The sequence below is a fragment of the Acanthochromis polyacanthus genome, chromosome 17 (genome assembly GCF_021347895.1).
Source record: "Acanthochromis polyacanthus isolate Apoly-LR-REF ecotype Palm Island chromosome 17, KAUST_Apoly_ChrSc, whole genome shotgun sequence".
In the NCBI taxonomy this organism is placed as follows: Eukaryota; Metazoa; Chordata; class Actinopteri; family Pomacentridae; genus Acanthochromis; species Acanthochromis polyacanthus.
In genome coordinates, this window is record NC_067129.1 from 21,483,564 (window position 1) to 21,733,944 (window position 250,381).

The 250,381-nt window shown below is 40.1% G+C and overlaps 3 protein-coding genes and 1 long non-coding RNA gene across 13 annotated transcripts; 3 read left to right on the forward strand and 1 right to left on the reverse strand.

Annotated features, from left to right (window-relative positions):
- Positions 1 to 15,070: 15,070 nt before the first annotated feature.
- LOC110958361 (protein turtle homolog B-like) lies at positions 15,071 to 186,155 on the forward strand. Of its 5 annotated transcripts, none has more exons than XM_051937145.1 (21): positions 15,071 to 15,379; positions 52,133 to 52,324; positions 65,096 to 65,242; positions 86,074 to 86,225; positions 94,684 to 94,801; positions 109,759 to 109,900; positions 119,902 to 120,047; positions 128,610 to 128,752; positions 129,037 to 129,177; positions 129,272 to 129,388; positions 129,921 to 130,071; positions 132,857 to 132,980; positions 139,333 to 139,508; positions 142,446 to 142,672; positions 149,179 to 149,263; positions 154,087 to 154,251; positions 157,168 to 157,213; positions 159,699 to 159,785; positions 166,724 to 168,361; positions 173,380 to 173,507; positions 176,847 to 186,155. In XM_051937145.1, exons 1-21 carry the CDS (start codon positions 15,316 to 15,318, stop codon positions 177,059 to 177,061), a joined length of 4,404 nt encoding a protein of 1,467 aa, XP_051793105.1. In that variant the 5' UTR covers positions 15,071 to 15,315; the 3' UTR covers positions 177,062 to 186,155. The 5 variants fall into 5 exon arrangements, with proteins under 5 accessions (XP_051793105.1, XP_051793106.1, XP_051793108.1 ...); XM_051937146.1 differs by having other exon boundaries at positions 132,857 to 132,968; XM_051937148.1 differs by lacking the exon at positions 176,847 to 186,155 and adding an exon at positions 169,436 to 169,481 and having other exon boundaries at positions 173,380 to 173,500.
- Positions 186,156 to 188,398: 2,243 nt separating this feature from the next.
- cfap58 (cilia and flagella associated protein 58) lies at positions 188,399 to 202,673 on the forward strand. 3 transcript variants are annotated; one of them, XR_007937039.1, is made up of 18 exons: positions 188,399 to 188,511; positions 189,372 to 189,641; positions 190,623 to 190,771; positions 190,868 to 191,018; positions 191,477 to 191,671; positions 192,339 to 192,476; positions 192,709 to 192,868; positions 193,604 to 193,686; positions 194,010 to 194,201; positions 194,295 to 194,456; positions 195,027 to 195,173; positions 195,889 to 196,029; positions 196,107 to 196,330; positions 196,816 to 196,924; positions 197,092 to 197,196; positions 198,026 to 198,104; positions 198,717 to 198,836; positions 199,084 to 199,206. XR_007937039.1 is itself a non-coding variant. In XM_022204867.2 (18 exons), exons 1-18 carry the CDS (start codon positions 188,506 to 188,508, stop codon positions 199,461 to 199,463), a joined length of 2,589 nt encoding a protein of 862 aa, XP_022060559.1. In that variant the 5' UTR covers positions 188,399 to 188,505; the 3' UTR covers positions 199,464 to 202,673. The 3 variants fall into 3 exon arrangements, 2 of the variants coding, with proteins under 2 accessions (XP_022060559.1, XP_051793114.1); XM_022204867.2 differs by lacking the exon at positions 198,026 to 198,104 and adding an exon at positions 199,352 to 202,673 and having other exon boundaries at positions 199,084 to 199,208; XM_051937154.1 differs by lacking the exon at positions 199,084 to 199,206 and having other exon boundaries at positions 198,717 to 198,896.
- Positions 202,674 to 204,244: 1,571 nt separating this feature from the next.
- On the reverse strand, positions 204,245 to 208,847 carry LOC127530471 (uncharacterized). The gene is made up of 4 exons (XR_007937045.1): positions 207,970 to 208,847; positions 206,443 to 206,536; positions 206,280 to 206,316; positions 204,245 to 205,668 (listed from the first exon to the last, which is right to left on the reverse strand). It is a non-coding gene; the product is annotated as an uncharacterized LOC127530471 (long non-coding RNA).
- Positions 208,848 to 218,063: 9,216 nt separating this feature from the next.
- Positions 218,064 to 241,498, forward strand: fez1 (fasciculation and elongation protein zeta 1 (zygin I)). Of its 4 annotated transcripts, none has more exons than XM_022204870.2 (10): positions 218,066 to 218,372; positions 222,070 to 222,463; positions 230,039 to 230,126; positions 233,255 to 233,341; positions 234,454 to 234,619; positions 237,182 to 237,495; positions 238,168 to 238,248; positions 239,173 to 239,248; positions 240,177 to 240,242; positions 240,439 to 241,498. In XM_022204870.2, exons 2-10 carry the CDS (start codon positions 222,114 to 222,116, stop codon positions 240,453 to 240,455), a joined length of 1,245 nt encoding a protein of 414 aa, XP_022060562.1. In that variant the 5' UTR covers positions 218,066 to 218,372; positions 222,070 to 222,113; the 3' UTR covers positions 240,456 to 241,498. The 4 variants fall into 4 exon arrangements, with proteins under 4 accessions (XP_051793128.1, XP_051793127.1, XP_022060562.1 ...); XM_022204868.2 differs by having other exon boundaries at positions 218,067 to 218,372; positions 222,084 to 222,463; XM_051937168.1 differs by lacking the exon at positions 233,255 to 233,341 and having other exon boundaries at positions 218,064 to 218,372; positions 222,084 to 222,463.
- Positions 241,499 to 250,381: the final 8,883 nt, after the last annotated feature.

Consider the following 250,381-nt stretch of genomic DNA (forward strand, 5'->3'; position numbering starts at 1 on the left):
CAGGATCTGACAATGCTCCAATAAGTTTTTTTGTCACCTCAAAAATGTTTGTCTTTCTCAATCTTCAAGTGCCCCATAAATGTTTGGGTGGGGTTTGAGGCCAGGTAGCAGATAGCACTCGTTCATCCTCTTCAGTCTTCAGGTCAAAGCTTTGAGGTGTGTTTGAGTTCATTACCCTGCTGCTGGATGAATCGTTCTCCACAAAGATGCCAGCCAGAGAGTGAAGAATGTCTCTGTTTCACTGCAGATGTCCAACTTCAGCAAGAACCCCGAGACTTGAATGTTTTGGACCCCATCATCCATCCATCCATCCATCCATCCATCCATCCATCCATCCATCCATCCATCCATCCATCCACCGCTTAATCCTAATTAGGATCGCTGGGGGCTGGAACCTATCCCAGGTGACTTAGGGTGAAAGCAAGGGTCACTCTGGACAGGTTGCTGGTCTATTACATAGCTACACATACGGACAAAAAAATCACATTCACACCTATGAACAATTTACAATTACCAATTAATCTCAGCATGTTTTTTGACTGTGAGAGGAATGTCAACCAGAGCTGTTGCTCGTGTATTGAATGTTCATTTCTCTACCATAAGCCGTCTCCAAAGGCGTTTCAGAGAATTTGGCAGTACATCCAACCAGCCTCACAACCGCGTGTAACCACAGCAGCCCAGGACCTCCACATCCAGCATGTTCACAAACTGTCAGAAACCGTCTCAGGGAAGCTCATCTGCATGCTCGTCGTCCTCATCGGAGTCTCGAGCTGACTCCAGTTCGTCGTTGTAACCGACTTGAGTGGGCAAATGCTCACATTCAATGGCATCAGGGACGTTGGAGAGGTGTTCTTTTCACGGATGAATCCCGGTTTACACTGTTCAGGGCAGATGTCAGACAGCGTGTGTGGCGTCGTGTGGGTGAGCAGTTTTCTGATGTCAATGTTGTGGATGGAGTGGCCCATGGTGGCGGTGGGGTTATGGTATGGGCAGGCGTCTGTTATGGACGAAGAACACAGGTGCATTTTATTGATGGCATTCTGAATGCACAGAGATACTGTGAAGAGATCCTGAGGCCCATTGTTGTGCCATACATCCAAGAACATCACCTCATGTTGCAGCAGGGTAATGGACGGCCCCATGTTGCAAGGATCTGAACACAATTCTTGGAAGCTGAAAACGTCCCAGTTCTTGCATGGCCAGCATACTCACCGGACATGTCACCCACTGAGCATGTTTGGGATGCTCTAGATCGGCGTATACGACAGCGTGTACCAGTTCCCACCAATATCCAGCAACTTCACACAGCCATTGACGAGGAGTGGACCCCCCCAATAAAACAAAACTGCACTTTTCAGAGTGGCCTTTTATTGTGGGCAGTCTAAGGCACACCTGTGCACTAATCAATATATATCTTTGGGTTTGGGGAAGACGGGTTAGCGGGTGGAGTGGGTGGAGTGGGATTGTTTTTAATCTGTGAACCACTTTGTGTTGCAACTCTGTATGAAAAATGCTATATAAATAAAGTTTGATTGATTGATTGATAATCAGGGTGTCTAATCAGCATCTTGATATGGCACACCTGTGAGGTGGGATGGATTATCTCAGCAAAGGAGAAGTGCTCACTATCACAGATTTAGACAGATTTGTGAACAATATTTGTGAGAAATGGTGATATTGTGTATGTGGAAAAAGTTTTAGATCTTTGAGTTCATCTCATAAAAAATGGGAACAAAAACAAACGTGTTGCGTTTAGATTTTTGTTGAGTGTAGTTGCAATTTACCAATGTCAATTGCCTAAGTACTTCATGGACTAGTGTTCCTAAAAAAAGTAAGCACTTGTGTGAATGTTGTTTGTTGTTATTGAAGAGAGATGGAGTGGCATTCACACTCCACCACATTGATCACATCACACAGAAGCTGTTTGTGTCTTCAGTAAAAGGTTGCTGTGATATCACTGCACCGTCTGAACTTCCACAGATGCTGTGAACAGGTGTTGTGAATCTAAAAAGTGTTATCTGTAGCGTCATTCTGAGTGACGTGTGTCAGAAGTGTATGGAAGCAGTACGCCCTCTCCGAGGTGAAAACTGGAGTTAAACTGAGCTATTTGGAGGAGCTGAGTTATGCTTAGACATTTGGAAGGATTTGCCTCTCCCACAATCCTCCTATAAATGGGAAGAACATTAGCCTCGCATTTAACCAGAACCAACATGGCCCAAAAATAAGGGCTTTACTTTGCAGCAGAAACCTCTGTGACATGTCTGCAGACACCCTGGCTTCCTTCAATACAAACATTCTACATCAGGCTCTAGTTTTAGAAGCTGGTGTGAGACTGTATGTAAATTTCTATGCTTTTTTGTCTGTGCAGACGTGTACAAATAAATAAAGCATTTACCATTTTGTAGGATCTTGAAACACCCTTTGCTTACAAAGCATTTATCTTCAATTAGAAATACAAAGAAATATGGATTTTCTTTGGTTTGTTGATTTATTCATTCAGACTTTTGGCCTTCAGCGGTTCAGTTTATCTTCATCTAACTCAGACCTTGCATTACTCCATTTGTTAGTCTCTGAATGTTCCTATGGCAAAATCCTTTCTCATCTTCATTCAAACTATTTAGAATGCAGCAACTCAATCAGAGATATAAGATAAATACTTTTAACTTTTCAATCACAGAGGCTTTTTACATTTTCTCATGGAATGGCTAATATTTCACAGTCACAATGTCTTTAAGAACCGCAGATTTTGAAATGAAATAAGCAAAGTGTCTGTTGAGAGTAAAACATAAGAATGTACAGAAAAAACCTCCTCTAGTATCTCAAGTATCCCACTTCATGGATTGCTCTCAGGACTACAGCTTCAAAGTTCATCCAGACTTCACCCTGTAATTACCTCCGCCAGGAGGTTATGTAATCACCAGAGTTTGTTTGTCTGTCTGTCCCTCTGTCTGTGTGTGTGTGTGTCTGTCTGTTTGTCTGTTAACAGCATAACTCTAAAAGTCATGGACGGATTTTCACCAAATTTTTTACAGGATGTCCGGAAGAGCACGAGTAAGAATCGATTACATTTTGGAGGTGATCCGAATCACCGTCTGGATCCAGGAATTTTTTGAAGGTCGAAGGACAATTGAGAGATGGCCGCCAGGCGGCCAGGCGGCCTTGTCTGGATCAAGGATTTTTTTGAAGGCCATCTCTCAATTGTACAGACAGAGGTCGCTGCAACGATCCCGGGCGACGGCTGAATCCCCCGCGGCAGGTTCGGGCTTCCCGGGCGAGTCAGGACCGACGAAACGAAGCGGCGGCGACGCGTGCGGTACCGTCACACGCGCGCGCAACGCTACCGTCACGTGCGTGCGGCGGCGCCGCGTGCGTCGCTGCAACGATCCCGGGCGACGGCCGAATCCCCCGCGGCCGCTTCGGGCTTCCCGGGCGAGTCAGGACCGACGAAACGAAGCGACGGCGACGCGTACGGTACCGTCACACGCGCGCGCAACGGTACGTGCGTGCGGCGCCGCCGCCTGCAAAACACTGTGCTGTTACACTGTACATGCATGTTATGCTTTCTGCACAAACTGTTGAAACTCAATACAATCCGTCCATGACTTTTTGAGTTATGCTGTTAACAGACAGACAGACAGACAGACAGACACACACACACACACACACACACACACACACACACACACACACACACACACACACACACACACACACACACACAGATGGACAGACAAACGGTATGGCGGAGGTATGCGCTCTCCGAATGCTTTTCTAGTTGCATCTTGTATTTAAGGACCCCAACCATGACTCAGGGCTCAGATCATGACTCATATTTACCAGTGCATGTCAGTCTGCATGCATTCTGTCCTAATCTACCTGCAGTATCAGTAGCTCTGTCTCTTTGTCAGACAGATAGAAGGGTTTTTACATATTTTTTTCACCATCAACTCTTTTGGTTTTAGTGTTACTGTTAAACCACAGGACTGCACAGTGACTTGGTGTTAGCACTTTCCCCTTACAGCTAGAAGATCCCCAGTTCGTGTCCCGGCCTTCCTGGGATCTTTTTGCATGGAGTTTGCATGTTCTCCCTGTGAATCCATAGTTTCTGGGTTCTGGCTTCCTCCCACAATCCAAAACATCCTGAGGTTAATTGGTAGCACTGTATTGCCCATAGGTGTGAATATGAATGTGATTGTTTGTCTGTATATGCAGACTGGCAACCTGTCCAGGGTGCCTGCTGCATTTGCCCTAAGTCAGCTGGGAAAGGCTCCAGGCTGAATACTTTAGCTTTTATTGAAGACATACTAAGACATTTTTAGGGTCAATTAGCTAATGTAATTCTGCAGTCACTGCTGTATTTATTCTGTTTGGAATTTGAGTTGGATATTAAACACCAATCCTAGAGTTTAATACCAATAACCATGGTTATGGTCATTGTATTAGCAATCAGATTTGCGCGACATATTAGTGATATGAACATTACCAGACAACTAATGATTTTGATTAGCTTCATTTGTTGAAATACTAAAAGAGGTCAGAACTACTGGCCCATTTACTCCTGGCATCAGACCGAGTTCTGTGATCAGTGGCTTTGTTTCCTAATATTTTGGCCACTACTCCAGCCCTTCCTGAAACAGCTTTAATACCTTAGTTAGGTTTGACTTGTTGGCTTAACTTCAAAACGGAACAAGAAAAGCACTCAGAGAGTGCAGTTCTCAGCCAAGGATGCTCAGTCGTTGTATCATTTCTGACAGCTTAAATCTTGAGGACATTTGTGGCAGAAACATGACACCATAGAAAATGGCCATTTAATATAGACATATCCACAAACAAAATGACCTTGTGCTGAGCACAGGCATGTATTATGCATGTGTATGTTATGTACGGATACCGAATCAGATGACCTAAATATGTAGTGGGCGGCAGGAATTGATGGGCCTCAGAAACACCTGCGCAATTTAGTCAATTGTTTCTTGTTGCTTCTGATGGATAAGTCCTGATTAGTCTGCAGCGGTTGATCTGTAGTAGGATCATGATCATGTGATCATCAGCAGGCAGCTGACGTAGTGTTCACTTGTAGTCATAGTTACAGTGATGTCGTGCCACTATCATGCGATGATACCGAAATTTTTAATTTCCATGGATCCAGGCTATAAACCACATCACTGCCAAAATCTAATCACTTGGTCTTTGTGTTATTTCTGATCTTCCCTGAAAATTTCATCCAAATCCGTTTGTCTGTTGCTAATGGACAGACAGACAGACAAACAGATGGACAAACGTATGTCGATCATCACATAACTCTGCCATTCCTTGACAGAGTAATTACACTAAATAGTTAACTGATCATTTAAGCAGTATTTGCTGGTAGAAATGGACTGTTTTCTATCTGTTTCATTGTATACAGAATGTGACTGTTTACAGTGACAAGAAGAGCATGTCCGAGCAGAAGATGTTTAGGAGCTATTATTTTAAAATTTAAAATAAAATAGTCTGATTTTGTGGTGAGAATTAGAGCTTTAACATTAGTATCAGTGTCTTCCTGTTTTGTCGTCCCGCAGTTGTGTGCTGACCTGGATTTCATTGTGTTCGCTCCCCATGGTCATGGTCTGAGGGGGAGCGGGCAGGGCCTGGCTGCCAGCCAGCTGGACCTTCAGCTCTCCTGTGTTTCAGGGAAAGGTTGGGTGAGGAACAGACAGAGTGTGTTTTTGAGAGAAAGACAGAGAGGGAGGGAGGCCAGCAGACAGCCCTGATTGATCCCCTAACCCCAATTCCCACTCTGTCTGAGTCATGTGCATGGCAGACCCAGAGGACACACACTGAGGAATGTGATGTCTGCATTCATGAAAATGACTAAATGTTGCCTGAATCATGAGTGAAATCGAATGAATGTCCAGAGTAGTGATGGAGCTGGACCAGCACTGTGTGTGACAGAGCCTTGCAGTACTAAATAAAGTGGTAAAGGTTCAAGTTGAAATCGGCATGGGAAGCTCAATCCCCTGCCAGGATGGTCTCTGAACTGTTGCATTCAGTAGCAGGTGGAGGTTCTGACTTTATGGTGTGATCTTTATGGTACCCAGATTTATGTATTACAAAGCTGCAAATCTAATCACCCTTAACTCAGCATCCATTATATGTATAGGTTTCAATGCTCTCATGTTCATGCAATAAAATATTTCAGTCAAAACTGAGAAAGTGATTCTATTTTGTGAAGGAAGGACACATTTTTAATGCCACCTGCTACCAAGCAGGTGGCATTCTGGGAGACAGGATTTAGATAATACATAACTACTATAAGAAAAGAAAAATGCTAAAATATTACAATGGAATTCCCAGGAAAATGCTCATATATCGACTGTGCAAGACTAGAATACTTTAAACTGTCAGCCTGATTCACTATGTCTCTGCCTCAATCTGCCTTGTTGCTTGTTTTCCTGAAACTGCACCTCTCTACGATTTCCGTCCAACAGATTTCATGGGTGTGCACTCTCTGGTGCCTCAGGAGAACACAAAAACATCCGCCAGCGCCACAAACACAATCAAGGCTCCCTAACGCCCAGCTATTCTATCTGTTGCTACTTCTCAGCCTCAGGAGGGCGGGGCTGCCTAGGATAAACTCATCTATACCTGGTGACTTGCTCCCAATGGAGATCTGTGTGTATTGTCTCTTAGGATCAACAAGACCTGGCTGAATTGTTCTTGTCTAGCTACAATGACATCGTATGCCACATACAGAGATGCTATAGTCTAACTCACTGGATAGATGTGCCGGCATGTCAGACAACTTCCTTCTCACTTTTTGCTATTTGTGAGTTACCATTTTTAAGTCCCTTTCACCATGGTAAACAACAACAATCTTGGAACAGCAAAATTCAAGTTCTGCCAAAGTTTTCTACTGCGCAACAAAGCAGTCCTGCCCAGCTATTTCACTTTTTTCATTTTTACAACACTGCACCTCATCCTGCACTTCTTAAAACTGTTGGGATTGCTTTAAAGAAATACTCATATGCCAGAGGGGCTACACAGTGGATTGGTAGTTAGCACTTTCGCCTTACAGCTAGACGATCTCCTGTTAGCGTCTAGGCCTTCCTGGGATCTTTCTGCATGGAGTTTGCATGTCTCCCTGTGCATTTGTGGGTTTTCTCTGGGTACTCCGTCTTCCCTCCACCGTCCAAAAACATGCTCAGGATAATTCTAAAATGTCCGTAGGTGTGAATGCAAGTGTGACTTTTTTTGTCTGTATACACTGGGTCCTCGGTTTACGACATCCTCGACCTATGGCGTTTGGTTGCTACATCATCATCTCCCATGAATGTATTTAGAAAGTCTTGTTCCATCATTCTGACAAACGACGTTTGCAACGTTATAACAAATTGCGTGCGGGAACTAACTGGCGAGCACAGTGGATGAATACGTCATCACGCGGTGCTATATGATGAAGACGGTTTTGTTTACATTCGCTGGTTTTACGTCACATTGGATTGTGCTACATTCCCTTTTTTTTGTTTGTGTTGTTTGTGGAAACTTTTTGCCCTTCATTATGGCTCTGTAAGCATTACGTCACGCCGTAGGAACAGAATTCCGACGCAATGTGTAATTCACTGACAACAGTGATTAGTTCATTATCCATTTGTCGGTCTTCCATACTATTCTTGAGTTTGGATTCATTAATGGAAAAGATAAAACATTTTTGTACTATACCTGACTTAAAGTATTGCTGTTTGTGTCATTTTTGTTGTGTTTTTGTTGTAAATAATAGATTGTGACCAAGAGGTTGTTGCCAAATATTATTTTTGCCGTTTTTGTTGACGGACTTAACACTTGGTTTTACATTTTCTACATTACATATTAAAGTGGCAGATGTTTGACAACCTGAAAGCTGAAAAGTTGTCATTTAGTTGCTGATCATAAGGAATCGATTGCTTATTTATTGAATAAAGTCCTGAGAAACAACGTTAAAGCACTCATTAACAGATTTATCAAACAGTCGTAGACCGTTTTGTCTCTCTTCACCACCTCAGCAGCATTGAGGTGGAGAATACAAATCCTATCTACAACAAACCTGCAGTGCTTTTGCTTAGAAAAACTGTTTCACTTCTGACATGGAAGGAACATTGTTTGAAAACATTTCAGGGCTTTGCCTCACTTGCTGGTTTAAAAACTCTGGTGTCAGAAACAAAAAGAGTTGAAAGATTATTTTTGAGAAAAACACTGCCTTTTGGAGCAATATCAGGCCTCTGTCTTAGAGCTGTTTTTTTTTTTTATCATTAACAACATCACAACCACCTTAACATAGAGAGAGTTCAAAATGCAGTATCTATACACATCATTTGCAGCTTTTCTGTTGAAATCTAGGATTGAGTAGCTGTCCTTTCTTTCATTATCTTTAATTCTCTAAGCAGGCAGAATGATCCAACATGGTCCAAAGCTGCAGTTTTCATCTCTGAGGGAAAAGTCCCTGCCCTGTAACACTTTGTCATTCATCTTAATGAGCCGTCTACCTTGGAATTGCCTAGAACAGAGCTGCAGCATTTATAAAGGGCCTGTAGATGTTAAGGGGAGAAGACAGAAAAAGCAAAAGGAACATCACAGTGTTCTGGAACATTTAGCTTTGTGTCCTTTCCTTTCATTCCTTTTCTCTTGTTGTGATTAAATGAGTTGAGGGCACTGTAGCAGAAAAGTTGGAAAGCGGAAAGTCTCACCTTGAGCTCGGTAGCACACACACGAACAGAAGTTACGCTGAAATCAAATGCCTGAAAACCTCCTCGGTATGAATAAACTCGATCTATAGTGTGTAGTTAGCATGCAAGGAAGGTTTGGTTTTGAATTCAAAATTAGTTTTCATGTTTAGCAGTTTTATTTAGAGTTTACTAGAATTTAATATCAGCCTGTAACCGGTATCAGATCGGGTTAATATGTTGAGATGTTCATGGAAGTTCTGCACTATGTATCGTGTAAGTATAGTCTAACTGGCATGTTAAGTCACTTCAGTGATATTACTGTTGAATTGGCAAAGATATATAGTCTATTTATAGTCTGGATGTATGACTTTGTTGAAGATTTCTGTATTGCTACCTACTGACGATCATCATTTATTGCGATCCTACTACAAATCAGCCGCTGCGGACTTATCGGGACTTACTCAACATAGACATGCATACCACATGTCTGTACTTACTGCAAGGTCATTTTGTTTGTGGGTACATCTATATTAAATGGCCACATTTTATGTTGCCATGATTTCTGATCATCAATAACTAATAAACAAATGCTGCATTTCGAAAAAAATAAATGCTGCATTTCTGACAATACCATATGAGGGAATGAACAGTCTTGGCAGAGTACTGCGCTATCTGAGTATTTTTTGGTTACAGTTGTCATCTTGGCAGCATTGGTTTTTAAAAAAAGTATATATTCAGGACACAACCGATTCTTACAGTGACACAGAAACACTAGGAAGGTCCAATGTTTTTTGGATCCATCCATCCATCCATCCATCCATCCATCTGACTGTTCTTCCATCCATTCCTCCATCCATCTATCTGACTGTCCATCCATCCACCCATCCGACTGTCCGTCCAGCCATCCATCCAACCGTCCATCTGTCTGCCAATCCATCCATCCATTCATCCAACCATCCGTTCATCCATCTATCTGTCCATCCGTCTGTCCGTCCATCTGTCCATCCATCCATCCATCCATCCATCCATCCATCCATTCAACCTTCCGTCCATCCATACATCTGTCCATCTGTCCGTCCAGCCGTCCTCCCGTCCATCCATCCATCCATCCGTCCATCCATCTATCCATCCATCCATCCATCCATCCATCCATCCATCCTCCCTACACCGACTATGTGGTTTTATAACATTTTTGCCTGACGTCTGCCATTGCTGCTGTCAGTTTGGTGTCAACATGCCATTTTCGGGTATTTGCTGAAATGACCGATGCTGTCTGACATGATTGTGGAACTAATGCAACATAACGATGGATTGTCAAAGGCTGCTTAAAAAACCTATGTAATCATTTTTATGAAGGAGACAGTCTGGTAGCCTTCGTCCATTAGAAACATCAATGCAAAACCGCACAAAGCATATGATATTGGGTGCCGCTGAAGTATTGAAATACAGGAGTCTCACTGTGCTGGCTTGTTACCGTTTGGAGGCATATTGGCAAATGTATGACAGAATTCAAGGGGGGGCATTGATCCCCTCCCTGGTCCGGTCTGAGTGCTCCCAGGCACATGAAAAACCTCTTTCCACATTAGCCAGCTCTCTCAGCGGGACTCAGACTTATTGTAAGCCCAATAACAACATATCAGGCAACTGAGCTATCGTTTCAAAATTAGACACGATCTCAAACAGCAGCACATAGCCTCTACAGCCTGATTTATTCAGTTCAGCTACTGCACAGCAAAACAACACGTTTCAGATGATGTGTCATATGATATTGGTGACTACTTCATGAAGCTCTTTGAGAGAATGCCAAGAATGTGTAAAGCAGTAATCAAAGCAAAGGGTGGCTATTTACAAGAATCTAAAATGTTCACACTTTTTTGTTTACTACATAATTCCGTATGTGTTCATTCATCTTTTTGATGCCTTCATTGAGAATCTACAATAAAAACAGTCATGAAAATAAAGAAAAAAACATTAAAAGAGATGATGTGTCCAAACTATGACTGTTACTGTATGTCATGTGCCTTTTCAGAGCAGGAGTTTGCTTTCCAGCTGTCCCATTCTAACAGTATTCTGATTAATGCCCCTGTGCTATCATACCCAGAGCTTCTGGTTATTGCCATTTTGGAATAGAATAGCAATCAATCCATTGATTACTTTATAAATTAATTGCTTTTTTGTCTATCCATACAATATCAGAACATACTAAAATGCCAAACTACATTTTCAGAGTGTGATTTCACACTTGGCATGTTTTTGGACAGTGGAATAGAGGTTAGCACTTTCGCCTTGCAGCAAGAAGATCCCTGGTTCAAATCCCGGGGTGAACCTGGGATCTTTCTGCATGGAGTTTGCATGTTCTCCCTGTGCATACGTGGGTTTTCTCCGGGCAATCTGGCTTCCTCCCACAGTCCAAAAATATGCTGAGGTTAATTGGTTACTCTAAATTGCCCGTTGGTGTGAATGTGAGTGTAATTGTCTGTATATGTAGCCCTGTGACAGACTGGTGACCTGTCCAGGGTGTCTCCTGCCTTCGCCCGAGTCAGCTGCGATAGGCTCCAGCACCCCCTGCGACCCTGGTGAAGATAAAGCGGTGTATAGAGGATGGATGGATGGATGGATATCCAAAGATTATTTAATGATTAATTGGTTATCAAAATATCTTCCGATGAATTTTATGTTGATTCACAAATTGACTGATTGACTGATTATGTCATATTCTCTGGAGTTTTCCCCTGATAGGAACACGTTCAAAATGTTCTTGTTTTTTACTGACATGACACTTGTTGAGTTTCATTATTACAGTGTATAGCCCCAACAGTTAACAGGTCACACCTGGCTCATGAAACACCAGAGAAGAAGGAAAGCCTGCATGGAACTGAGTGTGCTGGTGCAGCTCACAGAGCATGATGAAAGCTGAATTTCCATATGCGATTTGCACTTCACACGACTCCATTAAAGCACACTGCTTGTAGTAGCTGTGAGACATGGCTGTACTCCCAGAGCGATCCAAATGGCTGTTGAGCATCGTGAAAAGCGGGCCTTCAGTGGCATCTGTTGGGCAGTGATGTCTCTATCTGAGACGCTGAGGGCTTGACACACCAGACCCTCCTGACTGCTGCTTGTAGATGAGCCAAACTCGTGTAACTGAGGCCTCACAGACTGTGACCAGAGATGGAGATGGAGGTTGCATTGGTGTAGAGAGAATGAAAAAGACAGCACTGCTTCAAAGTTCATGTTCACTTCTGAATTTTTCTACATTGTTGCATAAATATGGCCTGAAACACTGTCATTTGCTCAGCCCTAAAAATTGGTCAACAAAAATCAAACAGTAATGACTAAATTATTATTAATGATATTTTTTAATTTATTGAGGAAAATTATCCAACATTACACATCTGTGCATGAAAACAGTATACAAACCTTTGCTCTAAGTATCTGGCACACTTCCAATCAACAATTTGGACACACCTTCTCAGTTGATGTTGTTTTGCTTTATTTATTTTCATGACTATTTACATTTCAGATTCTCACTGAAGGCATCCAAACTATGAATGAACACATGTGGAATTACGTAGTAAAAAAAATGTGACACAAGTCAAAATATGTTTAATATTATATTATGTATTGCATTTCAAGTGACTACCTCATGAAGCTCATGGAGAGAAGATCAAGAGTGTGAAAAGCAGTAATCAAGGCAAAGGGTGGCTACTTTGAAGAATCTAAAATCTACACACTTTAGTGTGCATTACATAATTCCATGTGAAATTCTGTGTTCATTCATAGTTTTGACGCCTTCAGTGAGAATCTACAATGTACATAGTCATGAAAATAAAGAAAAAACATTAAATGACAACGTATGTCCAAACTTTTGACTGCTAGTGTTTGTGCTGGAATAACTACAACTAAACATTTACAGTAACTGTTGATCAGTCTTGTACATCACTTTAGAACAGTGTCAACTTTAGAAAATAGGTGGGTTTTCTAACATGTAGTGCTTGCTTCGGGTTCTTCAACAACTTTTCTATTGGATTAAGGTCATACATTTGACTTGCCTATTCCAAAACATCGACTTTATTCTTCCCTGATAGATCAACTTGTGCACTCAAGCTTGTTTTCTTGCCGCATTATCCCCTTTTCTCTTGACCATCAGTTCAGGCAGATTCAAATCATTATTCCGTCCATGCACCACATTAAACAAAACAGTGCCAAACAATGGTACTACCGTCGCCATGTTTCAAAGATGGGATGAGGTTCTTATGCTGTGATACTGTGTTTTCCTTTCTCCAAACGTCTTATTTGCTGAAGTGTAAGGATATGCTGCCCTCCTGGGTCAAAATGATGCTGATCTCATTATCTTAGATCTCTCACTGCAGCTTGAAGTTTGACATTTTTAGGGCAACTGACTCACCGATTAATGGAGGAAATCATGTGGAAGTACAAACAATTATACATGTAAAGAAGACAGACACAAGATGTTAGATTACGCCATGAAAGGTTATCACTTACAGAAAAAAGTTTATTTATTAATAGAATACTTCAAAGTACAGTTCTTTGATCCTTTGAAAAACCGTGTGTGTGTGTGTGTGTGTGTGTGTGTGTGTGTGTGTGTGTGTGTGTGTGTGTGTCTGAAATAGAGCAGATTTTGTCGAACACTAAAAAATAATAATAGCAGTGTGCAGGGCTTTGGAAATTAAGGTTAAAAGTTATTTAAAGGAAGATCGTGTGAGTGAATATATTTGCGAAGGTTTATATTTATAGAAGACGTAATCTGGTTGTATCACAAGCTTCTCTGAGTTAAATCAGACTGATCTGTGTGGGGAAACTGTGTGGTGTGAAAGTTAAAAATAAGAAACATCTAACATAGCCTTCTGTAAATATAGAATATCAGATGAGGGGAAGACAGGCACGCGTTACATGCAATTATCATAAATAACTTAAAATATGTGTTTGTCATCTTGCTCGAGGCTATTCCAGGAGCCTCCTCCTGAAGCAGCAGTGTGGTCCTGATGGAGCTGGAGGTAGAGCAGCTCTGAGCCATGGTGGCTCTGAGTCAGTGGAATTTTAAACTGCCATTGACGGAAGCACTCCATCAATAAAGATGAATCACGCTGAATTCAGAGGCAAACACTTTTAGTCAGTGTTCCTGAACGAGGTGTTCATGTCGTGTTTAACCTGGCCTCCACCGCTTCATTCAGACAACATTTTACCAACTCATCATCAGCAGGAGTTTGGATCCATGGCTGCCGGTGGTGTGATGATGCACCGGCTGGAGGATTCCTCTCGCCTTATTGCGCAGGATGATACTGCAGCTCCGCTACGGCTCCACACTCCAACCCACCTTGAAACGGCTCCCGCTAGTGCTGCGTTCAGGTCCACCGAGAAAACAGGGAAGATACATTTAACTTTATAGAACGCTCAAATTTGGCTGGAGTTGAAGTTTTATTCACAAACCCCGATTCCTTTAATTCACGTTGAATTCATTATGTTTAAACAAATACAGGCAAACAGTGGAAGAACTGCTGTCTTTCAAACAAACAGAAGAGATTTTCATCTGTTTTATATAGTAAAGAGTCCACCTGTTGGATTCATGGTGATGCTGTGCAAGTATTCTCTAATTAATAATGAGGTGTTTGATGTCTTTGTAGTAGGATGATCAATTAATCAATCAGACTTTTTTTATACAAGTACAATGGAACACAAAATGTTTTATAGAACCAAAGGAATCAAACAACCACCATAAATATCATATTATAAATGAAGGACTCAATTAAAACAAGCACAAGTATTGAGGAAACACCAGAGACAGGATCAGTCAAACATCCAGAACAGCAAAATCGGGCAATAATAAGAATTTTGAAAAGTACAGTGATAAAAGGCAGTAAAACATATAGAGAAACAAAATCAGTTAGCATATAAAATCACTTTAAGAAGCACTTCTTTGATTTAAACACCAGCATACTGTTAGTTTTCCCTTTTGTTTAATTATTCATATTTTTCTTTCTCTTGCATATGCTTTTTGTAGTCCTGTATACTGATTTTACCTCGAATGCAACCATAAAAAAATAGATGTTAAGCCAACAGCTGCCATTAATCTGAATCAGAAACACTTTATTGCTTATTCTCTTTGATGTTATAATATTATTAAAATTTTATGTGCTGTGAAGGTGAACAAAAAAGCAACTGACGGCCGGAAGGGCCATCTTCCCAGCGGCTGGAGTCGTTTCATCGATTGAAGTGTGGATTTCGGAGCGTTATCGCGTGACATGAACGCACCGCGACAAGTGGGAAACCTACAGCGCAGGTAACCAATCAGCGGCCGACGCCCTCCCACGCCCGCCAATAACACGAGTGCGAAGGCGGGACCGCGGGTATCTAAAGGACCGGCTTGGTTTCACGGCGTCGTCTGCTCTCGTCCCATTGGCGCAGGTGATCCGTCTCAGGATGCGAGAGGAGCGCGGAGGAGAGGGGAAGAGAGAGGGGAAAGCGCCGATGGAAAAGTGTCCAGGGCTCGGTTAACAAGAAAACAAGGATACCGGCCCGCTTCAGTTTGTCCCGGGCCGCTCGGCGATGAGAGATTCACCGAAAGGGGCACTTTGAGATATGATGAGGTTTTTTTCTGGTCGGCAATAGTACTATGATTTGGTATGTGGCCACTTTGATAGCAAGTGTATTCAGCACCCGAGGAACGGCCGCTCAAGGTGAGTCGAAGTGCAGTATCTCTGTGCTTAAGTTTTAACTTGGCTTTTTTTTAAATATCCCGGTCAGAATGGCTTCCCACGCCTGTGTGTCCGCTAACTTTGAACGTGTCGCTTGTATGTGGAAAATGTCACACTTTACGTCATGAAGTTCATACGTGTGTTCATCACCTGAGCGCAGCCCGGGCGGAGGAGGATGAGGGGAGCGGACCGGTGCGTTCACTGGAAATAAGGAGCTTAAACCTGTTTGAAACCCGCTTCATGCAACATTGGACATGCGTGTTTTCCTCTGATAAATGCTGCTGTCGGAGTTGTGAGGGTTTTGGGTGTCACAGTGGTACATTTTGCGGTGTATTTCTGTTGGCATGTTTCCTCCAAGACGTGAGTTTTTACTCCGGCCGGCAGCGGGACTGCAGCGGCCGCTTTCCCTCAGCTTCACCCTGGCTTCCTGCTGAAATATGAAGGCAAATGTGATTAGTATGGTGCGCTGGTGTAGATGTCATTAAAATGCTGTGAGTGGATTAACCTCTTCAGGGAGCTGCTGAGGCTGAAGCACTACCGGCTCTGTCCGCTAGAGGGGGCGCCTTCTCACAGCAGACACTGAGGCTGCTGTCAGTCACTTTATGGGTGATCCAACTTTGATCGTGATGGCTTCATGTGAGACTAAAACCACCTGACAAATGCCTTTTTTTTTTTTTTTTGGCTTGACCACCTGCAGCTGACCCTCACCTCTGACTCAGGGGCTGGCAGACAACAGATTGCTGAGTGTTATCACCAACAGATGTCCAAAATAGTCACTGATATCAAAGCTGGAGGCTTCATATTCAGGGATCAGCTAGAATTATTGTCTTATATATAACCAAAAATAGTGAATGACAGTTTCCCCAAAAGCCAGACTGACATATTCAGACTGCATCTCTTCCCAGTTGACCATCAGAGGATGCTAAGAACGAGTAAATTGTTTAATCTTTAATTATGTATGACATCATTGTCTAGCTCCATGTAATTCACGGGGTCTGTTAGTGTGTGAGCTTGTGTCTATCGTGTGTGTGTGTGTGTGTGTGTGAGCTCGTCTCACATCGATGACGACATGGGCAGGGAGGCATATGGTGGGCAAACGGAGCTGCAGAAGCAGCGTCACGCTTTACCTTAAAGAACTGGCACCCCACTCTTCCCTCCCGACCGAGAGGAGAGGTGGAGGAAATTGGGACAGCGTTTGTGCCTCAGCATCGCCGCCTGCATGACAGAGAAACAGGATGATGCCAATGAGTTTTCCGTCACTGTGTGTTAAAGTTTCGACAGTGAGTCTGGCAGGGTTACATGTATTTATTTTGGTTTGGCTGGACTGGCTACAAGGCAAACAGTTATGTAATGTCTTGCCTAAAGAGGATACACTGACTTGAGCGTCGTCTGCCAAAAGGAGACTTAGGGAGATGTTTTTAAGCGGCTTCCCTCGTCTCCTTAGTGCTCAGGAGAAGGCAGGCAGGCAGAAGGAAGGGAAGGGAGGATCGTGGATGGACTAGTTTTAACTACTGTCCCTATCTAACATCTGGCAGGTTGTGCATGTGATCCTGTGCTTTTGACGGAGCTCTGCAGCACACAGACACACAAACACAGCAGCCAGCAGAAGCTGCGCAGGGCGGCATCCTTGTGGCTGAGTGCTGCTGTCTCAAGCTGGCAGCTGGCAAATGGCTGGACTTTTGCCGGTGATAACCCTGGACCTGAGCCAGACTGCCTCTCCTTCTCTCCACCTCTCTCACTCTCTCCATCCCTCCTCTCACTTTCCCCATCTGACCGAGGTTCCTCGCTGCCCTCCCCGCGTCTCTCCTCTCCGCTCTGCGCCGTCCTGTCGTCTTGCTCTTCCGTACACTCGGATAAACTCGCTCCCCTCCAGGTTTCAAGTGGCCTCTCTCAGCAGGGCTGGGTAGCCGAGGGAAGTGAACATGGTGGGTTGTGTTAATGGAGGCTCAGGGCGTGCTCCACAGCAACCGTCTGCTGCCATTCACACACACACGCTTGTTACCCCTACCCACGCACACACACACACACACACACAGCATACGCACACATGTCAACATGCCGCCATCCCCTCAGGAAGCAGTGTCTTTAACCAAGATCTGAACATATGCCCACTAACAGGCTGCCTGCACCCGACTAAGTTGGACTAATTATGACTAAGCGGTGAGATAAATGCCACTCAGTTGTTAGATAAATACATATGCCACAACATGCCAAGAGGGCTGAGGGGGGAGGTTGGGAGTGTGTGTCTGTGTGTGTGTGTGTGAATGGGTAGAAGCAGTGCAGGGAGAACAAGTTGAACTGTCAATAAAGCTGCTTTCAGAAAGCTACCAATCCCTCTACAGACCAGATTCCCTGATTGTAAGTGAATATGTGCTATTGTTCCAGTTTTAAGTGGTACGGTATGCTTAAGGGCAAACCAACAAACCACAGTATCTGTTAGAGCTGCATGATAATCAAACAACACTGAGATTGTGATATCTGTTTCTTTCCTTTTGTGCTTTATATTGCTATTTACAAAAAGATAATAGATTTCATATAGCATGGGTGTAATCAGTCAAAGATCTGCAGCCTGTTCTTGTTTGAAGCAGCAGCCTCCACCACAAACTGGACAGCCCTCATCAAGACCCCAATCAAGCAACACTTCACTTATCCCCGCTGCCGTGTTCTTCCTTTGATGATCTTTCAGTAAAAATGCTGTTTACGGAGAGCAACTTAGTGGACAGTAAATCTTATGTAGGGCTCTGTTGTAGAACTGGAACACAAGTTTGTTCTACAGCTGCACAATATTCTACTTGTTTCTCCGCCAAGGAACGTGGCGGAGTTATGTGACGATTGGTGTAGCTTTATCCATCTGTCTGCCTGTCTGTCTGTCTGTCTGTCTGTTAGCAACATTACTCAAAAACAGACTAAGGGGTTTGGATGAAATTTTCAGGGAAGGTCAGAAATGACACTGGAATATTTCCGTACAACTGATGTTGCATTTGTTTTTGCAAAAAAAAATCTTACTTTTAAATGTTTCTCTCCTGTTCCTCACTAATTATTACATTAAAAAAAAATGGTGTCTACTGAATAAAGTATAAATAGTAAAGAACTGAGTTTATCCAAGAACACTTAAGTGAATGTAAATGATGTTCTGCCAGACAGACTTCTCTCCGTTACATTGATCATATAAAATGAGATGTACGAGTTTTCTTCAGCAGCTATAGTGCATGCATCACATGCTGGCAACATGATGCAGAGACCATATATCACGTGACGCTAGTATCAGTGGTAGCATGTCTGTAACTTTGCTGTGAATCTGCTGATTGGGAACTGCTCCCGTATAATCAATCAATCAATCAATCAATCAATCAATCAATCAATCAATCAATCAATCAATATTTATTTATAGAACACTTTACAACATTCAAGGTGACCAAAGTGCTTTCCAGTTAAAATCAAACAGTAAAATTAGAATAAAAGCAAATTAAAAGAAAAAAACAATAAAACACCTGTCAAGAAAAATCAAATCAAATCAGATAAAAATAAGGTAAAATGTCACCACATTACTGAGTATTAAAGTCAGTCTGCACATTGATGTGAATTATTTGCTAACAGTGACAACACAAATGCACATCAGCATGGGAGTGCGAGCGTTTTACCCCGAGTCAGAAGCAGTTTAAAGTGCATTCTGTTGTGTTTGTATCCTCTGTGTGTTTTCCCAGATCATTAAGTCCATCAAAAACACAGAGTGATTTCACAGTAATCATGACAGAATATTTGTGTAAGATGCTTCATTTTCCTCCCGTGTCTGCCTCGTTGTCATTCTTCATGACGTGTGATGGATTTCCAGCCTGGAGTAATAACCTACAAAGAAGGCTCATAGTCTGATATTTGTTCACACGCTCTTTGTGCCAGCAGAGAACATAAACACATAGGAACATCTCATAAAACAGGCCAAGGTTGAACGAAAGAAGCTGACTACAAAGTGACCTCCTGTATGTTCAGTGGTTGTTTTGACCATAAGACAATGTACTCTGCATCCTGCTGGCGAGTTTAGCACTCATTACACCAGTAGCTGCTCTTAAGTGGCTACTAGCATTTATGGACTTTTACTGATAATGTGCATTAATGCCTCTGTGCTGGCAGCAATTGCAGCTAGCTTTAGGGGAATAGGTTGTCTGTCTGTCCATCTGTCCCATTCTTGTGAATCCTGGGAACAGTGTGAATGAATTTCCTCAAATTTGGCACAAATGTTTAATCGAACTCCAAAGTGAGCTGATTATATTATGTTGGTGAGAGGCCACTGTGACCTCACCGACCACATTTTTGGCCATAGCTTAATAATTTCTCTTAATTATGGCCACATTTGGCACAAATGTCCACCTGGGTAATTATGGTGAAGTGATGATATTTGGAAGATGAGTACAACTGTGAAGTGGTAATTCCAGTGTAAGGTTTTATGACAAAATAGTAAAAGACGGAAAGCAAATCAGATACATAGCTAACTAGAAACGTCATCAACGTCGTTCATTCCCCCATGTGGCATTGTCAGAAATGCAGCATTTTTTTTTTAGAAATGCAGTTTTTGTTTGTTTATTAGTTATTGATCAGAAATCACGGCAACATAGAATATGGCCATTTAATGCAGATGTACCCACAAACAAAATTTCCTTGTGCTAAACACAGGTGTGTGTTATGCATGTGTACGTTATGTATGGATACTGAATTGTGTCACCTAAATTTGTAGCAGCTGCCGGAATTGATGGAACTTGGAAACACCCCCACAATTTAATAATTTTTTCCCTGTATCATTTCTGACAGATAAGTCCCACTAAGTCCACAGCCGTCGATTTGCCGTAGGATTGCAATCATGTGATCGTCAGCAGGCAGCTGATGTAGTGTTCACTTGTTGTGAACACTATCTCGCAATGATACAGAAACCTTTAACAAATCCATGGATTCAGACTAAAAGCACATCACTGCCAAAATCTAATCACTTGGTCCTTGTGTCATTTCTGACCTTCCCCGAAAATTTCATCCAAATCTGTGAGTCAGTTTCTGAGTAATGTTGCTTACAGACAGACAAACAGACAAACGTACGCCGATCGTCACATAACTCTGCCATGTTCCTTGGTGGCGTAAAAACTAAGGAAGCAATAAAAGAAAGTACTTAAACTCTACGCAAGACTGTACAACCCACATTAACCAGTTGATGGGGCACTTCATAACAATAAAACCCCAAAATGAGTTGTGGTATTGCCCATAAACTTATGATCCAAAGAAAATGCTTCCCTTCTCAGCTTACATGTGAATAGTTTTGTTTGTCTTTTACGATGACTGTGAGCAGATTAAGTTTGATAGTTGGACAAAATAAGACATTTGAGCTTTGGGAAAGTATATTGGGCCTTTTTATTGTTTTCTAGCATGTTATAGAGGAAGTAGTCAACAAATACAAATGAAAAGTATTTGAAATTATTATGACTTTACTCCTACTCAACATTCTTGTCCTTCTCCTAAGCTGGTAGAAAAAGCACCGAGCAGCTGTGCAGGTGAATGATTGGGTCTTCATGCCTTTTGGCTCTGCTGCGTTTCCACCTGGACACGTATTTGCTGTGACTGATTACCGTCTGATCCTTCAGGATGCACATCATTGTCAGACTGTTTGAGTGAAATGAGATTCATGTGGGGCTCTGAAACTAGACAGAAACTTTTGAAGCAATTTTTTTTGATTTGATGACGCTGCCTCCTACGTCAGAGCATGTGTATTTTGGATCTAAACTGTGTGTGTATAAATGGAGTTGGTGCAGCGCGCGGCTGCCTAATTAATTCTATTCCCACTAACTTTCCTGGTATCCCAGTTTTTTGATGATCCCTACAGTATGATCACTTAATGAGCAGTCTCCCTGTAAGTGGGTGGCTGCTTGGCAAAAACAAAGCTGCTGACCAAGAAAACAGAGACTCATGTCTCATTTGCAGCGTGGATTTAAATCTTGTGGGTGTTCAGCATTTTCTTACTGAAGGACTTGCGTGTGCTCCAGACACATTTGCTTAAATGGTTAGAATCTCACCTGTTCACTGATGTATATATATATATATATATATATATATATATATATATATATATGTATTTTTTTTTTTTCCCTTTTTGCTGGACTTTTCCAGTGGAGTCCTGGCCCACATGGAGCATGACTCCATCGGTCTACTTTCATGCTATAAGTACTTCAAAAGACTAATTTCCTTACTGGTGTGTGCTTGTTCTTTAAAGTCCAGCATCTACGATGAATGTGAAAGTGTGTGTCTGTGGGTGTAGCTATGAATCAGAGTAAGATGGCCACATTGAGCCCTGTGGTTTCAGATAAAATGGTTCTCTAATTCCAACATTCAGCTCTCTGGATTGAGGTCACACATCCTGTTAATATCAGAGGATGTATCTCGGTTTAAAGCCTCTTGCATCTGGAGTCAGTGAAAAGCAACATTTCTAAGTTGGCAGTTGGTATTTTTAGACCTAATTTTCTCACTGTCAACTTCATGGTGAGCCACCGTTTTCAGGCATTTTGTTGCTTTAATTACCAGTTAACTTTGGTATGTTTTTGGACCGTGAGAGGAAAACCTGCACATGCACAGGGAGAACATGCAAACTCTATGCAGAAAGATCCCAGGAAGCCCTGGACACAAACCTGGGATCTTCTAGCTGCAAGGTTAAAGTGCTAACCACCAAGTCACTGTGCAACCATCCAAAAACATGCTGAAGTTAATTGGTAATTCAAAATTGTCTGTAGGTGTGAATGTGTGAGTGATTGTTTTTCTGTATATGTAGCCCTGCGATAGACTACCAACCTGTCCAAGGTGTCCTCTGCCTTCACACTAAGGCGTCTGGGATAGACTCCAGCCCCTAATGAGGATTGGATGGATGGATGTTTAGGTGGGGGTTAAGTGTCAAAATCACATTCACATGAACTTCAGAACCTACAGTTTCCTACCAGAACACTACATTGTATTGAGGTGATCAGTATTAAACAATGTCCTGTCAGTGGTTTCATTGCTGTGGTTGATCCGTGTATAAATATTAGGTACCGTATTTTCCGCACCATAAGGCGCATCGGATTGTAAGGCGCAGTCTTGATTATGGGGTTTATTTCTGTATTTAAGCCATATATAAGGCGCACTGTGTTATTGGGCACATGCTAAAACAAGGAAACGGAAGCAAAACAGTGAGTTTGGTTGAACTTTATTCTACTACGTATTTAAAAATACACTCACATTATTTTTTGATCAATCTTTTGTCACACATCCATAAAAGTCCTCTTCTTCTGTATCTAAATTGAACAGCTGGGCAATTTCGACATCAAACATGCCAAGTTCACTCTTGTCATTGTCGGAGTCAGTCTCGTTGCTGGCGGCCATATCCCGCTCAGGCAGCGGTCGACTCTCCGGACGACACGGTCATCATCAGCAATGATGCCGGCTTTCGCGAAAACTCGGACAATAGTCAGTACTGTACGTAGCTTTATGTAATGTTCTCTAATAGGTTTACGTATTACGTCCCTATGTCGACGGGAAATGGCCTGACAGTCAGATTTTGGAACTCAGTGCACACATAAGACGCACCGGGTTAAAAGGTGCACCATCGATTTTTGAGGAAATTAAAGGCTTTTAAGTGCGCCTTATAGTGCGGAAATACGGTATATTAAAAGACTACTGCTCAGGATTTCAATATAGGAATTCTTTACTCATCCTCCAAACATGTTCCTGCAGAAATGCTCATCAGTGACTACTATGGACAACTGCCATGAGCGCATGACACTTTAAATGACACAGGGATTGGTAATATTGGGTTGTGCTCTATAATGTGCTGTGAACATCTCCATGTGCAGGGAAAGCCTTCACTCCCACTAAGCTTGATGAAAAGTAGCATCCCTGTTGCTTGGGGCAAATGGCACACTTCATAAAAGTCACCAACCTTTCGATGTCAATCAGCCTGGTATTTGGGCCAAGAAGCAGTGACTGACAGCTGCTGTCAGGCCCCTGAGCTCTCAGCGGCCTCCATTTTGGATCAGTGTAGTCTACCGAGGGTGCTTGGCCATGTGAACTAATGGAATAGATTGCTGGCAGAAAATGCTTCATGTGTAGTTTTAGATTATCCCTCCTGTCATCCTGCGGGTCAAATTGACCTGTTTTAAAGTTTTGAAAATGTGGGGAAAAAAATAATAGTTTCACAGTGAAAACTTCCACATTTTCAAATTTTTTTAGGAAATTTTTGAACATTTCTTGGTGGAAAAAAACAAATAAAAAATGTTTAAGAACATTCAGAAAAAATCAACCAAAATCCAATGAATTTCGCTGTCAAATTTGGGGATTTTTTATTTAAAACTTTTGAGGGAAACTTTTCAGGAAGTTTCTTCCTGAAGATTTTGCAAATTTTTATAAATTTGGGGAAATTTTTTCTGAATTTTCGGACTTTTTTCTGACAAGGCAACAACATTTTTTGGTAAGGACAACACGAGGGTTATCGAAGATCCCTGTCAGCTATATGTGAGCAGTTCACGGTACTCCGGTGTTTTACGGACAGTGTGTTTCTATTTTAGGCCAGTTAGCACAAAAACACACATGATTTATGTTTACAGGATAGTTATTAATGCTGCCTTAATTGTAGAAGACAGAGTGTGAACACATTCTTGTGCCACTGCAATCTTTTGGTTGAGATGTTTAAAATTTAATGCTTGCAGAGGTGCTGGGATCATAGATTAAATTAAGTACTATGACTTGGCTGCACACACTGTTGTTGACTTTGAATTTAGCTTTAATATATTTGGAATAGCCCAGATATAAGTACAGATATTCCAGCTGCTATTGTCTCAGATTCAGCTGCAAGGTTTTTGAAATGTATCTCTATTTGTCTGCACTATCACTCAGTGTCACTTAATTGTATATGGGGGAGGTCGGAGGTTGCTTATCTAGTATTGCCTGTCTGTGTAACTTCATTATAAATCACTCCTGATAGGAGCAGGGAGCCTACAGAGGAGAATGTATGGGTCCACAGGTATAGTTCAGAATGGATAAAGACATTATCTCACTAAATGTCTCTTTGGCTCGCATAACAACAACTGCCCTGCTTTATCTGAAACGTACTCCCTTCTAACTCCCTCACAGCTTGTCCTCAAGTTTACAAGGGACTAACAGACATTGCGGTCGCTACAGATAGACATGTGTACGGTATCCTTTTTATGATAGAGTATTGGACTTAGAGCAACCTTGCTGCACAGGACTTCAGGAAGGCGTTGTTCTCCTGCATGTGTCCTGAATATTCTGTACCAGTGTCCGTTAACTGACTCATGTTAAAGCTGCCCAGTTAGTAATTGCTGTAGTTCAGCACACAGAATGGGCACATCATCCAAACTTTGTCTGGTTTTATTGACATCTTGTGATTCTTCTGTTGGAAGGTACACTAGGGTCTATATTTAAGTGTCATTTATCAGATTGGGGTTGGAATATGCAGCAAAGCAAAGTTATGGTTCACTGTCTTTACTAGTGCACGTTTCTGCTGAGCACAAGTGAGCTGTTACCATGTATTTTTACTGGACCTTTCAGTGAGAGCTGCAACAATCTGTCATCCATCCATTATCTACACACCGCTTAACCCTCATTAGGGTTGTAGGGGGTGCTGGAGTCCATCCCAGCTGACTTAGGGTGAAGGCGGGGGACGCCCTGGACAGACCACCAGTCTGTCACAGGGCTATACATAGAGACAAACAATTACACTCACATTCGCACCTATGGACAATTTAGAATCACCAGTTAACCTCAGCATGTTTTTGGACTGTGGGAGGAAGCCGGAGTACCCATACTAACCTATGCATGCACAGGGAGAACATGCAAACTCCATGCAGAAAAATCCTGGGAAGACCGGAACACACAGCCCTAAATAATCTATCAATTCTTGGAAAAATATGTAAATATTCGTATTATGGGTTGTACAATCACAACATGGCTCTTTATTTAGCTGTTAGATAAATCTGTTTTACATGCGGTTTTATTAAATTTCAGATAAATCTTGAGGCTGTTTTAGGCATGGGTTGACTTACAATAAAGACTATGTTGGCAACACCACTGACACCAGTGTGTTTTGAAGGATGGGTCGGTGCAGACGTGCAACAGACTTATGGCAGCATTAAGTTGGGTCCTATTGTTTCTGGGAGGACTTTCTAAGGACAGGAAGCCTCTATAATCCCTCTATACTTAGGCCCAACATGAGGACTGCAATACACTGACGGAATCTATGGTTGTATTTTTGGTTTATCATTGTTCTTCCAGTTGTCCTGTGGTGAGATCAGCACTGAACTTGGTCTGCCTGTTTCTAAACTGTGAGAAGATGGTCCATCCTTCTGTGTAATCACGTCAGGCAGTGACACTCCAGCAAGCAGTAATGCCTTCATGTCAGAGCATTCTGACTCGACGCAAAACACAAACACAATGGCATCACCTACTGATACACAACTAAATTCATTCAACTAATTTGGTCATTGATTTATGTTACAAACACACGGTTATTGTCAGAAGGCTGCTTATGTCAGCATATTGCACTTAACAAATTCCTGAGTGGGAGATCCACCCTGAGCATTTTGGTAGTGCACAGACTGCAGCATGCTAATATGGTTAGCCCTTCGAGTTGCAGACAGTAGTTTTTTGAACCTTGTGCAATGTGTTACTCACACTGCAGGTTTTTATTGGCCTTCCTGCATGGCCAGACTTCTCTGCTTAAACTGTACAGGTCGGTTGACTGGACATCATGTGGAGCTCATGCTGACTGTAAACCAGGGATGTTCAGTTGAGATTTTTCACTCCAAATCAGTAGATAGAAGATAGATTAGAAACCAATCTATATGTTTGACAGTTGCATATCTGTGTAATGGATTAAGGAAAGCAATCCTGGACTGAGGCTAAAAACAAAACAAAACAGAATATTCACCAAAATATTACATACAGCTATTTTTACAGTTCCACTGAGTGCAGCACTGAGTGTAATTTTTCTTCAATAAAATAAACAAATTAAAACTAAAATATGTTGCATAATAGTGCAGCACTGTAGCAGAGCTTCCCATAAATGCCAGCTGTCAGCCAAACAGCTGACTACTCATTTAAGTCCAGGCACCGCATCTAAACAAATGTGAGCTGGATGATCGAGAAATGTACCTACTGTCTGCATCAGTCCTATCAGTCTGTATGAATGTGTGTGTGCTCACTGTCCTCATCAGTTCTGAGTTGCTGCTTTTTCTCCAGAAGGCTCTGCATCATGTACTAGTGGCTGCTCATACATCTAACTAGCACATCTTGCTGTAGGCGCTTGACGCGCATTTTCAAATCAGTTTGGATATCTTTCAAATGTGATGCATCTATGATGCTGCCAGAGAAAGCAGAACCTTGTGTACACCCTGCTGAAGCATGTGAGTGCTGCAGCTTTTATTTAATACCCATAGCATCCATTACTTTCTTGCATTGTACTGCAAAATGATCTGGTCCCATTGTCTATTTCCCAAGTGTTCAGCATCAAATTAATCGACAGTTTTACATGTGTCATGGCATCAGTTCTTTTTGCTATATATACACTACCGTTCAAAAGTTTGGGGTCACCCAGACAGTTTCATGTTTTCCATGAAAACTCACACTTTTATTCGTGTGCTAACATAACTGCACAAGGGTTTTCTAATCATCAATTAGTTTTTCAACACCATTAGCTAACACAATGTAGCATTAGAACACAGGAGTGATGGTTGCTGGAAATGTTCCTCTGTACCCCTATGTAGATATTCCATTAAAAATCAGCTGTTTCCAGCTAGAATAGTCATTTAACACATTAACAATGTCTAGACTGTATTTCTGATTAATTCAATCTTCATTGAAGAAAAATGATTTTCTATCAAAAATTAGGACAAATTTTTGAAAATTTTGAAACTTTTGAACAAACTTTTGAACGGGAGTGTACATATTTGATTTCAGACCATTGATCTTAACATTTAGATCAGTTGATTTGGGCTGACTTCCAGAAGAAAACATAGTAGCATTTAAAAAAAAAAAAAAATGTCAAACATGATTTTTCAAGCCAACAAGCTCTTGCTTCCAGGTGCGTTGTCCAGCCTACAACTGTAATAGCTGTTTTATCTGTTGCTCTTAAGTTTATATGACTAAATCATTAGCCATATAGTTTCTTTAAGATGACAGTATGTTGTGCTGTGTTTATGACATTGAAAAAAACTGCTTTTCTTTGAAAAATAAGGACATTTCTAAGTGACCCCAAAGCTTTTGAACAGTAGTGTGTGTGTGTGTACACATATATGTGTGTGTGTGTGTGTGTGTGTGTGTGTGTGTGTGTGTGCTACTTTGTAAATTCCTCTTCTGTCTGTTTGCTTCTCTTCTGCGCTCTGGAATCATCAGCAGATTGGCATATTTACATAGTGGCAGTTCTAGACAATTCCAGTTAAGGTAATGTCAACAGGAAGGCTTAGTGTCAGGAAAAAGAGACGAAAGCAGTGTTACATGGTTGTAGCTGGAACTGCACTCCTGGCTTTAATGGTTCATTTAAGTTAATTATGAAAATGTTGCTCTCGTCTTAATGGACAAATGTGATTTCATTCTGCATCCCTAGAGCAAATACACTAAATAAGCTGATAAAAATAGAGCAGACGTTACTGTTATTTTACAGAATCTGCCATTCAAAGTGTGAATTAATTTGTTTCCAGTTGCACATAATTGTGAAAATTATCCTGAGTTTGGTATCTATAGTTACAAGCCACATGATTTTCTTAAGTCAACTGCAATGGCACAACTTGATACATAACAAGATCTGTGGCTGCCTGAGGTTCTGCTTAATTCAGTGGACAGGCAGACATGGAATTATGAATAGAAATTCTCTGTAGCCTTAGAGCAGTCTTGGCGTCAAGACTGGTCCTGCTAGGCTCACAGTCCAACCGATATTTTAGAATTTACATAACTGAGCATATAATAACAGGCGCCATCTTGAAACTGGGCTACTGAATAATAAAATATGAGTGTAAGAAAAAATGCAAATATGACAGAAATGATTTCCAGCTGGTGTCAAATTGCACTTTATGTAGTATACAACACTGACAGGTGACGGACCTGAAGGACAGGCCACAGAACAATTTTGTTTGCTGATTCGATTCACCAAATGTTTCTTCTCTGATTTGACTGTACTTTGGATTATCGAAAGACCCAAGCAGAATCATAACATGATGATGAGGACGTCTGCCTCTTGTTTTATGATGATCAAGGGTCTTAGGGGTCACCGTGGTGCATCACATTCTGTGGACCTGTTCTGATGCTGGCACACAAATCGTTTCTGTTGAATGAAGTTGAAATCAGTACACCACCACCTTTACGGGGAGGTTTCAACAGCTGACAACAGAAGTGATGAAGTGATGAAGGGAAACACCCTCAGCCATTCCCGAAGCAGTCCAGTGGATTTATTTGAACTTTCTCAGACATCCTTCTGCTTGGAGGACTGAGATACATGTACACATGTTTTTTGCAGCATTATTGGGAAGTGTGATTAAAATACTGCCTGTGTACTGACCTAGGGAATAAAGGGAATGATCTAACAACCAATCAAACTACAAGGCAGTGTAAAATCAGATTAATTGACCTGTCCATGCATTTAAAAAAAAATGCTTCTCTTACTCCCTCTTTGCTGGTGACTTCGCTGTCTGCAGAATTTTAATTCCTTAAGTTTCTTTTGTGACGGTATGTCCATAGATAATAGACATCACGAGCACACTGGACACAGCAGCACAGGTTTGCTTTTAGACATATTCATATACAGATTCCAATCAGTGAAGCTTTCAGCGTGCACCAAGGGACCGTTAAGGTCATAGTTCAGGTGTAGGAGAAATCTAGAGGAAGCTTCCTCTTTTTCTGAAGGCCTAACTTGATGCGTTACCCTAAGGGAATAATCCTGGAAATGATACTGACATTGTTTGTAGACAGTGGCAATGCATTCTGCCTCCAGTTTGTGTCTCCAGTCAGATTTAACCAACATGCTCAAAGAACAAACTTGCCTTGAGTTGACAGAGATCCCAGTGTCCACGGTACAGTGCTTCCTTACTTCTCACCCACTGACAGTTCTACAGACATGGACTCTAGTATACTGGCATTGTCAGACAGAGGAAGCAGTTAGATGGATGAGTGCATAAAGTATACTCATTTAACCAGACAGAGCAGTGTAGCTTACTTCAAGTTCCCACTGTAGTCATCCGTCCATCCATTATCTATGCACTGCTTACATTGTAGGGGGCTGGAATCTATCCCAGCTGACTTAGGGCAAAGGGGACACCATGGACAGGTTAATGGATAATTTAGATTTATCAATTAGCCTGAGCATTTTTTTGGACTGTGGGAGGAAGCCCACGCATGCACAGGGAGAGCATGCAGACGCCATGCAGACAGATCCCGGGAGTCTTCTAGCTGCAAGGCAAAAGTGCTAACCACCAAACCACTGTGCAGCCTCCACTATAATCAATTTGAGGTTCGTATTTTGTTGTGCATTTCACCTAAAATAAAGCTGATGTAAAAGCTGCTTTGGACGCTTTCTGAAATGCATGATTTATTTTCATCCCATTTTCGTTCGGAGGCTTTTTAGCGCAGCAGTGTGGTTTTTGGTAATGGCTTCCTGCTAACATGTGTCTTGGTTGCTCTGCGGAGTTCTGTATACTTTCTCTGAATCCTGTGCTCCATTACGCCCACCCCCCTCCCTCCGCCTCTGCTCCCCTCTCCTCCTGCCATCCTGAGCTGGCTGGCTTCCTCCCCTGTCTCATTTTACAGCCTGGCCTACTGATGCCGCACAGTCAGCTTCCTCTACGACGACTTCTCCAGACCCATTAAACATTCATCGGATAGGGCCATAGGATACCTCGCCATACCCTCAGCTGTGCTACTCTAAATTCTTCCTAGATCTGAGCTTCACATCCTTACTGAGGTGAATCCTATAGGCAGGGCTGCCTGAAACAGTATATAATCATGCCTGCAGTAGACAAACTGATTGTGCTGCTGGCTGGCCTTTGTGGCGCAGTACTGTATATGACTCCTGATCCTCTAACTGCTGGCAGCAGTGTTGGAGTACCTACACTGATGTAACTTACAGTGGGTCCCACAGATAAATCAGTGTCATATTTCGCTTTAATTAAGCTAAAAATAATATCATCAGGATGTTCATTTATCTGAACTTGCATTAGAGGTCAGATGTAATCACTAAATCCACCATGTCTCCATCTTTTTGGTTAAATAAATGTCAGTCTGTACTAATAACTAAGTGGGAAATAAACACAAATAAATCCATTTTCCTGGTTCTTTGAAAGAAAACCATAATGCTGTCTGTGAAAAGCAATTTGTCATGTTTATTGTTGGCTCGTTTTGTGTTGGTTAGCTCTGTGGTGAAGTGAGGTTTAAATAGTTACGCGTTTGTAGGTTTCTGTGCTGTTCAGACTTTTTGTATGTATGCGTCCCTGGATAAATTAGAATTGATTAGCGGAAAAATAAGTAAGTATAAGATGGTTGATTTCAGTCAGTATTGCTAGTTACTGCTAATTTTTAATCATAATTTCTTAAAATTTAGAACAAATAAAAGGTTTTGAGTTTAACCACTTTAGCCTAACATGCACAGGTAATTTTTATGTTCATACAATAATAAAAAACAAACACACAAATAAATTATGCACACCTAAATCAAAATATATTATCACCTTGATAACATAAAAAAGCAGATAATACTCAAAATGAACATGAAGGGTGACCTGGATGAAGCCATTGCACTGAGGCTGAAGATCCGTAGCTCACCAGGTGTCTCTGCTTTCACCCTGATGTCAGGTCTGTCAGCTAGGAGTGCATAGTTAGGTGGACGTGACGGGGGACACGGGGTCCTGTGTCTGTTTTGAGGGCAACTGCCGATTACTGCTGTCCACAGCCTCCACCAGGGCAGGTCTTCAGGTAAGGACAGAGGTGATGACAGACCCAGGTGGCTGTGGACTGGTGTGTCTTTGAAGGCATTCACAGAAGCCATGGGGGGATTGATGGAGGGTGAACGGACTTTAATATCAACAAGGTGTAATTAGTTGTTTATGAATCAGGGAGGAAACGTGCTTTGGGTTTGCTTAGGCAACCAAACTTTGTGTTGTGTTTTGTACTTTCATGGCAGTTTGCATCTAAGTGAAGCTATACAACATTCTGTTGAACAATTTACTTATTGCTATTGATTAAGTGTCTGTTGGTGCTCCAAATTACTGCCATTCTCTAGGTCTATAGAGGATTTTACTTTATGTACTCCACTGTTCAAAAGTTCAGGGTGAATTAGAAATGCTCTTACTTTTGAAAGAAAAGCCTTTTTTTCAATGTAGAGTACAATACATTAATCAAAAATCCAGTCTGATTTTTAATGGAATATCTCCATAGGGGTACAGAGGAACATTTCCAGCAACCATCACTCCTGTGTTCTAATGCTACATTGTGTTAGCTAATCATGTTGAAAGGCTAATTTAAAAAAAATTAGAAAACCCTTGTGCAAGTATGTTAGCATATGAGTAAAGTGTGAGTTTTCATGGAAAACATGAAACTGTGTGGGTGACCTCAAACTTCTGAACAGTAGTGTAGGTAAAAAAAAATTAAATGGAATATTTTTAGCCTTTGAGGTGTGTCTCTTGAACATAACATATCCATGGCTAAATAAGCATCCAGTTATCAAAGTCTCATTCCAGCATTTTTTTAAACTCTGACTTGTGCTGGCAGTATGTAGCCTCAGCTTTTACCAAATATGCTCCAAACACTTAAAACCAGTGAGAAAAACACAGATAAAGTGACAGAATTCAGAGATCTTTATCAAAATAATTGAACTTTTGACATAGAAATGCAAGTTTTGGCTACAATACCAACAATCCTATTGAGGCTCTGCCTTGAAATAAGCTGTGCTCTTGTCAAACATACAGCTGCTGTTACATGCTGCTGTATTCGCCCATGTCCCTTGGCAATATCCATGACTCTCCATAGCCCCTAAAGGCCGTGGCTGATGGATCAGCCTGGTGGCCTCTATGGAGGGATTCAAGGTGTCAGGTAACAACTTACTTAGCATACTGCTGACATGAACTGTTCTTAATCTTTCCATCAGAAGGTCAGATCCCTGTTGTCCTGCTAAGAAACAATGCAGACACATGAAGCATCAATGAACAGCCCTGGCAGTTCATAAAACATCATAAATTTATCACAGAACAGCTTACAGAGAATGCGTACAAAGGAACTATGTGTAGTTTTGTATATAAATTATGTAGAGAGATTGTAGAAAGTAATGAAAATCAGAAGCCTTTTTGGAGACAAGTAGAGGAAAGCTACCTGTGTACAGAGCAGCTAGAGTGCACTTTGGACATGAAGTGGGCAGGGAATAGCTGTCATGACTAAATAGAGACATATTAGGACAGCTGGTATTGTATCTCATACACCACCAGGTGAAATATGCTTACTATGAAGCTAGAACAACCGCATTTTGCAGACAATACAGGATTTGTCTCCTGCATCTGCCAGGAATCCTGTTTTAAATTCACATGGGTGTGTTATTCACAGCCTCTAACAACTGTACTGTTCGCACTTCTCACTCTGACATCTTTTCAGAAATAATTGCACATCCTTTCATACTGTTTTGTGTGTAAAATTGCAGGGATAATGGCAATTAGTTTTACCAAAAGAATAAATAAAAAGAGAAAGGGAGAGTTAACAGATATGTCCTGATACACAGTTGAAATAAGTAGGTTCCCGTGTTACTGTTTCACTGTGTCCCCATATCTGCTGTGACCTCCTCCTATGACCTTGCCTGAGCAGTGGCTGCCACACAGTATTGCCCAGTAAGCAGCTAGACACATGTGAGAGCGGTCGTCCTAGCGAACAGCCCCAGCCTTTCGCATGGCAGGTGTCTCCTAAGCCTTTTTCTTTGAAAATCTCGACTGGACATTTGTATATTGATTGTGGTTGGCAAACACATGTCAGGTGGTACGAGGAGACAGGTGGTGACTAATTGAAGTGATAGCTCGTATAACTAGACAGATTTATTTCAAAGTCCAAGTGTTCCCTCTGGATTCAACTGCTCACAGCACAGGCTGAAGGTCCAGGATTGTTTAAGTCTTTGTTTTGAAGGTGAGTGCTGATAAATTGTTGGTTGGGTGTTTGAAGTGTTGGCATGTTGGCAGCAGTATATGACCGGTGCCTGTCGAGAGAAAACTTATGCGAGTGAAGTATCACTGATTTGGTCTGAGCAACATTTTGAATAACTTGTTAAGCAACTGTTCAAAAGTTTGGGGTCACCCAGGCAATTTCATGTTTTCCATGAAAACTCACACTTTTATTCATGTGCTTGCACAAAGGTTTTCTAATCATCAGTTAGCCTTTCAGCACCATTAGCTAACACAATGTAGCATTAGGACACAGGAGGGAAATGTTCCTCTGTACCCCTATGTAGATATTCCATTAAAAATCAGTTGTTTCCAGCTAGAATAGTCATTTACCACATTAATGATGTCTAGACTGTATTTCTGATTAATTTCATGTCATCTTCATTGAAAAAAACTGCCTTTCAATCAAAAAAAAGGACATTTCTAATTGACTCCAAACTTTTGAACGGTAGCGTATGTCCTGCTTATAGGACGCTTTGCTTAGCAGATAAAGGGTCAAACAGGGACTGAAATGTAGAGGCATCAGCAAACAATCAATATGTAGTTTTAGCATTATAAAACTGTAATTATTTGCTAAGAGAAGCATGAGGTTTTTGTCAATCTGGTCCGGATCAGTAGACTCATTGCAGAAGTCCCATAACTTACATGACTTCAATTTCTTACAACATAATGGGATTCATATTGCCAGGGTTGATTTAGAGTCCAGAAAGATAATTTTTTGTTTCTGCAAAATATCCTTGAGTCACACAGCAAGAACTTCAAATTCTGGGTTAATAAAGTACACCTAATTTGTTCATAAAAATGTTTGTTTACACCATGGCTCAGTGAGCTGTCAGCTCAATAATACATGTGGCAGCACTATAAAAAGCACTGAAATGAATAGGCTATTCATTTTATTTTTCCTCTGCAATTTTTTAAAAAAAATGAGAAGTGTGACTAGAATAAACAATGCATTATTTACTAATGGGCATGGATACCCAGGACCACTTTTTAGTCAGCTCATAAATTATTATTTTTTTTACTACTGTGCTGTTGATTGCATCTGTGTCAGTTTTGTACCTCAAAATTTTGAACTTTATTTCCGTTTCATTTTGATTTTAGTATTTTACAGTTGTTTCACTGTGACTCTGTGAAAACACTTACTATATACCCACATGCTTATGATATAGTGTGTGTATATATGCAGAGTCTCTGTGTCCAGACTTTAGGGACAACCCGTATTATAAATCTCACCTTTTGTAGCTTCTTTAAGTACAGCATATATTCTATGCATTGCTTAAAACCAAAGTATTTTGGGCTTTCACAAGCAATGGAGACCAACTGGCTGGTTTACTAATGTGTAAAGGGTAGAATGGAGCCTCTTAGATGTGGTGTATAACTTGCTAGTGCTGCAAAAACCAAGGATGTCTGAAGATTTTTAATTTTTTTTCGCAAAGATCTGATCTGAGTCATTAAATGTTTAGTGTCTGCCAATACCTAGCTCCAACCCAATACAATTTTCCGAGATAGTAAATGCATCAAATAATATCGATCAGTTAAAAAAGCACCTGTGATTGGTCCCGATACCAGTTTGTGACATTAGCTTAGGACATCCCTAGTGTAAAGTTTCTCAAATGGTTTCCCCCCAAAACAGAAGTCCAACTCGGCAAAAGCAGAGGCCTTTAGATCTAACCTTTACCACTAAATATTTGCTTACATTAGAGAATTTGTATTTTCATGGAAAGACATGGAGAACAAGGCATAATAATGAGAAAAATTCATTAAAGTCATGTACAGGTGGAGTACTGATGATTTGTATCCACATTTACAACCAGATTACTGATCAAAGCTTATATCAGGCTTTAAAATAATCTTCAGAAGCAGCCAAAAAAGAGCAGCCAGTGGTTTGGACCATCTGGCCTCAAGTTTAGGAGTTATGTAATGGCAATATATTGATGGGACAATGAAAAAGCTTTTAAATGTGCAAGTCAACAGATACACAGTGGTATATTACTGAACACTATTACTTTCATCTGTCAAAATGTATACTTCCAAAAGACCCTTTTCTTTATTATATATATGTGTGCTGTCTTCTTCACTTTTACATGAGGAAGACCACCTGTGGTTGAAGCATTATCTCTCACAAGTGAAAAATAGTCTGCCTTTACAACCTGTGAAGTGTTAGTTTTTTATTTGTCTGTTTCTCTTTATTCCCTAAATAATGTCTTTTAAATACAGTTGAATCACTGTTCACGATTGGTTTCCAATATATTGACTCCAAAAAAGTTCACAAGTACATGAGGTGAATGTAGTTTGTTACTGCCCACGTTTGTATGTAAAATACTGTATAATAAACATGGTGATTCTTCTCATCTATAGAATGTCACGCTGCACTGTTACTGCTACTTAGATTATGGGTATGTGGGCTGGATAGCCATGCAGTAAATGTTACCATGGTGATGCACCTGGTTCAAAGTGATTCAGCACAAAAGCTGAGTAAAACCCAAAGACAGCTGACTAACTGCCCCTACTCTGAGAAATGCTCAAGAAACCCAAACAGATGTACACATCTCTCTCTGGATGGTTTTACAGATGGTTTAAGGCAACTGTTTTGCAGTGACTTCTGCAACAAAGGCTTTTTCAGAGATCAGTTTGCAATTTTCAGCAGTTGCAGTTAAAAAATACCAGGCATGAAAGTCTTATTCCTTATGAAAAGGATGTGGACGCATTGGTCACAAAAATGTCTGTGAGCAAACTGGAGCACAGAGCGGAGGGCTTGAGGAGCGTACGGCACAAGAGGTACTACACAGAAATGTATTATTTAGCTCGATCAAAGTGAAGTGTGATGTTACAGATAACTGATGAGCTATCAGAAACCATTGGGACGATAGGTCAGAAATGGTTTCAAAGCTCCACATGAGAGACATAAGAGATGAAGATTGCATGTTTGCATGCAGATAGCATGCAAACATGCAGCTTTAAAGAGGAACTACATACTTAAATGTACTTCACAAAATGTATATAAAAATTAACGTCCTCTAATCAGGTATGGGCAGCCCTCCGCCTTCAGCCCCCATCCTTGGTTTGAATCGGTGGAATTGTCCTCATTTTCAAAAGCTGATGGAGAATAATCCTTCCCCACGCCCTCCTCCTCAGTCCCTCCCCGCCCACCCCTCCTACTCTCTTGCTTACTTTTTTAAAGCAATTTTTCTTAATTATGCAGTAGGTGGGGATAGGCCTATAACTGGGAGTTAAGTTACACTTTAATTACCTAATTATGGAAAATCAGTAGCTCTTTCAAGATGATCATTCTGTGTCTTTTGTAGACATGGTAGACATTGGTGTCGTACAGTAGCTGATGTTGTGAAAGTGTTAGCAACAGTCTTCAAATGTTATTTGTCTCTAAAAATGTATGACATTGGGGAATAATGGTATAATTGATGGTCTATCCTTTTTAAATCATGGATCAGCCAATCACTCATGGACTCTAAACATGCTAGCCAATCATTTTAAGTTGTGTCTGAGTCTCTCTGAGGCTTCTTTTGCTCAGCTCAGTGCTCATGCATACTTTCCCGGGGCAGCATGGCTCAGTGGGTAGAGTGGCTGTCTTGTAACTGGAAGGTTGCCGGTTTGATCCTCGGCCCGTTGTGCTCATGTCGAGGTGTCCCTGAGCAAGACACCTAACCCCTAATTGCTCCTGATGGGTTGTGGTTAGCGCCTTGCATGGCAGCTTCCACCATCAGTGTGTGAATGTGACATATCATGTAAAGTGCTTTGGATAAAAGCACTATATAAATACAACCATTTTCCCATTCAATGTGGACCAATGTATGGGAATAGAGATGAAGTGTTCACTACGTCTAAAATGATGTGATTATCATAGCAATGTTGAAGACCAGTGAAGTTAAGTGGGCAAACAATATGGAAACAGAACAGATAAGTTGATTTTGTTGGGTCCCCTGTGAAGAACCGATGCTTCCATCAATGTTGCAGACAGACAGAATTAAAGTAAAACAATAAAAAAAATTATATGCGTAAATATGTTTAAGTCAGACAGCTGAGGTCTCTCCCAGCAGGACAATACTCCTTGCAACAACATAAAAACAGTCCAGGAATGGTTCAGGGAACACAACAAAATGCTCAAGGCACTGACGCAGCCATCAAGCTTATCAGCAAAACTCTCTCCCCTGTCCTTGAAGTCTCCTTCAAACTTTTACCAGAGGTCTGGGAGCCTGAGGCCTAGCTGTTCCAAGTACTGCACTCTTGTGGACAGAGAACTCAAATGTTGTTCCTGTGATCAATTTAAGCCACTCTCCCAGTCTGAGTGCTCAAATTTCCACTGGTCCTGCTGCTGCCTGAAATTTCCACTTCTTTTCTAGCTGTGCTCTCAGCCTTTGGAATTTTTTGAGTTTCTTGTGTTCCATCTTCCTGATGTCTACATGTTACCCAATCAGGGTCATTGTCCACCACATTTGGATGTGTCTTCCATTTTGATCCTGGGGCTTCCAGCCCATATTCTGTACAGATGTTGCTGTATACTATGCCACCTGTTTCTTTATGGTGCTCCATGTATATTGTACCAGCCTGTATCTTACAGCCTGCTGTTGTGTGCTGTGCTGTCTAGGGTGCATCTTTGCACAGTCTACATCTGGGGTCTTGTCTGGTGTGGTAGACCTCAGCCTCTATTGATCTTGTGCTCAGTGCCTGTTCTTGTGTTGGCATGACAATTGCCTCTTTGTTGACTTTCAAACCAGCTTTTTCCAGCCACTGCTATATTTTTTCAATATCAGCCACTTTTTCTGTCTGTTGGTGGCACGTGCCAAGAAGGGAAAATGGACCATCATGGTAAACTGTTACTGAGACCCCTGTGCTCTGTTGTTCTTTATATCAGTTGCAATAATTTTGCAGCGGTCTGCCATTGGTGGTGGTGATACATTGGGGCAAAAAGTAACCCTTTCAGTATTTTCCTTCTCTATAACTATAGTTGCTATTACTGGCAATCCATTTTTCAGCAACAGTCTTGGAGAATAGAAGTCATCACCCTTTGCAGAACATAATGCATTCAGATCCACTACATTTTTCCCTCACACCATCTCTGGTAATTTAGTTCCTCTGTTGGTGACCAAATGCTTGTCTTCATTTCAGATCACCTCAGTCACTGATGCTGAGCAATACTATTAGTCACTGTAGTTATAGCATCTGCTGGGTGCTGTGAGTGTGAATGTCAGTGTGTATTTATACTTGTTTTCTAAAATATGGTGGACTGCATATAGGCTTGCACAAAAAATACAAGGAATGATGGAATGTTCTCATGATCTGTTCCCAGTTTCTTTACAGGAAAAACTTGTAACACATGCTGACGAGTAAACAGATGCAAAATGTCCCTGTATGCCATTACTGACAGGAATGCATCACTACATAGTCAGCACATAATGTGCAGTATTTATTTCAATTATTTTTCCCTCTCATAATGTTCCAGACCTAACTTGGAAGTGCTCCAACACTTCCTCTCTGGGCAGCAGAGTCTGATTAGGGCATTCACACCTTCCCAAACAAACTGTACCAAGGCTGTAGGTGTGCCAGAATTTGATTCAGTTGCAGCATGGCAGGTCTGAAAACACCTGCCGTGTTGTGCAAGACAACATGAAACCTTCACCTTTACAGCAGTGAGAAAGTCAGTGAAGGCTCGACACATTAACAACAATGTTGTTCTTTGCCATATCCAGCACAGCACACACAGTGCTACAAATTTACACCTATAGAGGAATAGAGGCTTATTCATCAAATACTTCCAGTGTACAGTAAAATACTTTAGTCACTGAGCCGTCCTCGCTTCTTTGTGAACATTCCTGAACTTGAGTGTCCTCTGATCCACCCTCAGCCATCTGACCTTAATTCCACCCCATCAGCAGGAGGTAAGAGGCTCAAAATACTTCTTTGTCCTTTCACAGACACCTCACTGCAAAATCAAAGACTCTTACAGTAGGCACAAGCCTGCAACAGGTTCAAGAGTTGAGGCACCACTTTTAAATACACCTATTTTAGTGCGATGACTTGGGGCAATAGTTGAAACAGTTATACATACAGTTATAAATGTCTTTGTGGAAAATGACAATTTAAAAAAAAAATCTGATACTTCGCCAAGGCTGTTCATTCCGACATGTGACTTTTTTTTTAGAAATGCAGCATTGTTTATTAGTTACTGATGATCAGAAATCCCTGCAACATAGAATGTGGCCATTTAATATAGATGTACCCACAAACAAAATGACCTTGCGCTGAGCATAGGCGTGTGTTATGCTTGTGTACGTTATGTACGGATACCGAGTCGCATGACCCCAATATGTAGCGAGAACTCATGGGGCTCGGAAACACCCCCACAATTTAACCAATTGTTCCTTGTATCATTTCCGATGGATAAGTCCCGATAAGTTCGCAGAGGTCGACTTGTAGTAGGATCTCAATCATGTGATCGTCAGCAGGCAGCTGACGTAGTGTTCACTTGTAGTCATAGTTACAGTGCCGCTGTGCCGCTATCTTGTAACGATACAGAAATCTTTGTCAAATCCGTAGATCCAGACTATGAGCTGCATCACTGCCAAAGTCTAATCACTTGGTCCTTGTGTCATTTTTGACCTGACCTGAAATTGTCATTGAAATCCGTTACTCTGTTTTTGAGTAATGTTGCTAACAGGCAGGCAGACAGACAAACCAATGACGATCGTCACATAACTCCGCTGTGTTGCTTGGCAGAGTAAGAGTCAGTATGTCAAAACTCATTATGTTTGCATGTTTGAGGCTTTACTTGTGAGACAGTTGAACCAGTTCAAAGAATTTAAATGAGTGAATGAGTTTCCAGCTGCATGTATCACATGACCTGTCTTCTTGTCTGCATGCATGTGCATCCTTATGTACCTGTGAGATGCTACCAAATGATGCAGTCACTCACTTTACTACTAATGGTCCATAACTTTATATTATACATGATGACAACTGTGGTAATTCCTTTAGTTTTTATGTGACGATATCTTTTCAAATATTTGATGATTCCAAATCTGGTTTATGAATACATTGACACTACTTTGCACTGTTCTAGTATGTGATCCCTTGAGGGGCCTTAATAGATTTCTAATGTTGCACAAAACTGCTCCTGTTAATGTAACTACGATGTTTGCAATTATGTGTAATTATCAGGAATGATTTAAGCTGAAACACTAATCTGAACTTTCCTGCATCCACAAACATTGCCACAGTGTTCTATAGTAAAGCCAAAGAGTCACTAAAAATGCTGTTATTGATATTTGTACGGCAGAGTTGCTGACATAGGTACTGTACAGGTTAAAGTAAGCAGAATATATTTGGGTGGAATTTTCAGGATTGCTGTGAAGGGATCCGATGTTTTTTCTTTGGCTGCTCTCAGTATTTTGGGTACATCCTGGGCTGTGACAGGGAACACTCAAATCTAAATTTCATTCAAGAATTCGCCAGGACACAGATGAAAAGCAGCAGCAGGAAAAGTGGGTCATGCAAAAGGACAGGATTAATAAGCATTTTGTTAGCAGCAGTATCATAACAGATTGGCTGACCTTAACTGTGTTTAGAAGTTGTTGAAGCTAGATAGAGTCACTTTGACTGGTGGTTTTGGTTGTTTGCATGGACCAACAACAAATTATATCCCAGATTAAATGCGTTTGAAAGTCAAACTTCTCTTCTGCAGTGTTGCTGTATAAAGTCTCTTTCTGCTTTAGTGCACATGTGATGCAGGAGGGATCAGATGCTGCTGCAGCCTGGAAAGATCTCCTTTGAATTCCAAATGATGAGGGATGCTTGCATGAGAGTAGGAGACCTAGAATTAGGTCAAGTCTCCCACCCTTTGGTGTAGCATTAGTGTTTTAAGCCACCCTGATATGTCTGAGGTTTGCAGCACATGCTGTTAAACGCAAATGAGCAGTGCTGTTTCCCTCAGCTTTTAGATGAGATGTTTTCACTTCCTGCGTGCTGCTTTCTGTTTTTCACCTCATTTAAATCATACCCGATGCTTCAAACGCACCAGCTTTCACAATGCATTCTCATTCCCTGCTCCTTCCAAATAAATTCCTGCTTCCTACAAGAAATGTTTGCACAATTAATCTATTGTAGTTCAGATGATTGTGGAAAGTTTACTTTATTGATCTAAAACTGTAATGTAACTCATGTGGGGATGTAGAAGCTCTTCGGTGCCTCTCCTGATGCTTTTAATTTGGAGGTTATTTTGATGCTTTTAAAATTCCCTATTTTGGATTTTTTTTCATCTTAGTACCACTTTTATTTTGGATATTATGTGTTAACGTACACTAAGGGGCTGGGCTGTATTGGTGGCATTCACTTTTGTACCTGCGGAAGAGAAAAAACTTTTGAAACAGTGACAAGTAAATGGCTTTGTCTTTGCTGACACCCATGCAAACCCCAGCATTTTAAACAAGGGAATCTTAGTTTCAGCAAAAATTCTTTGCAATTTGACATTTGCAGCTCGCTGTATGCTGTGAATGGTTGCTTTTGTAGTCAATGCTTACCCTTGAGCCACAATGGTTCAGCCTGCAGATTTTGGTAGCAGATGGGGATGAAGCTCTGAGGACAAATGATGCAAAGAAAGAGGGAATGTCCCACTGCAATTTGCTATGAATTAGTTTGTGCTTGTCCCACAGACCTTAAATTGCAATGATGTCAATCCATTAAAATGTATTTCATAGCTTTGGGAATGTTTTACAATAATCAAACCTCCGTTCATTAAAATTCCAAACAGAGTGTTGTATTTATTTATTTATTTGGTAGGGACAGTGCAGATTAATGAATGCCTATTTATACAGCAATGGATGTAAATAGGCCGGATTGTAGCAACAATGCTAATTTACATCTGCAGTCCTTAGGTACAAAGAAATTCATAAACTGCATAAACTGATCTTTGCAGTCTGAGGTGTTATGTCAACACAAAGTCTCTGAGATGTAAATATGATTTTTGGACTTCAGGGAAATTTTTGTTGTTAAAATACCAAGAATTGCCACCGGGAAAAATTAGCAGCAAGGTTATATCCAGCTCTCTTCAGTGATAGTTACATCAGCTTTAGGCTTAAAGCACTGCTGGTTCTAAGTACAGTGTCAGAGCTGGTAGCATGATTGAAGACTCTTAGCTTTGTTGCTTTCACTTGGATGAACCGAAGAAGAAAATGTGATGAGAGCAAGAATAAATGAATGGCCTCTACAAACTTAGATTTAGTCAGGTTTTGCACACATATAACACTAGTTTCCTAGATGTCTAAAATAATGATCCTTTCTGACTTTTGTAATCCCCTGACTTTCCACCAGTGTTGTATGTGTGCATTCTTATTCTTCGCTGCAATATTAGAGGTCTAAAACTTTGAGCATCAAGATCAGAATGTCTCGACTCCTAATCCCTTGCTTTTCGCCAATAATCCCATCAGTCATTTTATGTCTAGTTCCGATACCAAATCTTAATCTAATACTGTGTTCCTCACTGACAGCGGAATAGTTCTGCAGTGCATTCAGGAAAAAAATCAATTCTGCATCCAAGCTGTTCCTTAAAGTTATGTAGGTAATCACCGAGCTTCTAGTCTGACTCACTGGAGTCACACAAGCTCCAAAGAACAAAGACGATCCGTTCCTGTTCCTTGATTGGATTGGGGATAGGGATCGACTGATACGGTAATTCACTACTTAGGCCCATATTTTAAAGCATTATTTTTTCCTGTTTTCCAGTCTTTGTTTCAGAGTAGTCTGTTGCTGAGTCTTAACAGAAAAGCACATCAAACCTCTCAGTGACAACCTAGCACCCTCAGCAAAATACACAAAGAGGTAAAGAAAAAAAGAGATTTACCTGAAATGGAAAAATGTGACAGCACAATATGACCATGTAATGCAGGCCTGTGCTAGTATACACATTTAAATACACGCTAAATTCTATTGAACATACAGACAAATGTTGAGTCGTGAAATAAGTTAAAGTTTTTTTTATAATTAGCAACGGTAACAACTGAATTGTTGTGAAGATGTTATCTGCATATACTGGCAATTCAGGAATGTCTAATAATAGTAATAATAACAATGATGATGTATTTTATTTATAGGTGCTTTTCAAAACACCCAAGGGCACTGTGCAAGGTAAAAGATGTAAAAAGTTTAAAAAAAGGAAATTTCGCAATTTTAAGAAACAGAAGAAAATAGCGGAATGGAAGTCAAAGTGAGTATGCTTGTTTGAGCAGGTGGGTTTTGAGACGGGAAAATGTCCAGCATGTCGATGTTTTGGATGTCCAGGAAGTTCCAGAGAGGGGGGGGCAGAGCGGATCCCATGGTGGTCATGCAGGGAGGAGGGATGATGAGGCTGAGGGAGGGCGATGATCTGAGAGTCCAGCTGGGTGTGTTTGTGTGGAGGAGTTCAGCGAGGTACAGAGGGGTGAGGTTATGAAGGACCTTGAAGGTTAGCAGCATGTTTTTATTGATGATGTGTATGATTGGGAGCCAGGGAAGTTGTTGGAGAACAGGAGTGATGTGGTGGGGAGAAGGTGTCCTGGTGACGATCCGGCCTGCAGCGTTCTGAACGAGTTAGAGTTTATGGAGGGACTGGAGGGGGAGACCAGAGAGAAGGGAGTTGGAATAATCCAGCGGGAGGTGACCAGAGAGTGGACCAGGATGGTGGTGCTGACAGGGGTGAGGGAGGGATGGAGGCGGCTGATGTTAGGAAGATGGAAGTATGCAGACCGAGTGATGTTACTGATGTGGGTTTGGAGTGCCAGCATCATCTCTTTTATCTCTAGGGTGCCTCTTCTAGATCAGATACTGTCACACGTTACACTCCTGAAATATAATCAGCGCTAAATTACACACACACACACACACTCACACATACTTACACACACACCTCTGTATTGGCTATGAGCACACACAGGTACAAGCGGTTTAGTTCTGACACTTTCTCTCATCTTTTCAACTGCATTGAGGATCACTGGGAGTGAGTTCTCTCTTCTCAGTGCCTCTTTCCATTGTAATGATGTGGCGACTTTCTGCTAATGTATTTCTCTTCTGACACTGTGCAAACAGCATCTAGCACATCTTTTCTTTTCAACTTTTTAAGAAAAAAAAGCCAGTTGAAATGTGTGCTTTACTGAGTTCATTCTAATTGTGACATCTAGTTTCATGAACACCACCAACTACACCTGCTACCTGATCTATGCAGCCAGCATAGATCAGCTCATCCAAAGATGCTGTTGCTACTTATCGGTAGTCAGTTTGATGGAACGTCGTATTTATGCATTAAGTTAGTAGTAAACCTTTGTCAAATGTTCTTGCCATATGACCACCTCAATAAAGAGGATCTCTTAATTTACTGTCTAAGTGGAGAGACTGCAGTAGCACAGACTACAGTTACATTAACTTAAAGGACAGAAAAGTCAAAATCATACAGAACAAGAAAAACACTCAAGAGAGCACAGTAATCCACCAGTGCTGTTCAGTTGTATGATTTCCGACGGTTGAAATCTTTAATAAAAAATCACCTTGCGCTCAGTACAGGCGTGTGGTATGCATATGTACGTTATATACGGATAACCTAAATACACTCAACAAAAATATAAACGCAGCACTTTTGTTTTTTCTCCCATTTTTTATGAGATGAACTCAAAGATCTAAAACTTTTTCCACAAACACAATATCACCATTTTTCTCAAATATTGTTCACAAATCTGTCTAAATCTGTGATAGTGAGCACTTCTCCTTTGCTGAGATAATCCATCCCACCTCACAGGTGTGCCATATCAAGATGCTGATTAGACACCATGATTAGTGCACAGGTGTGCCTTAGACTGCCCACAATAAAAGGCACAGTCCTGCAGATGTTGTAGGGCCCTTCCTGTAGAGGGCGTCAGTGTTCTTACCCCAGTCCAGTTTATTACTCCGCTGAGGAACATGGCAGAGTTATGGGATGATCGCCATTGCTTTGTCTGTTTGTCTCTTTGTTTGCAACCTTACGCAAAAATGAACAAACATATTTGGATGAAATTCTCAGTCAAAGTAAGATATGACACAAGGACCAATTGATTAGATTTTGGCAGTGATGCACTTCATAGTCTGGATCCACAGATTTGTTAACGATTTCTGTATCATTACGAGACAGTGGCACGGCGTCATTGTAACTATAAAAAAAGGGACATGCTCTGCTGCTGAAAATGTTGTAGCCGTTTGCTGCATATAATATGCGCCCAATGCATTGCACATCCTCTTGGCTTAGTTGGCTGGCTGGCAACACTATTAATGCTTCCATTAATTTCACAGGTCTGCCGTTTTATTACCGTCACAATACGAGTTCAGCTCTCAAATCGGACACAGGAAGTCTGAGTGCAGGTGCAAGAATGATAGGCCATATGATAATGCACTGACCTTGCAAAGTCATCAATAATTTATGTTGTATTGTGTAAAAATCTCATTTATTTTTCATTTTTGTTGGCACTTAGCAGAGTGGGCCAGTTGACGCTGCTTGACAGTGCCAGAATGAACCAGAGGGACTGTCTGAGGCAGAAACAGGGAAGGTCCGAGTACATTCAGCGTTTTAAGTGCCAACACCGAATGCCAGCTCAAATAATATGCAAGAGTGTGTTATTCTTGGATTATTTATTAGCTGCATCTTAATGAATTGCCATGGATCGTGCCTTTTGTCACTTTGCATAAATATAGAACCGCAGTCTTCTCTGAGGCTCCTGTGTGTGAATAAGGCTGTTTGTAACGTTTCTCATATATTCTCTGAAATATAAGAGGAGGAAGAATTTACTTTGATGGTCCAGTACCAAGAAGCAAATATTACTTATAGATTACAATGGTTTTTGAATTGCAGTGCACTGAAAGATTAGAAGACAAAATACACCCCAATCCACACATATAACATTTGGATTTTTGGTTTTCCTTCTAACATGTCTTCACAATGATAATTTTAATTTCCATAATATTTAGAATAGACTCAGATGAAAGGGTGAAAAGCAGATTGTTTGGCGGATGATGTGTTATCATCTGTTTTAAGGTAAGATGCAAGTTGAAAGCAGAAGCCTCTATATTGACTCTATAAATGTAAAATTGATGTTGCCATTTTTGCTGTTTTTTTTCTAACACTTGATTTTCTTAGAGACATTGCCTGAATATGAAGGTCATATACTTGACCACAACCACAGGGAAAATTTTAAATTTGATCAGATTCTTTAAATCGTTCATGGAGCAAAAGCATCAATAAATACAGAAAAAGGTAACTCTACGTCCTTATCCTCAGACGCTGATATTTCCCCGACTAATCTCTTCAGCTTGCTGAAATGTTTTATCTCTTCAGTGCATTTTTTTCATCGGCAAGATATTTAAAGGTTTTCAAATCCCACCACAACCTTTCAGTGTGATTCATATCTGGGCTTTTTTCCTTGCTTACAGCATTGAGAAACCTTACTTTTCTTCATTTCTTTCCTTGTTGGGTTTATTTGTGTTGGTAGGGTCATTGTCTTGTTAAAGAGTCCACTTCAGATTGCCTTATGAACAGATGGCCCGACAATTACCTCCAGCGCTCTTTAATATGATGCAGAAATGTAGTTAAATCAGTGACTTCAAGCTGTCCAGTCACCGAGGCGTACAGCTGGTATGAGTTTGACTTCATCACCTTGATTTGAAGAGGGTTATGTGTGTCAGAGCACATTTTTTATTTCCACCTGATCAGCACAAAACAGCTTCATATCAGTGAGTCGGTGACACTGTTATTGAACCAATTCTAAAAAATTGCAGCCAAATTTATACCAAATTTGGTGCAACACTAGTGAAGCACAACAATGCTACATCCATTTCAGTCAGAGCAGCTCTAGTCAGCCTTTTTATTCAACCTGCGGCGCACTGCGAGCTTCTAAGAACGCTGCTGGGTTGGATTTTAGTCTTGGTAGTGGGACTCAAGGGTAAATGGATTAAATTTTCCTGAAATACTTCTGCTACACTTGAAACAAAGTAAAAAAAAAAACTTCACACCATGAGCTTGAGTTGAGCTTTCACTATTTTAAACAAACTGAACAACTTTATTGATGCACCATTACTGGACTTTGCAAAGTCAGTAAATGCACTGAAAATACAGCTACCAGAAACATCTTGGCACAGTCTCAGAGTGATCTAAAATGCAGCGTTTGTCTGCACGTAGTGTGATGCAGGGTGGTGCACTTTCACCTCCCAGCAAAAAAAAGCTCTGGGGTCTAACCTGCTGGTTATTTTCTGTCTGCGTGGAGTTTCCATGTTCTCCTGTGTCTGAGTGTGTTTTCTTAATTGGTGATTCTAAACTGGCTGTAGGTTTGAGCTTGCATGGTTGTCTCTCTGTGTCTGCCCTGTGATGAAATAGTGACCAGTCAAGAGTATACCCAGCTCAGAGTTGCCTGGGATACGCTGCAGTCCTCTAGAACCCTCAATGACAAAATGCAGGTAAAGCTAGTGGATGGCACAACAGTTTTAGGTGCTGCAAATAGGTTTGAGACTTCAGTGTTTCTCTTAAATGCCTTATTTGTACCACAGTTTTTGTTTTGTTTATTTGAATTTTCTTCTAATGAAGTGTCTCATTGTGTCCTCTTCTTCCTCTGTGGTTTAATAGAGAATTTATCCCAGCTGCTGTTTATGTAGAACTAACTTGTAATATTTGCATAGCAGTAGTAGATGGAGCCATGTGTTATTTGCACTTAGCTTTTTTGATGCTTTTGAGTCAGTATTTCTGCTACATTTGTCAAGATGCCTGGCCAATGGCTCCCCAGGAAAGGGGACCCTTAAAATGGCTGCAGTTGACCTTTTGTCCGATTTGAGTGACGGGTCTACATTAAGGTCTTTCAGATTATGAGTAATTTAGTGTCTAAATTAACTGAACTGATATTAGAGTACAGAGTATTTGTGAATCTGATGATGGCTTCCTCACACAAGTGCTACAGTCCTGGCAAAAAGTCACAAATACCGAGCGAACGTGCCCTCCCCTTTTCTTCCACTTGCTTACGCTCTTGATGCTGTGTGGGTGTGTGTGTGTGTGTGCGCGCGCATGTGCCTGGGTGCACCTCGGTGGTTTTACCTTGCCACGGTGTCCTCCCCTGGGTCTTTGATTGTAAATGAGCTAATCCCTTACGGGGGGAAGGAGTGGGGGCTCTGCCTCTCCTCTTTATGTCTTCTGCTCTCTCGCTCCCTTTCCGTCTCATCAGTTATAAACAATGAAGTCATACCTTCCAAGGGGCCTGTTATGTGCTATCGACGATGATGTCACCAGCAGCCAATCAACATGTAGCACCGCTTGAGGTAGTGTTAGTGTGTGTGTGTTTGTGTGTGTGTGTGTGTGAAAGCGAGGGGGATGGGGATGGGGATGGGGTGGCGGTAGAGGGGGTTCACCACTGGGAAAATCACACTTACCCAGTTATTATCAGGTTCTTCAGGCAATGCATTCTGCTTCTTCTCATGCACAAGACTATCAGCCATATGTAGATTTTCAATTTATAGTAGATGAATGTGATGGAAATAAAGAACTGAACGCCATCCCACCATGTTTGGTGAAGCCTATCTCTCCTGATATTTGTTGATTTACATTTCACTTTGTGTCTTTATTTCATGAATCTAGCATTCACAGTTAAGCCCAATTATATGATAAGCATCTTCTGTTCAGTGCAAAAGCAGCTTTTCATATTGACCTCAGTTCAAGGTGACTGTGGAGGTTTTTCATGCTTCCCTACTGCAGCCTTAATATGCATTTAAAAGCTCAGACTGTCAAGTGAAGATGGATAATTTTGGTTTAACGCTGTTGAGAATTTATGACCGGCCTTGAATGGATTTTCAATTATTAGAGCAATGTAATTTCTTTGGTCTGTTCCACAACAAGCACATTCACTGGTAATTGCAAAACAGAGAAGCGTCAAGTATTAAAGCTCAGCAGAATGTCATAAGACAGCTTGATCCATTTCTGCTTTTCTCCAATATTGTTTTTATCTTTGTCCTGCTATTTGTCCAAACACTTGGAGGCTGTATATTATTGCATCATCACATGATTTTTTTTCCACACTCAGGAACAAAAAAAAGGTAAACCAGTTACTGATTGATACTGATGGATTCAGCCAAGGAATGCATAATATTGCTGCTTTATCAGTGTGTGAAAACTGACAGCATATCTGCCATTCAGATATTGGTCACTTTAATGTTAACCTTCTTTAACATTAACACCCCCTTTGTAAACACTGAAAATTCTGTACATGTGTGATGATAATCTATCTACTACTTTACTAAAAGTAAAACAAAAAATATGCCTCTGGCTGTAATGGAGCTTAGGAGGCTCTAAGCAAAGGATGCAGCTTTTAGCTCATGCCTCAGCTCATTATTTTTGACCTCCAGAGTAAGACTTAAGTTGTTCTGGTCAGTCTCTGCAAAGCTTTTTGCCTGCTCACATTCATGCCATGCTTTACTGTAGACTGTAACAGTGATTTGTCCTTGCCTTGGTTATTTGCAGATGTGATAGATGAAGTGCCGTTAGGTTCTTGTGCACACATTGCCTTACACTGTTTGAGTTCAATAATGAGAGGCAAGGCAGGCAGCAGGCCATCATCGGTGTGCAGAAGAACCTATCTGCTTGCCTGGCTTCCTTGCAGGCCACAGAGGGATGAGCAGTGAGTACATCTGATTAGCTGTATCGACTGGTAAAATGCTACCACACCGGGTTTCCGCTCATAAGGCCCAGCAACATAGTAATTAGCCTGGGATCAATGTGAGCGTCCAGCAGCTAGCCCACAGACACACAGTCTGACTGGGATTGCTCCATCACAGAGCGAACAGTCAATTCTTTCAGAAAAGGGTTAAAGGTCCAGGTATTATTGAACATCAAGGGCATTACTGTCACATTACCTCTTTCATGTTGTGTCTGCTCACATTCTGTCAGATGAATGAGATGAAAAAAGATTGTATTGAGATAAATCACATTCATGTGTCTGCAAGTGCTGTTAATCTTGCTTTTCTCAACCCACTGGCCTTGGCTCTGCATTGGATTTGTCACTGGCACTCTTTGCCATCCTGAGTGATGGAGCTTGGAGCTAATCACATGTTTGTGTTATCTCACACAAACACTCACTTACTGGGTGGAAGTCTGTTTCTTTCTGAACACGGCCTTGCTATTTTTCTTCCTAATCTGAACCATCGCTAATGTGGTGTTTCTGTTAAACTGGTGGAATGAGCTTACCAGACACCTGTGTTGTTCATGTCAAATTGGCTCATGTCACGATAGCCTCAAGATTAGGAAAAACTTTTCAGTGAGGGGCTGAGAATTAGGTGACTCAAGAAATATGAGGCTGTCATTTGATTATAGCATGACTGCCGGTGGTATTAATATGCAAGAGTGGGAGATCTGACCAGAAGTTCAGATCGTGACGTTTAGAGTTTTAGTCACAGTCCACGGTTCCCACTGATCTAGTTGAACACATCTGATCAAATCATTAGTTGTGCATATGACTGCCAGGGTTCAAGGCCTGTCACATCAACTCAAGGCTAAAGACCCAACTCACAAATCTCCTCATGCCCAATTCATTCTGAAAGTTCTGACCAGAGGTGGTGAGTCCCATCTCTGCCTCTTTGATGCTTGTTGACTTTCCATCCTATAAGACTTGCTGGATAATCGGTATTGAACGCTACAGAGTTCCTATCAGACTGCAGAGACACACCAAATATTGTTCAATTCCTTTACTTGTCTTTAAAGCAGAAGAGAAGGCAGTCTCTTACTGTTTAATGAGATGGAGTTACAGGTGTGTTTGCTGACCACCGGCAAATGTCCATGAAAGTAGCTCACCTCTTTGTTGTCTAAATGCTAACTGTGGCAGTCAGGTTAATTGATTCTGTAACTGTAAATTGTGGAAAACGGTTCCTGGTAGGTGTTTAGTATAGTGATATGAGCAGTATTTTGACATTGTACCACTGCAAAGAGAATAATAACATTATAGGTTATTTACTGTGGAAGGTTGCAGCTCATTTGTAGTGTTTTATACTATAGTGACCCAATGAGACACTCGGACTACAGGCAGTTCTGTTTTGGCAAAGGTAATGAACAATAGGAATGTTAATGTTCAAATCCATACTGTTGAATGAGTACTGTTTTGATTGGTATTTCAGCTATGTTGTGTTGGTGCTTAAATTGTTTTGGATAGGGGAAGTGGTTTTTGGTATTTGTGTGGCTGATCATTGTGGGATTTTAAGCTAGCAATGGGTGCTAGCTCATAATAGACACATCTTTAGCAGCCGATAGCTGGGGATGAGGGAATGACGTCTGCCAGGGCAACATTCCTGTAGTCATAGCTACTAATGTAACTGGGTCAAATTAGAGGCAAGCTTAGGTGGTCACGGTTACAGATGGCTTTATTAGCATTATGGAAAAACGTCCACTGAATTTCATGCTTTTAACAATGAATCCGTTGTTGATTGTTAAGGTAGTCAATTTTTTATCACAAATTTGCATCCAAACTATACATTGTAATTTGTGACTGACCTGTGCATGTTTTTTCCTAAGGTGCCCACGGAGTGCGAGAGGAGCCTCAGTTTGTGACGGCACGTGCAGGAGAGAACGTCATCCTGGGATGCGACGTGTCCCACCCCCTGAACGGCCAGCCCTATGTGGTGGAGTGGTTCAAGTATGGAATGCCCATCCCCTTTTTCATCAACTTTCGCTTCTACCCTCCTCACGTGGACCCAGAGTATGCTGGTAAGATGGTGAATACACTCACATTAAAAATTCTGAATTCATGCAAAGGAGTAAAGTGAGGTGAATAAAATGTGAACTTTAGTACTGCTAGCTCTCTGCCACAATCTGCAAGGACTTATCCTTCTACAGGCAGCACGAGTGAACATGTACAGAGCTGATCTTAATGAAGTGTTCCTCCAGTTCTGGTTGACCATGAAAATTTTTCCTCCTGTAGTTTTAGGGCTTCTTTTGACATCATCCACTCCCTTGAATTGGCACTGTCATAATATTTTTAGGCTTTTTTTTTTTTTTTAATTAAATGATTTGAAAACATAATTTTAAGTTTCATGTTCTGCCATTTAATATTCTATAACCTTTCCCCATGTTATTGAGGTGAAGGGCAAATATAAAATGTGTTCACACAACAAGTTACTTCTTGTCTGGAGCGATAACAGATGGATGTCAGAGCTCTAAATTCTTTACATTCAACTGGACACACTTCAGTCAGTTTGCGCGTCATTGCCCTGTAAATCCAATGCTGAAATTAGTATTGCTTCTTGAAGGCTTCTGTTTTTGACTTCAGTGGTGAATTTGTTGTTATTGAAATTATTTTGATGAACCAATTTTATTTTATTTTTTACAATGAAGAGTCTGTTGAACAATCTTTCCAAAATTGTATTCAAATAATTGTATTACAGAAGAAATTGTTCTTTTTTTGTCTTTTTGTGTGTTGATCGTTCTCTATAAGTTCTTTTGGCACTGTCAGAGCTGTCTTGTTTCTCTGTACATTGTCTTTGAATATATGTTAGCTTCTTCTCTAAGTGTGTCTGAGTTTGCAGTGCAATGTTTTTGCAAGTGTTGTACTGTCAAGAGACATGATGGGAACAACCAAAGTATGAGTAGCGAGATAGTGGCACAGCTATCTCACAGTGAGATAGCTGTAACTATGACTATGAGTGAACACTACATCAGCTGCCTGCTGACGCTCACATGATTGTGATCCTACTGCAAATCGACCGCTACAGACCACAGATTTTTTTAATTTGTCGTCGGAAATCATACAACGACTGAGCAGCCTTGGCTGAGTGCTTTTCTTGTTATTTCGTTTGGTCCCCCAAACCGTTACACATTCCTGTCAGAAACACCCATAACAGGATCCAAAGTTGTTTAAATCAATCCACTAGACTTTAAGAAAGTTCCTTGAAGACGTTTCACCTCTCATCCAAGAGGCTTCTTCAGAGATGAGAGGTGAAACGTCTTCAAGGAACTTTCTTCAAGTCCAGTGGATTGATTTAAACATCTTTGGATAACCATGACCTGGATGAATGAGAACCTACACAGACACCCATAACAGTAGATGACTGCTCTATCCTAGTAGATTTGTAGATATTCATTTTGATTTACATAGTTATACAGAAACTTTTCTAATTTATGACCTGATGGGATGCCAGCTTCAGTGTATTGGTCGGTTGAATGATCTGCCACTCTGGCCCTGACTGAAATATGTCAACAACTATTAGATGCTTGATGTTCCATTTTCTCCAGCTTTTGAAGGTACCAATTGGATGAGTATTATTGTCTTTATAGACATTATCAATCTATTACATTTTTTTGGCAGTATAGAAACAGCTCCATTGGAGAGACAACAAGCAAACTGTGATCTTCTTCACAGAAACACACGTAATGTCATATTCATAATGTTTTTTGATGCGATTCACACTCAACTTCATCTGAATTCTGATTGGAGAATAAACACCACCAGCTCATCCATCTCAACAGAGTAACTCATGATAGTTACATGACTGTAATGGATGGAAACACATTAATTTGCATTTAGTTTAATAGATTTTCTAGAAATTTGGTTAAAATGTGCAGTATGGAAACCAGCTTTGGTGATGCTTACTTTTTGTGCTTTTTAAAATTTTTGTTTATCCACTATTTTGGACAACACTGTATGACATTAATACTGAACATGGGACACCTGTGAGGTGGGATGGATTATCTCAGCAAAGGAGAAGTGCTCACTATCACAGATTTAGATTTGTGAACAATATTTGAGAGAAATGGTGATATCGTGTATGTGGAAAACGTTTTAGATCTTTGAGTTTATCTCATTAAAAATGGGAGCAAAAACAAGTGTTGCATTTATATTTTTGTTGAATGTACTTGCTAAACACAAGCATGGTAGCATGTTGATGTTAAATGCTATTAAATGCAGTAAAGCTTCACAGAACCGCAATCAATGCTCCAGAGTAGATTTTATAGCAATCTCTTGTGCTTGTAATCTAATATCCACAAGTTTCTCCAATATCCTGTTTCAGTAAACTGCAAACTAGCGTCCAGATTGTGTAAGGTTAAATATTTTGTACTTATGATGTATTGCAAACATTTAAATATTTTCCAAAATATCTTGACTCTAATGAGAAAAAAATGCTATTAACAGTGTAGATATTAATCTGTAGATAAGTTTGAGAGACAGCTGACTAATTGACCACAGTCTGCATCAGATACAGGAAAAGGTTTCTCTTTTAAGTGTCCTTTACACTGCTTATCCAATCTGCCACCTGCAGCAGGAAGAAAAATAGTCTGACAGAGTAGGAGATTGCGGTAAAAATACAGGAGCTTTGTGTAATCTTTCTGTATCCTTGCACACTTTGTCTTCATTGATTAGATCGCTAAGTGCCCTTCAGATTGCTGACTTTGGGAAGGGATGGTTAGACCAGAGCAGTAGGATATGAATGTAACCCAAAGTGCCGGAGGACAGAAACAATTCACGCTGTTCTGTCGAGAACAAAATTGAAATCTAGAAGGTATCAGTAAACAGCACTGAACTGTCAAGCAGTTGAAATGAAGATTTAGGTATGTTTTGTTAATTCACTCTCAGCTTAAGCAAACTGTTTGAATTCAGCTCCTTTAAGGTTGGGTTTCAACAGCATCTTATTATGAAAGGTATGTAATTTTTTTATGTACTCTGAAATTCTTCAAGTGTTGTGTTAATTCAGATTTTGTTCAGCTTTTGCAGCATTTGTAAATAATTAATGTCATACTATTATACTAAATGAAAACTCAAATTATTGTCAGACACACACAGCCAGCTGGTTGTGAGGGACAGTTCAACTTCCGCTTGGCCTACAGAGGAAGACTACAACTTACTGTATTTTTGAGATATCTGGAGTTCTATAGACAGATGTAGGCTGACAGACCATTCCACTGTGCTTCACTTAGACCATTAAAATGCATTATGGAAGTCACAGGTCAAGGTCAGTGCTACTGAGATACATAGAGGTTTACATTGTACCCGTTTTAGATTGCGCTGGTGTCAAGGAGTTAATGAGTCGAGCCACAAACAGACTCCTGTCTGGCCCTGGTCTCAAACAAGACATTGTCTTTCTTTTTTATAAAGCGAAAGAGGGAAAACATCACTGAGCAGAGAGGAAAAATGAGCACTGATAGCCAGGCAATAGAAACTGAAGATGATAAAGGAAATGCATGGACAGTGAACAATGAATAAACAGAAGGAATTGGTCCAAGATTACGTTGTTGAATGTTTGCTATCATCATGAAGGATCTCCAAGCTGGTTCAGAAGAATGGGATCATTTTCAAACTTCTTGTGCTGGCAGACATTTCTTGATGCTTAAAAATCAGCTCTTTTTCTGTCAAAGTTCTGCAGAATATTTAAGCCTCAGATTCAAAACTATTTGAATGTAGATTTTCTGTTAAAATAAGCAGAAACAAAACAATGACAAGGTTCATACTCATAAAATACTATTAAAGAAATAGTTCTCACCTTGAAACTGCCTTAGAAATTTTAGAATTTACACTTTTTTGCATTTTGTTGGACAGTTGAAAGATGAAAAGCTCAATAAAAGAGGGCAGCCAAGGCAAGGTTAGCATAGCTTAGCACAAAAACTAGAAGTGGGAAAACAGCCAGTCTAATCCTGTCTGAAGGTAATAGAAACCATCCTGCAGCAACTCTGTATGAGCAAAAATGTACAGGAGGCTATGTGCTGGACTGTTTCTTTGCTAGAAGACATTGTCAGGCAACCAGAGTTAGCTCCCATCTCAGGAAATTGCTGTTCTCTGCCAGAAATTGTTCAGCACAAAAACTCCTGTGGAACTGTTTGTAGAATAAAGCCAAACTCATCACCTATCTCATGTGACCGCTTGACAGCACCAGTCTGCACAGACAGTCGCATTGCTCTGCTTATTGTACGAGATCACAACATCCGTTACTTCAACACTTCCCATCTATGTGAAGTGCCCTACATTGCATTCTGGTAGCATTATATTGTATTTTGAGAGATGGGACATTGCATTGCCCGCCCTCATTTACATATAGTTGCCGTATACTTTATGCAAATTAAGAGTGTGACTTTGGTAAAACGTTTAATCTAAATTGAGGACGGATTCAGCAACTACATAGCTTATTTTTTGGTTCATATATTTTCAGAAAACCATTTCGCTCAACAGATTTCATCATAAAAGGGAAAGTTTTCAAGCGAGCTGCAATATTGGTCCGATTTGAAATCCAGGAGCAGGCAACCTCCAAATAAAATTTTGCCGCTCAATCAGATGCGACTAATGTTTGTATGACCATATGAGGGGGACTCCTGTGTTGATTCCTGTTGAAGAGCAGCTATCAGTCATTTGTCCGAGTTGTACGCTCATATGAAAATGGCCCTGTGGACACGTACCATTACAGATTAGGCAGTGACAGAGTGGCGGTAAATATTTCTGAGGCAAGCACAACTGGCGGACATCGCACAGGATTTCTGCAGAATTTAGAACTTCCTACTGTGTTTTGGAAAATCAAAGCATATCCGAAGCCAATTACTCTGTTAGTGATGAACTACAAAGGTGTGTTCATGGTCTACACTTGCAAAGTGCTTTTCTGCCTTACTGGTGCTCAAAGCGCTTTACGATGCCTCCCATGCACACACACATTCACACATCATAGATGGCAGAGCTCCCATGCAGGGTCCTTACCTGCCATCGGTAGCAACTTTGGGTTCAGTGTCTTGTCCAGGAGCACTTCGGAAGGCGACGGGGCCACTGATCGAACAAGTACTCTTATGATTACTAGACAACCCGCTTTACCACCTGACCCCGCAGTCGCCCTGTGGATGGCCGAGAATCTCCTGGTACATCCACTCCTCACACCAAATATTTGTTTTAGGCACTACAAAAATGAAGAGCTGGCGTGCTTGTAGTGTGGACCGTCTGCTGGTACAAATTTTGGACTGATCAGTGAACATCATATGAATTTAGATGGATGATGCAATTTACATCATGCGTAGCCTACAGGACACAGACACACAACACATTAATGAGCCTTAATCTAAAGGATAATTCCCTTTTTTCCAGATTAATGGGAAGCATGCATGGTTTAGATAAACTGTGGTGATCTTTTTGGTTTGTAGTCTTATCCTAAATGGACACCTTTACAGAAGATGAGACTTTGGAAGAGCCCAAATCAATCTGTCATCCCAAACGTTGAAGTTTTTTTTCCACATATAAAGTCAACATAGTATGAAGACCTTAGCAAACTACACTATATCAGTAGCACTGCCTTTAATGAACATCGTTTCAACAGTAACAGGTCAGCCCAGAGCACCATAGGAAACTCCATGGGACAATGAAAATGTGGGCCCAAGGCAAGTCCTCTTATGTTATCACAGTTTACGCCAATCATGATGAGTACAGTTGTGTGACAGACTGCCATGTGTTGACTGCAGGAAGCTGATAGAAGAGACATGGAGTGGGAATGGACTGACTGAATAGGATGGGAAAGATTGGAGGAACAGCTGGGCTTATGTCATAATTATATCAATGAACAAAAGTCCTGCTGATTGCTGCGTTTGCTGCCGTAGGGATGTTGCTCTTTTCATTTACAATGTGTGTGGACACCGCATGGTCTGGGTAGTTCCTCTGTATACTGTACATTCCAACTGTGAATTGAACAGCCATTTGAATTACACTTTTGATCACTTTGTGAATTATGAATCCTCTTGCTCATGCATCAGCAGAATATTTTAAATGAAAGCCGAAATACAGTATTTTGCATTTAAATATTTTTATATCCAACTCTGTTTGATGAGGTGCAGAGAAACAACACTGAAAATATTACTGAGGGATTATTCAGCAGTATCTACACTAAATTAACCTGGTTGATCAATGACATATTCACTGCACAATGTCTGTAATTCTATCTTTTGTAGGACTTAGTAAGTTTGTCACAGGTATAAAAAACTGCACTCTCTCGCTGTACTTGATTCAGCAACATTTGGAGCACTTGTATTTGCGGCTTTGTGGTTTTTCTTTGAACTATTTTTATATTCTTAACAACTGTGGTTTAAATGATTTCATCAAACAACTGCAAAACAAGACGGAGAAATGCGCAAACATTTTCAGTTTCAGAATTTCTGCCTGCTAAAATCCATTTTAAGCATAAATGTAACAAGAATGTTGCACTAGTTTAGTTTCTGACAGGGATATTTCTTAGTTGTTTGTATTACACTGATTGTCACAGTGTAATAGCCTAGCTGCGGTAGACCCATGTTCTGAAGGCACAAGGGTCTGGGGCTGCTCAACAGGGAGGGAGATGGGCTAAAAGGTTGTCTTTCAAATCACTCTGCAGCAATTGGGTAGGTATACAACCAATCAGTGCAACGAATAGGCTGACGTAGTTCCTAGAGCGCCGGCGGATTGTGGCTAAGTCCCATTAGCTTCCCAACCAGCGGAGCCAACTGGTATATTAAGGATTTGCCATATCCTGTCGGCATAAGTCCAAATATGTCTTTCTTCTCAATGAAACACTTCAGTGCCGTCCTTTGTTTATCTTTCAAGTTGAATTTTAGCTTCAAATCTTTAAGGGCTGTGGCCAAAGCCGAGTCGAAAGATAACTGTTTATCTTGCGCCGGTTGTTTCTGTCAGAATCGTCGCGCCTCTGTCGTCACTTAGTTACGCCCGCCTTCTGACTCTACACTTCATGGTGATTGGTCCGGCCAGTTTTAGGAGAATCCAGTCTCGAGCCTTATGGAGGGTAACTAGACCCACCCTGGCAGAGAATTAAATTCGTTGCCGTGGGTTGTCTAGCGCGGCTAGGCTAACAGTGTAAGTAATTTGGTCAAAAACAGAAAACATCAGACTGTTGTCTGGTTAAAAAAAATGTAATCTTTCTAATCAACTCCAGAAAATAATCATGTTTCATTTTTTTATTGTTGAATGATATTTCTCATGGATTTGGCCTCTCAGCTGGAACTCTGAAGGAACTAGTTAAGTGTACGCAAATATCACAAACTATATGTAAACAATTCATGAAACAAGACAGAGGAGAGTGTAATAGACAGCTTTGTGTTTTTCAAAGAACAATATGTAGTTAAGAGAAACTTTACCTGAAATTAACTGCATGTGTGCATGTCTCAGTTCTGGGTTTCTGCTTACTTTCTGGATGGCCAAGGTGCTGTGACTAAATGGTGCTGGGAAGTCCAAATACACTGCAAGGGGTTTTGTTTTCCAGATGTGCATTATGATTAAAATCTTCCTCACTGTAGCAGTAGAAAGCTCAGCATTTAAAAAAAAAATCAATTTGGCTTAGCTGCCATACCATGATCTTATAATGGTAGGAGATACCCTTCAGTAGGTGTAAGACCTCTTCAGATTTGATTCATCACCTCATTTCACTAGTGACGATTATTCAGTGCATCAGGGAATCACTTTTCTTCTCTGGTAATTCGTATATCTCTAGCAGAGAGTCTCACTTCAGTTACCCATACAAGAAGATTCCTCATATCCTGTCATGTTAGTTTGCAGAGGTACATCTTCTGCTCTGCTCTTTGAAATTATTCATTACTGTTAGATTCTTCTGAGATCACTACTGATAGCGATGGCTTTTGTGAGGTTTGCCCACACTGGGTTTTCTGTGTGACAATGACATAATTGCTTTTGAGAGCAGTTAATGAAGTATGGATACAAAACAAGACCAGAGAGAGTGGAGAGGGTTCTCTTAAATGCCACCAAAGCCCTTTAGTGACTTCTCACCTCAGTCAGCAGTGGTGCTTGTATGTTGGGATAAATCATAAATGCTAAAAATAGTTCTCAACCCTAAATCACAGCAGGTTGATGAGACTGAACTTACAGTTTCTAAAGGTCTATGAGATGCAGCTCCTATCGCCCCTATAGAAGAGAAAATAAAACAGTTCTTAGTGTACTCTGCACACCACTGTCCTATCAATGAGGAAAGTAAGTTGAAAGACGGTGGCTACATATTGCAGCTATTTGTATCATGCAGTGCACCACTGAATCTTCCTGGCTTTATATTACCAGCACAAAATATGTAAGAGCAAGAACAATTGCAATGTCCAGGAATTAGATTTCCATACTGGGCTGCACAGTGGCTTGGTGGTCTGCACTTTCGCTTAGCAGCTAGAAGATCCCCGGTTCATGTCCGGCTTTCCTAGGATCTTTCTGCATGAAGTTTGCATGTTCTCCCAGTGCATGCGTGGGTTTTCTCCAGGTACTCCCTCCCACAGTCCAAAAACATGTTAAGGTTAATTGGTAATTCTGAATTGTATGTAGGTGTGAATGTGAGCGTGATTGTTTCTCTCTATATGTAGCCCTGTGATAGATGGTGACCTGTCTAGGGTGTCCCCTGTCTTCACCCTAAGTCAGCTGGGATAGGATCCAGCCCCCCATGACCCTAATGAGGATTAAGCGGTGCAGAAAATGGATTCATGGATGGAGATTTCCATAGTTTAAATTCTAGATACAGGATAATTTGTATAGTTATAAGCAGCAATCATACACAACTGCTGCAGTTGGTGTATTTTAGCAGTTTCTTATTTGCAACCAGTTTCTTATTTAGCTTTAGTTAACTATGGAGGGACTGTATTTACTATGACATGGACTGTATGGAGACTTATACTTACTTGCTATAGTTTCAAACGAGAATCTGTAAGGGCTGGATTGCACTGAGATGACATCATCCATGGTTCAGATCTAAAAGGCAGGCACACAGACAGTTTGATGAAAATATGCTCTGTTCAGCTACACAACAGCCATCTGTATGACAGCTTTATTCTCTTCTAAATGGATGTAATGTTTTACAGTGGGGATTCTTGTTAATTGCTGCCACATAGATGTCTTGTAAACGTCATATAACACTTGGTGTGAAGCAAATCTTCACCTTAGTCTGCAGAATTTTGTAAAGTTTTTTTAATAGGTTGTGCATGGAATCACACTACTGTGCATGTTTTTGTTAATTATTATTCTTGTTCATTTCGGTACTAATGTGTTAATAACCGTGTTAACACAAGGGATGTCCTTGTGATCGTTGTTAAAACTGAGGAGCTATTCTGGTAGACCGTGTGATGTGTGTTTTCTCTTCAGGTACTTGTCCATTGTGCTGTGCTGCCTGGTATGGCATTGAAACTGTGAACAGTTAACAGAAACAATACATCACAACAGTATAACCCACTGACAAGTGAAGTGAATAATATTGATTATATTTTGCAATGGCACCTGTCAAGGGTTCCAACGCAGAAGGCAGCAACTGAACCGCCAGTTCTTAAAGTTAATATGTTGGAAGCAAGAAAAATGGGCAGTATAAGGACCTGAGCAACTTTGGCAAGAGCAATGATGGATGGACAATTGGTTCAGAGAATCATTGACAAAAGTTATTCAAAGGCACCCAAAGACAGCTGTTGAGCAGCATAAAGGAAGTCTTTGCTCTTGACACACATCACTGAAGTGTGTGGGGAGCAAACACTGGTCTGTGTGGTCTGATCCCACAGAAGAGCTACTGTGGCTCACACTGCTAAAAATGGACACGACGACACAATACACTGCCTGTCCAATACACCTGGATTTAACTAAGCAAATAGGTAAAAGCCTTCCATTAGGTAATTACTTCATCAAGGAAGGCGTTGGAGTTATGTGACGATCGGCATACTTGAATCCTTTTGTCTGTGCACAATATTGCTCAAAAACGGTGTCAGGGCTCCTCCCTCTCCTGCTTGGCTCTCAGCGTAATTAATGACAGCTGCGAAGGAGCGCAGCTGGCCCTGATTAACAATCAGCACTGCATAAAAGCCTGGCTCTTTCCACAGCTCAATGCTGGGCCATTGACTGGGATTCCCTGTTCGGATTACTCGCTGTCTGCCAACACCTGGATATTCTCGCCTCTTCCGTCTTCAACTTCCCCCCGGACATTTTTGTGAGTTTCCTTCTGTTTAGTTTAGTTTCGTTCTCTCCACGGCCGACTGGTCCGTCTCCTTTAGTTTAGTTTTCATTCCCGTTCTGTTTGTTTCCCTGAGCCTCCTCACATGGAGCGTTTATGTTAAGTTTTGTCATTAAACCCTATTATTAATTCACCCACCCGTCTGTTTGCCTGCTGCTTGGGTTCTAACCGCCCGGTTCCTTAACAATCGGAATAACAGATTTGGATGAAATTTTCAGGGAAGATCACAAATGACACAGTGCCACCTCTTTAGACTTTGGCTGGATCCACGGATTTGTTGAAGATTTCTGTGTCATTGCAATATGGCGTCACAGTGACACTGTAACCATGACAAGTGAACGCTAGGTCAGCTCCCTGCTGACAATCACATGATTGTGATCTTACTACATGATGTAGTAAACCCTAGCCAGACAATGGTGAAGTGTATTGATGTTCCACAAAGCCTTTATTTACGTTCAGCCATCAGCCTTATTTTGAACACAAATTCACCTTTCTGTCCTCCACTCGTTTTTTCAGGAATCACCGTAAGTGCTTGTCCCCATTCCAGCTAGGTGCTTATAAGTTTATACACATCCTTTGCTAGACAGCAACAGCGTGGAACCATTTTCCTTCCATCTCTACGTGACTTTTTGGATTTGTTGCAACGTCTTCATCATGTCAAAAAACCATGAGGCAGATGAAGTGATGCAGTCATCATGGCTAGTGTTAAAAGCCTGTGGGGGTTAGGGTTATGATCTGGGGTTGGTCAGGTTCAGCAACGTTATGTTCCCAAAGAATGAGGTCAGCTGACTACCTGAATATACTGAATGACCAGGTGTTTCTATCAATGGAGTTTTTCTTCCCTGATGGCATGAACCAATACCAAGATGACGATGCCAGGATTAATGGGGCTCACATTCCGAATTAGTGGTTCAGGGAGCATGAGACATCATTTTCACATGTGGACTGACTTCCACAGAGTTCAGCCCTCAGCCCTGTTGAGAATCTTTGGGATGTGCTCGACAAGACTTTCTGCAGTGGTCTGACTCTCTCTTCATCTATATAAGATCTTGGCAGAAAATGAATGCAACTCTGGACAGGAATAAATGCTGTGACATTGCAGAAGCTTATCAAAATGATGCCATGGCGGGTGTGTGTAAATACACAGCCTTTATTGTGTTCTGTTTGAAATTTACTTTACTGTACATTTCCCTATATGTGAATTCACACACCCATTCACAAGGTAGTTACAGGATTGCAGTGGACAATAACGAGGGTCTCATGTGATACAGTAGCCTGTGTTTATACAACACACTAATGCATGATTTTTTCTTCATTATTTTCTATGCATGACTGCATCAAGTTGAAAAAGAACATCCAGCAAACTGTTGCAGACTGTTTACTCTTAGACTTAGAGAAAGATGAGTGGAATCAAAGGGCAGGTACTGTTAGAACAAACAGAGGAGTAGTACAGAAACCATCACAGTATGCAATATGAAATGCATTATTCACAGTCAATAAGTTACATGGAGTCTCTCTCTCAGTTCCTTCCACTGAGCCTAGAGAGGAGACAGACATGGTTGGAAGCTGGACAAATATAATCTGATGTATAAATAGCTTAACCAGGACACACACACACACTCTCTCTCACAAACACACACAGGCTAGGGAACAAACATCACTTTGACTGCCTACCTTAACTCACTGAGACAGCCTCCATTGCAGCTGATATACTTTCCTGGTGTGTCATGCTGCAGAGGGAATTTAAGAGAGCAAACAAAATTAGTCAGGAATACCCACAAAGTGGAGAGGATAGGGGAGAAAGAAGGGATTAACGAGGGAGAGCCAGGCTTTGATAATGCTGATGTTTTGAGCTGCCGAGTGCTCCCTGAAAGCCCTTTGTTTAGGCCTTATTGCCAATGACCATCTGCTATGATCCAGTTGCCAACATCATAATTCCCTTCCTCTTTAGCTTTTGATCTGTAAAAGTAAAATGCAGCTATTCCTAACTCCACTCACCAAGTCAAAAGCTGGTATCTGTTATGATGGATTGTGACTCCTGCATAACCCTAAGGGCTCTTGTGTTGACATATTGGCCACTTCCCACTCCTCAAAGGAGGTAATGACCTGTCCTTGCCTCAGTGCATTTCCAAAATAGACCGCCGCACACATGGAAAAGCGGACATCTCAGTCGCACAGAGGCCTGATTGACAGATTTCACTATGCATATCCAACTGCGGTTGCTATCCTTCGTTGATGCTGTGTTTCAGGTTAACTGTGCTGCAGTGTCTTTGTTTAGACACAGGTCTTATGCACTGTGATGTTACCCTGAGACACCTACGCTAACACAGCGCAGTGTACTCTGTGATCCTCGCCTATTTATATCTGAACTGTTCAAAGGTTGATATTCTCTTTAACATTCATCTGGTGTTTCTCTTCTCTCCCCTCTTTGCTCATTCACCTCTCACCTGCTCTTTCTGTCCCTTCATTTCCTTCATTAAATTCAATCCACCTGTCCTGCTCACCTCTCTGTGTCCCTTCCTGCTGACGCCTCAACTCCGTCTCTCTCGGCCAGGCCGGGCCAGTCTGCATGGCAAGTCATCCCTGCGGATAGAGAATGTGCGTTCAGACGACCAGGGCTGGTATGAGTGTAAGGTGCTGATGCTGGAGCAGCAGTATGACACCTTCCACAACGGCAGCTGGGTGCATCTAACTGTCAACGGTAAGGAGCATCAGGCATCATCCATTATTCAAGCTGTTCAGTATAATGATCAGAGCTGTGAGACAGTGATTTAGTAGACACTGGTTGACATTGATACCTATACGGTACACATGTGGACGGGTGAGTTTTTGTAAAAATCACATGTGAATCAGATGCATGTGAGATGTGAGGCTGATAATAACCATCACAATTATTTGTGTCATTATTTTTTCACTGTGCGAGATTTTTCGGGGGAAGCTTTACTCAAGCTACTGAAGTTACTGGGCACATGTCCATATGGCTGACTTCAAAGAAATGTAGAACCAACTGACAAGGGATGCAAAATAACTAGAAAGAATCGTACAATTACCTCAACATGGATCACAATGACTGGAAATAGATGCGAAAGACCATTAACACAGAAAAAAATGCCTGAAAGAGTCACAAAACAACCTCATTAACCAGAAAAATGAAACACAGATTGAACACAAAGAATTGCAAAATGATTGCAAGGAGACACATGCAGACATGAAACAACTACAAAGAGAAACAAAATCACTACAAATGGACACAAATGAATGCAAATGCATACAATTTTATCACAGTGAGAGACAAAAAAGCACAAAAAGAGACTTAACTGTCAAAGGACACTAGAATGAAATATGTGATCACCTAATTGAACAGGAAGATTCTTCTGAACTGCACAATATTATTATTAGCATTACTACGATGCTATACTAATTATTTGTTCAAAGGGACAGATAGACTGGAATATACGCAGTGCATCTAAAAATTTACGAGTGTTTGACAAATTCAAATCAGAGGAGTTCCGTCTCCTACCCTTTTTATTTACTATATTATCCACACACTAGATATTAATGTAATAGAGCAACAGGGGATAGAAATGTGCTTTTTTGTAAGAATACACTGCTTTGAGTCCAAAAACATGTCATGCAGACATAAAGAGTCGTCAGTGATATAAGTGAAAAGACAAAGATGAGCCCCAACATCAGACGGTTCCATTCAGTTTTTCAAGAGCAACCTTGTCTGTACCTCGTCTAAAAGGTAATACTGTTACTAAAGATGTCCTGATGGCCATCCATTCCTTCATTCTCTATACATCGCTTAATCCTCATTAGGGTCGCGGCGGGGCTGGAGTCTATCTCATCTCGCTTAGGGTAAAGGCAGGGGACACCCGGGACAGGTCACCAATCCATCACAGGGCTACACATAGAGACAAACAAGCACACTCACTTCACACCTACAGACAATTTAGAGTTATCAATTCACCTCAGCATGTTTTTGGACTGTGGGAGGAAGCCGGAGTGCCTGGAGAAAACCCATGCATGGACAGAGAGAACATGCAAACTCCATGCAGAGAGAGCCCGCGAAGGCCGGGGTGTGAACCAGGGATCTTCTAGCTGCAAGACGGCAGTACAATTAAGAAAACACACGCATCAAAGTCCAGTCCTGTCTGTTGTCAGCTGTATTGTGTTTTGTCCAGCTCAGCCTGCTAATGCTGCCTGCATTCTGCAGCCATCAGAATCTGATGTGCAACATTCTGCTACATTTGTGAGTGAAAATTGTGTTTGAATGTGAAAAATGGCTGTGGTGCATCACTGATTCATTCCCTGTAGCAAATCACATGGATTTGCTAAGCTATTATTATTCACTAGTTATTATTAGCAAAGAGCGGTGTACAAAACACCCAGCTGCAGTGGGGAACAGTGGCACAGACTTCTGAAAAACAACAAAGTCGTCAACAAGCAGAACCCTGCAGCCCTTCATGCAGTGTCACTCATAGTGTTTATAGAAAAGAGCAACGAACACCTGAGTGTCAAACCTGTAACCCAACCGTCAACTCTCACAGGACTCTCTTACAGAATCTACCAATATTCTTGCCTTCACTTGGTAGCTCTGACATTCATCAAGTCACTTAATCAGACATCAGCATATGATGAAGCTTGTTGCTGTGGTAACAGACACACCAGATACGGTCCTGCAAACTCTCCCGACTCCCCACTCTTGTGGTCACGGCACATTAGCTCGGTTTCATCAGTGTTGCGTTTTTCGTGTTTGACTTCGCCTTGTGTCTGCTTTCTCTCTCCTAGAAGTGTTTCGAGGCCTCAGGCTTTCTCCTCTCCATCTTTTGTCTTTCTGTCCATCATTCCTTCACTCCCCTTTAATGTCTTGTCACTGTACCGGGCATGAGACACAGCACTTTGATGAGAAGTAGTCGTCAGACACTCAGACTGTTGTTGGACAGGACACAGCTTAATAGGCTGCCAGTTCTCTCAAAACTGAGCTCAAGTTTGGTTAGTAATGCATCAGGTAAAAAAGAAAAGACAAGAAAAGATGGAGTTGCCTGTTTTTAACAATCAACCAATATTGCAAAAGGTATTGTACATAGCATGTCAGGGTAGGTGTGGAAACAACAAACTTCAGGTTTACACTACTGTTCAAAAGTTTGGGATCACTTATAAATGTCCTTATTTTTGAAAGAAAAGCATTTTTTTTTCAATGAAGATAATATTGAATAAATCAGACATACAGTCCAGACAGTGTTAATGTGATAAATTATTGTTCTAGCTGTAAAAGGCTGATTTTTAATGGAATATCTACATAGAGGTACAGAGGAGCATTTCCAGCAAAAATCACTCCTGTGTTCTAATGGTGTTGAAAGGCTCGTTGATTAATAGAAAACCCTGGTGCTATTATGTTAGCACATGAACAAAAGTGTGAGTTTTCATGGAAATATCAAATTGCCTGGGTGACCCCAAATTTTTGAACAGCAGTAAATAGAATTAGTTAGCTTCTGAAACATGATCCCACTACAAGGATTCACAAAGTAGATGTATTTCACATACTATGTTTGCTTTTTTCCAGTTGCTCTTTTTGAAATACAAAATTATAAAAATGCTTAATGAGATAGAAGTGGTGAAATGGTTGAGCAAATAACTACATGCTGTAGTGCATATGTGGCAGAATTTCTATTCTTTCAGTTTTTCACTAAGGAGAAAAAGACAAAGCAGTGAGGCTGCAGCCGCTGTGGGTGGAGGTCAATACGAGAACAAACTTATAGCAACTGAACTGCAAGCCAGCTTGGTTCAAAAATAGTAGATTATAACATGGCATGTTTTGTGGAATTCCTTTGTGTACGCTGTAGGTAACACAGATCGAATGAGACTCATGTCTGAATGTTTGTATGAAGGCGGACCTGGTGATGGTCGTTGACTGTTCATTCTGCCAGTGTAGCATTGAAATATGCAGTGCATTTGAGTGTATTAACACCTTATATTTACATCCTTTTTTTTTAGCTAAAAATTGCTAGTTTGGAAGGAATTTGTATATTGATGGAAAATACTGTGCAGGGCAAAATGATTCCTTTTAGATGATTAGATATAGTTGATAAAATTACCATTTGCTGTGCATTCACTGTGGTTACAAACCACAGTAAGGAACTATTGTTGCTGTGGTATTGATAGCCTAAAATAGTTTTCAGCATTTGCATCATTAAGATTCACAATGGGCTGATTCTATTTAAAATACAGCAACAGAAATTTTACTTGATGCTCAGGTTAAAATATACCACAATATCTACAAATACTGAAGACATGGTTTCCAGCACCCTCAATAAATATCAGTAGGGTACAGGCCTTCCTGACTGGGAATGCACCAAAGAGTCAAAATATGACCAACCCTGCCTAATATGTTCAGTTCTTCCACTGCCATCAAAACAGCTCAGACCTACCAAAGGCTGGACTCTACAAGATCACTGAGTGTCCCCTGAGGTATGTGACACACCAGTGAATCAGGTTTGTTCCATCCTGACTGTAGCTTTCTATTTAAAAAAAACAAGTCCTGAAGACTTTTCTCCATTTTTTTTAATGTAGATGGCCAGAATTTTGTTTGTTTTTTCTTCAGGGTCTTGTAGCAGTTGGCAAATAACTGGTTTTGTTTCTGGCTTCTACTGCTTTGTTACCCTGCCAAGGAACGCAACAGAGTTATGTGACAATCCGGATATGTTTCTGTTTATCTGTGCGCAACATTACTCAAAAACGGACCAACAGATTTGGATGAAATTTTCAGGGAAGATCACAAATTACACAGGGACAGGGCCGGACTGGGAAAGAAATTCAGGCCGGGAGATTTCCAATCAGTCAGGCCACTTCCGCCACCGCAAGGGTTGTGTCACGTGGGATAATGCACCAAAATTTTGTTTTTTTTCCTTCCAAAAATATGCCTTTTACAGTTATGTCATAGCAATTACGACACTACTAAACAGACAGTAAATCTATTAAACACAACCATAACGGCAGCTCCATACAGTCCAGTACTTTTCTCTTCTCTAATCTCTTCACTACCCTCACCAATTTTTCCAATGTTTTCCTTTTCCTATTCCTATTATTTATATAACATGTGGAATAAAAAATATATATATATATATTATTTTGTCAGCAAATCATTTAGATGTCAGCTGGTCATAGCTAATACTATATGCAAACACCAATGTTCATTTTATAACTGAAAATTGTAAGTCAACTGCCTATCCTACCTGAAGAGGGGGTCTCAAAAGGCTTCCTGCAACCCACCTGACACCTGTAGAGCTTATTTGGGCCAGACATTTTTTATTATATTTTGGCCTTTGAAGTCTGATGATGCATTTGTGAGAAGAACCGACCGTTTGTAAACTTACTTGAAGTAAGGGTGCTCCATAATCTTAGCTCCTTCCACTCTCTCGCCTCACTCTCACCGCTCTGCAGTGCATGCTTCCCCGTTGTCGCTATGAAGGGGCGGGCCATAAAGCAACTAACCAATCATGGCACGTTTCTTCTAAAAAAATGTCACTTTGACCAATCCCTATCCTTCTGATTTAGAGCTCAGAGCACTTTCTTTGTGTGAGTGACAGGAGGGTGGGCGTGTACTCTGTAAGGCTTCTAGCGCTGCTGTCTCTGGCCTGTCTGCCAAAAAGCCGATCAACTTTTTTTCATTGGCCTGCCAGTCCGTGGCTGGCCTGTCCAGGCAGGCCAATAAGGAGGCAGGCCACCGGGAAAAGTCCCGCCTCTCCCGATTGCCAGTCCGGGCCTGCACAGGGACCACCTTATTAGGTTTTCCCAATGATGCGGCTTATACTCTGGATCCATGGATTTGTTCAAGATTTCTATATCATTACAAGATAGCGACATGGCGTCACTAACTATGACAACAAGTGAGCACTACATTAGTTGCTTGCTGATGATTACATGATTGCGATCTTAATAAAAATCCACTGTTGTAGATTAATCAGAAAAGGTACAAGGAACAATTGTTTAAATTGTGGGGGTGTTTCCGAGTCCCATCAATTCCCGTTTGCACAAATGTAGGTTAAACAGTTTTTTAAGTATTTCTCTACTGATTAGTCAAAATTGAAAATAAAAAGTTTTTCAAAACAGGGATGTTCACAGAAATAATTATTTAGGGCTGCAAAAAATATTGGTCATTTTGCACTGTCGATGGACTTGACCTTTACTCATAGAGCTACAGCAAAGTTAAAGAAAACAAACAAGGCTAGTACAATTCTTCTTCAAGCACTTGCCATTCGATACCTGTATGTGGATCAACTTTAAATATACAGCAACACCACGCAGTGCAAGCCACAAAGCTTTGACAGAATTCTTATTTGCCATTGCATTTCATGTGTCTCTGAGGAGATGCATGTTTACGTGGCTAGTAGGAGCCGTATGACAGCTGCTGTCTGCAGTCCCTTGGTGATTCCTGACTCCCTGACAGGGAACGCAAAGTTGAATAAACCAGTGATGCCTGCTGGGTGAATTAAAGGTGAGGAGACTTCTTTCTTCTGTGATAGAAAGATGTACAGAGATGAAGTGGTGGCAGGGTTAAGGGACTAAGGCTCTGGGGAGTCTCTGCCACTTTTGCTGATGTCTTCCACATGCAGCTCCACATGAGACACCTTCTAGCTTGGCCTGTCTGGGAGAGAAAAGCAGCTCTGGCAAGTCCAGTCTTTGGTGGCAGGGGTGGTGTGTTATGCACCATGCAGATGGGCTGTAGTATTTATGTACAGAATTACATCATACCATCTGTGGCTGCAGACATCACAGAGAAAGCAAAGCGCACAAAGACATGCTCTACAGCGAGCTCCTTAGTGGTTTGGCCAAAGCCTTTATATTTCATACTGCTGCTGAAGTTCCCCCATTCCCCCACTGTGCTTCCTCTGTTGCAAGAAAGGCTTAAAGTTTCCACATTACATTCAGTGCACATTGCCTGTTGACTTCCAAACTGGTTGTAATATCACAAATCCTGCTTGCAGGTCCACACCTTAACCTCAGATTTCGGCAAGGTCAGAACATCAATCATCCTGCACAGTGAATCATCCAAGAGAAGTACAAAAACACACATTTTGAAAGGAAAGGGCTTTGAAAATTTGAATTATTTGACAAATGAAAAGTCCTTGAAGGCACAGTTATAGACTTACTTGGTAATAGGGCCGTCAGACTAGATTTTGTCACGTACATTTTACTTGTGCGGTGTGAGAAACAACAGACTGGACTGAACAACTGTATGGACAGGGTAGTTAATATAAACTGCAGGATGCACATGTAGAATGGGAATGAAATAACAGGAAGTAAGCTGATTCAGATCCACATTGATAGTTATTGCAAAAACACTTCATTTTTTATTCAATGATTGTACATTTAAGAGTACATGTTTTAAAAATTTCTGAATATTTTTAAGTCACATACATGAGTAAAAGGTTTGACTTTGAGCAAATGAACGGGCCCAGCTCCGAAGACACATGGTCAAGCTCATTTAGGCAGACAATCCTGTGTGCAGTAGAGCTGAGGAGCTGCAAAAAATGTTTTTCTTTTTGCTTATTATGACATAAATATGATCTGTTTGATGGTATTCATCCAAATTTCACATCAATACATCAACAACTACGACCTGGAGCTCTCACTAGCTCTGTGAACATTACACAAATGGAGCCTCATCACCTGGGAATCAGTACCATGTGGGTTCTTGCTTAACTACAGTATATGTTTCTGTACTGAATCTTCAAATGAAGAAATGTTGCTAGGAATTACACTGACAGAGTCTTTAAGGTTCAGGGCCCTGTTCCATACTGGATGAAGCTCCAGCACTGCTTCTATTTATAGCTCCCCATTTGCAATTCACACCTCCCCGTCTTTGTCAAACATCAGTGGTCGTCAGTGATTATTCTGAGCACTTAATATGTCAGCCTTGTTGGTGCTAAAGATGTAAGTGCCACATATAGATTTCTGGTGAGATGCATATAGATTGTGGAGGAGCTTTTCTTCTAGAAACTGACACGTCTGATTCATTCCTGTGAACTTCTGTTGCTCTGAAGTCTTTTCCGCACGGAGCGGGAGTGGAGAATGTGATGAGCAGTCAGGCAGGATGTGTTTGTAAGAATGATGTAATTATTGTGCAAGTTTTTGCTGAATGATTGTGAAATTTCAGGTCACTGTGAAAGGAATACCAAACCAGGTGTTGCTCAGAATATGTTTATGACCACATTTCTTTTTCTCTTGGCAGTTGAAGCAGTTTCAACAGGCTGAGCAGTATAGAAAGTAGACAAATGAGTGGATGGATGGATGGATGAGGAAGACTACATGCAAGCGCGTGAGCAAGGCTCCCAATTTCTGCCTTCCCGTGGCATTACTATCGACTGCTCTTTCCACTGAGATGATTTAGACTCCCACTGTCTCCCTGCACCCTCACAGTGCAAGCCCCAATTCAGCATGAGGTGATGCCAAAGAAGCAAGGTTCATATCTCCTAGGGTTTGTCTTCCTCCCCCTAAAATAGCTTCAGCACATCCTTCTGCTTGCCATCGTTGTACTCTGCAGCAGAACTCTGCAGTGTCTGCATGCTGCACAACAGCCCCGTTTTCTCTCACTCCTCTCTTGTGTCTTTCCCTGTCCTTTGCCCCTCTTTACCTTTCTGTCTATATTTACTTCTTCTCTGATTTTTCCCCCTTCTTTCTTACGAACTGATGGACACTTGTTAACACACAAGGATGCGTATCTTCTCAGCACAGGTTAATGTTCTGAAGGAAAAGTGGATAAAATGATCATTGTTTCCCCTCCCTGCACATGATCACTGGGTAGTGGTACTTTCCAACTGAAACTACAACTTGAAACAATGCAATTAACGGATTGGAAAAGCTGAAATTTAAATTTTTGGATTTAGCCTTTTGATGGTGTCTCATGTGGTAATCCTTCTTTGTTTAATGTTTTTTTTTTTTAGCCTATACCTGTTAATGTTTTGGCAAATTGGAACCATGCAAAGTATGCTGAAATATCACTGCTTTACTTTGAAACTAAACTTAACATTATGTGGACTTTCACTAAAGCGCTTAGTGATAAATTGATAACATAAATAAGTGGACCCTTCTAGACACACAGATGCATAAAGCATGAGGTGATCCTTACCTGACAGATGTAGACTTCAGGTATAAATCTAATATTTCTGCTTCACATTTCAAGTTGCATTGTCCTCCCAATCCACCATCTGTGTGTTACCATATACACCAAAGCTTTGCCAAAGGTCTGGATTGTGCAACAAAGTAGGTCTGCTAGGCTATGTTGGTGAATTTGCCATTGTAGTGACAGTGCTGGTGTCAAACCAAATGTTCTAGCAAAACAAGTTTAATGCAACACTCATTAGTAGGGACCCTGGCGCTACTTTCAGGACTGAGCGCCTCCCAAAATGATTGTGATTGGCTTAAAGAAATAAGCCGGACGTTTCCCCCCATAGCTGAATGATAATGGGTGCAGCAGACTGTTCTCTCGTACTGACACAGAGATAGGTCTGGATAGAGGGGCTGGTCATTTACTGTAGACAGCTTTATAAAGCTTGTAACTGTGACTAAAACTTTGTACAATATTGTCTTCATGTCCAAAATCTTCCCGTAATCACCATTCAGACTATGTACAAGAGTCAAAGACAATGAGTGTTTCTTCTATGTCTGCATTGGAACACAGTTAGTACTTCATTTTTATTGCTTGTCACATATATGCCTCTGTTAGAAAAGGTCATTGGTATTCTGACCCTAAGATGGTAATCACTGACATGGTGGATTTATGAATCACATCTAATTACCTGCAGATTTCACCTGGCAGGATGCAGTTAAGAATGACTTACGCTCACAGTGGACGGCACACAGTATGCTGATAGGCATGGCAGACCTAGTTTTTCTTACAGTCCCTCAGCAACAATAGAACATAGAATAGTCTCTACTATATTTAACAGTATTTTCCAACATGTTACTTTTAAAAATTTGCTTTACTTTACACGTACATTTCGCTGTGCTGAAATGCAAAAATAATCTTGCAGACACTAATGTGCTTTAAAAAGATTTTCAGTTACACAATTTGGACAATTTACCTGAGAGCTGTCCTGAAAAAACTAAAGCTGTGCTCCAGTACATACCTGATATTTTAGACTCACCTATCAAAACAGCAAAAAAGACCAAGTGTTTATCTCCCCCATCACAATATCCATTATTCTTACTTCTTTGTTTTTTGGATTTGATGAATTAATACTGTACCTTATGAAACTGATGCTTTTTGAAGGCCAAATATCAGTTATTAGGAGGCAAAGTGTCCTTTATTGCACCACCAAGGAGCGTTGTAAAAATAGTACATGCTCACAGCTGCAGTTCACATGACAAAAATGTGATTACGGCATAATGTAAAGGTGAGCAAGTTTCTAGGCTCTGCAAACTGACTTTCACCGTGTACTGAAATGTTATCTTCTCAAGATAAGAAGTCATTAAAAAGTCATAGTGTTCTGTGGCAAATGATCAACAATTACATCAAGTGCATGCAGCCAGTTGTTTCATCCATCCATCAACTAGACCTGCTTTATCCTAGAAGGTCACCAGGGTTTGGAGCCCGTCCCACTGACACTGGGCAGGAAGCAGGTACACCCTGGACAGCTCGGCAGTTCATCACAGGTCTGACACACAGAGACAGTAATAGTAAGCCTTATTAATGAAGTAGTCTAGTAATGAATGACATATTCAATGCTATCAAGTTCTGTTAATAGATAACATTTATTATTGTAGAACTTCAGGAATAGAAGTCTTTATTAAAAAAAAATTGTTCATTGGCCTTTCATGATTTCTAATCACTGATATGTCAATATCGTGAAACGCCGATTAAAAAAAAATCAAATAACAATATTAGACAGTTGGTATTACAGTATACAGTTGTGAACATGGAGTTTCCGATGCTTCCCAATTTTTAATTTTCAATGATGGAATCATTGAAACACATGCGACAATCATGCCTTTTGGTTCTTTAATAGATTTATTATAAGTCACTGGGAAATATCCCAAATTTGCTGGGTCAAACATGTACATACAGTAACTTGAAATATCAATTTTGGTGATGTAGACAGCTGTGTTAGTCAATTATCTACACCTAGTCATCATGTGATCGTCAACAGGAAGCTCACGCAGTGTTCACTTGTAGTCATAGTTGCACTGACACTGTCCCGCTATCTCACAATGATACAGAAATCTTTAACAAATCCGTGGATCCAGACTATAAGCTGCATCACTGCCAAAATCTAATCAAGTTGTCTTTGTGTCAATTTCTGCCCTTCCATGAAAATTTAATCCAAATCCGTTAATCTGTTTTTGAGTAATGTTGCTAACAGACATGTTACTAGATGCAGTAAAAATCAAATGACTGACTTCAACAAGTCACAAAGGCACTTGGAGCTATTTCAAAGCCGCCACAGACCCCACAATCATCTGCAAACAATTCTTAGTAATTAATTTAAATTAATTAAAAGAAGAAAATGCATGTTACTGTTATGATTAGGCTTCCATACGGTGTGCTGGAACAGGCCCAAAAAAACCCAGAGGACCCAAATGATCTCCTGCCAGCGTCCTAGTGCCAGACACTACAGGGTTCCCCCAGGGGTCCTGTTATGTGCCGGGATGCTTTCAGAGATTTTTCAGTGTTACAAGGCGGACTTACACATCATTAGGTGGTCAGGTAGTTTTAATATTGTGATCGAGTTGTGTATTCATTCAAAATATATCTGCCTCATTGTCCAATGCGTGTGTTGACTTATGTTCTTAAATCTGAGTTTGAGATCTTTTTGTGTTACACACAAAGCAGTCTTACTTTTCTCAGCATTTGCAATGTCAAAAATTTCTCACAACTCTTGCATCTGACCAGTAGACCAAGGGAATTCCAAAACAAAGCAATGCTGTTCTTAGACAGTTACATTTTGACAGTGTTTGAGAAGCAAGGAGTTCCTACGAATTTGCAGTTTTCTTCTTTAGCTTTAAACAATAAACAAATCTACCAAGACAAAAGTTTAAAAGAAGTTGGAAAGAGAAACCCTGCGGTCAGTATCACAGAAAAAGTCTACTCTAACGATAGGTGTGAGTATTAGCAAAACTCAGGCGGCTGAGGCCAAATACATTTACTAAAGTTGTTGGTGTTTATAGGAGTCAGTTGTGTTGCTGCAGCTGAGACATCTGTTGGAAGCTGCATGGTCTTACACTATGTCATATGGCAAAATGTGAGGCATGGAATTAGCACTATGGCTTGGCTCATGACAGCAGATAGAATGACATGTTAGCAATTGAGAGGCTACAGGATTACACATGTAAGCAGATCAGCTTCAGTCCTAAGGTGATTAGACTGAGAATATCAAAACAGGAATTATGACCAAACAAAATCTGTATCGAATCACAGACAATGATATCGATGTGCGTGTACGGATAGAATTGAGCTGGCATGCATTAAATGGGGGCGGGGCAGTTGGACAACATGGCTTAAGCTTCTTGTGGTAGGAAGACGTGCCAGTTGTCTTGTATGATCATCCCTACTCATAATCTCAGCAGTCTCTGAGCTAAAGAGGATTTTGAAAAATGGTTTTACCAAATGCAACATGCCTGGTATGTCTGTGTGTTATTCTTTTGACACACTTCTAAATGACACTTGTTGGAAATGTAACAACTTTAAATGAAAGAAAAAGCTTTTTTTTTTTCTATTTATCTTAAGTGAAATAGTTAATAAATACTGAGACATCCGTTTGCCCATATTTACTATACATATCAATTTTTGCACAAAAAGAAAATGAAGGTTTGTTTCTATGAGGCATTTGAAATATGGAATCACATATAACACTTTTCTAATTCTGACTTCAAACCAGTCATGTCCTTGAAAAAGGCCAGAACGTGTCATTCATTTTATTAAATTATTCTTCTGCTACTGCTGAAAATGTCAAACCAGCCTCTATTTTGTGACAAAGAATGTTTAGGACTGCAAACATTAAGACTTTCATGAACTGCTTGCCAGTGTTCAATATGCATATAAATGCATTATTTTTATTGGTGTATGTGTATTTAAAGTTGCTTCAGAACGTAGTCAGACCTCTGTGTCTTTGTAGACTTTACTGTGTTGTAGATTTAATTTAATAGAAATCCCATTTAGTCCCATCAAACTACTTTTAGTAACCCATAATGACAAAATGAAAACATTTTGTGAGAAATGTTTGCAGATATTCAAAAATCTAATTTCTCAATAGTTTATGGAAGCGTTCAGACCATTCATTACTTGGTAGAGACACTTTTTGTCTGCAGTTGCCTCAAGTCAGACTATTGCACACCTGGATCTGGAAGATTTTTCTTCTCCTCTCAACCTTTATCAGACTGAATCTTCTGTGAATTGCCATGAGGGGTGGACTGAGTGACTGTGACTTCTCTGTCATAGCTGCTTAGTTAGTCTCTGACGTAGTCTGCAAGTGAGCCATTCAGGGGTCATTGTAGTTTCTATCGACAAGCAGAGTTTCAGCTCTGAGGAGGACTGCAGGTGCAGTCAGTTTAAACATAATACTATTCTAAAGTTTTGAGTACATTTCTATAAATTTACTGATGCCCCGAACTCAAATAAAGATTAGTGTTAAACCTTATTGTGATGCAAATATGTACACGAGCAGGAATGCAGCACAACATGGAAATACAAGCCATGATTAGTTGATTTAAATATGAAAATGTTTTTTTTTCTGCAATCAGTAATAATAATAATAATTAATAACCATTGATCATAATAATCTTAATGACTAGTTTGGCCATAACTGTGCACTAGTTTGTCATCTGAAAATATTTCAGCTAAAAAATGTATAATATTGGCCAAAAACAAGCACTCTGTTGGCAGTGTCTTGCAGTTGTCATGCTCTATATGAGGCATCACAACAAATCTGACCATTTAAATCAATACCACCAAGCTCTTTGTGAGCATTATGTAAAGATGAGCGCAAAGTTAAATCTGAATACATTCCAAAAAACAAAAAACATTTTTAGATGCCTTTGCCAGTGTTACACCGTATGAGAAAAAGTTCTCGCTTAAAAAAAAAAAATTATTGATGTTTTCAAAATTCTTTACCCATGTTTCTACTTCGGGTTTGTTTATGGGGTTCAGAACAGTTCCTTCTTGATGCCTCCTGTATCAGCCTCTGCTGCACATGTATCTTCATGTTCTTCATCCTGCAGCAAAACCAGGACCTTCTTCAAGTAGATTCGATCCCTACAGCATCTCTCTAATAATTCCAGAAGGATTATTTGTGTCCAAAGTTAACCAATCCATCCTGTAGAACTTTTAAAAAGCTCATTTCACAATATGTATTGAGTGCAACAATGTTAGTTTTTCCCAGTATCATGTGATCCTAACTACTAGTGTCTCTGTGGATGTTTTGTGCAATTGAAGGTTATGCTTCAACTACGTCACTCTAGACCAGTCAGAGACTTGCCCTAAAGCCAAAAATAACTTCCATCTTGCCTTTCTACCATGTAGTCCTGATTGATGGAGTGCTGCTGAGATGGTTGTCCATCTGGCAGGTTGTCCCATCTCTGCAGAGGATTTCTGAAGCTCTGCTATAGGGGCCGTTGATTTCTTGGTCACCTCTCTGACCAAAGTCTGTTTTGCTTGGCAGCTTGATTGGACTGCCAACTTGGAAGGGTCCTAGTGGTTTCAAATTTCTTCCACTTTACAGTTATTGAGGTCACGGAGCTCCTGGGGACACAGTCAGAGCTGTAGAAATGGTTTTATAGTCTTCTACAGAGAGTTTCATGAATGTCATGGCTTGATTTTTGTCCTGACGTGTGAATTCTGTGACCTGTTATCCATACAGTGTGTGAATATTCTGGTAAATAAGAAATGTAAATATTTGTCTTTAAACAAATTTCTATTAACATATTTTTACTTTGTTTTTATGGGTTATTGAATGGAGATTGGTGAGGTTGAATGCTAAATGCTTTCTGAATCCACAGTGTACGGATGGGGTCAAAATGCCATTTGTGTTTATTCCTCTGCTTTTCTTTCACCTGTGACAAGCACTCCATTGGGACTTGGCTTTCATTATTTACGTTCTGTACTTGTACACATATACAACTGTGACCAGAGACGTGCAGCCAACCAGAAAAGGCAAAGTCAGGTGAAGTTTTATAGACATGCATTATTAAGTGGTCTCTTGGTCACTTACTTGATTGGCTGGTCTCCTGCTATTATATTCACTTGGTTGGTCTTTCAAAGCAAGCAGGAGAAGATTTAAGTGTCTTGTAGAATAAAATTCTAGTCTGGGCTTATTGTTCATTTTACTATAAGGTCCTGACCTGTACATCTAAGGACATGTCATTTTTGACGACTTCTCTGGACATTAACTACAGTAGTGCAGTTCAACTAAATTTGGTTGCTCTCTTGCACTGACTTGTTTCTTCATCACAGTCCACAAGTGATGGGTTTAAGTCAGCACGTTGAGGAGACAAGTCTAAAACCTTAATTCTAGCCTGATTTAGTCATTTCTTTACCATTTCTGGTGTGTGTTTGGGGTCATTGTCTTGTTGGAACGCCGAAACTGCAGCCAAGGTCCAACCTTCTGACCAATGATTTTTGGTTTTCGTAAAGACTGTGTAGCTAATCCTCCTTTGTCATTATTTCACTTAGTTTGTCTAAAACAGCAGTTCTACTAGCACCAAAACAACCTCAAAGCATAGTACTACCATGAACATGCTTCACAGTAGGTTTAGTTTTGTTGAGTTTAAAGGTCTCACTTCTCCCATTCAAGCATATTTCTTGTCATTGTGACCAAACAATTGTATCTTTGCTTCATCTGACCACAGAACTTTCCTCTAGAGGCCTTTTGTCAGTGTCATCAGTAACAAACTTCAATCTAGCTTTAAGATGCTGCTTTCACAGGAACAGCTTTGCTTTTGTATTGCAGCCTCTCAAAACCTGGCAATAAACCTGTGTTTCACCAGCTTCTAACTCATAACAGATGCTTTTTGGTTAATCTTGGTTGATCATCATGACCAACTGTCTCCCACTAGCAGGTGATAGTTTGTATTTTGTTCGTGATCATGGTAGTGACACTAGCATACACAATGCAATTTATACTTAGAAACCACTGTTTGTACTGATGAAATTGAGATCTGTAGCTGCTTTGAAATGGCTCACAGTGACTTTCCTGACTTGTTCAACTCAGCGATTTGCATTTTCAGATCTGTGCTGAGCTCATTACACTTTCCCATTGGAGCACATGTGGTGTGATGAGTCAAATGAGCATATCACCTGAGCCCTGTTTAAACTGGTTCAGAGGAGTCAGCAGCTGTAGTCAATCGTAATCACTCAGAAGAAGTTAAGAGGCTCTCCCACTTTGAAAATGTCATTAAGATAACTGTCTACATTACCAAAACTGATAAAGTTGCTTATTGGAAATTTTTTGACGCAGCAGATTTAATAATTATTAAACAATATCAGAATTGTTGTTGTTTTTTTTTTTTGCTTGTTTTGCTTCACTATCATGATTTTAAGCTGAGATTTGGACAATTTTAGTCATGACAGAGGGTTACTTCGATGACAGTCTGAAAGTTGGAAATCCAATCACTCTTTCTGCTTTCACAGTTTCTGCTTCTGATAAATGGTGTCATTTTGGAGATTTTTAGAAAAAGATAACATGCCTTTTAAACCGTCCAGGAGGGTTTGAGCTTCAGAGTGCTGTGTGATTTCGTCCCTATTCATTTTTGTGTCTTTTTCATTCAATGTAAATGCATGCCTGTAATTATGGCATTAAAGGTGCTGATAGGATTAATTTTAATAAATATAATCGACATGTTTTTGCAAGCATTTTCAATTTAAACATAACCTTGGGGGTGAAAAAGAACCTCAAAGGAAATACCAGACACTGACAAAAATGTTTCTGTACTTGGCTGAAGGTTGAAGAGCTGGCACATTAATCACAACAAAATATAGAAAAGTACACTGGGAGCAGACTGTGGAACTGTAACCCTCCTCAAAGTAGTGCATGAATCATGAATGAGTTTTGACTGGAGCCATTTCAATTATGTCATCTCACTGGGTGTAAAGGCTGAATGATCTGGGTAAAATCTCTAATTGTGACTTTTCTGACAGATATTGTGATTTTGATTATTGATCAATATTAATTGTGTAATAGATTTTACACTTATGATCTAATATTATCACTTAAGACACTGTTTTTTTTTATTATTATTAACACTGTTAGTAATTGAAACTGGGATCAGTTAGCTTTTTCTTTTGCATTTTAGTCAAAATTGGTTAAAGTTTGGATGGAAAGCCAATACTGAAGGTTTTAATAGGTCACAGATTTCACAATTTCTTTAAAAAATGTTTAGAAAAGAAATGCTTCATGAAAGCCAAACATGAGCATCTAGAACAAAAATGGAATATACAGTGTTAGGGGGGTTAAAACTGTGATATCCCTCAGTCTCATCATATGATGTTAAATGTATGTTCTGTGAAGTAACAATACACATATGTGGAAAAAAAGTATTCCTTAAATACTGTTGATAACAATCTGTGTAATTACACAGTCAAGTTGGTCATTAGTTGGTACCATAATAATTTAAAACATCATGACTTATGAATCATCTCTGAGGAAAGATAAATACTGTATTGATCCAGGAGACAATACAGGAAGTTGTTGTAATAAAAACCTAATAATGGAACTGCAGCCAACTTCAAGAGATTTTTTTTCCCCCATACTCAGCTCACGGTCTCACAGTCTCACATCTCCCTCAGCATCCAAACCATTATATGCCGTTATGTATTATAATACAATAATAAAATCATTTCTTCAGCACATGTTGTGTATCAAACTACAGATACATTTAGCTACAACTGCAATTTTGTAATCATTTGCAGACCAGTGCTTAGAAAGCAGTGAGTCATGCTCACTCACCGTGCAATATGGCTCCAGTGGCTACTCAGTGCTTCACAATATAGTAGACTGCCAAACTATTACAGTCACAGCTACACATAGCCAGCAAAGCAGGCGTATAATCAGTAATATTAGGCACATGCCAACTAAATGATTTATTTACCTAATATAACTGAGAACCACGTTTACTCCCCTCACAAAGTGTAATGTAGCAATTTCCATCTTGTTTGGTTAAAGTTCTTCCTTTTTGATGTCACGCAAATCTTTGGAAAATGTACCAGTGAGAAATCAGTCATCAAATATAAAACAACACTCAGTCCATTCTTTTTCAAATTGATTAATAGTTTTATTTTTATTGTCAACATGCTAGGTTATTATACCTTTAGTAAAATATACACTACTGTTCAAAAGTTTTGGGGGTCACTTAGAAATGTCCTCATTTTTGAAAGAATAGCGTTTTCTTCAATGAAGATAACAGTATATTCATCAGAAATACAGTCCAGACATTGCAAATGTGGTAAATAACTATTGTAGCTGGAAACATCTGATTTTTAATGGAATGTCTACATAGGGGTACAGAGGAACATTTCCAGCAACCATCACTCCTGTGTTCTAATGCTACATTGTGTTAGCAGATGGTGCTGAAAGGCTAATTGATGATTAGAAAACCCTTGAGCAATTATGTTAGCACATGCGTAAAAGCGCGAGTTTTCATGGAAAAAAATGAAATTGTCTGGGTGACCCCAAATATTTGAACTGTAGTGTATATGGAGATAATGTTTACGGGGATTCGTGAAACTGTCACGTCAGTTTTTGTTTCGGTTTCGTGCGCACCAACACGATGTCGTCATGTTTTTCGTGCCGCTCACCACGAGCGAAACCCGCTGTGGTAATCACATCTGAAAGTGGTTTATACCGGCGGATTCATGACGATCTAAGCTGTCCATCGGCGTTTGCGGCCGCCGCTTCGGCCACCGGACATTCTTTAAATTCCTATGCAAATTCGGCGGATTCATGACGATCTAAGCTGTCCATCGGCGTTTGCAGCCGCCGCTGTGGCCGCCACTGCGGCCGCCGGACATCCGGCCGCCACTGCGGCCGGATCACATCTGAAAGTGGTTTATACCGGCGGATTCATGACGATTTAAGCTGTCCATCGGCGTTTGCGGCCGCCACCGCGGCTGCGGCTGCGGCTGCGGCTGCGGCTGCGGCTGCGGCTGGATGTCTGGCGGCCGCAATGGCGGCCGCGGCGGCGGACGCAAACGCCGATGGACAGCTTAAATCGTCACGAATCCGCCGAATTTGCATAGGAATTTAAAGAATGTCCGGCGGCCGAAGCGGCGGCCGCAGCGGCGGCCACAAACGCCAATGGACAACTTAGATCGTCATGAATCCGCCGGTATAAACCACTTTCAGATGTGATTACCACAGCGGGTTTCGCTCGTGGTGAGCGGCACGAAAAACATGACGACATCGTGTTGGTGCGCACGAAACCGAAACAAAAACTGACGTGACAGTTTCACGAATCCCCGTGAGACCGGGCTGGTTGTACATGGGTTCAGTGAAGTTAGGTTTAGCAGGGATCTGCTTATGCTGAACTTTATGACCAAAATACACTTCATAGTAATATGTGTCCTGAGACCTTCATTGTTTTAGTAACATTTCCATTGGCATTTAAATACATTTCATAGCTGTATGCAACTGATCCAGTTTATTATGGCTGCCCTTATTGTCCATTAATCTGTCAGCTATTCTGCAGATTAATGAATAAAAAAAATATTCTCAAAATACCATTTATTTAAGTTTGTTGTTGTATGATGCAGCTAGGGATGCAAATTATCGAGTAATTCATTAATTGATAGTTGTTTCATCTTATCGATCGATGATCGATTAATTGATAAGTGGCAATTTTTCTGAGAAGCTGAATTTCCCTCTGAATCAATAGCTTCCTTTCTACAAAAATGCTATCTTTCATATGAAAGAGAAAATGCAAATCATATTCCTTAATAAAAGATTTATTCTTAACAGCAGGGAACAACACATTCACACATGGACCAGTCCGTTCTGAGGGCCACATTCACGGTTGCAAGTTGTGTTTTTAACTCTGCCTTCTTCCTCGTGTAGCTTGTTTCCATGTGGGTGGTTATTGTTGTTCTAGAGGGAATATCGTATCCTGGCTCAATGTACTTTATTACCGCTCTAAACCTCTGTCCTTCAACGACATTTATTGGCAGCATGTCAGTAGTAGCCATGTCACATATCCTCTGGGTAATGCCCTCTACCTTTGTGGAGTCACATACTCTTCGTCCCAACACTGCAGTGATTTGTAGGCTGAGAGCTCCTTGCAGCACAGCCGAATGTGACGTATTGAGGTGATAATTTAGCAAAGTTGTGGAGGAGTTGTACTTTAAAATACTTCCACAGATTGTGCATTTGGCATCTTTGTGGTCATTAACCAACTTAATGTGGTTCCATACCGAACTCCGTCTTGCCCTCTTCATCCTGCCAGCTTACCGCTTCTCATTTGTCTTGTTGTTGTCGTCAGAGGCCAGCTTCTCTTGTGTTCGCGCGTGTCCGTCAAGGACGTCTGGTGTTGCAAGCGCGCCCTCATGCGGGCTGGCGGGGAATTACGAGTGCAAAACGCAATTAATTGCAATTATCTTATTTTAATCGAGTAATTTCTTATCGGCAACTAATCGATAATCGATTAATTGTTGGCATCCCTAGATGCAGCACAACAGGACACTCGAACATGGTTAAAGTACATTTAAAATAAAGAAATCATTTTACAGTTCTGTAAATTAATGATAAAAAAAATTAAAGTTTCTACTAAACACCTGAACATAATCAAAATGTTTGTGTATTAAATGAAGTGTAACAGAGACATGTTGGATATTTTACAGCACAGAGCAGCTAAAGAAGCTCCTTTAATCCTTGTTGCATAATTCTTCTCTGACTTTGCTGGAACTTTGGAATTCTATAAAAATACAGCTTCTTTCTTTAATTTATGTGTGTGGCGAGTTTGTTACGTGATGCTGTAGTTATTAAATCAGGATTTGAGCAATGCAGAGCAGCAGCACAGAAGTTACTGCTTATTAACATGAAGTCTTAATGAGCCACGTTACAGTCACAGCTTAATACTGCACTAAAAAAGATGTAATTGAGAACAACTTTATTGGGAATTTGGCTGTGTTAAAACCCTGTATATGTGAGCACAGAGAGCAGGAGAGAAGCCAGTGGTTGTAAAGTGTCTCGCACCAATAGAGCCTCTGTGTGGCACATTGAGCTGTGCTGTTGTGGTCTGCTGCTGAATCTTTGCTGTGTACAAACTCCCTTTTTGTTTTGTGATAATTTGAAGTACTCCTTGATTTTAGACACTTTAGCTCTTTCGAAGCTTTTTTTATTGAACCGAGTTGGAGCTGCTATTATTAATGATTTATGCAATTTTAGCACTGGTGTCAAATATTATGCATACCGTTAAAATAATCTCTAATTTTTTAAAACAAGGAGTGTACTGAAAAGGGTCTTTGTCGTTATCCTGTGCTTGTTTCTTTTGAAATGTTATTAACAAGGTTGTATTTATTTTTTCTTCCCCATCCCTGTGGCTCCTCAGCTCCCCCCACATTCACAGATACACCACCTCAATACGTAGAGGCCAAGGAGGGGGGGAGCATCACTTTGACCTGCACGGCGTTCGGCAACCCCAAACCCTCGGTCAGCTGGCTGCGGGAAGGCAGCCTCATGGTCAGCAGTGCCAAGTATAAGGTATAGACTTCTATCATTTTGTCTCATCTGCTCATTGCTGGTGTTACTGTCCTTACTGCCTGGTAAACAGCATCTCTCATTCATTTCATTGAGACCACTGTGTTTTTCACAGGAAGGGATTGGCTCAGCTTTTTCCACAATACAAAGGCTGTGTCCGAAAATGGCATACTAACGTACTACTCATACTAAGTGTGACGTCAAAATAAGTATGTAGTGCGTTCACATTAGATAGTATGAAAAGATTGAGTACGCGACAAATACCCGGATGTATACTATTTCCGGAAAATTTTTAAGTATGCGCGGTGACCACACTAGTCATACTCAACCGCCCCATAATGCTTTGCGAGCTACCCACCGAAATGGAAGCCTCCGCAGGATATGTGGCCGGACCGGGGCGATTTTTATTTTATTTTATGTGGTTAAGTAGTCATCCTAATCACCCCACAGATTTGAGAAATAGGCGTTTTCTGACCAACGTTTTAAATTTGTCAGACGCCTCACAACGTGCTACTGAATGCTAGCAGCTAGTTGCAGCAGCTCGCTTTGCATACAGAACAAGTAGCAGCTACCTCCAGTAGCCTGCAGCTACAATTGAAACGATTCGCATAATCTGGCTAATAACTGCATGAGGAGCGCCGGCTTGAAATTGCCACATTAATTATGTGACTTTTTGTTAGTGTAAAATCGACCTGAAGCCGGCATTCAGTCGAGATATTTGATAGCCGTACTTCCGGTTTTTGTCGTCAGAGGTTTGAAATGCATTATGGGAAACGTAGTAATATACTACAGTGTGAACGGTTGGCATTCTAATCATACTTATAGTACATAGTATACAGTATATACTCATTGAGTATGTAGTATGTAGTACGTTAGTATGCCATTTCGGACACATCCACTGTTATAAAAGTGCACATTAGTTAGCTTGTTAGCAAGCATTTGCTGACTTACACTACTGTTCCAAAGTTTGGGGTCACCCAGGCAATTTCATGTTTTCCATGAAAACTCACACTTTTATTCATGTGCTAACAGAATTGCACAATAATTTTCTAATCATCAATGAGCCTTTCAACACCATTAGCTAACACAATGTAGCATTAGAACACAGGAGTGATGGTTGCTGGAAATGCTCCTCTGTACCCCTATTTAGATATTCCATTAAAAATCAGCCGTTTCCAGCTAGAGCAGTCATTTACAACATTTGCAATGTCTACACTGTTGTCCTCATTGAACAAATGCTTTTCTTTCAAAAATAAGGACATTTCTAAGTGACCCCAAACGTTTGAATGGTGCTGTACATATTGAAAAGATATGAAGCATCACCATTCATTTGAAGTCAACTTTTCCAATATTCACTCTGTTTTTAGCCTCAGTTTTGGTCTCCATCAGCTTATGGGGGAAATATCTTGCTGTTTAGCTTCTATCTGCTTCTCTATGTTCACCAGCCAGTCTCTATCTGGTGCTGACCTGGGACTGTACAGTATGTTTTCTGAGCTTTTTCTTTCCTTAATATCTCATCTGATTTATTGGCCTGTCCTCTTGACCAGTGGGACCTGTGGATGAAACCATGCTGGTTCTTTCCAGATCACAATATGTGACTGTGAAACTCTGCCTACTGAAATGAGTCACGCAGAGTCACCAGCTTCTTTTCGCTTCTTATCTCTTCACATTCCTCTTTGAAAAAGCTTTTACAAATGTTTCATATGCATTTATTTATTCATTTCAAACAGATTCAAACATTAAATAAAATACACTTCTAATCTAGAAATTCAGCATCTACAAAAGCACATAGAAGTGGTGAAAAACACAGAGATGGTTCAATGCCACAAAGGACTAACCAAGCGAAGAACGGTCTTCCTGGGAGTGAAAGTGTCTCACTTTTCACTGCCAATATATAACACATGAGCGTTAGTTTTTGTGTCAAAACAGATTAGATATACTATTCTGGTGTGTAGTAACACCGACATGGAACAAGTCGGGTCAGCAATCACAGTCACTTTTATTGAGAAGGTTACAAGAATGTCACATTTCAAAGCTACCCCACTGTGTGTGGAATCATCACAGGTGGAGCATGTGGTAACCAGGAACAAGACAACTAGTATTTATCATGTACACGGAGATACACTACTGTACAAAAGTTTGGGGTCACTAAGAAATGTCCTTATTTTTGAAAGGACAGCATCTTTTTTGAATGAAGATAACATTAAATTAATCAGAAATACAGTATAGACATTGTTAATGTGGTAAATGCTATTCTAGCTGGAAACAGCTGATTTTTAATGGAATATCTCCATAGGGGTACAGAGGAACATTTCCAGCAGCCATCACTCCTGTGTTCTAACGCTACATTGTGTTAGCTAATGGTGTTGAAAGTACTGGTGGGATGCCATTATAAAATTAATCTAATTAATTTGAGACTTCGTAATTAATTAATCATGAGTAATCACATTTTTGTCAAATAGCAATATCTGACACAATACGCAAAGTTTTTCAATTCAAATAAATTCATGAATAGACATGTATGTGAACTTAAACAGCAAAAATGTTTGTTTCATTTATATTTGTCTGTACATTTTTCATCTGTCTGCTACATTCACAGATTACTGCAAACTCAAAATGCAATTATAGCGATTATATTCAGATTTTTTTGTAAACTCAAACACTTTCAATATCTTGAAAAGTGTTCTATTGTAGGCTGGCTACACTGTTTGCCAGTACCAGGAACGTTTTTGTGAAAAAACTGTTTTTGTAATTAAAGAGAAAGTTTGCGACCAAGCTGCCATATTGGTCTGATGTTTCTGCGCTGTGTCCTGTGCATCTTCTTTGTGGCTTGCAAACAGACTTTAGGTGCATTACTGCCACCAACCGGGTTGGAGTGTGCATCAGTGTTACCACTGTGCTGGAAATTAGGGAAATGAGAAAGATGCGATTAAATACGTAATTTTTTTAACGCGCTATTTTTTTCTGTGATTAATTAATCGGAATTAACACGTTTAAGTCCCAGCCCTAGTTGAAAGGCTAATTGATGATTAGAAAACCAGTAGTGGACAGTAGTGTATAAAGATCATGATTTCTCTGTTCTGTGTAAATGCCGTATCACAAACATAATGAAAACTTAAATATGTCTAATAACTTATTCATTGAAACACAGTGCTGAGAGAGGTGACATTCAATGAACCAGTAAAGATGTTGGTCAGAAAGTCAAAACCATCAACTGAAAGAGGCTCTAGGAGGAGTTGCAGGGTCAGGTGATAATTTTCTGCATTGATGATTCTGAGCAGTCTCTTTCTGGTCAAAACCAGTTCATTTACAGTGGTCATTTGAATTATATGCCATCTGTAACACCTGCGCACTCTCACGGTGGCTGTGCTTAGTCTCCCATGACTTACTGTAACAACCCAGCAGAATGAAAGTGCATCCAGTCACACCTGAGTATCATCACAGCATTTAAAATCACTGAATTCTCTGAGTACCTTGCAACCATCGTCCCTCGACTTGTTTGCTTTCTACTTTTTAGAATTGGTCTTTTTCATTTTTAATCATGCCTTTTTTATCTGTTTTAATTTAATATTTGATCATTTTAATTGTCCATCTGTCCTGTTTAAACTGCTTTATACTGATCTGCCAGTGAGTCTCATCTTTGTAACCCTCACCGTTTAGGTGTTCAACCCTAGCCAACCATACTCCCATCACACAGAATATGACAGAGCTTAGTTGTAGTTCAAGGTGGTATTTCAAGAGAGAAGAAGCATTTTGTGTGAGCAGCGTGTGCTGTTCAATGTCTGTCATTAACTACTGCATGTAGGAATGGAAATCACACCCCCACATTAGATCAATTATTTAAATGGCTGAGCTTTGTTCACAGGAGAGTTTGATCTAAATTTGTTCTTTTATCGGGCAGCTGTTTTTTCCCAAGTCACAAGCCACCATAGAACGTCAAGCAGCTGTAAAACCTGTAGATCTGTGTATATAAAGATTTGGGTGATAGTTTAATCTGAATAAGCATTTGGTTTTGATGTGAAAGTCCGATATCTTTGATGTGTATGAATATGAAGACAGATTTATATGGCAAATGCTGCTTGAATTTAATACAGTGTTTCCCATTGAGGGAATAGATTGTGCAATGCTACTCTCAGAGCTGGTGACTCCAAAATAGGTGTCAGAAATGGAGTCTGCAGCAGGGGTACACCACTGTCCAGTTTCACTTCAATGTCAAAAAGGTTCAAAATTGTATCATCTCTTAATAATTCTTTGATGTAAAATGTTTACTCTGATGTTGAAATATAAAGTAAGAGCTAAGACTTATGACAGGCCCCTTTCAGTTTTTTCAATTCTTCGTATGTCCACCTTTATTTTTGATGGCAGACTCTCCTACTCAGCATAGGGGATATTGGAGATTGAATTTAGAAACTCACTCACACCTTTTGTACTCACGCATCACACTCTCACCTCTCTGCTTTACTGTCAGGACTATCCATTCATTGTGGTAGTCTTGGCCAGGTTCTCACCAAACATGCTCAGCCCATCTCAGCTGAACAAATTTATCTCGATCTTATCCGAAAAAAAATCTGCTCCCAACATCCATGAGAACTTCTCTTCATGTTCTTTTCCAAAGTATAATCTTCCAATTTTGTATCGAAGGCCAAGCAAAGGCAGCATTTTATTTCTTCTCTCCATCAAGGGCCACATTATGCAATGTCTTTCACACTGTCAGAGAAGTCACAGAAACTCTGATTTCCACCGATAGCCCCTGTCCTAAATTTGAAGCGTTGGCTGTCTCTTTTTCAGATCTAGATTCTGTGTCGCTATTTAGGAAGGCAGCCACTGTGATTCAGAGTAGTGGTACGATAGTTCACTCTATTCCTCCTGAAGTCTGCATCAACTCTGTTCATATAGATTCATTTAAAGTAACAAGTAATACTCAATTTAGTTTCACTGAACACAGGTTTTCTAATTTGTGTGTCCATCATCTCAGATGGAATTACGTTATTGGATAAAAAAAAGTAAAAACTTGCCAACTGGTTAACAATGCAGTTACTAAGAGGTGATGCACTTTTGGATTATTTTTCATTTACATAATATTGCACAGAGTTTCACACAGTTCTACTGTATATTAGAACTGATGTGTCCCCAGATCAGATCATAAGTGAGTAAAACATTATGTATAAAAGATCAAAATGGCTTAAAATGGCCTATTATAACTGATGATGCAAGATAGCAATGTGATATTCTGATGTATTCACAGAATGTATCAGCAAAAAATCCAGATGTTTGTTCTTGGAATGATGGTCGTGAGCTAAAACCTGAGGGCTCACAGCCATCTGACACACTGAAGCACAAAATATATGATATATCGGAGTTTCAGTTGTTTGGCATCTGTTTCAGTAATAATTTAGTTCGGCGTTTTGTTGGTGCTGTCTAAAAATTGTTTAGACCTTACTGCTATAAAGCATTCACACTCTCTTTCTCTTGTTGTAGTCCCAAAATGTGCTGTGAAAGATGTATGGCTAAGGAAAAAAATAGAATTTAAATGATTATTAGAAAACAAAACATGATCAGGAGCCGGAAGTGAAATGTTAATAATATCTGGTCTTCAGTAAACAAATGACTGTCATGTGGGTGAATCAAAGACACATATGAGCATAGATATAATTAGAATCATACGGGGATATTAATAATCAGATTGTGCTCAAGATCATGCACTGAATATGTTTAAGTGTAGCATGATACATAGCAGAGACTAGTGTGGCTATAAAGTAGCTAACCCTAACCCAAACCCTACTAACCCTAGTCCTAATCTTAACCTTAACCCTACCCCTAGGTAATGCTGATAGTAGGACACAGAATTAAAGTAGAATATGGTTATGTTTGAAAAACTACCCTCACCTCCAAGAAATAACATGAATGAGAGGCCCTATGTTCAGGCAAGCTTTGGACAAACTCGTTCATGCCTTTATTTCCAGTTGAATGGAAAGACTGTCCAAGCTATCTTTTGTCAGGTCATCCCCAAAACAATGTTCACAAACAGTTTGACAGCATTCAGCGCAACGCAGATAGATTTAGAAAGAGAACTGAACACATTTCCATCCTTAAATCTCTATGCTGGCTTAGATTTTAAAATGCTACTCCTGCCAGTTTAAAAGTCACCTGACAACCTCAGCCCAAAATGCTTGAAGGATATAAACCCAGCAGACAGTACCTTAAGTCGAAACCAAGTAAGCAGCTTTCAGCTACAATGCAGCACACAGATGGAAGCATCCCACTGATCATCTTACATGCATCCAAAATTTAACCACTTTATTTCCAAAATAAAACTCTACTGTTCACCTGTCTCTGTGATCGACTGGTTTTCTTAACACTCTTTAATTACCTTAATTAAATTGGGATCATCCTTTTGAATGTTCCTCGGGATTAAGAAAGTATCTATCGATCTATCTGTCTGTTTGTCCATCCATCCGTCCGTCCGTCCGTCCGTCCGTCCATCCATCCATCCATCCATCCATCCATCCATCCATCCATCCATCCATAGGCTCACCAACATTGGACAATACAACATTGGAAAAACATTGCCTGGTCTGATGAGTCTCCACTTCAGATGGTAGGGTCAGAATTCGGCGTCAACAACATGAAATCATGGATCCAAACCCTACCAGTTGAGCATGGTTTAAAAGCTACAGCCTTTTAAAAATCATTGTTTGGCTCAAAATTTCATCTGTATGTATGAACACGTGGTTGTGTGAATTTTTACTGTGCGGAAAAAAAGTAAAATCTCGAGCCTAAAAATCCCCCACAAACGAAGATTTTGTCAGGCATGTTATTTGGTCGCGGATCCGCGAAAATTCGAAAAATCATGCCAGGAAATTGTACGAAAAGCGCTCTAACCACCAAATGCCCAGCATTTTTTTCACCCGGCGGAGGGAAGAGACGCGACAACAGGACCAAACATACGGGATCAGCAGTGTGTACTTGCAACCATAGACATAATAAAGAGTAGACGCCGCTCGGGCTGCTGCGCAGCGAGAAATACGGCCGCCCTCTTGGTCCGGTCACCCGCTCCACTCAGCGCTGTTTGACAACGCATTTAATCCATCTTAACTCTGAATAAAACTGATTTTCACGCGCTTTTATTTTTATTTTTTGCTGCAAATGTCATACATGTAGCTATGATACAGGACAAATGGTTCAGCGTATTTTAATATTCATAGCGGGATTAACAGTAATAGAATATTCTGATATTAAGCTCGACTGTAGACAGGTATTTTGCAAACATTGTAAACACACACACACACTAATCTATGTTAGAGAAGCAGATAATGGCAGTAAAGACAATTATTTTAATAATTTGAAGAGACAATATATGATTACGCTATATATACATATATAAACAAAATACTGACTAATGAACACATATTTTTATATAAAACAATAGAAGTTATATATCAGAGAAAATGAATATATATAAATCATAGATGGAGTATTAATATAATCAATATATCAGAGAAATTATATAAATCATATATAGACTATCAATATAATTCATACATATATAATAAAAAGATATATCAGAAAATGATAATATAGATATATATGTATTGTTTTATAAAGAAATGTGTTCATTAGTCAGTATTTTGTTTATATATGTATATATGGCGTAATCATATATTGTCTCTTCAAATTATTAAAATAATTGACTTTACTGCCATTATCTGCTTCTCTAACATATATTAGTGTGTGTGTGTTTACAGTGTTTGCAAAGTACCTGTCTACAGTCGAGCTTAATATCAGAATATTCTATTGCCTATTATTATTATTATCTTTTATTCCCGCTATGAATATTAAAATACGCCGAACCATTTGTCCTGTATCATAGCTACATGTATGATGTTTGCAGCAAAAAATAAAAATAAAAACGCGTGAAAATCAGTTTAATATTCAGAGTTAAGATGGATTAAATGCGCTGTCAAACAGCGCTGAGTGGAGCGGCTGACCGGACCAAGATGGCGGCCCCACCGCTCGTCAGCCCCAATGGACAGTAGCGGTTGATGCGGCGTCTACTCTTTATTATGTCTATGCTTGCCACAACCCAGTGGCATTGCCCTACAAGTTCCTCAACAGAAGAGGCTCACTCCCATGGTGGATCGGAAAGCAGACATTGTGATGACTTCATGTGGCTCATTCAAATTTGAATCCAGTATAAATATTTGGTTTCATCACATTAACATGACTTTGTGCTGTTTTTGGGGGGTGCCTAGAAGGTCCCATACAGACATTTTTTTAAGCCTTCATGTTTAAAGAATTCTAAGTGTCAGAGTTCACCAGAATGCACCATTTCAGCCTTTAAATTTCAAAGGTTTCTTGCCCTAACCCTCCCCCCGGCTCGGTCGCTCCGCTCCCTCGCTTCCAAGGATTCACTTATTTTGTGATTTCCCAATGACATGCCTGATTTTGTGCATGTGTTCAGGTGTCTGATGGGAGTTTGACGGTGCTATCCATCACCCGGGAGGATCGAGGGGCCTACACGTGTCGAGCCTTCAGCCCCCAGGGAGAGGCCATTCACACCACACGGCTGCTAGTACAAGGTATGTACATTATAAGGCAAATTCCATTATTATTGCATTTTAATGCTTTTGCGTGGCACCAACTTCCGTCGACTGAGAAATCATTTCCTAAACAGACAGTGCATGAAGCTTACAAACACAAAGGAAACTAGATCAGTTGTATGTAAAACAGGGTAACAAGTTAGTTAGCTTTAAGTGCGGTTCTATGTGTGATACTTCTGCATTGTGACCGATCCTGGCCTTCATGTCAGGGATTATTCCTAACTATAAGTAGGTAATGAAGACACAGTTGTTGTTCCATTTGAGTAAATGTGTGTCTCTCTTACTGAAGACACTCAAGCAGACCTTGCTGCTGACTGATGCTCCATATTTATAATAAATTCAGAGGAAAGACTCCTACAAGAGCTAGAAGCAACAAACTGAACTTCAGCTCCTGTTAACACTTTGTCAAAGCCTGGATTACATTCATTACTTGAGAGTGTCATCATCTGACCTGTTATAGACTCTGTCTTCATCACAGTTATGTTGTACTGTTACAGTAATTTTAGTTTGTAATTGATGTGAAACTATAGGTCAAATAATGTGAAACAAAATGCAACCAACATGAAAAGTGTTTTGTGATTTCATGGAGACCTGTGTGTGTATAGTTGCCACTAGCAACTAAAGGCATGGAACCTGTATGTTTTCAACCTGGGACGTTTTTTTTGGACCAATATTGCTGCTGAAATGTGGAAAAGACCTTCAGAATATCACGTCTCTGAGCTCAAAGTATGTCACAAATCGAATACGTACTGTTAATGTGTCTGCATTTCAGATCTGTTAAGACTGTCACTATGAGTCTTATGTAAAAGTGAACAGGATTCTTATTAAGGCGAGTATCGGAAACAGTGTGCTAATAGTTAACTGTTTATACATGATTTAGTAAGTATTATTTATCAGCTTACAGGGAATTGTGAAAAGAGGCACTGTATCTATTTAGATTTTTTTGGAATAAGTGTCAGCACTGAAATATATTGCATTTTCTATCCAACATTATCAGTGTTGGCCTCCATCATGCGCCATCATAGACTGTATATAAAGATGGACGTAGCATCTGGCTCCAAATTTGAAGCCCACCCGGAAGTGTCAAAAACTTGCAATATCATGCCGTCCGCTTGGGTTGGCTCCAAAAAGCTTTTGCTCCATAGACCCCAATTCATTTTTGGAAAAAATAAAATTTGATAGACTGATTTTCTACAGCTCAGGATTTTTTTTTCCGTTAGTTTTCATGGTCAAAATGAGAGATCAGGTGGCCGATCTTAAAATAAATCAATACTGAATTTTAAATAAATCGTCAAAGTTGGTGGAGCCAGGGGGCGTGGCTATACCTGATAGACAGTCTTGTCTGGAATGATTGACTGATCCTTTAGGGCGAGGCTTTCAGCAGTCTGGCTTCAGTCTGGCCCGCCCATAGACTGGTCCTGCCCCTAGTTGCTCTCCGGTCCAGCCTGTTTGATGACGCTTTTTACGTCACTGGCTCCAAAAAATCCAAAATGGCGACCAGGAAGTAGCAAAATCCGGGCTTCATTTTCTCGGCGTTGAAACCAAAGGGTGACGTCACGGTTAGTTCACGCCTGTGCGCCACACAAAAATAAAGCACAAGTCAAGCTGAACCTAATTTATAACTCAGTTTTCATTGAGCCTGATAAACTTCTTCAGTACTTTCTATTCAAAATTATGCAACACCTTATTACAATCCAGCCAGATAACTATAAATCTGTGTTTGCTGAAGGTTTTCTTTTCGGGAAATCGAACATTTTCCTCGCATCACTTATGTGATATGTGGAGTTTATGACACACAAGCAGTTTCTTATCTTCATTTTTTCCACAAGGTTGTTGTCATTCTTGATTGCACCTACCCCTATTCCCATCCACTCACTGGATTGTGGCGTCACACAGAAGACCGGAGCATGCTACTTCTCTTGAAAATACAGTCATCCCATAACACAGTGCAGCTCTGATATATGAAGCAAGATGAATACATTGATGTAGGTGTGTGGGGTGAATTCAGTATTAACAGATTGAGTTGGGATAGGCCTCAGTAATAACCGATCACATCAGCTCCCCTCAGCTCCCCTCAGCTCCTCTAAAATGCAGCAAACAGTTTAATGAGCAGTCTAGGGTGGCTTTGGTGAAGAAAACTGTTCTTTTCCCAGAGGTGCAGAGTCACATCACACACCCAGCATTCCAAATATGCAAAATGCAAAACAAGACTTCAGGGCAGACAGTTTAAATAGAATCTATTTACTGTCTGTTCTTCTCATGAAGATAAACAATTCAGTCGCTATTGCTGTCTGTTGTTCTTACTGTGAGTGTCTTCAGCGTGTGTATCTGGATAGATTTTCAGGGAGAGGAGCAGCTAAGGAAAGTGGAAGATGAAAAAGAGTGGTTTTGAAGAGTGGAAATACAAAAGATAGGGTTTTATAATCAAGAAACATGGAGCAGATTTCCGAGTTCTCCACTGTACTGAAGGAGTTTTGAAAAAAAGGGTTGAATAACGAAGTGTTGTTTCAGACAAATAGAATAAATACATGGCAAGCTACCAGACACTGTACACCAGCAGGACACATAATGGGGCCTGTACTGGTCCACAGACACTATATATACCCCCAAAACTAGTTTCTTGTTTTTAAGTTACACTATTAAGTAGTATTCAGAATACCTCAATGAAATCTACAAATAGGAAAGCCGCCACCTCACCAGGGAAAAGAGCCCACCACCCACAGGGCCAGAAGTAGACCAGAGCAGGCACCACCCACTGATGGCATAGACTAGATCCAGATGCTTTCTACCTCACCAGAGAGCATCTGGTGGTGAGACCTTGGGGCCCTGTAGTGCTTGATTGGGCACAGCATGAAGAGGTCACATGGGGCTGCCACCGAGTAGGATCACCACCCACAGGGGGGAAAATCAGGGTTGGGTGCCATGTTCACCAGGCAGTAGGCAGGAGCGGACGCCTAGGCACACCGCCCTGTGGTGGTGGTGTAGACTAATTGTGGGCATGTGAAACATCTCTTCATTTGCAGGGAAGGAACCTGAGCTAGTGTAGGGGGTGGACTGTTCCCTGCTTAATATAGCTGGGCTCACCTCTATGCACAGCGAGTGTTCTGGAGCCAAATTCCTGGAGAGAGGTTGGACTTTTTCCTATTCTGGAGTTGACCACTGTGAGAAGTGCCGGGCAAGTCTGTATACTCACAAGCCCTGGTGGAGCGCCACTTTGTTGGAGTTTCCCCCCAGAGAATTAGAGGGTTGCCTTTCTGTAACTGACTGTTTGTGTTTATGCACCAAACAGCAGCACAGAGTATTCTACCTACTTGGAGTCTCTGGGTGGTGTTGCCTGGGACTCCATAGTTCTCCTGGGAGACTTCAATGCTGACATGGGCAATGATGGAGAAACCTGGATGAGGATGACTGGGAGAAAATGACTTGTCCGATCTGAGTCCAAATGGTGTTTTGGACTTCTGTGCTAGTCATAGATTGGTAATAAGAAATACTGTGTTTGAGCATAAGGTAGCTCATAAGTGTGCCTGATACTAGATCAAAAGGGGGACCAGAGAGCATGCTCCAATTATTGGAGTATCACACTTCTCAGCCTCCCTAGGAAAGTTTTCTCTAGGGTACTAGAAGGGAGGCTCCGCTCAATTGTCAAACTCCAGATAAAAGAGGAGCGATGCTGAATTCATCCTGGTTGTGAAACAGTGGACCAGCTCTTTACCCTTGCAGAGCTGCTGAGTGGGTCATGGGAGAAAACATGTGTTTTGTGTATTTGGAGCAGGCCTATGACTGTGTCCCCCTTGGGGCTCTGTTGTGAGTATTATGGTAGTATGGGGTACCAGGCTCAGGTACGAGTCATTTTGTCCCCGTACAACCACAGTGAGAGCTGTCGCAGTCTAGACACAAAGTCAGATATGTTTCCGGTGAATGATGGACCCTGGAAGGACTTCCCCTTGCCTCCGATCCTGTTTGTGGTGTTCATGGACAGCAAAGGTGAGGAGGGTGTCCGGTTTGGGAACCTTGGGATCGCATGTCTAGTTTTTGCAGATGATGTGGTTCTATTGACTTCATCAGACCATGATTTTCAGCACAATCTAGTGTTTTGTAGACAAGTGTAAAGCGGCTGGGATACGAGTCAGCACCTTCACGTCCTACGCCATGGCTGTCTGCCGAAAACTGGTGGATTGCTCCCTCCAAGTTTGTTTCCCCAAGAAAAGAAGTTTAAGTATCTCTGTGTCTTGTTTACAAGTGACTGGAAAATGGACCATGAGATGGACAGGTGGCTTATGGGGTGTCGACAGTAATGCTGGCCCGACTGCCGTGGTGAAGACGGAGCTGAGCTGCAAAGTGAAGCAGTCAGTTTACCAGTCCATCTGGACATGAGCTCTGGGTAGTGATTGAAAGAATGAGATTATGAGTACAGGCGGCCAAAATGAAATTCCCCTGCAGGGTGGCTTGGCTCAGCCTTAGAGATTGAGTGAAGCTTGGACATCCAGATCGAACTCCTCCAGCCGCTGGTGAAAGTAGTTTGTTAAGGTGGTTTGCACATCTGATTCTAATGCCTCTGGGGAAAGTTCCTTTGGAGGTTTTCTGAGCATCTCCACCTGGGAGGAGACCCAGGGTTAGACCCAAAACCTGTTGCAGGGATTATACAGTATACAGTGCCTATCATAAGTATTCACCCGCTTTGATAATTTACCCTTTTATTGCTTTCATAAATCAATCATGGTCAATAAAATTTAGCTTTTTTAACAAAAAAAATATCGGAAAAAACTCTTTAATGTCAAAGTGAAAACAGTTTTCTATAAAGTAATGTTAATGAAAGAAAATTATATAAATGAAAATAATTGTTTGCATAATTATTCACCCCCTTCAAGTCAGTATTTAGTAGATGCACCTTTGGCTGCAATCACAGCAGTGAGTCTGTGTGGATAGGTCTCAATCAGTCTTGCACATCTGCCCACTGCAATTTTACTCCATTGTTCTTTGCAAAACTGCTCAAGCTCTGTCAGGTTGCACGGGCATCGGGCATGAACAGCCCTTTTCAAGTCCAGCCACAAATTCTCTATAGAATTGAGGTCTCGGCTTTGACTCGGCCACTCCAGAACATTTACCTGGTCCTTTTTTAACCATTCCTGTGTAGCTTTTGCAGTATGTTTTGGATCATTGTCTTGCTGGAAAATAAATCTTCTCCCAAGACGTAGTTCTCTTGCAGACTGAAAAGATTGTCCCCCAGGATTTCAGTGTATTTTGCAGCATTCATTCTGCCCTCTATCTTTACAAGCCTTCCAGGTCCAGTTGCTGAGAAACATGCCCACAGCATGATGCTGCCACCACCATGCTTCACAGTGGGGATGGTGTGTTTTTGGTGATGTGCAGTGTTTGGTTTCCGCCAAACATGACGTCTTGTCTGATGGCCAAAAAGCTCAATTTTGGTCTCATCAGACCAAAGAATCTTCTTCCACTTGACCATGGAGTCTTCCACATGCTTTTTGGCAAACTCTAGTCCAGATCTAATATGACTTTTCTTCAACAGTGGCTTTCTCATTGCCACTCTCCCATAAAGCTTTGACCGGTGAAGAACCCGGGCAGCAGTTGCTACATGCACAGTCTCTCCCATCTCAGCAGCTGAAGCTTGTAACTCCTTCAGAGTAGTTGTAGGGGTCTTGGTGGCTTCTCTCACTAGTCTCCTACTTGCACGGTCACTCAGTTTACGAGGGCGTCCTGATCTAGGCAGATTCACACAAGTGCCATATTCCTTCCATTTCTTGATAATTGATTTCACTGAACTCCGGGGGATGTTCAGTGCCTTGGAAATTTTTTTGTAACCATCCCCTGAATTGTACTTCTCAATAACCCTTTCCCTGAGTTGCTTAGAGTGTTCTTCTGTCTTCATGGTGTAATGGTAGCCAGGAATACTGATCAACCACTCTCTGGACCCTTCAGACACAGGTGTTTTACAACTCAATCACTTGAAACACACCCACACCACTCAGGTGATCTTCATTTCACTAATTGTGAGACTATTGGCAACAATTTGATGAACCTCTATTGAATTAGACCATTAAATTAAAAAGGGGGTGAATAATTCTGCAAACAATTATTTTTATTTATATAATTTTCTTTCATTAACATTACTTTATAGAAATCTGTTTTCACTTTGACATTAAAGATTTTTTTCCAATATTTTTTTGTCAAAAAAGCTAAATTTTATTGACCATGATTGATTTATGAAAGCAATAAAAGGGTAAAACATCAAAGGGGGTGAATACTTATGATAGGCACTGTATCTCGTCTGGCCTGAGTATTAAGTTATGCATCCGTAGCTTCAGATTTAAGCTAAAGACACATAATACAGACTGTATCATGTATGGCACTGGAATATAGAATTACTGTTATAGCTTATCCCTTCTTTATTTAAGAGATGTGTTCTGGGCAGAGGTAATTAAGTGTCACAGAAAGCTTTGTTATTTTGCCCCTGTACTAGCCCAACCCGCATGTGGCTGACTGCTGTCAAAATTAAACTGCCCCATAAGAGGCTCCTGTTGGTGGCACACAGATACTGAGGCAATTCTACAACTTATCTACTGATCTGTTATCTCCGAAAATGGTGTTGGCTTAAAATATTAAATGACCCAGATTGGATCAGAATCAAAATACTTCATAGGGGCATGCCTACTATTCATGCAACTGACTAATGTTAGTTAACTGTTAATGTAACTATTAATAATATACTTGTCCTCTGGTTGATGATACTCGAATAAAAAACATAACATAAACAGCAGACTTTCAAATAGATAGTTTGATCTTTGTGAACATAAAAAGAACTCAGAATTAAAATCATGTACTCCTGTAGCTACATTTAAAATCCTGAACAGGGCCCAGCCTTCAGTGACAAACAAGTCTCATGCATGTAACAAAACATGTCTGCAATGGACAAAATTTCTTGGCACAGCCACAATCACAGCTGCCCAGAGCGGCAGTTTGGCCGAGCTTTTAGGCAGACGCTGTGATGACAGGCAGAGCTTGATTGGAGCGCAACGTTTAAGTACCGGTCAAATCAGTCAGGACAAGAGGCAGAACGGAGGAGGAGCAGGCATAGAGACAGGCTGAGTGAGGTCCAACTCTGGACACCAAGCTGGACAGGAGCTCGCACATTCTAATTTGGATACAGACCCAGGACGAGGTAAATCACGTAAAAAGGAAAAGGGAATGGCTCAGGGCCACAGCAACTTTGCTTTTGGAAAAGAAGATAAGTCACAAGAATCCCAGCTCGACTCTCCGTTTGAGAGCCAACCTTATTTCACAGTAATATATTTAACAGTAGTTGTAGGTACTATATTTATGTTCCCTGCAGTGAGGAATCAACAGACAGATATACTGACATCCCCATCCCTTGAGCCACATGGATAACATTAGTAGACATGGTAAAAGTTTGTTTTAATATGTGTTAAAGCTAAATCCTTCTTCTCCCTTCAGGTGTAAAACATCATCTCCCTGATCCTTCAAGTGTACTATCACATCCGCGAGAAGGCAACAGGCTGAGTGGAGTTTAAATCGTGCATAATGCAGCAGCATGTGTGGCAGTGAGACAAAATAGACAATGCTGACATTAGCTTGAGGACCACGAACAACTAGATTATACATAATGAACACTGAAGACCAGATGAACCTTAATAATTGTATTTGAGCGACTTTATCATTTAATGGCCTAAAGACAAATAAGAATGTGAGAACTCTTTGCCTCCAGTATAAATAAAATGTCAGTTTCTGAGACTATTGCAATCTATCTGGATCAGTATATGTTCTGCTACAAAATCAAGACACATTTAGCAAACAAGTCATTTAGTGTCTATTATGTGCTGCATCACACACATTGATGCTTAAAGTTACATGCTATTTACTGTTCAGAAATTGAAAATAGGCACAGTATAAATGTGTCTTTGCACCAACCTTAGATTGAATACTCCTCACCGAAGAGGAGAAATGAAAAAGAAGCAAACACAGCAGTTCAGGTCATGTAATTTAAAGATCGCTGCCCCAGATGAACACGGCTCAGTGGTCATGACCTGACCTCTGCTGAACTGAGGGAATTGAGGCTCAATCTCTAACTGAAGCATTTCACCGACTTTTCACCCGATGCTTTCATACAATTCCAGACGACCGGACTATAAGTATGGCAAGAAATTCTTAACAGTAAGCAGAGAAATGATGAGCTAATGTCTGAAACTGTTTAATTTAAAGTTGTACATAGAACTTGTTTTATCAAATCCATAATCTCTGTGGTATTCCCTGTCTGTGAGAAATATAAGTAGGGAATAGATGCATTCACTTACCAGCTTTGGTCCTTTTAAAAACTGAAATCTTTCTTGTCACTTATATTTGACCTGTCAAAAGCCCCTATAAAAACCCTGTGCATTACTGGATCCCATGTTGACATGTTTGGACTAATCTTAATCCTCAGAACTCCAAGTAGTTTTTGGGTGTTTATTGCTCCCGTCATTTTGCCTCACTGTGAGCTTATTTTTCCTCTGCAATATTAAGTTTCGCCCCCCTATTGAAAGAGCACAACCATCGCTGGAAGTAGAGAGAAATCAAATATTTTTCTATGCAGTATGAAACATTTATAAAGCTAAAAATCATAAAAAGAAAAAAAATGAAAAATTGAAATAACCTGAAACAACATAGGTAGCCATAAGTATTACCAATGCTGATCTCTCTACACACTATGTTTTACTACTCACGCACTAACCTCGACAAGCTGAGCATTTTACTTACTACTCTGCACATTAACTCTAGAAAGATATTTCACCATGCTGAATGTATCTTCCAATATCTTGCTGACAACGTGCTCCACTGGATACTGTTTTTGTGCCTTGCTGCATTTATTTCATTGATCAAGCGTAAAATGTACATGGACTTAAGTGTGATTCCCCTCTCTTTTCAAATGCTGCTGTCATGTCCCTTGAAAGAAGACTTGTAATGACTTTATTTTCACATAGTACTTACCTAATACTACTGTGCACTAGTCACATTCCCTAAAGCCTCAGATATAAATTCATTTATCATTCTGCTTAACCTTCAAACATTAGTGAAAACCCTAGTCACTGAATCTTTCTGTAATCAAGAGCAACAAGCAAATCACTGCATACCGATTAAAGTTCCTCTCTGCTCATTGATTAAACCCCTAAAAACCCATTTCCATGTATCAAAGTAGTTTCATCCATGAAAATGATCTCTTCCTGTCCTAAAATAGCTTAGATGTAACTCTACACCGCTTCCTCTCCACTGTATCTCCATCCACTCACTCCCCACTCGCTGCAGCTTCAGCATACCAGCTCACAACTCTTCAATGGCGAGTTGTAATTCAGCAGTTCATGTTGAAACAGGACCCTAATTCAGAGGATGGATAATGATACGGAATTCCCACCGTGCAAGTTCACAGCACTGATTCCTGTAAAACCCTTGAAGTCTGAATTCATGTTTTTTTCATGTTATCAAGGTACAGAAAGGAGCTTTCACCAGAGCAGCCGTAAAATACAGCAAGCAAATGGGTTTTTAATGTCCACTACCCTAGCTGACTTGAGTTACCTACGAAAGTAGGTCCCAGATTTTCTCTAAAATACATACAGTTTTGTGAAAACTTTGGGCACCTCTGACCGTTTCCATAGTTTTCATTTATAAATCATTAGGTGTTTGGATCAGCAATTTAATTTTGATGCATAAATTTGGGCAACCCAACAGTAAAACCACATCAATATTTAGTAGAGCCTCCTTTTGCTAAAATCATAGCCTCAAGATGCTTCCTGTAGCCTTTAATGAGTGCCTGGGTTCTGGATGAAGGTGTTTTGGACCATTCCTCCTGACAAAACATCCCCAATTCAGTTAGGTTTGATGGTTGTCAAGCATGGACAGCCTGCTTCAAATCATCCCACAGAATGTTATTACTATTCAGGTCTGGAGACTGGCATGGCCATTCCAGAACATTGTACTTGTTCCTCTGCATGAATGCCTGAGTAGATTTTGAGCAGTGTTTTGAGTTGTTGTCTTGTTGAAATATCCAGCCCCAGCATAACTTCAACTTTGTGATTGATTCTTGAACATTATTGTCAAGACTGTGCTGATATTGAGTGGAATCCATGCTAGCCGCAACATTAACAAGATTCCCAGTACCGACACTGGCCACTCAGTCCCACAGCATGATGGAACCTCCACCAAATTTTACTGTAGATAGCAAGCGTTTATCTTGCAATGCTGTCTTCTTTCTTTCTTTTTGTAGGTCTGTAGAGGTGGTCTGTGACTTCTCTTTGACTGTTGTCACCATCCTTCACCTTTGCATCGCCAATATTTTTATTGCCCTGCCACATCTGTTCAGTTCTTAGCAAGAACTGTGCCTGTGGTCTTCCATTTCCTCACTATGTTCCTCACAGTGGAAACTGACAGGTGAAATCTCTGAGATAGCTTTTTGTAGCCTTCCCCTGAACCATATCATTGAACAGTGTTTGTTTTTAGGTCATTTGAGAGTTGTTTTGAGGCCCTCATACTGCCACTCTCCATAGGAGATTCAAAGAGAAGAACTTGCAAATGGCTGCCTTACATGCATTTTCTCATGATTGAATGCACCTGTCTATGATGTTCAAGGCTTAAGGAGCTCACCAAACCAGTTTTATGTTCCAATTAATCAGTGGTAAGTAGTTGCAGGTATACAAATCAACAAAATGACAAGGGTGCCCAAATTTTTGCACGACCTGTTTTTCATGTTATGTAATTTCATACAACTTAATATTGCTACACTAAAAATGTTTGTCTGGAAAATACCCCAGTACTTAGCTTTTATTAGAAAACGAATGGCATGCCACTATGATCATTTTCTGTGAAGACAGAGTAAATTATTATGCAGCTTCAGAGGGGTGCCTTAACTTTTTTCATACCACTGTATGCTGCATGGACATTATATAGAAACTGTCACAAATAAATGGGTAAAAGAAAATGAGAGGTCAATACACTAGAGCTTATTTGCTTAGTGTGAATGATTTCCCGATTCCTTGCATTTGTCCAGTCACTGCTTGAATAAAGATGCCACTGTAGTGTAGTGTATATGCCTGTTGTCTGATCCTTTCATTTATTACAGAACAGACATTGAACATGTTCACTGAGATCACATATTTCCCTTTGCGTCTCAGCACAAAGCCAACGCTGAGCCAGTGTGGTTGTTTGACCCGTCCTGTATAATTTACGGGAGAGACGGATTAATGGTGGCCCTCCTGGAAAGCCACTGAGCAGCAGATCAGCTAAGAGACTACAGTGCCAACAAATCTCCAGCACTCAGCTGGTTCCAAATAGGGCGGGTTGGCACTCACACACACACACACACACACACACACACACATACACACACACGCCCACTCAAACAGCAACAACACAGTCATTCAGCACAGACCTAGTCCTGGTTGTCCTGCTCAGGGGCTGGCAGATGGAAATTCTCTGCCTGTTAAAGGATCAGGCCGTGGGCTACGGATCACAACTAACATATGGGGCTAGCAGTTTATAGTTGCAACACAGACTCAACTCAGCTGTGTGTGTGTATCAGAGTGTGTGTGCAAGTTTGTGTTTGTCCTTGTGTGAACCAGAGTTGTTCACAATTTGGACGTTCAAGGATAAGTGTGTGCATGTGTGTGTGTGTATACAGTACATCCATCATCAGGAGAAAGTGTTTTGAAGGTTGTTATGAAGCAGCCTCTTGCATGTTGGGTGAGAATGCAGGCTGCTAGTATTTATATTTAATAATCAGGGTAATACTCAGAGTTTGGTTCTAAGACTATTTACAAGGCAGGAATGCCAAAGAGAAGTGCTCAGTGGCTGACAAGGTACTTTTCTTTTTCTCCAGTTCTTACAGCAAACCAAGCTTTATATAAAGAATAAAGTACAGCCTCTCTATATTTGACATAGATTATGGTCATTAATGTATGTCTGAAAATATTTCATGTTTATACAGTATTTCATATCTATTTATCAAACAATACGTTGCTCCTGCCAAACGTTTACACTGCTGAAAAATTTTCAGACCATTTTGAAAAAGTTTTTAGCCTTTATCATAATGTCAAGGCATGTTTTGTTGGTAATCAATAATATAAGACCTCTCACATGAGTCTTGCCTCTCTCTGCTGGAAATAAATATTTATTAGAGTTGAATTATACTGCTCTGATCTGAATGAATTCGAAGAGTTTAAATCAGATTGTCTATAAAGATGGACAACCCGTCACCAATCCCTCTTTCTGTACAAAAGCTAAAATATTGCTGAAATGGGCACTGCCATCTTGCACTGTTAGCATTGTTTACTATCAAAAAGCAGGGACAGTGTGGCACAACAGTGCAACCTGCCACACCCCAAATACTGCCTAGGAAAAGTTCAAAGAACTGTTTTGAAGTACCTTTGACCTTCTTCAATACAATAAGATGTCAGTGTTTTGACTTTCTCACCACTGAAGAAGTATAAAAATGTCACTAGCAACATCAAATCCGTACATTGATTACTTGATCTAATGTGTTAATTTCCCCCATACGGCTCATGTCAAGGTTCCAACTCACTACCTACACACTATGGATTTCACAGTAACTGATAACTAGCTGTGAAGGAGCAACAGTGCTGTTTAGGAGGGGTGGTCATAATGATTTGCCTCATCAGTGTTTAATACTTTTCCATACCAGTTCAAAAGGCATGGATCAGCTAATGATCAAATCTTACAAATGCATACCTGCTCATGAACAAGTGGCAAGTTTATACCATTCCTTCAGTATCCTTTATAACAGATTTGTACTTTCATAGTCAGTTGAAGAACTAAGAGGAAGATCTGTTCAGCATTAATTGACACTTATTGGCTTGTTATTGCCTGATATTTCGCTGACATTTACAAATTAGAAGTTCTTTGTCTTATTATGCGGAACTAGAAATGTTCAGATGAGGTCTTGATCACACAATTTCCCAGTTTTTCTGAGCACTACTTATGTGCAGTATGTCCTATTTTGGGTGATATTACCACATACGCTCACATATTGAAGTACTGAGTGGTGCTCTCAGATAACTCCATTCAACTCCTGCACGCTGAGTAGCTGAAAGCAGGGAAAGGTTGATTTCAGAACAAACTCAGTATGGTTGTAGATATGATGGTCAACGCAAAGAAAACTATTGCAAATCACAGTATAAATATATCCATGCATGCAAGGAGGATGATCCATTTGGCATAGCAAATTCTCATAATCCTTTACTGAGTGCAGAGTAAGTATGTGATACGGCTCTAAGGTCTGCGATGACATTATACAGAATTCAGAGTGGATGTGGTGGTGTTAATCTGTTCGTGTAAACAGCATGTGGCTATAAATCCCCACCATGACCTTTGTCATATGTTAACTAATTCCTTTGTGATTGATATTTGTTCTGTAGCTGCTGCATGATGCTTTGTGTTGTCATAAACTATGGCCAAGCCTAACCTAAAACAATATAGGGTCACCCAGACAATTTCATGTTTTCAGCGAAAACTTACGCTTTTGTTCGTGTGCTAACATAATTACACAAAGATTTTCTAATCATCAATTGGCCTTTCAACAAGATTAGTTAACACAACGTACCATTAGAACACATGGAGTGATGGTTGCTGGAAATGTTCCTCTGTACTCCTATGCAGATATTACATTAAAAATCAGGGTGAGGTGAATGAATGTCAGTCGCATAGTGAACCTGAATACTTATTAAGTAGCTCTGATCTCTGGAAACTGGAAAGTCTCTTGAATTCTCATGTCTGTCATTTTGAAAGAGAAATCTATAATTCACAATTTGTGGAGGGCTGGTTTTATCCCATTAGCACTGGAAGTTTATAACCCTATCTGTGCTGTTCCACCTGTTTTTTGTTTCAGTCATGACTAAAAAGTCTTGCATTTATTCACAAAGCTTTCATTATCTCACTTGTGTGATTCTTTATTACAGTCCAAGAACATGTTAACCTAAAGATCTAATTTTCATCTGTTGTCTCTCACAGTAACAGACAACCTAAAATTGAAATAAAGTGACACACTTTAACATATTCATGATGCACTATGTAATAAATATGCAAAGACCAATACAGTATACATACTGCAGTCAATGTCTGTCTCAGCACTAATTGACAATCTGTATCTCACAAGTAAAGATAAGAAAAGCTTAGTAGTAAAATTAAGAAGTGTTAGTTGATGTAGTCGACAAATAGTGGAATTCCCGTGTGCTTCCTGCTGGAGTCCAAGCCATGACCTGTTGGTCCACATTGGTTTACTCTGACTGTGTCATTCGAGCAGATGATTATGGACATAGTTTTCTTCTTTTGAACTGCATTTAATACAAAGTGCCGGGTTTATTTTAAGTTCCATCCCAGCAATAAATGATTTAATGTCAAGCAAAATGCTTGATTATTTATTTACTTGATACAATATCTTATTGTAGTTCTTCTGCAGGGCTGTTCATTTGGTTGGTGGTTAGCACTTTCACCATGCAGCTAGAAGATCCTTGGCTCGCCTCTCTGCCTTTCTGCACCGAGTTAGCATGTTCTGCCTGTGCATGTGTGGGTTTTCTCTGGGTTCTCTGGCTTCCTCTCACAGTCCAAAAACATGCTGAGGTTAACTGGTGACTCTAAACTGTCCATTGGTGTGAATGCGATTGTGATTGTTTGTCTCTATAAGTGGCCCTGTGATAGACTGATGACCTGTCCAGTCTGTCCCTTGCCTTTGCCCTAAATCAGCAGTGATAGGCTCCGGCCCTTCGGGACCCCAGTGAGGATTAAACGGTGTATAGATATGGAATAAAAGATGAAATTCTTCACCATTGCTGTCTGGCAATAAATACATTTGGTATTGCATACTTCTTATTCAGCAAATTGCCCTTTTGTTTGTTTGACAGTTTCTGTGTGTTCTCCACCAGGCCCTCCATTTATTGTATCACCTCCGGAGAACATTACAGTGAACATCTCGCAGGATGCCTTCTTCACCTGCCAGGCCGAGGCCTACCCCCGTAACCTGACCTACACCTGGTTCTGGGAGGAGGACAACGTCTTCTTCAAGAAGTAAAGTTATGATCGGGTTCATTATTGTCTGCCATATCACCTCACCTATCGTTATCTCTATCTTTATCTTCTGCTCACAGGCCAAAGTCAAGAGTCTTGTGCTGTTATTAAATTAGGCAAAAAGTGTATTTAAGGTATAAACTGCAGAAACAAATGCATCACTTGTCATTTAAAAAATATTAGTAGCTGCAACGTAAAAGTGACAAAGAGTAATTTGACTTTACTGTGGTGTACACATGCACGCATGCACGCACGCACGCACGCACGCACGCACGCACGCACGCACGCACGCACGCACGCACGCACGCGCTCGTGTACACACACACACGTTTGTACTTCTATCTTAGTGAGGACATCCATAGGCGTAATGCATTTCCTAGAGCCTTATCCTAACCTTAACCATCACAACAGATTGCCTAAACTTAATCCTTACCCTAACCCTAACCAAACCTCAATTCATACCTGTTCTCTAAAAACAAGTCATCACCCTCAAACATGGCTGTTTCAAAGTGAGGACCGGCCAAAATGTCCTCACTTTGTAAAAATGTCCTCACTTTGATAGTTAAATGCAGAAAATGGTCCTCACCATGTAGCAAGTACAACAACACACACACAGACACACACACACACATACTATGTTTTTCTACCATTGTGGGGACATACCATTGACTCCCATTCATATCTAACCCCTAACCCTTACCCTAACCCTAACCTTAACCCAGACCAAAACAATGCCTAATCCTAAAGAAACATTTTTGCACTTTTACTTTTTTCAGTAACAACAACATGGCCAAGAAAACACTGTTTAAACTTGTGGGGACCGAAATGAGGTCCCCACAAGTGACATTGTTATCGGTTTTCCTACAGTTGTGGGGACATTTGGTCCCCACAAGTATAGCCAGCACCTGAAACACCCCCCCCCCCCCACACACACACACGGGGACATTTGGTCCCCACAAGTATAGCCAGCACCTGAAACACCCCCCCCCCCACACACACACACACACACACGCACACACGCATGCACACTGATAAAAGCTATATCAGTTTTATGTCTCCTCCATCTCACTTTTCTGCAGAGGCCCGAAAAGAGCATTTTGTGTCTATCATTAACATTAATGAGCTTCTCTTCTGATTGTCTGACTGTTTTCTGAAAAATAAGACAATTTGGCTCAGTACCTGATTGAGATTCTGGAGGACAAATTGGACGTGTCCAGCATCAAAGCCGATGAGTCCGAAAGTCTGCCATCACCAGAAGCTTTCAGGGGCAAAATCCTTGTGAAGGGGAAGAAACTCCCTCCTAACACTGATGAGAATGTTAGGCAAGCCACAGATTATAGATTATAGCCTACTGTAGCTTGGTAAGACTCACCTTTAATTGCAAATGATGTCAGTATCTGACTTTCTATGTTTGAGCCAGAGTCAGACATGAATTGGAGACAGCTGAAGACAACCTGCTACCTCATCAAACTCACTTTCCACAAGTATATTTCAGGATGGTTAATGATGTCTGTCAAAGTTTTCTGTAAGAGAGTTACTTTAGTGGTACAGTAGTGCTGTTTTCATCTATAATCAAAATGGTCTATTAACTTACTCAGACTTAGTTCCGTGCTTAAGAGGGACATTGTCCATTTTTTTCCTTTGTATGGTAATCATTTGGATGAGTATGTAAATTATGGGGCTACACTGTGACTTGGTGGTTCGCACTTTCATTTTGCAGCTAGAAGATCCTCAATTTGCATCTTGGCATTCCTAAGTCAGCAGGGATAGGCTCCAGACCCCTGCAACCCTAATGAAGATTGGTTGGTGTCTAGATAATAGATGGATGGATGGATGTAAATTATCTTTTATTGTGCATGGGATAACACACAAATCAAGACAACAGACCCAAACTCTATATGAACTACTGAAAGCCAGGTACCACAATGGGTCTGCTGCTACTTATGGTAAGAAGACGCCAAGAGTTGTGTTTGGAAACTTTTATGCATGAGTCATATGCCCAGAAACATGTTATAGACACCCAAAAGACAGAATGCAGCCAGTGCCATAGACCAATCGGAAAGAAAGGATGAACGCATTAAACTTCTCTAAGTAGCTCAGAAAACAGACCTTTATATCTGTACACAGGATTCAAGGTAAGAGAGTTTCAGTTATTTAATATTTACACCATGTCATCACAGTGTTCAATTTCTGAATAAAATATGCGTTTCTCAATGTCAAATAAACTTTAAAACACACAGTAAGCATATTTCAGGTTGTTAGGGAAATTCTTCACTCATCTGTCCATAAAAATCATTGTTACTAAGGCAGCATGGAGCTACAAGTCCCTGTAGGCAGAGCAATAATCAGACCAGAACCCCCTGCTTCAGCTTTATCGATGCCAAATAAATAGATGAACAGATAAATAACCACCACACTTACCAATCTCGTGTCCTGTCATTCCTTCTTGTTCATGACAACCTTTCTAAAGTGGGCAGCAGAATTCTTAGGTAATTATGACACTGATTAGAATTTATTGAGGGATTCACAGTGAGAGGCGGCGAGCTTGCCTTGTGCTTGCAGTGGTAATTAATCAAGGCTTTAACAGCAACAGAAGTTCCAAAGTTCACCAGCATTGCAGCCTGTGAGAAAACACTTCACATCATTAAATTTTCCAACTCAGTGCTGTTTTCCACTTCCTGTGCTGCATCCAGTGCCAAATATCACTCAGGCACATAGTTTTCTCTGAAACAGCCTTGTCATGTCAGAATCAAGCCATAAAAGCCATTTTTGGGCATGAAGTAAGACCTTAACAGCTTGGACTCAGCAAAGTTATGCGTTTGATGTCATGCAGGTTTTTTTAGAAAAATGTAGAGAAAAGATTGAGCTGACATGATTCAGTGTGATGAATTTTGAGACAGACAAATAGATATCTTCATGGCTAAAAATCCATGGTGTTAGATTTTAAATAATTAGCTTAAGAATGGAAAGCATCACTCATCTTGTTTGATGGATCTCCAGAAATGTCAGTCTCCCTACATCTCCCCAAGCAATGGCATTTCCATTGCTGATGCTTGGAAGCTGTTCGGACAGAGACAATGCACTTGTCCATTCTACTTATCCAGAAAGTGCCCCGCAGCCAACAAAGCTTGAAGTTAAGTTAGGTTTATGATGCACATTCACAATGTATCACATTGCATCAATGTCTGCTTCATTGCGCTGTTTGAAGAAGATAGAGTAGACAGGAATGAAGCCAGTGCTCATGCATATGTACAGTATAGAAAAGAAGAGGAGGAGCTTTTCTTGTTCTACTACTGTTGTCATTTCATGCCAACCAAACTATTATTAAATTATGACAGATGTTAGCAGCCTTTACAGCATGTACTCAGTTGTGTTTAGTTGAAAATTTTGAAGTCTACCTGTAGAAACATCGTGTACATCAAAGTTTGATCAAGACGGTGTTGTCCCTGAGAGATGAAGTATTTCCTGAAAGCCTTTGCCACAGATTTGATTCGGTTTCTGAAGTTTTAGTTTTACAGCCTTTCATACTTAGAGGAGGTAATCTGGGAATACAGTAAAGTAAGTCTCCGTCTCTGCCCTTGAAAAGTTATTTATGGGCATATTTCTGGTGTTGCATACCAATACAAGAGGAGCGACAACCTTTTTTATTTTTTAAATGAAAATAAGAAATCTCAACTGAGCAGGTAATTTTTAAAAATCTTCAAGTGTCATCTCTAACTGTGAAAAAGGGCTCAAATGAAAATACTGTTTCGGCACAAACATTTTGACGACTGTCAGAAGAAGCAAATAGCACCGATTATCTTGTAGCAACAGTACACGTCAAGATTGTAGATAGATCGTAAGTGAACAGTCAGTTCTCATAGTCTGGAAGTAATGGGCATGTGTATTGTCCTGAGCTATTTGGCTAAATATTAGGGCCAACGATTGAGTTGGTGCATTCCTGAGATGGCAAGACTTGTAGTGCGCTCCAGGTTAGGCCAGGATGAGTACCTACAGACAAGACCAATCATGAATCAGCAACAGGGTTTTGTAGGATTTGCTGCATCTTTAACTTGCCACTTACAGGACTTAAAGGATCTGCTGCTAAACTTTTGGTGCCTCTTGGACCTTCAGAGGTCTTGTAGAGTCCATGTTTTGGAGGGCCCGAGCAGTTATGGTGGCCTGTGAAGGGTTATTTGCATATTAAGCAGGATGGTTATGATGTTCTTACTCCTCCATATACTTTCTCTTCATCAGCTTCATCACCTCTCAGGTCATCAGTGTGATCAGTGTAGGAATGGTCTGATACCGTAGCGTGCAGTCAAATGTAGTTCTGTTTCCAAAGCAGCTTATTGAATCCAAATCCTTTTGAATCCCTGATCAAATCTTTTCAGAGAGTTTGTCTGGTGGGGAATGAATACATCTCAAAGTTAAAGAAACATACACTACTGTTCAAGAGTTTGGGGTCACCCAGACGATTTCACGTCTTCCATGAAGACTCACACTTTTATTCATGTGCTAACATAATTGCGCAAGAGTTCTCTAGTCATCAATCAGCCTTTCAACATGATGTTCCATTAAAACTCATGGGTTTACAGCTAGAATAGCCATTTACCACATTAACAATGTCCAGACTGTATTTCTGATAAATTTAATGTTATCTCCATTGAAAAAAGAGCTACCTTTGAAGCCTGTTATGTTCATTTCTCATCAGTGCCTGCATAAGGAAAGCAACATGAATGAAGAAATATGGATTCTATTTTTTCATTTAGAAATTAGCATTTTTTTTTGCCTTCTAACTCTATTTAGGAGTGCTTGCAGAGACAGAAGATAAGACTGGCCATCAACATGGCTGGGCCCAGTTTGACCCATGACTACAGGCTTTAACTTTTACATAGCCAGAACCACTGCTTCATGAGCTATTCTTTACTCAAAATGGTGGATGCTACAATTAATTTGACATACTTTGGCCAGAGATGAGTATTTTAAATAATGGGACATAAAGGAAAAGGTTTCCACACAAAACTCTTTGTCGTCTGTACCTTCAAACAGGGTGGATGATGCAGCTTCTTTCGGTGTTGATGACTGTAATCAGGTGCGGTTTTAAAAGTTATTACCTCTGTCAACAAATTCTTTAAATTCATGTTTTGAGTCTTTGCAAATTTCAAAATCATCAAAGCAGCAATCATTATGAAATATCCCCGTTTGTGTTGTTCTGCTTACAAGGCCTATGGGTTCTACATTCAATCAGCAGAAAAAAATAGTTTGGGAAAAAAATAAGTAAATAAACAACAATCCTCTGTAAGTGATATCTGTTGCATTAGCAGCTGAAAGTGACTCGTCACCAAGTTGCAGTACAAAAAGGTCTCATTTTAGCTTCCTCTCTCCAGCTAAAAGCACACAGTAAGCTCGAGGTAGAGTCACAGGAAAATTTTGCCGTTTCGTTTCCTCATCAAAAATAAATCAGCATCTTTTTTGGGGACTACTGAAGTCTACCCTGTTTCTCCTAAACTGTCTTTTTTTATATTTTTAAAAGAAACAGGAATAAAACTTCCATTCAAATAGATGGTGCATAGAAAAGGAAAATAAAAAGTATATACTAAACATACCAGCAGTGTTTTCTTTACTTTGTCTCGGTAAAAACATCACCACCAGAGCTACAATAAAATATTACATAGAAAATACCACAGGCAGCAGTTAGCATCGGCATAGGCAGCTGTCACAGTTGGGGGTTAAACTCTTTTAAAAACACCCCTTAAAATGGCCACAGCTGAACCAAACAACATCAAACTTAGTACTACACTTGCTTGGGTCCACATCAATCCACTTACCAAGCAGATCACATGCATGGTTTTTGAGATATACGTAGAAAAGGCACACATGCTTATACAATCAGAGATGTCTTTATTTATTAGTGAGAAATCAAATTGACTTGTGACAAACCAGCCATCCATAATCTATACACTGCTTTATCCTCACTAGGGTCATGAACAAGCTGGAGTCTATCCCAGCTGACTTACAGTGAAGGCAGGAGACACCCTGGAAGTCTCTCACAGGGCTACATATAGAGACAAACAATCACACTCACATTCACACCAATGGACAATTTAGAGTTACCAGTTAACCTCCACATGCTTTTGGACAGCTGCACAGTGGATTGGTTTTTAACACTTTTGCCTTGCAGCTAGAAGATCCCTGATTTGCTTCCTAACCTACCTGGGATCTTTTTGCATGGAGTTTGCATGTTCTCATTGTGCATATGTGTGTTTTCTCCGGGTACTCCAGCTTCCTCCCACAGTCTGTAAACAAGCTGAGATTAATTGGTGGTTCTAAATTGTCCAGAGGTGTGAATGCGAGTGTGATTGTTTGTCTGTATATGTAGCCCTGTGATAGACTGGTGACCTGTCCAGAGTGTCCCCTGCTTTCACCCCAAGTCAGCTGGGATAGACTCCAGCCACCCTCCCACCACCCTAATGGGGATTAAGTGATATATAGATGATGTCACCTTTAAGTTTTCCTTCTCACGATGCATCTTGTTTCTGATTTACGGAAAGTCTGCATGTCGAAAACATGCCACTTTTTTTCCCATTACCTTGCAGATTGAATGGTGCTGTGCAGGGAAGTAGCCAGAGAAAGTCCATGCAGGCACAGGGAAAACATGCAAACTCCAAGCAGAAAGCCAGGACGTGAATCAGGATCTTCTTGCTGCAAGGCAACAGTGCTAATCACTGTGCAGCCCTGTGACAAACCAATGGAAACCAAAATTTCTATGATCTTGGACTACAGACTACTCTGAGAACTATTAACTTTACAGAGTTTAAATTTGAATCTCATCACTGACACAGATGTTCTGATATTGTGCAGGCTAATGTTTAAGCCAACCAAGTTTTCTTTTGGATCTCATAAATGTATCATCTAATCTTGTCTAATCATTTCAGAAATATACAGGTTAGTGCAGCAGCACAAAAAAAAGGAGTATTTTCAGATCCCAAATTGGGATCAGCCTATTTTTCAGGGGCTAAATTTGAAAAGTATGAGATGAATCTAAATCTCTTATTGATGTTAAATTGAGCCCAGACGTTAAGGAGAAATAGACTGGACAAAGAAGAGTAGTTTGAATTAGTGTGAAGCATCCTCTGCTCTAGGAAGGAAGGTAGATACACCATTTCTCATAGAAAGCACTATGGTGCGTACATGTGCTGCAAAGCATAAGAGATGATGAAATACAACAGTTTGCCCTTTTGTTAAATCTTGTATTGTAATACTCATTTCACCACTTTGACCCAAAGGAGTTTTTTAACCATCGTGAACTTTTAAGCTTCATCACACAAACAAAAAGAATAGTGCTATGACATGTTAAATATGTATTAAGTAACACTCGCAGTTAAGACAATAATGCACTCAGCATGCAAGAGTTTTTAAAGGTCACAGTCTGTGTTTAGGTGAGACTCCTTAGTGGCAAAAGGTTTTCAAGTACAAACCTCAGATACTCCGAGATTAAAAGAGATTTGACTTACAGAGTTAAAGACAGACCCTCAAACGTAGCTCTCCAAAACCCAACCTTGATGATGGCACAGTAATTAATCTACGTTGTCTCAGCTGCATTTCAGACTGGGTACATGGGGATGTTTTAGGCAGGGGTGGTTCAAAAACATCAGGCTATTTGCTGCATTTATGGGAAATTTTATAGTGCTATTGTCACTCAAAAGATACTCAAATATGCACTGCCATTCAAAAATTTGGAGTCATCCAGACAGTTCATGTTTTCCATGAAAACTCACACTTTGATTTATGTGCTAATATAATTACACAAGGGTTTTCTAATCATCAATTAGCCTTTTAACACCATTAGCTAACACAATGTAGCATTAGAACACAGGAGTGATGGTTGCTGGAAATGTTCCTCTGTACCCCTATGGAGATATTCCATTAAAATTCATCTGTTTCCAGCCAGAATTGTTGTTTACCACAATAACAATGTCTAGGCTGTATTTCTGCGTAATTTAGTGTTATCTTCATTGAAAAAAAAAGTTTTTCTTTTAAAAACAAGGACATTTCTAAGTGACCTCAAACTTTTGAACGGTAGTGTACTTTATCATGCACGGAAGTAAAAAATATTCATCATTGTGATCATTACGGTTAGTGATTACTGGTATTGATTCTGAGCTTTCATTCATTCTCCACATCAACCCCATAATAAATGAAAAGGTCAGGGCATTCTTTAAAGGTCCAAATGTGTTTTTCCTTTTAATGTCAGGAAAAAAGTTGTTGCTATTTTTTATTTTTTTGGATCACGTTGGCTTCTGTATGAGTCTCGTTGTTCAGCTTAAACTGTTACTTAAATTTGTTTGTGTAGATATGTAGATTTGTTTCATATCATTTATTTAAAACCTGTCATTGTGGATCTCTTTAAATGTCAGAAGAAAATGTCAGTGGTTGATATTCATTTTTAAAGGCATCCGTTTTAATGAGCCTCTCGGTTCCCTCAGTCTCTATAGAGAAGGGAAGAAAAGAATGGTATTTACAAGAGACACTGCACCAGTGTCACACATTGATGCCAGTTTACTCAGTACTACTGTGAAACCAGCAGTATAATGACCTGTGTGGCTCTGAAGGAAGTTTTCTGAAGAAAGAGAGCATAACCCTGATGATGTAATAGTTATATCACTGAGATAATGTCAGTTTTGAAAGAATGTGTTATGTGTTACGCTCCAAAAATTCTACATTTTCCTTTTTGCAACCTATACTGCTGTTCAAAGATTTGATGTTGCCCAGACAATTTCATGTTTTCCATGAAAACTCTCATTTTTTTTCTTGTGCTATCATAATTGCACAATTATCTCTAATCATCAGTGAGCCTTTCAACACCATTAGCTAACACAATGTAGCATTAGAACACAGGAGTGATGGTTGCTGGTAATGTTCCTCTGCACCCCTCTGTAGATGTTTCATTAAAAATCATCTGTTTCCAGCTAGAATATTCATTTATCACATTAACAATGTCTAGACTGTATTTCTAATTCATTTAATGTTATCCTCATTGAAAAAGCTGCTTTTCTTTCAATTATAAGGACATTTCTAAGTGACCCCAAACTTTTGAACGGTAGAGTTTAGAAGTGTCCACAGGTGTTATCAATACTGGAAGAAAATGGAGACTCTACATACTATAGATTCTACACTTATAATTTCCCTCGGTTCCTCAGAAATACACTTACACCTAACACTGACATTACACCAGTATTTAAATATTATTAGATATTTAAAATGCTGTACATCCCCCCACAAACCTGACTGTGACTCAGGCTGATACATCCCAGGATTTTTGTTGGATGAATGTGCAGCTGAGCAATCTAAAGTCACTGCCTGTGACGTTAAATCAAGCATGCACCCAGATCTCTGTGATCCTCCTTTTCTATTGCAACACACAGACTACAAACTGAATGGCTTACAGAGTTTTTATAAATCAGAAATCTTTGGAATGGGTATCAATAAATCCATCAGCCCCACACTGGTATACTCAAGATATTTCTGTGCTTTAGGGTAGTAACTAATAAGAAGGGGGAATACACATTCCTGTGATTTGGAGCTACCTTTGAAGCCTGTAGACTTACAGTTCCTCTGCAGCCAGCCGCTCTGCTGTGAATCATGAATCAAGCTGGGAGCCGAACATCATTTATATCAAAGTCAGAGTTACACACCCACTGGGAAATGTGCAAAAAGAGCAAGAAAACGTGGCAGTGGCTAAATATATTGTCATCATCTTCACAGGGGTCTTGCATCATGCATGAGTGGCAGCATACATGTGCATCTGTCCATAAATATTCTCCAGGAGATGATGGAAAAAATGTGTCGAAATAACTTTTCAAAAGATATTCAGTTCTAAAAAAGTCAAAGCTTCCAGCTGAGAGACAGCAGCTACAAAGTGTTTGACACCTGCTCCCATCCCTGTGCTCTGTGTTCTTCCAGATATGTTTACGTGACTGATCTAGATCCAAACGTTTCCCTTCTCTTGATCTCCACAGTGACCTAAAGCGCAGAGTCAGTATTCTCATTGATGGTTCCCTCATCATTGCCCAAGTCAAGCCAGAGGATGCTGGGAAATACACCTGTGCTCCCAGCAACAGCCTGGGACGACCACCAACTGCCTCTGCCTACCTATCAGTGCAATGTGAGTGTCTTGACTTTCTTTCCACTTTCACTTGTAATCTGTTACATGTGTTAAAATGTAAGGCCCGCTGGTCTACAGCTCTAACAACTCCTCGTGATAAATGTTTCAAAGGCAAGACTTGGCTTCTGTTATCACTTGTACTGAAATCCATGGGCTAATTCTGCTTCAAGTAATAAACCCATATATTTCTTGAAAACAATAAGTAATGAGAACTAAATCGGAAAGAATCAGAGCATGTTCTTGTATCAGGATAGTGTGGGTGTGTCAGATTTAACTGACAGTGACCAGACATGCCACCAACTGTGAGACGATTCTCAAGAGTGTTGCTTTTGTCATGAGCTTTTAAAAGTAGGAGTAATGAAGAGTCTGTTAATACCCACTCAGTCAACTTTTATTTCTGTGTTTTTACTATTTTCTACAGCACAGACCTAATGGAAGGCATCACATGCATTTGTAGCAACAAACCAATGTTCCTTTTGTGTTGCTTTACACACTGCTCATTCTCTCAACCAGTATCATGGGGTCATCATCACCTTCAGCTTTTCCAACGACAGGTTACACATAATCATAACCCCATGACACCTCATCCGTCATTTTCTTTGTAGAAACAACACATCACTATTTCTAGTGGAAACAGCAGTTCAATAAAGAAATCAGATCAAAGTTCCCTCTTTGTGTTTCTTGGCTGAAGCAGTTCTGCTCCCCTTTTTGGTTTCCCATAGTAGTGGTTTCTCTGCAGAAGTTCCGCCATGAAGATCTGATCCAGTCAGTCTCCTCCCTGCAGTTGATGTTAAGATGTGTGCGCTGCTTTATCTCTGCAAAGCACTGATGTGGACTGTAATTTGAGCTGCTGATAACTGTTGACTTCTGAGGCTGTTAACTCTAATGAACCTCTCCTGCTGTAGAGGGAACTGTTGGTCTTTCTGTCCTGCTGTGGTCCTCATGGGAATCAGTTTCATTAGTATATTATGGTTTTTGAAACTGTACTTTAAGAAAACTGTAGACAGCTGAAAATTTGAACTAAACTCTTTGTTTCTACAAGACTCAGACACCCTCAGTGCAAGAAGGAGCGCTACCGCAGGTCCTTCATCCCCACTGCCATCAGACTGTATAACACTACTGTGTAGTTGTTATTATGTGCAATATTTATTATCTTGCTCTTGCACTTTCGTGACTTTTGCACTCCTGTTTTTTGTTTCTAAGAGCCCTGTAATGTTAAATTTCTCCTTTGTGAGATTAATAAAGTCTATCTTATCTTATCTTACATTGGTGGTCCGTGTACTTGGGCCTCTAAATGACAATATCTTGAATTAAAACACAGCCTACTTCCATTTTTTCAGAGCTTGAAAGTATGACACATTCAAAGAGGCTGCATAATACAGCCATGAATAATCTAAGTGTAGGATTGTTGTGCCGATTTGTGTTGCATCAAAGTTGATAAAGTAGCAGCTACGAATTTTTAGAACAAATTTAGTGACATCAGTGTCACTGACTCATTGTCACAATGCTGTTATTTACTCTCTTTTTGACAGTCTTGATAGGTGGAATAAAAGTCAGTTTTGTCAGATCTTACAGACCTTAGAGAGGGACAAAGACTGGATTTCAAAATTCTCCAAGGGCTTCTGATCCATAGAGTTCAAAACTGTTTATATTGGTCTCACAGCTGTGGAGCCTTTATTGACTGAGTTTGGGGGTATTTTTTCGGTGGGGAATTTTCAATTAAATGACTTCAAGCTCATTGAATTAAAGCTGGAGTAGGCAGTATTTATTTTGGCAAAAATCCACATTCACCTTTCAGCAAATTTTAAGTAGTTCAAATGATCTGAGAACAAACTAGACATGTGCCCCTCCTCCTGGCTCCATTTTCAGGCTACTGAAAATGTATCTTCTCACAAGAGATTTCAGCCAATCACAGGACTTTTCACCCACAGCAGGTGGGATAGTATAAATAGCAACAAAATCCATGGGGAAATACAGCATATGTTGGCACAGTGGGTTAGATGGAGGGCTTTGACCCAGGAGGCTAGTGTGTAAATCCTGGGCTAAACCATAAATGTAGGTTAAGTTTTAGCTTCGCTATCTTTACGCATTTGAAGCGATTGCTCTCCTTGTGGTAGGAGTCCAGAAGAGAAGGACTGTATATGTTCAAATGCTTGTGTTATTATTTACATATTCTCCCAGGATTGTGACAACTGTAGCCTTAAAGTCAAAATGTTGTTTTCCTTTCCTTAGCTGAGCGTCTTTTGGCATAATTTGGATCACTTGATTAAATTAGTTGGTTTGATTTGTTTTTGTGGCTTTTTTTTCTCACGTCTGAAATAAAAGCATTCATTCATTCATTCATTCATTCATTCATTCATTCATTCATTCATTCATTCATTCAAAAGCTGTTAGCTGCTGAATAACAACAACACTTCTTCCATTCAGTTAACTTTTCACAAGACTCACCTGTTAACTGAAAACTATTTTGGGTGATGACCCCATGAAGCAAGTCATCATGTTGATAATAGTGTGCAATGCTCCAGTTGCTACTTTTCAGAATTTGAAATATGAAACAGATTGAGGTTTGTCAACAGTTTTGTTTGCTACATCACTCCAAAAACGCATGTTAAAGAAAGTGCATCACCCCTTCATTTTGTTTTGTCCAGAGTGCATCAGATTAGAGGTTCAGAGGATCAGAGGTTCTGGTGAAATATTACATCAGACATAAATGTAGTTTTCACTGTTGCATAACAGTCATAAATGCTCATGTGGAAATGTTATGAGAGAACCTGGCAAATATTAGTCATCTGTGCTTTAATTATTAATACATATCTTTTGTTTCTATTTCTCTTTGGGATGCTAGTCAATAATGTAAAAAGAGTTCATTCCTCATCGATCCACCTACTTTGAATCTGTGTTTTTATGTCCTCAGTTTTGCTACTCTGCCAAGGAATACGGTGGAGTTATGTGACGATCGGTTTGTCCATCTGTTTAGTTCTGTCTGTCTGTCTGATTGTCTGTCTGTTTATTACCTCCACCAAGGAGGTTATGTGACACCCGGCGTTTGTGTGTGTGTCTGTCTGTCTGTCTGTTAGCAAGATAACTCAGAAACGCCTGGGCAGATTCAGATGAAATTTTGAGGGGATGTAGACTATGGTAAGAGGAAGAGCTGATTTAATTTTGGTGGAAATCCGGAAAGGATCCTGGATTCTGGATTACTTTGAATTTTTTAGTATGTTTTAGTATGTGGTCCAAAATATGACAAAAATACATCATAGGTTAGTATGTCATCCAACAAATTGGAGCAAGGTGTCCAGATAGCTCAACTGGTTAAGAAGGTGATTCGTAAAAAGAACTATGTCAGACACACAGGTTCGATTCCAGCTCATGATCCTTTACTGCATGGGTTTCCTGTTTTCCTCTCTATCCTTGGCGGAGGTCTGCACTCTCTGCTTTTCTAGTCTATTTGTTAGCAACATTACTCAAAAACGGACCAACGGATTTGCATGAAATTTTCAGGAAAGGTCAGAAATGCCAGGCGGACAAAGTGAATAGATTTTGGCAGTAATGCGGCTTATAGTCTGGATCCATGGATTTGTTAAAGATTTCTGTATCATTGTGAGATAGTGGCAGGGCTTCATTGTAACTTTGACTACTAGTAAACACTACCTCAGCAGCCTGCTGCCGATCACATGATTGTGATCCTGCTGCAAATCGCTGCAGACTAATTGAGACTTATCCGTCGGAAATGATACAGCAACTGATCAGACTTGGCGGAGTACTGCGCTTTCTGAGTAGGGGTGGGAATCTTCAGACCCATCACGATTCGATTACGATTACGATTCAGGTGCTACGATTCCATTCTGAAACGATTATCTTTTTTCCCTCCCAGCTATTACACATTTCTTTTTGTCTCAGTGTGTGACCAGTCACCACTTTGTGTTTTTAAAATAGTAATAATGAGAAACAATTAAATGAATTAATTTCCATTGTCTTTTATTAAACTAATGGAAATGTGTAAACTGAAAAGTTACAACTTTGTTGTAAAGAACAAAAGGTAGCAGCATCCTTGGCTTTTAACATATCTTGAATCACAATTTGTGAAATGTGAAAATGTCTCTTTTTAGAGTGTCGGGATGGCCGTGTCAGTGAAGTACCGTCGGGATGGAATGTTGTATCTCGGCTCCAACGTGTGCAGTAGTGCTCGGAAGCCCTGGTTCTCCACTACTGAATACGGACGTAAATGCTTGGCAATAAACGTTGCGATGGACTTTGTGATTCGTTTCGCCTTTTCCGATTAGGGGGGAAGCTTTGTAATTACTTGTTCGATTGTTCTCTGTTTGGTGGACGCAGAGGTAGCCTCAACAGCAGCCGGGCATCTTCCCTCCTCGTTCGGGTCAAAACTACTGATGTGGCTCCTCATGTTAGTGGTGTTACCAAAGTATTTTATCTTGATGTGACACAGTTTACATATGTCCAGTTCAAGTCCACCCTCAACTTTGTAGAAGCCAAAATTCTTCCATACATTCGCTTTTAATCCGGAAGGCGCAGGGTGGATCTCGCGTTCAGCCATCTTTGTTATGTGCTCCTGTAAAGTGTACGCCGGGTGACAACGCACAGCACTACTGAGTTCCGCCTATGTCACGTTATTTAACATTTAAATAATCGGAATTTGGACGTTTGTGAATCGATTCAGAATCGTCCATGCCTGAATCGAGATGCATCTAAGAATCGATTTTCTCCCCCACCACTATTTCTGAGTGCTTTTCTTGATTAGATACTGCTATTGTTTTTGTCCGTGTACAGCATTACTGTGGCTAATACACAAAAAATATGTGCAGCCGCAACATGATTGGTCACTTGGCTTATATTACAAAACTTGCTGTCAAACATATAATCGGTAGACTTCTGAAAAGAAAACACAAGACCCATAAGACCTCAGTTGCATCATCACATTTCCACAAAACGAGTCCATACTGTAGCATTCAGGCCTTTCAAACAGATTGTCACCATGTAGCTTTAGTTGACAGAAAGGAAACCAAACATGATGATTCTTGCTACTTCTCTTTCTTATTTAATAAATCGAAAGCCAGTCCTATCTCCATATATTGTTAAGAACAAACCCCAGTTTGTGTCTATCTGGTCCTAAGTCAGATGTGACACTGCTGTCCAAAGATCGTCTCATTTGGCTGTGAAACACACACAGTCCATCCTCTGCACCGTGGAATCGATTTGGACACTTCACCCGCCTCCAGGCTAACTCTGTTCCACCTCTCAGCTAAACACCTAATCCCACCCTGACACCCGCTTGCTTCCTCAAATATGCTTTTCTATTTTTCGTGTGCTTTACGTTTGCTTGCTGCCACCTCTCCCTTTGCTTTGCCTCTCTTCATTTCTCATTTGTACTCATTTATGTATATATATTCATGTGTACACCAACACATCTCCACCTCCCTCCCTCTGTCTCCATCATGCGTTGCCGCCTCCTCATTTCTCTCCTCCCATAAGCACTATTTGTGTCCATCAGTCACTCCCAGCTCGAGCCTGTGTGATTTTGTCACTTAAGAAAAGCATCTGGCTTGTGTTTGGAGCAGACAGGCAGAGGCAGGACAATCTCTGAGATGTTAGCCTCATCCACCGGTAACCGGCCACTGCCAGTAGTCAAGGCAACAGACATTTTGAATTCCCTCGCTCTCCTGCCTCCTTCGATGGCTGTATGTTAGATTATGGTGTGTGTGTGTGAGTGTGTGTGTTTGAACAGAGGTAGGCAACACCAGTCGTGAGAGGGAGGGAGAAGTGAGAGAAGGGGAGGATTACATCATTGCTCTAAGACCAGAGACTTTTCTCTGTCAGACTGCAGAGGGCTCTCTCTGCATTCTGACAGAGTCTCTGTCTTTCAGCGCTATTATTTCCTCTTATTGTTCCCTCTTCCTCTCTTTATCCCTTTCTATCAACCCTCGACATTCACGCTCCTCCATTTGTTTCATGCCCCTTTTCTCTCCTCCCTCTTATTCAGTTCAAATCTCTCTCCCACACTCTCCCCGTCTTTCTCCCTGAAGTGCTTGCCAGTGAATAACTTCCCCAAAGCATCTTGCAGTGAGAACCAGCGTGTCGTGAGCGATAGCGCTGTCTGAGGGCTATATTTAGAAACTTGGCTGATGTTCTCGTCTGTGGTGCTGGTGCCGGCGCTCCTCTGGGCTCCCTGTGGCCGAGCGCTGGCAGGTCGGTGGTTTGGACTTTAGAGGACAGCTGCTGTAATACAAAGTTGTTCTGGCAACAGAGCAGTTCATTTGACCTCCCCACGTCACACAGTCATTCACTCACCCCCTCATCTCCTCTCCTTTTGCCTGCCTTCATGTGTTCACAGTCCTGTCTCCTCGTTCACTCTGCCTTACGTCATCCAGTCACATCTCTCTCTCTCTCTCTCTCTCACCTGTCTTCTTTCCCACGCTCAGCCTCTCTTCTCCTTCTCTATATTGCTCTGCTGATAGCATCCCCCCTCTCCTCCCCTCCCTTATACCATCTCCCATCCTTATCACCCATTGCCCACTGTGAAGCTCTCCTCCCTGACCTCATTTAGACACCACACTGTTTTCACGCCTCTTCAGAATTTAAGAAGTTTCGCTTCCTTTCCCTCCTCTTAGTCTCATGTACTAGATGGACTCTCGTTTTTTTTCCTGTGCTTGTCTTTGCCAAAGGGTGAAGCTTAACCATATCACATCTCAGTTATTCAAGACTTCTAATAGAGAGGGAAAATGTGGAAGAATAGCCACTAATGTAGAGAAGATATAGTAATACAATTCAAATAGAAGAGAGCTTATCTGGTCTGATGTAATGTGATTTCAATATATATTGTCTGTAACTAAATGTGACTGCGGTTTCGTTTGGTGGAAATATCACCATTTAGGCAAATATATTTACTTTTCGTGAGTCATGTTAATAGAATGGTTTTGGGAGTATTTTGGGAAATTTACTTTCATACCCTCACACTCAGTCAGCAGCTGGTTAGCTTAGCTTAGCATAAAGACTGAAAACAGAGAGAAACAGTTAGCTTTGCTGTCTCTAAAGGTTAGGGAGTTGTTTTAATGAGTAGCAAACTAAAATGGAGGGACATGCACAAACTTTTTAACGGGGTTGGTTGCTGTTACTCCAACCTGAAGAAGGCCTAGCCCCACACTTATTGCAGATATAGTTTATTGTGCACTAGTTTTAGCATCAAGGTGATTTTCCATTTGAGCTTAACACTGTTATCTACCATTTTGATTATACCTTATATACGATAATCTGAACTGTTATGATGATCCTTTATGTAATTACTTGTTATAGACAGTAAAAGCTTTCTTGTAAAACAATACATTTGAAAATTCAAGAATCACAACAATAGCCAAATTTTATTACCATTAAATATATCATTATGATGAAAGAGCTTGCTCATACAGGTGGAATTACCATTACAGAAACATAAAAAATAGACATATACACTACCAGTCAAAAGTTTTTATTGGAAATTATGCATGTTAACGTCTCATTGTACTCTGAAATGAAAATATTGAACAAAGCGTAATTGCACAAGGGTTGCCTAATCATCAGTTAGCCTTTCAAGACCATTAGCTAACACAATGTAGCATTAGAACACAGGAGTGATGGTTGCTGGAAATAGGCCTCTGTACACCTATGGAGATATTCTATTTAAAAAAAAAATCAGCCATGTGAATCTAGAATATATATGTCAGGGTAGAGACTGCGATTTGGTAGAGTTGGAGTTTCTACCAGTAGAGATTGCGATTGGAGTCTCTACCAGTAAAGATTGCGATCGCAACCTCTACCAGTAGAATTGGAGTCTCTACCAATAGAGATTACGATCGCAGTCTCTACCAGTAGAAACTCCAATCCTACCAGTAGAGATTTGTCAGGGCTAAGGTTAGACTTTTAAGGTTAGGGTCAGGGGTCAGGGCAGGGGTCAGATTTAAAGTTCCATCTCTACTGGTAGGATTGGAGTCTCTACTGGTAGAAATTACAATTGCAAACTCTGCTGGTAGAGACTCCAGTCTCCATCTCTTCTGGTAGAAACTCCAATTCTACTGGTAGAGACGCCAATCGCAAATTCTACTGGTAGAGACGCCAATCGCAAACTCTACTGGTAGAGACGCCAATCGCAAACTCTACTGGTAGAAACTCCAACTCTACCAAATCGCAGTCTCTACCCTGACACACACACACACACACACACACACACACACACACACACACACACACACACACACACACACACACACACATATATATATATATATATATGTATATATATACACACATACATACATATATGTGTGTGTAATAAAATTGACATGCAACAGTTTAACATTGAACAGCTCTCTGAAAATGCACACAAATGTTGCGTTGAGACCAGCTGTGCTCCACATAAATATGTTCATTTATCATTTTGTGATGAGCCCACTTCCCATAAACTGTGTGATTTCCAAAGCTTCTCCATACAGCTATTATAATCACACTGGATTCCCAACACTACAAGCAGTTGTTTTATCTCTTGACTTTCTCTCTCTCTCTGTTTTTCACCAGATCCTGCCCGTGTGGTAAACATGCCATCTGTCATCTACGTGGCCATTGGTCTGCCTGGCTTCATCCGCTGTCCTGTAGATGCCAACCCCCCTGTTACTCTGGTTAAGTGGAAGAAAGATGGCCTCCCTCTACGGATAGACAAGGTGAGCTGGTGCAGAGCTGCAGCTTTCGTTCCGCTCACTTTAACCCACCTCAGACTGGAAACAAATGCGTCATTTCTCCAGCTGAAGCTTCATATGATTCCATTTTTCACCTTGTTCCTTTTTCCTTCAGTGTGCTTCTCTGCCTTGTGCTTCAGTGAAAATACTCAGGACTTTTAGTGTCATTTATTTACAACTGTAAAGATGGTGCTAGCGGCGTTTTGTTGATATTGGCATAACAAAATATTACTCTTCCTTATTGCTGACTGAGAGTTTTTCATCCACAGTACCCTGGTTGGAGCCAAATGGACGATGGGAGCATCCGTGTGGCAGAGGTGACAGAGGACTCTCTCGGCACCTATACCTGCATGCCTTACAATGCCCTGGGTACCATGGGATGGTCCCCTGCTGCTCCCCTGGTGCTAAAGGTATGCATATTTAATGAGTAACACAGCTGTGTTGCATAGATCCAGAAGAAAAGTGTAACTTCACTGTCACTTCCGGCTCTCTCACCCTGGGCAGGACCCTCCCAAATTCTCAGTGGTTCCTGGAGGGGAGTACCGGCAGGAGGCTGGGAGAGAGCTGGTTATTCCCTGTGAGGCAGAGGGAGACCCCTTTCCCAACATCACATGGAGGAAGGTAAGACATTCAATAAACCTTTCCTTTTCCCTGCATGTGTACAGTTTGTCCACCTAAGGCTTATTATCAATCAGTGCTTCATGTCGTGTGTTGTGTGATGTTGTCACACTCATTGTTTTCCATTGAGAAATCTTCATTTCTGAAACCTGTGTCTTTAGTGGGTGCTCACATTTTAATTGCTCAAAGTGCTTTATGTAATTTTACCATTTTTAATCACATTTTATTGATGTGTATAAAATATGCAATCAAGAGAACGCATTAGATTCTCTCAGTTGTGTGCTTCATTATGAGGCATGTTTAATTGTGTTAACCGACTACAGTCTGATTATCTCATGTTTCTGTCTGCCTTTAACGGAATCCATAATTCATCATTGAGGATACGCTCTATTGTAGCAGCTTAGAGATTGAAGACGGATTTCTTTGTAGCTGGCATAAGTAGTGAGTTTTGTATTGCATGTGTCAATGTACTGTGCACCTCTCTGTTCTCTTTCATGGGCTGCCTCCTTCTCTCCATGGCCCGGCTGGACTGCAGGTCGGGAAGCCCAGTAAAAGCAAGCACAATGTTCTGCCCCGAGGCAGCTTACAGTTGAAGTCACTCACAAAGGAGGACCACGGGGAGTGGGAGTGTGTCGCCACCAACGTTGCCACGAGCATCACTGCCAGCACGCACGTCCAAGTCATAGGTACTAATAATGTGCATGAATGCACCAGCACAGACATACATACACTACCATTCAAATGTTTGGGGTCACCTGAGCACCCAGATAGCTCAGCTGGCTGAGCAGGCGACCCAGAGACAGGGGCTATAAACCCCGACACAGTAGTCATGGGTTTGAATCCAACTCATACTCATTTCTTGCATGTCATTCCCCCACTCTTCTACCCACATTTCCTGTCTCTGTCTCCACTGTCCTATCTAATAAAGACAAAAAATATCTTTAAAAAAAAGTTTGGGGTCACCCAGGCAATTTCATGTGTTCCATGAAAACTCACACTTTTATTTATGTATTAATATAATTGCACAATGGTTTTCTAATCATCAATTTTTCTTTCAAACACCATTAGCTACCACAATGTAGCATTAGAACACAGGAGTGATGGTTGCTGGAAATGTTCCACTGTACTCCTATGTAGATATTCTATTAAAAATCAGATGTTTCCAGCTAGAATTGTTGTTTACCACAATAACAATGTCTAGACTGTATTTCTGATTAATTTAGTGTTATCTTCATTGAAAAAAATGCTTTTCTTTCAAAAATAAGGACATTTCTAAGTGACACCAAACTTTTGCACACTTTCTCTTAAACAAGCAAATGTATTACTGATCCCCCTCTCCCCCGAACGCAGCTTCTCATTTTGTACTTGGTGTTGGCAGACATTTTTTTTTCTGTTGAAGCTAACTAGTTAATTAATAGAGTGAAAACACCACCTCTGGCTGGCTTTCTAATGTTTCAAGTTGAGTTGTTTAAAAAAAAAAAGATTTTGCAATATGGTTTTAAATATGCATGATGATGACTCCAAACATGATTTTGTGCTACAAGAGTGACGCTAAAGCAGCATGTCCCAGGAGTCTGTGATACAAGGCCCTGTTCTTGTGTTGAATAATAGGAACTACTTAGCATTATTGTAGTGTCCCTCAGTAAATAAATAAATGCAGATAAACTCATGTACTGTGATCATCACTGGAAGCAGTTTGTAGAAAGGTGATGAATTTAGAATTACCTTGGAGTTGGAAAACAAATCATAGTTTGCAGATTCACCCATTTAGCAGAAGAAAAGGGATACGTGCGTAGCCTTTTCAGTAGTGAGAGGGAGGCTGCTGCAGGATGTGAAACTGTGATAATCTACTGAATGAGTTGGTTCAGGAACGCAGAGACAAGGAAGCACTTCAGCGGCTTTGCATTGCAAAAGTGAGCCGAAGTAAAAACACTGAGAGTTAAAGCTCAGAGTTATCAAGAAAATATTTGCGCTGCTGTAGTAATAAAGTTAACTCCACTTTAAACAAAATATAGAAAAACAAAGCCCTAGTTTAAAGTTATATCCTTAGTTTCTTAAAGCCATCATAAGAGAACCCAGTTTTAAGCCTTTGTTTTAGTTTATCTTTTAAAAGCTTGTTTTGAAAATTAATTTCTTCTTTAGCCCAATCCTCTCTTTTCTTTGTTATCAAGAGCCTGGTTCTAGTCTTAAGCCCAGTTGCATTTTTCTAAAATGGGTTGCATTTTTCTAACATTCACGATTGGTAAGATCATCTAACCCAATGTAGATGTGTTCCTCCCTGTCCAGGAGAGGTCAGAGGCCAGATATCTTCATAACTTACTGTCAAAAGTATTGGCACCCCTGGAATTTTTCCAGAAAATACACCATTTCTCCCAGAAGTTGTTGCAATTACAAATGTTTTTCATATACACGTGTTTATTTCTTTGATGTGCATTGGAAAAATGTAAAAAAGCAGAAGAAAAAAGCCAAAATTGACATAATTTTACCATCTCCGTGGACGGGGACAGAAGAGAAAAATTGATGAAAGAATGCAATATAGGATCATTTGAATGGTGGATAAACATCCTCAGTCAACTTCCACGCAAATTCAGGCTGTCCTGCAGATTCAGAGTGCAAAAGTGTCAGCTCAGAACATACGTCGTCATCTGAATGAGAAGAAGCGATATGGCAGGAGACTGAGGAGAACCCCACTGCTGACAAAGAGACAAAAAAAGCCAGATTGGGGTTTGCAAAAACGTACCTGAGTAAGCCTCAATCCTTCTGGGAGAACATTTTGTGGACAGATGAGACTAAGGTAAAGCTTTTGGAAAAGCACGTCATTTTATTGTTTACAGAAAACAGAATGAGGCCTACAAAGAAAAGAACACAGTGCCTACAGTCAAACATGATGGAGGTTCAAAGATGTTTTGGGGTTGTTTTGCTGCCTCTGGCACTGGGTGCCTTGACGGTGTGCAAGAAATCATGAAATCAGGAGACAATCAAAATATTTTGGGCCGCAATTTAGGGCCATGTGTCAGAAAGCTGGGCCTGCATCAGAGGTCATGGGTGTTCCAACCGGGCAATGAATTGAAACGTACCTCAGATAGCACTAAGAAAAGGTTGGAGACAAAGTTCTAGAGAGTTCTGAAGTGGCCAGCAATGAGTCCAGATCTAAATCCTATTGAACACCTATGGGGAGATCTTAAAACTGCGGTTTCAAAAAGGTACCCTTCAAATCTGAGAGACCTGGAGCAGTTTGCAAGTCGATATATATATATATATATATATATATATATATATATATATATCGACTTTACACTGTACTGAAATATAGTTGGGGTTTTTTTGCAGTTAGATGAAGGCTGCTTAACAATGAAGATTACTTAAAACCCAGCTCACAGTAAATTAGTATCAGTAAAATGAATGTACTTTGCCACAGCAGAGCCGCTCAGTGACTAATGCTCCCTTTTAACAACTGTTTTTCCTCTGCAGGCACAAGCCCCCACGCCCCCACCAGCGTCCATGTGGCCGCGTCCTCCACCTGGGCCAACGTATCCTGGGAGGCGAGCTACGATGGAGGCTTCCAGCAGACATTCTCAGTCTGGTATGGCCATGTGTGAGTCATCCTGGCATGCTTTGCTTCTGCTTTTTCTTCTTCCAATACGTCCTCTGTTACTTCTAACAATGTCTTTTCCAGGGTTGTGTTCAGAACAGTTGTGAAAACGTAGAGATGGAAAATACACGGAGGTCCAGTGTCAGTGAGTTTTCATCTCTAATCTTGGAATTTCTTGAAGAAAAAAAAAAGGCAAAAGCAATTGTTGCAACTAAACTGAACATGACCCAAATTCCTCTATCCTGCTGCTGCAGCTGCTGCTTTGCTACTGCTTAACTTTGACGAAAGGCCTGAGTTGAAATGTTTAGTATATTAAACATCGAGAGAATGCCACAAGTGTGCAAAGCAGTAATCAAAGCAAAGGGTGACTATTTTGAAGAATCTAAAATATAAAACTTGTTTTGACCTATTTCGCACTTTTTTTTTACAATATAATTCCATATGTGTTCATTCACAGTTTTGATGCCTTCAGTGAGGATCTACAATGTAAATAGTCATGAAAATTTAAAACAAATATATTAAATGAGAAGGTGTGTCCAAACAGTTGACTTGTAGTGTATATCATTATACAGTCATGGAAAAAAATGTTAGACCATCCTTGTTTTCTTCAGTTTTTTGTTCATTTTCATGCCTAGTACCACTAAAGGTATATTACCTTAAGAATACAATGAACATGACAAAAAATCCAACTGATTACACAATATTTTATGTCCTATTTTATATGCTTAAGCTTAATTGTTTTCCAACGGTATATGAAGTCTTTTCATATCATTTGCAGCACTGCACATTTAAAGGCCTCAAGTGGTTTCCTGCTTACATTCAAGCCATAGCACAACTCAGAAGTTGTCTGCTCTCACATATTGCCTCAAACAAAAGTGAAATAGCAATTTCAGCCAACCCTTTTAGTTTGCTGCTTTACTTTTACTGATGGCTGAGTTGGATTTGAGCCTTGACACGTGCAGATACAGATGAGTAGAAGTGGATCCAGTTCTTCTCAATGACCATTTATTGCTTGAATGAATACAGATAAGTTGAAAATAAAGTAATAAAGCCTTGAACTGAACAGTCTTTTAAGAAGGTCTTGTTCCTTCTTGCAGCCGCATGGTCAAAAAACTTTTTCCTTCCTCAGCCACTCCCAGATGCTGTGGCAGCTGGTGTTGAAGCCTTCACCTTCGGCTCCACCTACAGATTCCTCCAGGGCACACCTGCACACACTCTCTCTACCATTCCTCCCATTCACATAAACATACTAATAAAAAGAAAGAATGTATGAAAATCAACACAAATTGCAATTTGGCTCCTACAAACAGAATTATGTGAAGCCACAAAAGCAGCCATCTTGGCACTGCTGGAAATTGGTGTGAGTGAGAGACAGGTAGTTAAAAAAACTGAAGATCTCCAATACAGCTGTTCATTACACCAAGAAAAAACATGGAATGCCTAAAAGAACTGTTTGTGACAGTACAATTCCATAGCTATTGATATAAGAACTTAAGTGATTTTGGTTTTTATCAAGAAAACCATGGAAAATGGCTAGATATCAGCTCTTAAACTAAACTTTTATGAGCTATTTTTGTTGTTATCATTATAACTGTCAAAAAAATGTACTTTAGTTGTACCAGGCATTAAAATGAACAAGAAATTGAACAAAACAAGGGTAGTCTATTAACTTTTTCCATGACTGTAGTCATTGTCTTCATGTAGACACCGCTATACTGTTCCTCTTGTCAAAGATTGAAGTTGTCACTGATTTTGTCTTGTGCTCTCAGAAACTGTGGAAGTGATACACAAAGCCTAGATTAACTTAAATGTCTACATAACTGGCAGATATACACCCCCTGTCAAAAGTTTTAGGACACTTTCTCATTCAAATAAAGTAGAACCTGTCCTATAACGTCTGACAGGGGGTGTATTTCATCATATGGATGTGATCAGGGCAGGACTCTGATCATACATGTAAAGTTTCAGGCAGATTGGAGCATGTTCAGGGCATTTACACAGCATTTGAAATTTCATGGCGAAGGGTCAAAATTCCAGAGGCCGCCACGGACACGCCCTTTGACTTTGGAAAAAGATTTTAATAACTTTGGATCATTAAGGCCTCCTGTATGTACTGGCCGAATTTGAGGTGAATTGGAGTTTCCCCCTAGGAGGAGTTCGCTCTAGAAAAAAATGAAAAATGGGCAAAATCTGACATTCAACGCAAAAAAGCTCACTTCCTGTTGGGTTTGGAATGTGGCTGTCACTGACTTTTTTGTTCAGCCTGATGTGCTGCATATGTGTACCAAATTTGGTAGATACACCCCCCTGTCAAAAGTTGCAGGACACTTTATTTGAATGAGAAAGTGTCCTAAAACTTTTGACAGGGGGTGTACTTTTACCCAGTCAATAAACATGATTTGGACCCAGCATAAACCAAGAGAATAATAAGTGGAAACAACTTAGACAGTCAACAAGAAACTACTCTTGCATTTCTGAATGTGTCAAATACAAGATGCATCCCACATGTATGGGTTGCTTTGTTGCCTAAAAGCAGAATAACTACATTGAACAACATTTTGGTTCACCCTGAATGCAGCTAAGCATTTGTGGGAAATGTGATCTTAATTTGTAAAACACCAACAATATTGCTGCCATGAGGTAATTGATTTGATTGTTGCACAGTGAGATGTCCTGTACTAAGCCTCAAGATTAATCATAAGAAGTGTGACTCTGCTTATTGGAACTCATCAAGCTTTATGAAAACAGTGAAGAACTCGCAGAGCAGCAGAAAATACAATAACTAGCAGCTTTAATTAATGACATGCTTGCTGAAGTTTGCATCAGTGGACATATTACAGATGTCCCACATCTCTGAAGTCATTAAAAAGTGGGTTTAAACTTGAGTTTTCTGTTACTGATGGAGATGAAGACAGGTTTTACAAATCCTGTGTGAACCTTCTTGCCACATGAGATACATTTTATGTACAAGACACTGCAGGAGATTTGTACAATTCCAAATACCTTACAGGACTTTTTCAGACAATCTGTGATGCATGATCAATTTTTCAGTTCTGTGACGTCTGTATTGGATTATTATCACTTTTTTGAATGGAGACCTACTTTTTCCTTATGTGGGGGAACTACACTGCCTGTCCAAAAAAAAGTTGTACACTCTCATATTTCATTGGACCACCTTTAGCTCTGACAATGTCACACATTCGCAATGGCATCATTTCGATAAGTTTCTGCAAAGTCACAGCATTTATTTCTGTTAAGAGTTACATTAATTTTCTGCCAAGATCTTATATTGATGATGGGAAAGTTGAACTGTTGTACAAAGTCTTCTCCAGCACATCCCAAAGATTCTCAGTGGGGCTGAGGTCTGAACTCTGTGGAGGCCAATCCATGTGTGAAAATGATGTCTCATGCTCTCTGAACCACTCATTCACAATGAATCCTGGCATTGTCATCTCAGAATATGCCCATACCATCAGGGAAGAAAAGCTCCATTGATGTAAAGACATGGGGCCTCATTTATAAAACATTGCGTAGGATCCATACTAAAGTTTGCGTACGCCAAAAATACGAAAAGGACGTATGCCCTTCGCCCCTGATTTATAAAACTTTGCGTAAGCACAGCTGCATGCAATTTCTTGATAAATCAGACACCAGCTGGAAGATTGCACAGGTGGATCCACCTCACATTCCGCCCACAACACACCCACATTTTACCATGAATGGTCAATGCAAAGTAACTCATGAATGTATCTGTATATAAATAAGCTGCTGATCCACGGCATTTCACGCAGCGCCGGCCGGCAGTCTTTGCACTGCTGTGCGTCAGGATGAATGAATCATGTGTTGACCCAGGCCACCCTGCCACTAAATTTGCTATGATCATGTCTGATGTACAAATCATTTGTAAACTGACTGAATGTGCATTTTTTCGGTTCACATAGACAAATTCATTTTCACTGGGGGGTTGTGGTGTGAAGCATGTGTGCCTGTGTGCCTGTACAGGGCTGATTAATGGTTGGACGCTCATCCCATTCGGCCGCATATGGATAAATAAACAAAATTCTTTACTTTTTTTGCCTTTTTACTGTGATAGTTGCAGTGAAGAGTGACCGGAAATGGGGAGAAGAGTAGTGGGAAGACATGCATAAAAGTGCCGCGGGCAGGAACCGAACCCGAGCCACTGCGTCGGAGACCACCCCTACAAATGGGTCTTCTGCCTTCCCCGATGAGCCATACGGGCGCCGGGTGATCACTAAACAAAATTATTTAATAAAGATCACCGCGCCGGCCCCAGATACCGGCCCTTCGGTTAAATGACCGAATGAAATAACGTTCAATCCGCCCCTGTTGATATATGAACATAGTTCTGCAAATACAGTCGTCGGCCGAATGACGCACTATATGAACATCTACAACAATGAGGGTTTATGATTATCCAGCTCTACAAGTCTAATATGTGATAACAATAAAGGTTTAGGGATCAATCTGGTTTCAATTCGCCACTTCACCCTCCGGCACTGCCGTTCCCTCTGTCTCCAAAATGTGCTTAAGCAAGCATCAAAGTTGGCGCACCGGTGCGCACATTCTCACGCCAAGTTTGTTCTAGAAATCACAACGTACACAGCGTACGCCACTTTCTACGCAAAGTTTGTGATTTACGCCCTGTTTTGTGCGTAAGGAAGCATCAAGAATCAGGGTTGGCGCACCGGTGCGCACATTCTCACGCCAAGTTTGTTCTAGAAATCACAACGTACACAGCGTACGCCACTTTCTACGCAAAGTTTGTGATTTACGCCCTGTTTTGTGCGTAAGGAAGCATCAAGAATCAGGGTTGGCGCACCGGTGCGCACATTCTCACACCAAGTTTGTTTTTATAAATCACAACCTTTGCGTAGAAAGTGGCGTACGCCACTTTCTAGCCCTGTTTTGTACGCAAATCCACGTTTTCTACGCAAGCTTTATAAATGAGGCCCCTGGTCATTCAGTATATTCAGGTAGTCAGCTGACCTCATTCTTTGGGAACATAACGTTGCTGAACCTGACTAACCCCAGATGATAACCCTAACCCCCACAGGCTTGTAGGCACTAGACATGATGACTGCATCACTTCATCTGCCTCTCTTCTTACCCTGATGCACTCACCACTTTGGAACAGGGTAAATCTGAACTCATCAGACCACATGACCTTCTTTCAGTGCAGTCCAATCTTTATGCTCCATAGCAAACTGAAGCCTTTTTTTCTGATTAGCCTCATTGATCAGTAGTTTTCTCAGAGCTACACAGCTGTTTAGTCCCAATCCCTTGAGATCCCTTCATATTGTACATGTGGAACTGCTCATATTGCCTTGATTAAACATAGCCGTGAGTTTTACTGTTGACTTTGTATGATCATCAAAGAGTTTGTTCCGACCACATTTGTTCCTCAAAGATAATGGTTCACCACGATCCTTCAGATAATGCATTGGATGGTTGTTTATCCAACTTTAGTAGTTTCAGAAATCTCCTTAGTTGTTTTCTTTGTTTGATACAGGACAATAATTTGACCCTTCTGAGACAGATTAACATCCTTTCCACGACCGCAGGATGTGTCTTCCAACATGGTTGTTTAAGAAATGAGAAATTCCTCACTTCATCAGCTAGGGTTAAATAAGTTGTTGCAGCTGAAACATATTCATCATTGCAGAATTATCCAATGGAAGGCTCTTACCGATTTGCTTTGTTAAATCCAAGTGGTGACGGGTTTTTTTGGACAGGCAATGTATTTGTATATTGAAATCGTGAATCAGACTTTGTCAGTGGATAGTTTATGTTCATCAGTGGTAATTTATACTTAAAACATGCAAATTCTTAGCACTAGTAGCTACATTACTCAGATGAAATCAGAAGATATTGTGTTACATTCCTTGCAACATAAAATAACGTGTCTTATTCTATTCTTCAATGCTGTAGGCAGGAGTGTTGCACTTCTTGCATGTGTGCAGTTGTCTGCTTCAGTTGGTGATAAGGTGTAGTTGGTGCTGAATGTGTGGCATGAGCAAACAAGTGCAAAGCTAAGCGCAGCATGTGCTTCATTCCATCAAAGCAGTGTTGTGACTGAAAAAAAATACATGGTTGAAATATTTCATTATAAAATATGTAATGATGGAACTTAGAGCAATTATGATATGTTTTGTTTTTTGTTAGTTTTAATGTGCTAAACTGTGCTGTGTGACTGTTGCTTACATGTAAATTTGTTAATTTTTCCCTGAAACCTAAAAGTGAAGACAACTCTGTAACCTTCTGCTGCATCTCCTGAGTCATCTGTTGAAAATCTTTCCCATCTGTCCGCTCATCTCTCATCCTGACTCCTGTGCAGGCTGAAGAGGGAGCATTTAGGTCCACATGACTGGCTTTCCATACCCGTGCCTGGAGGCCATGACTGGATGGTGGTGCCCGGCTTGGAGCCAGAGACAACATACCAGTTTAGCGTTCTGGCCCAAAACAAGCTTGGCACAGGCCCCTTCAGCGAGGTTGTCACTGTGAACACACTAGGTGAGTATACCCACGACTGCTCAACCAGGACAAAGGGATCCAATAATAACAAACTGCACTGGCAGGCAGGGGAAAAGAATGGCTGTTATTCTGTGGAAAAACAATGATTTCATGTCATCTTTTCCATATGGAAGTGTCTTTTGGGGCTGCTGTATTCAGTTTCAGAAAGATGGTACATAAGATATGGGCTGCAGAGTAGCTTGGCGGTTAGCACTTTCGCCTTGCAGTTAGAAGATCCCCGGTTCACGGCCCTGCCTTACTGGGATCTTTCTACATGGAGTTTGCATGTTCTCCCTGTGCATATGTGGGTTTCCTCCAGTTACTCTGGCTTCCTCCCACAGCCCAAAAACATGTTGAAGTTATGAGAAATTGATGATTCTAAACTGTCTGTAGGTGTGAGTGTGATTGTTTGTCTGTCTGTACATGTAGCCCTGTGATAGACTGGTGACCTGTCCTGAGTGTCCACTACCTTTACCCTAAGTCAGCTGGGATAGACTTCCACCCTAATGGACTAAGCGGTGTATAGATAACATCTTTCGATTTCTAATTTCAACAATTACAATTTTAGGAAACCTTTTGTTTGCGATTTCTGAATCATTGCGAGATAGCGGTACGATGTCACTGTAACCATGACTGCAAGTGAACACTATGTCAGCTGCCTGCTGCCGATCACATGATTGCGATCCTACTACAAATCGATCGCTGCTAACTTATCGAGACTTATCTGTCATAAATGATACAAGGAACAGCTGATTCAATTTTGGGAGTATTTCCAAGTTCCATCAATTTCCGACACACAATTAGGTCACATAATTCGGTATCCATACATAACATACACATGCATAGCATATACCTGTGCTCAGTGCAAGGTCATTTTGTTTGTGGGTACACCTATATTTAAGATGGCCACGTTCTATGTTGCCGGGGTTTCTGATCATCAAAACCTAATAAACAAATGCTGCATTTCTGACAATGCCATATGGGAAAATGAACAGTCTTGGTGGAGTACTGCACTCTTTGAGTGCTTTTCTAGTTAACCCTTTGAATTACAGTTTTGATTAGGATAAGGTAAAAAAAAAAAAAAAAAAAATCTTTTTGAAATTTTGAACCTGTTAAGCCTGTAGACTGAATTTGGAAAAAAAAAATTTTCAGATAGACATATAAAAGAATAGCTTTGGGCTTAAGCAGTGAACTCTGTTGCATACATTTACCAATGACAGTTGTCATTAACTATTAAAGCCTATTAGTTCACTTGCTACACCTCGTTTGTTCAGTAACATTTAGTTAACATTTAGTTAAGTTTCTATAAAAACTATTTATTGTTCTCTATTATAATGTAAAAATAAACCCAAGACAACAGAGCCATGTTTTATTGGTGATTATCTGAACAGCAATATAAACACTCCAGTTGAGTTCTGTTTGAATCATTATGCATTATTTCATTCCTTAAAGCAGTGAAGTAGCCAGACATTTATTAAGTGTAAATGAAGCTGTCACAGATTGTTAGTTAAAGATAAGTGACATGCTGAAAACTGAGATAACTATCCATGCTGCATCACCTTCTGTGTCAGTGAAGAATGAGAAACAAAAAAGACAAAGCTTTCAGCCGTGGGGCTGCCTGTTGTCTTTCTCCCCTAGAACAATATATTAAACAAAGCCTTCCATCTATCATTTGCAAGTCAGATGTGCTGCCACACAAACTGTCTTAGTCATCTTTGAAAAAAGTAGCAGAGATGTTGAAAACATTATATAAACTTTTTTTTTTTTATTTTCGTAGGGAATTGTCTCCTAAGCTAGTTAATGGAGATAACTGTGCGGATGCAATGACCTTTAATCCTGGGTTATTCTTGAATTTTTTGCCTTAAACACAGCCAAATTCAGCCAATAACAGTGTAATACCTGGAAGTGGAAGGCCATACTGAACCTTATGAAGATAAAAAGCACACACAAGACACAAGTAGCTTCTCAGCATATATATATATATATATATATATATACCGGGCTTTGCAAAAGTTCTGTTACACTTGTTGAGACATTCATGAAAATGAACACAAAGATTTTTTTGGTGCAATAAGATAAAAATTTTGGGTGGCCACATTTCTGATTAATATTTTCATTAACACACATATTGAAATATTTGGAAAATCAAAAATTATCTTATTGCACCAAATATCTTTGTGTTCATTTTGCTTGCATTTTGCAAGTGTAACAAAACTTTTACAAAGCCGTTCTTCTCGTCCCAGGCTTCATGGAGTTTGCATGTTCTCTCTGTGCATTCGTGGGTTTTGTGTGGGTTCTCCGGCTTCCTCCCACAGTCCAAGAACATGCTCAGGTTAATTGGTGATTCAAAATTGTCCGTAGGTGTGAAGGTAATTAATTGCCTCTATATGTATCCCTGTGATAGGCTGGTGACCTGTCCAGAGTGTCCCCTGCCTTCACCTTCTAGTGAGGATTAAGCATGTATAGATAATGGATGGATATTTACATTACACTACCCAAAAAGATGAACTGAGTCCACATTTGTCAGTGTTATGTTACAGTGCAGCTACATGAGAATAACAAAATGCAAAGTGACTTCAGCCATGTAGCCATTATAAAAATGAGAAAAACTAAGGCATAGTCAGTCAACCATAAAGGTGAGGAGATTTTATAGCAGAAACAGACTGTCAGAAAACATGTAGATGAGATATGAGCTCAAAATGTTTTGAAATGCCCTCAATGGATGCAAGGAGTAAAGAGAAAAATAACTGTGAATTTTATGGATATGCTGGTGATGCCTTTGGTATAAAAGCTTAATCACATCCCATCACAGTCTAGTTTGGATGCATGTTATGTGTTAAGGGGGTTGATTCACTGACATCATGCTGGTGGAACTACTCAACTGAATATATAACTGAGTTACTCACACATATTCTCTACCCTAATGTCTTCTTTCAGTATTTCCTATAAGTACCCCTGAACCATTGGTGCTGCTTACCCCACCACGGTGCCTCACAGCCAATCGCACGCAGCAGGGCGTCCTGCTCACCTGGATCCCACCTGCCAATCACACAGCACCTATCCAGCATTATGTCATGGAGTTTCGCCTGGGGGAGCGATGGGACGTTTTGGACGACAGCATTCCCGCTGGGGAGACGGAGTTGCTTGCCCGAGATCTTGTCCAGGTAAAACACACGGACTTTGCACAGTTTTTCTGCCAGTTCCAGATGTCTGAGACATATTCACCTTTTACTTTGCTAAATAGCTTTTACTCATCAATTGGAATCCAAATGTTACTGATTTTACTTTCAGTTCTGTTAGGCTATCATGTTTTCCCAACTGAAAACTTATTAGAGCTACGATGCTGTTGTGACCTTGATCGTGACGTCAATCCAGACACCAAAAACACCAACAGATACTAGAGTTTATAGTTATAATATATTGGAAAATTTATCAAAAATTTCCAGGAATGTGCATGATGTGCAAGCATGGTGCACGTGAACTGATTCCCTGATTCACCATGTGTGAGCTGTAACTGTCAGGAGTCAGGATGTTGTGTGACATCTGATTTCTCCATGGACTGAAAACTGGAGCAGAGAAGCAAACATCTCATTCTGTGTCAGTCAGCAGCCATCAGGATCCAACCTCTATGTCAGGGATCATCAGTGATGATGAGAGGTGGTTCTGCTGATTACACCGAGAAAAGAAACCATTTTCACAGTGGAAGAGCCCACAGTTTCCAAAACTGGAAAAGGTGTGTCAGACAAAGAGCGTGCTAGTTGTTTTCTTCAACATTCACATGAATGTGCTCCAGGACTTAATCGCTCAGGGTCAGACTGTGAAGGCAGAGCTCTGCTGTAGCATCCTGAGGCACATTACCATTTAAAAGTTTGAGGTCACCCAGACAGTTTCATGTTTTCCATGACAACTCACACTTTTATTAATGTGCTAACATAATTGCACAAGGGTTTTCTAATCATCAGTTAGCCTTTCAACACCATTAGCTAACACAATTTAGCATTAGAATACAGGAGTGATGGTTGCTGGAAATGTTCCTCTGTACCTTTATTTTCATGACTATTTACATCGTAGATTTTCACTGAAGGCATCAAAACTATAAATGAACACATAGAATTATGTAGTAAACAAAAAAGGGTGAAATAAGTCTAAACATGTTTTATATTTTTAATTCTTCAAAGTAGCCATCCTTTGCTTTGATTACTACTTTGCACACTCTTGGCCTTCTCTCCATGAGCTCCATGAGGTAGTCACCTGAAATGGTATTCCAACAGTCTTAAAGGAGTTCCCAGAGATGCTGAGCAGTTGTTGGGCCTTTTGCCTTCACTCTGTGGTCCATCTCATCCCAAACCATCTGGATTGGGCTTACTGACATTTAACCGGAGTCTAATCTGAGCTGTTGTTAACTTGTCATTTCTGAGACTGGTGACTCGGATGAATTTGTCCTCAGCAGCAGAGGTGACTCTTGGTCTTCCTTTCCTGGGTTGGTCTTCATGTGAGCCAGTTTCATCGTTGCGCTTGATGGTTTTTGTGACTGTGATTTGGGATACATTGAAAGTTTTTGCAATTTTCCAGACTGACTGACTTTCAGTTCTTAAAGTAATGATGGACTGTCGTTTCTCTTTACTTAGCTGATTGGTTCTTGCCATAATATGGATTCTAACAGTTGTCAAATAGGGCTGTCAACTGTGTACCAACCTGACTTCTGCACAACACAACTGATGGTCCCAACCCTATTAAGAAAGCAAGAAATTCTACAAATTAACCTTGAAAAGACACACCTGTACAGTGAAAACTATTTCAGGAGACTACCTCATGAAGCTCATGGAGAGAATGTCAAGAGTGTGCAAAACTGTCATCAAAGCAAAGGCTGGCTATTTTGAGGAATCTTAAATATAAAAAATATTTCAAGTTATTTCACAATTGTTTCTTTGCTACATAATTTCATAGATCTTGCTTCATAGTTTTGATGTCTTCAGTGAAAATCTACAATTAAGAAAGTAGTAAAAATGAAGAAAAAACACTGAATGAGAAGGTGTGTCCAAACATTTGACTGGCAGCGTACATTTAAAATGCCCTGCACAGCTACGGTAGCTTTAGGGAAGTGAAACCCTGTCTCCTTGTTTCTGTGTTGACCAGAGGCGTGCAGCACAGATGGAATCACTGTCATCAGTTTAAACCGTTTTTAACAAGTACAAATTTTTCTTTATCAGTCAGCTGTCACCATTCTGCCTCCATTCTTTGGCATTGATGGACCATAAAGTGCGGGAACTCATGCAGGATGTTTGTTCTCATAACAGTCCACCTGATAACCAGCCAAAGCCGTCAGTTTCGAGAAGTCGCTTAGAAGACAATAAAGCACAACAAAATATCACTGTTTGCTACTTCAGGTGTATGAAAAATCATGAATCTGTCCAAAAAATGTTTTTAAAATGTTTGGAAGTTTTCTACAGAATGAAAACAAGAGAACAAATGTGTCCTCTGTTTTACCTGCTGGTCACGAAGTAGCCTCAGATGTCATCACGCCACAAATATAACAGCTGCTGTAGAACATTTATTTTTACTTTGATATGTTCTGAATGAAACACTGTTAAGAGCTGCTGGGAAGGTTGTTTTTATTAGTGTTAATGCTGTAAATTACGATTATCAGCGTCACATTCTGTATCAAGGCTGCACAGTGATGTAGTGGTTAGCACTTTTGCCTTGCAGCAAGAAGATCCCCGGTCCAAATCCCGGGGTGGGCCTGGGATCTTTCTGCATGGAGTTTGTATGTTCTCCCTGTGCATGCGCGGGTTTTCTCCGGGTACTCCGGCTTCCTCCCACAGTCCAAAAATATGCTGAGGTTAATTGATTATTCTAAATTGCCCGTAGGTGTGAATGTGAGTGTGATTGTTCGTCTGTATGTGTAGCCCTGCGACAGACTGGCGACCTGTCCAGGGTGTCCCCTGCCTTCTCCCGAGTCAGCTAGGATAGGCTCCAGCACCCCCGAGACCCTAGTGAGGATAATGCGGTGTATAGAGAATGGATGGATGGACATTCTGTATCATAATGTGCTGTCAGATCCACCTTGGTTGTCATAGTAACAATGCAGGTGTGCACAAACTAACTACTCTCTCTTTCTGATCTTTCCTTTCAATGTCTTCTTTTTTCATTTCTTATCTAATGTGTGTGTGACATGCAGGATGCGCATTTGCCGTTTTCGCTCCAGCTCTTTCAGTGTCATGTACTGAGCACTCCCACAGAGAGAACAGCAACTGGAACATGAAATTAAATACAATGTAATACACTGTATCCAGATAAATTATAAATAGTGTCCTTTTTTCAGAGCGCAATAAATTTTCTAGAGCCGTTTGTATGGAAGCGAATGTGACTCAAAACTCAAATTCAAAAGCATTAGCAGAAATACTTTTGCATTTTGAGACACATTTTGCGGGGTGAGCACGAAAACGAAAAAGCATTTCTGAGTTTGCTTTTGCTTTTTCATTTAGTCACAAAATGAGCAGTGTTGAAGAAGAGAATGAAATTGCATTTTGGAATATTGATTTTTAATTTCATTTTTGAGTCAAATAGTGCAGCCATGACTTTGAAATGCAAAAGCATTTCTGCTAATGCTTTTGCATTTTCGAATTTGACATTTCAAATTGAATTTTGTTACCTTTTTGCTGGTGAACGTTTTGAAAATTAAATGTCAAATGTGATTTGCTTTTGCTTTTTCATTTAGTCACAGAATGAGCAGTGCTGAAGAAGAAAATGAAATTGCATTTTGGAATATTGCTTTTTAATTTCATTTTTGAGTCAAAAAGTGCAGCCATGACTTTGAAATGCAAAAGCATTTCTGCTAATGCTTTTGAATTTGAGTTTTGAGTCACATTCGCTTCCATACGTTTGCACTACAGCAAAGGAAAGTCAATACATCTTTACTGATTTATTAGCTCTGACACAATGCTTTATTGTCAACATTTCAAATATTGCTCCTGTTGGCAAATTCTCCTGCCATGACACAGTTGAGCATCTTTCTTTAATGTAACTACCACTTTCCGTTCCACGCAAATGCTTTTGTCTCTCCTCCCATTGCACTGCAAACACCCACTCGTACCCAAAGTCAGCTGGGATAGACTCCCCCATGCCAATCTACAGAGGATAAAGTGGCGTCTAGATAATGGATGGAGAGATCTTTTCGACACACACATCTCAGTCTTGCCGTTACGACCCAACTGCTATGGCCCGCTTGGTGAAATAATAACAACCACATGTCACTGGTTAGGTAAAGCAATTTATTGCTCAGCGACAAAAATAACGCAGAAGTGGTCAAACTAAGGGACACAGGGATAGTGGATGCTGCTAAATCAAAGAACAAAATAAAATAAAACACAGGCTAACAGAGTTTTTATAGTAGCCAAACAAAAGCAAAACAGTTAAAACTCATTAGCCCAGGGGTCGGCAACCTTTAACACTCAAAGAGACATTTTGACCGTTTCCCCCAGAAAAAACACCAGGAGCCGCAAAATCCTTTTGGAATTTAAAATGAAGACAACACTGCATATATCGCTTTTTTACCTCTATGCCCTTGTTAATCAGTCGTGATTAATTAATTACAAAGCCTCTAATTAGATAGATTCATTTTTTAAATTGTGTCCTTCCACTAATATTTATCTTACTTGGTTAATGTCATTTTTGCTCCTGGACCTCATATGTTACGTAATGTTAGCTGGAAATCAATATTTTGCGAATGTCTATTGTAAAATCTATTTATCTATTTATCTTAAGCTCATAACTTTTCTCCGGTAAGTCGCTGCCCTATTTTCCAAGACGACACTCCTCTGACTCTCTGACCTGCTGTCTGGACATCGAGCCGTGTTCTTGCGAGTAACGTGTATTACCCTATCATGAGTACTTTTGACTCAAAGACAAGACGTGTCTTTCTTGGAGTGGAGCTTTAATATACAGGCTTGCCATTCTTGAGTACAAAACGATGTGAAACTACAGGCGTTGCTTCTCCAGGAGTAAAACAAAAAAAAGGCATGAAACGTGTGGGAATAGGAAGCTCCGTGTTGTCTCTCTGCATCAACTTTGCGCTCTCATGTCACAGGGTAAAACCCCAGCAGCACACGGCAAAATAAGAGCGGTAATTTCACAATAAAACTCTATATTAAAATGCATTGAAACGCGCCTGAAAGGCAGAACAATTTATTTTTCAAAGTTACAGAGAGCCACAACAGAAGGGCTGAAAGAGTCGCATGCGGCTCCGGAGCCGCGGGTTGCCGACCCCTGCATTAGCCAAAGCTAACCACAGTAGCACCACCCACCACAAACAACAGAAACAAATACAATACAAAAGGAATGTCAAGTGCCAGGAATTAACTAAATAAAACTGGTGCCTCAAAACACACATTTCCAACAAGATATAACATACTAATCACCACCTCTCAGTGGCTACAAGACACACACAAGACACAAGTAGCTTCTCAGCAAATTAGCCAGCTGCTAACAGAAGCTACAGTCTTCACAAAATGGCAGCTACTAACAGAAGCTCTAATTTTCAAGTAGCCAGCCCTCAGTGGCTACAGAACACACAAAAGACAAAGATTCAAACAGACCAGGACAAAGTAATCTCGCTAAATCCCAGCCACCCTGACCTAGAGTTTGGTTGCAGATTTTTACACTCCAAGTGTGATGATGGCTGCAGCCGGTTGGATGAAGGTGGATCAAACTGGGTGGTGACCTAATCGGACAGGTCAGGAGAACAAAGGCTGGAGTGCAGGTCTTGAGCTCCAGACTCATTAGCTGAGATGACTGGCAGCTTTGGTTCTGGAGGGGCTCTCAAACCAGCCACAGCTAGGCCTACACAGGCCATTTCCCTATGCAAAGGCAGAAAAAAAAATCACAACAGAAGCAAGACGGCACACAATAACCAGTGGCTGTAACACTTGCAAACAATTTACTAAACAGCAAGATAACCAAACTAATTCTTTATACTAGATGCTGTTGTTTTTCACCCCAAAGTGAGAGAAATAATGTAAAAAGATTGACAAATTCCTCTTCCATGTGTGGCCAACGGTCACTCATTTATAGCTTAAAGTTGTGCACTGTGTCCATCATCATCTTTCCAAATCAAACTAACCCCTGTTCATGTCCAGCTTTGGACATATCCAAGATGAGACTTAATTGCCTGCAGAGGGTCATAATATTAATGCCTTCACTGCTCTTCGGGCCCTGATACTGAGATGGTACAAGGCTGCCATGCACATGGACTCCCGCTGGATCAAGGAACAAAATTCCAGACTTAAAACTTGAAGTCTGGAATTCTTTATTTAACATTTTTTTAATGCAAACAATACACCCCTGTCTAATAAAGTCTTGACAGCAAACTTTGTTCAGAGTGTCAATCCAGAATATATTACTATGACATCACGTCTGCCGTGTGTGCCAGGTTTCAGAAAACCTACGCGAGATGGCATCATAACTGTATACAGTGGGCTGAATCGCAAATGATCAGTAAACTCATGTTCATGTGTAAAATCCTTAATTCAGAGCTTTTCTTTATGTTTCCAGAGCTTCAGAACAGAATCTTACAGCTTTCTACTGGCTTACTGGTACTTTCATGACTCCAGATATAAAATTCTGAGTGTTTTTCCTTCTGAATATTAATCCGTCTCTCTTCTCCCCATACTAGGAGGCATGGTATGAGTTCCGTGTCATGGCCATCATGGATGACATGATCAGCGAGCCTAGTAACGTAGTAGGAGTGTCCAGCACAGGTGAGTCATCAAATATTTCATCAGAAAGTCATTTGTGATCATCATTAGCAATTTCTAAATATACACACTACCGTTCAATAGTTTGGGGTAACAATTTTATAGCCTTTCAACAAGATTAGCTAACAAAATGTAGCACTAGAACACAGGAGTGATGGTTGGTGGAAATGGGCCCCTGTACCCCTATGTAGATATTCCATTAAAAATCAGCTGTTTCCAAGTAGAATAGTCATGGTATATAGTAGTGGTAGTGTAAAGGTACAAATATCCACTGTGTGAACCCTCTATTATACAGTATGCAGAGAAGATAAATCTGAGGCTAAAGGAACTCCTCTGTGTTCAGAGGAGCTTGTTTTATCAATGCTGGGATTCAATCCGACAACCTCTGGCTGCAACCAGCATCTCTAACCTCAGGCTGTCTTAACATTTCTGAGCTAAAGAGCGGTAGATGTAGATGTATTGCACACGCAGCAACTCCAACTTTACATTTTGCCCACTCAGCACTTTTAAATTTAAGCTCACTTTACATGCACGCTCCTTTGTAGCATCCTGAAAAGTATGACATCATCGCTCTTCTCACTTCTCCCTGATTGTACTCGGCTGCTTTGTTGCTATAAAAAAAAACAGACTCATCAAACTTGTTCTTTTTTTGGGATCATTTCGCAATACTGAAAGTCTGTTTTGAATCTGAAATTAAACCCCTCAAAATGTGATGTCGCTCCCCTGCAGAGGTCACTGAGTACACATCCTTTGGTAAGAGCAGCTGTTGGTAGCATTTATAGAGAAGATTTTCCCCAAGAAGCTTTGGATGTCTGGAAGTACTCTGCTGCCACCTATTGGCAAAGCTGGGCATCTGATCCGGCTGCTGATCAAAGGCTGCTGCTTGGCTGTCTGATGTAGGATTCATATGACCGCTTCCTCTGTGCATATCGTTAAACATGATATGGATAAACTCTGCCCCTTCACAGTAACAGTGTTCTGTGGTTGATCAGTGATTCATCCGTGTTCCATTATTCCTGAAGGTACTTCGCCTTTTGCTGTGTCATGCTTCACTGCAGCACATTAACCACTCCAACAAGTTCATGATGGAGGCTGAGACATCATCCTCGCTGGTCCTCACTGACAAATACATTAGCATGTAGACTACCAAACCACCTGCACATTAATAAGTGAGGATGGTTGTGAATGTTGGTAGCCCTGGAGCAGGAGTTTAAGTAGTAGTATGCTGCCTGGGTTTCCATTACAGTAAGGACATGGTTCATGCAGAACTGTGCTGGTCACAGTAATTCTGGCTTTGGTGCCTCTTTACCTGTACAGGCATTTTGAATCGATGTAGCTATCTAAATTAAAGTGCAGCTAAATGACAATTTTACATACAGTGATTGCGGTGTATAGAGGATGGATGGATGGATTCTGTGAATATTGTTAAACATAGCAGAATGACACTATTATCATTTTAGATTTTAATGAAACAACATCAACCAGCTTCTTTATCTGTAACTACTTGAAAAAAGGACGTGCAGAACCAGTACATAGTCCTGGTTCACCAGTCAGTGGGTTCAGTGGGTTTGTACACCGACAAGGAGGCGGAGTCTTGGCAGAGTTATGTGATGATTGGCGTCTGTTTGTCTGTCTGCCTGTCTGTTAGCAGCGTTACTCAAAAACAGATTAACGGATTTTGATTAAATTTTCAGCGAAGGTCAAAAATGACACAAGGATCGATTGATTAGATTTTGGCAATGATGCAGCTTATAGTCTGGATCCACAATTTTTTAAAAAGATTTCACCTGTCAAAAATGATGCAATGACTGAGCTGCCTTGGCATAGTACTTCACTCTCTCAGTGCGTTTCTTGTTTATTATTGTGATTACAGTTGAATTCCAGTTCATGTTAACTGGAATTTTTCTTAATAATTCATAATAAATAAAAGCAAGCACTCATAACTTCCATGAGCAGCCCACAGTTTCTAGATATACCTGATCAGCCCTCCCCTCTCTTCTGTGTCTGAGGTTCTATCAGCTCCAACTTAACCCACAGAGCCAAACAGAAGCACTTTGTGTTCAAATTCACATCCCTTGTTATTGGGTGAATTGCTTTCACAGGGTTGATCACAATGCTAGTGGTTTGTTTATGATCAAGTGTCACAGAGAAAATAAGATGCTACATCAAATGTAGCCACAGTGTAAGCATCATGGGTGTTTGGATACGTAAAAAAAATCACTCATCACACGTTTTGGATCTTCTCTTAACTTTTAGTGAGCTCCCCCGGCTCCCGCTCTCCTCCCTTTTCTGTTTCTTCCTCTTCAACCTACACCAACCCCTTCTACCTCAACAGCGCCCCCTAGCCTCACTACCATTTCAGTAGTCACATACTGCATGTGCAACCAACAGCTCAAACATTATGAAGAATAAAGACATCTCCAACATTACAATTTATGTTGACCGCGTTCTTACATATTATTTACATATTCATTTTCATTCTTGCAATAGTTGCAACCTGCATGCAGCTCTGCATCCATCTCAGCACCTGTTCCTCTGGTTTGAATTAACTATCAACTCATCATTATACAGATATTCTCGTGTCTGTGCAATGCAATATGTTAATATCACAAGGAAGAGTTGAACCAGAGTTTGATGTACACTGCCGTTCAAAAATTTGGGGTCACCCAGACAATTTCATGTTTTCCATGAAAACTCACACTTTTATTCACGTGCTAACATCATTGCACAAGGGTTCTCTGATCATCAATTAGCTTTTCAATGTAAATGCTAATTCGCTAATGCAAATTGGCTAACACAATGTAGCATTAGAACACAGGAGTGATGGTTTCTGGAAATGTTCCTCTGTACCCCTATGAAGATATTCCATTAAAAATCAGGCATTTTCAGCTTGAATAGTCATTTACCACATTGACAATGTCTAGACCGTATTTCTGATCAGTTTAATGTTATCTTTGTTGAAATAACCTGCTTTTCTTTACAAAATAATGACATTTCTAAGTGACCCCAATCTTTTGAACAATAGTGTACTTGTTGCATATTTGTACATACTGAAGAAATGACATTATTAAGACAGATCAAACTTATGCAAAGTAATATTTTTACCAATTTCTTCACTTATTTTCACACTCCTGCTTCTCAAGTGAATAGTTTTTTCACGTAGTCCTACATCGTGTTACAGTAATTATTTGAACTTACCTTTTTTGATTAAACTGGCTGGTTTTCTTTGCATCTAAGAATCATCCTCTTCTGAAGTTATTTCGAATTGTCTCCTCCGTGGTAAACCAGGCAAATATTTGTCTTCCCACACTGGTTTGCAACCAATGTGTTAAGCTGTTTATATGATACAGTAAATAAAGTGATATCGGCAAATTCCAGACAATCTCCTCAACACAATTATAAAAAGATGTCTTTACTCCCAGCAGTTCATGGTGAGAAAAATGGAAAGACATAATAATGAGAGGCTAATTTATAATCATATATCATATACACTAATGGAAGATCTGGTTAGTGTGGACTGTTCTGATAAACTAAGCACAACATGTATGGCTGGTCCTTATAATAACTAAGATTAAGTGTTTAATACTAAAGATAGTTAAGACCCTGATAACAGCTCATGGCTTGTAGGTTTGATGATTACCACTTCATGTCTGTCAGACTCTTCTGAAGCGACAACGAGTTAGTCTGCTTTTGTCTTCTGGTGTTATTTAAAGCAAAGCAGATATTTATGAGGTATTACAACCCACCACCAAACAACAACGTGTCATAAAACATTCAGTTATCCATTGTTGCTACCACCTAGAAGTGTATATGACATACAAGCACCCGCTGTGGTGAGCTGGTAACTGTCTGTTGTAATATATTGTGTCTCTCTGATTTAGGTTTGCTTCTTGTTCCTTCACTGTGCTGTTTGAGTCTAATGATGTGTGTGCTGAGTTTGCTGTTGCATTCATTTGCCAAAGTAGGAGAGCTTCCCTGAGCATGGACTAAACAGCACAGGAGGAAAAATGTTGCCGTTAAATTTTGAAATGTTCGCAAACCCTTCGATTTTGGATTCTTCAGGCTGATAACTGAACTTTTTTAGGATCACCTTCATCAGACACAACTTACTATTCTAAGCACAGTTTTTGAGTGTGCCAAGAGCAGATCTTTTATTAGAATAATGTTTGTGTTTATAAACCATAACACCTTAAAGAGATCAGTCAAATAATACGGTGCATGAGGTATCATTCTATGCAGGAAGTTCTGAATACAGATATTTTTGGCAAACATTCTGCTATGTCATCATACCCTGCAGGAGCTACATGCAGCAGTAAAGGTCAGCTCTAGCGTATTAGCATCTCATTGGACATGACAGGAATTTTACTTGCCTTTTCAGAAGGAACGTTCCAACTTTTTTTTGCCAGTGACAGTGGCGAAAAGCATCAAGAAATCGACAGTTGAGATAATGGCTGAGAAGTTTGTATGCATGTTCCAAAAAAAACATCCAGATTCAGTTTGTTTGGATGACACAGGATGTTCTTGTAGGAGACAGTGTGTTCTCTCAAATGGACTGAAACCTGCATAGTAATCTCACATATCAGCCCATTTTTCAGAGTCAGAAAATGGATGTTGACATTAGCATTGATCTTGAGAGTGCAATATCAGAAGTGTAGTGAACAAACAAAAACTTTATGTTGTTTCTTTGCTCTCTTTGCTCCATCTCAGAAAGGAGTCATACTGTATTTTCAAACCTTCTTTTTGTGTCTCTTTCACCAAAGTATCACTTTGCTGTTGCACTGCCGGTTTCACGTCCCTCACTCTTTCCTCTGACTCTGGCCCTGCAGACTTCTTCCCTCCTCCGGAGTTGGTGGAGGAACGTGGACTGGCGCGACCAGTTGTGGCTGGCATTGTGGCCACCATCTGCTTCCTGGCAGCAGCTGTCCTGTTCAGTACGATGGCTGCCTGCTTTGTCAACAAGCAGCGCCGGAGGAAGCTCAAGAGGAAAAGAGGTGAGGGGAAAGCTCTGGTACCACGAAGCCAAACCCAAAATAATCACCAAAAAATACATGATTTCAACTTTCGAATGTTGGGAAGGTGGTGCATGAATATTCTGGATATTACTCAACACTTTTCCCTCTCTGTATCTAATTCAACCTTCTCTATGTTTTGCTTTTTGGATATGTATTTATATGTCCTCTTATTTAGTAGAACACATCAAACAAGATAATCAGAGGTGCTGGAATTTTATAGTCTCTTAGGGTGGAGGGTTTTACTAGGGCTTTTATGTGTCTGGATATTTCTTCCTCTGTTTATTTGATAAAAACTGTAACCTTTAAAATATAATAAAACTTAAAAAATCAATAGGACCTAAAGGTCTGAGAGCATATCAGGTTTTTTTTATTATTATTTTCTTGTAAACCTGAAAATAATCTGAACATTTGAGGATTTAAGAATTAAACACCACAAAAATTTCTGGTATGTAATTGTAGAGAAGAATTTTTTCCAGGTTTGGTTGTGTTTCTAGGACAGCTGTCAAAGTGGCCAGATTAGTGGCAGTGGCTGTGCACAAAGGTACACATTTCCTGAAGTTATTTCCTTCAATTGCAGCAGTGTTCAGATGACACACACAATCCACACAAGTTGATTTGATTTAGTTATCAGAGACTTGTACAACCAAGGTTGTTCTCACACTACAGGACTTTCAAGCACATTTACCCTGACAGTTAGAGGAGAAATGTGGTCCGGGTCTGCAAAGATGTTGGGCCCATATTATTTGGTAATGTGAGGAGTTTACAAATCCGGACTGAAACCTGCTGAACTGATTACTGACTCATACAGTTAGCGCACTACCAGAGGACACTGTTTTCAGGCAAAACTAAACAATTAGCTACAGGTAGTAAAACAGATAGTTAAAATCTCACCTCCAGTTGTTACGGAAGAAGATACAAACCATGCTTTCCTCAGAGCTGCACAGTGGATTGGTGGTTAGCACTTTCGCCTTGCAGCTAGAAGATCCCCAGTTCGTGTCTGGCCTTCCTGGGATCTTTCTGTATGGAGTTTCCATGTTCTCCCTGTGTATGCGCAAGTTTTCTCTGGGTAGTCTGGCTTCCTCCCACAGTCCAAAAGCATGCTGAGGTTAATTGGTAACTCCAAATTAAATTAATGGGTGTGATTGTTTATATGTAGCCCTGCAATAGACTGGTGACCTATCCAGGATGTTCCCTGCCTTACCCGAAGTCAGGTGGGATAGACTCCAGCCCCACGCAAACCTAATGAGGTTTAAACAGTGTATAGATAATGGACCTTTTTCCTCACTCAAATTCATTTTATCCTCTGATTTTGTTTTTTTCTCACTGCGAGAGTTCTTAGTATTACAGCAGTCTCTATTTTGTTTCCATCCCCTTCCCCATGAGATCATGTGAGATGGTGCTCTGCTCCCTGGCTGCTCCCTCTGGAACCATAATCATAATAATATCCTGTAGTGTGTGATGCACTGTTTTTCCCATGTTGGAGTGTGTCTCTCCTTATGTGTAATTTGCAATCTGATTCAAAAACAGTCCTGTAGTGTAAGTCTGGCCTAAATCAACATGCATTGTTCAACTGTTATGAACATCTAGTTTCCAACAGAAGCTTGCTGGCTAAGTAACATTGTCATTAGCAATGTTGTCAGCATTGATTAGTCATTAATCAGTGAATAGCTACTATTAATTTAAGCAATAAGACAGAAAACGAGGTATGTGCATGTCAGAAAATGTGTTGTACATTAGCTATAGCACCTGGTTGTGCCACCAGGTGGAGCTCAAGTGATAGACTGAGATAGAAGACTAGCTGGTCTACTGCATTTAACACTGTAGCAGTTCCATGTGCAAAAAAGAGAGCATTGTGGGGTTTAGCTAGCAGTGTGCACCATGACAGAGACTTCTGATGCAGTTAATGGGCTTCAACCAGTGCTGACATATGTAAGATAACCAAATACCAAGTAGGACAATGGTCATTTAGTCTAGTGGTTGATATAACAAACTGATTTGTTATCACATGTCTGTAGTTCATAGTAGCTCTTTAGGTATATTGAATAGTGTCCACTGTTCTTTGTTCTTCTTAATGAAAAACCAACATTGACTGATAATGCTGCAGGCTAGCAGTTAGAAAAATGAATTTGTATCCTTTATTGTTAAATCCTTATGCTTGCCCATTTTTCCCGCTCCCAACTCACCAACTTTGAGGACAAAATGTTCACTTGTTGCCCAATATATCCAACCCACTAACAGATGCCACGATGAAGAGATAATCAATGTGTTTCACTTTACCTGTCAATGATGTGGTCAAAATGTTATGAATGATCATTGTATAGTATCAGACAGAAAAAGACAAGAAAATTCTTTTGTAATGAAAAAACTTTTATGATTCATTTACCCTCAAACATATGGAAAATGTTATGTCACCTAACTTGTACTTAACTGATTCATGCTACAGTCTCTTGACTTTAGAATAAAGGCTATAAATAGCATGAAACCTCTTCAGAGTGTAGCCAAAGCTGCAGTCAGCCATTATATTTAATGTTGTTTTTGAAGCGTCTGTCACATTTTACTGTTATCCTGAATGTTGGTTTCAAATCCTGCCTTCGGCTTTGCAGCAGCACGACTAATGTCATCTTTGGGAAATCTAATTTTTATAAACCTTTTATGTAAATGTGTTGGGTCGGGGCTGTTTTTCATGAATATCAAAAAGACTGTTTCCCCATTGTTAATATGAGCATTGAGTCTTGTGTGAAAATGAAAAAATCTGAGAAAAATGTATTTGCTTCCTGTTGACCTTGCCTGCCTCTACATTGCCTTTGGTGTCTGTCTCCTCTACCAGTGTATTTTTAATTAGTATGGACTGCTCTCGGCAGTAATGCTGTTTTCTGTGTTTCTGCCATCTTCCAGACCCCCCTCTTTCCATAACCCACTGCAGAAAAAGCATGGAAACTCCGTAAGTAACTCTTCCAAAACACAGATTCACTACTGCGCTGCACTGTACTCTACAAAACAACCCCTTAACCAGACATCACAGAGCAAATTACGGTACTATCCTGAACCAGCTGTTTTCAACTGCAGGAATTTGTTTGCCATTTTAGGATGTCCCAAAACTTTGTTAGAAGGTTCGTGTACAACCTCTTTCTGGTCCATTTTTGGGGAGATAAAAAGTGCCTACTCCAGAGTAGGTACTTCTAAGTAGTATTGAAAGAAACTGTACCAGTCTCAACACTGATTGGTTAAGCAAGTACAAGCCCTGTTTTTTCAGAGATCATCATACACTTCAGGTACAGAAATTCAAACCTTATGACATGTAACTGTTTCATAAAAGTAAAAGCGGCAACATTTCTCCAGAAATCCACATACAAAGATGCGGGCAACCTTTCAGAAACATCCACAGGAGTCCTGTCTATAGACCTATTGTACTCTGAACAGAGCTGAGTGGCATTTGTTGTCCACTTTCAAAGTCTGCTTCAGTTATGCGGGAACCATGATTTTTAAACACTAGCCTTGTACCTTCCATGTCCACAAGGGTCCATGTGATGTAAATTTTGTTATCTTTCCAAGTCTGTGAGAGTCTACGTGGACCCCATGTCCAACCTGAAACAACGGCAATAATGCACATGGTGTACATGCATGGAATGTGCTGATACAGTCTATGACACATGTATGGAATACAGTCTTCCAAGTGGGCTAGAAAAGAAGTATAATAACTACACATCTATGGGTGTCCACAAGGGAGAGCAATCAAGGCTTTACGTCACTCTTGAGTTCTATTACTTCATGTTCCTCTCTTCCTACTCTTTGTGCTTTCTCAACATTTCTGTCCTCGCTTAGCTCTTTAACTGGCCTAACACAAGCTAGACAGATACGTAGAAATTCTATTTTCAGTGTCTCAGAGCCAAGAATTATTCTTCATTTCATAATAAATTCAGCCTCCTCACAAGGCAACATGACAATCACCTGTTTACATCTGGAGACAAAGCCGGTAATGTCCTTAGTAAAAGCTCCTGTAAATGTCACACTTCAAGAAGATATCCACACGGGACAGAGCTCAGCAGAATGATGCTGCAGTTTGTTTGTTTCAGTTCAAAAAGATTTGACATTAATGGGATATAAAGAGCTGCTGCTATTTATGATTGCAAAACACATCCTTTCTGAACGCAGCTCTTCAGTATATGTGCATGTCTGAAAATTTTGTGGAAAATGCTGTTGGTGATGGAACTTTCTATCAAATGATTTCATGTGTTTTTTTTCATGGAAAACATGAAATTGCCTGGGTGACCCCTATCCTTTGAATGGTTCTGTGCTTCCATAGAATTTGGTGACAAGACACAAATATAGTGTATCATTCGTTTTATCCTTCACGTGTCGCACCAAACAACAAAGAAACCCTACAAAACAAACTTTTCATATAGATCATAACTCTGTTGTTTAGGATTTGAAAACTTCTGACTCTAGGCTAAAATGGTGGATCGTGGGCTTAAAGAAGCCGTGTGCCATATACCCTATTTTACTAAAAATGTCAAATCATGGTAATATGAGAGACTGTATAAACATGTAAAATGCATAAACACTGGCTTTAGTAAAGCAGATATTGTATGTACTCAATTTGACTGCACTATATCATCCAAGTGCAAGTTTGCTGTAGACATGTGGATGCTTGCCAACATACTACAGCTTACTGTGCTACAGCTGTATGGCCGAGAAGGACATCTCATTTCACAGAATGTCAACTTTGTTGGTCTTAAGTGCAAGAAGCCAGGATGTAAGGAAATGAAACCACTAAACAAATGGCATAAGGGTGTTAGAATGTGGGATTTTGGCCATGTGCCTAAATGGAGAACAACCTCAAAATTCTTCCTTGCTGCTGTGTGCAGCCTTCATTGCCTTCATGCTTTTTTTCCCCTGATATTCTCTGATTCATTAATGCTTCTCATTCCCAACCTACTAAACAGCACCAAGCGTTTTCTCTCATTTCTGTTCCTTTTTTAAACATACACTATCGTTCAAAAAATTTGGGGTCACTGAGAAATATCCTTATTTTTGGAAGAAAAACTGTTTTTTCAATGAAGACAACATTGAAAGAACCAGAAATACAGTCTATACATTGTTAATGTGGTCAATTACTATTGTAGCTGGAAATGGCTGATTTTGAATGGAATATCTCCATAGGGGTACAGAGGAACATTTCCAGCAACCATCACTCCTGTGTTCTAATGCTGCATTGTGTTAGCTAATCACATTGAAAGGCTAACTGACGATAGGAAAACCGTTGTGCAATTATTTTAGCACATGAATCAAAGTGTGGGTTTTCACAGAAAATGAGATTATCTGGGTGACCCCAAACTTTTAAATGGTAGTGGACCTCTCATTGCCAGGCTTCCTGTTTACCTCCATATCCTCCCCACTTCTTACTGTCTAATCTCCCACCTCTACAGGAGTCCTCTTAGCCTCATTCCCAGCGTTGAGCCCTACTGGGAGGGGCTGGACGCAAGCAGGTACAGGCCCCAACCCTCCAGTCCTCAGTGAGTGTGCCAGCCATTGTCCCCCTTTTCTTGCACACTGTATACGTCCCCCTTGCACTTTGGTTCAACTCCTCAGACTCCTGACCTGTCTGCATGCTTTTGGCCATATTTCCCCACAAGGCAACAACAATACTGGTAGCAGTCATTCATGAAAGGTGAGGGGTATTCGTCATCAGTTGTTGAGAAAACTAAGTTTACAACTAATTGTTGTGATTAAAAAAATCATAGTTCATCTTGACAAGATTCAAAGACTGGGAAAGATGACAACATCAGAACCAATTTATGGCAGCTGAAGCAGATAACACAACATACAATCTTAAGTTTTTTTTGTTTTGCTTACTATTTGGACTTGTTGATGTGTCAGTGAAATATCACTGCTACAATGCAATGAATGGTTGTTATACTTTGTGGTTATCAATCCAGTTGTCCTTTCAAATTAGTTTTTTATTTATACATTAAACTTTTGCATGGTTTAAGCAAAACGCCATGTCTGTATTATTGAACTTTTAGTATTTCAAAGAGAAGCTGGTAGCTATTTCTCTCTGCTTTCACTTTGTATGCTAAGTTATGCTAACCGATCTGACCTTTGGTCCTATCTTTAGATGTACAGATACAAGAGTGGCATTTATCTTCTCATCTAAAGCAGCTGGGTGCTGAGAGCCTGTTAGTGAACTACATACAGTATAATGACCATTCACTGTATCTTAATAGTGACTCATTCACTGAAATATTAAGCCCATAGCAGCTGATGAAATAAAAATGAACATTCTGGTTTCATAGTTCTCAATTTCTTTTAATTACATCATACAACAGACAAATAAAATATTTCTTTAGATGTGCCATAAATCTCTGTACTTTACTGTATTTGTTGAAGGAATTGTTTGATATTTTGGGAAAGATGTTTTATATCTTTTTGATAGAGTTAGATGAAGAATTATACCACCTCACATGAGCAGTCACATAATATGTCAGTTAGGAAAGCTTAGAAGAGCTGGCAGATTATGTCAAAGCTAGAGAGAGCCAGGTTAGCTGTTTCCCACTGTTACGGCCTTTATAGTAACATAAATGAACTGACTGCTGGCTGAAGCCCGGTAGACACACTGAATGTGTTTTAGAAGCAGACTGTTCACACAGTTGCTGCTGCATCACTACGCTTAGATTATGAATAATGAAACTGACTAAGCCAGGTGTGAGAGCAGACGGTGTCCTACGTTATAGGAATAACAATAATAATCAAGGCCAAAGTGGTATATATACACCGCACACATCTGCTCTGAAAGCATAAAAATACAGGGGCACCTAAAAAGTTCTTAGCCCAGACCAGAAACAGGAGTTCTTACAGTGTTTTTTTTAAACATAATCTCATTTAACTTCAATGCACTTGGTTCCCCAATATTAAAGATTCACTATTCCAGAAGGTCACATCATGTGCCTCCAACAACTCCTCAAAAGCATAGATGACTTCATCAACACTCTGAAAATAGCGACCACACAGATGGGATTTTAATTAGGAAATCAGACAGAAGTCAGAATGTGCAGGTCGGGGGAGTAAGGTGCTTGGGGCAATGATTCAGAGCCACATTTGGCTGCTTCTGCTTCTTATGTCACGTAGATGGGAGCATTGTCATGGAGCAACAGCAGTCAGCTTGAAGCTTTCCTCTCCTTTTTCCTTTGACTGCTTTGGGTTTTTGTGAACAGCGATATAAAGGGCGTTATAATATACAATGGTACTTATGCCCCTTGTTTCTTAGTGAGGCCGAGAATTTTTCGAGGCACCCTCTTAAATCAGTTTCTTACTAGTTTTTTCTTATAGAGTCTACTGTAGTCTGTAGATGTTAATATACTGTACACACTTGTTGGAAAAAAATACCCTTACAACACTGTGCTGTGTCCAGATTGGGGCACAACAGTCCCAAAATTAAGGCTCACTATCATGTTTAGCCGCAGCCTTGTGCTGCAGATGTAGCCAGTAAAAATACACTGTTCAAAAAAATTAAAGGAACACTTTGAAAACATATTGTATTTCGAATGTGGAGAAAAAACAAACTGGATATTTACACTGATATGGACTGGATAATGTGTTAGGAATGAAAAGATGCCACATTGTTTGATGGAAATGAAAATTATCAACCCACAGGAGGGCTAAATTCAAGACACCCCAAAACTCAAAGTGAAAAACTGATGTGGCAGGCTAGTCCATCTTGCTGAAATTCCTTGGCATGACGATGTCAGGACAAGCTCCGAATGAGACGACGGATGGTGTCCTGAGGTATCTCCTCCCTGAACTGGACCAAGGCATCACTGAGCTCCTAGACAGTCTGAAGAGCAACCTGGTGGTGTCAGATGGGACAAAACATAATGTTCCAAAGGTGTTCTATTGGATTCAGGTCAGGTGAGCGTGGGGGCCAGCTAATGGTATCAGTTCCTTCATCCACCAGGAACGGCATGAATTCCCTTACTACATGAGGCCGGGCATTGTCGTGCACCAGAAGGAATCCAGGACCACTGCACCAATGTAGGGTCTGACAATGGGTCAAAGGATTTCATTCCGATACCTAATGGCAGTCAGAATGCCATTGTCCAGCCTGTAGAGGTCTGTGCGTCCCTCCGTGGATATGCCTCCCCACACCATCACTGACCCACCACCAACCTGGTCATGCTGAACAATGTTACAGTCAGCATAACGTTCTCCACGGCTTCTCCAGACCCTTTCATGTCTGTCACATGTGCTCAGGGTGAACCTGCTCTCATCTGTGAAAAGCACAGGGCGCCAGTGGTGGACCTGCCAATTCCTGTGTTCTATAGCAAATGCCAACCGAGCTCCACGGTGCTGGCCACTAGAGGATGTCGGGCCCTCAGACCACTCTCATTCTATCTCTTTCTGCTTGTTTGGTCAGAGACATTCACACCAGTGGTCTGCTGGAGGTCATTTTGTAGAGTTATTGCAGTGCTCATCCTGTTCCTCCTTGCACAAAGGAGCAGATACCTGTCCTGCTAATGGGTTGAGGACTTTCTACGGTCCTGTCGAGCTCTCCTGGACTAACTGCCTGTCTCCTGGAACCTCCTTCATGCTCTTGACAATGTGCTGGAAGACACAGCAAACCTTCTGGCAATGGCATGCATTGATGTGCCATCCTGGAGGAGTTGGACTGTCTGTGGAACCTCTGTAGGGTCCAGGTATCGCCTCATGCTACCAGAAGTGACAGTGACCCTAGCCAAATGTAAAACTACTGAAAAACAGTCAGAAAACATTAGGAAGGAAAAAAATGTCAGTGGCCTTCACCTGTAAACTCATTTCTGTTTCGGGGGTTGTCTCATTGTTACCCCTCTAGTGCATCTGTTGTTAATTTTAAGAACACCAAAGCAGCTGAAACTGACTGAAAACCACCTCCGTTACTTATTTGGCCAGATCAGTATCCCACGTTTGACTGACTTGATGCAATACTTCGATTAAAAAGTGTTCTGTTAATTTTTTTGAGCAGTGTACATTCTGCTGCCTGTCACCTTCACAAATGGTTTGAATATGTTACATGGTCAGTAGCCACAGTGTTAAAGGAAGGAAATGAAGACTGAAACTGACAGGAAACTCAGAAAATAGCCATCTGAAATTGCCATTTTGCTCAAGTATTAGATATCTCCATTCATGGACATTTGCTGGTTGACCTAGTCAGCCTGCGTATTCATCCACCTTCACTGGTTTGTTGTGGTTTAGCTTTCCATTTTGGTAATGGTTCACAGGATAATGCATTATTGCGTTTAGCTGTTGAGTTTCCAGAAAGTCAGCCTCACGCATCAAAACAATTTGTATTTGTGGATGTGTATGCTATGATTTACACAGAAAGCAAGTAACCCCAGAAGGGGATTCCAAATGCACTTAGCTAAACGGCCATTCCAGGTGTCTAATTTCAGTCAGGCTGAAAATGAACATTTAAAAAGCTTTTTGGTGTGATTCGTCATGCCCCCCAAACCTCTACAATGGAGGTAACACGTGCAAAGTTAGCTTAACATTGAGGCACAATGGACAAATTAATAGGAAATATCCATTCATCTATCCACTCCACTTTCTATACTGACTTTATTCTTTAGATTGTCATCAGCGGGCTGGAGCTTATCCCAGTTTGTAGGTAATATTCCCAGTTGAAATGCATCAGAATTGTCCTCTAAGTTTAACATGCAGCTGTGAGAGTGGTGACTGTGTTAACCAAATGCTAGAAGTGAAGCAAATAGGTTTCTTTTCGAAAGTGTCAAGCTATTCATTCAACACAGTAATTATTATCTGCGTTGTGCACAGCATTCTGCTTTGTGACTATTTTTCTTGTTTATGCTACATGTGACCAGGTCTCCTTTAAATCCCTGTTTCATTTCCAAGCTCTTAAATGCTTGTTCTGGTGAATCTTTTGACTGGTGTACATCACCACTGTTCCTTTCCCACCTCAGACTCTGTCCGGCAGTATTGTGCTTTTAATTGGAAGTCCAGTTTGCATTTTGAACTTGTAGTGATTGTACCACTTATGACAACTGCTGCTTATGACATAGTGTACAAGCTTATGGAAAGCACTGTCTGCATTTTATGTAACTGTATAATAATGATGATAATGTATAATGTGTTAACCTGGAGGACCTATATTTATACAACATCCTAATTCAGTAGAAGAGGCACTCATTACTGCACTGCCTGAATTAGCATTTTTCTTACAACAGCCAGGTGCATTTTATCATCTGGCCACTATTCCTTTTGCAGGTGCTGGTGTTCTCTTCAGAGAAACAGGCCACAGTAGCATCACTATAGACAACTTAACATCAAATTTGGTTTTACAAATAAAACTATGTTGTCTGAACAAACCGAAGTTCAACTCTACCAAATTAAGAAAATGATATATTTAGATGAATTAATACTTATATTGATATGTTATAAGGGCAGTCTATGTTGTAGAGCAGATGAGATTTTTTTTTTACTGAAACCACAGCCAGCACCGAATCCTGGGGGAAATAAAATCTTAAATATCTGTTGCATTTACCAGTGTATCTCATTGCAAGCTACCCTGTACATGCTGTTTATAACAAAGTCAGTCTAAGCACAAGCCATGAGAATTCTTTTTCTCTTTTTCTTTTTATCACTAAATAAAGTGACTGTGGCTTTAAAGCAAATTGTGGTTTCATTTCCTCTTTCTTTTGTGTGCATTTTATATAGTCATTGCCAATAAGAAAATATTGCAAATGGAAACAGCACTTTATGCAGCATTTTAAAGGATGTTACTTACCTTTTGTGTTAAGTATACATAAATAGTAGTTTTATTTAATATGTACTACAACTCCTAAACTTGTGAAGCCTTAGACAGGATTGTTTCAGATGTCATAGAGGGATAGCAGATGGGCTGAATCAACTATCTCCAATAACTATACTGACCTTTGTGCTGCTTTCGAGAGATTTCGTCACACCAATCAGTGTCATTCCAAACTATAATCGGAAGCATTACTATTTTCTGTAGCCGTCATTGATCAAAGCCCCTCCTTCCTAGCATCTCAGTCACACCTGTCTGCCATACTAGACAGTTATACTGCTGGTGATCAAAGCTCCCTCAGACTTCAGGCTTTCTCAAATTCCATGCACACCCCAGACCTTTCTTTATGGGACATAGTTATAAATATTTCTTTTTTGGCCCTTAAGTATTTTAACCACTCATTTTTCTCTTGACTCCATCCTGGTATATTTCTATGCTAACTATCCAAGCAAAATCACCTAGAACTTCAACAACTAACAACAACTAAGAGACACTTCCTGTATATGTCACAAGTTTTCACTTATTTGCTAAATTCCATGTTGCTCGCATACATTTTTTGGGCATTGTCTCAAGAAATGTGACTATTGCTCACATTCAGCTTTAGATTGAAAGTGTTTATATCCACATGTGACCCTGTCATTATTACTTTTTTTTTTTTAAAAAGGGTTAGGGTAACAATCTATAAGAAAGCACAAGTCCTTTTAATGTTCAGTAAGTATAAATGTAAAGACGCTAAGGTTCTAAAAATTTATTTTTCATTCAGCTTCTTACTGAGTGACAGGATTGTACATGAACTCCCATCATTTTCTGGAAAATCATGTTCATTTGCGCCCATCGCTGCATTGTAATGCAATAAAAATGTGATGTCCCGTAACACTGGGCACTAGTCAGGCTTTTGTAACTTTTGTGGTTTTGTTTTTTGCCTGTCAAATGCAACCATTCAACCCACGTGCATTCCCGATGAAGCACATTAGCTGAGCTCAGTCTGATGGTATTTTTAGACTACTAGTAAACCAGTACTAAATAACCAGTTTGTTGTTTCAATTTTCTCCTACTTTTTGTAATGAAATTATGCATGAATTTAATATTTTGCTCACTGTTGTGTGTCATGTAGTATGTGATGTCCCCTTCTAATGTGCACCATCCTGACACAACCAATTGTCCTCTATCACCAAACCTCTGCATCTACACTCTGTTAAATGTCACTTTTCAACCAAATCATGTGTCTAGAATGAGTTTACAAGTTGATGACATAACAGTGAGGCATATGATCAGTCATTTGCCCATGGTAGGCTACAGGTAAATTGAAACATTGTAGAAAAGTTACAGAAAGTTCATAATGCTTCATAATTTCAAGACAGTAATTTGTACAGTTGAGCAGTTGTGTCGTTATTCTTAGTTTATGCTAAGAAAGAACAGGTACCATATTTTGCAGGAAACCTTTGAAAATGAGTCATTATTTTAAAAGGTGTTTTAAAGCAGAACACACAGTCGTGTAAATGAAGTGTAATCTCATTTATGTCAATAATCTCACCTGCGTTTAATGTCTGAGGTAGCCAAGTCTGCCTTTCGCTATATCAGTGAAGCTTTGCCTTCCACTGAGGAAGAGGTTTTTGAATTTTTCAATCTTAATTTCTTCTATTTTCTTTTCCCTAGGTCATCTTCAGGAAAGGTGAGCCCTGAGAGTGTTCGTTCAAAGGCATCCCCATCAGAATCATCTGAAGATAGTCATGACCAGCGTGGGAAGAAACCACCCCCAAGCCCAGGGAAGAAGGAAGAATTATCTTTATACAAGAAGACCAAAAGAGCAATAACAAGCAAGAAGTACACCATCTCCAAGCATGAAGCGGAACCAACAACGCCCATTGAACTCATCAGCCGGGGCCCAGATGGACGCTTTGTCATCGATCCCACTGAAGCAGAAATGTCTGTCAAGCCCCGGCGAATTGAGGGCTTCCCCTTTGTGGAAGAATCTGATCTCTATCCTGAATTCCGGCAGTCAGACGAAGAGAATGATGATCCCAGGCCTCTGCCACCAGTTATGGCCCCTCTTCGGCCTCATCAGATTTCACCAATCTCAAGTCAGGAATCTTACCTGCAACCTCCAGCCTACAGCCCTCGTTTCCACAGGCCCTTCGAAGGTATGACCATCATGGAGAGCAGTCGGCTCCAGGCCACAGGGCAGATCCGAGGCTCTCTCCACCACAGGGCTTTCTATGGCTATCTAGGCCCCCCTGGAGATCATGATCCCCCTCCTCCTTTTTACATGCCTGATACCAGCCCACTCAGCTCTGTCATGTCCTCCCCTCCCTACCTCGCCGAAGGTCCTTTTGGTCACCCTATGATTCCTGAAGAAATGGGAGAGGGTGATTTTCCACAATATGCTGTCTCTGGTTTCCCACTTCCTCTAACCCTCACCACCTCCTCTCGTTCACCGGAGATTTGGCAGGGACTGGATTTCACTTTTGCAAGTCTGGAGGGGCCCCAGTTCATTTTCCCACCACATCATCCTTTACACCTCCGCCACGACTCCCCTTACCCCCCTCCACCTCATGTTCTTCCCCTTAGTGCTTTTCAGCCGTCCCCTCTTCCAATGCCCACCTACCCAGCTGTTCTGCCACTGGAGGCCCCAAAGAGCCATTCAAGCAAGTCTCCCAGCAAGGTCAAGCCTCATGGCTCCCCAGCCAGGCATTTAGCTATGCAAGAGGCACATTTAGGGCAGCTAAGACACACAAGTCACGGTATGGGTGTGCCGGTTTTGCCTTACACCGATCCAATGGCCCATATTGTCCCTAGCACATTCAGTAGCTTGGACACGCGATGGTTTGAAACCACCCCTCGTTTCAGTCCAAGACAGGCTCGTAGGATGGATTCTGGCTTGCAGCAGGTGGTTCTCCAACCCTCTCGACTCTCACCCCTCACCCAAAGTCCCCTTAGCTCTCATGAGGGTTCCCCAGAGATTGTAGTGCGTCCCAGGCCACGTCCCAGCATTGTCCACCCTTCCATACCCCCAGAGATGTCTGAGATTACACTCCTCCCTCCTTCCACAGCCAGCTTCTCCAGGAGATCTTCCCCCTCCTCCTCACCTGCCCAAGGCCAGGGTAGCAGGAGAGCAAGCCCCAGCTACCGTTCCCACATGGCCTTTGCCACCTCTGCAACCAGCTACCCAGCTTCCCTGTCCCCATCACCCCCCATGGAAAGCAGCAACATATTTGGGCAGATGCCATCTCAGAGGAGGACTGAGGAGGAGATCCTTCCATCTGAGCCTTCTCCACCCCAGTTGTCAGCTTCAGGGTAGGTCCATTAGCCATGCAGAGAGGGATACCATTTGAATCATCTGCCCCAGCCCATAATGCTTTGATGTGTGAAGTTGCTCTGGCATTTTGGTCACTGAAGTGCTGTCTAATATCCATCAGTTTTAAAATCATCTCTGTGGCAAATTAGTTCTATAATTAAGTTTCTGCTTCTTTCATTTGATTACACTTCATGAAAAATGAACACTGTATGGTTGAAGGAAAACCATTTTGTTGTGATAGTTCATTTGATGAACGCTGGAAGTTTTCAATTTAGTCTCAATTTGGTCAATGCTGCTTTTCATGCCAGACATCAATGTAGAAGAATTCACCCAATGAATCTGTGAAGCATTGTTCCAAAATTATCACTGAGAAAAATACTGAGCATTTTTCAGTGAAAAATTCAAAGTAAGTTCAAATTCAAAACAAGACAAATTACATGTTGAATTGAAAAGATGCAGTAGCTTCACAGATTCCTTTTCAGACCTTTACGGGCTACAGTCCATTAGGAAGAAATATACTACGGCCTGTGCAGTGTTTAGTTTATTTGGCACAAGCCCCTAAAAGCCTGGGAATTTGCAGATATCACTTAAGGATCCCTTTTTTCCATCTGTATCATGCGTTACCCTGCTTTCACCTAACAGGAGGAATCCTATTCATCCAGTTGATTCCCCAGACAAATACCCATTGTTATGTCTAGCTCCAAGCCTTTGAAGATGCCTTTATCATGCAGAGGGATGCTTTAAGAAGAGTCCATCTTGGCAGGCCCTGCGGCCCATCCTCAGCCTTAGTAACCTGATTGCATGACCAATTCTCCCTTACCTTCCAATCTCTCAGATTTTTTCCTACCCTACTTCCCCTTCCCTTTCTTTAACCCTTGTCTCCCCAACTCCCTTAATTGCCTCCAGGTCACACCCAGGTCTGACTACCAAGGAAAGGTTGTTGGGCAAAGTGTGTCACAGGGCCTGTCCGCTTCTCATGTACTGCAATGTCTCCATCATTATGAATTAGGGGCAGTGTGGTGGTTCTTGATGACTCCTGGAGTCTTACCTGCTTTGTTTTTGATTGATCTCAGCTATCTGGGCAGCGTTGTTGTGACCAGGTCCTCTACACCGCAATAGGTAAGGGTTGGATCCATGTCTGAAAGGGGGGGGTTAGCAGGTGGGACTTTTTTGATCACCTCGTCCTTTAAAGGGGAATACAAGACTTTGAGTCTTTGTTTGATTTGTTCCTTCCTTCAGTCAACATGTGTAGTTCATTTCCGTTCTTTCCTTTTTCCTTTTTTTCAAAGTGGCTATGCATTTTAAGTTCTGCAGTCTTAAGTACATTATGCATTCTGACAGATATGCATATGCCATCTTTTAGCTAATAGATTAGGGCAGATATGTATCACCAACATGATTTCATGCTTGAGTTGTTTGCTAACTGACCACAATCACATGTAGATTTTTAATTTACTAATTAGGATACCTAACCACTGATAAATATCTCAGGTTTACACACAAATTATACAACAGATATCTCATCTGCCTCTAACTACATATCTGTTACTTGAGTCTCTGTTTGAAAAGTCAAATCCAGCAAAGGTCAAGCACTGGTGTGTAATACATTTAAAGATAGCATTTGGTGCAAAATATTTGGTTTGGCCAAAGTGGACTATATTCCAACTGAGTTGTTCCAAGAATAAACATGCAAATACTTTCAATATAACTTATGCTCAGCTGCTAACTGTGTGTCACGGTGGATATCAGCTAAAATTTAAATGACTGCTGATGCAGAAACAAACCTCTAAACAGGGCTCCTATAATGTGATAAAGTTTTGACAGTGTACTGTAAGTTGGCAGTAATTAGTACATGCTCAGCCCTCTACCGACTTCTCTATTGATTTACCCTAACGAGGTTCTTCCTTGGCACCCTGAGACACATCAGCACACTCAACACTAAGTTATGTAGTAGTATGCACTAACTGAGTGGAAAATTTGTTTTTTTCTTAGCGTTTCATCACTCTTCAGTGAAAGTAAGCATCCCAGATGTCATTTCAAGATTTCATCATGAACAAGGGGTCCTCTATCTGGTCCACTCAGCCCATACCCACAGGCACCCAATACACTCGCTGCTGGTGCAGTTCAGTGCATCTCCCTGTACACACTACCTCAGCTCAGTGACACTGAGTCAGGCAGGATGACGAGCCGACCCTGTCAGTTTGCCAGTTTCTAAATGGTAGCCATGTAAAACAATCTCAGTTTCTTCCCATGCCAGGTCCACTGAAGAACATAAGGCACTGCTAACTGCTTAGCTCTAAATACTAACTGCTTGGTCAAGTTCAACAATCAAACAAAATAATTGCATAACAGTTAGTTTGTACATTATTTCCTCTTCCTCCCTTTAGCCTGATAGTCAGCCATCTTTCCCATTCAGCCATCTTCCTCAGAATGGAATCGGTAACTGTTTGATCCTGTCTTTTTTTTCCTTTTTTTATACATGCAACTACTGTTCAGGATGCAGCTCTAGCCTAGCTTTTTTGCAGGTCCCCTCATTTTCCTCATGCACCACAAGTCTGAACTGATTGCAGATTGTTAAGGCTCATAATAAGGTCCTGAGGCTTTGCTATCAACTGCGAAAAGACTGTGTGCCACACACAGTAGGTGAGACACAGGCACTGTTGGGTGAGCCTTCAGATGTGCAAGGAACATGACTAGTGAACACCTTTCAGCATTCTATTCCTCCAACTCACAATGTGTATCCAACATCCAGCAAGATGTTAAAGAGACATTCAGCTGCTCCCAGTCATCCTGACCTCAACCACCTAAATCTCTAAATGTGACTAGTGTGAATTTGAAGGATCTGCCTCATCCGTACTTTGACTTCTGGTCGTAAGCCAGCAAAAACGATTCTAAGGGCATTTTTCCAGTCATTACGTCCTTTATCAAAAATTACAAATAGTGAAGTCCATTAAATGGCCACATACATATTCACAGAACTGGAGTCACATTGATTTAACGATAACCAAATCAAATACGCTGTTCCCAGCAACTCTGTTCACCGGTTTATTTTTGGTGTCTTGTGTGTTTTGTACTGGGTAGATTATTAAAAGCTGTGGCATCCAGTGTAATAATGAAAAGATTTACTATGTGGACTGTGTTCACAACATTTTTTAATCTCAAATAACTTCATAAAATGCTCTTAGCATTCTCCTCAAGCGTGACACATTGTGACACATTTATATCTGACAGATGCTTATATTGTATGACACCAGCTGAAAATATTTTGAACCCTCTGAAATATTTTGGAAGATTGGCGTTGTGATGTCACCTTAAGCTGTGTGTCCACTGGGAGCCATCATTGACAGCTGTGTTTTGTTTTGTTTTTTGCATTTACCAGTTAAACAGAAATGCTATTGCATGTTACTGGCAGTGATGAAAGCCTAGCATGTGTAAAGTTATCAGCACACTAGTTTCATGGAGTTAAAAATATGCCAGCTTTTAACAAAAATGCTTTAGACTCAGGGTTTGAACAACTACAGACCTAAAGCAGGAGCCATGAGAAGCACCTCGCGCTAGCATCTTGTTAGCCCAAATATCTTTAGTCAGATTCCTGGTGGACACATGGCCGTAATTCCCTGCATAAAGCATCTGTACACAGCATGAATCAATCCATTTACTGTAAATGTACGATTGCACTTGTAAGTTTGGACTGCAGAACAGTTCTCACTACCATGTAAAGCAAGTGTCCTGCCAAAGCAGCTTATGCACTTCTTTTTATCATGAGGAACAAATATTTTGCAGAAGGGGCGCACACAGGGGGGTTGAGGATCCCCTTATGTTCGAGTCAGCTGCCCAATGAAGTGCTTTTGAATGTATTCCCCTTTAAAGTCGTGTTCCATGTGCAAACTGCCATGCATGCCATCGCTAAATATTGCTCTTCCGTTACAAAAATTAAAAAATTATATGGATAAATTCTTGTTACATTTGTTGTCCTAGTGCTTCGCTTTTCTTTGGCTTATTTTTCATTATGTGACTGTTCCCGAGTAGTCATTTTCCCCTCCCGCCATCTCTCCCCCTGTCAGCATGGTGAAGCCCATTGTAGACAGTATCCATGTCTATGAACACATATTGACGATGCTTTGTTGCTCAGCTGTGATTTTCCCCCTCTACTAATGACATTCGATTTCTCTCTGCAGCAACGGTGGGAAGATGGCCTCTCTGTAATGCTAATTGCTTTCTGTGCCTTGAGAGAATCAAGTGTGTGTTTGTGGCAGAAATCTGTGGGCTGCCAAGCCATACGTGCCTCCATGAATGGGAGGGAGGTCATGAGCAGCTACGAAATGTACTCTCCACACCAAGGGAACATTTGCATCTGTTATTTTCAGAGTGGGATATGTTAATTTTTCAGTAAATATCCAATCTGCTAACACATCAGTCTGAAAATCATGCGTACATTTTGTTCAAAATATCCTTCATTTTTGGAGCGTTTTCCTCTGAAACCAACAGTGCAAGTCTTTTTAAATGTTTATCCTCTCAAGAACTTTACTCGCTGACCTAGCCTACACCGTGAGGTAAATAGATGGTTTCAAGGGTTGTGAAATACTTTGCTTGTTTTTGGATGATCTTGTTTGGATCAATTTGAGCAAAAACTCTTTAATGTCCCTGAAGGGCAAAGCAATTTCAAGGTGGATAATTTAAAATGAAAACTGGATTTCATTTTTTGAATTATATTCCTCGTTACCCTAAACATGACTGTTTGTAAATCCCTATACTGTACAACATTATGGAAATAGTAAATCAATTGTTCTTTGAACCTTTGACACAACAAAACTGGCTGCTGTATTTCAGAGTACAGCTCTTTAGGTGACTCACATTGATCCTTTGGCAATGTGCTGCACCTCTTGCTTAGCACGAGCAGTGCTGTTTTGAGATTGTGTGGGTTTTGTTGCACTCCGTAGTGCAAGAACACAGTGCACTGACCATGTGTGGCCTTGAGTTACCCGTTTTTCCTTCTCTCTCTCTCTTATTTATCCAGAAAACGTCGAGGTGCGCCGAGTGCCCTTTCGGGGTCTGAGAGGATTGATGCACTGAGATACCAACGTATTAAAAAAGCCAAGAAGATGACGATGAACAACAATAACTCCAAGTCCAGATGGAAAGCAGGTATGAACCCCTTTCCTCTTTATTGTCGCTTTTCTGCCCTGGGTATGGGGACAGAGAAATGTATTGTGTTTCAAAAATCTTGCAGGTGTCTGATCAATGATGGTAGCCCATTCTTGCATAATCAATTCTTGGAGTTTGTCAGAATTTGTGGGTTTTTGTTTGTCCACCCACCTCTTGAGGATTGACCGCAGGTTCCCAATGGGATTAAGGTCTGGGGAGTATCCTGGCCACGGACCCAAAATTTCATTGTTGTGTTCCCTGAGCCACATAGTTATCATGTTTACCTTATGACAAGGTGCTCCATCATGCTGGAAAAGACATTGTTCATCACCAAACTGTTCTTGGACGATTGGGAGAAGTTGCTCTCGGAGAATGTTTTGGGACCATTCTTTACTCATGGCTATGTTCTTTGACAAAATTGTGAGTGAGCCCGCTCTCTTGGCCAAGAAGGAACCCCACACGTGAATGGTCTCAGGATGCTTTACTGCTGGCATGACACAGGACTGATGGTGGCGTTCACTGTTTCTTCTCCGGACAAGCTTTTTTTTTGGATGCCGCAAACAATCGGAAAGGGGATTTATGAGGGAAAATAAATTTACCTCGGTCCTCAGCAGTCCAATCCCTGTATCTTTTATGTTATTTCTAGGGAGATGTGGCTTCTTTAGGCTTCTTCTTGACACAAAGCCATCCTCCAAAAGTCTTCACCTCACTGTGCATACAGTTGCACTCACACTTGCCTGCCGCCATTCCTAAGCAAGCTCTGCACTGTGGTGACCCAACCCTGCAGCTGAATTATCTTTAGGAGATGGTCCTGGCACGTTTTGGGCACCCTGAAGCCTTCTTCACCACAACTGAACCTCTCTTCTTGAAGTTCTAAATCAGGGGTGTCAAGATCCGTTCCTGGAGGGCCACTATCCTGCATGTTTTAGATGTTTCCCTCTTCCAACACACCTGATTCAAATGATCAGGCTCATTATCAGGCTTCTGCTGAGCTTGATGATAAGGTGATCATTTGAATCAGGTGTGTTGGAAGAGGGAAACATCTAAAATATGCAGGATAGTGGCCCTCCAGGAACTGAGTTTGACACCCCTGTTCTAAATGGTTTACTTCAGTGCAATCTTACTAGCAACAACATCCTTTGCCTTTGAAGCCCTTTTTGTACAAAGCAATGATAACTGCACATGCTTCCATGCAGGTAACCATAGTTAACAGAAGAAGAAAAGTGATTTGAGCACCACCCTTCTTTCAAAGCTTCGAGTCTGTTACTATAACTCAGTCAGCATGACAGACTGATCTCCAGCCTTGTATTTATCAACACTCTCTCCTGTGTTAACAGGAGAATCACTGACATGATGTCAGCTGGTCCTTTTGTGGCAGGGCTCAAATGCAGTGGAAATGTTTTTGTGGGATTAAATCCATTTTCATAGCCAAGCTGATCACTCTTCATAACATTCTGGAGCATAAGCAAATGGTCATTATAAAACTGAAACAACAAACTTTGAGAAAATTTATATTTGTGTCATTCTCAAAACTTTTGGCCACAGCTGTAGCACTACAATATGCATAACAGTAGGTAGTTTTGTAAATAACTTTGCTCTAAAGCCTTTTTTAATCTAATACTTTACCATTTGAGCTGCTCGTGTGGATGTGTGTCACAGCTTTGAAGAAGTGAAAGCAGTTAGGGCAGCAACTTTTGACAAAGTTTGAGGTAACCCACAATAGTACTGAAGTGAAAAAAACAAACACGAAGGAGGAGGATATCAAAGATATTAAGTGGGTCACATCAGATTAATGCAATAACTGCTTATAAATAATAACAAATCAGGAGCTAGTTATTTTCAGAACAGCTGCAAATTCTAAATGCTATATATAGTTTCTGTGGCTCTTACTGTCTTTTAAATGTCCAATATGATTCCATTTTTGAGCAAATAAGTGAAAGTCATGCACTTTCGATATTTTAGTTAAAAATACCACAACGATCTATTTTTTTTAATTAAGACTGTGTAACCCCTGGTTTCATCCTCATTCAATAAAGGTTGTTTCAGTGCCTGTACCCTTTAAAGGCATTAGAGGAGATTTAATTTCCTACGACTTTGAACATAGCATGCGCATGCGCTCATACAACCTCTCCCTCACCCCCCTCTAACCTCCCCCCTCTTAGCATTTATGAAGAAACGCCCCCCTCCAGAAACTTGCGTAGCACTCGTGAAGTTGTCTTTTACGGCTGGGTCCCCCTGGATCTTTATCTGCCATTATGTAAAAAAAGATGAGCAAAACAAGTCGCCAGCTAACTACGAAGCTATACCAAAGCAACACATACAGAAAACACGTAAGTCCAAGGCGTACGTAATCTACGTAACTAGGCCTGAGCCGGAAGATTTTTGATTGACAGGAAAGGGAGCAAACCAAACGCCTCGGTCCGAGCGCAATGATTGGCTGATGTTTTTCAGGTCCTGCCATGTCCACAGTTATTTTTTTATTTTTTTTATTCTTGTAGAGACCATACATACAAGTCCACTAAAGGTCAGTATATTCATTTTATGTGAATCAGACAAATTAAACAAAAAAAACATCCTCCATAATGCCTTTAATGCAGCTGAGCTGTTGCTGTTTATGCCAGCATCAGGAAGAAGACTCTCTCTGCATCAGTGATTGGCAGAGCAGAGCTAAACAGTCGACACCATGAGTATGAGACCAGGATATTCTGTGACTTGTACCTTTAGCATGTGATCTGCGTGTTTTCTGGATACTGACATTTAATCTATGAGTCTTTGCATTGAACTCTTGTATTAAAATATTTCTCATTGTGTCTGCACTGTCATTCATGACGAAAATCAGCTATGCAAAGATCATAGACAGCATAGATGAAGAAAGTCAGTGGTAGGAATGGATGTCATTCATTACTAAATAACTTCTTTTAAGAAAAAGCTACTGCTAGTGCTTTTAGCTTTTGCTTGGCTCGTTCAAGCTTGGTTTGTGGTCTTTCTGTGTGAATTACATTTACTTATGTGCCTTGGTAGAACAAATATATGGTAGATATAACTTGGGTATGACAGATACTGGTAGGTAGATTTTGTTATCTTCAGACACTGTTTCCTTGTGCCTCCAGTCATTATGCTAATCCAGGCACCTAGAAAAACAACTAAAAACTGAATTTGTGGATGTGTACACTACAGAGTTTACACATAATTCCTTCAGCTCTCTCTTTGTACCCTCATTCAGAAGTAACAGTTTTACTTTAGGGAAAGAACAGTCATATCAGTGGGATCAGAACTGCCTGTAAACATTGCTGCTACTAGTTCTGGTGGCTATGACCTGCCTTTCCATCTGTCCTCCAGGTGTCTCCACCTCTCAGACCCAGCAGGCCTACACCTCTCAGGTACTCCAGCCCGAAGAAGCTCTCTACCTCCGCAAGAAGAAGAAACGACCCATCCTCCATGACCCATATACTCGCTTTTCTGCTCTGCTGTACCGCCGCCCACATCGAGAGGACCAGAAGGCTATTTTGGCTAGCATGGATGACATAGACCTAGACCATGCCACCCTCCTCTGAAAGCCCTTGAGGACAAGGTCACAACCGTGCAATACGCCACCCCATTCCAAAATAAAACTGCAGCAGCTACATCCCAGTGGATAAAAACAACACATTCAATTCATAGATAGTTGCAATTTATTGTTGACGAAGGAGAATCTCTCTGTAGCTACACGCTCAGTCAGTTCAATTTGCATTAGTAAGCATCCCAATGTGTTCATGAGACCTTGACGATCACACACATATTCAAAAAAGACCAAGAATACTTTTTAGAAACCAAACTTATTTCTTGTTGTGAAAGAAATTAAGTAGAGATTAAGGTGTTGGTCTCAAATCAGTCAATGAAAAAACAGCCTTTGTAGATTTGAATTACATGCCAGATTGGTTCTGGCTCTAAGGCTTTTCCTCTGAAAAAACTTTGGATATTTTGTACAACTACTGATTGGGTGGTCCGAAGGTAAAAGAATGTTATGTATATTCTTAAATCAAGTAGTGTTCCCTTTTCAAAGGGAATTGATTCAAATCAAAACAATAGCTGCTACACTTTCTAAAAGTTTTACTCCAGTGCAAAAGGTTAATTACAGACAGTAGGCAATACTTGACTACCAACTCCCATTTCTCCTGTTTTTTTTATTTGTTTAGTTGTATCCCAGTGTTCCTGCTCAAGGTTTAGCATTTTTATTAATTAGAAAGTCTTCTCCCAGCTTGGGTCATGTTTCTTGTGCTGAGCAAACAACTCCCCTTAACCCCAAAGGAAAAAAAAAAAACCTGAGGGTCTCCGTTTACAGCACCTTCCACGGGATCATCTCCGCCAGCAACTTCTATTGTCTCCCAAGAAACTCGCCTCACAAATATGGGTGTTCTTACTTCCTACCACTTATACCTCAGAGCACAGGACACGAGACCACACAACCACCAGGATCAGCCAGCAGAACAAACTAGCCTTTCTCACCTCATTAGTGATTGTTGCACACGTTGAGCATTTAGTTCCTGCATCCTTCTGAATGACGGTTCTGTTGCGGAGGGTCACTCATCTTTTCTGCTCTGTGGTAAATGATCAGGACAAGGGCTTGTTGTTTAAGGAATGTTTGAGCAACGGAAACGCAACCTTTAACTAATTTACTCGGCCTAATTTTCACTGTCTGTCATTGCTTACAGAGACATGCACATCTGCAGTCCACACGCTATTTTTTGCCAGCTAATAATGGGCACACTTCAATTGCAGTGATGTGGCGATTTCTCAGTAAGGAGAAAATCATTTAGTTCAATTTGAGGTCATATAATTGCTCCAATTAACAGGGCTTCAGCTTTAGCTTCTCAGATCTCAGAACAATTTGCACTGGAGCAAAATCTTGTCCATTTGCTGTTCCTTTACATCTCCTTCTCCACTTCTTCTACTTTAGGTAGCTTAGAGGGCTCCAAATCCTATTCAGAAAGTCTTTCAAAAGATGCGTCAATGAAAAAATGAAACAGATCATACATAGTGGAGGATAGGATTTTGTGCCATAGTATGTAATAGTATTTTTTTCATACATATTAGAGAGCGTAAATCACTCTGGCTTTCTTTGGCCTTATTGGAGCTTCTGGTTGTTTGCCTGCTTAACTCGTGTCAAATTTATGTTTATTTACAATTGATTTTTTTTTTATTTGTGTCTTTGTGTGTGTGTGTGCACCTGTGTGCACATGTGTGTGTACGTATCTGCGTCTTTCGGCCACTTTTTGTTCATGTGCTTGTGATTTGAAATGGAAATGCTGAGAGTCCAGTCATCCTCTAGCGGAACAGTGTGTGGCATTAAAGGCACCACAAATTGAGCCAAAAGTTTTTGTTGTATTCTCCACTGGTATAAGCAGTTTGGTTCACATGTTGATTCGAGGGTTGCATTTTTCCTATTTAGGCTGATATGTACACTAAGGGGCTAAAAGTACATCTTTGTTTATGATTGGATGAGTAAAGCAAGTGCCATAACATCATAAGACTCAGCTATATATCGCACAATGCACATGCTGCTGCTCGGTCACATTTTAGAATCAGCAAACGATGGGTGTGTGCTTTAATAATCCCAGATTTTGTTGTGTTCTTTTGTTTACATCAAAAGGTGCTCAGTTTCTTCAGAAGGCGTATTTACTTGTAGATGTTACGGTAACATATGTTACCACATGAAAAAAGCGTATCTGGAGTGGTAGATCACTGGTGATGTGCATTTTTTTATGTATTTATTTCTTTATTTGTGCACATTTTTATTGTGATTTTGAGCTGCAACTCCAACACGGCCTTCTTAAATCAGCCACATTTTAAGTGTCTAAATTCGGTTGCTTTGTTAGGATATTTCCACAATAAATGCTTCCAAAAGAGCAGTATCAAAGTTTCAGATCTTTTAAACTTCTAAAGTGCAGGAGGAGTGAAAAGCGATGTTCATTTTTCTCATTTACATCGATTTATCAATTTAACAAAGCAGGGAATGCTATTGTAAATACTTTAACGGCTACTGTCTTTTGAAACCAATCATCATACATTATTAGATGAGCAAAAATAAAACAACATTTTAAAAAGGAAGACTCGCAACCATATCCAGAAAACCGGAAAGTTAATTAGGGTTGCTTTTGTAGTGAAAAAAGCAGCCATTTCATTATAGAAGCTAGTGCCTTTATTTATGATGAAATGATCATGTCTGTAATAATGCACTTATTGTGGAAATACAGTTTATAAAATGTAATGTTAATATCTGTAACAAATGTGAAACTACAATCTATACTTCCAAAGACAATACAGAAAATTTCAATGAGAATGAAGTGGTGTTCATCAGTATAAACCCACCACAAAAACCAATGGTTTTTATTCATTTTAACAATGAGAGCTGCTGCCCAACTCTGTGACTACTGTGGTGTTTAATGGACAAGATCAGACAGAAAAGGAGTCCAGAAGTGTGTTTTTACATTCTTTGTAAGACACTAACTGATGCAATGCTGACTGGAATCTATCAGTGAAGAAGCCATCTCATCACAGGTGCTTTAGCAGCGGTGTCAAACAACGGCTCCCTCTGGCAGCCTCAGGTGCTAAGCAAACCATGGAGTAACATGGAGTAACCCTTCCTTATAAGAGTACAAATGCCACTTCCATTTTCAAAACGGACTAATTGCTGTATTTTTGTATTTTTTGATATAAAAGAATAGGCAGTTGGAGTGGTGGTTGGATTCAAAATCACAGTGAAAGAGAAATGAGGAACTCTTCTTCCATACAGCCTCTATTATGGCACAGCAGCAGCCATATTTAAAGAAAGCTGCAGGCATTGTTCAAATGTCTCATTTCGCCTTGTAGCTGTTGAATATCGTTGTTCTTAGGCCATCCGTCGAAACCGTATTTATATTAGGTCGGAGAAGAAGAGTGCCGCAGTTTCCTTTCAACAGGACATTTTGCTTTATTGAATGTTTCACTACAGACCTTGTGATGTTTGTGTTGCTGGGGTCCACTGGACAGAGCTCTGCTGGGAGTTCACTGAGGGGATGGGTGGAGGCACCGGGGCGGTTGAAGGCCTCTGGCAGTGCACTTGTCAGTCCTGCAAGACTGGGCCAAAGTCATTGCATGTATCACTGTGTAGGAGGAGACGAGGTAAACACATGAACGATTAATATTAATCAGGACTATGGCAACTCTATAAGAAATGAACAAGCTGTTACTGTTAGTTATGTTTGGGATATCAGTGACTGGCATTTTTAACAAATTCTTTCAAAATGATGCATCTGATATGAGATCAGTTCTTTCAAGAGTTTCAAACAAGGATTTATGAAAATAATCTAACTGCATAAACAATAACCATATCTTGTAATGTACATAATGTACCAACATGTCCAAATATACTTAACTATTATATTGTTTTGTTAAGGAATTCATTCTGCTATATAAATATATATTATCTGGGAGAACCTCACTGATTCACTTTGCCAACTAAACACTTTATGGAATTTGTAGATGTAATTAGTCTTATATATTGTAAAATGTAAAATAAGAAATTGCATATTTTATTAAAATTGGTCAACAATATGCATGCAGTTAGAGAAATTAATACAAACGTATATTCCCTTTTTTTTTAATTATTATTTCCACATGGAAATAGTTTTATGTAGATGCTGCTGTGACTGTTTCTACAAAGTCAGTCTATATTTTCCAAGTTAAAGTGAAGAGTGAAGCTTCCCTCGGAGCACACTGGAGGTCCAGTTCAGTCGTCTGCATCACCTCCAGAATGAAAGCACGTTCCAAATGATACGACCTAGCTGAACTCAAATACTAAAGTGCGCTAAAATGATGTGCACACAATGCAGGTTCGGTGGTGTGATTTTTTTTTTATTGCATTTTTTTGGTTGAATGCCAACATTTTTTTGAGGAAACCCTGAATATACAAAGTTATGGGAGGAGCTCTTGAAATGAGAGGGTGGATTGTAGCTTTGTGCGACTGTGTAGTTCAATGAGACTAATGTGGAGTGAGGACAGAGCAAGCTGGATGTGTGAGACATCTGAAGTAGGCAGAGAGAGAGGTCGCATTTGCCTCAACAAAGAAGTACTGTATACCTCTTCATGTGCCACAGAGAAACATGTCTGTGTACATAGTGTATAGTGACAGATTTGATTTGCATGGTTTGAATGCTATTGATCAAAATAGAGAACTACCACTACCAGAGCAAAGCCTCTGCTGTTACATGTTAAAAAAAAAGCATGGCAACAGCGTTCCTTGCAACATTTTAAAGCTAAAGCCAGCGAAAAAGTTTTGCTTACCTGAAGGCTCAGATTTAAACTGACTATAAAACGCTGTGTACACTGCAAATCCTAATGTTATTCACAGCAAACAACACAGCTGTAGTTTGATGAGTTCAGTGGATTCAACCTTCAGAACCGTTTGGATGTGATCTGTTAATGAGAGCACAGGTGTTTTCATAACACACGCAACATGAATGTTCCACTATGGAGGACAGACAAATAAACAAAGTGGAAATAACTAAATGCAGAAATAAAGCGACCAATACATGAATGAACAAGAAAAGCACTCAGAGATCAAGGCTGCTCAGTCGCTGTATAATTATCTTAAGTCAGCTGGGATCGACTCCAGCCGTCCCTCGACCCTAATGAGGATGAAGCGATATATAGATAATGAATGGATAAATATTTGATCATGGCAAAGAGCATTAAATGAAACTTTTAAATGTATTTCTATATTCCAGTTTATTATCTTTTATGTAGGTTAATTCTGTATTTTTTTCTGTATTTTTTCTTTCCTTTCATTCTGTATCACCGTAGAAGGTTAGAGGTCTTCACCTCAATCTAAGTTATTGCATGTAGTCAGTAGAAGGTAGCATAGATAGATTTTCAGATTTACATTTGATAGGAACAATTTGCTTTAACCAGTTTACCAATCTTACATTAGACTGAGGCCACTGAGGACCACACACCTAATTTGCATACAGATAAAATGTCTACCGAAAAAATGGAACTGTAGAAACACAGTGGCAAATAGGTAATTAAATAAATGTATCTGATCATTTATTTCTGCAACTATTTAGTTATTCATACCCGAGTCATTTTTTGTCCTCCATAGATCTTACAAATTGTAGTTTCAAGTAACAACAAACCAGTGTGATTTGATGCTCTTTGTCAGATTGCAGTCAGACCTGTGCTGAGTACAGTAGACAGTAAACTTTGGATTCTTTGTGAAAGGAGGATTACTCAGTCCTCTACAGTGCTCTACACTTTGGGATCACCGTGATGATTTGCAGTTGATGGAACTGTACAGGACTCCATTTACGAGTTATGTCTGAGGAAGAAATGTCATTTATCCTTCATTAAAGATCAGTTTGTAAGAACATTCTCAGTACTGTATCACTGGACTCTTAGCTAAGGAGAACTAGAGAGACTTGTCTTTGTGTGTTGTAGAGATTCATATTTTTAACATGTTGAACAAACTTTCACTCCATAAGCCAAAAGAGCAGAGATCTCTGGTGCTAACACATGCTGCACGAGTTACTTTTTTTTTTAACTTTATGGACCATGTTTAGTTGCTAAAATGCTAGAACTGTGCCCGACAACAACAAACTGCCATTTTATTTCTGTCATTTCCTCAATAAACAAAACAAAAGGAATTTAAAAAAAGGGAAGCAAATAACTTTTTGAGTAAACGTAAACCCAAATAGGCAATTTACACATGTTGTGATGATAGATTTTCATCATATCGAATGCTAACAGTATCATGTTGACATTTTGGCTGTGAATTGCAAATTGATCCAATGGTAAAATGCGTCACATCTCTGTGTTTGAAGCGAAAAAACAGCCCAGCAAGTGAAATGTTCTGATAAGTTTAATAATAGAGTACACAAAGTCCACAAATGACATGACATGATCATACTTAATACTGTCAGACTCTTCAGTTGTTTTTCATTAAAAAAAAAACATCCTTTAAAGGGGAACAGATAAAATATCATATTTTGTTGGAAGGGCGGCAGCAGACAGACACATTGAGGCAGAGACTGTCATCTAAACTAAACTTGACACATAGCCAAGCTCTCTCAGAAACAGCTTTTTTTTTTTTCGCAATGCAGAAAAACCGCTTTTCCACCGGTGTGCGACTGCAACAGCACAGAGTGAAGCGCTGAACAGATTTTGTCCAAACTTGAGTGTACAAAAACATCATTGCAGATTTGAAACTCATAAAAGAAAAGTTCCGCTAACACCATGTAAATAACAGCTCAACTGAGCATACCATATATGAATATATAAATATATTTTTTGCAGATGAAAACATGATGCACATCATCTCTACTGATGACTGAGTGGGAACTGCGTAGTGTAGGGTCTGCTTCAGCGACACATTATAACATGACGTAACAGACCAGTGTCTATACTGTATGTGAGTGATGGAAACCTTCTAAATGCTAGAAATTAGTTTAAAAATTTAATATGATAGATGCAAGAAATTTAGAGAAAAAAAATGATATATCTAAATAACTAACTAAATAAATAAATATACATATATATATATAAATATATATTGTCATGGAACCAAAATGGTGATATGAGTATCTATATTTGGGGACAGTACTCGTTTTAAAGAATGTATAAGTCTATATTCTATTATTTTTATATCCATTTGTTGCTTTATACTGTAGCGATGCAGAATCGTACACAAAGTAGAAAAATATGTCGTTCAGTTGTGTACAAAACAAAAGAAAAAGGTGCACTAAACTGTACTGTATATCTCACTGTCTATTACACAGACTCTCAGAGAAGGATACAGCAAACTAGTTTTTATAGTAATGTCCATTTGGTGTGAATAGCAAATGTACCTGTTGAATTCTTTGTGGGCCGTCATCTTACCACACTGCTCATTTATCCTTTAGGGGACCAGAGTTTAGCTCCTCACTAGGTTATTATGTATTTTATCTCATTTATTTTTTAAAACCAGGCTGGCTTCACTAGCAATGTTTTTTTTTTAATATGCTTTGGCATGAAAGACTTTTGATTATTTTCTCCCCCTCCCCCATACTATGGTGCTCCCTTGCAATCTGTATCACAGCAGAGCACAGAAATCTAAATGTATATTCATCAAATTCACAAACTGTGCAGATAGATAATGTTTGACAGCGTATATATTTACAGTATGTATGTACGAGACACAGTGCTTCGTGATGCTGCTTTGGACTGACGTTAGGGGAGGATCCAAATGTTTGATTTTTGGTCGTAAGCTGAAGCATGTACAAGGTAATGAACATTTTCTTGCCTTAGGCTCTGAAGTGGAGGTTGAACATTGCAGCAGCTGCTAAACGTTACTCCAGACATTCAATTCAGTGCTGTACATTGCCAAAAAACAAAAACAAAAAAAAATATTACTATGAAAAAAAAAACAAGACCACACACATCATATACATTCTGACAACTGGTGCTATTTAAAACATCTGTGGTGCTTTTTTTTAAGTTAGTTATTTCCTTGCTTCAGACAAAATGTAGCTACACAATCCTGTACTGTACTGTAGGCTGCTCTCTGGCCAGTCTTTGACCTGGTTCACGCGTGTTTGTCAGAGGGTTTTTCTTCGACTGCTGCTGTTTCAGGGAATACACAGATCTGATTGGACTAACATTTGAAGTAAAAAAAAAAAAAAGAATTAAAGCAAGGAAATTTAATAGGACATTCATTTAAATAAACATCAATATTGAGTTTCTTGGACTTTATTTTGTTGTTCATTTTGGGTCTGGACTTCACAGTGCTTCAGTGGCTACTGTACTAGTAGTTGCAAACACATCCACACATTGTGCTTGGTGCTGAGAGATTAGATATGCTCATCATGAATTCTGACATCTATTCTAGTTATCAAAAGTGTTCTATTAGGTCAAGGAAACATACTAAGTTAGCCTACAGGTGCACTTTTATGATAGGCTGTGGGTCAAATCAGTAGGTTTGGTTCCTCTGCAGCCAAACTGCTCCACAAACCACCACTAGATGGAGCAACCTGTAGCGTTACTATGTTTGAAGACCAGATAAAGCACCGAAGTACTTTTTTGTAAAGACGCCGTTTAAAACTTGTCACACACAACTTTTTGGATATACAATACATGAAAAGTTTAAATGACATGAAGCTGATTGTGTGTTTTTTTTCAATACAAAATGCAATACAATTGGAAGAAGAACAAACTGAACTCACTGTCTCCTCTTAATTGTTTGGTCTTCCTGAGATGTGTAGAACTGGTTTAAGTTACAGTCCTTCTGGAAAACAACACGTGAGTGTTTTCACTGTTAGTTACAGGTGTAGACAACTCAGTACCTCAAACTGTCTCTTCATGGAAACCTTTAGTCCAGATGTGTAACTTATTTGTTTCTAATGTTCTCCATCTCTGAGAAGTCAGTACCCATAATGCTTTTTATATTTGTTGGCACAAACACTAACAAGAATGTATGGCTATTGTAATCCCTGCTCACTCCCCACTCTTCCTAAGAATTGAAGCTTTTAAAGCAACTAAATTGAACTGTCAGTTTTTTGTATTTCAAATGTCTTGGTATGCTTGTTGTAGTTGTATATTCATAATGGTGTATATTACATCAGTTTTTATTTATTAAAATGTTTAAATTTTCTAACATGACTGTTGGTGTTATTGAGCAAATAGTCCTCTGCTTCTGATGCACTTTACATTTTCGAAGGTGTGGAGTTTATTTCTTATCAAGAATAATGACAACATCTCCACTGCATTCCTTCCTACTTGTTAGCAGAAGTCTGTGGAACAATGGCCAAAATGAATGCCAACTTTCAGTGTTATGGAAAGTGTTTCAAATGGAAAGCCATTACTAGCTGCGGGGTGGACACAGTGAAAGTAACAAGTCAGGCTTGGATGCACATATTTGTTAATAGTCACAGTAGCCGCATTATAAACTGTCCTAAAAAAAAAAGTCGCCACCTGGATTTAATTGAACAAATAGGTAAGAGCCTTCCATTGGATATTTACTGCAGTTATGAAGATGTTTCAGCTGCAACAACTTGTTTAACCCTATCTGATGCAGTGAGGAGCTACTCATTGCTAAAACAACCATGGTGGAAGACAGATCCTGTTCCTGTGGCCATGGAAATGATGTTAATCAGTTTCAGAAGGGTCAAATTATTGGCACTACATCCAGCAAAGATAAAAACTGAGGAGATTCTGAAACTAAAAAAATCAGGTTAAGAACCATCCAACGTATTATTAAAACCCGAAGGATAGTGGTGAACCATCATCTGCAACTTTTTTTTTGGACAGTGTAATACTATGAAAATGTACAGTATGCAGTAGAAGTGAGTACAATATGATACGATATGATGTTATCATACTGATTCAAGACTGTGACTTCTAAATAACTGCATTTTTTTCTAATTTGACCAATAGAACATTTCATATTATTAGCAATCTTGCAATACTTCAGAAAGAGTATATTGAAAATACTGACCCCAAAGCTAAAACTAAATGCAGCAAAAGTGAATAGACCTGTGATAAATGATGCAAAAGTTAGGACCCCTGTGATCACTGAAATTAGTAAATCTGTTCCATCATTAGCCGTCTGCATCATGGCTCCACATCTGACAAGAACTGCCAGAAGAACAAGGAAATCTGATTTTGATATTTTCAAATATGGAAAACCACATAGGAAGATCGATGAACAACTAAAAATCAGCACAGCACAGTTGCAGCAAGACTTGGGAGGTATAAGCAACAACAATACTGGACAGGGTTCCTGGGATCTTTCTGCATGGAGTTTGCATGTTCTCCGCTGTGCATGTGTGGGTTTTCTCCAGATACTCCGGCTTTCTCCCACAGTCTATGCTGAGGTTTATTAGTAACTCTCAATTGTCCGTAGGTGTGAATGTGACACCTGTCTGTAGCTGTGCTTGTTTGTCTGTACATCTTGTCCTGTGATAGACTGGTGACCTGTCCAGGGTGTGCCCGACCTTCATCCTTCACCCAGACTCCACTTTCCCTGTGACCCTAATGAGGATTAAGCAGTGTATAGATGATGGATGGATAGAATAACCAGATCAGGAGTCAGGATTTCTTCGACTTGGTCCTCAAGAGTGGAAGTAAGAAATACAAAAATACATGCATATATAATGTAGTTCTTTTGCTGTAACTTTGACTGATGTCCTTCCAAGAAGCCAGTCGAATTAACAACCAGGCAATGTCTGTAACTTCCCAGGGGTCTCAGAACTGGGTCCAAAAGATGGGTGCTGCACAGTGGATGGAAGGATGAGCACAGCTAGAAGATCCTTCATTTGTGGTGTGGGATCTTTCTGTGTGGAGTTGGCATGTGTGCCTGCATGAGTTTTCACTCACGGTTATGTGCTGAGTATAACTGGGGATTCTAAATTGTCTGTAGGTGTGATTGTGAATGTGCTTGATTGTCTGTGTCTATATGTATCCCTGTGATACACTGGTGACCTGTCTAGGGTGTCCCCTGCCTTCACAGTAAATCAGCTGGGATAGACTTCAGCCCTCCCATGACCCTAATGAGGTTTAAGTGATGTTTAGATAATGGATGAATCCTATCTTCAACATGTTTCCATTTTTATTGTCTTTTGTCTTTTCTGCTTTTTCATCCAGGCAGTTTAAAATATTTTTAAAATGTGTGCACATTGTGCATTTTATCTTTTCATTTTTTTCTTTTGCTAATAAAACACTTTGAATACGCTCTGTGTATGGTAATATGCTATAAATATACACTTGCTTCACTTACCACATGAATAGAAACCATCTGTATTCTTTTGACACTTCCAGAGAACTTGTTTCCTCACTTTGTGAAGGTGTGCAGTGTTTCCAAAGTAACCCTGCAAACCCGTGACTCTTTCTCTCGCGAGATCAGAGGTTGCTAAGCAACTAACGTCAACAGCTCCGTTGATAAAACGCCAATGCTGCTCTAACTGTGAGGATCTAAAAGAAACAGTTATATACAGACATATCCGTTCATATAATGGAGGTGAGTTTGTTTTTAAAAAGCTGTCAAGAAAACACTAACGTAGACTGAGAGTTAGACATTCAACAGAACGGGACTTAAAATGTAGCAAGCTCTCGTCAACAAAGTTTCGCATGGAAAGTTGGCTATTAGCATGTTTGCTAATGTTAATTTCATCATTCGGCTATTCGGAATGACTTTAAGCTACTGTAGATTAGGGAGTCAAATACTTTACGTTGGTGGTTTAGTTATATAAGTGAATTCATTTCAGGTAAAGTAATTTTCACTTACCTGTGTAGCCTGCTGTAGTAAACATTTCTGAAATGTGTTTTTGAAATGTTCTATTATTAGTCCCATAGTAGACAATGGTCAAGGTTTGGTAGTGTAGAATGTCTTAAGTAATCTTACTGTAATCTGTTATTAGTGCAGTTTGTTGCAGCTTGCAGTGACAAAATACAAATACGTCCTCATTGCAGTTTAGTATGATAGGCTGGTGGTGGAACAGATTCTCTGCTGTTTCTGATGTGTGGAAAGTGGTTCCTGGGTCCACAATAAGTACATGTATTATTATATCTTACTATCTAACTGAGGAGGAACAAACTGCTCGTGGAAATTAAACTTTCACTAAATTAGACACTTTTAAATCCAGGTTAAAAACATTTCTTTTCTCATACGCCTACACATAAAATCTGCACAATACCGTTTAACTATCTAACTATCTGCACCTCACTGCAATGCTCTTAATGTTTTATGTAAAGCACTTTGAATTCTCTTCGACATGAAGGGTGCTAAACAAATAAACCTGCCTTGCCTTGCCTTGCTAAGTCCGTTCTCACCACCAGGCACATGTTCACCTGCAGGCTGTGACTCTGCTGTATTTTCAGGAGAAAGGACCAGTAGGAGAGGAGTCTTTTGAGTCCTTAGACGAGTTCCAGATGGTCCTCAGTGAGCTGGTTGAGGACAAGAACATGGACAAGATTCGTGTGGAGTACGAGAAGCTCATCCTTGCACTGAAGAAGTCACGAGAGAATGAAAAGAGGCTGATGTCTAAATGCAGGGAACTGAATGCAGAAATTGTGTCTACCTCAACGAAAGTGGCAGCTGCCCTGAAACTGTCCCAAGAGGATGAGACAACAATAACTTCACTAAAGAGGGTATATTACCAGAACACAAGAGGCCACAATACAGTGTAGCATCTCTTATTAATTTATTTGTCAGACTATGAACCTGATGCTCCATCGTTTTAAACAGGAAGGCTGTGGTACACTTTGTGCAAAACAGGGGTGTCAAACTCATTCTAGTTCAGGGGCCACATTCAGTCCAATTTGATCTCAAGTGGGCCGGACCAGTAAAATCATAACATAATAACCGATAAATAATGACAACCTCAAATTTTTCCCTTTGTTTTAGTGCAAAAAAGTACATCCTGACAATGGTCACATTTAATGAACTAACTTTTTACAGGCCATTGTGAACGGCCTAAAATTTCTGAGGCAAAAATAAGTAAAATTTCAACAATATTATGCTTTAGTTTATCATTTGTGTATCACAACTTACAGATCACAGCGTGTCTACAAAGGCACAAAGCATTTAGTTGCAGGTATCTGGAACTGAACAATGTGGTATTCTACAACTTGTCAAGATCTAGAAATTATTTTAAATTCCTGTTCATTTCCACATCTGTGTAGTAATTCTGACACACCACACAAACTAAAGTGGGAATTATTAAGGAGGGAGGATAAGTTATCCCCCTGTCTTTTTTTTTATACATGAAGAAATGCATAAAAATTGTGGCAGTACATCAACAATAGGGTTCAACCAAACCAAACTCAGTCATGCTGGAGCTGCTGACTCACATTATATTGCACGGTGTTCAATCTCTAAATATTTTCACAGAAAGTATTCATTTTCACCTCTAATTTTTTTACAGTTTGCAAAGTCATCCTGTGAGCCAAATTTTACTCTCTGGCAGGCTAGTTTTGGTGCACGGGCCTTACGTTTGACACCCCTTTAGAATAAAGAACCATGAATGTGAACTGATGAAGGAAGAGGTGTTTGGGAATAAAAGATCTCTTATTGCTTCTCCGCTTTTGATTTCTCAGATTAGCTAAAATGTCCCTTTGCTTACACTGTAGGAGCTGGATAAAGCTTGGAAAATGGTTGATGCTGCTCATGATAAAGAGAAGAAGGACAAAGAGACCATCAGGAATTTAAAAGAAGATATTTCCGACCTAACAAAAATGGCTGAACAACAAGCGGCCTTCTCCAAGGACCAAGGACAGAGGTGCGTCTGTTCCCTGCCATGCTCTCCACCTAGTTACTGAGTCGATACTGTGGGTCAAGTGGATGGGATCAGCTCTGTTTTGTTTTGTTTTTTTAGTGATCTACTAAAAATGAATGAGGAGTTGACAAAGGAGAGGGATCAGCTGCTGTCAACAGCGGAGGGTCTGAGAGAAAAATTAAACAAGGCCAACACAACACAGCAAGAGATAGAGGCCCAAAGAGAGAGTGCCTTGGAAAATATTTCTCAGGTAACTATAGGGCAAATTCCCATAGACACAAAAGTGACTTCGAATGCAAATCTGATAATGGGATGTCTATAAGCTACAGGTGGAGATTTTTTAAAAAAAGAGAAAAAATGTCTCAAACATGACCTTGATCTGCAAAATATATTCTTTTATCTTTAGATTTTTGTCTTACACAGCAAAGATTGTACATTTTACATCATCAATTTACGTTTTACAGATTAACTTGTCTATTTTGTAGTACATGTGAAATTTCTTGCTAAAAATGTATTGCACAAAAGCATAAATACCACATTAAAAAGTACTAATGGAATCTTCTCCAGCGTACTTAGCTCCAGGGACATTTTCACCAATACCCCCTAAGAGTATCACAAGCTCCTTTGCAAAAAACTGGCAATGATCCTGACAAGCAAAGCTAAATTAAATCCAACCATGATACCATCCTGCTGCCTGTCTAAACCCAGCTCCAGCAGGAGCTTCAGGTACAACAGAATGAGATTTCCCGAGAGATGAGGCTGAAGGAAAAACTTGACAAGGAGGTAAAGCAGCTGCACATCGACATGGAGGCCAGGATGGGTGATATCAAAGTTCTGAATCTGCAGGGCCAAAAGGCCAAAGAAGAGCAGCAGAGACTGGAGCAGCAGCTTAAAGAGCTAAAGGTAAAATGCATACCCTACAGTGTGCTTCTGAGAAAACCAATCACTATGACAGTTATTCTCTGGTTGAAAGTAAAAATGATTATGGTGTAAACAAATTTGCTGTAAAAAAAAAAAAAAGTTTTCAACCTGAAAGTTTAATCTAAAAATTCGTATTTAAAATAAACGAAGAGCGACATAGGTTACAATACAATATTACAAAATGCGGTCTGAACTCAAATAAACTTGTCTCTGCCAGATCCTAAACTTGGCCTTTATTGTTGAACTTTACTTTTGAATTCATATACACCACCAGTCAAAAATTTGGACACACCTTTTCATTCAATGCTTTTTATTTATTTATATTATTTTCTACATTGTAGAATAATACTGAAGATTAGCACTTTTTTGTTGACAACATAATTTCATATGTATTCTTTTATAGTTTTGATGTTGTTAGTGTTATTCTACAATGTAGAAAATAATTAAATAAAGACCACTGAATGTGAAGTTGTGTCCAAAATTTTGACTGGTAGAGTATGTTCATTAAATCCAAAGGTGTCACATTATATGAACCTGCAAAACAATTTGTAAAACTTGAAACTTCGAACCTTCAGCACATAACATTTCTGTGGTTAAAACCAACTCTACTGGAGGTAAGAAACATAATTTCCCTCCCTGATTGTGACAGATCTCGAATGAGCGATCCACAAAGGAGCTGGAGCAGATGCAGGTGAAGAACTCCAAGCTGCAGCAAGAATGTGAGCAGCTCTCGACTGCCAAAGAACACCTCTCCCTGGAAAATCAACAGAATACAAATGAGCTTAAGGTGCGTATTTGTTCACTAACACACACAAGTGGAGGACAAGTGACAGGAGATGATATGACTATGCTCTAAGGAACCACAAGGTGTCACTGTTTATACACTTTAGAGAGTCATCAAAACGTGGTCAGTACAACAAGCTAGATTTAAATTCTTGTCCTGTGGCTGCACAATGACATGTCATCCACTCCCCTTTTCCAAAACGTCTTCATACAACTCCAACCCTCCATTTGCCCAGATGAGAGAAGAGGAGGTGAGTCAGATGCGTCAGGAGGTTGCCCAACAAATAAAGATGAGAGAAGTCATCCAGAAAAAGTTCCACCAGATGGAGGACCAAAAGGCTGATGTGGATGTGCACAGGGAGACACTGAAAGCTCAGATAACTGCTGTGGAGAAAGGTAAGGACATTTGATTTATGTTTCATAGACATGTACCTGCACTTAAACACTCACATAAATGGGTGTCTCCTGTATTATCAGTCAGTGTACCTCTCAGGACTTTGTCGCAGTCCCAGTGACAAAGTCTCCTGCTGATGTGATTGGCGAGATGGTAAATATAAATACATTTCAATAATATTATAGCAAAAAATAATACTTTTAGACATAATATACATGCAGTATGTTTCCAACACTTAGAGATTCATCCAAATAACATCTAAATACATGTTTTCTTACATACTGTAAATATCAAAATGTCCTTATTTTTGAAAGAAAAGCATTTTTTTCAATGAAGATAACATTAAATTAAACAGAAATGCAGTCTAGACACTGTTCATGTGGTAAATGACTATTGTTTCCTCACTTTGTGAAGGTGAAAACGGAAACGGCTGATTTTTAATAGAATATCTCCATAGGGGTACAGAGGAACATTTCCATCAACCATCACTCCTGTGTTCTAATGCTACATTGTGTTAGCTAATGCTGTTGAAAGGCTAATTGATGATTAGAAAACCCTTGTGCAATTATGTTAGCACATGAATAAAAGTGTGGGTTTTCATAGATAACATGAAATTGTGTGGGTGACCTCAAACTTTTGTAGTGTATATATGTGTGTGTTTATGATTTGTGTGATCTGTGTGTTGTGATATATGAATAATACGTACACTAAATGCATCCGTCCTTCTCTCTTTGCAGATCTAGAATCTTCCCAAAAGCAGGTGGAAGCCGACAAGAAAGCCATAGATGAGCTGATCCGAGAGAGAGACATCTTAAATAAGGTACCTCGTGTAATTTTGGTTCTAGATAGTTTTGTGGTGATACAAAATTAGACATTATGGCATGTTATGTAATTAAATTGCACTACAATGACAAGAGTAGCTGCTGTAGAAGTGACCCACAGAATATTCTGCTCCCATCCATCATCACATCACATCAGCAACCACTTCATTTCTCAAAAAAAATGAGTTTGCTGTAAGCTACGGTTCCTACATCTCACCTAAATAGACCCTGTGCTAACACTTACATATTTACAACCACAGTTAAGATGTATTTTCTAGTGTTCCTCTGACTGTATTATCAATGCTTGTTTCCTTCTCAAAAGAACATGATCAAAGCCTTACAGTCAACTGAGAAACAGCAGAACTTCGTAAAGCTCCTGGAGCAAGACAAAAAGACCTTGGAGCATGAGATCAGTGGTTATCGTCAGGAGGCCCAAAAGCAGCGCAAGATCATTCACCAGCTGGAAAAGGAGCGTGACCGCTACATCAATGAGACCAGCAGCCTCATGCAGAAGGTAGGTTATGCAGAGCAGCTACCAAGCACACAGCATCCCATCATTTTTACTAACTGTGGCTTGACTAAGAGATTTTTTTTTTCCTTTCCACAGGTGCAACAAAAAGTGAATGATGTTGAAGTTAGAGAAATGGAGATATTTGACTGGAGGAAGAAAGTCGCTGAGGCAGAGTGTACGCTCAAACAGCAAGAGAACCTGCTTGAGTCTGTTGTGTCTGAAAGGAATCTCTACAGCAAAAACCTCATCGAGGCTCAGGTAACAGCTGATCATATGTTAGCTGTGTTTTATTGCACTAATAGTAGGCGTGTGGAACATTTGGGTTTTCATGTCTTTCATTAGATCCTTGTGTTTGTATAAAAACCTGGTGGCTGTGGCTAAATATGCTTGTATCATGCTTCTGGCGTTGCCTTTGACTGACAGGAAGGGCTACTGCTATTTACAGTATATACACTATCGTTCAAAAGTTTGGGGTCTCTCATGCAACTTCAGGTTTTCCATGAAAACTCACACTTTTATTCATGTGCTAACATAATTGCACAAGGGTTTTCTAATCATCAATTAGCCTTTCAACACCATTAGCTAACACAATGTAGCATCAGCTGTTTCCATCTAGAATAATCATTTAGCACATGAACAATGTCTAGACTGTGTTTGTGATTAATTTAATGCTATCTTCATTGAAAAAACTGCTTTTCTTTCAAAAATAAGAACATTTCTAAGAGACCAAAAACTTTTGAACGGTCGTGTATATTTGCTGATGTTTATAATTTCTCTCTTGCTTTTTCTTACCTTTCCCTCCTCTTACTGTTTATTTCTCTAACTTAGGAAGAGACTGCAGAAATTAAGAGGAAGATGAAGACCATGAACAACCAGGTCACTCGACTGAGAGATGAGATCAGTGCGAAAGAGCTGGCCCTTGCCAAGGATCAGCAGGAGCACAAACACTTGGAGAAAGATAGCGAAGCCCTCAAGGTACTCAAATCTGCCCCGGTTGTTTAAAGTGGGATGGAGCTCTGACCTCATCATCATTTACTGAACTTGGAACTTGATGCTTTTGTAAACATTCATTTTACCTTCACCACAGACCATCTTCAAAGAGAAAGATCACCGTTCTGCATGTTTTTCACTGATTAGGACAATTTTATACAGCTGTTATTATAGAACTTATTTTGCTGCTTCTTGATTTTCATTCAGTTTTGTGATGCTTAATCTTATGTGAATCTGTCAGGGCTGTAATTTGTGAAGCAAAAGCTCTACCTGAAATTACCAAGCATATTTTGCCAGATTCAGAGGTCCTGTAACTATAGAAGACCCGTACAAATCAGCTGATTGTCTGTGATGACAATCATAAAGGAAAATCTGGAGCAAATTGAATGCAATTTTGGAGACACCATGTACAGCAAAGCTCCAATCTGTCAGGAGACCAAATCTCAAAGGATGATTAAGGGGATGACATGTAAGACAGCATGCAGGCAAGGAACATTTTGGTGTCTTCCTTTTAGTATAACCATGAGGAGTGTAAATTTGAGTAAAACACAGACTCTGCTCATCATCCTGTGCAAATGAACCGCACAGAACACAGACTTCAGGGTAATTTTTCACATTTAGTCCCCGGGTAATACAGGTTCCCTTCAAATTGGGCTTTACTCTGACATTTTAAACCTGCCATTTCTGTGTCCTGCTGCAGGTGGAGCTGCAGTCGCTCAAACAGCAGCTAGAAGAAACAAAGCAGCGCGTCGACAGTCAGAGAACAGAACAACAAAAACTACAGAAGATAATAGCTGATGCTGATGCTGAGCAGATTCAACAGAAGAAACAACTGGAACAGGTGAAGAGGCTAGACAGGGCAAGGTAGAGAACTGAAACAACAGACACTGGTGTGTGATAATTTGTGGCTCTTTCAAGGTGATCAGTGAGCGGGACAACCTGTGCAAACAGCTGCTACATCGCAACGATGAGCGAGCGTTGCTGTACGAGAAGATCAGGATCCAACAATCAATCCTGAGCAAAGGAGATTTCCACTACAACCAGAGGATGGAAGACATTCGCCTGCTCAAGCTGGAGATCAAGAGGCTCAGACGCAAGAAGAGCATCCTGGACAAGACTTTACCCAACACAGAGGGCCTGAGGTAAAGGAAGACATTTGTGGCCTGTTCAGAGTAAAGAGAGTAGTGAAGGAGAAGGAAGGCAGAGTACAAGCAGTGAGGATGCAGGGCAAGCTGGAGAAAGAAGGAGGTGACCTACAAAGAGCAGTATTTAGAGTAGAAGAACAAGACTCAAAGAAAAAAGGAAAAAAGTGGAGAGAGATACACAGTGACACATAGGAAGACCCTCTTTTGAACTGAGGGCTACCAAACCCAAAGTAACTTTTTTCTCTTACATCTCCAGCACTGTAGTAAAAAAAAAATTACAAAAAGATTTCCTGCCTACATTTCAGACTCCAGTTGCCATGTCACCATCGCAATACTTTAGTTTTAAAGTTATTATTAGGGTGTAGTCTTTGAATGGTTCTGGATGATGTTTTCACATGTCTCCAGTTTTCAGATGGGAACTATGGGCCAAACTTAATATGTTAATTATTAAAATGATACTAACGTGACATTCTGTGTTGTAGGCAACAGCTTTTCCACCTGCAAAGGCAGCTGCTTAAAGAGAGAGCGAGGAACAGCGTTCTTGAGGAACAGCTGAAGCCAATAAATATTCACAGATGGAGGCGACTTGAGGTAGAGGATTTATCTTCTGGTGTTTGTGGACGATAGCTTGAGAGAACATGATCTACTTGTTTTCCTCATCCTCACAGTGACATGAAGATTTTTGTGTTTAGTTTAAACACTATTCAAAGAGTAAAATGTCAGGTCATGAACATGTTGTAAACGACTGTCTCTTTCAGGGCAGCGACCCTGGCAAATACGAGCTCATCCAGAAGATTCAGTCCTTACAGAAGCGATTAATCACCAAAACCCAAGAGCTTGAGGAACGTGAACTCTTATTACAGGTGGACACTCAGCACACATTCACTGTGTATGCCTTTCTAGAATAATCAGTCTCACCCTCACAAAGGAGGCTCTCCAAAAAGACACTGGTGTGTAATCCATATTCTCCATCAGCACTCTGAGTCAATGTATTCAAGTTTTTACTGGCCGACAATCAACTGCTTGTGTAAGTTTCTGGTCATAAACAATGCAGTCCACTGATGTGTTTAATAGTTTTTGAACAACAACAGCACAGTTGAATAAGTTAATGACATGGAAACTAAGTTCCACATCATGGACCAGGGTCTAAGACTTGACCGTTTTTTAAATGTCCAAAAACTTCTTTAAAGATCTTTGAAATAATCAGCGGGAGAAGTCAGCATTCGAGGGCAGCAGGATTTAGTGTTGACAGAAAATCCAGAAGTAGTTCTTAGCGGCGATAATACCACAAGACAAACTGAACATACCGAGCTGTGCATCACCTTTTATGCTGTGAGAGTTAGGAATATTTCCACACCTAAAGGACGCATTTTCTGGTAGACAGTTTTGACACGATATATGTTTCTAAATCCATTGATCAGATCTTGTCACCAGGTTATCATGTTTCATCGTTAGGTCACACTTTACAGAGGAGATGCGCATTGGATGTTCATTAGGTCCTGTTTTAAAGAGAACATGACATGTTCAGACTTTGCCCTGTTATTTTGTGACAGACTTCATGCATGTTACATCTGTTATGTTTCTAATATGTTTTAACAGTTATAATACTTTAAGTATACACCATTATGCTATGAGCACTGCACATTTCATCTCCGAAAAAACATATGATTTATCTATCTTCTTACCTTCCAGACGTCTTTATTTCTCCACACACAGCTTCGAGGCCTTCCTTTTTCCCTTCCTCTGCACACACAATGCAATCAAAGCATAGGTGATTACTAGAATATTCAACTTTATGTGTTACACACGTATATATCAACACTACTCATCAATTCAATAGCATTTGCCAAGATTATATCATCTTCTAATTTAGCACATTGTAGTCAAAAAACATTACACTATAATACCAGATATCATCTTTTAATATAAACATGAGTATGTTTTGGTCTTTTCATGGCATCTAATGACAAAATTAACAATGTAGACTCCATCCGTGTTGTCCCTTTAGTTGTGTCAAGAAACTGAGCAGTCTTTCACTAGAAATGTCTTCTTTTAAGGATTGCAGTAATTCTCTATTTTAAAGCTAGTATGTGTAGGATTTGAAAAAGTTTGACTCTTCAGTGATACTACCAAGAAATACATTATTGAATACAACAGAGCACCCCCTTCTCACAGATTACATAAAAATGCCATTTATTTTAAAGTAATCAACCTCATTGATGTGTAACAGAACAACAGCAAGTTTTCTCTGACAAATACAACACTTTCATGCTTTGCGTTTTTGTCTTTCCTGAATGTCATCATCACAATAGATGCTATGAGTTACGTAAACTTCCTCTCTTATCGTTCATGACAGTTTCTTTCTTCTGATTTTGTCACCAAGGAAAAGGAGAAACTGTACGTGGAGCTGAAGCACATTCTGGCCCGACAGCCTGGTCCAGAAGCAGCTGAGCAGCTCCAGCAGTGCCAGTGGACTATCAGAGACAGAACTAAAAAGCTTAAGGTCTTCTCTTACTGTCATCCCACTCACACTCTTCTTGTCTGAGCAAGGATTTTTCTCTTTGGGGTTTTTTCATTTTATATTGTTCTTTTCCGTCTTAAATCCTGTGCGTTTTCTTATTTTTTGTACAACTCAATCCGATTCTGGTTTGTCTCAAACACATTTATTGCATATCAGAACAGGTGCACGATGAGTTTTTGGGTAAAATATGGTTTGTTTCTCTGTTTTTTATGGCAATCTGGTAACACAGGCACTGATAGCAGAGCTGAGGATGCTTGACTCAAAGATGAATGAGTGCAAAAGTGAGAATCAAAGATTGGCCAATGAGCTAGCAAACATTAAGAAGAAGTACCTCAGTCAGAAAAAGCTCCACAGGTGAGTTTGATCTTAGTTTTACATATTACCAATGAAAGTCCCTGTCAGTGTTATTGATGTGTACGGCTTTCATATGCAATTGACATGTAAACTGTCAGTTAGTGATAGTTTTGTTTACTGTCTGATGACCTATGTCTCCTTAGTGAGCAGAGAACCAAGACTAAAGCAGAACAGCTGGAAGTCCTGCCCCAGCTGAGCAGCAAACCTCACTTCACTGGAGGAGGCTTCAGGATTGACAACCCTCTGAGGAGATAATGACCTTTTTAAAGAGAAGACCTTTAATCCATCCGTCTGACACCAGTTGCTTTATTTTTTGTTTATTTTTATTTTTTTAATTGCTGTTCTACTCAATGTCACCTTATCAAAAAGACACAGGTTGCCCAATACTTTGTACTCTACAATCAGGCAATGATGACCCCTCTAAAACAATGTAGATACATCGAGGGCTTGTAAGGCTGGAAGGGCTACAGTTAGGCAGTACTGCTGCATCATTCAGCACACTGCTGAAAACAAATTGGTTAATTTACAACAAGATCAAGATGAAAATTCACATCATGTTAATTCACAGGTAATTCTGTTTAAAAAATGCAGTATACTGTCTTCAAGATTCAAGTCAGATGGATCAAACTGATCCAATCTGATGTCTTTCACATGGTATGTACAGATAGCCTAACCGCACTAGACCCATGTTCTGAAGGCACAAGGGTCTAGGACCGCTCGACAGGGAGGGAGGCGGGCTAAAAGGTTGTCTTTCAAATCACTCTGCAGCAATTGGGTAGGTATACAACCAATCAGCGCAACGAATAGGCTGACGTAGTTCCTAGAGCACCGCCGGATTGTGGCAAAGTCCCATTAGCTTCCCAACCAGCGGAGCCAACTGGTATATTAAGGATTTGCCATATCCCGTCGGCATAAGTCCAAATACGTCTTTCTTCTCAATGAAACACTTCAGTGCCGTCCTTTGTTTATCTTTCAAGTTGAATTTTAGCTTCAGATCTTTAAGGGCTGTGGCCAAAGCCGAGTTGAAAGATAACTGTTTATTGTGCGCCGGTTGTTTCTGTCAGAATCGTCGCGCCTCTGTCGTCACTTAGTTACGCCGGCCTTCTGACTCTACACTTCTGTTACGATATACGAGGGAGAGCTCAGGTGCAGGGAATGAACAGACTTCACGTGAATGCAACACCAACTTTATTCACAAACTAAATTGAAGAGCGTACAGATCGGGCAATGAATAAAACGGAAAGTAAAGCGAAAACCAACGGCTTGAAAAACTATAGCGTTTATAAAATAACAAAACTTGGAACCTCTGCAATTCTCCGCGGCACGGTTGCCGCACTTAGCCTCCAGCAGACAAATTAGACACAGCTGTTTCCTACTGAGCAATACTACTAGTCACTTTAATTCTACGGCGGTCTCTAGCAGACCAAACTAACAAACGGCTGCTCTTACGTGAGCAATGCTACGGTTCTCTACGGTTACGGTCTCAACCAACAATACTACGATTACGACAATACTAGTCTTTGCGGGGGATGCTCGGGATGGGTCACAGCTGAACTGGAAACCGGTGAAAACGGCGTGCCGGGTGGAAGATGGCGCAATGACTGCCAGGTGGGTGGTCGCCAGACCAGATAGTCCAATCCTGAAACGAACGGAGGACAGCAGCGGTTAGTGGATGACAGGACTCAAACAGAATCTAAGAACATAGGCAGTGAACCCTACGAGCACTGATTACGATCCAGCAAAGGAGGGTGGGTGGTGTCTCCCTTTATGCAGCCACGGTTGCAGGTGTGCCACCTGTCGCGGATCCTGCTGATGAATGAGATGGTGATCACCTGTCACCCAGCCACAGGAAACGCCTAAAAAGGGCATGAGGGAAGGGCACTATCCAGACCTGGCAACAGCCACCCTGACAACTTCATGGTGATTGGTCCGGCCAGTTTTAGGAGAATCCAGCCTCGAGCCTTATGGAGGGTAACTAGACCCACCCTGGCAGAGAATTAAATTCGTTGCCGTGGGTTGTCTAGCACGGCTAGGCTAATGTACAGATGTATGAAGAAATGTTTCCCAGCTCATCACTTCTCTCTACCCTGATGAAGATCTCTAAAGTGAAATGAACAGACCATAATGCTGTTTGAGTAAGGCCCACAATAAACACGGTTTTAATCCTTCAGTTCTCCAATGTGTTGAGGTTTCCATGGTCACAGGAGCAGCAAGGATCTGTTGAGGTCGCACTGCTTCTTTGTTACAACAACTATGTATCACAGACAACAAGTCGTTCAGTCATTCAATTATGCATTTGAACTTTTAAAGACAAAAAAAATCTGAATAACATTACCATAACATTTGGTTATAAATATGAGATGTGATATAGCACCCTCTGTCTGTTGAAATGATGTCCCCGTAATCACCACTGGATGTCAGGAAATACAGACAAGCACACTGAATCTACTAGCATTCCTTTGAAAAACACAGATGTAAATATTCAAATATTTCTTTGGTGAAAACAAAAGCATTACTCACCCATGTTTCCACATTGTGCATATCAAACGCAGGACTTGGGGGAAATGCAGAATGTGTTAGTCATAATTCTGCTCATCTCACATGTGTGACAGATCACATTTTTAGTACATAAACCGCCTCTGTAAGTTATATGCAACATCAGAATGTGCTGAACCTGGAGCCGACCAGCTGCTCGTATTAATCAAACAGCCCACTTCCCTTTATGACACCAAGCAAATAGTCATAAATGCTCTTATCGGCCTTTCTAATAGTGTGGACGTTACAATCAGATTCATGGTGGCGTAAACTATTACATTTCATCTTTATCACATCCAGCGATCACTTCTTTTTCACGGGCCTCGTTTACAACGGCCGGACAGCTTGTTGCATAATGAAATTCAAAGCACTCTATCGACCAGGGAGATCTCACACTCCGTTTACTTATATTTATATATATTTTGTTTGTCCACTACAGGCGAACAGGCATGATGATAGAGGGAACATTTTATTCCGTTTTTTTCTCAACGTGACAAATAAAGGCTCTTTTCTTTAAAGTGCAATCTGCAGATGGCAAGAATGTGTTCATTTCTTTGCAAAATAAGGTGTTAACACCTGCAAAGTCACATGTTTTGTTACAGCCACAGCTTAGGCTGTGAGCTGTGGCAGGGCTCTCCTCCCTCGGCCTTGCTCTCTCTCTCTTTGCAGGTGTGTGCTGTGCTGATGAGGTGTCCAGGTGTGTGTCATCTGTCATCAGCAGATCATGTGCAGGTGGAGGCCAGCTAATCAGGTCCTGGCTGCTTGCAGCTTTAATTATCTTATGCATTTTGTATCTTTTGTTGTTTTATGTTGTATAATTGTTGTTCTGTGATTGCTTTATGTGTACATGCCCATGAATGTATTTAATTTTGGTGTATTTGTTAATGTTGCACTGTCCCTGTAAAACTTAATAAAATAACTAAACATAAACCTAGGCCAATGTCCCTTATGTTTTCACCACCTCAAACCTAATTTAGAGCCATTCGGAATTTTTCCAAAACCAAAATGTTACTGGGAAACAACAATTTATCTAAAAAAAAAGGAAAATGATGAAAAGAGATTGTGTGTTAGGTAGTCTAATGAACACACACACACACACACACACACACACACACACACACACACACACACACACACACACACACACACACACACACACACACACACACACAATTATTCTTCATTTTGCAAAAAAAATGTAAATTAAAAGACTCGCCATGGAAAAGCATAGTGCCACCCAAGGCCTTTTTTTTAACAATATTTTACAAAAATAAAACATCATCATGTCAAAATGAAAACAGATTTCTGCAAAGTAATGCCAAATTAGAAAACATAAAATGGAAAATAAGTGACTGCATCAGTTTTCACCCCCTTCGAGTTCGTATCTAGTGTGTGGACTGCTGTCAATCAGACTATCAAATCTGGACACTGCAATTTGAATGAAATTGAATTCAACTGCTCAAATGCCATTTCATAGGGCTTAGCCAAGAAAGGTACAGACCTTGTTTTTTTTTTAATAAATAGAAATATATCACCCTCTAACCCAGGCATGGGCAAACTACAGCCCTAACCCTAACCCACATGCGGCTTATTGGGCTTTTCAATCCGGCCCGACTAATAATTTTGTCAATATTAGAATTGACGAAATTACAGTGAAGACCACATTCATTAGGCCTTCTCCTGCAGTACCCGACGTTTCTGTTTAGCCCACAAGATGGCGCGCTCCAGACACAAGTGACCTTTGTTGGATTCTTTTCTCTTCTTCTACTTTACAACTGCATTGAGCCCTGCCATGTGGATCAAAGCAAAGAGAAGTCGACAGTGAGTGTCGAGTGTTTCAGAAGGAGTGGACTACTAAATATTTTTTCGTTGAAGTCCGTCAGCGCAAGAACGGACAGCTACGGCTCAGAGGCTGGCAGCCAGTTTACAGACTGAGTAAAATACGTTTTTTCTGCAAACCACGATTCAAGAGTCAAGCACGAAGGCAAGTTATTTGCTAGCATTCGAATAGCAAAGGCTAGCAAGCTTTTCTCTTAAGGGGAGTTTTTGAAAGAATGCATGGTAGAGACAGCAGGTCTTCTGTGTCCAGAGTGCAAAAACAAATTTGAAACAAATTATCAGCAGGACAGTTACTTGCTGTGTTGAACTAATCGATGAAGACTTAGCCAGCTCACTGAACGAAAAAGCGGAGTCCTTCAAGCTGTATTCATTAGTACTGGACGAAACTAATGACACAAAAAGACACTGCTCAGCTTTTAATTTTTATTAGAGGGATTAATGAACATTTTGAGACAACGGAGGAATTTTTGACCATGGAGTCCATGAAAGGGAAAACACGTGGAGAGGACTGTAGGAGATGATGTCTGGGGTCATCCAGAGGATGAAGCTGCCGTGGTGGAAACTCTCCAATGTCACCACGGATGGATCGCCAAACTCGACAGGAAAAAAACGTCGGACTGCTGACCTTATCCAGGATAAGGTGAAGGAGGAAAACCCTGAGCTGGATGTGATTTTCCTACACTGCATAATCCATCAGGAAACGCTCCGTAAGTCTGTTTTGCATCTTCATCATGTGGTGAAGCCAGTCATAAAACTCATTAACTTTATAGGCGCGAGAGGGCTTCAGCATCATCAGTTCATTAAGGTTCTTGAAGAAACTGATCCTGATCACAAGGACTTGCTTTACCACTCTCATGTCCGCTGGTTAAGTTTGGGGAAAGTATGTCAGCTAGTGTGGGAGCTCAAAGGCGAGATTAGCTCATTTTTGGAGTAAATCGGAAAAACCGATGATTTTCCAGTTAGGTAAAGTTGGAAAGAGATTCACAGATCAGTAGGGGCAAGACCCATTGGTGGCACTGGCAGCTAACAGTGACACTTTTTGTGTTACCGCCGGATGCCACGGTTAATGCCACTGTTTAGGGGATGCCACGGCTAATGCCAGTATTTTTACCGCTGTTTGGGCGACATGCCACGGTTTATCCCGCTGTCTGAGGGAGATGCCACGGTTAATGCCACTGTTTGGGAGAGATGCTAATGCCAGTACCGGTACTTATACCGCTGTTTGGGGAAATGCCACGATTCATGCCACGGTGCATTGGGATCTTAAAGTTTTGTTTGTTTGTTTTTTTTTAACTAGCACTCCAGCAACTCTGCTATGAATAGCAATCAGCGTTTAGCCCCCTCCCTCGTCTCCATGCTGTTCTGAAGAATTCTCATCAGAGCCTCACACAGAAATAAAGTTGTGCAATTAAAAGCAGATGAAATTTAAACTGATTAAACTGAAAGTAAATATTAGTTACTATTAAAATTTAAATACAATACAGAATACAAAAAAGTCAATTAGTAAATACAGTAATAAAAGACAAAATATAAGGTGTGTGTATCATATTTTTCTTGAACAACTCTTAACCATTTTAATACACTATAAATAAAATACAGAATACAACAAAAGTTTTTAAAAAGTAAATATAGTAATAAAATACAAAATATAAGGTGTGTGTATCATATTTTTCTTGAACAACTCTTAACCATTTTAATACACTATAAAAAATACAGAATACAAAAAAGTAAAATAGTAAATACAACATATATGGTGTGTGTGTGGGTGGGAGGGGGTGTTTTCCTGGATTACTTTATTTACTCAGGTTCATAACCTCCTCAAACCTGGCAAACATTTTCATGTTTTTTTGTCGACTGTTTCTTCAGTGAACTTCTCATAGTCATCCTGTTTTTCAACAACAAATGACATCATTTCCATCGGAGAGGACTCATCATATTCACCCTCCCAGCTCTGCAGTTCTTTGAGGACTTCCATTTGTTCGTCTTTGTCCATTGAAATGACAGCTGGCAGCTTCAAGGCTCCCCCAAATTTGGGCTTCTTGCACCAGTCAGCTGCAGCTATGGCATGCATTAGAAGCACTGTTCCCTGCAGTAAAGAGAAAAACCTCATCAAGGTATTTTGCGTATACATCATTCACAACTAGTTTTTAAAGTTACAGAGTATTTACAATACACTCTTAAAAGAGATCACACTTGGTACATATTAAAACTGTCTATTATTATTTGTCCCAGTTAATGCATACTGGCAGCAAATAAAATCTGCCTCATGCCACGTAGTTAAGCATTGCTATATTTTATTATTATGCAGCATACATCTAACGTGAAAAACTTTACGGGATTAATAAGGTTAATATTAAAGTTTTTGTATTTTCTATTTTTTTTTTTTTTTGTATTTACAGGATCCCTTAGGAGAAGCAGAATGGTGTTGCTTAGGTGAAGGATGTCTGTGTCTGTTTATAAATCTGTTTACAGACAAGCAGCAGAACACTGACAAACTTCATCTCCCAGGTTTTTATTCAACTGCAATGTTATGCCATTATAAGAACATAAAATAATGAATATGACAATGTACAGATCTCTGTATAAGTTTCAAGCAACACAGAGCATAGAGTTTCAAGGAAATATTATCACATACTTTACTTTCTGAGAAGTAGATATTGAGTTGTTGGATAGTGCAGAAATAGAATACTTTCTTACAGGTTCTGTATTTTCCTCTGTTACTGTGGTTTCAGCTCTGAAAGTAATGGAAAATTATTTATTAATTGACTGGTGAAAAACCACTGTGCCAAGACCTGCTGCATAAATTTGTTTATGTCACACATCGGCATTCGCACCCACAAAGTGTTACAATGTTGTGTACCTTGTCTCTCCTTTGGCAGATGTGCTCTTCAGAAGCATGGATTCTGCTTGATAGCGGCACATATTGCTGTTGGTTTGCAACCACCGAATCAAAACTTTAAAAAAAAAAAAAAGAAGCTTAGTTACTCCACCTAAGTGTGTCAAATGGTACCACCATTACTCACACTGCCAAATAAATGTTTTGTAGAAATGAGTTTTCATATTGTTAGATCAGTGTCTGTTTTTTCTTGTCTTTTCATGTTTTTTCATGCTTATTAGGTTGTCTACTCCCTCTACTGATTTTTATTGTAATTGATTCTAAGTGTGTTGATACTAGGGCTGGGTGATATGACCAAAATTGTATATCCCGATATAGCTTATTTTATATCCCGATACGATATACATCACGATATAGCATATTTTTGGTAAAATTCAATGAATGAATGGGATCGGGCATACCTTACAAAGTACGGTAGTCTGATCCTTGTCTGTCTTTTTAAATCCAAACCACCGCCATATGACAGAAGTTCCCTCTTTTAGGTACAAGCTCGTCGGTTTGAGCTGGTTGTTCGTGTGCATATTTCCCAGTTTGCATGTAATTGTAATCAACGTTGTAGGAGAGGAATAACGTTGTGGAAGAGACCAAAAAGTGATTGTAAAACACCCAAAATCTGTTTTTTAACTAGAGGCTAAATGCTGTGGTTTATTTTAGCATGACAGTGAAGAAAACATTTTCATTTATATTCCGCTCCGTAAGTCGGGATGGGATCTGCAGTGACTTTGTGCATGCGCGATTCATCTGTCGTCTGGCCGCGGAGTGATCTGGGTCTCCCCTGATCAGACACTGGGACTGCTGTGGGGTTCCTGGACTGACAGCCTGTGCTTTGGGAGGGGGAGGGAGAAGCTCACAGCAGCACCTGCTGCTTGTTGAGGACAGTAACTGCAGAATGATCCGAGTTTCCCTGTCAGAGTCTCCAAAACGGCACAAAAAGTCGCTAGGTTTGTCGCTAGTCGCTTTTGACAAAAAAAAGTCGCTAGGACACTTTGGAAAGTCACTAGATTTAGCGAGAAAGTCGCTAAGTTGGCAATACTGCCGGGGCCGCGCATAGATATGCGGCCGCGTGCCTGGGCTTGCCGTAAGGCACGTCGGTGACATAAAATACTGCCGTAAAGCGTGTTTTGCGACACTGCGATATAAATATATAACTGCGATATCTTCACATAAAAGGATAGACATTTTCTATCGTCCAGACGATATCTGTCGTCATATCGCCCAGCCCTAGTTGATACCATGACCAAGGGGGCTATAATATAAATAAATGAAAACAGCTATCAGTGTTGTTTACATGCCTATCACAATGTGAAGTCCTGCCTACATTTTGTTATTGCTGTGCCATTTTTCCAAATTCTTCAAAGTACATTGACACTCATAGCTCTTTGATGCGTATGTCATCAGTCACTCACTAATTTTACTGTAAATATAAAGTCTTTTGTAGTTACTAAAGTCTTTTAGTAATGACTTATTTTGTGTGTATCCTCATTAGCTCACCTCTGGGACAAGGACCTCTGTGACAAACAGCTGCTTGTCTGTTCCAGACATGGAGGACAATTTTTCCAAGTGCTGGATAATCTGTTGTGTCTGGGGTAACAAGTAAATAGACATACATACTCATAAATTAATGATGTTTATACATGAAGTTACAAAGCCGTATACCTAAAAATATTCTGTTGTTCACAGATGAGTTTCTGCACAAGTCACGAATGGTCTGTGAAGAAACTGTCATTTCTTACTGAGTTTATATAACCTTTGCTGTGCAGTTTTGCTGTTTAATAAGGTGTGACATCATATCATTGAGTTTTGAATTATAGCTAAATTTGGGCCTACAACATAATGTGATAAATACAGATTACAATACTGAATATACCTTTCTTAAAAAACAAAAAAACTGGGACATTAAAACTAAAAGTTAATATTACATACACTTGTGTCGTTAAAGCTCATGTCCGGCGTTTCCGTTTGTTTTCAATTTATGTATCATTGTTTAACAAAGCTTAAATGTGTTAGTCTAGTTCGATACTATAATATAATGTTAGTATGATGCGATATGAAAATTTATTCATGAGCTCCGCCTTCCTCTCATAAACCCCCATGTTATTCCAAAAAGCGCCGTTCGGCAGCTAGCCAATCAAGTTCGAGCTTCTGCTTTGTCATGCTGTCAATCAACGATTACGTGCACAGCAAGCAAGCCCATGCAGAGGTGCACGAGCTACGCACTATGCAACCGCGCACACATTTGTTTTGCTTGTGGAGGAGACAGCATCATGGATCAGCAACTTCCAGAAAAGTTACCAATCCCACGACTTGTCAGGCCAAGCAGTTCTACATCTACTTCTAAAAAAAGTAAACCAATAAAAAGTCCGGGGACAAAGCTTCTAGACAAACGTCTTTGTGATTGCCATCGGATTTATCTTGGTGATTCCTTTCAATGGTGGCGTGACTTTCGCATGTTGAAGGGGATCAAAACGGATGCTGCTTTGGTAACATTTCTTTTGAACAGGTAAGATGTACAAATTATCAGTGAAATGTGAGAATGTAAGTTTGATAAACAGTGAAAATATTGACATTTAGGACTAGCGTGAAAGTCAGCGTATCTAGCTAACTATAACGTTAGCTAAGTTCAGTTCTTTATTGTGTACTCAGCTCATTACTTGGTTGTAGATACGCTGACATTCTTGAAAAATAATTCTTGAAACAGTAACTACAGTCGCCTTGGAATGAAACCCGTGTAACTACCATTGGCATCTGGATATTTAGTTCTAATGGCCCACACCACACAACTTGGAATTACAACGCGGTTACCAAACCCAAGTCTTCCATATTGCCAGGCAACATACTGGCGATAAGCAGCATGACGAAATTGTCTATTATCGTCCCCTGGTTCAGACTCGTCAAACAGTGCACGGAGGTTGTTCCACAGATGCCGGGCAAGACGTAGCACTCCTTCCTCCAGAATGAAGGCCTGCATATGTGGCATGGTGGAAATGCAGAGCAGTGGATGCTGCTGGCAGCACTTTTTTTCAATGTCTGTGGGCATTTCTCTCCAATTGGTGCATACACACCATGAAGGCTGATGTTCACCTTCACTTTCTCTTAGCAGCAGGTCCAGCCTCAAGCAGAACATCAAAAATAACTCCTGGCTCTCATTCCAAAACACGTTGCAGGACATTCTGGGCTTGTTGTTGGCTTAGATTGTTGATGTTTTCCTAAAAAAGAGAAATAAAGTTGTAATGTACAAATACAAAATGACACGTTACATATAATCAGAGGTGAAGTGTACTCAGTTACATATAGGCCTACTGTAGAAACCTTTTGAAGAAATAGTACTTTGAGTAGCTTTAGAATGTAGTACTTCTGAATTTTACTTGAGTTTATGTACTCTTATTTGAGTTAATTTTTTGCCACTGTAACAAATCTTTCAGCAGCAAAAGCATTTCGACTTCTTATTCAACTGTGATGAAGTTTGTGTTTGATAAACTTTATTACTCATAATTAACCAATTAAATTGTATTTTTGTTGGTTGTTGCTAGAGGTACGGACCGTACCCGTAGCCTGTGGACTACGGATACGGCACTTGCCATTTGCCAATCAGATACGCGAGATCTGGTCACGTGACTCCCGGTAGACGCTAGAGGTACAGACCCGTAGCATCGGTACTACAGGTACGGACCCTAAACCTAACCCTAACACTAACCCTAACCTTAACCTTTGCTTACCTGTCAACAGTTTGCAGTGGTTAGCAGCTTCTTGACTCGCGAGACTCGCGTACGGGTCCATATCTGTCTGGCAAATGGAAAGTGCCGTATCTGTAGCCCACAGGCTACGGGTACCTAAGAAACTTTACTTAGGTTATGCTTGACTAAAATGTGTTGGATTCATTGGATTACGTGACTATTAGGCTACTTGAGTAAATATGTTAGCTACTAAACACCTCTGCGTTTTAAACTCTAATGATTTACTGGTTCAAAGTTTATGCGGCGAGTACGTAAGTCCTGGACGCGTGCAGCATCCTCCTCTGTAAGATTCTCCTGGGAGACTGCAGGACGTTTTTTGGCTCGGGGTGCTCGCGTCGCTCCGCGACCACGGCCTCCATAGCCCACCTGACGGCTTCGTTTAAATGCCCAACCTCTGGAGGAAGATGTTGGGGCGTCTGGGACATACTCTTCGTCAGAGGAGTCATGCAATTCTGAACTCTAGATAGAAATAAATAAACAATGTAACACATATACACGCTTAAATGCACTAAGTTTGATAAACAACGTCATCGAGAGGGATACACGAGTGTAATCATATATTGAAACTTTACTCGTTCATCCTAGCAGATTCATGTTATTTTGGTATTAGGACAAGTTAGACTCAATACAGAATTCTAACGTAATTCCTTTATTTACAAAATGTACTAAATGTAGAAGAGTGGACTTACCTCGGATATATCCATTGTCTGCTAAACATCCGCTCTAAACAGCAAAACGGGCAAGATGCTGCTGCACTCCGGGCACTCCTCTCAGGTACTGCGGGCGTGCACAAATAAAGGGGCGTGACTAGGTATCTCGCGAAATCAGAGGGAGGGTGGGACCAACAGTGTTTTGGGAGACGTTGCATTCAAACTCAGAGTTTGCGATTAAAACTCCGGACACGAGCTTTAATGTGGACTTTAAGGTGACTCTGGATCCTGTTCAATTTCGCTGGTTTAAATCCAGGTCACAGGGGACAGTGATACATTTTACAGCGGTTTGCTGCTATTTGTGTGCCAATCAATACGATAGAATGATGCATCTACATTAGGAAAGAAAAAAAATCTGTACGGCAATGTTCAAATGAGAGACCATCTTAAGATTGAACATAATTTAAACATGTTACTCTGAAATTTAGGCTGATTTAATGCTAAAACAGCTCTTTCTAGTGAACTCTTAGTCCAAACGCCTTAAATAACAGGACAAAGTTTTTCAGCTATCTAACAAATTTTACACTTTTCTTTGCTCAGATAGCTACCCAGACCCAAAGCCAACCAACTCAGTACGCTTCCGAAACACACTTGTCCTTGGTCAAACGTTTACGTTAGGTTGAAGACGATCGTTTATAGTAAACACAACATAGCGGCGAACAATGGCGCTAGCAGCTGCTAACGCCATTGTTCGCCGCTAACACAAGTCTATGCTCTCGTGGACACAAAACTTTAAAGAAGTTATGCAAAAGACAGAGGTAACATCTGGTCGTTTTACTAAAGACTGACAATCTTTATTTATGTCAAGATGAAAAATACTACATTCACCTGATTGTTTAAAGTTTTTCACAGACTAGTCACTTACCATCTTTTCCGTTGGCTGTGAAATAATGTCACTATTTCCGGTCCAAGTGTGCAGTAAGTTACGTCATTTCCGGGCTGGACTGACCCCTCAGGGGCTTGAGAGATGAGGTAGAGGTCTGCAGGACAGGGGCTTGAGAAGTGTGGTGGCGGGGCCTGAGAGGTGCGGTCTGCAGCCAGACCCCTCTCATTTTTTTTTCTAATAAAATAATAATAATAAAAAATAAAAATTCCTTAAAATTCACAGTTTTAATTTAGCACCAAAGCAAGAGTTGTAGTATGACCAGTAGAAGACAATCGATGACTCCAGAGACTTTGGTGACCATACAGTGTGTAAGAGTGAAGTTATTGAATTTTAATGCTCATAAAATAATAATAAAAATTCCTTAAAATTCAGATTTTTAATATTGCACCAAACCAAGAGTTGTAGTATGACCAGCCAGAGCCCATTCATGGCTACAGTGATTTTGGTGGCTCTACAGTGTATGAGTGAAGTTATTGAATATTTGTGCAGTGTCTCTTTTCACTTTTGCAGCGGTTTTGCTATTTGCATACAGTCCCTGTTCACTCCTTGCACCGCCAGCTGCGCATAGATGCCAATGTTATTTCTGCAGCTTGAAGGACAGCGACTTTTGATAAAATCAGCCTTGTAGCACATTGTCTAGCTTACAACGATTTGAAAGAGGCATCGTTTATGTTTTGACCACATATATCTCATGAGTTGTTGATGCCGGAAGTCCGAATCTGTGAATATCTTTCCAACTTTACCTAACTGTGAAGCCAGTCGTAAAACTTGTTAACTTTATCCAGTGAGAGAGCTTCAGCATCGTCAGTTCATTAAGTTTGTTGAAGAAACTGATGCTGATCACCAGGACTTGCTTTACCATTCTCACGTCCGCTGGTTAAGTTTGGGGAAAGTATGTCAGCGAGTGTGGGAGCTCAAAGACAAGATTAGCTCATTTTTGGAGTTAATCGGGAAAACCGATGATTTTCCTGAGCTGTGCCACAGAGATTGGCTGTGATTTTGTTTTTGCCGTGGACATACTGACGCACATGAATGAGCTGAACGTGAAGCTGCAAGAGAAAAATCAATTTGTGCACGAAATATACACAGATGTGACAGCCTTCAAAGCCAACTGACTATTCTCAAGACAAATGTCAAAAAATCCTTTGCTCATTTCCCTACACTGGTGACGCTGACAGAGGCCAGTGGACATGTGATGAAATATAAGGAATCACTAGAAGACCTACACGGAGAATTCTGCCATTGGTTCTCTGATCTTGAAAAAATTGACAAGACACTTCAGCTGGTATCATGTCCTTTATCACAAGACTCAGAAACAGCACCTCAGGAGTTGCAGTTGGAACTGATCGATCTTCAAAGTGACTCGGTCTTAAAGGAGAAGTTCGGCTCCCTTAAACTGAATGACTTTTACACTTCACTAAGTGAAGCCAAGTTTCCAAACATTTGGAAGATGGCACAGAGGATGCTGGTGTTGTTCGGATCTACCTGCATGTGTCACCAGACGTTTAGCGTGATGAACACCAACAAAGCACACCACAGATCCCAGTTAACTGATGAACACCTCAGATCCATCCTGAGAATTGCCTCAACCAAATTGACACCAGACTTTGATGTACTGGCAACAAAGGGTGACCAACAACACTGTTCCCACTGAAATTGAATGTGAGTATTCTTTACTTTGTCAGTATTGTCTTTAACATGTAATTCATATTAGTTTGCAAAATCTCCAAACGTCTGATGCTGGTCTGGCCCGTCTGTTGAATTTCAAAAGTCAATGTGGCCCCTGCCCTGAGCCAATAAGTTTGCCTATCCCTGCCTTAACCCCTTGATGCCTGAATTTGTTTACAATGAAATAATAATTTTTTTTGTGTGTTTATGCTTTGCAGCTGATGCTAAAATAAGTGGAGATTCTTAATTTGTCTATTCTTCACAACAGATATATAATAGTAATAATAGATATATAATAATTAGGTCCCACTCTGACTGGTTCTACGAGAAACCAGCGCTTGCAAAAGGTTCCGAGGTACAGATTAAATATGCACAAACCGACATTGGGGGAATGGATACGCCATCTCAGCTTCAGTCTGAATGAAAGTGGTATGAAGCAAATTCGCAACAGTAGGCGTCAAGGAGTTAAAGAGGATGAATACTTATGTAGTTACTTATTAGGGTCTGAGCACCAAAGATGCATAGGACCCTCTTGAAACCTATTTATTTCTTCTTATTTTTTCTCCTGTTTTTTGAATCCCAGTTTTGAAGGCCTAAAAACGCTTGAAAAGGTGTGAAAATTTGCACACATATCAGGACTGGGAAAAACTGATAAATAGCAGCACCTAGAAAATTTCAAATGGTAACTACGGCGAGTACTTGTCACCTACAGTTATGAAATTTGGTAGGCATGTGTAACTCGTCAAGATGCACAAATATGTAATTAACAATTTTGAATTGTGTCATATTTTGGACGATCTTGGACCAATTTTTGCACATTTTCAAAAGCTAGAAATTTAAACAGGGCAACTCGACAACTCTCAAATTTGGCCAGGATGTACAAATGGCATGGGTGATTAAAAGTCATCAAAATGTTCTGCAAATGTCTGAGGACATGGAAATGGTGGCTAGCGGAATTTTGATAATTCGCCATGACACAGGAAATACTGTGTAACTACCCTGTACATGCTCCAGTCTGCCTCAGACTTTCCATGTGTTATCACAGTCCAGCCTTGAAAACATACCCAGCCATTATACATTCACAGCGATAGCGCCATAGGCTGAAATAGACGCTCAGTTGCACCGCCACTTGATGGGCATGCTTGAATTTGTTGACCAGCGAAAATGCGAGGACCCGACCAATTCTGCTTGCAGCTTTAATTTTACATTTTATATCTTAATTAATTGACATTACTTTGCAAAAACCTGTTTTCATCTCAGTAAGTATATAGTGTCTATGATTTTTAACACACTGACTTGGTATAAAACAAAACAAACGTCAAAATTGATACATAGCACTGATACAAACTGAATTAATTCAATGTCAAATAATTGAGTGATAATTGTCTATATTAACCACTGCAACAATGTGAATTTATTCAGTGTGCTCATCCATCCATCTATCCATCCTCTGCTATGCCTCTTTATCCCGTGGAACAGCTGGAGTCTATCCCAGCTGACTTTGGGTGAACAACGGAGAACATCTGGAAAAGGCTGTTAGTCCACCACACAGAGAGAACACACATGCTGCCCCTCAGAGCTGTCAGTTAAATGTAAATATCACTTTTCTTAGAGGTGTCAATGGAGCACTCTTCACTTCATTTACACGCTACCCAATTGATTTTTAAATTCACACACAGCAAAAATAACACAATCAAAAACACAACCTTCATGGTAAATGTTAAACTAAACCATAAAATAGAAAAGAATTGGGCTGAATGTGCCCCATGAGTTAAATGAGTTTGACACATTTACGTTTAGAGGCACTCTTGTGGTGGGTTCAGTGGTCCAAACAGAAGGAGAGTTCTCTCTTTCTTGTTCTTCTCTGTTGCTTGTGGAGTAATTCCTTTGCCAGGGCAGTTATAGTACAACCATGGCAACCAGCGTCTGTGCAGTTCTGGGCCGTGTGAGCTATGTTGCCGTGGCAATGTGAGGCCTCTGACATGCCACTTCTCCTTTCTTCCTTTTCTGTCCTTTTTTTTTCTTGTTGCACTTAAAGAAACAGCTGCTCACTGATGAAACTGAGCTCTGCTGGCTTGTTTCCACATGTATTTTTCGTAGAGTACGACTGTGAACAGGTAGGCTCAGCTCCTCCTGTGCACTGACGTCATGTTTTTGGTGCATCAGTGTGCAGCTCATCTCTTTGTCTTTGGCTGCTCTATCTGCTTGCCAATTTCTAAAATGATCTATTTATACTAGACTGTCCTGTTTTCACTGATCATTTTTCCGTTATGTGCTAATCATCAGCTATAAAAACTGCCAAAAACGCTAAAGAGACAGCTAATGGATTTAGCACTGAATGGAATGAATATTTATATGAATGTCCAACATCAACAAGCCGTCACTTCACTGAAACACGCTCGGAGTGCTTATTTTCTCAATTCTCTCAAAGCCATCAGGCTGTGAAAAGCCTAGTCTGTGAAATCTGCTCATATCTGTGAGCAGGATGTTCCAGGCCTCACAGATAGCATATTATAATATCCTGCAGCCTAAGCATAAAAGTAAGTGTGATAATAAATGTGAACTGTTACGTGACTGCATGTGTTTACTGATAGAGCTTTTAGATAGGCCGACTAAGACCCAACCACAGACTGAAATTTGGGATTAAGCAGATGAGGGAGAGGTCATGATAGTTTGCTGTTGTTTATAGTTCTGAAATTTTCAAGATTTTCTTCCTTTTTAATTAATTTATTTTTACCCTTAGCCAATATCTCTGACTTTAAATATACTTGTAAAGATGTGGGAATGGAAACATGCTAGTTATGCTAGCTTTTCTTACTTAAGTTATTCATGTTAACATTCAGACTGCAAAATTTCTTGTCCGATCAAAAAAACAAAATCAATTTGTATTGTGTGTTATGTCCAATAACTTTCAGTCCTCAATGTTTGACTTGATTTATGTCGTCTTACTTTATCAGTGTGTTACGACAAAGCACTGGGAGTTACGAAACATTTTGCAAGAAGCTTTAGACGAGTTTGTGCCTGAATGCTCTCCCCTCAGCTCATATATAATCCTTATTAGATTTAGTTTAATCCGTACACTGAGATTATTCCCTATATGAGTGAAGGGATGTCAGTTTGTCCCACTTGCTTCTGTACCCTATCATTCCAGAATTGGAGGACATCTTATGTCCTGCCCATGAAATTTCGAATAGTTGATGTACAAAATACTAAAACATGCAGTTGTTGTGTAAATGTACTTGTCCTGAGACTTAATCTAAAAAAAAAAACTAGGAGAAAGAACTTTTAAAAATATTTTTTAAAATACCAAATATGTCTGGAGTTCCCCCCAAAATGACATTTTTCTCTTGTCCCAGCCCCCTAAAGACCAAATTGAATCTCAAAACAGTTAAAATTAAATTTGAATCCCCTTTTTATGGTTTTATTTTTTTCCATTGATGTCTCTTGAAGCTGTGGGAGAATTATTTTAATCAACATACTATTTTAAACAATAATTATTATGTATAGAACATGTGTCCCACAACAACCCTGTTAGCGTAACCTTTTTAGCTGGTGGAATGAAACAGTGAATCGCATGATACACTGGAATTAACATCATCAAACGGTTTTTCAAGAGAATGAGCAGAGCAAAGCTGTGTCCTCTCTTGTGTTTTTCGTATTTTTATTACATTGTCAGCCTTGATTGAATGTCTCACTCTACCTCATGCAACCCCGTTATGCATATTATCAGGATAAGACAAATTCCTCTTACTTTTTTCTTTACTATTTTCCATCAGTAAGTTTGTCCTCTTGGTCAGCAGTAACCGCTAGCTAAATATCTAGCTTCTACTCCTGAGAAAAAGAGAAAAAGCATGGACTAGCAACTCCATTACTGTGATTAGAGGAGGGTTAGTAAACAACAAATAACACATGGAACAAAAGTGGTGCAATTGATGTGTACACTGAGCCAATCAAACCATTGACAGCTTATTACCTATTATTGTTGAATATGTAGCAGACAATTGTAAAAGAGAAGGTTTATTTTTCAAAAATTTTCAAGCCCAAATGTCCTCCAATTCTGGAATAACCCACATATGTGCACATTTGGAACAGAATGTCATTGAATTAGTTTATTTAGTTAATTATATGTGCATGTTGCTTTTTTGACGAGTTCTGTGTTGGTGCTTTTGAAAAGTCATTTAATTTTCTCAAGTGGTTTGAAGACCACTTGAGAAAAATAGAAATTATCTATTGTAATTTCTAACTGTGCTCTCTGTGTTCAAATATATGGCTCCAAATAATGCATCTTTTTCTGTTCAGGCAGAATTTTGAAGCAGACAACAAAAGAAAAGGTTGTTACACCGTAGGTAGAAGGTGGGCACATACACAATGTGCCACCTTGCTTGCTACAAACATCATCTCCTTCCCCCAAACCTTCTGCTCCTCCTCCTCCACCTCATGAATACTGGGGAATTAATGCAAGCGGGGAGAGGGGAGAGAGGGAGGGGGGAGGCAGGGACAAAAGGAGAAAAAGAGGATAGCGAGGGAAGAAAGCATTGGAAGGAAGGAGGGAGGGAGGGGTGAGCTGATATCGTCAGAGGCCCGGCAGTGCGCAGACTCGGTGAGAGCTGGGCTGGCTGCCTATTGATTGGAAAACAACGGGCTGTGGGAGGACAGATAAGGGTGGCTGTGGGCTAACGTGTGAGGGAAGGATATAGACCAAAGCTCACACCACGCTGCCATCTTTACCTCCCTGATTTCTCTCTCTCTCCCTTTCCGTCTTTCACCCTGGAATGAATGTAACTGCTGCTGCTGCTGCTGATCGCTGGGTGTTGCTGCAAAGGGAGGCACAGATTCTCCTTGTCTGAGAAGATCTCTGCTCTAAGCCATAGCAAACAGCGGCTCGTCCATCTGCAGGTAATCCGTCTCCTTATTGTGCTGTACCCCTCAGCCTGCCGTCCATCCTTCCTGTCCTGACCCCCTCCGTGCATCATCCTCCCCTCCATCCTTTCCCTTGTAACCATGGTTTCCTCCATCTCTCCTTCCTCGCTGCTCTTCTCTCCCTCCCCCACTCTCTCCCTTTTTCTACCTCTGATGAGCTGATGACATGCACTTGCTTGATTTCCATTTTTGTCACAGCCGCCTGATTATCGATTTGAAGAGGAATCGGTTTCAGTTCTGTTTATGTGGGATAAAATCACAGTCATTTCAGGGGTATTTTTTTTAACAGAAACCCGATGAAATTCCTGCTGTGTGAGAGTGAGCCAGGGGCCAAAATAGATATGAACAGTCATTTCGTTCCATACTCCTCATGCACTACAAGATCACACCTATTGATTTCAATAGCGGTTGACATAAGATTGTCATTGAGCTTATTCAAAAATATTCCAGACAAAAAAACCACAGTGTAAAATGTGGACATTCTTATTGCTTGTCATAGAAAAAATATACAACCTACAAATAAATACTTTATTCTAGCAATTGTTGTTCAGAATGGGGTGAGTTATTTAGCTCCATTGCGTTAAATGACCTCCGATGAGCTCTTGTGATTGGCTCTTTTCATACCTGCATGCTCGAGGTGCACCTGAGCCCCCCCGACACCACTCACTGTGAAGGTCACATCCAATAAAAAAAAAAAAGCTGACACACACTCCAACACACACTGTCTATCTACACCTGCAAATTAAAAAAAAAACCTACACCATCTCTACTGCTGCCTTCCTTAATGAAGGTGCTCATTTTTGATTCCATGTCCAGTTGGCTACACTGTCAAAGTGGTAAACAGAAATACTACAGTGCTTTTAGGAAACTGACTGAGTGATTTTTCACGCTGTCAAATTTTCGAGCAGCAGTTCCTCCTCCAAAGATTCCCCGTGGCAAGGTTAGAGTCAGCTACTAACTCCTGTGTCTGTGTTCCTTTTATGAGAAGACCAAATGACCCTAATTGGGTCCACTGATGGACACAAGTTGTCAGTCACTGTCACATAAAAGAGGCGGGGGGTGATTCATTTCCCTACTGCGAGGACTGAATTCACATGAATCATTTTCTCAGCAGAGAAGTCCAAAATAAGCATTAGACGAGAAAAGGCAGATGGATTTTGAAAGAGCACAAACAAACAAATAAGACAGCAGCACAGAGAACAGACAGAGCCGGTGAGATTGTGAAATACGATATCTGGCTGTGGACGGAGCAGCACTTTGCTGAGTGGTGTGATGAGGAGGAAGAGGCTTGCACAAGCTTGTTTTTAAAAGGACTCCTCTGTACTCACCCACTTACACCCGGCCAGGGTCCAGCGAAGCACAAAGGAGGAAATTTAGGCCTCAATACTGTAATGACACTGCGTCAGACAGCCTGACCGAGGCACAACTTCTCTTAAAAGTCTGACTGCAGCACCAGCAGTCCTCCCAAGTATGAACAACGCTTCCGTTTGTGGGTCTGCACTCTTCCTTCTGGCCTTTTGTTTGAATTTAAATTTATTTCTTTACTTACTGATAGTTTCTTGCCCTTATGTACAGTCTACTATCATAAATATCAAGCAAAATGACCATCAGTATGATCTTCTGTGGTTGTTGTCTTGCTTTCTTTTAGCTGTTTCCTAAAATGTTTCCTGAATTGGAAACTACCAATTCACAAACTACACAAGACATAAACCAAATGTTTCCTGCCTGTGCCTTGTGCTGATTAAATGAATATCAAAAGTCTCTGAGGCAATATTGTGAGGGCTGCACTTTTATTCAGTGATCAGATCAGTGAGGTACACAACAGTGGATATTCTCACCTATATTATTAGATAAAGTTTCCAAAACATAGCCACAGTAGAACCATTGGAGCTCTGATTGTGGAGATAACACCTTCCTAATGATCACGTGAAGAAATGTACGATCAATGTTTGAAGGCAAAAAGCACAGTGATTTTACTCTTTATTAAAATGAACTGAAATTTGAAGTGTATTTTTACTTCCAACTGTGTTGCAAGATTAGCTTAGTAATTTTTTGTGATTTTGTTGATATTCAATGTGATATGGGACACTACTGTATCCAAATAGCTTATTTATCTGGTTAATAAACTAGCTAACTAACAGCTTATTGGACAAAAGACAGTAAGAAAAAAAAGTTTGTCTGTAACACAGAACAAACTAAATTCAATTTTGACAGATAATTTACCTTTACTTTATCTTGAAAGCCCAGTGGTTTGACTGTGTTCTCCTGAATGGCGTCAAATGCTGAGTAATGCTGACAGGCCAAACCAAATGCACAGGGGACAGTAAAAATCAGAAAATACAGCTTGAAATTTGGATCTCTTATGGCCTTCTGTCTCTTTGTCCAATGCTATATTTACATTCCTTAATTTTGAAGCATACACTACCAGTCAAAAGTTTGGACACACCTTCTCATTCAATGCTTTTTATTTAATTATTTTATACATTGTAGGCTAATACTGAAGACATCCTAACTATAAAAGAATACATATGGAATTCTGTTGTAAGCAAAAAAGTGTTAAGCTTCAGTATTGATCTACAATGTAGAAAATACTACAAATAAATAAATAAAAAGAATGAGAAGGTGTGTAAATGTTTGACTGGTAGTGTATTTGCAAGCAATTTCCTGAAGTTTGTCCTCAAATCTTGAATGTGGTTTCATGTTGTAAAAAATGTATCATTGCATGGCATCTCTCTAAATCTGAAGAGAATTTACTTAGAGCTGGATAATAAATATCAAGCCTACATAATTTATTACACAATTTGCACCCAAATATTTAACATTAGGAGAAATCCCTTGGCAAACACAAAAATAGACTGACCGTAATTTATTATGTACTTTGATAAATGTTCCCATCAAATCATCTGCAGAATCTTGGACACCTCATCAATTAAATCCCAGTAGAGGTACTTAATTAAGTGGGGTTTACCAGTGAAGCCAACTGGTTGGGTTCCCTTTGGGACATGGTCCCCTTCTGGCATATCTACCTTAATCTCCTGTTAGTCTAGACATCATGGTGCCATTCCACATGAGGTGAGGCAGCCGTGATTTAGGAGAGGACCGATAAATCCTGCTGGGAAGTTGGAAATCAAGCAGATGGGGACAGATAAAAATTTGAGGAAATTTTTGGACTTGTACCTTTGGAACACATTTACACTACTGTTAAAAAGTATGGGGTCACTTAGAAATGTCCTTATTTTTGAAAGAAGAACATGTTGTTGTTGTTGTTTTAACAAAGATAGCATTGAATGAATCAGAAATGCAGTCTGGACATTGTTAATGTGGTAAATGACTATTCTAGCTGGAAACAGCTGATTTTGAATAGAATATCTCCATAGGGATACAGAGGAACATTTCCAGCAACCGTCACTCCTGTGTTCTGATGCTACATTGTGTTAGCTAATGGTGTTCAAAGGCTAATTGAGGATTAGAAAACCATTGTGCAATTATGTTAGCACATGAATAGAAGTGTGACTTTTAATGGAAAACATAAAATTGTCTGGATGACCCCAAACTTTTGAACGGTAGTGCATGTCCTCAGTTTTGTAAGGGAATACTAATAAAAGTAAAAATAGTGTATTTAAGAAGCCCGGAAACAGCAAAGTGAATGCATTAAACCCTATCTGACCATCAGTCTGTTTGGTGCAGGGCCCAGACCAGAATCCTCCAGGGGACACCATGGAAGCCCCTCTAGTGTGTTTGGATGAGGAGTTTGAGGACCTCCGGCCCTGTCGGATGGATGAGCTAGACCATCCGGCGCTCAACAACTCCTCCTACTCCACCTCCACCACAACCACCACCACCACCACCACCACCATCCCACTGGCCTCCATCACTCGTGAGGACTTCTCAGAGCTGGAGAACTTCTCTGAGATGATGAGCTTCAAGTCGATGGAAGACCTGGTCAACGAGTTTGACGAGAAGCTCAACGTCTGCTTCCACAATTACAACACCAAGACGGAGGGCCTGGCACCCATACGCAACCAGTCACACAACCAGGAGGATGAGGAGCGACTGCAGGATGAAGAGTGAGTAACACAAGGTGCACTTACTGCAGCCTTTCTGGAGCTTTTAGCCATCATCACAAGTGATCTGGTAATGTGTGTTTTACAGCCTGCAGTCTGCAGTGAGGTCTTAATGGACATGATACTGTTCAGAATAAAGACTATATGAGTTCATATTTAAAACAAAACCCCTTTGGTAGGGAGACTTGATAAAAACTTTCATTTTCAGGTTTAGATTTTGATTCTAGATGATCCCACACATTCCTAACCATATCAGAACTAACCTCAAAACCAGGAGACGGGGCTCTGTAAGGGTGTGTTACTGTGAATCAGCAGTTTTCTTTGGGGAAAACTGAAAGTTGTCAACTGGTCTTTAAAAACACTGGATTCAGTCAACTCAAATTAAAAACTCTTGCTGGTCTTCTACTGGCAGTGTTTTTCCTGATATGCCATTCACTGTTGTATTACAAGAAAAGGTATTTTTGTAGCTAAAACCAGCAAAGGATGAACGCGTTTACTTTTAATTGTTGCAACTCAAAAAGGAATAATGTTTTTGAATGCGTCAGTTCTACCTTTCTTTCTTTTTTTTGCCGCTTCTTTGCATTCAAGGTGCAATATGCAAGTATGACTTTTTTTCCAACTGCTTTTCACTGCAGTTTTAAAAAAAGTTAATGATTTATTTACAGTATCAAATGATTATGAATACCCGAAAAAGAAGAAAAACAACTGACCAAAACTGTAAATAATGTCCATGTCCAAAATCTGCCAATTCTAAATTGAATTTTTTGTTAACATTTTATTAAAAATGTACTTTTTATTTTATAGTATTTAAATCAGAAAAATATTCTTATTTTACAGGTATTGGCCATTATTTAAGAGAAAAATTATGCCCAGTAACAACTGAATAATAGTAGTCAACTGTTTAACCTATTATATTATTATAGATGATTCCGGTTTTGTAAAACTCACAAATAATTTTCCTATAAATGATAAATAAAACTGCCTATAACTGTAATATCCACATGCAAATCTGTGTTTTTACAAATAGTAATTTGTTCTTTTACACCATTAAATTACACTGTTTTATTGCATTTAAATCAACTTAGAGTATCTTTATTTTACAGATATCTGCTGTTATTTTCACAGGTGTTGTTTTAACATTACAGCACTCCATTTATTTATTTATTTACATTTTTTTTGGCACCCCTGCTGCCAGATTTTCCTTTTTTAAAAGGATTATACTAATAACAACTACAACAATAATCACAGTAATTATTACTGTTATAATTATTCTAATTATTATTTACAGTGTATATCACTTTTTTAAAATAAATGTAGCAAAATTACAAATAATACTTCATGTTGTGATCATGGTGAAACGGCTTTTTAAACTAGGCTATGTCATTAAAATGGTTTTAAAAAGTCTTAAAATTAATTTGCTGAATCTACAGCGAGAAAATGAAGCCTGGATTTTGCTACTTCCTGGTCGCCATTTTGGATTTTTTGGAGCCAGTGATGTAAAAAGCGTCAAACAGGCTGGACCGGAGAGCAACTAGGGGCAGGATTGGCTGAGGACTCTCTTAACCCGCCCACATTTTACCGCAGAGACTTCTGTTGCTGTCTATCAAGTATAGCCACGCCCCCTGGCTCTGCCAAATTTAACGATTTATTTAAAATTCAGTATTGATTTATTTTAAGATCGACCACCTGATCTCTCATTTTGACCATGAAAACTAACGGGAAAAAAATCCTGAGCTGTAGAACATCAGTCTATCAAATTTTATTTTTTCCAAAAATGAATTGGGGTCTATGGAGAAAAAGCTTTTTGGAGCCAACCCTAGCGGACGGCGTGATATTGCAAGTTTTTGACACTTCCGGGTTGGCTTCAAATTTGGAGCCAGATGCTACGTCCATCTTTATAGTCTATGATCTACAGGAACTCTGCTAAAAATTCTACTTTGAAATTATTATACACAAAGTTTGGGGTCACCTAGGCAATTTCATGTTTTCCATGAAAACTCACACTTTTATTCATGTGCTAACATAATTGCACAAGGGTTTTCTAATCATCAATTAGCCTTTCAACACCATTAGCTAATACAAAGTAGCATTAGAACACAGGAGTGATGGTTGATGGAAATGTTCCTCTGTACTCCTATGTAGATATTTCTATAAAAATCAGCCGTTTCCAGCTAGAATAGTCATTTACCACATTAACAATGTATAGACTGTATTTTTGATTTATTTAATGTTATCTTCATTGAAAAAAAATGCTTTTCTATCAACAATAAGGACATTTCAAGTGAAATTTTGAATGGTAGTATAAGCTGGCTATTCCACACAAGATTTTAGTGTATTTTACAGTAAGTGACAAACTATACCTGATCTAATAACTTTTGTTTGGATAGTTGAGCTTTTCATGAAAATGCCTAAACTTTGTAGCATTTTGGCTTTTTAAGCTTCTGTCTATGTAATTACACTAATAATGAAATAAGGAGAGTGTCAGCATGCATTCAGTAGAACCCATTCCTCCAGCTTTTTATGTTAATCACTCAGCAGGACTCGTACTGCTGCCATTCACAACGCACACTCTGGAGACCAAAACAGTGGCTCGGCAGCCTGACACAGAAGCCAAAACATTTCCACCCTCAGACTGCAACTTCCCAAACAAGCAGTCAATCAGCAGCGTGACCCCACCCTCCACAGCTCCACCTCGTCAGGCGGCATGCTGAATTATTCAATGTGCAGTGCTGCACGCCTCAGTTGGCTTTGGCTCTCCACCAGCTGACTGCCAGACCCTCCTCCTTTTGCTCACAGCCTCTGAGGTGGAAACACAGGCGTCCTCGCGCTGTGTGTATTTCAACCACGCTAAATATAGCCTGACTGTAGGTGTGAGGAAAAGATTACATGATCTCAACCAATGTTAAATTGCTTGTAAAACGAGTCTGCATTGATGAATAGAGCTTTGACTGATGACTGAGCACAGAACACAGGGCAGTGGGTGGATAGAGTTGGCTAATGCCATACACTGATTTACTGTGGCACAGAAAAGGAAACCAGCACAAACACATTCCAGTCAGACATATCAACTGTTCCAACCTCCCCTGGAATTCCTCTTCCATGAACAATGTCTCATTGTTGGACCCTTTTCAAAACGATCCATTATGTGGTGTCGAATCCAGTCTCATTTATTTGATATGTATTCACCTCAGCACCACTCAGTCTCAAAATATGCAGTTATTAATAGAACCTAAGTCAGTGCTGATGTTCATAACACTGGAAGGTTTGTGTAGTGTTATGTCATGCAGGAAAACAATGATGTTCTCTAATTCAAAGTAAAAACAGGAGACCAGCGGAAAGAATCATCAGCAATCTAAATCTGCCATTTGATTGAAAACAGTCTGTGGCACATTTTGGCCTAATCCCTGCAGTTGGCTGATCTGAAAGGCAGATATGAGCCAACAAGCTGATGGAGAACTAGAATATTAAACAGAATGATTCCTCTTCGGTGGCTGCCTGCCAACAAACACAACAGGACAGCTTTGTAACATGGAGTTCCAGTCCCTGCAGGCCAGACGGCCAAACCCTGTCCCTGTACTACATGCACAGCGTGACATGCGTGTGCTGCATGTGTGATGATGAAGAGCAACGTGTTTGAATTGTTCAGCTTCATTAACATTGTGGAGGATACATTACATGAGAAGACTGATACCGAAAGCATCGTCCATCTTTTATATCTACACTGAGTCAGCAGTCAGTTCCCTGAGCTTTCCCACAAAACAGTGAAGAGATCTGTTCACCAGCGCTGCTCCAGGCCAGAAAATCACCTGTAAAACCAAGAACAGTTCATAGTTTTTGAACAGATTAAACAATAACTATAGTATGTTTATGAGTGAGCTTTAGCCCTGATGGCAGAATAGGAGGAATTTTGGCTGATTGATTTTGCTTGAGATTATTATTTTGAATATGTAAAAAAAAAAAAAGTAAACAAGGAATTAGTATTACATACACACACATATACATACATATCCATACACATACATATGCATGCACATACATACAAAACCATACAGCAAAAGTAATATTCCACATTTCTGGACTAGGTCTATGTATTCAAAAAGGAGTGAGAAGAAATAAACAAACACTTATTTAATCCCACATCTTTTCCAGAAATTATTGATTGATAATTTCCAGTGTCTGAAATATTTATATAATACACAGTTTATATTTATTAGGGATATCCAATAATATTGGCTCACAGATATTATCGGCCCGATATTGGCATAAAAATGCACGATCGATCAATATCATCATCAGTTTTTTTGCCTATCAAGAAAACTGATAAAATAATGCTTGGATTTTCCTGGCATTTACCGGTACGCAAATGATTACATCATCAAACTTCATCACGAAGCATGTATGGTTGCAGTTACAAGCTTGCTGTGTCTGATTAACAATATTTCTATGGTTTGCAATTATTTCAAAGCCCACATAAATCAGCATCGGTTGAAATCGAAATCGGAAATTGAGAGTTGGACAATATCGGCATATCGGTTATTGGCAAAAAAGGCAATATCAGACATCCCTCATATTTATACATGTAAGATACAATAAAATTCCATACAATTATGATACTACCTACCTACGCTGTATTTATATACTGTACATACGTACAAATAGACATACACACATACACATACACTTATACTAAATAAAACAGAAGGAGAAACGAATAAGTAATTCATAGTTAGTTACCAATTCAATAAATAAAAAGATAAAAGTAAACACTTGGCATAGGTGAAGCCCCCTCTTCATCCTTGTATCATGTGAAAAGTCCATTGGATAGAAATAATTTTTAAGCCTGCTTTCAGTCTTAATGCTCTTCTAATGTGACTGCAATCATTTTCAGTAATGCTGTAGTTTCCAGGATGCATTGCACGTGTAATTAATCCAGAATTACAGTGTAAGTTCTTTATTACCCTAGAACGAGACTTAAAATGTGTCCAACTGGATTTTTTATCATTGTGTATTATTTTGAGAGAAATACACAACTGCCCCCTGTAGTGAGCACAGCAGTGGTTCACAATGCACTTTAAGGCAAAAGAATAAATAAAACTACATTTGAAAAAGGTAAACAAACAATTCAGCTAATACATATTGCCATGAAGACTCTTTAGTTTATTAATTTTATTAAGAAAACATTTTTACTGTTACAAGTTTACTGGAATATTAAATTTAAATGCCCGCATGGAGCATTATTTTGTTAAAATACACAAATTTGCATAATCTTCCAAAACAGAAATCTGAGCTTTGAATAAAGTCAGCTTCAAAATTCTTATTTCATTTTGTTGATATATTATATTCAATGGTTTTTACAGAGAGGAACAAGGATATCTGTTTTATATCGCTCTCAGCAGAAACACAGTCTGCTGTAAAAAACCTTCAGAACACAGACAGAAGCAAAGCTGGAAGGTTTGGTGAATATACAGTATGTATGCCTGAGGTGGAGGTTTCTGGCTTCAAATCATTTTCAAAAATTGCATACCTTTGTATTGGAAACTTGTATTTACAGGCAAATTTGTATCCCCATGAAACATCAGTTTATTATCTAGTGTGTACTACACTATGTAAAAATCCACTATTTATTTTTTATACATCGTCAGATATTAATTATGTCACAATACTAAAGTTTTCTTCACTAAACTGCCACACAAGGTCCTGATGAGAAGAATGTAACCACTGATGCATCATGTCTGTCTCAGCAAACTGTTACATTTTCACTTATACAAGACAAATGGCACAAACCAGTGGATTGGGGAATATTTTTATGTACTTGTGTGCTTCTTGTAGGGCTGGACAGTGGCTTGGTTGCTAGCACTTTTGCCTTGCAGCTAAAAGATCCCCGGTTGGTGTCCCAGGTGTTACTCCCACAGTCTAAAAACATGCCGAGGTTAACTGATTCTTCTAAATTGTCTGTAGGTGTGAATGTGAGTGTGATTGTTTGTCTCTGTGCAGTCCTGTGATAGACTGGTGACCTGTCCAGGGTGTGCTTTGCCTTCACCTTAAATCAGCTGGGATAGACTTGAGCCTCCTGCAACCCTAATGACGATTAAGCAGTGTATAGATAATAGATGGATGGATGATTCTTATAGAATAAACGGGTTCATGTTCAGTTCACATAAGATATTCCACATTTATGAATTTATTCCAGTTTTTATTTCTTTATATTTTTTACGAAAGTTATCATGATTTGTCAGCTTTGTTGTCTGTGAAGGCCACTTTTTAACTTCTTCTAAATACTGGATGACATCAAAAAGTTTGGTTAACATTCAGGAACACAGTAAAAATCCTCAGCACACCATACAGCCTTAAAGCTAAGTGGTTACGGTACAAAACACACGGGTTCAAATCCACTCAGCAGGAAGTTGCTGGAATAATTCCTGTCTCGGGTCTATTAGCTGCATAGCATCAACTTGCTTTCTTTCCTTTCTTTCTCCACTGCTTTTGAAATAAAAGGATAAAAATGAATCTTATAAAAAAGACACACAAAAACAGGGTTACATTACTGCATGAGCCAATACTACATTAAGATACACCACCGCTCAAAAGTTTGAAGTCACTTGGCCGTGTCCTTACTTTGGAAAGAAAAGCATTTTTTTTCAATGAGGACAACATTAAATTAATCAGAAACATACTCTAGACATTCTTCATGAAGTAAAGACTATTCTAGCTGGAAATGGCTGATTTTTAATGGAATATCTCCATAGGGGTACAGAGGAACATTTCCAGCAACCATCACTCCTGTGTTCTAATGCTACATTGTGTTAGCTAATTGTGTTGAAAGGCTAACTGATGATTAGAAAACCCTTGTGCAATTATATTAGCACGTGAATAAAAGTGTGAGTTTTCATTGAAAACTTTAAATTGTCTGGGAGACCCTCATTAGGGTTAAGTGTACTGGAGCTTTGAGCGGTTGTGTGCAGCCGTGGCATGCCGGCATGACTGGTGAGGTAAGCTGCATGGCTGAATGGGCTCCACTGTGTGAGCAGGCGGAGGCAGTGCCACTGGGAGCAGGCAGCAGGCCCGAGCCAACCTCTGAGTGAAGGAGGAAACAACACAAAGGCTCACAGACAAAGGAGATTTCTTTCCCACTTTTCTGTCACTCCTCCTCAGACGGACGCTCTCTCCGGGCTGCAGTCAGAGACCACTGTGCACAATGATGTGAGGAGACTTTATCTGAAACTCTGCTCAGGATACCTTTTCATGAGTAGTAAGCTGTGCTGTTTTTCAGTTGCGCATTGTTCGTCTGCAGCCTCCAGCTCTGCACTTTGACCAGCATCATTAAATTGACTGAAATATTGACTGAGCTGCAGGTTGCTGAAGACAGGGCTGAGTACACTGCATTTTATAACCGGAGCAACCCACCCAGTTCTAGTCTGATGCTGCTACAGTCTGCCTTTCTAACTACAGCAGCCTAAAACAGTAGACACCCTTTGGAGCTGATGGCAAAAATAGTGTCTCAGAGCCTGCCTGCACTGATAAAAAATATTTTCTTGTGAAAGATGCTGGGCTTACATGTATGTCTCTTCTGATTTGCAGTGTGTGGGATGCTCTAACTGACAACTACATCTCCACCTGGGACGGTGCAGACTCTGAGGGACTCAACGGCAATCTTTCTGATCAGGAGGTACATTCCACTCTTCGTTTTTCTCATCAGTTCAGATCTGGGAAATGTGTTGTTAGGCCTGGAAAATGCTATAGTCTACATTTTCATTTTCAGTTAGGGGGCTCTCCAAAACCTTTATTTACAAGTGTTTTAAAATCTCATTTCTGTTTCTGCACAATCTACACCTGTTCCCTCCCTGTTCTGATGTCATTGTCTTGCATTTAGTCCACGTGTAACGGCTGTTTTTATCTGTCCTTTTAAAAACCTGAGAGGACAAAATTTGACATATCTCAAATCAGTGTTTACACTTGGCTCAGGTGAAGTTAAATACAAAGAAATGTCACATCCCCGTCTGGTTTTCCATCATTTGATCTGTTGATGTTCTTCCTGAACCGGCTGTATAACGCAACAAATCAGCTCCTAAGGTGAAATAAATTGCATTTTTTGGAAATTTGCTGAATATTTTGATAAAAACCTGGCAACTGGTTGATGTAAAAAAAAAAAAAAAAGCTCAACAATAAGAACGACAATATTAACAACAGAATCAGCCAGTGGGCCAGATGAATACATAGATACTGCAGTTATTAAATAATTTGCTTGTTGTTAGCTTGGTGTGTTTTCACTCCAAAACTAAATAAGAATTTCGATCAACAAACTGTACAATGTGATGGTAGATGGGTGGCATGAAACTGTGCTTCAGAACCATTACCCATAAATAGACAGCCAATTCTCTGACCTACTCTGATGTTTATTTACAGATTTTATACTCAAATGAACATAGTGTTATTAAAACTGCTGAGGACTGACGCACAAAATGTGTTCACAACCCCTGAAAATAGCTCATAGCTCTCACAGTCATTCTTCCTTCTTTGCAGATATATAGGAGCGTGTTGAGGTTTAGTGGTTATCAGTCTGTCCACTAGTTTATTAATGTGTTTTTAAAAAAAATTCTGTGTTTGCATGTCATTATTTTTCACCTTGAGATGCCTAACTGGTTCATTCTTTCTGAGGCCTGATATCAGCTGACAATTGAAGTCATGCTTGACCAACCTTGACTGGTCTGCCGTTCAGCAGAGGTCTGCCTCTTCCTGCCCTCCCTTAATTGGCTGTCAGACACAACCGGACAGCAGACATTAGCAGTCTAGGCAATGTTTGGGATGGTCAAGCCAGAGCAGATGCTTTCACCCCACAGGGTGAGGGCTGTTACGGAAATCATCAGAGCGCTCATATTCAGCTACATCCTGCTTTCAGCCTAAGTTAACAGTGCGATACTGAAAGAGGCCTTAAATATTCAGCAGATGAAGAATCCTTCCCTCTTTCTGTGGATATGTGCTTAACATACTTATTTGTTTTGCCTTCTTCCACATTGCCTGTTAAGTGTTTGTTAAAGCATAGCTGCAAAATACATTTGCTTGGATTTGGGACACAGATTTTTAAGCAATCAACAAATGGGAAATCTCTCATTAACTGTGTCATATTGTCATGATATCAGTGGCCAGCAGAGAGATGAGTGCTCGGACATTCACAGTTTATAGCAGCTCCGTGAGGCTGCACAGTGGTGCTTTGGAGGAAATACCACAGCTAAGCAAAGCTAACATATCTAGAGTAAAATGTCTTCTTATGCAAATTAGCACTTCACACGAAGTACAGTTGATGGTGATGGAAAAGCAGTTCGTTTGGCGTGTATTTTGGTCCTACACCAAAGTGGAAGGCAATATTTTTTTTTATAATAGCGACAGATTGCCACTGTGGTCACAAATCATTCAAATATCGAAAAGTTGTCAAAGAGCATTTGGGGGGTTAGTGCATTACTGTAATCACATTACATTTGTCTTCCATGCAGTAAAGTAACACACTTATCAGTGAGTTACAGCTGCTGCTTTTATTTTCATCAGTATGGCCTTCTCCTGCAGCCACCTTAATTCTCTAGACGTGCATCTGAGTCTTGTTCTCACCACAACATTTTTCTGTGAAGTGCTCTTTGGACTGGCTATAATCAACTTGGTTGTTATTGTTGTTGTTTACTATTTCTTTGTTGAAGAGCATAAAAGACAGCACTCATCAGGATGGAGGTTTGTACTGATGTGGTCATATGTGAGGTTTTATACTATATATAGATCTCGGGTGTTGTTGCAGAATAATTATGCTTCAGTATTGCAATACTTAAAAAATATTTCTAAGTCAAGTGTATTACATGACTTTTCTAGAATGACAACCCCTATACAGCTGTTAAGTCATTTCATACAGAAGCACACACGTCATTGTCATAGTGATGCCAGAGGGAAGTCAGGAATTTGCTCAAATTTGGATATATCGTCTTAGAAGCACATACACAACTATTCAATAATTTGAGGTCACCCAGATAATTTCATGTTTTCCATGAAAATTCACACTTTTATTCACGTGCTAACATAACTGCACAAGGGTTTTCTAATCATCAATCAGCCTTTCAACACCATTAGCTAACACAATGTAGCATTAGAACACAGGAGTGATGGTTGCTGGAAATGTTCCTCTGTACCCCTATGGAGATATTCCATTAAAAATCAGCCGTTTCCAGCTAGAATAGGCATTTAGCACATTAATGTAGTCTAGACTGAATTTCTGATTAATATAATGTCATCTTAATTGAAAAACTCTGCCTTTCTTTCAAAAATAAGTGACCCCAAACTTTTGAACGGTAATGTATGTCTGTACAAAGGTTTGTGCCACTTCATGTGTTACATGTTGATGTTTTTCACAAGCTGAAACCTTTGATTTGATGGTGATGCTACAAGTCAGAGCACCACCAAAACCAGAAAGAGTCATCTGCAGGGAGTCATGATTGTCATTATCATGATCAAAACCGTATCAAAACTAAATATTCCAAAAGATTAAACAAATGAGGTGTAAACTGTTTAAACCCTTTTACAAATGGAATAGTTGAGAGATGTTGAAAAGTGATGTCAGTATTATACTAATATAGTTATTTAAGCATGCGACTTTGAAATGAGGAGCCACCCAAGACTGATTTCCCCTGATCAAGGTACTGTTTGTGGATTGTAGATTTAAATTATTGTTGTGAGGGAGCTTTCGACTTCAGCCCTCTACTCATAGTACGTCATTTGCACCATACATGTTTGGATCATGTTTCATCTCACATTTTGCAGATCCATGAAAAAGAGGAAGAGGAGATGAATGAGAAGAATGACAACGTCAGCTGTCTGAATGAAGAGCCTCTCATCACAGCAGATCAGGTGTGTGTGTGTGTGTGTGTGTGTGGCAGCTGCATCTGCATTCTGCTTTTGATGTTGAGAGAAAGACAGCAGGGTGTAGCGTAAGATTTGAATGAGAGCGGTGCTCGAGTCCGTTTCATCCTATACCTGTTCAGTCATAATGAAATTTTGTTTACAGTAGTTGTTTGTGTTAGCGTCAGTTTTAGGTGTGCACAGAGATTCTTGCTTTTTTGTTGGCATATGGAATGAGAAGGTCAATAGTGTTTGGATAGGTTGAGCAGGTCTTGAGGACACTATAATGTTTAAAGAGATTCCAAACACCACATTTATCCTGTGCAGGGAGGCCAAAATGGGCCCAAATCCAGCAAGCAAGGATTCAAATTGTGGATAAAGCCATGTAGTAGATAACGTTGTGACCATCCCGGCTTAATACACATACGTTTCAACCAGTTGAATTTGTATTCTCGTCCAGATAACCAAAGTATTAGATAAAATTTCTTACAGGTTGCATCAGATGAGATTGGGATGTGTAGGATGATGAAATCGTGCATCAGTTGTTACTTTCATCTCTATATACACACTCCGAGTGTTCAATCGTCTTCCTTGTGTCAGGATGGTGCCTGGTGAACTTCCAACTTTGTTTTCCGTTTAAAATGGATCTGATTACGTTTTAGCCATCAGTGTCATGTTTGCTACAACTGTTGTATAATAATTTGCAGATGCTCTTTTTGGAGAGTTTTGAGATAACTTGTTGAATATTAAGTAGTCATGAATATATTTAGTATATATTTTTATTTGTGATGCTATTCAATCATGTATTATAGCATTGCTAATAAAGAATTATAGGTGTGAAATTTCTTGGTGATCCATTTTCTTTCATTTCAGTTTTATTTATATAGCGCCAATTCACTACATGTGTCATCTCATAGCACTTCACACAGTAAGAGGAACAGAGAAATAAATATGAAGTTTGCTTTGGATTCCCTTTGTATGCTCATAAAGGAGGCTTTGAGCATTTTAGTAGCTACTGAACAGCTATCGACATATGTTTACCTACCCGTCTCTCAGTCTCTACCCTGTCCATCCATTCGTCCACTTATATCTAACCGACTTCCTCTCTTTCTCTCTTTAAGGTCATTGAGGAGATAGTTGAGATGATGGAGAACTCGCCAGATCCTGGTGAAACGGAGGAGGAGGATGAGGAGGAGAGCAGCCACTGCTCCTCTCGGACCAATCCCTCCCTGCTGGAGGAGATCAGACAGCTGTCACAGGCCTCCAACAACAACTGCTCCTATGAAGGTACAGCTAGGGACAATCCATTTCACCAAAAACACAAAAAAAACAAAAAAAACTGAAGCTTCCTAACTAAAACTTGGACTTCTGGTAACCCACATATTGCTCCTTGTAGATTTGGTTGTTTAACCTTTAGATGCATGAGTAATTGGACTCTACACTCTTCCATAAGTGGGTCAAAAACGACTAGTATAAGAATCTTTGTTTTTATACAATTTTGTCATTTTGGTTAAGAATAATCATTTATATTATTGTTTGCATTATATTTATGTCCACACAACAATGATTTCATGTTTGAAATGTGTTTGTTTTTCATGTTATATCAGATTTTGAAAATTATTGATATTTGCACAAGACGAATATCACACAGAACAGCAACAGAAGAATGTCGACATCCATTCTGTAGACATTTTTCCACTCTTTTCCTCCAGCTGTTGCTGCTCTCCAAGCATGTGGACTTCATCACCTCTTGTATGATATTATCAGTGATAGAAAGTTTGGGGTAGTAATACAATTATTACAATTTCCGTAAGTATTAAAGGTAACCTAAAAATTGAAATGGAATGATATCAAAAATGTTTTTGTAGGAATAGCTGGAATATGAAACGATAGAAGCTTTTCATTACAAAGATACTGGAAGAAAACGACGTCTCTGGGTCATTTTTTGACCCACATATGCATCTAGGGGTTAAAAAGGTTGGTGATTTTTTTTTTTTAAGGTGACATGTCAAGTAAAACATCAATAAAAGTCCAAAGCTGAGACCCTCCTCAGATGAGTCCTTGCCATGACGTGGACATAAGAAATACTATCACCTCTATTTCTGGAAGCTCTAGCACCAAGGCCACTTAAATAGACACCTAGATCAAGGACACAGACTCATGAACAACAAAGAATGATGAGGTGTGTACTGTCAGATTCAGTCTTCAAATCTCATTTTTGGGGAGATATTCACTCCGGCCAGCGGAGTCACCAGGATGCCCTTCTTTGATTTAGTGATCCACGTGGTGAGATTAGTCATCCCATTTACGCAGGTCCATAGGTGAGGGTTCAAGAGGACATCGTGTTCTCTGCCATAAGGTGTCCTGTCGCTGAACATATTGGAGGTCTGTGTGGCTCCTCTGTTGGAGTCGCGTTAATTTGTCCTGACCACTGCGGGAATGTGAGATGGCAGAGCGCTGCTGAGCTGAGCATGCACAGCTGTCTAAATACATTCATTTGCTGTTACAGTGACACATTATGATTGGTTAATGGCTTGACATCAGCATTTTAGAAAAGTAACTACAAAAGGCATGTTTTTTAGATGTTCCTCTAGGCCTCGCTAAATTATTCATAAACACACTGAACAGTTTGTGACAAACATACTGTTGTCCCTCACGTGTCAAAGTTAGAAAGTAACTGGAGCCACTGATGTAAAGCAACCAAAAGAGGACAGCTGTTTTTTGTTGTTGTTGTTGTTGTTTTCTTTTGTTATCAATGCATAACAGCTGATAATACAACCTGTGTTTTACACTGTGGTTGGTAGTTGAATGTACAAAAGTTTGAGGTCACTTAGATATGTCTTTATGATATAGTCCTCATGTAACTAAAAGAAATAAACAAGAAAAGCACTCAGAGCACAGCACTCCACCAAGGCTACTCATTCCTTGTATCATTTCTGAAATCTTTAACAAATCTGTGGATCCACACTATAAGCTGCATCATCACTTGGTCCTTGTGCCATTCCTGACCTTCCCTGAAAATTTCATCCAAATCCGTTTTTGAGTAATTGTACTAGCAAATAAACAGACAAACCAACACCGATCGTCACATAATAATAATATTAATAATTACTAGCTTTATCATTAAACAGTAACTATTAATATGGTGCATTATTATACAGCACTTTTATGTCGTAGTTTTTCATCTTCAGATGGCAGAAGAAACCTTCTTTAGCTGAACATTTGACAAGGGTGTGTTTGTTTTCTGCACCAGCGTACTTTCGATAAGCTGCTTCTTGATGAGCTGCTGGAAGCACACTTTCAAAAATATATTCCCACTTCTGAACTTGTGCCAGCAGTAAGTAGAAGGCAAGCTGCAGAGTCTGGGGTGGGTGTAACTGAGCGTTCTTTCATGCTGTACTGCAACACTGCAGACGTGTATTTTACATTACCCAGTACTACAAAAAGACATGTTTTTTCCCCCTCTTTATTTACACAATAACAAACACCTTATTAAAAACATGTCTCCCAAACTTCAGTTCTGTATCCGGTGGGTACTCATTATTTACAAAAATCCTTCAGCGTATTTCTCTTTTTCTCTATGACTTTGCTCATCATGGTCATTTTTGCTTCCACTGTACATTGCATTATCAGCAGGGACTAGCCAGTACTTAATTAGTGTCTGTTTGATATGAGAAATGACTGTATTTAACAGGCCGTGGTGTTTCATGTTGCCAATGATAATGTCATGGATTCCACACAGCAAAATCAGATTCTGAACACAGATTATCAGTTTGTTGGTGGAGTCCTGGTTGAATCTAGCTGACTCACACAACCTGCCCTTCTCACCCTCCCAAATCCATCCTGCAGGTCTGAGCCTTATGCCCAGCTCAGCGCTTGTTGAGCTGCTGCAGCGAGTGGAGGCCGCCATCCGTGAGTACTCGGAGGAGCTGGTCAGCCAGCTGGCCCGGCGTGACGAGCTGGAGTTCGAGAAGGAGGTGAAGAACACGTTCATCACGGCGCTGATGGAGGTGCAGAACAGGCAGAAGGAGCAGCGAGACGGCAGCAGACGCAGACGCCGGGACAAGGCCCTGAGTCTGCAGGGAGGAGGGACGTTGCCTGCGAACGGAGGGAATGCAGGCTCCACAGGCCGCACGGAGAAGACGGGAACTATGCCCGTCAAGGTGAGGAGCAGGGGCCGGGTGCTGGCGACCTTGTACCCTTTGCACGGCATTTAATCACTTGCATTGCCACGTAGGAGCATGTGTAGGAGCCGTAACTGCAGTCCTTTCACGCAAGATCGATCCAAACCTCTGCTCTCCCAGTGTCACTACAGCAGTGTTAATGATGCTATAGTGAATATTTCCACCGCCATGAGTTGTGTTTGTGAATGTACAGTGAGAAAGGTGAACCACAGCACCTGACAGTTCCTGCTCTTCAGCCCCTCTGACTGTTAGCATAATGGATCTCAGGTCCATTAGCCTCTAAAATACATATTCCAGGAAAGATCCTAAAGTGGCAGTGACCCATCATCTGTGTACAGTAACAGACTTGTCCAGTAAGAGAGGAACAGCTTAATGGATTTTCCCTCCATGAAAGGCAGCAGCAGTGTTTTTATCCGGAGACTGATAGTACCTGAGGCTCCATTAATGAAGTAATATCAATGTACAGATGACTTAATGATGCAGGCGCGATGTACACAATGAAACTGATTGTGTCTCAGTATGGTGTGCTGAAATCTTCCGAAGGTTCTTGCAGTGTACACAACCAGATTTCAGGCAGTCAGTTTATCAGATGATCAGTTTGTAATATTGGTCTCTTTGTGCCTGTCTGTGTGTCATGGTTGTGACGTGCAGCGTTTCAGCATGGAGGGACTGTCCAACATCCTTCAGACGGGCATCAGACAGACATTTGGAAGCACAGGGAATGACAAGCAGGTGAGGTTAAATGTAATAAGAAAGTTTCAAGTGTGACATTCAATGTTCTGCTTGGAAGTCCTGGATCCAGGCATTCATCTGAACAACTGGTTGACATGTGCTACTATTCAGAACACTGCAGCAGACCAGGTGTACCCTCTGATGACAACAGCATGCATTGATGACAACAGCTTCTTTCAGGAGGATAATGTCCTGCAGCACAGTGCTTATTGTTGAGGAACCTGATGAAGTGTTGAAGATGTGACTCTGGCCTCCAAATTTCCCTGATCTCAGTCTAATCTAACACATGAAGGTTGTGTTGAGGTAGCTAGTCTGATCTGTGGCCTCTCCACCTCGAAGCTTATAGAATTTAAAGCATAGTGTCAGATTCACAAGGCACTTTCAGGACTCAAAAGGTTTGTAATAATAACAGGTTGCATTCCTAAATTTTGGGTTCAGGTGTTGGGGTTGCCCTTGTGTTTGGAGTACGGATTGGACCTTTAACCTTGGAGAGAGTAGAAAAAAGGCTTGCAGTTTACAGACAGACTGAAGAGGTCAATAAATTGGGAAACATTTTCCCTCCATTCATGACCTCATTCATTGTGCGTTTAATATGAAGCAGCTATCTAGCTTAGTGTAGTTAGCTGTTTCCCCCAGCTGCCTACAATGCTAATAGTTAGCTGTTACCCCGGTACTTAGGCTAAGCTAAGCCCCAGCTTTGTATTTAATGGAAAGCTATTTAAGTGCTATCAATGTTCTTTTCTGCCTTTTGGGAAGAAAGTGAATAACCCAACCCACCTTGCCTTAATGTGGGTGACCATTACTATAAGCTCAGTGTAGTGTCGTGTCAAGAATAATTAGCTAACAAATAAAATTGCACTGTAAGCCTGACTATTAAATATCCTATTTCTCTGTTAAACCCTTGTAACCTTGACTCTGTTTCAGTATCTAAACACAGTCATTCCATATGAGAAGAAAGGCACCCCTCCATCTGTTGACGACCTTCAGATGATCACAAACAGTAAGTATCCAGACCACCACATCTGTAACAAAAAACAGTAGTAAGTGTAAAATGTGAATTGGACATCTGCCTGTCACTCCAGCTGGTGGAGGCAGACTGCTGCTCTGAATCTGGTTCTGTCAGAGAGTTTGTTTGTGTTAAAAGGAAGATTTCCCTCCACACTTTTAGCAAGTGCTGCTTTAGGAGGAGTTACAGGGTTGCTTTCTAAAATATTATTGAGTGGCCTGAGATCGTTTATTACTCCGCCAAGGAATGCAATGAAATTATGAGATGATTGGCGTTTGTTTGTTTGTCTATTAGAAACATTATTCTAAAACAGACTAACAAACTTGGATGAAATTTTCTGGGAAGATCAGAAACGACACAAGGACCAAGTGATTAGATTTTGGCAGTGACGCCGCTTATAGTCTGGATCCACTTATTTGTTAAATATTTCTGTATCATTGTGAGACAGTGGCATGGTGTCACTGTAACTATGACTACAAATGAACACTACATCAGCAGCCTGCTAAAGATCACATGATTGTAATCCTACTACAAATCGACCGCTGCTGACTTATTGGGACTTACCGGTCAAAAGTGATACAAGGAACAACTGAATAAATTATGGGGGTGATTTAGAGTCCCATCAATTCCTGCCGCCCATACACAACGTACACACGCCTCTGCTCAGCTCAAGGTCATTTTGTTTGTGGGTACATCTGTATTAAATGACCACATTCTATGTTGCATGATTTCTGATCATCAAAAACTAATAAACAAATGCTGCATTTCTGACAACGTCATGGAGAAATGAACAGCCTTGACGGAGTACTGCTTTTGCTGAGTGCTTTTCTAGTTTTGTAAACTGAACTGAAAGTTAATAAATGAAAGAAGTTGATCTTCAGAATGGATACGTTTAGACTTAGTTTCTGTATTTTCTGCATAGTTCTCTATGCCATGAAGGAGGACAGTGAGAAGGTGCCTACACTGCTGACTGACTACATATTAAAAGGTAAGCACAATACCATGAGATTTAACACTCGTATGAAGTAATTGTGTGACCACACACTGCAAAGGTTAGACGATTAGGAGAGTGAGTATTATGTACACTATCGAATATTATCTATTAAATTCAGCTACCGCGAAGTTGAAATGCCAGAATTGCTGCAAGAATTGACTAATGTGCTGTGCTACATCTCTCTTTCTAGTCCTGTGTCCTACCTAAAGCACCGCCAGGCCAGGGGCCACAGTGTGATGGAGAAATCTTCCCCCGAGGGCTTTTCAAACCTTCTCGCCTCTGGCCCGAGCTGCATGACCTTCCCCTCTTTTACCATTATCAACCATGGATCCTCACCATTGACATTATCATATTCACCTCAACTACAACTACTGCCTTTCGCTGAGCTCACCTCTTCCCCTCCCACACATTAGGTTCAGGCCAGACCCCAAAATGGCCGCCGACTGAATAACAAGTGGGACGGCCAGTTCCCACTTTTAACGGACTTCACTAATGGAGCATGACATGCTTTTAACAATCACAGCAAAACTTTGGATACACAGGGATACAGTGTTACCACTGCTTTCTTTTTCCTAAGTTCTCTACTTTACTGTCTCTTGTTTTCTTTTTTCTTTTTTTTTGTTTCCTACAACAGAATTTCAGAGTTGCCAAGTCTCATTCCTAAACAGACCTCTTAACCACTGGAGTTTGGTGATAGTTTTATGCATTGATTCATGGACTACACTGTCAAATAAATGAAATGCCATACTGCATCCACATACATCTCCCTGCATTGTTTCAGATGAAAAAGAAAAGTGATTCTTTTGAATACAAAAGCCATGCACCTTTTTCTGCCAACTTAGTACTGTAGCTCCATGCGACTGAAGAGAAACACACTACTATTACGGGTGCAGTGCATTACAAAGCTTTTTTTTTTCTTTTTTCTTTCACTATCTGAATATCCAGTGCTCTTCTGACTTTTTTTGTACTTTCTTTTCATTTGTATTTTAATGTTTGATGTAAACTCTGTTGCTGATTTTCTACTTTTATTTACTGTATCATCAGAGCAACAAGCTTCTGTGCATTCCGCCATGTTCAGCCACGTGGAGGTGTATCACCGACTTTTCCTTGGATATCATCCCCCAATGAGACGAGCTCATTTCATTGAAGGTGTGCATATTTGCATATTGGCATATTTATGACTTCCTTTGCGCCATGTAGGTGAATGTTACATCGCTAATCGCAAATTCTAATAAACATTCTACCCTAAAGCTGCGTGCATTTGCTTCTTTCTATCTTCCTCTTTGAAGTGTAGCAGGTAACACAATCTGCTAGTTAGTAGTTGGAAATAACATCATTTTATTGGGTCATTTTTTCAGAGAAGCTTTCTTCCTCAGCACACGGTCCCACCAAATTCTGTTACTTAATAGACTTTAAATTCAACAAATTATTCTCATCTTTTGATGGAATCTGCTTTCAAAGTGTTTACAGACATTAGCAGTTGAGTGAGATGCAGGAAAAGCCAGTCAGAGGACACAATGGGCTGTGGGCAGCAAAAAGGACTTCTGGAGGTGTTGTAATGTTTCTGCGGAATCCACAGTAACAATGCTTTTATTTCTGACATTAATCCAGCAGGTTCCACATCTGTCTGAGTCTTATTATTGTCTGGATTTTGACAGATATATCAATATGTAATGAAGAAAATGCCACCGCTTGATCTACCCCAACTGGGTCCCCGGGTGTGATGTTGAAAGAGCAGAAACATCATCACTGATGATGCGTTCAGGTGCATCAACATGACAAGAGTAGCAGACACCAATGGCAGGAGAGAGACAATAAACAAGCAGAACGCATGAAAGCTGGTTTGTCATGTTAGAGCTCTGTGTGTGTTTGCAGTCTCTGCTGGCTGAAGATACACAAATTTCTAATCGACATTTTTCATTTTGGACTGATCTTTGTGCAGAAATGTGAAGAAACAGCCTGAAACACTGAAACTGCTTCTCACAGTGTAAAAAGGAACTTTGCTGCCTGTAATACATCCAGGGGCCGAACGTGTCTCCCCCTGATGATCTTCTGTAAGTTCCACTTTGTTCCATCAGTTCTGAGGAAAAGGATAATGAATCAGTGACCCTGGACCCCAAACTTTGGCCCTGAATGTAACTCAGACATTTCTGAAACCTGTTAGAATAATGTCTGAATCTGACATAAACACTGTTCAGTGTGTCTCTGAATGTCCCTGTGGATTCATTAAAACATCTCCATGAGTCCCATTTTCTGCCAACAGCTACTGTGTGCCACATGGTTTCCTCTGGTGTTAATAAATACCTGCATCACAGCAGCAGAATCTATCAAAGCTTCTGTAAACTTGAAAATGATCAATACACGATAAACAAAAATATTCCGAGTTCTTCTACACACCTTACAGCTCAAACTGTTCCACACGGATTCCAGGTTTATACACTGAAAAAAGGAGACGGAGCATCTGTTGGATTTATTTGGGCATAGTGTAGTCATTTTAAACAACCAAAGTGTAACACTACCATGCTTAATCTACATTTTATGTAGAGAAAACACCCGGACTTGTTTGGATCATGCTGAACAATACAGAATGCTGTGAGTTTTTATCCTGACTTTGTTTAGAACTAAAGTCTAGCAGAAGATCAGACGCTTCTCAAATGATCACAGGATTAAATCAAACCAAATAAACAGCTACACTCTATACAATAACGTCTGGGTTCATCAAAAATAAGTCAATAAATAACACAATCATTTGCATTAATCTGTCTGAGTTATGGCAACTTCAGAAAAAATAGGTTCAACCAATAAGTTACACTGAAATATGGGAATTATATTTTCCTCTGCAATCAAAGGTATTTTTATTACCACTTCAAAATAATTGGTAGCAGAAACACAAGCTTTCAAGCTGATTACTAATTAAAACATTATTATAAATACAAGATGACTATTTAATGTTGTCCGACATTCATGTTAACTAGCACAGCATTAATCAATCATCATTTTTACAAATATATAATCACTATGTTAGGGTTACAGCTTTTAAACACTGCAATTTGCCATCAAATGGGCAAAAGACCTGAATTCTGAGATAATTTCTATTCTGAACAATAAAAAAGAATAATTATGAGTCGTTTACAGTCAACTCAATCTTAAACGTTGAACTATTGCAAACTGTATTTATCAGGACATTTGTCATTGAAGGAGCTGAGCTGTTACTGAGTTTGAAGTTTGCTCTGTCGATGCAGCAAACCTGTTGACACGTGATAAATCCACACTTGACACACACACTAATTTATATTAAATAACTAAGAAAGGAAATGAGGAGGAAATGACATCATATGGAGCAGGTTATGTGATTTGGAATAAACACACTTCCTTGAGACGTGTTTTTGTAATGCGTAACTTAGTTGAAAGTGATTTCTCAGACACAGACATGATTTGCTATTTTCGATATGAAATTTGATATTTTTCCAAAAATGCAACATCTGTCATGGTTATCTCAACTTAATAAAAAAGAACACAATCAATACATTTTTTGAATAAGCTAATTTTATTATTGTTTAGCTAATTATAAGGTGGTTGTTATTAAATTTGGACAGTTGTTTAGTTGACATTTTAGTGATATCCAGTCATTTTTTTATTAGTAAGTGATTGTTTACATCATAAATAATTCAGGGCTGCCAACTTGTGACCAGACCTTAGAGTGAGATTTGGTTTATGTGGAATGCTGACAGGGGATCTGAAAATATTGAAAATTGTTGATCCTATTTCCTGCATTCTGGTGTAATTTAAGAGCATTTTGCCTGGTAAAATCTTCTTATAGAGATAACATCAAGGGATAATTAAAGAAAAACACTGAGCTTAAAAAAAGTCAGAAAAAACAGAGCAAGTGCAGGCAGTATTGAAAATGGTTCTTCATGTAAAATATGGGTAAAAGTTCTGTGGCTGGATGAGCACACCACATTTCAGTATTTTCCATAAATATATGCATAATTGAAATAACTCCAGCATTTGTCTTGGAGGATTTTAATGCACACACTCAACAGCTTCACGTTGACCACATCAGCCAACTAAACAATAAAAAGTGCTTAAGCAAAAACAAAACATATCTTCATAACTTAAATTATACATTCACTGAACAGAATTACAATCAGACACTAAACTCTTTATTAAATGTCAAAACAATCCATGTGACTCCAAAAACTCAACAGCTTTACAAACTCTAAGATTAAACTCTCCACAAGGATCCAAAATAAGTTGGACTTCGACATGAGAGCTTTAATTATTCTTCATCTACTTCCTGAAAAGTTTGGTCAATAAAAATACAAAAACTAATATTTTCAGCTGAACTAAAGACTGACTTTGTGATTTTTCTGCTCATATGTGTTGTTGTAAACTTACTCTTTCAAATAAATAGCCTCCTAACTCCCTGAAAACCAGCATTTGTCCTGTTTTTATGTTGCTCTTCGGCAACCCCAGACAGCCAGTTAAATGTTTTTTGAGCAACACACCATACTATGACGTTTTTACTGTGAAGGTTCTACTATGGAATGAGTTTGACATGTTCAGACCTTCTTTGTGTGAAAACTCAGAGATTTCAGGTACCAGAACCTGGTTTTCAACTTTCTTTGTTAACTTAATGCTTCAACTAAATTTCCTTCACTAAGCCAGCCCTCTGGACTTCAAGTAAGCTGTGTTCCTATTGGCTGTCCAGGTGACTGCTTGGTGTTATCAGGAACACCTGAGCAGCTCAGTGTCTTCCTGCTTTATGCCTGCAGTCAAACATTTCCTCTGCTTCTCTTCACTGAACCGGGTTTGTCTCTGTTGCTTTAGTTTGTTCTTTAGGCGTTGGCTTGCAGCTTTCAGCAGTAAAATCCTCTTTAATGTGCTTCTTGGTGTGTTTTAGGGCTTTGTACTGGATAGTTGTCTTGGTAAATGTGGTTCTTTAGCCACAGTTAGCACATGGTGCTGATGTGTGCAGTGATTAGTGGATTTGGTGCAGCTGAGTTGTGTCTTTATCTTGGCTGTAGTGAGTCTTTAGAGGTTTTTGGTCAGACACATTCTGTATTCTTGTTTGTGAACCATCGTTGGTTGTCCAGAAGGTAAGAGTTCCTGTCCTGATTCTCTGTTTAAAGAGGTTCTCTGGGAGGCTGCAGGAGACTTTAGTGTTTGGGTTGTGCTAGTTTGGTTTTTCTACGGTTTCATTTGGACGGCTATCTTGAGGCCCCTCCATGTGGTTTAGTGAGGTTTTCTGTAACAGTTCTGCAAAGCAACCTACAGCAGAACAGACTTTGAGAGTTTTTAGGAAGTTCTGGAGACCAGACTTTAGAGCAGCACAGACATTTGTCAGCAGTTGGAGGAGGAGAAGGTGAGCTTCAGAGTAGAAATGAGAAGGAAATGACCCGTGTGTGAGGTCCTGTACCAAGAGTTTGAGCAGGTTGTGAAGAGTCTGTAGTTCTTTGGTCTGAAAGCACAAGAAGAGTTGGCTCATTAAAGGAGAAAACGGGAGATATTGTTGGTTCTTCTGTCGCTCTGCAGTTTCCTTAGACTGAATATCAAGTTTGTATTTTAAATGATTAACTGTATGAGCCCAAGAAGACTTCAATAAACTCCCTCCATCCCCTGGACACAACATATTTTATTAACATGTTAAATCTTTTTTTTTTCCTAAATATGTTTTTGAGTTTAAATCATAGTTTAAGCATAGTTTTTTTTTCTCGTTTAGTTTTGTCATCTGTGTGAAAGGTGCTAAACAAATAAAGCTGAATTGATAAACTGAATAACTGACTAACTCATGATTGTGACAACAGAAGTATTTTCATTGTGATTTAAGGGTTTGTTTCATTTTTAAGGTTGGGGTTAAAATCTTGACAGAAAAAAAGATTAAATAAACTACATTAAAAAAGCCATTAAATCAAAGGAAAAAGCACTTAATACAATAAAACTTTTAAAAAAAGAAAACTAACCATTAAATACAATTAAATTATATTAAACATGTTGAATTAGATAATTAAACTGAAGATACAAAACATGTAATGAAATGAAACTAAATTTTAAACAAAAAAACTAAACATCAAAGATTAAATATTTTAGAGAATTAAACATTTAAAAAACACAAAACATTTAATTAGATTAATAAACCTTTAAAAAGACAAAGCATTCAATGAATAAATTAAATGTTTAATGAGAAAATTAAATCTTAAAGGCAATCAAACTTTAAATAGGAATTACACAGAAAATACAATGAAGCATTTAAAAAGAAAATGAAACATTAAAAGGTGGTAAAACATTTAAAAAATAAAATCCTTAAAGATTTAATCCAAAAATTAAACATTGGGAAAGAAAAGGAAATTTTTCAAACAAGCTGATAAAACATTTGAAAAAACAACAAACATTAAAAAGACAAAACATTTCAAAATCAAATCAGACATTAGAAAAGAAAAAGTGAGAAAAGAGCAAAACTAAACATTTAAGAAGAATCAAACTGAAGACAAAACATTTGAAAAGACACCAGTTAGACTTTAGAAGATGAAATGAAACAGAAGAGACAATAAAACGATCAAAAAGAGCAAAAACAGATCAAGGTCTTAAAGCGTTTTCTAGTCTGAAATGAAAACATCAAGTTGTTTCTTCAAACATTTCCTCTTTCTGTGTTCTTGGTTTGATTGTGGACAGATTTACTAAGAACTCATTTTAGAAAACTGCTTTCCAGATAAAGTCTACTAGTAGTTGAAGGCATCGATCAAACTAATGTTACCTTCTGATCTCCACAAACTTTACTGTTCAGTGAAGAGAATCAGAGTTTGTTCAGGATTTCTAAAGAACCCACAAGTGAAGGTCTGAGAAGAACTCCGATCGATGGTCTAAATGTGAAATTAAGACTAATGGTCACAAGTTTTAAGGCTTCTGTTAACCAGAAAGTTCAAACTAACAGAGGAGTACTGAGAAACTTTTAAAACTTCAGCCCTCAGACTGTCGAAAGGTTCAAACTAACACAGAACTACTCAGGAACTTAGAAGATTTCAGTCCTTGGACTGTCTGAAAGTTAAATCTGACAGAGATCTACTGTGAGACTTAGAAAATTTCAGCCCTCAGACTGTGTGAAAGCTCAGGTCCTGAGGACTCGGGAGGTCTGGAGGCTTTGGAAAGTCTTGGAACTGAGGGTTCAACCCTCCAGCACAAGGGCTGGAGTCCAACCTCCTGAGAAAAACAGTTGAGTTGAGACTCAAGTTAAAAAAAGACTTGAAAATGACAGAAAATAGATGATAAATGCGCAAAAAAAGAGGAATTAGTATCTGAGTGAGTAGCTCAGGGGGATAAGAAGAGAGACTACCAAGTGGAAGGTAGCAGGTTCAAGACCTACCAATGGCCCTTTTCTTTCTTCGTCTTTGTCTAAGTTTTTCAGAAAATTTAAGAAGGGTCTGCTCTTGAACCAGCAACCTGCAGCTCCATAGGCAAACCCTTAACTCACTGAGCTACAGATCAGATAGAGAAAAATAATTTCGTCGTCCCTTTGACATCAAAGTTTCCAAGTGACCACATGGGTGGAGTCTGGGTGGAGTCAGGGCGGAGAGTAGAAGGGGAGGTGGGTGGCGGCCTCCCCACCTCCCCCCCAGTGACCCCCCTCTACTCCCCCACCGCCCACCACACCTTCCCCCGCCCGACGAGTTTTTCGAAAATCCGAGTCTCGATGGGTTTCCCGGGTTTCTGGAGTTTCCACGAACAAGTTGTCATGAAGAGGTGTTGAAGTCAGCGAGGATGGAGTGACTTTTTACAGCAACTAGAAGGAAGACGACTAGAAGAGCAGGTCTTTAACCAGCATCCCTAAAATCCATGGAGTCGGCTCCAGAGAAATGAAGGCAGGTCAACTTTTATCAACCTCCATCCAGATGTTCAACTTGATATCTTTACTTTGAGATTTTTAGCACCACAAACCTTTAGTATCACACTTTATTAGGAATTTAATGGAATCCACCAGCAGATTTAGTTTTTGTTGACAAACTTTATTCTTGTCGTCGTGGGACTGTAGGATTTAAAACTGTTCTTTCTATTTGACCTCGTGTTTATTAGTTTTAGTGGAGAAAGTTATTTTAATTGTCGATTAGTCTCTAATAAACCAAATAATAAATTGGATTTGTCAAGAGGTTGAAATTTATTACTTTCTCATGTTTTAAATATGACAAAATAAAAAATTAAAATACAGCATCTGAAAGGTTTTAATCTTTGGGGCCGAGTGTCAGAAAACATTTAGAAACCAACATCAACAAAACACTCAAAGATTTGAACATCATTAAAGGGAAATACAACTTTTACAAGACAATGTCTAATTAAAGGACATTTATTTCCAACGTAAATGTGTGATGTTCGTCCTCTGGAGCTTTCTCTTCACGTCATCTTCTACCTGGACTGGTTTGGTCGGGAGCATGTGCAACAAACATGTAAAAAACTGCAATTTAACATCAATGAATGACACTGAAGTTTAATCTCTACATAAATGAGACTGAGTCTGGATGTGCTGCTCTGTCATTAACTCTTAAGTTTAGGGAAAGTTCAAACAAAAGAGGACAGTTCAGATCAGACTTGAGGATGAGCTTATTTTGAACAAACATCTCAGACTTTCTGAGCTTCAGCACCTATTCACCTTATTCAGGAAGTGAGGCAGGGCGGCGCCATTTTTGAGATCGACTTCCGGTTGACCGTCTTCGCACTACAACAACATCGAGTCCTCTCGCTACTGTAGCTACTTTTAACTGTTCTTTTAAGCGATTTTAACATGTGTGGCATCAATTGCGCTGTCCGTGGGTGCCACAACAACTGGGGAAAAATGAAGCTTTCTCTCTCAGAATTGTTTAGAGCACAGAAAGGTTAGATCTGAATGCTGCGGACCAACTCATGGCTATGTAAACACACAGCTTGCATCGGTCACTGTCAGCGCACTACAGTGATTCTACCAAAGTTCAGTTTCCACTAAAGACCTAGCTGTGCCATCAGTGAGGTAAAAAGATGCTCTCTGCTATTTTGAAACGTTGTTATGACTGCGGTTTGGTCAGAATCAGTTTTTTGTTGCTCCAGGGAATTAGCATTAGCTTGTGACAGGGCTAATAACACAGTAAACCGCAGGAGCTGTTTCAGATATGACAATAACAACCTCCGTTTGCACAACCACATCATATATACATGAATCAAATAAAGTTTTATTCAAATCAACATACCTTCCATAATATCGCAGCAGCGTGACTGCAGGACCGTCCCAACCCAGCGATACAGGAGCATCCCGTGGTCTCCACCACTCCATCAGCTGTCACCAACACCCACGCCATGTGTGAGGAGGTACTAGCCTGACTCGGGCTGACATTAGCTTTAAGAAACGTATATTCCCGTTCTTGATGTAACAGAACAGCGCCGACTTTACCACTGTGCAAATATTGATAGGCTTCAGTGCTGTTATAATTCCTCATAGCCAAGCGATAAACGCAAAAAGACAACACGAAATACTTAAAAATATCACCATACATGACTTGTGGCCACTTTTTCATGTCATCCTCCCACTCTGTAATAAGTCACGGATGCGGCAGACTTGATCCATTTCTGTTTTTTTAAAGAGGTTTTCGTTACTTCCCACATCACTTTCTCAGTTGTAAACACCGCCATGACCGAGTTACCGGAAGTGCTAATCAAAACAGGAAGTCCCGCCCGTTGAAAAATGGGCGGAGCTGAATAAGGTGAATAGCAAGATATTTTAACAACAAGCAACTCAAGATATCCAGAAGTTGAAGAGAGTTAGCTTCAGCTGAGCCAAAGAACATGTGGGACGCTAACCTAGCAAACATTTCAGACTTTTCTCTGCGAATTCTGAGAAATAATTTTCTATTTAATGACAGAGCTACACCCCTGAACTCAGTCTCATTAAAACAGACTCTAATTCAGTGTCATCCATCTGTATTAAAGTGCAGTTACCCAAAATGTTTGTTGCATGAGCTCCAACAAAACCTGTCCAGGTAGAAGGCCACTTTGACAAACAGGAAGTGGAAGATTCCAAGCAGATTTATAGAAGGGGGAACCGGACTGTACTAAGTGTGGTCCAGTACAGAGGAGTGTTTTGTGGGATTTTAAGGCTGATAATGATTATTAGTGAG

Coding starts and splice junctions, on each gene's coding strand:
- cfap58 (XM_022204867.2), top strand. Junction 195,174..195,888: donor AAGATAGCGAAGCCCTCAAG/GTACTCAAATCT, acceptor GTCCTGCTGCAG/GTGGAGCTGCAGTCGCTCAA. Junction 196,030..196,106: donor AGAAGAAACAACTGGAACAG/GTGAAGAGGCTA, acceptor GGCTCTTTCAAG/GTGATCAGTGAGCGGGACAA.
- fez1 (XM_022204870.2), top strand. CDS start 222,114: ATGGAAGCCCCTCTAGTGTGTTTGGATGAGGAGTTTGAGGACCTCCGG. Junction 230,127..233,254: donor GCAATCTTTCTGATCAGGAG/GTACATTCCACT, acceptor CACATTTTGCAG/ATCCATGAAAAAGAGGAAGA. Junction 238,249..239,172: donor GCACAGGGAATGACAAGCAG/GTGAGGTTAAAT, acceptor ACTCTGTTTCAG/TATCTAAACACAGTCATTCC.
- LOC110958361 (XM_051937145.1), top strand. CDS start 15,316: ATGATTTGGTATGTGGCCACTTTGATAGCAAGTGTATTCAGCACCCGA. Junction 129,389..129,920: donor CCAACATCACATGGAGGAAG/GTAAGACATTCA, acceptor GCTGGACTGCAG/GTCGGGAAGCCCAGTAAAAG. Junction 132,981..139,332: donor TCAGTCTGGTATGGCCATGT/GTGAGTCATCCT, acceptor ACTCCTGTGCAG/GCTGAAGAGGGAGCATTTAG.